At 43.5% G+C, this 288,358-nt stretch overlaps 11 protein-coding genes and 1 long non-coding RNA gene across 35 annotated transcripts in view; 4 read left to right on the top strand and 8 right to left on the bottom strand.

The window, feature by feature from the left end:
- The window catches only part of LOC118505300 (afadin), a 59,076-nt gene extending 55,777 nt beyond the window's left edge, over window positions 1-3,299 (bottom strand). For 6 of the 10 annotated variants that reach the window (XM_036040914.1, XM_036040915.1, XM_036040916.1 and 3 more), the window contains exons 1-2: window positions 3,171-3,299; window positions 2,032-2,669 (exon numbers count right to left, since the gene is read on the bottom strand). The gene's annotated coding sequence lies outside the window, so the exon portion shown is untranslated. Of the gene's footprint in view, window positions 114-2,031; window positions 2,670-3,170 lie in introns of those variants that run through there. The other 4 variants (XM_036040909.1, XM_036040911.1, XM_036040913.1 and 1 more) reach the window with 4 other exon arrangements.
- A 286-nt stretch (window positions 3,300-3,585) lies between these two features.
- Window positions 3,586-6,263, bottom strand: LOC118505303 (chorion peroxidase-like). The gene is made up of 3 exons (XM_036040923.1): window positions 5,302-6,263; window positions 4,505-5,231; window positions 3,586-4,432 (listed from the first exon to the last, which is right to left on the bottom strand). Exons 1-3 carry the CDS (start codon window positions 6,188-6,190, stop codon window positions 3,739-3,741), a joined length of 2,310 nt encoding a protein of 769 aa, XP_035896816.1. The 5' UTR covers window positions 6,191-6,263; the 3' UTR covers window positions 3,586-3,738.
- A 320-nt stretch (window positions 6,264-6,583) lies between these two features.
- LOC118505302 (chorion peroxidase-like) lies at window positions 6,584-11,056 on the top strand. The gene is made up of 4 exons (XM_036040921.1): window positions 6,584-6,910; window positions 8,543-9,014; window positions 9,100-10,191; window positions 10,252-11,056. Exons 1-4 carry the CDS (start codon window positions 6,772-6,774, stop codon window positions 10,934-10,936), a joined length of 2,388 nt encoding a protein of 795 aa, XP_035896814.1. The 5' UTR covers window positions 6,584-6,771; the 3' UTR covers window positions 10,937-11,056.
- Window positions 11,057-19,776: 8,720 nt separating this feature from the next.
- Window positions 19,777-45,466, top strand: LOC118507431 (thyrotropin receptor). 3 transcript variants are annotated; one of them, XM_036045905.1, is made up of 10 exons: window positions 19,777-20,957; window positions 35,685-36,828; window positions 40,032-40,106; window positions 40,631-40,696; window positions 40,772-40,840; window positions 40,903-40,977; window positions 41,048-41,165; window positions 41,568-42,103; window positions 43,313-44,233; window positions 44,411-45,466. In XM_036045905.1, the coding sequence occupies exons 2-10, from the start codon at window positions 36,179-36,181 to the stop codon at window positions 44,433-44,435; spliced, it is 2,535 nt and encodes an 844-aa protein (XP_035901798.1). In that variant the 5' UTR covers window positions 19,777-20,957; window positions 35,685-36,178; the 3' UTR covers window positions 44,436-45,466. The 3 variants fall into 3 exon arrangements, with proteins under 3 accessions (XP_035901798.1, XP_035901796.1, XP_035901797.1); XM_036045903.1 differs by having other exon boundaries at window positions 19,778-20,957; window positions 44,341-45,466; XM_036045904.1 differs by lacking the exon at window positions 19,777-20,957 and adding an exon at window positions 35,502-35,556 and having other exon boundaries at window positions 44,341-45,466.
- Window positions 21,725-23,651, bottom strand: LOC118507432. Its single transcript, XM_036045906.1, has one exon. It carries the CDS (start codon window positions 23,438-23,440, stop codon window positions 22,421-22,423), a length of 1,020 nt encoding a protein of 339 aa, XP_035901799.1. The 5' UTR covers window positions 23,441-23,651; the 3' UTR covers window positions 21,725-22,420.
- A 3,552-nt stretch (window positions 45,467-49,018) lies between the features above and the next one.
- On the bottom strand, window positions 49,019-85,926 carry LOC118506869 (tyramine receptor 1-like). The gene is made up of 6 exons (XM_036044605.1): window positions 84,800-85,926; window positions 64,394-65,347; window positions 61,197-61,299; window positions 54,002-54,127; window positions 53,722-53,902; window positions 49,019-52,426 (listed from the first exon to the last, which is right to left on the bottom strand). Exons 2-6 carry the CDS (start codon window positions 65,196-65,198, stop codon window positions 51,227-51,229), a joined length of 2,415 nt encoding a protein of 804 aa, XP_035900498.1. The 5' UTR covers window positions 65,199-65,347; window positions 84,800-85,926; the 3' UTR covers window positions 49,019-51,226.
- An 18,133-nt stretch (window positions 85,927-104,059) lies between these two features.
- LOC118508389 (probable G-protein coupled receptor No18) lies at window positions 104,060-134,385 on the bottom strand. Its single transcript, XM_036048132.1, has 6 exons — window positions 133,623-134,385; window positions 112,611-113,710; window positions 110,844-110,946; window positions 110,619-110,744; window positions 106,636-106,813; window positions 104,060-104,849 (listed from the first exon to the last, which is right to left on the bottom strand). Exons 2-6 carry the CDS (start codon window positions 112,996-112,998, stop codon window positions 104,151-104,153), a joined length of 1,494 nt encoding a protein of 497 aa, XP_035904025.1. The 5' UTR covers window positions 112,999-113,710; window positions 133,623-134,385; the 3' UTR covers window positions 104,060-104,150.
- A 6,014-nt stretch (window positions 134,386-140,399) lies between these two features.
- Window positions 140,400-173,312, bottom strand: LOC118506179 (proteoglycan 4). Of its 10 annotated transcripts, none has more exons than XM_036042952.1 (17): window positions 173,167-173,312; window positions 171,390-172,205; window positions 171,194-171,301; window positions 165,805-165,895; window positions 163,491-163,553; window positions 157,989-158,137; window positions 155,537-155,680; window positions 154,251-154,533; window positions 151,254-151,329; window positions 150,915-151,092; window positions 150,719-150,834; window positions 150,261-150,646; window positions 148,971-149,189; window positions 146,728-147,183; window positions 145,310-145,543; window positions 145,127-145,240; window positions 140,400-144,930 (listed from the first exon to the last, which is right to left on the bottom strand). In XM_036042952.1, exons 3-17 carry the CDS (start codon window positions 171,248-171,250, stop codon window positions 144,503-144,505), a joined length of 2,994 nt encoding a protein of 997 aa, XP_035898845.1. In that variant the 5' UTR covers window positions 171,251-171,301; window positions 171,390-172,205; window positions 173,167-173,312; the 3' UTR covers window positions 140,400-144,502. The 10 variants fall into 10 exon arrangements, with proteins under 10 accessions (XP_035898845.1, XP_035898848.1, XP_035898851.1 ...); XM_036042955.1 differs by having other exon boundaries at window positions 150,267-150,646; XM_036042958.1 differs by having other exon boundaries at window positions 154,530-154,533.
- Window positions 173,313-176,089: 2,777 nt separating this feature from the next.
- LOC118505873 (alpha-mannosidase 2) lies at window positions 176,090-278,561 on the top strand. Of its 4 annotated transcripts, none has more exons than XM_036042296.1 (9): window positions 176,090-176,471; window positions 176,736-176,868; window positions 210,144-210,187; window positions 245,774-246,494; window positions 262,213-262,537; window positions 269,822-269,914; window positions 270,073-270,267; window positions 271,797-271,908; window positions 271,986-278,561. In XM_036042296.1, exons 4-9 carry the CDS (start codon window positions 246,298-246,300, stop codon window positions 274,865-274,867), a joined length of 3,804 nt encoding a protein of 1,267 aa, XP_035898189.1. In that variant the 5' UTR covers window positions 176,090-176,471; window positions 176,736-176,868; window positions 210,144-210,187; window positions 245,774-246,297; the 3' UTR covers window positions 274,868-278,561. The 4 variants fall into 4 exon arrangements, with proteins under 4 accessions (XP_035898189.1, XP_035898190.1, XP_035898193.1 ...); XM_036042297.1 differs by adding an exon at window positions 203,129-203,216 and having other exon boundaries at window positions 176,090-176,868; XM_036042299.1 differs by having other exon boundaries at window positions 176,092-176,214.
- On the bottom strand, window positions 266,815-267,473 carry LOC118505874. Its single transcript, XR_004905463.1, has 2 exons — window positions 267,384-267,473; window positions 266,815-267,308 (listed from the first exon to the last, which is right to left on the bottom strand). It is a non-coding gene; the product is annotated as an uncharacterized LOC118505874 (long non-coding RNA).
- Window positions 278,562-279,902: 1,341 nt separating the features above from the next.
- On the top strand, window positions 279,903-281,628 carry LOC118507188 (electron transfer flavoprotein subunit alpha, mitochondrial). Its single transcript, XM_036045260.1, has 2 exons — window positions 279,903-280,083; window positions 280,316-281,628. Exons 1-2 carry the CDS (start codon window positions 280,039-280,041, stop codon window positions 281,267-281,269), a joined length of 999 nt encoding a protein of 332 aa, XP_035901153.1. The 5' UTR covers window positions 279,903-280,038; the 3' UTR covers window positions 281,270-281,628.
- LOC118507189 (putative inner dynein arm light chain, axonemal) lies at window positions 281,344-282,893 on the bottom strand. Its single transcript, XM_036045262.1, has 2 exons — window positions 281,674-282,893; window positions 281,344-281,547 (listed from the first exon to the last, which is right to left on the bottom strand). The coding sequence occupies exons 1-2, from the start codon at window positions 282,391-282,393 to the stop codon at window positions 281,512-281,514; spliced, it is 756 nt and encodes a 251-aa protein (XP_035901155.1). The 5' UTR covers window positions 282,394-282,893; the 3' UTR covers window positions 281,344-281,511.
- Window positions 282,894-288,358: the final 5,465 nt, after the last annotated feature.

Genomic DNA, 288,358 nt, shown 5'->3' with positions numbered 1-288,358 from the left:
CGCTGAACGAAAACTGAAAGACAGACAGACACTCGCACCTTCTTCCAGAGCCTGCTGCTATGCGTACACACCGCGCGCTCGTCTCGTTTGGGTTCTCAAACAACTCTGCGCTACGTTGACGACCACCATCGCCATCGCAGCACGCATACCTGCGCACACCTCAGTGAGAGCGCGTGCACGAAACAAGTGAGCGAGTGTGTATGTGTAGGGCGCGACTTCCATAGCAACCAAACAAGTGGCACACAACAGCAGTGTGCATATATACAATCCGGGTCACTCACGATGACTGGGTGATGATGCTGATGATGATCGCGTCATTTGAGTGCACAACCACATTCCTACCAACGGACACATGACACACACACACACCGACACACGCTCCCCGTTAATGTCAACCCCACAGAACCGAGCCGTTATTTAGCTATCCCTTTCGCACACACGCTCGCGCTTTGCACGTTTTGCTTTGAATGCGTTTTTAAAAAGCCTGACCAGCAAACCCCCCCTTTCCCACTCTCTTCCTCACCTACTCCTCTACCCTACCTTCCGTGGCTAGTGAATTGCGCAGCGGTATTTTCTTTCTCTTCCTTTTTATTCCACTTTCGGCTGATCTCGCGCGACTCTGATGATCGCGGGGCGCTTTGGCTGGTCTCCAATGAAACGTGCTTTTCCGTGCGCTCTCTCTCTTTCTCTATCTTTCCAGTCAGAACATCAAAGGGAATTTGAATGGGGGATGGGGAGGCAGCAAGGAAGGATAGTAGTAAGTTGCCACAAAACCGCAACATTATCCACAGTTTTCCATTTCCCTCCACGTACGTTTTGGTGTCTGCGCCTGCTTCGGTTCCGGTCCAGTGCTGCAAGTGGGCGATGCCAGGCTACACGTCAGACAGTCAGTCAGTCAGTCAGTTAGCAAGCGTTGCACAGAACAGCGAGCGAATCGGCCAAAAGGTTGTTGTACCCCGGTTTGCCAATATACGTCCCACCAGCACTTGTTCCTGCAGTTCTCTCCCTCGGGTTCGCTGTGCATTCGTTCGTGTACGTGAACGAGGAAAAATTTCGCAGGTTGTTTCCTCCCAATTCTTCAACAGGGAGCAACCAAATGGGCGTTAGATGTTAGATGGTGCGTCAATTTACCTCTCCGACCTCCTACGGGTGGGGCCCGGGCGCTAATCAGACAGCTAACAAGTTTAATGCGTCGAGACATTAGACGCGGGTGTTACTATTATAGCCAATTAGATTACTCAGGGCTGCACTTTATGCATCAGTCTGTCTAACACTTCCGTGTTGGAGGGTGTGTGTTAGCGGCGCGAGAGTGCGTATCTCGGTAGTTGTAAAGTGGATAAGAGTCTATCTTTCAGCAATATTGATAAATCATACTTGCCATACGAAGCAAATGAAGAAAGCTAGAAATCTCCGGTCAAGGTCTTTCGAAGTTTTAGTGAAAAAAGAAGGAGAATAATATCTCTACATAGTGCTGAATAAGAGTTGGTTTTGTTAATATTAATTCCATCAATTGATGTCCGCCCAAGGTGCTAAGCATCACACGAATTCGATTTTTCTAAATATTTCCAACAGTCAATGGTTTAAATGTACAACACACGTTGCCCTTGAAATTGAAGCCACCAAAACGTAAATCGGTGACCTAAAACTCCGCCACTCCGCATCACAACAAACCTTCCCCCCTTCCGAGCGGTGGCAGCAGGTGCCTACACCGCCAGCAGTTCCAAAACATGTATGACCGATTGCACCTCGGCCCGAAACAAAACCTAAAAACCTGTTTGCGACGTGTTTTGTTTGTCTTGTTCTTCCTATCACATCACATTCATAATACAAAGCAGTCATTTTCGAAATAGAATTAGGAATTCCCCGTGCAAGGTCAACCGTTGAGCGATCCATGCGAGGATCGTTTTAAGCGGTGCATCCCAATACAAAGAAACAGGTCCAGCAACAACTCATGTTCTACGGTCACAGCATATTGATATTTCTATTAAGATCTCTCAATCTCAAGAGGCAGATATTTTAATGTTTCATTACCTGGTTAGACAATTCTCCGCAGCAACGGTGACATTGACAGCTGGAATGTGTATTGGAATGTAAATTAACTGCTTCGCAGGAATCTCGAATCGCGGCTATGCAGCAAACAGCACCAACACACCAACAATACAACGGTGCGGGAGATGATGATTGATCACACTTTGCCGTAGCTACCAGAACCTATCTTCAGAGCCCTGTTGAGCTGCTGTTGTTGTTCACCTTCGGGTCTACGAGATACGAAGTTGTGGAATTTCTTTCGATATTTGATTTGTTTCACTTGCGATGCTGCACTACTGGCAACATAGGATTTTCATGCACACATAATCACACACACGAACACACATGCACTCACGATATGATGCTGCAGGTCGTGGCGAATGCACCACTTCCTAACACTTCATGCTCTACTCACGATCGCGACAACAGCAAAACATTGCCTCACTAAATTGATTGGTCGTTTCTTTTCTCTCTTTTTCACACAAACACACACTCACGAACACGAGAAAGAAGAATGCAGCATGCACATTAATGCACTTTTCGGCACATTTCCTGGAATCAGCAGCACTTCATTGTACACTCTCCATAAACAAACGGCGCCTTCCGTCGTGGCACACCTTGCTGTACTGCTGCTGGTGCTGCTATGTTGAAACAAAAATACGGGAATGTAAACGGAATCCGTCGACCATCGCGCTACCAACACCAACACCACTACCAAATGCGACTCGAGCGCGCTTGTGTTTCCTTCGCAGAAGGATGCGATTACACGCACACACCGGTACCGTCATCGACACATCATACACTGAAGCCCTCCATGCCAATGGAACCAGTTGCCACGGGCGACATCGATTTTGCGAAAGCTGATTTCACAGAATTTGCTTCAAATGGAAGCCTTTTTTATCCCAAAATTAAACACAATGCGATGCAGCTCGATTGCACTTTCGAGTGGGTTACACTGGACGGTGTTTGAGCGTAGGAATGAAATTCTTCCACAATCCGCACCGAAGAGAGGTACCCTGGAAAGTTCAACGCAGATTTCGGAAAACACACACAGCGGAAATCTTTTCCAATAGCGAGACAATTATTCTTCATTCACTTTGTACACAGATAATAATACCACCGGCTGTTACTTGCGAACTAACCTTCACGAATTATTCAAACCAATAACGTTATTTTTAAGATCAACAATCACAAACTCCTCCTGCGCTTTGAATCTGCTCGCGAAGTTAAGCGGACAGCGCAGTTTACGACGTTTCCCATCTCACACCAAGTATTGAACACGGGTGGGAATAAACGAAGCAGAATCTTCGTGCCGTTTACAACGCATGATGCGATTCTCCCCATTTCGAATCATTTAAAATAACCGTCACAAATTCGGAGCATTTTCTTGTCGGTTGGTAAAACATCGCCATTTTTTCCAATTTTTAATTTAAAGTTTTATAACTGGTGTGAGAATATGATTTATCTCATCTTAGATGGAATACATGAATGAAAAAGAAAACAAATTACAAAAAAAAAATATTTTCTCTACAGGTTAAAATCAATAAAACGAAATCGTGCTTGGGACAACATTCTGTGCATTGTGGCACATTTTTATTCAAACAAACACGACAAATTAGAACAGTGTTACACAAAACACATTTTTAAAAACACAAAATAACAACAAAAATACCATAGACCGCTCATACTGCTAAAGAGTACATAAAACATCTAGTGACTGCTCCAGGCAGTCAAATCCATCGAATTCATCGCATGGCACGGAACGGGCGGATTGTGTTCGCTCGGCTGTTCGAAAGCATTCGCCGGTACAGAAAACCCTTCCGGATGATCGATGTTGGCACAAATGACTGAGGCGAGCGACACTTTGGCAAGCTCGTTCAGCTGCTCACCAGTAAAGTAGCCAGGATTGTGCCGCGGTCCATTAGTGTAGTAGTAGCGATCGCCAAACTTGAGCCGGGCAAACTGTTCACTGATGATGGCGGCAAACGTTTCGCCAAAAAGTGCACCATCCTGTGCCGGAGGCTCGAGTAATCCACCCACCCAAAGATCTACGTCATCCGGTGAGTCGTACACGCTAGCCAACCGTGCACCAACGGGACCAAACTGCTCGAAACTTGTGACGCGTCCGAGTCCAGCCCATTTGCGATAATCGTTGTACGGACGTAGGGCATGATCACGGCCACGCTGTATGTTCAGTGAGGCTAGATCCGACCCGAATGGGTTGCGGCCCGCGAACAGCAACCTCGTAAGCCCAAATGTGATGGAATCGTCGAGCTGCTGCTGAGGTTGATCCATGAGCGAAAAGAGGAAATCATCGAAAAACGAGCGCTCCAGCAGACGGGACGGGTTAAGGAAAACTTCCTGAATCGGTACCAGTTCCGAACGGCGATGACGGTGTTGAATCCTGTTGAAGCATTAATTAAATTTATGTCAATCAGCTACAAGAAATAGTGGAGTGGCATGGAATGAAACTTACAAAAACGCTCCATCGACGGTAGAATGTCCGAACCGGAAGGCTGCTCCTGATACTTCGTTAAAAACGGCCGGTTTCACATCAGGGCTGTAGAAATCCGTATGCCCATTATGGCCGTCAAGCAGCCCGTACTGACGCGCTTTGTTGTGGCCAACGATTATGGGCAAATATTCGTTGAAAAAAATCTTCTGCAGTTCCGCGCCAACGATTCGGCGAGCTTCTTGGTACAGCTTTTCATCGTCCCAGTTTCGATTAAGGGCGGCAAGCCTTGTTGCAACTCGGTTGTGCTCTCGCAGGAATAGTGTATGCATTTCCGTTAGCGAAACAATCTGGTTCGATCGATCATCACCGGCACGGAAGCATGCTTCGGCCCACGGTTCGCAAGCGGCACGATTTCTGGCAAATGGAAGTAACTCTACGCCCGATGGGAAGCTACTCATCAATCGTCCTCCGGAGAAAGTACGCAATGAAGCGGCCATTGCCTCACTCGACCCGTACACAGCTGAACCGTCGATGAAGTGAGTGACTCTGTTTAGCTGCTTGCCATAACCGAGCTTACATTTACCATCCCGGGCTAGGGAAAGCCGCACAAAGTTGAGGCATCGGATGCCGAAACGCGAGTAGAAGGGATCGGACGGACTGACGGCGATAGGCAAACAGGCGAAGTGAGACTGATCACCGCGCAAAGGTCCCGAGTGATCATCGGTGCAACATTGCACTTCTTCCTGTCCTGGAAACGAAGAAATGATAAAATATCATGTTTGAATTCCGATTATGCATAGTAAGCCATGGTCACCTACTCAGTCTAACGCTGGCACTACGCGTAAAATCGTGCGACATAAACTGCCCGAACTGCATCAGCAGCAGATTGTACCTACGATCGCGACGATCGTTATCCGGGAAAACTGCCACCGAGATATCTCTTGCACTAGCCAGCGGTCGTCCAGAAACGGCCGAATGCAGTCTTGGGGCCCACACACCGTCTTCGTACGCCGGTGGAAGCAGGCGTTCGAAAGGATAGCCGGCCGCACCCCAGCTACTGCGCGATGGGACAGGATTGTTACAAGATCCATCGAACGATCGATATCTTGCGTGTGGATCACAGTGTCTTGGAGGAAGGCATCGCTTACGTCGTTGCGTCCTCTCCAGACTTACGCCGTCCAGGTCGAGCCGCTCGTCGACGGTTAGATTGAGCGCATCGGCAAAGGATCGTGCTACGAATACGTCTTCGTATGCTGCCTGATCTTCCTTGCTCAGTTTCCCGGGGAAGGGTGTGCCGTGAAATTGCCGTACCAGCGAATCCACGGAGGCACTCGTCATAACCTCTCGGTACCGGTCGATGTTTGCCAGCTTGCGAGTGTACACACGATGTCCATCTCCAACGGCATTATTGAACAGCTCCTCGGTGAGTTCGTAGGGCAGTGATCGTTTCTTACGCCTTGCGGAATCCTCTTGGAAGTTGCAGCATAGTCCCTCAAACCCGTCAGCCGTAAGGCATGATACGAGCTGGTCGCGAACACGTGGTGCGACGTTACACATCACGCGTAACATGCATCTTTCGTTTGGAGAAGCGCACTGGTTGGCGGACCCTGATGACGATCGTTCCACAACATCGATGGTTTGTACTGTTACAAAGAAATGTATTAAAATAATCACTAAAAACGAAAGCACACTTTCGGTAAACGGCATCGTAACGATGAGGTTCGGTAGCGATGCGTTCCTGGCTAGAGCGGTCGATGCACTGACTTCAACTAACAACAGGAAGCCGATCCTGGCTTTGCTACTGCCGGAAACGTCTTAACGCATGATTCCACTGTGACAGAGCAGACGATTGATAAGAACAATTTATAAATAAGACATTAAAAATCATTAATTAATTTAATTTCAAGAATCAGGTATTCTGGACTCATTCCAATGTTTAATCTGTAAAGACACTAAAAAATGTTCCTAGTCCCCAAAACAAGAGGACGCTATTTTGTTCGATGTTTTTCAATCTTTCTGAGACCTGATAGTGGAATAGTCCGACGGTAGACAGACAAAGGACGCAATCCTGACAGAAAAGGATGGCTAGCTTCCACTAGGCTCCGAGGCTTCAGTCCCATTCCAGCAGTTCAATCAACCGGTTTGGTGTCCCACACTGTTAGCCCTCCAGCCGGTTCGTCATTCGTCTTTTAGCGTACCTAAATTAATGGTTTTACTAGTGTCACTGTCTATTTTACGGAACTAATTTAATAACCTACGTTCGTTCCCCACTCTTTAACGGAGGAGGAATGGCTGTCTCAAAAATTAAACATTTGCTAGTGCCGCTCTGCATACTACTTTGCATTTCCGAAACACTGGCAACAACATCCCCGGCGATCGGCGATGGTATACGCACGAATGATTTACACAACCCGCAAAGTGGTAACGGTGAGTAAGCAGTGGCTGGAACGAAGCCGATTATTTACTAGCAAATTCTGCTGATTATTGTGGCTGCTGGCGCTTTTGCATCTGGGCGAGGGTCAAATAGAGCGTTTGCTTTAGCTGGCAGCTGAGATAAATTTAGATAACCTAAATCCGGAGCAAACGGCTTATTCGGGAGAAAAATCGTGATGCACAGCGCCGAGCACGTGCCTTCTATAGAGGAAATGTTTGTACAAAGCTACCGTGTACGTGTGTGAGAGTGCGTGGATATGTGCGTTGGTTGGTTCCAGCGGTTGATGCAATGACCGTGTGTTTCGGAATTGATTTTTTTATATCGATTTCAGCAAGTAAACAGATTACAACAACGTAATTCCCAACGAAAGTTTAGAGCACACGGTAGATAGTTTATTGGATGATTCTGTGTCCTGGTGTTTCAACCAAATATTTAAACTTGTTTGTACAATTGTAATGCAGAAACAAAATTAGGCTTCATTATCAGTTTATTAAGAATTTGCTTACTTAGTTATCAGTAAATGCCAGAACTGTAATGAAAAACATCTGTCAGCAGATTCGACGTGTTAGGGACCACCAACTTTCATTCTGCTTAGGGCCTCCAAGGGGCTTGATCCGCCGCTTCAAAGGCTTTAAGTCCGTAATGCTTAGAACTATGTTACAACAAGATCATAAATTGGTTTGGAAGCATTTCCGTCTTCTAAACCGTGAAAGGACACTTTAACCGAGGTGTGAACCCAACAGATTTCTAAGACCGTCATCTGATAATCATCTGATATTGATAAGAAAACCCGAGTGACCCTTCTTGTTCCGTACCTTCTGTGGCGATGGCAGTGGCGGAGACTTAGGCGGAATTAAAGTTAAGGGTACCTACCAAAGATTCTGCTGACCACGGAGTGATAGACTTTGAGAAGCGATGTGCTTTTTAACGAGCAATTTTCAGCACCTGGCCCTTCATACAGAGCCCTTTATATTAGGTCCTTAATATGAGACCGTTTACACGGGTCCCTTTTAAAAGGTCCCTTTTACAAAGCCACTTTTAGAAGGTGATCGAATGGGTCCTAGCCTGCCATCTACTCCACCTAACGTTTGATTCATCACTGCTTAAGAATCCGGTCGGCCGAGTCTCTGCGCGCGCGTCCATTTCTAAGCAAATCACTCAAATGGCACAGTTGTTGGGGATCGTTAATAATATGTTGCTGGCAGAGGGTTTCTGAACATTGAAAGAAAATTAAGACAGAGGCAATTCATCACCAATGCATTCGAAGAGCTTAGAGAAGGATCTCATGTGAGAAGCACATGGATATCGTCAAAGAACCACATAAGGCTTGTAAACTCTTGTTGGTTTAGAATATTTTTTGTGGTTCGCTTCCAACAAAATTAAGTCTGCCAAAACGGTTCAATATCAAGTAATAGTTGTCATACCGTCATACACAATCAGTTAACCTATCGCTCCCTCAAATAAATTATTGCAAATTAGTAGAACAAAGTTAAGAATAGAATCACCCTCATCAGTTTCATGCGCGTACGTTGCTCATCAAGTACAATTCAATTTCCGTCCATCGAACGCTGCACACTGCAATATCATTCTACTAATTTCATTCTTCCGTCACCCCTTTCAAACAGCCACAAACTCGCGGTTACCATGCCCACCGGACACTGTCTGTGTGCGTTTGCTCCAGTGCCCGGAAGTCGATCGTATGTCCATCGTTCGTTCCCTATCCCGTCCGCCGCACCTTCGCCCGCCAAACGAACGTCGCTGGGAAAGTTCGGTTTGGCGTCGCTGTACGCTGCTGAATGGCGAATTTACTGGCATTTGTTGTCCATCACATCCGGTCATCGATGTCAGCGGGGAAGAATCGTCGTCCAAACTGTCGCTCCACGAACAGGAGAAATTTTTAGAACAAGCTGAAAAAATTGCACTTCAAGAGATGCAAAAGTTCCTCGCCGATGTTGGGAACGTGCCTGAAGATATGTCCACACAAAACACGCACTTTCACGCCGGTCATCATCCATCGCTTCCGGACGATGTTCTTTCGCCGGAACTGGTGCGGCAAGGCTTGCTGGAGGTGCTAACATGGCAGGCCCTCGAGATGATGTAAATGAGATCGAAGCGCGTCAAGCACGACAGGACGATAGAGTTTTGATTGAATGTTTTTGCTCTGTTTCGATCCACTTTGCAGCTCGAACGGAACGGTGGTGGTACAGCGATTCCAACGCCCCAAGCGATGTCTGGTGGGGCCACCGTGTGAGAAGAGCCACTCACGCTACCGACGTTTTGATGGGCGTTGCAATAACGTCGAGCCGGGCGGAAGTCTCTGGGGTTCGGCAGGATATCCGATGGAACGGTTGCTTCCGCCAGCGTACGGTGATGGCATTTGGGCGCCACGGATTGTTTCCTACACCGGTCGTTACTTGCCGTCGGCTCGTAAATTATCTTCCACGCTGTTTGCCGATCTGCACCATCCACACACGACCTGTAACGTGCTGCTCATGCAGTTTGGTCAGTTTCTGGCGCACGATTTCTCGCGCAACAAAGCAATCAACACAAAGAGCAAGTGCTGCACTGAGGATGGGTCTGGACGGGTGAAGGATGCTTCACCCGGCTGCATGCCAATACCGGTGTCCAGTGGAGATGATTTCTACTCCCAGTATGGGGTTCGATGTATACACTTCATGCGTTCGGCGGTGGCGCCAATGAGGGACTGCGATTCCGTAGGTCATGGAAGACAGTTGTCCGGCGTCAGTCACTTCATCGATGGGTCGGCAATATATGGAGCTAGCAGCAAGCAGGCTCACGAGCTACGGGCACACGAAGGTGGACGGTTGAAGTCACTGTTTCACAGACGATTTCACAACGAGTTGCCACCGCTCGATCGCACCAAGGACGCTTGTGATCCGGGTGCCGAAATGTGCTTCCTTACCGGAGATGCCCGATCGAATCAGCTGATCTCCCTTGTAGCCGTACACACACTGTTCTTGAGGGAACACAACCGGTTGGCACGTCGTCTGCAACAACTCAATCCACACTGGAGCGATAAGACGTTGTACCAGGAGGCTCGTCGTATCGTCATTGCGCAGCTACAGCATATCGCTTTCGGAGAGTATCTACCCAAAGTGGTTGGTCCACGGTATATAGCACTGTACCGGTTGCACTTGCCAACTGCTGGAACGTACAGTGACTTCTACAACCATCACACGAATCCTTCCGTATCGAGCGAGTTTACTGTAGCGGCCTTCCGGTTCGGTCACTCTACTGTACCTTCGAAGCTGGAGTAAGTGAACGAGCGCCATTACCTTATGTCCAGATGCTGATCTTCAATTTACTTTCTCAGGCTGCACGATGGCTCAGTGGATACTTGGCGCACATTCCTCAATCCGACACGTTTCCGCGAGCGGCACTTCTACGACGATCTTTTCGGAGCGCTGCAGCACCAACCGATGCAGAGCGTAGATGAGATGTTTTCCACCAGCTTAACCCGCTTCCTCAACGTCAAACCCGGCAAACAGTACGGTGTCGATCTGGCGGCCATCAACATCCAGCGCGGTCGGGATCATGCCGTTCGACCGTACAACGATTATCGACGGCTAGGAGGCAAACCCGGTGCTTACTCGTTCGATGATTTTGGAATCGAGGTGGGCCATAAGCTGCGCTCGCTCTACTCCCACCCGGACGATGTGGATCTGTACGTGGGCGGAATTCTGGAACCACCGGTCGAGGGTGGTGTGGTGGGCGAAACGTTTGCCGAACTAATAGCGGATCAGATTTCGAAGTTTCTGCATGGCGATCGATACTTTTACAGCAACGGGCCCGATACAAACCCGGGCCATTTTACCGTCCAGCAGTTGAAGGAAATTCAGCGCGTGACCATGGCGTCGTTGATATGTGCCAATGCGGGCGATCCGCATCGGATGCACGTGTTACCGGATGCGTTTGCTCTTCCGCACGATGGCAATCGGCTGGTGGATTGTACGGCTCACGAGATTCCGAGGTTGGATCTGAGCTGGTGGAGGGATTAGTTTATGTTAGGTTTGTTGAATACGTTTCCGCATGATGTATGATTTGTTTTTATTGCGACGTGTTTGTACGCACGTTTGCTATATTGTTTGAAATATAGTGCATTCCGTTTTCAGTTGTTTTGCAATGCGTTTATATTTCTATGGCGTTTAGCTAGTATGTTTTATTATTACAAAGTGTTTTAATCGTCTGTTAATCCTTACTCACAGTTTTCATAAGTTTTGCACACTACACACGGACACACAAATGAAAATAACGCTATCGTGCATGGTTGGACTTACGCTGGACGTTATCAAGATTAGCAATCTCGGCAGTGGACATCCCGTGCCCGAAGGCATCACAAACAGCGGTTATTTTTGACACATACTTAGACAAAGGTCGCATTAGCCATTAGTCAAAAGCGGTCTATGGTTTGGTGATTGCCAGCATTGCTCGGGTGGGAAGTGATCAGGCTGCCACATTTATATAATAGTTGTGAGTAGCTCTGGACAGTCGATGCTATCGTCGAAGGATCCTAGTGATGAAAGATCGGTCATCTAGTCCTATATTCGATACGGTGACCCTAGGAACGGAGTGCAAAACGCGAGATCTTGCATAGTATGAAATCCAGCCACGCGAGAGCCCGAGATACGACAGGTGGTCATCACACTATGTAAGCGTACTCTGTTACCGACCGAATAAGGAAACAGTTCAGTATTTTACAGACATCAGATGTTTATGATCAATCCAAGAACAGTCGATTACATCTTGAGACTGTTCTTCATATTTTTGGCATAACGCTCTCTTATAGGTCACATGTGTCTGTCATTTCTGGCTTACTAGGCTCTTTAAACCACGTAATTGATAAGTCGCTCCACACTACGTGGGGACGGTTCGGATGGGATTTGACTCTGATGTGTAAAGATCAGCGCCGCTGTTGCCTCTGCCACCAGGTTGCCCCTTCCAGCAGCTGTTGAACTTCTACAAACCGGCCTATAGTTGTGCTTATCTACAGGTTCAGGTATTTGTCTTATTATGTTAGCATCGTCTTTTTACAACAGTTAATTGGCATCTGGAAGCATCGTGCATTAGTTTCAAGGAGTTATCTTTCTGGTCGAGATGACAAGCAAGGGACTATTAAATGGATCCTGTCAAGAAGCGGTAGTTCATTAGCAGTATCTCATCTCGTTTAGAACTATAAGAATTTAGAACTAGCCTATTTGAAAAAAAAATACCGTGTAATGCATTTAATCTGCTTTTTCAGGTCACGGCGTGAGGACTAAGGACCGAATGAAATTCCATTATTCCATGGGCCTTGCTAAGGTTCACTATATGGAGCTTGTATTCAAAGGAATCGTCATAGTATTTGGCCATATTAAATATTAGACATAACGCGCTGTGCACGACGATATACGTGCGTGAACCATATATAGGTGAATCATAAAGAAAATTTGACTTTTAGTAATATAGGTCAGTTCTCATTAAAACTTTTCTATTGGTAAAATAAACGTATTTACACTGGTATACATCTTTTCGATCTGCGTCGTATATCATTCCGCAGTTGTTATCATAAAAAAAAACTTTACGTGTAACATTATAATACATGAGGAAATGCACTGGACCAACGTTACATCACTGAGAGATCCCTTAGCTGCTTGCGAACCGACTGGATAAAAATAGCCCACTCTTAACCAGATATATTCGACCAATAAGCTGTGAATCGAGCTACTTACTAAAGGATTGAGTTTTCAAGGACTCACCTTTCAAGCGAGTATATCATGTGAAATACAGTAAACGATATCATGCACCATGTTTACACTTGCTTTGAAATAAATTTAATATCATTAGTTTTATTAAGATGGCCGATGGTATTCCATTTGGGTTGCAAATAAACGAGAAAATTGCAAACATTCTATGCTTATGGCTTGTTTTCGACAGGGAGATAACTTTCACATAAACTCAAGCAATAACGTCTTAGTATGCAATTACAGTTTACCTCGCAGAGTTACAATTAATTTGACTCCTGCAACTATCCAATTCTGTGATTCAGTTGAAATGGGTAAGTTCAATTACAACTCGACCCTCTTTACTGCTGGCAGTGAGAGCTCCAACTTCAATGACACTACGAACCTGCTGCACCTGTTGTTGGTCCAGAGCCACATAAAAATTGCATGAAGCTTTCTGCAGCTTCCACTTCCTATGAAGATTTCCCATTTCATTTGATCCGACTCCCCAACCTTCCCAAACGGTAAGTAGTGTACGCTGCTGCTTGCCGCCCACTGGTCAACGGATCAGCTTTTCCATCAGTTCGCAAACAGTGAATCGGCGAAAAATCATACCTCTCCCTCGCTGAATGCTAATTTCAGCAGCATATTTCCAAGCACTTAATTTGATGGATGTTCATCTTCAGCTTCATCATCGCTCTTATCGGTTGGTTTTGGCTTTTTTCACCGCCCCCTCCCTCCACCCACCACCGGTGGGGTCATTAGTTTTACTGCTGAGTGTCACGAATGCTGTGAAGTCAAATGTTGTTTATCTTACGCCCTATACGACATCGTAAATGGCGTCGAGTTTTCCATCCGCCGTGTTTGAGCATGATTTGCGAGGGCGATGTTTGCATTCGGCGCGAGAACTCGACTGGACCGTTTCTGCATCTCATGTCCAGGAAGTCCCACGTCGGCGGTTCCTGGGACAGCCGCAGTGTGCGGGTAGGCACGTTCTGTTTACTCTGGGAAAATGATTTGCTCTGCCCGGGCTCAAATGGTATTTGCAAAAACGGGCGGAGGGGAACGAAGTTGCAGCATAGGTTCCAAGCATTTTCCCCTTTTCCAAGGGGGCAGCATAGGTTCCAAGCAACTTTTTCGTAGGGATTTATCTGGCGTTAGGCCAGCAAAATCTCTGTTCGACGTGCAGCCTTTGTTAAAGTGAACCATTTCTGGCACTGCGTAACATTAACTCTGACAGGTGTTTGTTGGCTGCTTCAAAGACACTGGCAGCAACGCGTACACAATGCTCGGTGAAGGCCTGTCCGGTCCGGGAGACTTTGTATATAGTGGTCTGCTGGCCAGGGCCGCCATCGGTGCCGCATCCATAGTAAAGGTGCACATTGCTAATGGAAATGCAATGCTTTGTGGAAGCGAACGCTGCACACGTTGAGCTAATGAATGTAATGAAAATACCTGTCCGATGCTGGCGAGCAACAAGTGGCCATGTAGGCAGATAAAACATTCCTTCCCACTATGTACACACACGCTATGTTCAAAGCACGACCAGCAAACGTTCATCCGAGCTTTCGGACTTCCCGAACCGACGGCGACGGTGACGTATGCTTCGGGATGAACACCACCTCGCGCTGTTTATCTACGGTCCGTTGTCACCTTATCACAGAGCTCGGAACCTCACAACGCATTGTGGCACGGTTGGAGTACCGGAACATACCACTGCTTTCATCTTTAATGACGCACATATTTTATTTTTTTACAAACTCAGTCACTTAATCCACCTGCGGACCGTTGTTCTCAATAAAGAAAATCCTCTGGCTTCAAGGGTGGCTCCGTGAAGCTGTAATGGGCAGGTTCGTGGTGCTTATGGTCCCACCCGTAATATAATGGAGATCCAATCCGGCGGTTGATGAGCTGAGATGAGGGAAAAATCACGCATCACCAAGCACAAACAAACGGTTGCGGGTTCGCGCCTTTAATTGAGGTGAATATTGGAGAGCATTTCGGGGAAGCATTCCAACGGCTGGATTCGCTTCGAACCGTGATGCTGTTAATTATTTTTTAACAGCAGGTAGCCAGGTTTTAGAGAACCATTTTATCTGGCTGCTGCTGCTGCTATTGCTGCTGAGTGTGTGTGTGTGGGTAAATGTTGTTCAGGGCATTAGTAAGAATGCTAGTGTTGGGTGGTTTCTCCGTTGCATTTAGCATGTGGCCGTTTGTTTGTCCGATGACGATCTACTTCACATGCTATCAGAGACAGCTGGAAAGGGTAATCTGCTGAATTTCGCTAATTGATGCACCTACCTGACCGGATCGAACTAGTTTGAGTTGCCTATTCCTCGAGTGCGGATACATCATTCGAGTAAATATCATATTTTTAGACACGAGGATATCGGGTTTTGCCCGATATGTGCAATATCGTGTGGTGAACACGATTCTACAGTTCGAAGAACCAAAATGCAAATCCCCATTTGGGAAAAAAGAGTTAGTTTCCATTTCAAAATTTCGTATCGAAGTTTCGGTAGCAGATATTGAAAAATGTTGAAGGACGAGTTCTGGAAAGTGCAGCATACTGATACAGGTTTTAGCATACTGTTCCACGTAATAATGCAGCAAAGCGGTATTATTTTGGTTCCTGTCGTGAAAGTGTTATTTTAGTTGTGTTTTTGGCAGATTGTTGTGTTATTATTCCTGAAATAACAAGGGTCAAAATTCCTGAAATATCAGTTTCAAAGTGAGGAATCCTTAGCGTAGATTAATTTTACAAATTTGAATCGTTTAACTAGAAATGATCTATGGTTGGTTATTGGAAGTTCTAATTACGATAATATTACAAAAAAATAGAGCTTTCATTAGTGTAAATTTTGAGGACTCCTTTAACGCTGGTGATATTTCGACCGAGCGATGAACCAGTGTGAATCTTAGGAATCGTGAGCTTTAATCGTAGAATGGCTTTCCCGCGTACATCCGCAGACTCTGGAATGCTTTATTGTTGACCAGCGTCTGCGATGGTCCATCGTGTAATTAATTCCGGTTGGAACAATTCCTGTGATTGCGGAAGCCATTGTCTGGACAAAATCAAGGCCAGTACATGGTTTGCCTTCCGGATTTGGATTTTGCGTGCTTTATGAGGATGATGCAGAGTCGCGTTGCAACGTCACGCGGGTGTATTGTTTTGCTAGATTGTGCTTTTTTGTGTGGACTTTGTAAAGTTTACACCTGTGTCTGGGTTTTTTTCCAGAATAGACTACAGTATCAAAGGGCAATATAAGCAGTACATATGTCGTGGATTTCGTACAATGCGAGCCTTGATATTGAGAGTCATTTCTGGTGATGTGCAAGCATTCTCCTAGTACCTTGGATACGATTTGCAATGTACCTTGGAAAACATTGGTCATTGGAAAAATATGTAGGTCCGGTATTCACATGTCTGCTCCCAGTCAATCTAGCCTTACAAACAGGCAATGTTACGTGCGTTTTAGCTTAAAGAACTGCTTCAATTCAATCCAATTGAGGTCCTTTTTTGTAGCTAAAGTTTCACTGCTTTGCTCAGAAGAAGTGGGTTGGAGATTAATATTCCATAAACCAAAATGATTAATGCATAACCAAGTCGTTCGTTAACAAAGTGTCAGCCCAAAACTTTATCTGTTTCGGTTCAGAAATCAGCACCAAAAACAGCACTGATATTGAGATACACGCAAGTTGACATACACCCTTTCTGTTGACATGTACTCTGTCCAAAATAGAAAAATTATCTGGAATGAAATACTTGATGCAAAAGCCGCTAGAATGAAGCTTTACAGACTTGCCTGGCCCTGGTGCACTATTCATGTCATGGGTATGGTCCCGGACGAACCCGCTAGTACTTTATTTCTAAGGGGCTTGGTAGGCCCATACTGTGGTCGAGTGATGCTTCCTTCTGAAAGGCTGGATCGTGTGTAGTATGAAGGACTTGTTGAGTTTTTTTTCCTAGAATAAACTGAGACGAAATGGTGAATATTTGTAGATAATACCTAAAAGTCCAGCAGTTATTATTCCTTATATTTTTACAAACAGGAGTAAAAGTTACCTTTCATTCAAACAACTTCAGTAGTTAATAGCGAAGCTGACCGACAAGATTGATTTATTTTTGTTTTAATAAGACATAGTTTCTCTTCATTTTTGCTTGATTGGCTCAACGGCGTCATGAGATAGTTTCATAATGTTATTCAATAACAAATCAGGTGGCAACTTAGATCCACAAACACTGTTAGACTATAAGTTGACTTATCGAGAATAATACGAGTTACAAAATTCCGAATTTGTCAGCTTTTATTGCACGTGTGGACAATAACTTTAAAGACCCTTCTGCCTACCGTGCTAGGTGTCTGTTATTCGGATTGGCATTCTTCATACAAAGGCAAACGTCGGCCCTGTATAATTTTCCAATATTAGGAATTAAAGATCCAAACCACTACTCAGTCAAAACTGAATTCTAATGATGGATTTTTTAAAATTACCACTTTTCACCTGGTTCGCAATAACTCAGAGGATCCTACTCCCAGCATAGACAATTTTAAATTAATCGTGCATAGCGACGGTTTGTTACTATTTTTACCTTCTTGTGCTGCTAGTATTATATTGTCTACATACCATATTAGGCTAGCTGACATTTATATCAATAAATAAAGATCTTGGCCTATCATTACCGGTTTCCTTGGATAAGTTGTACCCGAAGCTGGAGAGTAAGTGAAGACGGTCACTTCCATATCTTATCTACGCCTAGCAACCTAGGGTCTACTATTTCCCTTACTTTAAGCAGTCCCACTAGAGGCCCTCATTGTTGAGGTATTGGCAACACGGCCACGACATTATTTTGCTATTTGGGAAATGTCAAGTCCGACAGTTGACAGAAGATAGAATAAAGTTGCTTCTTCTTCTGGCTGATCACTTGTATAAGAAGGACGTGTTTCTTGCTCTGTGCCAAGGTGTATGTATTTAGAAGGTGGATTTTTATCGATTTGACAGGGCGACATTTTAGTCGAGTTATGTCAGAGTTTGTTTACAAAAACATATGGTATGGGGCTACCAACATGAACAAACAGCCTCGATTCTCAGTCCTTTGAGCAATTTCGCTAATTTATGGGTCATCTTCGCATATTAAGTGTTGTCCCACAGACGATTGACGATATTTGGTTGCATTTTTCGTCAAAAAATCGCAAGCGATACCACCACCGGCGCCTCCTCCGACGCTGCCATCACTCTTCTCAATACCCTTCCCCTCGATCACCTCGGAACTGTTATGTCAGGTCGAGAAATGTCAATTTGCTCTAAACAACTCTACCTTCTTTATCTACATACCTTGCTCTGTGCACAGATTATTCAACACTCATGAGCTTGTAGTGCATAAGAAGAATAAGTAAAATATGAACAAGACTGCCAAAAACGTGCGACCGTAAGAAAAAAAATACCGAAGATAAATTATTTTTTAACAGTTGCGATGAGCTGTGTAGATTTTTTTTATCTGGCTCTTATGGGGTTATTACACGAGGAATTTTTTGGTTGGTGATTTTCTGTCAAATAGGGCGTTTGACAGAAAAAAACCCGCTGTCCGTGTAATAACACAATATGCTGCACAGATTTTTATTGCCACCATCCGAATTATTTTACATTTGAATTGTCCGTTATTCTAAAATGGAATGAAATATTTATCATTAACACGTATCGTACCATGCCGGGCACCGACTGACGATGCCATTATGATAGGGATACTTTTTCGTGAACGACAGCACTTCGGTCAGACGAACATTCGGTTAGAGATTTTTCGTTTCAAACTGGTCAATCTCTATGCATTAACAAAACATCGTCTTCAATATTCATCTTAAATCACACGAAATAAACTGGACAATAATATTCAATAAAAATTGCGAGGCAAAAAAACGCTTCCAAAATGTAAACAATCCACACTTTGACAGAAAAAAAACAGTGCGATCGAAATCTGAATTGAGCATGTCGAATTCATTTTTTCAGACCGGCATTTATCTGTCAAACGTGTTTTGAAAGAAAATCACCGATAAAAAATCCCTCGTCTAATAACCCCATTAATGTCATGAAAATGTCACAGAACGGCCAAGCTTAAAATGTTACCTCTTATTGTTCGGAATCGTACTAATTCTGTTAATGAATGTTACAGGTGTCACTTTAATAAGCTGTTTACGCTGTTTAAATATTCATTCTCTTAATCAGTAGTTGTTGCTTATACATTATCCCATTTTCGCTACTTCACTGGATTTTTTTTCATAAAACCACCAGTTGACGTACCGATTTCTTTGATGAAGTGATTTACAGACCACAATTGCACAACTTCTTACCTAGCACGACTTGTGCCGTTTTACGAATCTCTGCACCTTGAGCATCCTCCGCTTTGATGGTCGATTCTTCTGTGAATCTAGTCCTAATGATTTGATTCCCCCGATTGGGGAAGGTAAACATGCGTCAATTGGATGTTTACGTGCGATCCATTTCGTTCCAAACACGCTGATAAATACAACAAAAAAAAGGCGATGTACATTTGAATTGCAAACAAGCAGAGCGATGTGGGTGTGTTTGAGGTGTTTTACCTGTTCTTTTTTTCTGTGTGCGTGTGTGCACTCATCAAATACTTGCACAAAAGTCACCATAGTTTGGTCAGTTACCGGGTTTCCAAATAATCAGGAACAATAGTAGGACGAAAAGAAAGAAACAAGCATTCTGGAAACTTCCATCAGAGCTGGACGTCACAGAAAGCCGGAGGTCTAAGCGGATTGCGTTTTTTTTTGTGTGCAATTCGTGTGATGTTTTCTGTTACTTTTTTCGAAAATCAAAATCAAATAAATGATTATCAGAAGCGCTGAGATAGAAAAAAAAGTTCAAATTACAATGTTTGTAATATTTGGGTGAAAAACAAACTAGCTGAGCTGAAAATAAAAAAAAGAAGTAAGGCAGCCATATTAAGCAAGGTGAGTATGGAAAACGGCAGTGGAAAAATACGCGCCCCCCCCCGTTGCACATGAACGAGGGCGAGTTCATTCCGATCGCGATGAACTCGCAACCCCCGAATTCGGGCCTTGCATCGTATTCTCGATGTTGCGTTCACTGGGGGCTGTCGGTTTGGCTGCTGGATGATGCGCTGGTTGGCGGTTAGTTCGCTCGTGACTTCGCACCCGGACGGATTTTCCTGGCTTGGATCTCCCGCGCTCGATAGTAGCCGTGAGTGTAGTGTGTTTGGCGCTTTTCTTCGTTTGCTGCGTGCATTCCCATTGCGATAGTGGTGCCGGCCTTAGTAACGTCATCTTTGGCCATGTTTGCTCTTGTGTCCGGGTGCGGGTATAGAGTTACACTGTGGTGCGATAATTGTTCGAAACTGGCAGCCCTCCACTAGCAGGGCCGGGTCGGGCCGGGCCAGGCGCCCCAATATCAATTGGCGGGCTTAATTAATGAAGTCGTGTCTATCCGGTGGAAAATGGTGTAACGAGCCCATCGGCAAGGGCTACACGTATGGTGCTTTGGGAGTTCACTTAACCCTCATTGAGTGTAGTGCGAGCATTGGATGGAAGATCAGTTACCAGCGTGTATTGTTTATGGGAATATCCGTGTATGTGCGAGTGTGTGTGCTGTTTGTAGTGAAGTAAAAAGGTTTCTTCTGCCTGTACAAGTCCCAAACAACGACGATTGGGCTCTAGTGTGACTACGTCTCCGGTTGGATACGGGCCGTGTCTCCGGCAAAGAGTGTGTGCGATGGTTGGTCCGAGACTGAACCAAATTATCACCCCAATGCTAATTTACAGTGCCAGCGGAGTGGTGAATTGTGTGCGTGTGTGTGAGTGTATTTTTGTAGCTGAAATTGAATAAAAAATCACAAATATTTCCTCCCGGACAGCTTTCCGAGCATCCACGTCTATTGTTCCTCATTTGTACGTCGCTCAGTGGCTTCCAGCGCGCGTGTGTGTTCCATGGGTGGACGCGCATGTATGCACGCTGAGTGTTTGAATGTGTGCTGGTAAAGTCGTGATTGTGCCCATGGTATGTTGGCTTGTGTTGGCGGAACATTTGTCCTTCGCAAGAGCAAAAGCAAACACAGTCTCAGACTGTCCGCACTGGTTTTGTTTGCACGTATCGTGCGATCATGATCTAATTTAAGGTTTTTGCGGTTGCGAATCGTCTGCTCGATGTGGAGCCGCGAGCCACTTGACAAAAATCCGTCTCCCTCCGATGGTGCGGTGTAATTTGAAGAGTTTTTATTACTTAACGCGCTACTACAGCTGTCGCGATCTGATGGAAATCGAGTTAACACCGTCCGGCACAGGTAAGCAAGGCCACCATTCTATTGGCAAATAAATGTTCGATAGGCATAGGGGGTTTGCGCTACTGTCGCAAACCTTTCTTGTAGCCCATCTCCAAGATATCCGTGGCGACCGTATGTGTCTGCGAACATGATTGGAGAAAATCCGTCCCGTAATGTACACCACGAATAAAATTATAACATTTGCAATGCAAAACACTGGTCCTGGGAAATCTGGCAGGCAGGATGAAACGGATCCACAAACGAGACTGTGCTACAAATTTGATGATCACCACGAAGAAAATGCAATCAGCATCAAATGAAAGACTGTGGCACAGTTTGCGGCACCAACGCTGGATGAACAATGAAGGCTGCATCCAAAATGGGCTAGTCAATGTCATGCATTTGGCGTTGGTGTAGGATTCCCCAGAAATGTAAAAGTGTGAAGAGCCGATATATTCTGCTCGAAAAAACGGACCAGAGGCTCCAGTCCGGATAAGTGGATGAAAATGTATGCAAAATGGGTGGGAAACGCGTTTTGAAGGTACAGATGGGACACAGTGAGGTGCATCCGGGTTGTGCCGGTGCAACCCACAATTGGGTGTCATCCGAAATTAAGCGGGCAATGAAAATACAATTAGCAAATTGATAAATAACATTAATTACAACAATTTGCAGTTGATTACTGAAATGCAACAAAGAAGACTATCTGTCTCGATGTTCAAATCGGTAGTTTAGCGTTAAAGCCTGCGCATGATGTATTAATGGGATTACAAACATTTATTTTTCCATTTTTTTTTTTTTTTTTTTTTTTATTCATAAAGAACGGCCTGGCCGTATTGCTTAAAGCTAAGTTACAAAAATAGGTACAATTCACGCTGGTTTGGAAACATTTCCTTCTCCAAACCGTGAAAGGGCACCTTATCCCGGGTGAGCTCGGTTGATATGTATCCGTCATCCAGTAGTCGTGGTAGTGTTGGTTGCGAGGGTCGGTATCGTTGGTGATCATCTCATCCCGTTTATTTTTGGGATATGCCATCGTCAGTTTTCTGCGTGTCGAGATCCAGCGTTCTTCCATCCCTCTGGCTTGTCTGCTTTCTTTGACCGTTGCAACACGCCATTACAACGGTGTAGTTTTGGTCCTGGATCATCCTGGATATTCCGTCTATGCCATACCAAGCCCCTCTATTATCGCACTCATTCATACATTCATTCATTCAATCAGTCATTCATCATCATACACACAAGCGAGATACAACACGTATAACAGACAAACAGTAGGAGTGGAAGGAAAGAAGGTAAGGTACTAAACTACAATACCATTCGCTCGGCAGAACTCAAAAATAGCCCTCAGGTAGGCATCATCCCCGCCCCCCAGCAGATCTCGAATTGGAACATTGGGCGTTCTGCCGATGTCCCGAACTGCGTCCAATAAGGAGGGTCGTGCTGCCTCGTACTCCAGACAAGACCATAGAATATGATCTACGTCATGGTATCCGAAGCCGACAGCCACATGTTTTGGAGTCGGCCCGTCCGAAATGGTTAGACCTAAGCCTAGACATCATTCGAATGAACGCACGATCTCCTGAGATGCCTTGGAACCAGGGCTTCAAGCTAACTTGGGGAGTGATCGAATATAAAAACCTCCCAAGCTCATCTGTGTCCCACATACTCTGCCACCGAGCCATGCAGAGAGATTGTGGGGCACGCATGTGCTCGTGAGGTAGGATAGGCCTATCAAAAAGAGACCCTTCCGAAGCGCCCTTTTTGGCCAATTGATCTGCCTTTTCATTGCCTAGAATACCGCAATGAGCGGGCAACCAAACAAGAGATATTCGGAAAGATTTTTCAAACAAGGAGCTTAAGACCTTTAAAATTTCTTTCACAAAGTAGTCAGGGCTCTTAATTGCCTTCACAGACTTTAGTGCTTCGACAGCGCTTAAGCTGTCGGAGAAGATGAAATATTCGTCTGGAGGACAAGCACTTATGATCAATAAGGCGTAAAAGATTGCGGCGAGCTCCGCTATATATATTGAGCATGGTCGGCGTAGTTGAAAAAATGCTTCGGAATCGATGTTATATACGCCAAAACCGATGCCCTGCTCTGAGGAGGATCCGTCTGTGTAAAATTGGTTTCGGTTCAAATGGCCATACTTTTCCACAAAAATGCTGGGAATTGTCGTCCTGCGAAGACTATCGGAGATAGACTTTGTATCCTCTTTAAAAGAGGTATCTACTATAAAACGAGAACTGCAGGACCCTGGCAAGCTGGCACGATTTACATTTTCTGGACTGCTAGGGTGTACCTGTAAAGAGGCAAAATCATGATATGTGTTCATGATTTTGCATTTAGATCCTATCTCATGCAGTGTGTTGAAGTTCTCGATTATCAATGGGTTTGAGACAGTAGAGCGTACGAGAAGGCGAAGCGAGAGTAGCTCAAAACGGAGCGCTAGCGGCATCACTCCACACATCACTTCGAGCGACATCGTGTGGGTTGATTTCATACAGCCCAATGCGATTCTCAGACAACGATACTGGATGCGTTCTAGACGGATCAGATGCGTCTTGGCTGCCCAATGGAAGCATATGCATCCATACTCCAAGACGGACAGTATCGTTGTCTTGTACAGCTTAAGGATGTCTGATGGGTGCGCACCCCACCAGAATCCGGTAATCGTTCTGAGAAAATTGATTCTTCTGGAGCATTTTTTGACAAGATAGTCAATATGTGACCTCCATACATTCTTGCTATCGAACCAAACGCCTAGGTATCGGAAAGTTCTGGCAATGGATATCTTTTTGTTATACAAGAGTATATCAAATTTAGGGTACACCAAATTTTTGCGTCTATTGCTCTCGGTGTCATAGAAAAACGAGAAAATGAGCATTTCCGTTTTCTCGGGTGAAAACTCGATTCCTAGGTTTCTGGCCCACACTTCTAGGTTGTTCAGCGTGGTTTGCAAAGGTCTTTGAAGATCGGCGATGTTGTTGCTGGCGACTGATACAACACCGTCGTCCGCCAATTGACGTAAGCTGCATCCTGGTGCCAGGCAGGTATCAATATCGTTTACATAAAAATTGTACAACAAGGGGCTCAAGCACGACCCTTGTGGTAGTCCGTAGAAACTGACCCTCCGAATTTTCAGATGGCCGTTGTCGAAATTCATCGCCTTTTCAGAAAGGAGGTTAAAAACGATGTTATTTAATCTTGGGCTTAAGCCCGCGGTTTCTAACTTTTGACACAGCACATGTACTGATACTGAGTCAAAAGCCCCCTTGATGTCAAGAAATAGAGAGGCCATCATTTCCTTTCGAGAATGAGCCAGCTCTATTTCGGATACAAGCAGCGCCAAGCAATCGTTGGTACCCTTACCTTTGCGAAATCCAAATTGGGTACTAGACAAAAGGCCGTTGGATTCGAGCCAGTTGTCCAATCTAAAAAGAATCATTTTCTCAAATAGTTTTCGCAGACACGATAACATCGAGATCGGTCGATACGAGTCGTACTCTGATGCTGGTTTGCCAGGTTTCAACAGGGCGATAACCTTCACCTCCCTCCATTCCAACGGGACGGCGTTAAGCTCCAACATGATGTTGAAAAGCCTCAACAGCCGCTTCTTCGCCAGGTCCGGAAGGTTATGGAGCAACTTGTTCCTGATACGATCCATTCCTGGCGAGGAATTATTGCTGGAGTACAGTGCAAGCGAAAGCTCGACCATTGTGAAGGGTGAATCCATTGAGGAATCACAACCAGGTGCACTTTGTTTAAAAGGAGGTGCTTGAGCGAAATCTGGGCAGACTTTCTGAGCAAATGGCTCTAGCCATGCCCCGGAAACTCTTTCGCTCTCGTTGGACGCTCTGCTATTTCGCATCCTTCTCGCCATGCTCTGAAGCGAACTGAGCGAAGTGGAAGGACAGAGGTTGGTTACATACCTCCTCCAGTAGCTTCTTTTCTTTGCTTTAAGCAAGTTTTTGCACTTGCGCTCCAGTCCTCTATATTGTTCATATAGATCTGTGGAGGCAGTGGCTCTATACTGGGCAAAGGCCTTCCTCTTCGCTGAGAATGCCGCTTGACAGTCCGCGTCCCACCAAGGAGTGGGGGGTCTCAAAAATTTCCTTGCTTGGGGGGGCGGTCTTGTTTGGGCACCAAGAGCGCACTCGTTTATTGCTTGAACGAGATTTTTATATTCCTCGTCAGGGAAGAAACAGGGTTCTACACGGCGCAGCCAAGCAAACATAAGGTCGCCGTATTTCGTCCAGTCGATGTTCTTCGTCAACTCACATTCGACGAAGACTGGATCGGCTGTACGATTCCCATTGATAATAGAGATCTCTATTGGCAAGTGGTCACTGCCAAGGGGGTCTTGGATCACCTTCCACTTTGAATCCAGCCCTAAGGATGACGTACATAGAGATAGGTCTATTGCGCTATTACGTGCCATAGGAGATGACACCCTAGTTGCTTCACCAGAGTTTAAGATGGTCAATCTAAAGGTGTCGCAGAAATCCCTAATGATTGGTGCTCGACTATCATCGTGCAAGCAACCCCAATCTTGTCCATGAGCGTTAAAATCGCCTAGGATAAAAAACGGCTTTGGAAGAACCGTAGCTAACGTTTCAAGATCCTTTTTGATCTTCTCAGAGTCAAGATTGGCTCCCGGTGGGATATAAATAGACGCAATCGAAAGGTCAAGATTTCCTAGCTTTGCCTGGATGGCGACGTATTCAATGCCCTCAGGTGTAGGGAGGGGTATTCTGTTGAAGCTGTGACTACTTCGAATACCAATCAAAACTCCCCCACCACGCCTATCACTAGCTTGGTCAAATCGATCTTGACGAATAATATTATATCCCGGGAAGGTTATTTGCTTTTCGGGTGAGAGCCAAGTTTCGCTTAGGGCAAACACATTGCAATTGTGTTCCCTTAATAAAACTTTGAGGGAGTCTATTTTTCCTATAAAACTTCTGCAGTTCCATTGTAGTATGGTGGCCATTGGACTGATTATTCGTCCAAACGGACCATCATGCTAAGGCAAGGCCATTGTTACAGCCATTGTTTGACCATTCCTCTTAGGAAAGGAAACACCAAAGGGATCATTCCCGCAAGTGGTTGCGGGAGGTTAAGAGACTCGATCAGAGATTGAAGGATCTCTGACAGAGTGGGGATCTGGGAGAAGGATCTGGGTTCACTTGGGAACGCCAGGTTTTTGGGACTCGGATTTTTACGGGGTTTGGTGGGGGAGCGAGCATCACGTGTGGGATTGTCCCGAGGAGGGACTGGTGTTGTTTCCACATGACACCGTGTTGCCTTTTTGGGAAGAGATGGTCTCTTTCTAGGTGTCTTTTTGATTGGCAGCCTAGGGAATGACGATCGTTTTACTCCCTTGAGCGGAGCCAGATTGGGCAACGGTTCGTTTTCCGCAAAAATCGAAAGCGAGTCGAACGGATTCACGCTTGGAGTCGTCTTCAAAACATCGGCGTACGAACCCCTGGCATTCTGGATGATGGTCCGCTTGTGCTCCGCCTGTCTCCTACGGTAGACAGGACAGGAGGTTACCTCATGCCATTCCTTCTTGCAATGAATGCATGTTTTGGGAGCGGTCTTGCACTCTGCGGTAGAGTGCGCTCCTTTACATTTACTGCACTTTGTAGCGTTTGTGCAGTATGGAGCAGAATGCCCAATCTGGCTACAATTATTACAATTCGCGACTTTTGTCACGAATGGTCGACGGATTGGCACACGAAGTCCCTCAAAAAGGAGAGAATTCGGCAGAACAGTGCCTTCGAAGGTGATCCGGAGCGAGGATGTCTCGCGAAACACCTTCTTTCCGTCATATTTTTCCATTTATATGGAATTGATCGAAACAGATTCCACGTTCTAAATGCTGTGGAATGAATGTATTTAACTAATAACCAACATCGTGGGGCAATAAATAAATAGCAAACGCTCTCCGCAATGTGTTATTGTTGGACAATAACATGCAAAACATATTGTAAGACAAATTCTTGTTTCCTTTTTTAAACTACAACTCCGAAAAGTCAAGGTTTACCGATTTTGACTTTCTTGGCATGATTTAGAAATGAGCTAGATAATCAGTCCCACCAACGGAGTGCATGGGCCGGATAAAATTCGTGTGCAAAGTTGAGACAATGCCATATGCAAGATACCTTGTGATTAGTAAAAATTCAGACTCTGTCATACTTTTTCTTCTTGGCTGGATAGTCTTGGCAAAGTATGTCATGCTAATCCTTTAATTGTTTACTAGAATCATTGCTATCATATAGTAGGATAGTTAGTCTTCACTACGGGGGGAGGCTCGGATGAGATTTGAACACAGCTACTTCCGTTTGAAGACCGGCCTCGCTTTGCCTCTACAACTTTTTATCAGTCACAAACTTTGAACGAATGATTTTATGAATAAAAAAAATACTATGTATGCACTATGAAACTCTTTTTGGAATACGTTAAGGGATGAACTCTCTATAATTATCTGAGCTGACTTAAATTAGAATAGTTCAAGGCCATCTATACTGCTTAGACTAGTAAGCAAATAATAGACTTCAAATCTCAACCGGCAGTCAATCGTTTGAGGCGATTGAGCTAGTCAACTTCAACCTCTTGATGGTTCTATTAATAAGCTTTACAAGGAGCGTAAGAGGGTGAATTTCCCAAGGAGAGAAAGATGGTCGAAATGGATTTTAAACGTAGACTTTGATAAATTAGCCCCAACAGAAAAACGCAATTTATCTGGCAGTTTTTGCCAAGTTTGATAAGAGTGTAGAGGAATCGTGTGGCTTGTGTGATAAATAAAATTCATTTGTGTTTTATACTGATACAATTCAATCAGGTACCACTGGCATTCCACTGGGGAAGAGTAATTTTGCACACTAAAATACAAAACTTTTGTACCAGATAGAGTGTTTTACAGGGAATTTTGACTCTGAAGCGTGTTCAGAACTTGCTCTTTCAAAATTTTCAAATTTTATTTAAAGTTTAAAATAGTCCTCCTGTGGCCGAACAAGCCTGTCAGAAGTGGTTTGCACGGTTTGATGGTGGCAATTTTGTTTTCTAAGACGCCGAACGTACCAGAGCGTCATTAGACAGAGGCACCTGGAGGCATTTCTCGATGAAAACACAAGATGGCAAGTCAAACTATCTAAAAATGTTTCGCAAAGCTCATCCATCGATTTACCATCGTTTGATGGCAACGGGAATGATCCGTAAGATAAGAAATTGCTGGTCATATGAACTAGTGAAAAACTACTGTAAACCGATAAAACTGAAGAAAGTTTTTCTCAGAGTTCTTAATGGCGATGAAAAGTGACACCCGGGTCGAATATACATGGTGCGAAGATCATGTTGTGCAGTTGGTGTTATCAGTTTAATGTCGTGTAGTATGAGTTGCTACAACCAAACGAAACAATAACAGTGGAAGTCTACTGCCGGCTGTAATAAATTTGTAATAATAAAGATATTTTTCGGCCATGTGTACAGACATAGCGCCAATATAGCATAGCATAGTAGCAATATAGTCTGATTAGTTGTTTTTCTTCTAAATTTCGGTTCTAATCTATTTTTAATGAGAAGAAATTTGATGTGGAAGTTTCTTATCTATGCTAAGCCGATAGCTCAGATGCAACATATCAAAGCTTAGACAGGAGAAAGCCGTTCAGTACAGTTATCTTTTGCATGAGTTTGAGGTATTTCACACGCCTACACTAACTCTTAAGTTCATTAAAAACGGTACCTCAGCTGTGGATAAAGAAGATCTAGCCTTTCCAATGTTCTTATCCAACTAATGATGAGGAAATCTCCGGTCTAATGTGTCCTATTGAATTTAGCAGTGAACTACCGTTACTTAGAATTAGAATTTCGCTAATTAATTTGACTCTATTTCGACAATAATGGTACAAAATATTCCTAGAGCGATACAAAGTCCGCCATAATCTATACAGCCATTACACACTAATGAGTTCCGAAGCTATGTGACATATTGTGTAGGAACCTGAGTCTGAGAATTAGAAATTAATTTGCATGACATAAAAACATTTTCCATGGAAACCTCGGTGTCATTTCGTGTCAAGCCACGCAGTAATTAAATCGTATATTAATTTACGTTATTTTTAACAAACACACACACACATTGTTTTGAAACTGATTGATTTTATGGCTCGTGTGTGTTTGATCTTAAGTGGTTTCCGTAAATTGATATGTTAATTGAAATGAAGCTTTACAATCTGCTTCACGGTGTGTGTTAGAACAAGGGCAGGGTAAAAAAAACAAGAAACACTTGAAACATCATACAGAGTGTTTGGTACCATTTTAACTTTTATCGTGTCAAGCGTGGCATTTGATGCTTTTACGCCACGAGCCACATATTTAAAACAGTAAACCCCATCGGTATCCACATTTATGATTACCACTGAAGTGGCTCGCACACATAAGCTCGCTGAAGTAGCACAAAAGCTCTGTAAAACCCGACACATACACGCACGCTTCTGACAGCCACAGGCAGAACTGCACTGTTTGCTCTCTCCGTTGGATATTGTCTGTACATAATAAACGCATAATTCACATCTTTTTGATGTTGCCATGTAACTAGTTTTTTGTTGGAGTTACTAAAAAAACTCTCATACCGGAATGTGGCTGCCCGGCAGCAATACGGCCAGGCCGTTCTTTATGAATAAAAAAAAAAATGTGGCTGCCCGGTGGAAGGCACAGAGCAATATTGCTAAAAGCAAGGAAAGGATCGACACCATAACATTTTCCGCACCGGACCCCATGAGATTTGACCTGGTCTGAGGCGCAATTTCCGGACGAGCGTTTGCAGATGAATGAAATTTTCAATTATCAATCCCAGACAAAGGGCGCCCACGGGTGAAAATAGTCCATAACAGTGTTTCATGAAGCATGGCAACGATTTGCATAAAGGTGAGTGGCGATGCGAACCGGTTGGATGCCAAAGATGAGAATGTCTTCAGGTGGGTCTCCTATTTTGACTTCAACTTGATTTGACACAAACCTGGTGAAGCTTTTATGAATAAGAAAATCTTTAGCAGTTGAACGTTGGCTGAGTCTATTTTAATCCAAAATTAGGCCATAAAAAAACGTCTAAAAGACCGCTGCACACGAAGTCCATCAATGGACAGTGACTCCAAGATAAGCTGCGGGAACGTAATCTGAAGCGCAATAAACGGTACCGACGAAAACACGGCACCGTGCTGATCGGTGTGACGATGTTTGGTGTATTGGTCGTAAATAATTGCACCGACCAGATGCACCGAAAGCTATCACATTCCATTTAAACCGCTTGGTGGCTGGTGCTCATCGATAAGAGCCAGCAGTACTTTATTGAAAGATGCTGCCCGGTCATCGTAGTGTCGTTTTAGGCCTTGCCCGGGCGGGGCGTAAAAGAGAATTGCAAGCGTGTTACAGCGACAGACGGACAGTAAAATTTACGAGCCATCAAGCACACACCAGCGCGGAACCCTTCACGGGTGGCACGTGCTAAGCAGGTTGATAAAATAGAGGGCACGGAACAGCGTACGGCGCTTGGGAAAAAAGATGCCATGCGTTCGTTTCTACGAATTTTTACCATTTCTTACCGTTCCTCGGTACGAAATGCCTTAAAAATGTGTCGATAAAGGGAAACATAATAACGAACACATTTTTAAGCTCCCGTCCGGTTTTTTTTTGTTTTCTATTGGTGGACGGGTTCAGTTTAAGGACCTCCGTGTCGGAGTCAAGTGGTAAAGTAAAATATTTGTGCAGAGTGCTCTCGTTCGCTTGCTTCTCTTTAAGTTCACGCTAACAGCACCGAATGTTTGCTCGTTTCGTGGTTAAGAAGCGTTAATGAGATTTATCTTCATCGAGCGAGCACACTCGATTCGGTTCAAGTTTCAGCGGCCATTAGGTAGAATTTATGTTTATTCATGGTAAAAAATAAATTGTGTTTTGAAAATCTTTTTTCACTATCTGTTACAAAGTCAATCTCAGAATTGGCGCCTTCTCGGGTAATGTTTTGGTTGAGCTGGGTTATTTTTTGTTCTATTTGAAAAAAAACCACCGCAGATGGGCTCGAATTGCGGGCGTCAGGTAACATAGAACAAGTTCGTGTTAATTTGGGACTTCTCGTGCTCGATGATGTTGTAAGCCAAATTCCTAGAACAACTCGGTGACCGTGACCACGGAGACGAAACATTGCGTGCCCATTTCTCCTAGGAAAGGTGCGTAATTAATGGTTTTATCGCATAGAATAATTATATCAGTGTGGCTCTGGGGTATTTGAGGCTCAATCTCAATTGAAACGAGTGGCCTTATAGGCGTGCGTGAGACGATGGGATGCAAACAGGCAAAGTTTTGTGAGCTTTGTATGGACTTCGGAGCATAGTCACCTACCTGCATATGGTGACTATATGTTTGTACATAGAAGGTTATCTTAATTATTAAAAATCACTGAATTCTATTTTCGGAAATGGAAGCTCAAACACCCCCAACAACAAAAATCCAACATGGCCATAACATTATTCTATTGTTCGCTGCGATAAAAAGGTCAATGAGTAGTAAGAAAGGAATTCTAAGTACTCCCTAATCCCCTTATCCCTAATTCTAATAATAGTAATGCATTTACACACCCTGCGGCCATGCATGAATAGTTAATAGCATTTTTTTTCTCTTCCCCAGACAATAAATTTAATTTAACGCCATATTGTTCCATGAATTTCAGAGTGTAGCCCAGTGTAGGATATAGTGAGGTTAGCGAAACCCTCATCAAGATTTTGGACCGTGTCCTTAAGCAAAGGAATACGAGAGTAACACAACAAAAATGCCCCGAACCCGTATACGAAAGATGGAGCCCCCAGTTTCCAAGAAAGTCGGATTGAACTTGATGGAAATACTTTTTTCATTAGTTTGCTGCAAAAGCGTCGGTATCTGGTTAGAAAGCGTTAGGCATGAACGGTTCGACCTTTGCATGCTTTGCAGGGTGCAAAACCCGTTCCTTGATTGATTAAGGAAACAGCGTCGACTAATTCATGTTCGCCAAGCAGTCGGTACGATTTAGATAGCTTTGTAGACAGTATTGACGTTTTTGTTTTTTGGCGTTGTATCCTCGGTACAAACGCTTATCAATTATTGATTTATGCTCATTCCGATTTTATGGACCCTTTTCGCGATTCTGAAAACTTTGTCTTATTTGTTGGTGCATCTCATTATTGGATTCGCTTGTGTAGTTTGATCGCCATTACAGCAGCATAGAGTAGATAAATTGTAGACTATGCCAGTACAAAGCTTACCAAAATACAGTTCTTGCCGGACTACATGGTTCACGTGATGACCCTTATGTGAGGTCTCTTATGGAATTTGGAGCCCTATTCATGCTGAAGGCTTCCCAGTCCGTAAATCATGCTTATAGGAAGATCTCTCTCTTCTGATATTTATAGGGCCCCTTGGAAGTTTACTTCCTAAGCTTCTGCTTATTTTGCTTATACTGTGATCCATCCTTGTCCATACCACTCAAGGTCGAGCGCTACGGGTGTCTTCCCGTAAGTCTCATGTCTCATGATATTACGAGCCCAGCGGATCCTAATTTGCTGTAGAGCTCGTAGAACTCGTTATTGAAGCGTCACCTTCAATGTCCTTTCACACATATGGGACGGACCCGTATGGACATACCTAAAATCCTTCGGAACAATTTTCTCTTAGACGCAACTGAGAGGAAATCGTTCATTATGGACAGAATCTATGAGTCAGAGGCTTATGCGAGTTTCTATACAGTCGTGACAGGTATCTTATGTGGAAAAGATTCCATAGGCTGTAGTATGGATGGCTAGTAACCAGCACCCTTGCGCGATGCTCAATATCTGAGCTCACTTTTGATAGCTCTGAGGTATGCTAAGGGACGGATCTTTGTACAAGCAAACTAAGCAGATCCTTGGGGGCCAGAGCTGCCAAAAGGGCTCGTGAGTATCGACAGAGGTTGACGCCGGCCCTATGATCCTCGATGTCTCAAAAGTTTAAAATCTTAGAAGCGTGCATTCCATAACGTGGAGGGACCCCACGGTCACATATTTCATACGAAAATTAAATTTTCATATGTCATGTGAATGGATTTGTTTCGTTAACGAACTTCCATTCTGTGTTGGTTCCATTCTGTTCTGAAGGTTTAGAATCACTTGCTCATTCCCTTGGTAAGTTTCAAATACATAGGCAAGCAACAAATCAATTATGTCTTTAGCATCAGTGCATGCCAGGATCTGGATTGTTTTACAGAAAAGCCTATCCCTGAAGTTTTTCTTCGAGACCTTCGAGTCTCAGACAGTCCTATCCGGCACAGTAATCGAGGAGAAGATAGTAATGCTCATTTTCCTGGTGTACGTTTAATGGCAGCAAAGGGCCCTGAGAGTTTTCCAAGTACATTCATCTGACATTTGATGTTGGTCATTGTCCTTCTCGAAAGCCTGGCAAGCTTTCTTGAGAACTCGTAAAAGCTCATTCTGTTGTTTTGCACTAGTTATGCTACGGGACTATGACACAAATCGATCTTGAATTATGAAGAATAAGCATCAAAATATCAAGGATATCAAGGAATCTTATAGGTGGTTTTTTGATGATGTGTCCCTTCGCAGGATTGAGATAAACGAATTATGTAGAAATAACCTCTTTTGCAAACATTATAACTAAACAAACAAAATGGTTGTGGCTATCAGCAAATTCGTTGTATGCTGATGTGATAAGGGGGAACCAGCCAAACCCTCTAAAGTGTCATGCCAGAAGATCTCTAAGGTGTCATGCCAGAAGAGAACCACGTATAATTGAGTCAGATCCCATAACCTGATCCATGTGGATGAGATTAATTGCTCATCCTGTTTAGCTCTTTATATGCAATTCAGAGCCTAATATGATGAGCGCGAGTCACATTCCTATATTATTTTTTTCCACTAAGTTACAATTTTACAATTTCAATGTTAGAAAGTCCAATCAGCAGCAAATAATATAATCAAATAAATTTTCCCAGATATCCAATATTCAATATTTATTTTTAAATGATTATTGTTCCATTTTGAAATTGGTCTAGACAGTTCTTTTTATGACCATTCCATGTTTCTAGTTTCTGTTAGTTTTACTACTTACTTATCAGGTGCTACAACCGCTTTGCGGTCTTGGCCTGCTGCAACAATCCTCGATACCGCTCACGGTTCAGCGCCGTCGTCTGCCAATCCGTTATCCCGGCCGTTCTGGCAGACGCATCAACGCCATCACTCCATCTCAATTTGGGCCTACCACGCCTCCTCTGTCCTTGTGGACGGCCTAAAAGGACTTTACGGGCTGGGTCGTCCGGTGTCATTCTCATGACGTGACCAGCCCACCGGAGCCTGGCGAGTCTAATGCGCTGTACGATAGTGAGATTATCATACAGCTCGTAGAGCTCGTCGTTGTAGCGGCTCCTCCATTGTCCTTCCACACATACGGGGCCAAAGATCCTTCTGAGCATCTTCCTCTCGAACGCGGCTAAGAGGGCTTCGTCAGTTTTGGACAGAGTCCATGTCTCAGAGGCGTATGTGAGTACTGGGACTATAAAAGTTCTGTACAGTCCCAGCTTCGTCCGTCGCGACAGGTATTTAGAGTGGAGAAGTTTCCTCAGGCTGTAGTATGACCGGTTGGCAGCCAGCACCCGTGCGCGTAACTCAACATCAATGTTGTTGTCGGTGCTGACTTTTGACCCCAGATAGGTCAAGTTTTGGACGACTTCAAAGGTGCGGTCACCTATCTGTACATCACCCCTGCGTAAATCAGTGTTTGTTAGCAGGGCCGCTGGTGGTGCCACCATCATTTTGGTTTTCGCCTCGTTAACCTCCAACCCGAGGTTCTGTGCCGCACGCTCGATCCTTTGATAAGCTTCTGCTACATAGGAGAGCCTCAAACTAATGATGTCTATGTCATCAGCGTATGCCAGGATCTGGATTGACTTATAGAAGATGGTCCCCGAAGTTTCCACCTCTGAGTCACGGATGGCTCTCTCTAGCGCCAGATTGAAGAGGAGACAGGCGAGCCCATCTCCCTGGCGCAGGCCCTTGGTGGTAGCAAAGGGCCCTGAGAGTTTTCCATCCACCTTCACCTGGCATGAGATGTTGGCCATTGTCATTCGTACAAGCCTGGTAAGCTTGGCCGGGATTCCAAAAGAGCTCATTGCGTCGTACAGTTTTACCCTGGCTATGCTGTCATAGGCGGCTTTGAAATCAATGAAGAGATGGTAGGAGTGGAGCTGTTGCTCCGCCATCTTCTCCAAGATTTGCCGCATCGTGAAGATCTGGTCAGCGGTTGATTTTCCGTTTCGGAATCCTCTCTGATAGTTTCCGACTATCTCTTCAACGAATGGGACAAGTCGATCTTGTAAGATTAGGGAGAAGATCTTGTAGGCGGTATTCAACACCGTAATACCCCTGTAGTTGTTGCACTCTAGCCTATCTCCCTTCTTGTATATGGGATAGATGATGCCAAGATCTGTTCTGTTAGTTTATCTTTTATAAAATACCATCTATATTTTCTTGTTAGTCTGTCGCGGCTGTTGAACTTCAGGATAAGTTTTGAATTTTCCGGATGACTTCAACTGTTTAAAAAGTACGTTAAAAAAACTTGGAAAAGCACAAAATATCTCCAATAATGTGATGGGTATTGATCTGGAAAGTTCTGCAGGAATGTTAATTTAAAAATGTCTCTCTTCTTTTCTTTCCTTTCCCGAAAACCAGGTATCACAACGGGTAGAACGCACGAAAGCCTCGGATCCGGCCACTTCCGGCGTATGCCGGTGTAACGCAACAACAACAACAAAATCCGAAATATGACAATCAAATTCGACTGTTACTGGTCCGACAGTGTAGACGCACAGCAAAGTTATCGACCGACGGTGGCCTGCTTACAGGTCGGTGTGTTTGAGAACGAAATCACGTGAACGTTGTGGCCCGTCGATCAACAGTTTTGTCCCTTTTTGGACCGAGCGCGCTCTTCGATTTGGTCGCACACGTTCGGCAATGGGTGTTGGGGTTGCCGCGATTTCCGCCTTCAGCAAATCCCATGTGCTCGGGTGCGTGACCGCTACATTTTGTTGACGACCGTCCGCCAGCCCGCCAGCCAAAGAAAAAAAGTGAAAGTGTAAACAGTGTAAACAGAGGGAAAACAAACTTCGGGCGGCCAACTTCCGGTACCGTACGCGCCAGGGAAAACGCAAGGAAAACAGAAAATAATGACAGTTAGCTTTAACCGTGTGGGCAGACAGTTCGGTGTGTGGTTGTGGTCCGTGCTTGGTGTCCTGCTGGCAGGAAGTCAACTCGTGGTGTTGCTGGTGGAAAGTGGTCCCAGTGTAACGGTTACAACGCTGGCCAATGTGATTGTGCCGGTGCCCGGTGGAAAGCTGGTCGCGGTAACGCCGGACGGTAACAATGCGTCTACGCTGGAAGGGACCGGCTTCAATGGAACCGACCGGCAACGGGAGGATCTGCTGCTGGACGGGCAGCTGGAAACGGGCACGGTACCGGTGATAGAGCTGAAACGGGGCCAATGTCGGTGCTGGAATTCGACCGAGGAAGCCTTGGGCGAGGTGCAGTGCCGCTGCCTGGGACAATCGATCGTCCGCGTGCCCCAAAAGCTGACCGGTATGCAACGGCTAACGCTGGAAAAGGTCGGCATCAAGCGATTGCGTACGAACGCGCTGACGGTGTATGCGGATACGCTGCAGGATCTGTTCTTCATCTACCTGCGGGAATTTCATCGCATCGAACCGGCAGCCTTTTCTCGGTTGCGCCATTTGCGAACGCTCTACATCGCACACGCACCGAAACTCGAATTTCTTCCAGCGGATGTGTTTGAAGGAATTTCGATGAAGCTGAAAACGCTGTAAGTATGATTAAATTGTACGGAGTTGGGAGGTTTATGTTTTTATTTTTTCGGATCAATTGTCACAGTAGAGAGGGAAACAAACAACCAGCAGGTGGTTAGGCATGGAGAAGTACATTTTTTCAGGTTTTTTTTTTTGGTAAAATATGTAGGACGAGAAAACCTGGTTGAGTTGAAACATTAAATCGTCGACAAACATTTTAATCACTGATGAAACGTAAAGTGAATAGTCTTTGTTTCATTTTTTATGAATTTTCTTGTTAAACGTTGCACCGATTCCAAAATAATTTCTCCAGAATACAAATATGGTTCATCCATCTTCGCTTGGCTTGCTTTCATCGCCCCGGAGATTGTTTTAGCAAGCGACAGAAACGCGCACACATAGTGACGTTGAGCAAAAATAAAGATGAAAAACGATAAAATTCAATTTAGCTTTTACGTTTTCATTTTCCGTGAAAATTTAATTCTTTAAAGCTCACTCCCGGCGTGTGGCTCGCAAACATCCTTGACGCTGTTTTAGTACGAATTCCGCGAGAAAGATTTTGGGAACATGCAGGTGCTTCACCGTTCAAACGTCTGGGGGTCCAAGTCCAGTGATGAATTTAACTTTTGCGATTTGTAAAACTTTGTCCACGCGGTGAAACTTTTAGCGCAAAAAGCGAAAATTGATGAGTGCCTACTGGGGGTAGAAGAGAAGAATGTGGAAGTTGACGAGTGAATGCGGGCAAGATTGTCTGTGGGATAGAATATATTGTCGAGGGCTTAAAACTGATGACCTATGACGTTGTGTTTGTTCTGATTGATCGAAATGTCAGGTAAAACATAGTGAAATGTTATTTTTAACCACACATTTATTCTATCTTTAGAGAGCACCTGGTTATAATAGCCTGACCATAGAGTAACTGTGAAGGGTGGACTCAATGTTGTGCAGCTCCTGAACTTATTTTTAGTTGAGTTTTTTATAGAAAAAAATTGAACCAAAATTGTAGGTTCACAGCTATTTGCATTTTGTTTTTCACAGCAGGATTTTGTTTTAGGAAAAATGCTACTCGACAAATTTTTCGATGTTGATTTGAAGTTTATTAATTTCAGGCTGAGAATGTTGCAAACAATAGCCCAAAAACTCAAAAAAGGAAAAAAGAAAGCAAAGAAGATCGAGGAAAAGGAGAAGAAGAAAGACTGATCATTTATAGGTTATTTTTGCGAGAAATAGTTTTGGGCAAGGCCTGCAAGGCCGGCAAGGACGCCATGAGCAAAGGTCCGCAAAGGACTCACAATTGACAGTAAAGTAATCCTGTACAATCAGGTCATACTCCCTGCTATCTTAGCTAGATCCAAGAACTGGAGGTCTTGTTATAGTAGGAGTATCCTTGTTGCACAGTGGATTCAGAATACATTTCTTAAAATGGTCTTCAATCACACGTCAAGGTATAGCACAACTCAGCTTCATACGCAAGCTGGTACCCTCATCAGGGACCGGATTTGGAATAATCTGGAGAATCTTGTCTGGAGAATCTAATATCTGAATTAAGGATAATCAGAACTCTGTTCATCTGTTCATTATTTTTTATGTTTAAAGTAAGATAAGATCGGTTAGATAGATTATAATAGATAAAACTGACTTATAGCAGTTTATCTGGCCTTCCATGAAGGCAGCTAAGCTGATCATCCACTACCAGCGGAAATATCTGGTCCAAGAAAAATATTGTCCTTCAGACATATTTTCTAACATTTCCAAACATTCAAAAGAAAACCACAGGGCAAACACTTATCAGGAAGGAAACCTGTGAATGTGTTCAAAGCGAAACAATACATTTAAAATTATTATCGCACTATTTTTGTTTCTAAATAAATTCCTAAGAAGTAGTTTTGACAAAGTACTGGAAGGCATGTTTTATCCATTAAGAAGGGCCCGACCGTATTGCACTGGAAGGCATTTTTTGAAACCAAAAAAATTAGTTGAAACTAATAAATTAATTTTTTTTTATAAAATAATCAACTTTTTTCCTTTTTTTCATCTTTAGCCCAACATTTTTTTTTAATCGAGTAGAGCGGCCTGACCGTATTATTTGTTATTTTTTCACTTATCAATATCAAAGTAATATTTCACAAAAATTCACCTCATCAATAACTGAAACAAATTTAAACTTCATTTTGTACATTCATCAAAATGTTGGCAAATAATTGGAAACAACTAAAATATTTTAACTTCTAAGAACGTTTTTCATCAGAACGGAACACTTTCCCTGTAGCACAAAGTGATTATTGGGCAGTAATAGCGCAGGCCACGACCTCCCTAAGTTGTAGTGTCAAAGATGAAGGAGAAGTTGGCTACAAGCGCAAAGATAACAAAATCAGGGATAGGAATCGTCTTCCCGTGGACAAATAACCATGGTCTAATAATTACGGGGATTATTTATTTTCCGTTGGCGCTAATCAAGCTGTCAAAACAATGTTCCAGTAATCTGTTACCAACCCAAAATCAGTCTAATTAAGAACGATCAACACACGACTGTTTCGCGGATGAGCGTTATGCCTTTAATCCAACCGAGCGAAGGCAGCAGTGGTGTAATGTAACTGAAAGCATTTTACGGAAGAGTTTGAATTGAAATAAATTAGGTTTATCAAACAACAGAACGTGGTATAGAGAAGCAGAAAGGTAGTGAGATGAACAAACGGAAGGTTTGGCACTGTTTACGTTACTCTTGTAAGGCAGTAAAGAAGAGCCCTTGAAAGGTGGATTAAAGTTACCACAGACTAGCTACCAGCATAAGTAATAATTGAACGAATATTTCTTCATTACCCATTGAAAGTTTCAGTCTAACACCTTTCACAATAAAACTAATGAGCCGTGTAATCAGTTTTAATATCGAACAGAATAGAATTATGGGGCTCGAAGCACATGAAAGTGTGGTTACAAACTGTTCATTGGGGTCTCATATAATTAAACTCTTAATCGAATAACCTTTACGCAATTGAAAATGTGCATTCATGCCTATAACCATCAGCTATCGATTCAGTGTTTGCTTTTTTCGATTCGTTGTTGTAAGGTTCATTAGAAACATTCAATCCAGCACACGCACAACCCGAAAGTTGACTGATTTATTAACTTTTTTTCTCTCGTATTCCCTTGTCCTATATTGAATTTTCCAACAATTCCATTCCATGGCAACGGTGGGGTAATCTCGGACCGGGAAAACTAGGCGGATTATACACAGCGGGCTGCTCGCCGTGCCTGACCTGCGCGTTCTCTCCGACCACATAATAATGCATATGGTGTGAGTAGTGGGCATGGTTGTAACCATGAACATCGATTACAATTTGCTATGCTTCCGTGAGAACTGTGTTGCATGCGTGTTATGTGTGCCCGGCTACGGGATGTCTCTAAGGGGACGGCCATTAACAGCCCAGACATTCAAAACCACCACCATCATACGCGCACCATTCATCCCGCTTTCATCTTTTCCAATCGTGGTAGCCCCAAGGTTAAGAGCTGACTGTCCAGGGAAACTATTTTAAGAACGTTACTACCACTGCTTTCGATCGCCTTTCACCAACTCTTACATCATCGACATCACCATCATCATCATCATCATCATCATCATCGCTTGTGCTACCACAGGCAACATAAACATTTCTAAATGTTCCGCCATAAACTTTTCCGCTGGTACAACATGTGGTGGTTTCACACACCGACCCATTTGAAGTCAGTAACATATTGATGTACAAGCGCTCCTATCGCACGCGCATACAAAATCACATGTATTTATGTATTAATGCTTCCCGTTCCGACCTTCTGCAGTGATTTGGATGGGAATCAGATTCGTGAAATTTACGAACGTTCGATACAACTGAAGACTGACGAGCTGTAAGTATAAGGGGATTATGCGTCTAAGAGTAGCAGAAACGAATGACTGTTGAACCGGGTTTGATGCATTTTCAGAATTCTCGATAATAACGCTCTCACGGAGATTCACGGATCGGCTTTCCATGGGTCGGAGATAGCTAAACTGTAAGTCCTGTTGCGCCCTTGGCCGTAAGTTTGCTTATAACGCTTGTTCTTCCGTGTTGCAGGAGTATTAAAATGAACTACAAGTTGAAAGAAATCCACGAAAAGGCATTCGTTGGAATAAGCAACATAAGAGAGCTGTAAGTAGAAACCGACGGAACGAACCATCAATCAATGTTCAACAACATCTTCGTTGCCTTTTATTTGTAGTGATCTGTCCGGGACCGCGATTGAAGAGCTGCCCACGGAAGGTTTAGCGGAGCTGGAAACTTTGCGTATTCAGCACACACACTCACTTAAAACTATTCCATCGGTGTACAATTTCAAGGTAGGAACAGTGTATAAATAGCCTCAAGGAAATGCAACATTTTCATCAACGTAGCTTAAACAAAAGGCGTTGTTGAAAGTATGCTGCAGGAGTACATTGAAAGTAGATAATTAAAATAACGCGTTGTAAACAAAAGGTGCCAATTAATTTCAAACATTATCTCCGCAGCAAATTAAATATTTTTTGCACCTCTGACAGCATAACAACATCCTTGTCCGAGGCACGAACGTGCCAGTACACTGTAGCAACAGCCATGTAACCCATTTGCTGGCACAATCACAAGGGCTTTCACTGCCCGCGCTGGGCTTTCATGCCATTCGTCAAAAGTTTAACGCTACTTTGCCGAGGTGATTCATTAGAACATTAAATTATAACTTCTCGTGCACTTTGCCCTCTCCGCAGAACTTACGGACCGCGTACCTCACCCACTCGTTTCACTGTTGCGCGTTCAAGTTCCCAGCCCGCCACGATCCAGACGCACACGAGCGCAATCTTAAGAAGTTCTACGAAGTGCAGCACCGGTGCATTGCGAACGGCTACTCGACGCCACACTTTAAGATGGAGCTGGCCTCCAGTGCCGAAACGCCGCTCGTGCACGATGCGGACGTCAGTGTCGACAGTGTGCCGGAGCGTAACAACCGCAACCGCCGTTCGCCGGACTTTCGCAGCTGGTTTAGGCTTACGGCGAGCGATGAGACTGATGAGCGATCGACCAGGCATGAACCACTGCAGAAGGGCATCGATCTGTCGGACAAGCGGATGGGCGAGATAGTGGAGGACAGTTATCTGCTGCCCATCACCGGCCATCCGGTGGATGATGCGGGTGACCAAACGATGGGCGGTGGGCTGTACACGGAGAATCCGCTGTTGGGCGAGTTTCACGAGACGGTAGCACAAATTTCGTCCATGGAGGCACTGTGCGGTAATCTGACGCCGATGTAAGTAGTGTTGGTGGATGAATTTGGTGGCGCAAGTATTAGATCGCATTACATCATGCGAACGTTGGATAGTTTAGAGAAACTTATACTGATGGAAATTCTACAAAATATCTTAAACGGCTTAAATTTATTAAATAAAAGACTAGAGAGAGAGAGAGAGAGACAGCTCAGTAAAGAAAACATAAACGAGGATTTAAGGAAACATAATCTTCCATGAATAGGAATTAACGACAGCAGGGATGAGGCATCGGTGCTAGAGTATTGCAATTTTACAATAGTTTTTGAAGGATGCCTTATCTTTAGGAGAGAATTATGCAAATAAAATTGTACAATAATAAATTAGATTATTAGAACAAGATCATGACTTATACGAATATTTTATCTTTCCATGCGAATTGAAGCCTAATCATATTCTAGATGCGGATGTAGAAAAAGTATATAAGATTCTTCCTAATAGTCAGAATGTTGTTCAATCAACTTTTCCGAAAGGGTGTGACTCCAAAAGGTACTCCGATCTTCACAGCATTGTATTGTTCGTTGCCGTTTGGATTTTTTTTTCACTAAGCTGGTCATCATATCTTCTTTAGATAATCCTCATAGTTCAGTACTTTTTTTTTCAAAATTATGAGACTCTCTGTATCTAATATAATCTGATCTAGCTCGATTGAATAGCCTATAGCCAAGATCTCTATAACAATGACTACCTTGCTGCGGGTAAAATCTCTCAGAAAGCCAGAAATAGCAGTCCGAGACCTTTCGAAGTTGTAGTGCCAAAGAAGAAAAAGAAGACTGTGGAAGGAAAGAAGAAGATAACTTCGTCGTAGTAATTTAAATTCTAGCGCTTAACAGAGATAAATGTAAGAGATATTTCAAGAGAATAGAGAGAACGTATGTAAAGTTGAACTTCTTGAAGAATTGTGAAAGGAGGATGACTAGCCTTGAGTAGAGTCTTATTTTCAAGTCTTGTTTTAGTTTCTACGAAGCTTACTCTCTACAATCATTTAATTATCTGTGATCAATTAACGCGCCAGATGTCTGCGCACGATTGACTCTATCGCTGTTTGAGCTACACTTGATTATTTACTGAAGCGTAGAAACAAAATAGCCAGGATCAACTGTCAGGAGAAAATTTCCCCAAAAGCATTAAAGTTACCTAAAATAATGTTAATGAATATCAAAAGAAACTAATTTAATTTTATTTTTCAACAGGATCTTCGATGTAAAGTGCTATCCGATGCCGGACGCACTGAACCCGTGCGAGGACGTCATGGGATCTCACTGGCTGCGCGGATCCGTATGGGTGGTAGTACTGCTGGCCGTTTTCGGTAACGTGGCAGTGGTTGTGGTCCTGTTCTCAAACCGTAGCGACCTAACGGTGCCAAAGTTTTTGATATGCAATTTGGCATTCGCTGATCTTTGCATGGGCCTATACCTACTGCTAATAGCTTCGATTGATGCTCACTCTATGGGCGAATACTTCAACTACGCATTCGACTGGCAGTACGGTGTTGGATGTAAGGTGGCTGGTTTCTTGACCGTGTTTGCCAGCCACTTGTCCATCTTTACCCTCACGATCGTCACGCTCGAGCGATGGTTTGCGATCACACACGCGATCTATCTGAATCGGCGCATCAAACTGTCGGCGGCCATGTACATCATGATTGTCGGTTGGGTGTATGCGATCACGATGGCCTCGATGCCACTGTTTGGCATAAGCAACTACTCGTCCACCTCGATCTGCTTGCCGATGGAAGCGCGAGATAGTCTGGACATTGCCTATCTGCTTACCGTGCTGGTCGTGAATGGGTGTGGGTTTGTCGTGATCGTCGTCTGTTACGCCCAGATCTATCTTTCGCTTGGCAAGGAAACGCGCCAGGCTGCTCGCACGGCGCACAGTGGTGAGATGACGGTTGCCAAAAAGATGGCACTGCTGGTGTTTACGAACTTTGCGTGCTGGGCGCCGATAGCATTCTTCGGACTTACCGCGATCGCCGGCTATCCATTGATAGGTGTTAGCAAGTCAAAAATCCTGCTGGTGTTTTTCTACCCACTCAACTCCTGTGCCAACCCATACCTGTACGCCATTTTGACTGTGCAGTACCGGAAAGATCTCTTCTCCCTGCTCGCCAAGTGAGTATGCGCCATAGCAACAGCAACAACAAGAAGCTTGATTTCCCCCGCTCCTCATTAATTTCTTTCTTTTTGCCCATGGTCCCTCTCCAACTCCTCCAACACAGCTATGGTCTCTGCACGCAACGGGCCCAACAGTACAAAATGACCTATTCGATGCCCACCAACACATTCCAGGTTGCACCAGCACGAGGTTCCGTAAACTACAACAGCAGCAACAACGGTACGCTGACTTCGGCAGCCGGCATGGCGGCTTTGGCCAGCACCAACACGGACACGGTCACCACCACGATTACGTGCGGCAGCGTAGTACTGAGCTCGAATGGTAATCACGTCAACGGAACTTCGACCGGTGGAGCTAGTGCCAACAGCGCCGTCAACGGGACGAACGTAGGAACCAATGTCGTGGAGGACGAAACCTTTCTTTGAGCCGTTGCTGTAACTGACAATACCGTACAAACCGGGTTTCGCGTTCCCGACCACCGTGGGTATGCTCGTGCTCTCTCTCTCTTTCTTTCTCTTTCAATTGTTAGAGACCGTGTTAAAATAAGCGGAAACGATGTATGCTTCTTATGCGGAGCGAAACAGATTGTGTTCTGGTGTGAAGAAGCGCTGAGTAAACTAGTAAACCACTGAAAGAATATCATTGCATGTGCGGCTAAGTATGTGTATATGTGTTTTGTATGTGTGAATGAGTAAACAGTGTGCGAAGAAAATAGCTGACAAAAACAACAAAATAAAGTCGATAAGAATTTGAATAATCAACTCAAAAAAGAAACAAGAGAACGGATATTGCACACTGATCGGAGGAAGTAATTATTTTTATACGAAAGGCTGCTATCAAAAGACATGCTCAGCAAAAGAAGAGTAGTATACTATCTAGACGCAAGATGTGAAATACTATAGATGTGATTTAGTCTAAAACCATCCATTGCAGTGAGGCGATGAGATGTTGGACCCCATGTATCCTGTTTGTAAGGGCTAGAACGAAGGACAGAAGCACAGACGCGATTAATGTATTATTGCTGGATGGATTTAATGTCGCTACAATACAACACAACACATGTGTAAAGAAAAGATTTCAGAACATGGTATTTTTATAATAAGTGTATAATTTAAACTTCAACCATGCTATTCCATCGCTTTAAGTTAAAGTGTAAAAAGGAGAAAACTATTGAAATGAAATAAACTACCATCGCATCACTCTAAGACTGAATTGAGTGAAAAAGGCAATTTTCCAAGTAATGTTTTTAATTTCAGTTTTTAAAACGATTTCTGCTGTATTTCTATTCAAAAGTGCCAAAAGCCTCCATATTGATGGAGACGCCTGGTGCTGCACGAAACGCTTGTGCAAGACGAAATTTGCTTTGCCATAAGCTGTTAGTATTTGTACTAAATTTAAAAGGAGCTTTTTCAAACGAAAGCTGCAAGTTAAAGCTCCGGCATGGGAAAGTTTAACCATGCTGGAGAATCAATCTGAGATCGGAGAATTTGGGGAATTTGTTTGCAAAATGTGGTGAGATTGGAAGTTTTCCGCAATTGTGTGTGGGGAAAAGGGAAAACAATCTATTTTTTACGCTAGCGCCATCTGTGAGCATTTTTAAAAGGCAGTCAATGAGTCATGTGAACATGGTGTGATTTAACGGAATGAGATGAAGGTATGCAAAAACTAACTTAGCTTAATAACTAACATCTGGGAACAACTCACGGTCATACTAAATTTATTTTTTTAATAGGATGATGGTTTGACGCTGTGTTAGGACAAGATTGCATTGTATATGAAAAGTAACGTATACATGGCACTAAAATACATGTATGCATAGCAAATGGTTCTAAAAACTTATGTGGAGCGTTTACCATCATAGCAAAAGAGGAACTAGAGTGAAGATTTGTTCGTACAAGAGATATTCGCATTGAATAAGAACGTGTGTATGAGTGAGTTAGATCATGCAAATCATTGTATGAATTCGACTCAGTACGTTAATTTTATTGATGTGTTGCGCTTCTCTTTTGTGATACATTTAATTGAAATGACGATCGATATAGTTTTTGGGATTGGAACATTTAAAAAAAATTAATGTTCAATTCCAAAACTTCCATAACTGATCAGTTTCAAAGCGACTGGTTTAACTGTACCGGACTTAGCAGTCGCGGGCTCCTCAAGCTTAATAGTGAGCCCGAACTCAAAATATCCTCGCTGCTGACCAGTCAAAGATAACGTGAAAGTAAGGTCTTCAAGGCGGAACATCCTCCTGTGACCATTACTCACCACAAGAGATTGTATAACAAAAATAAATCCCTGTATAGCCACGCTTCAAATTTGATTTATCTTTATTTTATCAGATTGTTAGTTCAATGTCAGTTCAAAGAAGAAGAATTATAATTTTAAGGAAATTCCCGATTACCGGTATTAGTTACTATCAGTTCTTAAAAATTGTTTCTCTCTTTTGGAGGTAGGAGCATTCGTCTTAAAGTCAAAAAATTCTGGTCACCAAAAAGTATTGAGAATTTTTCAGCAGATTTTGAGTTTTAAGATCAAATTTGAGGATTAATTGTTGCGTAAATATGTGTCACGGAACCGAGTATCCGTCCTAATGGCATCAAGTGACCTAAATAAAACATTAAAATTTTTTACAATGCTCATCGGTGACGCCTTAGATCAGATAATTAGATTAGATCAGATAGTAATAAGCTTTTGCACACATCTTTCCGCTGAAGGGCTCGCCGCCAATTGCCTAATTTCATCTGGCGCCAGCAGCAACGGATTAAGATATACTGACAGTATTTTTTAATTAAGATTCCTGTGTGAGAGATAAGAGTTAAATTTGATCTATTTTACTGTAGACCATACATCTCAATCACGTTCATCTTGGAAACCCTCGTTCTTCAGGAGTTATCTATTTTTATTGCCATCTTAAGCTGACCTTTTTTCATGTTACGGCATATAGTTATAGAAACGACACGGTGGGAGTACTTTTTACAAAAAGCTTACTTTATTCCCTGATCTCTAAATCGTAACTAACTAACATCGGCTGGAATATGTTTCAAATGACCCGCTTTGGCGTTAAGCTGACCTTGCTGGTTCACTGGTAGCGGCTGTCGTGGAGCGGAAGCGCGTGTCCACGTGTCGGGTCCGGTTGCCAGCTCGCTGTTGACATGCGCGTCGGAAAGTGCGCGCGTGGCGACTTGACGGTGTCTTATTATGCGTAACTATATGTTATTTTTATTATCCTTCTTCAAACAAATATAGCCCAATACCAGCAATGCTATTTACAAACCGTGTATCGACTTCCTCCCTTTAGACCAATTTTTTCTTGCGCTTAAAAGGACGAGAGAGATAGAGTGGGAAAGAAGGGAGAAAATCATTCCTTTTCACTGAACATCCTCTTTATTGGTACCCACTAAGCTAAGAGCGTGCCACGTTCGATTGTGCCGAAGTGCTAGCAGTTGTCAAATTAGCGGTTCCACTTCCATTCCAATCATGCCCACCGGTTGCGAGGACCAACCACACACTTCAACGTACTTGAAGTGCCGCCTTGACTGTTGATGTAGGTTTTACGGCAGCAGATCGCTGTCGAATGCTCTGTACTTCTCCATTCTAGAGTGCGTGGCAAACCAGGATAAACAGAACGGTAGCGCCAGCGAAACGCGAATCGCTGGAGGAGGAATGCTGAGAGACGGCGGCCGAGTCTGTCTTGATTGTCACATTCTTGTTCACGTTACTACACTGCTGTGAAAATATCAATTTTATCGATGTTAATATGACGGGCGAGCTGGTGAGCGAAGGGCAGACAAGCGACAGCTAGTGACGGCGACGGCAGTAGTGAAATTTGTTGCTCGGTACGCTATTTGAAGAATGTTCGGATTTGTCTGAGCTTCATCCGGGAAGCGAACGAAACAGCGGGGAGAAGGATAAAACGCTTCCACATACATACATATAACGCGCCATTCTCTCGTTTGCCCGTCTGCTCCATAGTCTAGCATAGTAATCCTCTTTATTCAATTCAAGCCGGAGTGATGTAGATGGCTGCTACTATAACTCGAACAAAAACAAAAGCTGTTTACGTTTGGAAAATGATTTCCTCACGCTGTGTGGCGGGCTTTCCGGGCTCTGTTTTTATGTGCCAGTCTGTGTGTGTGATGATCGAGACGCTCGGAGGTTTTGCTTCGGGAGTTACGTTTCACTCATTCGCATCAATTCATCACACTGGACAACATGGCAGCATGGTGGAGACTTTCGAATCTCTCATGTGTGAGCTTCCTTCTTCACTTAGCTTACCTAGCCTTCTGGTCACCAATGTATGTGTGTGCCTGTGAGTGTTCGCTTTTTATTTTATTTAATTTTCCACTTCATTGCATACATTTCATCATGTCGCTAACTTCTGCCTTTCCACTTTCCCTTGTATGGTACCTCACCATATTCTAAAAATACATCATTTCGCTTAGCACTAGTTATGCGGGAGCTTGTTTTTTTAAATTGCTGTTTGCCGATTTTTTTCTTTCCTTCACCCTTCCTATCTCACACACAATCACTTTCGATGCGTTTGGACATTCGCTACCAGGATCATTCGTAAAGCCCGGGAGTTGGTTTTCTCTTGTTCTCTCTTCTTCGCTCAACCCGTCCCGATGTCCGATGATTCGACCGACAAATGAGCTGTGACACGTGATTTTCGATAACCGAGCGGGGGAGGGACAGTTTCGGCATGCTTGCTCCCGTGTGCGTTTTGAGGCCAGATATTCCTGGAACTTTTTTTAAATAAAACTACGAACGATGTATGCTTCACACCATTTAGCTTTCCAAGCGAAAGGGAAAAAACTCAAACCCAAACAAATAAATCATAACGGGGAAAATGAAATTTATTGACCTGCCGGATGATTTTAATAGCGCAGTGGGATGAGTGTTTCGATTCGTTGTTGTTTTCTTATTTTGGTGTTGGATAAATTTTAATAGAGAATGATTTTCAATCTGCTTTCACCGTGCCCTTTTTTGCCTGCTTTGCCGAACACAATATGGAAGGACGCCTGATGAAAAGCTTGAACTCACTTGTAAGCCTCTTTTCAGGCTAGTAGTCCCCTTTTGCATGTTGCATTTTGCATGGGTCAGAGGAGTTGCAAACGAGCGAAATATTAATATAATATCATGGGATGATGGATGACAAACCGGGGGGAAGAGTTGATCAGAAATTGGACGCTGCATTATTGAATCCGGTTTGAAATCCTTCTGTAGACGATGGTATTGTGCCTAATCGACACTCGGTAGAAACCAGGAAGCCAGGGAATAAATCAAACCACCATATTGTTAGTGTACAAAACCGCTCCGTGACTCTTTCTGACTCCTTTTTTCCCCGCCATATCTTTTATTTAATTGTCCACTGTGTGTGTAAGTGTCTGCCTGTCCCATCGTGCTTTCTGTCTCTATTTACCACCCAATGCCAACACCACCGTGAGCAGATTCACGGAACGGATAGGTACACATTTCTTTACTCGGTCGTCCCGGGTTCACTTTTATTCTATTATGCGCCCCAAACAAAGGGAATGCTCCCGACCAGAATAATAAAAGGGACAGGCACACCGACAAACGCACAAAAGGGCTTTGTAGCGAAATGGCGGCAAATGTGAACGATGACACTTCATTTTCATTCCTGCCATGTTGTTTTTTTCTTTTAAGTATACGTGTGCTGTTGCTGCTGCTGCTGCTTCTGCTGGTGCCTTTGAACACACCTCGACGCTACGAGCTTTTTGTAGAGCTGTTTAAGTAAGGTGAGAAGTGCCCTCAGCTCGGCCGAGTGGCGCAATATGGGCCACCGCTCGATGCGGTGGTTTGTGTGCTCGTAACGAGAGCCTAGAACAAGCGGCAGCAGCAGTAGTAGCTGCAGCATCGTACTGAAGACGTTTCAAGATGTGTGTGACCGGTGTATAATGATGAATGTGGCCAGTCATGAAGGCAAGCTCCGTAAAAGCTTATGAACGCATTGTCAGGACGTCCAGCAACCAACGCATCATTTTAAAGTTTGTTTTTAAAGTCCATTTCCTGGCCCCATTCCAATGACTCAGCCTCAGCGGAAAGATGGAGCGCTGTCATCAGCTACAATGTTGTAATCAGAAATTGACCCTGCTTTATCGTTCGCTGTGGAAATGCGTAACTATCGTTCGTGGTGCCAATATTCTTGCTTGAACATCTGTTTCAATTTCTCGTTAATTCGCAAAGCGTTACTCAGTGAAACAGGATGCTAACGAGTGGTGGAAATGGTTCATTTTGCGATGAAATCACGTACTTAATGAAGGAGCATACGTGTCGAAAGCTACACCTCATTGACACTTCGTGTCTGGCAGCCAAATAATTGATATGGGTGCGTAATAAAATATGCGCGCGCGTGACCTCACTGGCTTAATGTGTTCGCAGATTTTTTTATTATTTTTAACACTCCATGGCGCAATCGAGAATAAATTTTTAAAAACATAATGATAAAAATCGGGAGGAAAATTGAATTTTCTTCCACATATCATTAATATTCAGCAAATAACAGCTGAGCTATTAAGAGCTTCTTGCTTGGTTAACTACATTATACTCCTTACAATACTAGCGCCAACCATTTAATGATAAGCGTAAAACGTGACTAATTTCGTAAAGCCATAGAATAAAACCCACCAACGTAAGAGGAAGCGTTGTGCCCTTTGCCAGGACCCGTACCCGCTTATCGTGCTCATCGTGCTGCCCGCGTTTGGTCATTGCCCATTTGACCAAATCGGATAGACGATCGCATCGGTCATTTTGCGTCCAGCTCGGGCTGGAATTCATCATCGTCGTTCGAATTCCTGGCAAGCTAGAGCTGGACGCCCCGGTGGAACTCGATTGCTCAATCAATCATCAACATCGTCCGCGGTTGCGTTGTTCCGAACCATTCTACTGCCCGACATGATCCGGTAGCAAATGGGTGTGGAGGTGACGAGGGGAAGGGGAGGGGAGGAAGTGTACCCAACCCGTCCAGTACCTCATCGTGCACGCATCGAAAGGTTGTGAATGTTGGCGAACGGGGCCTTCTCGCTGTTGCGGAAGAACCGGCGCAGCGTTAAGCGCCAGAAGGCAGCCCGAAAGTCAACGCTGTAGAAGGCGTAGATGAACGGATTGATGGCACTGTTGATCCAGCCGAGCCAGGTAAAGAACTCGCCCAGCTTCGGCACGGTCCAGTCCTTCGGCAGAAAGGGCGTAATGATGTAGTGTATGAAGAATGGCAACCAGCAGGCAATGAAGCCACCGACGACGATGCTGAGCGTTTGGGTCGTCTTGTTTTCGCGCTTCATCGAGGAGATCCGGGACGAGAGGGATTTCTGGTGGATGCGGATGTTGTTGCCACCGGACGATCGTCCACCCACCAGCTGGACCGAGCTGCACGTCGAGGTCGTGATGGAAGTGTTGACCGTGTTGTTCCGTCGAAGACCACCGCCGCCTCCCGCCGCTGCCAGTGCCGCCGTCGGCCGTCCACCGTCGTGATGATGGTGATGGTGATGGTGGTGATGATGGTGGTGATGGTGGAAGTGCTGCTGGGATAGGTTGGGTGGCGGGGAGGAGGTAGCGCGCGGCACAAAGCTCGCCGTCGAATGGGATTGTGGTTTGTGGCTTTGTTGATTGAAAACGTTATTGCCCGACGACCAGCGTTCGGCCGTCGAGGCAAGTTGGTTGTAATTGGCCGAGACAGCAGGCCCACCGGCTGGGCCGGTGACAGAAGCAGCAGCAGAAGCAGTAGTAGTAGTTGCAGCACCGGTGCTTATATTACTCTCAGGACTGCCACCACCAGGACCGTCGGCTGGATCGACGGCAGGATCATCGACAATGGCGTCAAGGCTCGTTCCATCATCGCCGCACGTGCGCCGCTGCTCCTGATGTCCTTCTGGAGCGGCATTAGCGCAACCTGTTCCATTGCCGGTCGTAGACAGGATTGCGGTTTTGTTCAGCGTACCACCACTGACCGTGCTCATGTCCATCAGTTCGTAGGGCCCATGTTTGTGGTTGTTTCGCTTGGTAGCCGGCTTCAGTGGGCCACTGTCGTCCAGCATCGGTCCGAGCTGTGCCACGTACGTCGTGGTGGCGGTGGAGAGCTGGGACGAGGACCGCTTTCGCTTCGGACTCAATGGGATCGGATCCAGCTCGGACTGATAGCCATCTTCCTCCGGTTCACGAATGCGATGACTTTTCTGTAAGTGCAGCGAGTGACCAAAGAGAGAGAGAGAGAGAGAGAGAGAGAGAGAGAGAGAGAGTGAGAAAAAGGGAAAACTACAACAAATGATAAACTGAACCTGGAATGCTTGATAAGCGAAGCTCACGACTCGGGACCACTGTTTGGGCGATAATTAGCATGAATCGGTGAAAAAACGTGCCGAATTTATGTGCTCTGCAGTCTGCCGCATAATTAAGCAGAATGAGATTGCACAATTTTGTGCGCGGGTCGCAGGACAGCATTAGCCAGGCGGCAGACCAAAGGACATTGTCATCCAGATTCGTATTTGTCGTTTGGCTGTGTATCACTGAACTCGATTTAACGGGTGGTAAGTTTCATTAGCAATTAATTAGTTATTTGACCGAAAAAAGACGCTTTACCACACTGTGTGCGAGATAATGGCGGTGCCGTTGGAAAGGAGCTACCTAATGCGCTGCGTCATACTTTGTGTCTAATAAATTATATTAGCCATGGCGGGGCAACAATATCGTTTGCTTTACGGATTGCGCCAACCATTGTGGCCAACCAGAACAAGTCTGATACTTTACACCCGAAAACACGATAATTTAACGGGTCATTAGTTCATGTGCGAAGCATGTCCGACTGATGCAGCAGAAGCTTTCGGGCATGCTGATGGGCAAAGGATTACTCAGAAGCGAACAAAATGAAACAGAAAAAGAACTCCACCTCCCACTCGCTCTCGCTCTTTTTACAATGAACTTCGGACTAGATAAACAAATCTTCCGGCAAAAAGACTCCACGGTTAAAATGGTTAGGATAGAAAGTAAACAAAGGCACGATCCCTGGTACGGTTGGGATAAGCGCTTTTTTTGTTGAAGATAGACTCGTGTACTTTTGCAAATTCTCCGCAACAAATGGCATGTAAACATGAAATTTGTTTGCCTCTCAAACGTGGCGCCCGGCTCGTTTCATAAATCATGATTTCGTTTTCAACACAAACAATTGTGCAGAATAAATTTGAATGTTTGTTTGAGGACGTTCGGTGCGTCCTTCCGTTTCGTGAACATCTTGTCTGTCGGTTCGGTTTTTTGCTCGGGCACGGGATCAACCCAACCGTGATGCCGTGGCACGTGCCCTCGAGACACGGATGGGATGTACGAATGGGCCGATGTTTGTTGTGCACAAACGGTGATTCTATTAGTATTCAACAGCTGTCCGCGTGGCCGGAGGTTTTTGCCGACCGACTAAGCCATAATCCGTAGCGACGACAACCCCGTCCCGGGTTTGTTAGCCGTGTTAGCCGAAACGTACCTTGTGGACTTCGATTTCCGTCATCTTATCGTGCCGGGAGGCGACAACGCATGATATCCGTAGGTACACGTACACCATCACCGTCATCGGGATGAAGAATGAGCCCATGGCCGAGAAGACAACGTAGCCTTCGTTCTGGTTGTAACGGCACTGGTCCAGCTCTCGACGGCCCGGCTCGTACCTGGCGGAAATAGAACGCATCAGCATTGTACCAAACGTAGGCGAACCGAGCGGTTCGGACATTGGACAAGTGTTCGTGCAGCCGTCTTTCGATGCTTACCATCCAAGAATCGGGGGACATGTGATGGCCAGTGCCAGCACCCATACGACAAGGATCATCAGCAGCGCCAACCGTTTCGAGCGCCGACGACGGGAATAATTTAATGGTTGCGTTACGGCTAGATATCTGTGGGGATATACAAAGAGACGGGATTACAAACGAACGATCAGTGTTTGGTGCGGAGTTTGGGGTGTTTGTGTTTTGTTGTACGTGTAACAAAAGGTAGACAATTAGGGTAATTGACAGGGTCACACAGGGTAGCAAGCGAGCCATACATTTATTTGTAACCGATGATATCTAGTGTACGTCATTAGGGATAAATTATTGAAAAACGTATTGATTTGATGAATTTCACATCGAATGTAAGCAAAGTAAACTTCGAAGGAAATTAATGATGATGAAACATTTGCAGCTAACAGCATAGTAATTGGATAATAAATCAAATAATATAAAACTTTTAACATGACTATGCACGGAAGGCAAGTTGTTGAATCTATTAACATCACACCTATTTTTTTATTTATAAAGGAATCATCAGCTTTTTGTAAAGATATGATTCAGTCATCCTTCTCACGAGATCGACTTGAACATGTTTTTTTTTTCAGATCGGATGCATTATTTCAGTAGAACCGCTCGTTTTACAAATATACCTGTTGAAGTCAATGATTCAGAAACCCTAGTTGGTCTACATGATCCAATCTGCGGTAATATGATCGAACGGAAACTCTTTAAATTGACGCTGTAAGATGTATGAGGATGTCTTGTCCATCAGTTTAGGCAGGACGAGGCAACATTTAAAGTGTTTCTGAGTAAATTTCTAAAGCTGTTAAATTGGATTTGGCCAATACTTTTGCTGGCAAAAATACAAAAAAAAATTAAATACCAGTAACTCATATTCAACTTCAGACTAGAATGTGCAAAGAAATCGGTTCTGCGTGAAAGAATAATGTCGAATGTGTCTTTTGAAATATGACATCCGAACTTCTTTTTGGCTCTACAATTTCAAGAGGACTTGGCCTTTCCGTGAGTCGATTTATCAGTTATCTGAATAACAAGCCCTGCGTAGAAGGACACTGTCCAGATGAGATACGATAGCTGGTTTTGCCGTGCGAATATCGGTGTCCCTTCCGCACTGTCCCACCGTATCGATGCCATTGTAAAATTAAAAAGCTGAATGTAGTTTAGAGTAGAAAAGTAGAGATATCAAATAGAATACATATTCGGAACTAATCAATCTAAAGGAATAATCTAAAGGGAATCGCTGGATGATCTTGATCAGGAAATTTATCTTTTCTGCATAACGCATCTGCTTCAGTAGCATATTTTGACAACTCGGTGAAAGCTATAACTGAGTTATTGGTAAAATGTACAACGGCACTTAAGGGCAAGTGATATTTTATTCCCAACAGATTGTGCTATTGAGCCTCAAAGTTCTTCCTTGAGAGCTTGGCAAAAATTCTTCTCGGTCGTTTAAGCTAAAATCCTCGGCTGAGCTCACCGCTGTGGGTGGGATTAAATTCAAATGCCCCAGTAAATCTTGCCTCTCGCTACCGACCTAAGGAAATATCAGCAAAGCACAAGGAACAGCTTGCTAAAACGCCAGACATTTTTTATTAACGGTAGCTTTAATGCGACCAGTCTGCTGGACAACTTGGTTATATTGAATTCTTGAGCATCTAATTTATGTGTCCGAAACTGCGTTGATAAATGTATGGGCGATTTTTCAAGCGCGTTCAATGTTTAATATTAAACCCTTCGCAATTCATTTTTTTAGCAACGCTTTAAATCACAATACAAACAATCTCTAACGCTCAATAGCCAATTGAATGGAGGAAAATACTACACCAGTGCACAGATTTCCTTCTGCTAATTTGTATCACTCAGTCCACGGTAGCGGCGATACAGCTTTGAAGTTTTCGGGACCAAACCACGCTCTACCAAACCGGGTCATTCTTATTGACTTACTGTGGCGTGAATCTGAAACGCGTGCTGAATAATTCAGTTGGTTGATTTCGATCGGTTTGGGATTTATACTCCATTCATCCGCAAAAATCCCATGCTTTCCCCTCGTTCGTCCAAAGTATTCAACACACAGCAAGTGGTAAAGCTGCTAAATCGTCCATTGCAACATTCATCCACGAAGTGTTACGCGAAGTGCTTACTGCCCACCAAACCGTTTTCGGTTCCCATCGACTCGAACCTTTTAAAAGTTACGCGTTACACGGGAGGATCACACGGCCGGAATACCCGTGCCCGGGCCAGCACAGTGGAGCGTCTGGTCTGGAGATGTCTTGTTTCGCAAAACCAAGCTCCAAGAACAGCTTAAGGCGCTACACCGATAGGATTGTTTCGCTCCCGGACGTCGTCTAATGAGGGTGGCAAAAATTGCTTCCAGGCGCCGGTGTAAATTTTGCGGGTTGTTCCTCGTTAACGGCGTGGAACGCATACGTGTAATCTGTGCCGTTCGCCTTCGGTGTTTGCGAGCCGTTTTAGAACAGCACCATCAGGGATAAGCTGATTAATTAGTCTGCTGCTTGCGGTGGTTTGATGCTGCACGCCACGTGTGGCGGTATGTGGATTTCGCGATTCTTCCGGGTGCGTTCCCAACCGAAGGAAGGAAGGTGAGCTGTGTGCTCGAGGAGGCTTGAGGTATTTATTTGGTACACAGCGCACCGGTACAGAGGATGTACGGGAACGATGCATTCCTTGCACAGCTTAGCTTAGTAGACACACCGCCGGTTGAACAAAAGTTGTACTGCAGTACGGGTGCACAAAATTGTCGTCACCGAATGTTTGCTAGGTTTGAGGCTAAACAACTTTCGACTAAATGAATTCACAGTTCCATCATCATTATCGTGGAGCGTGCTACTGTCAACGGCGATGGTCCTGGCCTTCTTTCTGGAGCGCACTTTTAATTAAGTTTCGCCGTTCGATTGGCGCTCTCGTGCAGGAGTTGTAACGAAGTTTGCACACTATTCCACTCCCTGGTTTGCCTTCAACCGAACGCAATGCCTTACGCTTTGGCGCGAAAATAAAATGACCCACGTGTCTTGGGTCACGGCCCGCAAGAAGTACCCGGGCAGCTTATTTCATTGCTTAATTTATCTCACCATTTCTTGAACGATGGCGCCTGAGAAAGGATGGTCCTTAATTTTCGCTCGGGTACATTGTACATTGTAGGGCACAACCCTTCGCATAGTGGATCATGGAATTAGGTTCCTTTTTTCCCCCTTGGATGACTTGGATGGTACGCAGGGCAGCCTTTTTGCGACCTTTGGCAAAGATACGAAGAGTAACTGTGATGAGAACGTAAACGATATAACGGCGCACGATGTAAATCAATTTGTGGTATCTTGCTTCCCATATTTCCAGCACGCACATTATCGCGCTCGTTATCGTCGTTAGCATCGGTGACGTTGACGCTGGCTCATCCCAACTCATCCGTGCTCATGCTGCCGGTACACTCCTGCGGCATCCGGCTAATCTTGAGACGGAACCCTACCAACCGGGATAGTACTACTGGCATCTGCATTGAAGTTGATGGTTTCTTGTGCCCGGGAGCTATGGATGCCTATGGGCGCTTGGATCGTTTTAACCGTTCAAAATGAGCCGAGATCCCATTTGCACCTCAATTCTGGGCTCATTTCCGTGCAGCCTCATCGCATTTGCTATCAGATTGGAGATTCATTCATGTCGAATGTATGGACGGGAATGCTGGATGGAAATTATTCATAGCCTTCATTCCAACAGTGTGTATGGTACGGTAGTTTATGCGCCCGTAATGTGGATGTAATTTATTCTCTGTTTAACGTTCGCACTCTCCCGCTCTCTTGCTCTGTTGGATGTTTACTAGTGGCACGTGTGAGCTTGATCGGCGCAAAAAGCGTTTGCGCGTTGTCGTTAATGTACACCGAGCCAACATCATCAGCAGCGCATGTATGCATGGCACTGACTTCCAATTTTAGGGGGTCCGCCAGGAAAGAAATATTCATTAACAAGTTATAGAACGCAGATAAATGAATATAAAACAGAAGCAATTAAGGGATAATATCGTGCCAAACCGACATGGCATTAAATATTCCATTGAACGTTTGGCAATGATTATGGTAATTTTGGGTATTTTGGTAGTGTGGATTTGGAAGTCTCGTCCTATACGCTGTTTTATTCCCCAGTTTTGCGCCTTCAGACTGTCGGTAGTGGGGCATAAATAGCTAGCTTGCGATTGGTAGTAAAGATTGTACATTAATATTATTTCGTTTTGATGGCTATTTTGATTTGCTGCTAACTAAAATTTAATTTAATTCAAAATTTAATTTTGTTAAACTCATTTATGGTACATTTTTATCTTTATATATTATTTGCAAATGTGTGCTCTTCTTATAAAAATGGTCCAGATAGGATTTAACATATTAAGGTATCGCGTTAGCGGCCCAATTCTCCAAACGAGACCATTTGCTGATGAAGCTACTCTTCCAACATACCAACAAAAGTACAATACAGAAGAATTGCCAGTTTCAGACGCTTTTTCAAAGGGTACCTCATATTTTTGCAAACCCAAGCTGGCTTGGTCCTGGGAGTCTCGATCATTAAGAACATGCCCAAACTCTCTTACTTAAACTCGAATATTTAAAGATTCCCCATAAAGGGCCTCGCCAGGCTCCTGTGGGCTGGTCACGTCATGAGAATGACACCGGACGACCCAGCCCGTAAAGTCCTTTTAGGCCGTCCACACGGACAGAGAAGGCGTGGTAGGCCCAAATTGAGATGGAGTGATGGCGTTGATGCGTCCGCCAGAACGGCCGGGATAACGGATTGGCTAAACCGTGAGCGGTATCGAGGATATTTGCAGCTGGCCAAGACCGCAGAGCGGTTGTAGCGCCTGAAAAGTAAGTAAGCAAGCATAAGGGGCCTTGTATGATGTTTTCGGTTGGCCTTTGAATGTTTTACCAGTTAGCAGAGTAGAGGTATAAGCAGCTCAAAATAAATTCGGCTTATGGCCACCAACTTCATCTTGATCATTTCTTGATTTAAAAGGTTTCGTAGGATATTATTATTAAACCAGAAAATCCTTATTACTTTTGGTTTGTACGTTTCCAATTCGAAAGCAAAACTACTAGCCAATTTCTGTCAAACTTTCGAGTATTATACAGTAGTGTGATCAATCCCGAAGTAACTACCATACAATTAGAAAGAATGGTCCAAATGAAAGAAGACTCATCACTAAAATTATAACGAATATTTTAAAGAAACATGACGAATTAGGCAGTGATAAGCGCTCCTGCATCAAGCGTTGCGTTCTCTGAAAATGTATGGATTTTGATAGACGCCGTCTTTGAGTGACGAAGAATTTGGTCAAATACGACTTCTTGTTACTAGTGTTACTTGCCAGATTGCAAGCATAAATATTCGAAAATCTGCTTTTGAATTCTATAACTTTTACAAAATTATTTTACTGAAGACATCATAGACTTTACCAGGGAAAAAATCCGGATGAAGTTCCAAGTGCTAGTTTCTCCATTACAAGTCTGACGAGTTCCGTAATGAATATTTTCAACACAAGTTACACAACGAATAACAAGTTTCCTTAGTCCTATTCAAAACACTAAGGGAGACTATATAAATCATGAACCTTTCCATCAAACACGACATTGCTTACCGTTATCGAACTAATGTAGCAAACCTAATTTGACTAATCACTAGGAAAAGCTTTTCGACATGCTCGTCAAACGAAAGTGCGTTTGATTGCCGGTAAAGCAATGCATATCGATCGGATACATTCCGTGATACGCTCATTTATTTATACGCTCGCAATCCCAGCATATGGTAGGTGTTAATAATGTGTTAATAAAGCACTACCACCAAACGATTCCATGATTGGACTTCCTATCGCTTCCCTCCACCCTTCCATCATCACCCTTTCGGCAACCGTACACGGGAATCTATCGCCATCGTTCAGTAACTATGCCGAGAAGAAAGTCACAGACGGACCACCAGCATACATACCTACACGCATCCGACCACATACCACCATATCGGACAGCAAATCGTTTGAGCGGCTTAGTCGCTCAATTCTCGAACCGGGACCGGGCCTTTGCTGATGAAGCTATTTGTCCAACGCACTAAGAACAGCACAATTCGGAAGAATTCTCCCAGTCGGATCACAAGGTCGCGTGTATGCCGTCGTCCCATTGGTTCGCGCCAGTCCGCCAGGGGCAAAATCATAACTGCGTTCAGCAATTTTCCAATCGAGCTTTATCACTAACTGCAGGCCGGCTGTTGTTTATTTATACAACTACTACCGCCGGCATGTTTCCTTTGCCGATCGGCAGAGATATGATGGGCATGGGCATGTATAGATATTGTTGCGCTTTGCTTTGCGACTCTTGCCGCAATCGCACACAATCCCGTCTGGCTGGTGATTGAGAGATATGTGTTATGTTTATGCGTGTGGTTTGTAGCGATGCGTGGGATGCAAGTTTTTGCTGCCATTAGCACTGATAACATTTGGGCGACATTAGCGCACCAACAAAAAAGAGCGCAGAAGGCAAAGAACAGTTGGCCGATTTTAGTATCCAATTCGCGATAGAAGTTGCTTTGCTTGTAACGTGCTTCTTTATCGGTGCTATTCAGATTAACAGCCGTGTGCCAAGATATGATACTGTTCTGAGGCGAAATTGAACGCACGCTAGCCGCATCGCGCTACATTGTTTTACCCTCGTCAAGGAAATGGAACACTCCCCGGGATCCGCGTGTGTGTGTGTGCTCGCAATAATTTATAGTCCTCCCTAGTACACTGAATAGCACCAAGTACGGTGCGTTTCTTTTCGGCGTATAAAACGTTATGTCGGGTGTGATGGCCGCACCCATGGCGTTTTCTTCCACACACCGTTACGCCTTGTGACTGTGCGAAATCCGCGGAATAGCCGCGTTTGTGGAAAGCGTCCCGACAAGGAGTCACTAACAAGGTGCACACCTGCCGTACGGTAGCGACTACGCATTCCGTACGTGTGTTGATGCCTTTTTCTGCTAAAAAAGCGATCCGCTAGCGTACCATTGTGCGACACGATGTGTTGGAATGTATGGGGATGAAAAGGTTAGATTAAGCGTGGAGTAGAAACAGAGGCAGAACCCGATACAGATAGAAAGAAAAGGAAAAAAAGACCCATTGAAACACGTGCTAACCTCAAGTACATACCTATCTATACTAATGGCACAAAGGCTGAGAATTGATGCTGTACATAGAAGTACGTCTAATGAGATCCATATATCACACAGAATCCATCCGAGCTGCCAGGAGCCTGTAAAGAAAGCGCAATAGAACACAGGAAAATGAATAAAAATTGTGGAGCGAAAGCAAAATGGCACGAAACAGTGAAAAATGTCCGGGATGCTGTGGGTATGGGTGAAATAGGTGGGTGGAAGGAGACCATGACGACAAAAGCAATTCGTCGTCATCCGGAAGTCGCGCTAATACCAGCTCTAAATGACTAGCATGACATATGGGGTATGATCGAAGAACTAGAGACAGCAAGGGAACGATAGGGATAAAGAGGTGGGTCTTGCTTAGCGAATGCCAACCCATCTCCCGAGCGCAACAGCCACGGTAAAGTTCTTCTGTTTGTCTTTAAAAGTAATATCACCTATCATGTCTTAATGCTACACTGGGAAGATCGCGAGGCACTGGGAAGTTGCTGTGGAATCTGCAATAGTAATGAAATGTGGCTGCCGAGCGACGGAGATACGTCAACCAGAAAGGATCGGCAACCGGGAACCGATTTCCAAGGAAGGACCGAGGAAATGACGGAATGTCAAAGTCTCTAAACGATTGCCCCCGGTACTCCGGGAAATGGGTTAAATTAAAAGGAGCAACAATGAAAGCGAGCAAAACCCCAGTACGGTCCCGGTGGCAGTACGTGACTGCATCGCCAGCCCGGCAGATTAAAAGTGAAGCGCATCAATGAAATGGTTGACCTTTTTGTCATTTCCCATCGTCCACTTCCACGGTACCGATCCCGATCCTCCATTTCTCACCCCTCCCCCATATATGTTTGGTTAATCCCATCAGGAGTATTACTTTTGCTTGCTGTTGTTGCGCTGAAGGCAGTCAACAAAACGAAGCCAGCAAGTTTAATAGCACCTGTGGTGCTACGGTGAGATCGACGGCCGGCGCACCAAGTCCAGTGCACCACGATGTAATTTGCAGCACCGGAATGCATTTATGTATGTGCACCCGACCGAAGCCACTTTGTCCGGGTCAGAATTAGCGGTTGCATAATTAGAAGAAATTGGAATGCCGAGAGTAAATTAAACGAACGGCATCATCGTCATTGCATCGGTGGTCCGCAATGGTACGGTTTCAGCGGTAACACCAAATCGAATTGCCATGTAAAAAAACATTGGAACGGAGATGCAGGCAAACCCTTTTAAAATAGCCTTTGTTTGGCTGTAAAAGGATTGGGGCGCATTAGGACGTTAGTTAAGTGTTTTGCTTTTGATAGCCGTAGAGGGACACTTTGTCTCGAGAGTGAAAGTCTCGAGCTGAATTGATGCTGACTTTCAGGAAGACGGCTACTTTTATGGAAGTTCTTAACCCCAAAAGCTGCCGACTAACGGCACTCCGACACAACCGATGCCATATGTCGTGATGCCTTTTTTTCATCTCTAAACGCACCATTTATCGTCGCGCGGACCCCCAAAAGCAGAACTCCGTAACGTATCCAAATGTTCCTTCCGCATGTTTATGTCAGTGCAAAATGGTTGCTTAAATTAATGATCCAGTAAAACATCACCAGTGCTGGAGCGCTGGCTGAGAAGTCCGATGTAGCTGACGAGCCTGCCCCCCAAGGATGGCAGAGGTTAACAGGGAAAAGAAATAAAATCGATAGCACTAGCTGGCAGTATAATGTTTACGACAGTGCTCAGACATGTCTGGTGGTGATGGTAGTCACCACTTCTCTGCCTAGCGTGGACGTGGAGAAAACTCTAGCGAAGTCACAAGTTCGATTTTCACTTGGAACCTACCAACACGGAACATCCATCAGAAAGGGACACATGGATTTGAAAGTGATTTCACAATGGGGATAAATCACGTGTGATGAGCCAGCAAAAATTAAAGACCGAGATTTTTAGGAGGATGGGCAATCAACCATAGTGTTGCGATATAAATTTAAGTCATTGATGAGATTTGATGGCATAATGGGATGAGTTTTGCGAGCAATTGTTGTACACTACTTCCATCACACAGCTTCACATGAACTGTACCGAAGCCGGAAAGTTGTGTGGGGCAGCACTTTTCGCAGTAAATCTAACCGCGACTGTTGACCGAATTCCAAATTTGACAACATCGCACAATTTAAAACCGAACCTTCGTAAATCAATTTATCAACTTCACATTCCTCCAATGAGAGAGAGAGAGAGAGAGAGAGAGTGAGGGAGGGAAAGATAGAAAAGGTAACCGAGATGTCTCTGCCATATCTTCTGTGAGCGAAGGGATAAAGGGAAAGCTACCGCCGGTGGTTACGGTCGCTCAAACCAAGAACAAAACAACTCATCCCGCGACTGTGTGACTCGTCTAATCTTCAAGGACGAGTGTTTCGAATCATGACGAAGATTGTAAATAGCAAGTAGTCGTGGTTTCTTCCAGAACCGGCCGAGCTAGACGGAAGAGTGCAAGTTTTTTGTACGTTGTTTGTTATTACTTTTCCCACACTTTCTTACCATGGTCAAAGGTCTGCACGGTACGGTGAATCGGGGAAGTTTACGCTCCCGGGGACTGTCACTGTGGGATACAAAATGGTTCCACTTGCCAAAACGATATCGTTGCGCAACGGCGAACGTCAACGACATTCGGCAAGCAATCAAGGCCATCGGTGGACCAATTCGCAAAACTATCGACACCGACAGAACTGACCGGAGGTTGAAACTTCCAAACGAACCTTGAAAACTTTTGCCGCTGGGGCTGGCACCGGTTGGCCACCGATCGGTGAGATGATTCCGATATCCAATTCAAGTGATTTGTTCCGGCTGCTGGGCATGTGGGATTGTGTGTGTGGCTGTGTGCGTTTTTAGTATTTGTGTATCATAAGAGTTTTGCTGTTTATTTACACTGGTATCATATTGAATGTTTGCCGAACATTCCATTCGTCGTCAGGCGGCAATCGAACGAACCATAATTGTATCGTATGTGTTGTGGGAACCGAGAATCGTAGCACAGTAAGACACGAGACGGGGGAGGGAGGAAGGGTGGAGGAGATGACACTTGAACAAGAATTGCGAATGGTTGCCAGTGCAAATAAATAGCTTACAGGCGCTGGGCAACGATAATGTAGAGAACGCTGTAAAACAGCTGGAATCCACTTGAACCGGCGTCCTTTCTTCACGGCCAACACTTACCCATCAGATGGACTGCTACGGCCGGCGGCATGACGAAGATACCGACCAGCCAATCGGCCACAGCCAGGCTCATCACGAAGCAGTTGGTAACGGTGCGTAGACGGCGTGTCGTGATGACCGACAGTATGACGAGCGTGTTACCGATCACAGTTACGACGATCAGCAGGCAGAAGAGTATCACAACGACGCAGTCCTGCCAGTTGGCAATGAGAAAGTGCTCGTCCATCGCTTTCGGCATCTCGATCTGGCGCGCGGTCGGATCGATCGATCCTACCGTCGCGATTGCACTGGTCGTCGTGGAGACAAGGTCCTCCACCAGCGTGCTGCCTTCGAGCAGGACACCGCTCTCACTGAGCCCGGCACCGGTACCGAAAAACGCGCTCGAAGGGACGGTACTGAAAAACGCCTGCTCCGCTGCACGATTGACCGCCGAAGTCGTAGCCTCCAGGGGATCGTACAACGGTCGCCCATCGTACGGTCGTCCACTGCCGGTTTCGAACAGCTCACTGCCGTTGACCGAAGATGCCGCTAACCTACGGCTTCTGCCGGCGACCACGCGGGATGCGGCATTGCCAATGCTGGCAGCACTGGCAGCTAGACCTGGGACGCTTCGGGTGTGCGTCGTGTGATCGAGCCGCTCGGACAGGTTGATGGCTGACGATGTGACAAAGCGGCCGGTTGCTCCCGTGACGGTGGCTGGTAGTGTTGTAACCGTTACGAGACGCAGCGGTATTGGTGGCGATGCGTTTGTGCGCTGCTGTTGTCGTCTCGTTCCTCGATCGTCTAACGATTGCGTGTGGTTCATTTTTCGGTGGTGCGAAGATGACGGTGGTTGTAGTAGTAGTGGTAGAAGTAGTAGTTGTGGGAACGCATCATCATGATCGACAGCTCTCGAACGGGGGCTAATAAATCTGAATGCCACTAGGTCGTTTTACAGATGCGTATATGGTAACACTGGAAAAAAATAGATACGAGCAGGTGGTGAGTGATGGTGTTAGAAATAGCAATAAATGGTGAGCATGTTGGACTAGCTAAACCCTTGACGCAGTCTAGTCAGGGATCGACAATTGGTTAAATTGTATTAGCTTTATTGTAATATAAAATATTGTCTTCTTGTGGATTTTGGTATAGAAGTATATAGTAACGATAATTAAAATAAATTATTTTTCTTCTTCGGTGGCCTGAAAGATCTCGTCCTTCCATTTCTGGCTTTCTGTGACTTAATTTCATCTGTGGCAAAGCAGACTCTCAGTTCTGCGTATGGAGAGTCGGTCTGGATGGAACACCGGTCCTGTCGTGTGAAGACCGGCGTCGTTATCACCTCGGCCACCGGACCGTCCCAATTAAAATAAATACTTTTCAATTTTTTTTCGCTCGATAACAATTTGTTCATTTTGTTCACAATTACAAATAAAGTTCAATTCCCATAGATTTGGAGACATTTCCTTCTTCAAACCGCAAGAAATTGCTCGAACTAGCAAATATACAAAAAAAAGTCCATCTAGATAATGTCTCGTTGGCTCAACAACCTCGGGAAACCTATTCATATCGTTTCTGGCTCCTTTGATTGAATTTTATCCGTAGTTGCAAACTCAGATCAGCGTTAGAGGAAGTGGTCCGGATGAGATACTCGATACTCAGACCTGCCGCGTGAATATCAGTGCCGCTATGGATTTATCTACCGGATCGCTCCAATTCGTAGCATTTAATTGTTCCTTTTTGGTTCAACAACTTGGAAAAACCTCGGCCTGTCTGTTTTAGCTTTCCGTGACTTCATATTACCCATAGCTGGAAAGTCCTGCGAACGAGTGTTCTGACATAAAATTGTTACCCTGAATAAATATAATGATTTTCGAGGATCACTAGTGGACCAATTGTAGCACAAATTTTTGCGGCTCACATACATAACACATAACATAACATCATTTCGAAATTCCACGGCAAGATCAACGTACGGTTAAATTGTCATCCTAACAACACGTGCTGGTGGACAGTGGCGCATCGAAGGAAATAATCAGTATTCTCCGTATAGTCAAAGCATTGAAAAGGGTTCAGAGGAATTATAAGATGTCCGAGTATTTCACCAGTTTACTGGAAGTTGGCCCACACCTAGCAATAATAGGCTCATAAGCGGGGCTCTCGCAGGGAAATACGACATTGGTAAATCATCTCTCAAGAATTTGAGGTGACAGGGGTTTTGAGTGGTTCTATTTCTCTCGAAGTTATTATCGAACATCAATAAAGGCCTATGAGTGCACGATATCTAGCATGACACGTGTACGTTTTATGAGATGTATAGCATTGAGGCCTTTTTCCCTTTAAGGCTGTTTAAAAAAAGTGTTCTGACTCGCGAATAGCTTACTACATATTATACCTTGGGTTGTATAATGGTAGTGGTGTTGGTGTCTATCACGCTTTCATCGTTCACTTGTATGCTGTATTGAATATTCAACGTTCAGTAAATTAAAAAGTTGGTACGAAATTATATGACAAAACTAGCATTCTGTTTGGTAGCACTAGTAGTGTAGAGGATAGAGTATGAATATCATGCTGTATAAATTTTCTATTTAAGTGTTTTTTATATCGATTCATCGTGTTTCAATTTACCATGGAATCACTTGATTCCTTAGTAAGTTGAATATTTGCCATTCGCCAACATCCTTAGATCGCCATTCTCGGAATAGTACCGAACGTATTACGAAGAGGCCGTGTGTTTACTAGGCTTAACATGCCACTCACTTGTGACAGCAGATATCCTTGTACGTTTGTGTGGGATGCTGCGGATACACTCACTTTTTCGCTGCTTGTTTTCTGTCTTACCCTCACGCACTCTACCTCCTGCCCTGGTCACTCTTTCCCATATTCAATAAATTTTGTTGGGGAAAACACTGGATAGTTCTTTGTAGGATTCTTGAAAATTAATCAATTACTTTATTTTTATATAAAAAGAAGTCAAATTATATGCCATGTTGAACGTTACAAATGATCCATTCTGCCAGTAGCCTTACAAAGCTATACTCATGAATGGCCTGAAATTTATAACAAAAATGCTGCCTTCCATCCTTCATCGCTGCATCCCTCGTTTGGGTAATAGCGTGACTTAAATAAATGGACTTACAGGCGTATTTACCTGTTATCCCCATTGCAAGCAAAACACCAAAGCCACCAGCAGCAAAGTTGGTGGCCACGCACTGATGGCGATGATGGAGTAACTTTGAATGCAGATTAATGAAACCGTGCCCAAGATTAGCTGGGGCACCGTGCAGCGGTAGTTGCAGCCGATAAGAAGACAAACTTTTTTCATCAATTCTTCCGCCAAATCTCGTTCTCCGCAGCGTAGAACTGACAGCCGCCCTGCTGACAGCGGTGCACCGAACATTTCAGGGGAAAGGTTAATAAATGGCACAAAACTTCCGGCATGCTGTAAGTTGGCAGTGTGCTAGGATTAAATGTTACCTTTTTGGGCAGAATCCTGAATCCCGCGGAGAGGGATTGCTGTGCTTTGGTGGAAGTTTCGATCAGTTGTAATCAAAGGCAACATGAGAGCGAAGAAAGCACGGTGAAAACGGACAGTCACGCAAATCTTGAAACCGTTGTCTGGTAGAGGTTTTTACGAAGTGTGAACATTTTGGGGTACAAAGTTTAAAAAGAAACCAGAACACCCGATGCCCACCACAATTGTGTGAACCGTTAACCATTGTGATAAGTTTCGTTCAATGTCAGCAGAAGGTTTGGTCGAATCGTAACGGTGGAAAATGGTTTGTCCCAATATTGAAATATCTGCATGTTTGCAGCCTTTTTTCCCGGTCTCCTTTTTTTTCGTCTTTATTCAACCAAAGTTTGCAGCGATACCCATTCTGTGCATTATCCTCCAACGTGAAGTCCCATGTGTTGTAGCTCGTAACCGTAAAATGAGATCGCTCCGGGAACGATCCAGTCCTCAGTGGTACAAAATTCCAATCTCAGTTACCAGGGCTTACGAAGTGCTCGGGCAGTGTAATCCGCTTGAATAAATATCGTTTTCCGCACAGCTACTCACCGGCCGGCCAGCAGAAGGGCACCGACAACAACAAAAAAAAGGTACGATTTTGGCGGCTTTATAGGGATGCCGGGACTCGGTCGGAAGCGGAACGCATGTGAAGAGAAAACGGGAGGGTGATACATCCCAAGAGGTCACATAAAAGCCGACCAAGATGGGGTTCACCGCAGCATCGGACGCGGCACGAGGAAGTATCTGCCGAAGGGTATGCCACGCGCACTCTATCAGGTGCACAAAGTGTACTTGGGTCAAAGACGGGATTCGGAGCCATTGTATTGGCTATCAATTGTCTCCCTTAACTGTAAGCTGTGAGCATGTAGTAGCAAAGGTTTTGCATAATTTTACGCCCCACACAAAGCAGGCGATTTATTCGATCCGTACCGTTTGGTGGGAAAGTTTTTGCAAATAAAATCAAGCAAAATTTAAAAGAAGTACTTTACAAGCTGAACACGATACGCCAACTTTTTGAGGTGGTTGAAAAAAAAAAGAAAAGCTACAATTTGTACAAGAAACATAAAATATCGTGTTCGTGGTAAAGCTGCTTCGATTACGCTGAAATATTACAGTACACACGATGGATTACTTGCAGCGTACCGTGCGATATTCATTTTTCGTTCTTTACGGCCGCGCATTCCTCTTCACATTAATGTCACGCAAAAAGACCTGATATAATCCCTGCTTATCGTCGGTCAAGTTGGTGTCCGTTAGTGGTTGCAATTGGTGCCACATGGTGCTTTGCCAGTTATCTCCACCATATATAGTCATATCTAGATAGTATGGAATTGGTAGCTTTTCACAGCAGTATCCTGGCGCTGCATGTTATCCATTTCCAGTACGCTGGATGGTAAGGATCACCGTGGCACATGATTGTGAGTGTAAATTGAACCGAGCTCCTTATCGAATGTAAACTAGACAAACATGCATACTTCTTCTCGATGGGGCCCATCTGGACATGGTTCGGGCGCCTAAGCAAGCACAGGAACGGACCAGATCGTAGCCTATTGGAAACTCAATCACGAAACTAATGCCGCGCGAAATGGCTGACTCGAGAACTGCCGAAGTTTGCATATGCTCTTTTATGTTTCTCCTTTTTCTCCGCGCTTGTTTGCAACTCCTGTTCGTTACAACTTCGAACTATGACTTCCCCCTCTTTCGAACGAGTGGCTCATTGGAAGTTTGTTTTCGTTTTCGCTTCCTTTTTTCCTAACCACGCCTGGGTAATGTTCGCCCGAACCACTCCCGGCTTCGTAGGCTTTCGTGTCAGTGTATCAAAATGGTGCGGGGCTGACGTTAAACTTTTGCAACCCGTGGTAAAACGTGGCTACAGAGAAAATATTATTCCATTTGCACGGCACGCCAACGAGTACCCTCTTTGTCTGGTTCTGGCTCGGAGTGCATCTGAACTCTGAACCTGCTGTCACGTAGCGTGCTTCAAGAAGGCGGTGTAGAATATGAATTTCATTTTCCATTGTTGTTTCGTTTTGAAAGTAGTAAAAAAGTTTGCACAAAGAAATGCATTCATTTTAAGAAATCGAAACACGTGGTAGTTGTTTTCGTTAATACTAAAAGAGTTTACATGAAGTTGTTAGTTCAAAGGTTAGTGGAACATGATTAACTTATTCTACTTTATTTCTATCTAGTTTTATGTACATTATTTTCTGTATAAATTTAATTTCACAAATTTTTAACTCAGAAGTATTAAATTGATTTCACAAAAAATAATGGTAATTCATGATAAGATAACAGTATTGGTTGATTAATATGATCCATCACAATTTTTGGATGATGTCACACTATAATCTCTTACTTTCAAACAGTTAGTACCGAAGCTTTTGCGAAAAGGGAAACTATCGTGTATAAATGTACCTTTAATTTATAAGAACATGGCATTTTTATAAAACAGAATCATGCTCAAATAATGCACAACAACTTTCTTTAAACCCTTATCATGGATAGAAGTCAACATTTGTTTGGAAATAAATTCATTTGCACGTGATAGCCAGATATTTCAATGGAAATTTAATACGTTTGGGGCGATCCGATGGTGAATGTGGTATTCGTGCGGGTCTTGACAAGGCTTGACTATCTTGGTGCGTATAAAATTAAGTCAAGTTCGAGTAGATCGCCGTTGTTGTGACATAGGCTTATACGGAACCTTTGAGCTGCCCTTTCTGAAAGTTATTACTTAAGTTATAACAAGCGTAAAATCATTAAAAACTGATAAGACCACGGTATTTCCAACGGATTATTTCAAAACAAATCTAAGGTCTTCCATAAATCGATTTCAGTCGAAGGTCACTGTATATTACAGATGGCATTCATTAAGTGTTAGATGCTTCTCACACATTCAACTGTTAGGTGTGCAGAAGTATGATAATTGTATTTAGTTTTACTTTCTATTCTCTCTGAAAATTCACAACTCGTGTGGTTGTTTGTTGAGTATAACGTTTTATTTATATTTATAGTTAGACGGCTTGGCGCCGTATTGACAACACCGCGTGTGTTGACGAATACAAGTACAAATAAATTAACAAGGCATTTCCTCCTTGTTATTCTGCCTTATCCCGGGCATGCTCGGTTGTCGGTGTGTGGTGATTGCAGTGTGGTATCATGTCTATTGTGGAGGTTGTGTTGATGGTTTGGTCCGGGTCTATTGCTTTCTGTTGCTATGTTGGTGGTAGTGTGGTGTGTGGAACGGAACATCCTTCCGTGTAGCGGATCTGGACTGTAACAATACAAAAAGAAAACAGTAATATGTACAGTACAAACATTTGCCTGCGCACAGTGTTCCTCAAACTGCCCAGCAGTGATAGCCCAAGCTCGATCAAGCCAGCACCGAACTCAGAAGCTATCGGCGAGTTCCATCCCGTAACAGCAGGGTCTCTGCTAATTACGGGGTTGAACCCGCCGACCACCTCCGAACCCAACGCCAGCAAGGCCGAGCTCGCCCCATCAAGGCTAGACAGAGATGAAGAACACTGTTCCAGAAAATTCTGCCTCCCTTCTTACGACAGTGCCGACTTTGACCCCGGATGCTGTTGCTTTGTCAACGGATCACCCGTGGCACTACAAAAAAAACTTAACACTTAAGACAAAGACAACACAACGAATAACAAAAAAGGAATGGCGGATATGGTTTGGTAGGATAATGGGGATGTGGAATCAAAGGATAAGACCGTTGTCTCTGGCGAATGGAAAGATGAGCCTCATGTATGCGAGGTCTCTGGTCGCCAACACTTCTCTAATTTCTGTGCCCGGTCGTCTGCCGATGCCCTCGACTGCGCTTAACAAGGAGGGTCTTGCGGTTTCAAACTCCACGCAGGACCACAGAAGGTGATCCACATCGTGAAATCCGTCACCGCAGCCACACACCTTCGTCTGAGCCAGAGTTATACGCTGCAGATGAGCGTTCAACGCGAAATGATTCGACATAAGTCGAGACATCATGCGTTTGAACGCCCGGTCTACAGAGAGCCCACCGAACCAAGGCCGCAGGGACACTTGCGGAGAGATCGAGAAAAGGAATCGCCCGAGATCGTCCGCCTCCCACATGCTCTGCCAGCGAGACAGGAAAAGTTGCTGTGGTAGGCGAAGAAACTCTCGGGCCGAGGAGTATAACGTTTTGTTGTTGTGTTTTTAATTGTTAAGATCATTATATTCAGGCATCTGTTTCGCCTCTTATGGTGACCGCATTAATTCAAAAGCGTGTAAAATCCAATAATTTAATGTGCCACCGAGATCTTAATCGGGTTCACTGTCCATTACTACGTGAGGTTTACTGTACCAATCATTTCAACTTCTTTTTTATCCTAGCCTTAAAACTCAAATCAATCTGAAAATAAAATCATCTCATAAAGTGATTCAGTCATAGTAGTAGTGCAGTAAAACAGATCCTTTTTAAGTGATATCGGCTAAGCACCGTATTCAAATTTAAAGTATTAAGTTTTGTTTTATTTGCTAAAAACGGCCTGGTCGTGTTGTAAAATGTCAAATTTGAATAGCCATTTCCATCATGGCATGTCCCTTGGCTTTGAAGCCAAGAATAGAATCACCTGATGAGCACACACACACCATGTGTCGGTAACGCTAGACATGAGTGACCATTGTGTTACATGGCCGTCGGCTACATTACAGCCTCGAAGAAAAGAAATCAAATTTTTCATTACCTTGTTGAATGTGGCTCGATTGTCAACCCTCCCGGGTAGCGGACGTGGTTTCCTAAAAATAGACTTCAACAATCAAGCTTCGCACAAAGATCTACACCTTTTTTGTTTGCTCAAACGTTCGGCCATTGCACGTGCTAGTAGTGCCGTTAGCTGCTATCCAAATCATCTCGTGTTTCTCCACAAGAGGTCCACCGAATAGGAACCAAAAAAAGCTTAGAACTGTACTCGATCTTCATCTTCCAAGGCTTCTGCTAGTGGTAGCTATTGTACCAGACTTTGTTTGAGCCGAAATTGGTTTCGAATCTGATACCGTCCTTGGAACGAATGGGCGGACGATTGAACAAAAAAAAATCTGCACCATGTTCATTTTTCTCGGAAGACGAACAGGGCAACGACGATTAAAGCATGTTCAAATCTCGTTGTCCTCATGTCACGCCGTACCCGCCCAATACCATATTCATCCAAAACCCACCAAAGGCTGCGTCAAAACTCCGCGTTTTTGTTGAATTGGAAAAACAAGCAAACCTAAGCGAAAGATTAAACGAAAGCCACCGCTGCCGTCCACCGACAGTCTGCACCCCAGTGGTAATCGTTTGAAAATGTGTTTGCAGACCCATTTCCAGTGTGGGAGTCTTTCATTTGCAACTTGCGTTACCGGGGGTTAAATGTGAAAGAAAACCAGAAAAAAAGAGCAGAACGAAATGTTTCGCAAGAATACCGGCTGCGCGTGTACTGGATGAACCAGTACGAAGTATCTGTCTACCAAACCGTTGGCATATTTGCGATTTCTCTCTGCGCCAATGCAGCTTCGTAATGCAAATATTTCACACGCATCCATTTCCAGAGGCCAGTTACGCGAATCATACGCTTTTGTATGAAATGGATTGAGTGAGGCAATGATTGAATTAAATTTTCATTGTTTCCCTTTCAGCATGATTCCATTCAAGCTGAACCAAACGGATTTAGGAATGGATGGCTGGCCGGGAAATAGGGAGCAAAAAAACATACACCGGTTTTTGTGTTGTGTTCCTCGACATGGTAAATATGCATCCGTAAATTAGAGTAAAACGAATTAATTACCCGCTTTCGATACAAACAAGCTGAAACGATCATCCCGGGCGGCTGGGTTTCTCCCAACTGCCGGTCGCGCCCCAGCTCAGGGACAGGTTTAGTTGATTGTTTTCAAATTTTCTGCATCCCTGGGGCGTTCGGCTAGGCGGCTTTTGTAGAAACCGTTCCCGGTTTATTGTTCGAATATTGATGCCATTAGCATCGTTACGATCGGCAGAGCGCTAGAAATTGTGCATGATGGCGTGCGGCCCAAAGTGGCCCGGGTACTGATGGAGATAAAATCTGTCAGCAGTCAAAAGTTTACCGTGCACGAGTGCTGCACTCGTATGAATGGTGCTTTTTTGGTCATAAACTACCACGGAACACATGCAGACCTGATGGAACGACAAAGTGCAAACTATGGGACAAATAGGGGCGTTCTTTACTAAAAGGTTTTTATTTTCGTAAAGGAATTCAGAGATATGAAAAATTTTGTAAGTTAAATAAATGAAGTTTTATGTTACACGCGTAAATTCAAAATATTCATAAAATTTCTATGTGAAAAAGTTAGGCTTTGTTTCATAAAATTATTCGACAAAACTTAGTTTTTTTTCTATTGTGCAATAAATAAGATGATTCAACCAGGTATTTATAAAATGTTAAGCTTAACTGTAAGAAATTCATTGTTAAGCTTTTAGAATAATTAAAATAATATAGAATGATGGTTCATAGTCATTAATAATGCTCTTTAAAATGTATACAGCCTACCATAATTTTTCCTTTTGTTGTGAATTCACAATAAATTTAATATTGTTTTATCATATTAATAACTTTTGATGGCCATAAATCCACACACAATTAATTAAAAAGGGGAACATTGAAGTAACATTGGAAACTAATTTCATTCACATGTAATCTACTGTATTCTCATTATTCGATCTCGTTTTCGTGAATTCCCTTTGACTACTAACTCACTTCGAACGTTGACGAGGCCACTCATTGCTGATATTTAGAAACCTCGAATGTAAATCGACATACAATCGGGAAAAGAAACACCTATGGTGTAAAAGTCATATAATGTCTCAATCAATAAAATAAAACATATCTAGAGTAATTAAAGTTAAGCCGTCAAGGTGGTTGATCTAAGACAAAGTATGAGAAAATAAAGCAAAAGTTTGATTCTCAAATCGGAAGTCATCAGCGAAAGCCCAGAAGAAACCCCGAATACTATAAAACGATTAAATTCTTAGAGTTAAATGCGACAAAGTGTGAGGAGAACGAGTTTCAAGAGAATATTAAACGTACTCGAAAAGAATGGTAGATTTATGACGTCCCTATTGAGTTGTTTAACCTAGTGATTATCTTAACAAGACAATATTGTTTCTTTATAGCGTTTCACCTTAATCTGTGCTTTTGTACCTGCGTAATGTGTAAATGAGCACAACTTTTTAAAACACCCCATGCAACTGTATCATAGTGCACGGTCGCGCACATGTGCCTGGAGTGCAGTCGCTCGTTAATTAGACAATGTAAACACCCTGCTCGAGATAATGAAACTCATGGCCCTCCTGTGTTTGGGCAGCTCATCACGAAGAACGTGTCCGCTTTGTTTCCTTCATGCCACGCACACACACATACACGCGCACACTTGTCCATCCTTTGCCTTTTCGGGTTACACGCTCTGTTTATGTTATGCACTCTAGGCGAGTGTGTGTGTGAGTGTGGGTCTGTGTGGTTTGGGGTGAAAGTTTAGCACGTACTCTGCTCGTGGGGTTTGTCGTGGTGGTGGTGAGCAAGGCTCAATCTCATCCTGCCGGTGCTGGCCGCTGAAAGCTTTGCGTAACAAAGCCATCGCCAAACATCCGGTGTGCTTGCTGTAGAACCGATGGTAAGCGAACGAAATTGCAGACATCATTAAAATTTAGCATCCCGCCCGAGGGCCCAGGACCGCGGACGTTATGTGTGTCTTGTGCCCGAGGAGGGGCGAGTGTAAAGGATGCAGAGCCCGCAACAAATCTGCCCAGCGAGCCGAATAAGATGTTTCTCCGGGGGGAGTATTTGCACGCCAACAGTTACATCGGTGCGGATGGTTTTGGTGGATGTGGAGGGCTCGAAGAAAAACACACAACCAAGTAATCCCGACCAGAAGAAGCGCAAGAGATATCCTTTCCTACCTTGAAGATCAAGCCACACACGTGTTGGTCTGCAGGACCTTCAAACAAAGATTGTCCTCGTGAGTGTGAAGTAGCGTGCATAGCTTGCAGCTAGCCAAGGGTCTTAAGATTTACTCGCTTTTCATCGTCGCTCGGTCGGTTTTTGTCGGTTACACGATGTCGTTTGTCCACGGAAGCAACAGCACTACAGTACGTCCAGGATGGCTATTTGTGTTTCGGTTGGCACACAGCAAGCATGCAAGAGCACTGTTGTCCACAGCGCGCGAGTGCAAGGATTCCGATCCGAGAGTAACGCTCGGTACTGACTTTTGATCATCGGAACCAAATAGGGCGCATTAATCTTGTCCTATCAAACGGTCATAACACGGTTCGTTGGTGTTGGAAAAGCGCATGATGTGAACCATGTGCAGAGGATGCATCTTAGTTTGCTGTACCACGATAGGTTGCCCCTTAGTTTGCATTACTTCGCAACCGAGCCATTGTTGGGGATGCAAAGAAATGGACGATCGTTTGTCATCATAGTAATGGATTTGTTATTTTCATTCTTTCTTATGGTGCTTCGGACGGTTGCTAGCAGGCGCAGGTCCTGTAACCTGGCCGTAAGTTTGTACTGGACGTGCAAAACGACTCCCGGCGGTGCTTTTCCTAAGTTACCCTGCCAAAACAAGACCTGTCTACCCCATAAGTTCAGAGTTCAGCTGGCCCGTGCTTCTATTTGTGCTGGGCAAACATAAATTAACGTGATGAATAGTTTTGGTCCAGGGCTTGCGTTCTATGTTGGGGGGGAAGGGGGATCCAATGCCTGTAGGGGGTAAACAGTTAATTACTATTTAGTGTCGTGCCGAGCCTCAGTGCCGCGGGGCAAATTAATGTCCTAATCGAATGATGGGCTTTTCCCGAAACGCCGTAATCCAGCCGAAGACTACCAACCTATACCTTACGGTGTAATTTGAGTTTGTTTATCCGGTCGCTTCTTGCGATCCACTTTACCGAAAACTGCACCGAACAGCGAGCGCCGAAATAGCGTCAAAAGGATTCAGATTAAAAGGAAAAGTTTCACACCAACGCACGATTTTCTTCCAACTGTCTCAATTGCTGGTGATGATGATAACGATGGTGGATGTTTGTATACACAGGCGAGAACATTCCTTTTAATGCACCCGTCAAATCATTCTCCGGAGACAGTAATAAATTAGAATTATCAAATTACCACCCTAACTATTGGAACGTGCGGAAAAGCTCCGTCCTTCCGAACAATGAATGAAGAAACTTCGATGTGTGTTTTTTTCCTCTACACGTTCATGCTAGTGGAAGTCATTAGTTAACATTCGCTCGGCTCTTTGTTTACTGGTGGAGGAATAATGGATTGAAGCTCGTTCATGGCTAATGGAAAAGCGAACAGGCACTGCACTGTGGAACTCGGTTTAAGCAAAACTGGGCGTCACATTCTTCGAGTGGCTTTGCCGTGCGGGTATCTTGTCAGCTTTAAACTAGGCTTTAATGAGTTCCACTTAGGTTAGGTTGAATCACTTTCTTTGTCATTTGTACATAATTAAGAATAACGATAGTTGAATAAGATACTTTCTTGGAGCAAAATTCTTGTGAAGAAATTCATCATGCTATCGATAGAAGGGGACGTTGATAGAATTACATTTTTGTTCGTGATTATATTATTTTCAATTACACGGAAAGGACTGATGCTGCTTCACCGAAGGACCAGGTTCGATTCGTTTATTTTTGTATCATACAGGTCAGCTGTAGTTCGCTTTAAGTTCATTCCTTTTTCTGATAATTTCCTTTAGATGGGTTGAAGAGAGTTCACTCGATTTTCTCAATAGCAAATTTAGTTTTCTGAAATTATGCATTCTAAGAGAACTCGACTTACTGTGCACTACCTTAAAAGATGTCATAAACCTTTGCATTTTGTATAATTAGAAAGGTAATAATATCAAGTTGCTCGGAATAAAAATGTTTTCGGTTCCTTTGCATACATGAATTCATCTTGACTAATACTGAGCACCTTTGTGACCTTACCTTTTTTGTGCCCTTTTAATCCATTGAAAAAATAGAATTCAATGTGTCATTTGAGCCCGAAAGAGTCGCTTCAAATTAAATTTATTATGGTAATTTAATTTCGCTTAGTTGATCTGTGGTCTATGCTCTGTATTTCTTACGAACAGACGAGTGAATGTCTTTTGTATTACTTCGAACCTGGTTTATGTTTGCTCAAGTGTATTTTCTGTACAGGGTTTTCTGTCAAATAGAAGGGATATAAAAGCTTATCAACACACAACATAATTTTAAATCTAAGCAAAGAGTTGTAGAAAGAGAGTAAGCAAAGCGTGGTTGTAAAAAAAAGGTTAACGTTCTCGATCGGAAAGATAGAGATGAAAATCGAGCAAAAGAGACAAGGAATCAAACAAGCAAAGTGCATGTCCCCGTACGCAGGATTGACAATCCAGCTATGGGTAAAATCAAGTCACAGAAAGGCAGAAATGGCAAGCCAAGACCTTTTAAACTTGCAGTGCCAAAGCAGAAGAACAAGTGCATGTAAACAAGTGCAGTGTATAGGAGAAAGAAGGACAAAAACGGTACAGAATACAGCATGGAACCGTGCAGTGCGAAGAAGTTGTACCTATGCAACAGAAAGGGAGAAATGTGAAAATAGAGCATGGAATTTGTGTGAAAGACCTTTGCCCTATGCTCGATACATTCCAGTTATATTCCACATGAAATGAGACTAGATAATTGAATAGTTCTAATTCAAACACAGCGATTTTAAACACAGTTAGAGAAATCACGAGCATAACGCTCCAAGATACCAAGTGCTATTTGCTGTGCTAACGATGAATCCTATAGAATCGATGTTCATAGATGTGGGACTAGAGGACTGTTACTATCGCGCCATACTCATAATTCTTTAAGCAGCTAAATTCGGTTGACCACTATTTGGTGGAAAACATAGGAATAGAACAATCAAGTACAATCCAAACACTAGAGTCTGCGCATCGTACATCAGCCCGGCTATAGACCGTAAACACGCCAAACAGTTGAGTTTGTGGAAGTCTCGGTCTTGTAGCGTATTATATCCTTCCAGTTTGTACTGGTTTGCTGATAATGGATATATGTGTTTTTGTAGAATAAATCAACCAAAAGTTCAAACACAAGATTTGTTAATCAGTTCCTGAAGCTCACTACGGTTATTTCAAGCATGTTTGAAACGAAGATGTCGTATGTCGTCAGCGTTCACTGTAAGGTTTCCATAAAAGTAAAATCAATGATCCTAATTATTGTCTTGAGCTAAGACGAGGGGGCTAATAAACGATTGAGAGGCAATGCCATTGACGTAATACTGTCCTTTCATGGCAATATCAATCAACTCATAACGATTTCAGAGAAACATAAGCACCCAAGTTAAACAATCAGCATACGATGGTTCACACGGTCAAACTTAGGCTGAATTGTATTGTATTGTAATGTTTTGTAATTGTACTGTGTACTCAAGATAAACTTGAACAGGATTATTTTCCTTTATTTTTTTGCATCACTTCGAGCAACTGGAAACAAATTGTTAAGATTATCTGCTACCAATATTCCGTTTCTTTGTAATTCTGCTTTACTTAGAGGAAGTTCAAGAACCCAGCCAGTTTTATAACGCAAATGAAGGGGGGTCTACAAGGCCTTAAAGGATCCTTGTACCTTTCGTAAAATCAGATATATCAGTACAAATTACGCTCTAGATAAAAGCTAATGGCATTATGCGTGATATTAAGAACCCAAGAACTAAATTATTGAAAACAAAACATTTTATGCAAAGTTTAAAGGAAAGGAAAAGTATAGTAGTCCTAAAGATACGTTAAACAATCAAAACAACTCTGAATTGAATAATTAAACAAGTTTGAAATTTTAACATAAAATACTTGCCGTCAAACCTAATGCCTGATGAGTTTTTAAGGCTTGTGGTTTTTGTGGTAGATTTTGATGCCTAATGCCCAAAACTGGATGATGATGATGATTGAAAAACAAAGATCAAAGTAATGAGTTTCCTTTCCTTTCTTTATTATGAATTATATTGACAAGTCCATTTGGGCCCGTGTCGACCCTTGCTATTGACAAACTATTACTTTGATGGGACACAATTGCATCCACGCCGCATAGAAGGTGAGATTTACATAACTGAAACAAACAAAAACTCAAAAAAAACCCAAAGATCCTCATTGGATGTACCGTTTAGCAGGGGTGTAATCGGTTTCTCGCGTGAATTACACCATTTTGATGCTTCACCACCGATAACGCGCAAGTTGATTGCGCGACCAAAGTGCGTGACGTCTGCAAATTGCTGCCGTTGCTCACTAATGTCACTTGTTTCCTTTTGCGGTGTGCCCATGCTAGGGGACAGATAACGGTGGTCGTGAAACTGTCGCAGATCCCTTTTAAGGAACATAGCCGCTGTGTTCGCTGTGGGGAAAGGGAAGTGGAGCAAAGGGAGAGAGAAGCTTTTACACACTCTCGCACATCACCACATCCACACGGCACACGGCGACACAAAGCAACACTGACGCACTTTGTCATTCCGGGAGTTCGCTTGTACTATTGGGCAACATGATATTGGAGCGTATATTGGGTATCGTTTGATTGACGCGGTCGTGGTAAGGAAGGAAGTGACGTCCTATTTGAGGCCGCTGGGCCATCGTGTTCCTCCCGGTGATGTCACACCACAGTACTCACCCACAGCACGGTCGTCGCGATGCCTCATTTTTAATGATTAATTTAAGCACCCATCTATTCAGCTAATTCCACACGCGCGTTTTGCTCTCGAAACACACAAAGAAGTTGGCCTGGCTTGTCAGAGTATCGGATCCGACCCCTCTTTTTTTCTCCCTCGTTCAGTGTCGCGGAATTCCACATCCACAACAGTGCAACGGGACACCGCGGCGCCAGCAACGGATTGGGTTGCATAAAATTGAAAAGCTGATTTGATTAACCGAAGCAATTAGTGCGTCGGTTGGTGGGCGAGTTCACGAAACGGTACGCACGCTGCCGACGACGACGCGTTTAAACAACGCGCACAATTTATTACGCACTGTCAAAGCAACGAAACTCACTGGAACTCGATACCGAAACGTGACAGTTCGGCCACAGCAGCAGCATAGCAGCACGGGATAATAGCAAAACAACGATCTGTCGCCAGCAACCCGAAGCGACAGGTGCGACTGGAACGTGGACATGAACGACGCATCACTGAACTGATGGGGCATAACGCACTCCGTGACCGTGTCCTTGCGTAAAGTGTCCAGCAAATCCAGTTTCCTTCTTTTTTCTCGTGGCCACTGTCCTACATTCACTTCATCACGGAGCCATCAGCGAGTGAGCGATGAAAACATGACAGGCCATGATTGCTATTTGCTCATCCGTTACAGAGTCCTGACCGTCGGTGGCGCGGGTTCGGTGTGGCGTACCGAGGAACAGAAAGGCTTTTAAAGGGCCTTTCCGATAGGGTCGCAACCGAAGCAGTGAAAAGCATGTGGTTTTGTTGTGCTGGTACAAAGCTTGCGGTTGACTTTCGGGCGAACCAGCCAGGGTTAGAATTTTATGGGCCTGGGCATCCTGTTGGTGAGCAGATTCCTTTACAAACACACACACACCCCACATGGGTTCCCTGGCGTTGGTTAAATCTGTGTTTCTCCTAGGCAGTTCAAGGTTTAAAAGCTTCCTTGCCACAGACACCCGGAGCTCAGAATCAACTTCCGGTGTCGGAGAATTCCCTCAGATTCATCGAGGGACAATTCTTTCGACGAATATGGGAAGGGTTGGGTCGCCGAGAAGGCAACGCCATGTCGCAAACAATGGTAAGAAAGTTTGTCAAGAAGGCAAGAGTGAAGTGAGAGAATGGGCCTAGTTCTGCCTCGTGGTTTGGGCTGTGGTTGCGTGTGGTTGCTACTGTTGACGTTCTTATTTCCAGCATGGTGCGCCTCCCCGTTGCTACGAGTGTCTTTGTTTGGATACAAGTTGTTGTTTTTTCGTTGCCTTCACAAGTGTACTAACAAATTTCCCTGATGTGTTGATGGCCCCGCTGCACACTTCATGATGAACCCAGGCTAGGGCCGGGTGGGGAGCTGGCTCACCTTAACCGACCGCCCGCCTGATTGCTACGACGACAGATGAGCCTGAATTGCTGATGTACATCTTGCAGCGGTTACACGCTTTTGTTTTTCAATATCTTTTTACCATCCAGCCCTTGATGCTGAAGCGGATGAAGGCGTCCGGGAACAAGATGTGCCTCGGTTGATTAGATTATAGAAAAGTGAGGTTATTCGATTGTGCGCACTTCGCCTTTCTCGACCGCACATTCAACCGCACCCGGGCAACAATGCAAAATTTACATCCGTGCCACGTGTATTTACTTCCGACCAGACCGACATCGCCCGCGATCGCAGTAAAACTTAATTAAACCATTGTTCGCGTTGTTGGCAATTTTTCCGCTTTTTAAGGCCCTGCCCATTATCTGCCTACAATCGACTGGTCGTCTGCACTTGGCGTCCAGTCCTTCACGGACGATCTTGGTTCTTGGAAACTATAATGCAAATGAACTGGGACGGGAACGAAGGTTAGCTAATGTCACCTTTTTATCAAATCGAGCCGAGCCGTTTGGGAATTATGTTCTCTAACAATAGAACAAGTTCAACCTTACGGATGTAGAACCACAGCATGAGACCGCTTCTATTTCGTTCAAAAACTCGTCCAAACTTGGGTTGTGGAGCGCTGGGCTCCACAAGCTTACTAAGACAACGATGGTAAGCTTCACAAAATCGCTGTCGCACCCATTATGAAGCGTGGTGCGTGATGAGCTTTCCGAAGAAAAACAAATCCTTTCTCCCAAAGGAAATAAAAATGGAGCACAATAATGGAAAACCGGACACTGGGCGAGAGGGCTCTTGAAGCTGTATGGCAAAGGTCTTTAAAGCGAGGAAAATGTTCTTTTTGGTCAGTGGACGCTCAAATGGGCCCGATAGGAAATCCTGGCCAGATGTTGTCGGAATGGTGGGCCTGGGTTTGTGCAACCCAAAAATTACCATTTTATTTTCCGCTGCTTGCCTGTTTTTCTAACTACAATTTAAACGGTTTTGTTATCCTGCTTCCTTTGTTATCTCACACTCGCTCAACACGTAGCATCATCAAAATATAGGCCATCATTGGGATGTGAGGTCCAATATTGTATAAATATTATTCCCCCCGCTATATAATGACAAAAACAAGTAAATTTTCAAAATGAGCCTTTGCTGCTTCGGAAACTTTTTCATTACCATGGTTTTTAATTAGAGTATCACTTTCAATCAGCCCCCAACCTTTCCCCCATCAGCCAAAACTTCCGTCCTTTTCCCTCACCTTCCTCATGGGGTACATAAATTTCACCAAAGCCAACGACTTTTAATTTATGTTGATGATCAAATTTTGGGCCATGTCTTTGATCCAGAGCAATCCAGCAATTAGCAAGCAAGTATTTCGTGGGCGAGGAACCTGCTCCACTCGGCAAGAGAGATTAAGAAAGCTTCATCATTCTATCGGGTCAATGTATTCTTCGTCTCCTGTTTTTTTTTGGTGCAAAATACCTCCCCCGAAATTCCGGTGACAATACATACCGTTTGAATCGTTGCTGTGCTATTGGGAGCCGCTTATCTTTTGGATAGAGACGACGACTAGGCAAAGGTGTTCGGGCGCCACAAGAGTTTTCGGAACGAGAGCTTTTCGGTGGAATACAAATTATTTTGGCCCGCGACTCTTCAAATCTCTCGAAGCTAATTAAAGAAAAGCTTTTGTGCGAACTGTAGCAAAACAGGGCTTTCCGCACATGAAACGTAGCATTGAACGTAAGCTGCATTATTGATAACGGCCAGGAGCTCGAGATAATCTGTTCAGCATGAAAGGTGACAAGGGTTTCAGGGATTGGATTTACTTTGGAGATGGAAGGAAAAGTGTTAAGAATATTGGTCGCTAATCTAAGTGTGTTAAAGACTCCTGGTGGGAAGTTCAACAGAGTAATTTTAATTATTCAATGATGGTGATTAAATTAGATTGAAACCCCGCAAGCATTGTGATAACGACGTTATTTGAAGGGGCTTTGTGTTTAACCCCTGTGTATTGGGTTGAGCTTCCTAAACTGGAGTTTAAATATTTAAGAGAATGGTTTGGAGATTGGAGAGTTGAAATTCCGACGCGTCTATTTTCCTTTTTTTAATGTTCAGTGTTTTCAATCGTGACAGGGTCTCCCCAAGGCATGGTCATAGTGGCATTAGATATTAACGTGAAGGAACCAGTAGAAAATCCCATCCGAACTTGTCACTCGGTACGTATTACTGACTATCTAGCTTCGAGTACATTAAAAAGCAGAGGCCAGAAGCAGAGGCCACCGTATGGTAGGGGTGACAGCGGCACCGGTCTTCATAGGCAGGACTGGGTCTCAAATCACTTCTGGACCGTCACTCCGTAGTGAGAACTGACTTTCCAACTACGTTGTATCAGATGGTTAGTAAGCCAGAAAAGGCCGACATGGCCTAAGAGGACCAGAATTACAGACCAAGAGACATCTCCGTGGATATTGAGAGCCAAAAAGAAAGCTTTCTATCATTTCCATTTCTATTATCCAAAACTTCTCTAAATAGAAATTCTTTATCTCTTTTTGTACCTGATGCCCTGAATTGCTAATTCATTCGTTGGTTATACAATTATTTATCATAGAAATAATTTTAGTCTACTATCGCTTCTTAAATTAAAGACACTTTCCACAATAACATAACTAATAAACAACTGTTTGCATAAAGCTTCATTATGCAGAAAAATTTTTCATTCCAGCCAGAAAAATCAACGACAAACAATGGCGAGTTCAGTTAAAGAAAGCAAATAACATTACGCGTCCATTAAAACTGCCCCCGGTTCCCGGAGCTTATAATTGATGCACTTTCGCTTGCCAACAACTTACCGGAATTCGTTCACTTCCCGCTGGCAGATGCAAAATCTGGCTGCAAAAAACTTCTTTCACTCGCCCATATTTTATCAAACTTTCCGCACTGCACTGGGAACAGTAGCGGGGATCGGGGTGACAGCTTCTTTCCGAACTGCAAACTGAGCTCACCGAGCTGAACGCGGTATGGGATGGATGATTGGTAGCTTTTCTATCGGAAGTTTGGCAAAACTTTTATCACATTCACCCAGTAACCGGTACCCACTGACATTGAGCGTTCTGCAATGCAATTTTGAGGGGGGGGGGGAGGTTCTGGATTCTTTTTTTTTGTGGAGCACTTGATGTTAAATGCAATTTCTTGCTAGAACACTCGAGATCGTGTACGTGCGCTTGAATGCGTTCGTGGCACGATCACCGTGTAGGTTTGTGAGGGAACTATAGTGGAGCGACAGGCCGTTCGAAAGGCAACGATAGAAACTTAATCACAATAGCACACGCGGTAAGGAAAACCAACCTCCAAGCTGCTAAATTAGCCGTGCACAACGATGTGTGGTCATTTGTGCGATTCAAAACGCGTCGTTCCGACGATGATCCGAAACGGCTGGTTTGTGTATGGCGTCTGTTTGTTTATTGACCCATCATCCTCACCTTTACCAGCGTTCACCCTTCACTCTCCACTACACCTCACACCCGTCTGCCCTTCGTCACACTTTAATCACTACAAGTATCACCACCGCATCACTTCACCGACGTTCTCGCATACCCCCTTTGGGAACCCACCGGAGAACTGGGAACGGTCTGTAAGATTCGCACCTTTTTTGTGTTTTGTTCGGGTTTGTTTGACTTATGAGCGAATCGTTGTCACACGCAGCTTCACGTTCACGTTGGGCGCGAGACCCGGTCCGTTCCGGACGGTCGGTTCACGTTCACCGAGTGTGATCTCGTCATGGCCTCGAGGCCCAACTTATCACTCGAATTCACCTAAGGGGGGCTGGGGTTTGGTCGTTGGTCTTACCGATGACCAGCAATTAAATGATGCGAAACCGACCGACCGATGCCCACCACCGGGACCGGAATGCGAGCGAACAGGCAAGCGCGTGCGATATCGGTTGCGCGGCCACACGAACGGATGGACCGTACCAAATGGACGAGTGAATCGTGCGAGCGTTCGGTTAGAACTGACGCGCTGGCTGGCTGCTGGAACGGATGTATGCTTCCGGATATCGGAGCGGGGACCCTTAGCTAGCGTTCGCTCGTATACACGCTTTCGGCCAGAGATCGGTGCGCGAGAGCCGATCGCCGTCGTCGTTGCCGTCGTCGTTGTCGTAAGCACTGTACGGAGCACGGAGAGAACGTCACATCTTCTCAACAGAGTGGTAGAAAGTTCCATGGTGCGAGCAACAGCGTGTCGTCGTGTACATCATTTGGGGACGAGTCTCGCTAGCACTGCGAATGTTGAATATGGTTGGTTCAAGTGGAAAGGATACCCTTCAAATTTTTATATTTTTATTTTTTCCACATGTTTAGTGTATCGACGGTGTGTGGAGACTTGCATCCTGTGCAGAGTTGCATTGATGCCTGTTTTTTTTTGGTTGGTTCTGCAGGTTGAATAATGCATCGGGAAAGTTGAACAGATACGATCACAAAGGGGTCAGAGCTTGCTGTCGTGTGGGAAAACTAATATTCAAACACATTTGAAGGTAGCATAAAAAATACACCTTGACAGCAGCAACTCCTAATCGCGCGCCATAAATGAACGATTAGGAGCAAAATGCTGTGGTGGAAAAGGCATTTTATTCTGACGTGTCAAGTTTTGGATCAGATTCTATGAAGAATTAGAGAGAGTGTTTGAACAACACTCTCCTGGAGGACCACTAACAAATATTTGAAAACCCAATAATCACTTTTTTAAGATACTTCTCTTGAAATTTCGATTGAATTTCATTTGCCTATTCTTATCATTCTTCATCGTTCATCTAAGGGTATAACTATTTTATCAAAATGTCGTCACCAAATAACTGTGAGCTGGATCCAGTGCAAGCAAGGAGGTAAACAAGGGCTATAAAATGAGATTCTAGGCATTCGGCACCTTCAATTTTAATATGACCTAAATAAATTTATTCAAACCGGATCTAATAAGAAACTAAAATGACATATTGATGCTTGGGATATTGCATCGGCTAATTTTGCTTGCTTCCACTCAGCAGATGTTGCTCCTAGTAATCGTCATTAGCAAAAGGATATCTGAAATCGTACAAAATGGCAAATGGTGCCTTTCGACATGAAAAGCGTACGGAGATGCTGCTTTAAGAGCTACAAACGCGCCGCTCTTCACACGACAAGACAGGACGGGAGATCAAATCCCATCTAGAACACCTCCTCGTACGCAGGACCGGTTATCCACTACGGGTCAAAAGAAAGGCAGAGAAAGCAGAACACGGTAGGCCGAGCCTCTCGAGGTTTTGTACTGCTAAGGAGGAAAAAAAATGGTTTGGTCGTCCAAGAGTGTGATCCTTATATCAGAACATCAGAAAATTAAATGGTTTGAGGAATTCTGCAATAGATAAGCTTAATGGCAATTATCAAAAAGACCAGTGAAAGCGTTTTACTTATAAAAATATCAAAAATAAAGTAATTGGCTAAAAATTGTGTGTAGCCTTATAATGCGCCTAAGAAACTCTAAGTACTTATTGCATGACATAAAACTTGAACCAAGCAACAGTTTCGAAAGACTTTCCAACTTACTATCTATTGTAAGTAATAACAATGTAAGTTGCCTTCAGCTAGGCTGTAGTGAATGCTATAGGCTCTACTAACTTTGACTTAATTAAAAGAAAAAGAGGACAATTCAAATTCAATTCAAATCAAATATTTTTTACCAGATTCAAGAACATATTGTGATGTCAGTTTGGTGAGGATTTGATGTGAGTAAACGATTTTTATCATGCTGTAACGTACTTTTGTTCTCTAAAAAGCACTTCGTTCTGCTTTCCTGATAAACGCATCTGAGTGTGTGATTTTAAATTTGACACAATCACGTGCTAAGCAGTCACCAATGTCCTTGTACAACTCCACTCCACTGTGCTGACGATTCAGTGTACAGTGGTTAATTTGAATTTAAATACAGCCCTGTTTGAAAGCTTTTTATTTAATTTAGCAGAAATGAGATGAAAACGATGCGACAGTATTATCATGCATTCAACCTCGCACCCATTCAAAACCTTGATTCTATTTTTGCGTATAAACTGCTCACCGAAAAAAAGTAACACAATATACATATTCAACGTCGCACAGGAACAGTATCACCTGTTTGTCATTCCGTGTGCTTGCGAAAAGGTATAACGCCTCACCACGTTCACGCTGCGATAGTTTGGCGGGACGGCATTGTGAAGTTAAAATGGCAGCCACGAACTTTCGACGACACGTTGACACAAACACTCAAAAAAAAAACATAAACCTCAGTGAAAAAAAACTATCACATTCTTACCGAAACCCAGCCAGATGTGCAAAATGGACGACGTCAGGTTCGCGCCGTAGCTTCGTAGGACTGTCCCGGTAATGCTGCCATTTTGAACGCGCCTACCATTCTCGGGTGCGGCTCTTTTACCAAATGGTTCGAGAATTCTAGGAATTTTAAACACTCCGCTTAAACGTTACAGCTCTTCAAACCCATCCCTGTCACGGCCTACACGTATAGCCGTGCTAGTGCTGCGATCTGTACAGACCGATGAGCGCAGAATGCAAAGCAGCGCCATGTGGATCATGGACGCTAGTGGTGATGGTGGTGCAGGTGGTGCAGGTGGTTGCGACTCAATTTAGCAAACCAGCTGAGGTTTTCCGCGGATGATTTCAGTCCGTCACGAGCTCGCATGTGGCAGTCTCCATTTCGGGGCTTCTCGGTAGCAGCACCGACGGATAGCAGCTCGCCGTTCAACATTGATGCGAACATTAACGAGTTAAAGGATAAAGGGGGAAAACGTGAGGAGATGTGGGAGGAGTAGGGTCTATGGAGGTCTAGGAGGCTAGCGAATAATCTCACTTCCTCTAACGCACCAGTTGCCGTAGATGACACGGGACAGGACAGTAATCGGTCTGAGCGGGACTGGGCGTCTCCATCGGTTTGACAAATGAGAAGGAATCCGGTTGCTATGAATGATCGGCACAACGGGGGGAGTTCAGAGCTGTTTCCTGATAGAGCTTTGGTTTGTGTTTATTTTGCTGAATGGTTTCATTTCCAGTGTGAAATCCCGACGACGTGCGAGTCGCCGACTGATGCCTAATCAAACATAGTTGCCAAACCGAGCCCTTCGCTTAATTGTTACTATATACACAGACACACATTAGCTCTCGCAAAAGGTTTGCCAAACAGGCAGAGGATAAACTTCAAAGAAATCCGACCAATTCTTCAGTTGGTAAGGTAAACATGATCGTGAGCAAACTGGGAATGAATGGTTGAAGCGAGCACAAAAACATTTGATCCAAGCTACGTTAAATTTTCGCCTTATCATTTCGTAGATACTGTCGCCGATACCAAATCTATGCTACGCATTGCGCGCACGAATCCAGTACCAACGAATCCAGCAAATGAATGGCAGGCAGTAAGAAGTAACGCAGCTCCGCTAACGAGATTTCCAACGCCATCTTCATCTTAATTGAAAATCAATAATTTCTAGCACCGTTGATTGCGGGCCCATTGATGAACTATTGCACCAACCGTCATTGTTATTCTGGCCGTGGACCCGACAAAAACTGGACACCCATCATAAAGCAATTGACGCGTTCGACTATTATGCCCTTGTTGGGTCGGTTGGATCACTGCTACTGCCACCTTTTCCCGGGCGGTGGAAAGGTCGATCGTTAGGTAAATGTGCAATGTCGATCGAGGTGAGATGCGTGAAGAACATGGCGTCGTGGTGAGCCGGAAAAACCAATGACAGATGCCCGGGTTACCGGTACAACAACAGATCAAATGAACTCGAAACGGCACGGCAGGTTACCGTCTTTGAAAGCGGTGGCGACAGCTGTGCCAAATAGACACATGCGAGCCACCAACCAATGTGTCAGGGGTTCGGGTCGGTCGGTCGGATGATGATTCGCCGGAAATGATTCGAGCCGATTGCGTGTGAGTGTGCTGTGTGAAATGGTCATGCTTTGTTTTCATTCTTCCACCAGCGTGCGCTTGTTACGGTAGAATCACTTCTCAGGGGAAATTTTCGTGCTCCCTGCATGGATTAGCCTGTTGGGGTGGTGGTTGAAGCACACGGTACGCTAGTCGGAGTACCCGTACTCCGATGATTCGATTAGCAGACAGAGCGTTAACGGGCGAAAAGGCAAAAGCGGGGAAAAAAAAGTTTAGCGAAACACTTCTTTATTGGATTGGTGAAGCAAGCAGCCTTGCCGATCCACGGCCCGGGAGAGAACAACACCATTAACTTGCTTTAATCAGATGGAGCGCTTTCAACGAATGATTTTATTCGCTGTTCGGAGGAAGGAAATAAAAAAGTTCGATTAATTGAAGGAAATCATTGCAGTGTTTTTCTTTTTTGCTACCTTCATTGATCAAAGTAAGATTACCCGAACTTTTTACGATAGCCTTGAATTTATTGTTCTATTATGATAATTGATGTTGTTACGTAGCATTTTAAGCATTACTGATGATTACTACGCCACCCGGCGGTTCACACCAATAGTTCATTCGAAGAATGTTCGGCGTGAAAAATTGTCAAGATATTACATTCGATGCAATGGTAAGATAGTAAGACAACCTCTCTCTAAAATTTGTGAGGGGGGGGGGGGGGGAAGGGAGGCCAGAGGGGGTCAGTTAGGATGAGGACTATGAGAGGAGGTCTAGGAATGCAAACAACCTTAATCAGTTGCACATCATGAGAAAATGTTGGTGTAGTCAATTTCTTCGATATTGATGGAATATGGTAATGTTATATGACCGTCGAGACGTTTATGCCAATATGTATGACAGTAAATTAGATAACAATTTGTACTTGCTGACTGCTTAAATGATGTAAAATATAATAGACCATATGGTTATCATTGACAATGTTAACGACAACGTTCCTCAAAAGGCAGGACCGGCCAAAAAAGTAATCGAGCTGTCTTAAGTCCTTTCAGCAGACTCCCTTTTGGTGAGGCTCTTTAAACGAGACTCTCTTCTTACTAAGCATGCTGCCTACTCCTCTCATTGTACGATCTGTTTTGACTTTATGGAGCCAAAGAATAGGAAGAATAACAAAGTTTTATTTATTTTTTATTTCTGACTTAGAATTTGCCAGCACAAAAATCATGTTCTGATCAGGCGATAGTAGCACCAGTCTCCACACGCATTGATTAAGAATCAAAACCCATCCAGATCACCTTCCCGTATGCAGGACTAACCATTTAAGGAAGACCAATCCAGGTTGTAGTGCCAGCGATGAGGAAGAAACCCTTGTTAGCATTACAGCATTACAAAGAAAATCGCAAAGAAACATTAAAGCTGCTGGTCAAAACCTTCGTTTAATTTGGATTTAAAGGGCAACGTCTGGTCGATTTTCGAAGAATCAGACTGTTGATGTCAAATTATCAATATCTGTATAAAGTAATTCCCTGTAGGACTCTGCTATACTATAACGTCTTGGGAGCTAAATGAAAAGCTAGGGAGCTATGCACGAAGTGCCTTTCCATTTTGAAGATCGATGTTGCCTGGAGAATTCTAAAGAATGTCTACTTATTGTTTGTCTTTATGGCCTTCCTATGACAAGCCAACCATATTCTAAATTACCAAACTGATTGCAACCACCTAGCCAAATTAGCTTTCCTTCGGAAGGAAAAGATTTTTTTTTCGATGGATTGATAAATTGCAAAACTGATTATTCCGCTAATTTTTAAATGGAACTGATTTTTCACATTTTTTTAATTCAGAAAGAGAATCCTTTTGTTCAGAGCTATTGTTGCTTGAGCTAAACAGTTTTCGATGTATCCTCTGCCACTTTCATAACCATGTTCTTCGGGAAAAAAATTGAAGTACATTAAAGTATATCAAAGCGAAACTGTTGCAACCCAAATGATGGAGCAACTTATTGTTGAGACTATTGAAGAGATGCGTACGATTAAAATTTGGCGAATATTTACCTTCAGGTTTGTCCTGGCTTACATTTAAATACAGCATTGTCAAAAAAGCGAATAAAGTAATTTGTTTAGCTTCGCAAAATTTTCAAATTTATAAAGCGAGCTTAATTAACCAATCTCAACCAGTAGTAAACTTCACTCGCAAGTGCGTATCATGCAAAAGCAATGCAACGTTTACATGGAACAACATTTTCTCCCAATTTAAAGGAACATCCGCAGCATCGTGATTTTAATGAACGTCGTCAAAAAAAAAGTATAAAGTTCGCTGACTAGCAGCAATGTGTCAGGAAGTTGTAGTGCATTGTAAATTGCGAAACTTATTTTGCTCAATGCGCTCGTACTTCGCTTCCATGACGTTTATTTCCCTTTTTGGTATGGTGGCGAAACATGAAAATCCACCCCTGGCCTCGCACGGTACAGCATTTAAGGAAACAGAATAGTATACCATCCCAATATTCCACGACTCCGGACTCGGTACGTACGGCTACATTTCCACATCTTTACGGGGTTTTTTGTTACGGAAATGGTTTCACATTAGTGCACCATTGAGTGGCAGGGATGCGTGGCCTTTCCATACTTGAATTTGTCATGCTTTTAATTTTCTTTACAGTTCACCGCTGAGCTGTTGAATCCTTGTTTCTTGCACGGCCCCGTAGAACATTGCCTCAGGTCCTGGCCCTGGTACCGGCATGCTTTTGCTGCTTGGCTTGTACAAAAGGGCCAAAGTTTGTTTTATTGCGGATTCAAAGTTTTTCTTGACCATCGTCTTTATTATTTAAGCATCGGCTGTTGCTTCGTTTCATTTGGCTGCATTTAGAGATGGAAGAGATACCGGTGAGAGAAAGAAATGTAAAGAAGTAAAGCACATTATCCGCTCCTTGTTCGGACGAAAAGCTTCATTCTTATTGAGGCATTAAAACATAGCGGCACACAAATTTATGTTTTTCTCCTCAGGAAAAACTGGTGAAGGTATTTGAGCAATGCTGAAAACTTCATTACGTGTAGATTAAAAAGGGTCAAGACGGGGTTTCACTTTTTATTCGGCTTGGTCTATTCCGTAGAGTACTCTTCATTTAATCAGCACACCTGATAAAAAAGGGATCCTTCCTTCGCAAAAGTAAGTAAACGAATCGCCGGATGTTGAGCTCGTTCAGCAAGCCCACTGCTGTGAGTAAGTCGTAAAATAACGGCTAAGAAAACAGGCGGCAACCATCGTTCGGAAATTGCATTCTGGCCTTTAACTGGGTATCAAATGCAAAAGATACTCCATTTACGCTTTAGAGTCCGCAGCCAGATCCCGTTTCACTAGCAAAATTGTTTCAAATTGCTTTGCACTGCCATCACGCGCGCCCTGCGAGTCTCAAGGATTTTCCATGAGGGTTTCGCCTCTAAAGAGCAAAACAATATTTCAGCATCTTTTGCAGCGTTCTTCCAGCGGAGACGTTGCGTTGCGATTCGATCGACGCTTCCTCAATGGGGTTGAAGTGAAATCGAATGATATCACACTCAGCCAAGAAGTATCGGGCCGCACCGGGAAAAGGGATGCATCCCACATTCAACCACCAGTAGCAGCACGCTCCAAACACAAAGCTTTCTCCGCACAAGCTCCAAGTGCAGGTGTAGTGGAACTTGCAAGTAGCCTACGTGAAGCGAGAAGACGCCATCGCATGCTGCAACGTAATTGAATCTCAGTTAATTCGATTGCGCTTGGCATAAAAGCTACCTTGTTTTGCTCCTTGTGCCCGAGTTCCGCTCCGTCGCGCTCTCTCATCATAAGTACTGTGACACCGCTCCACCCATCACCCCTTTCACTGCAGTCAAGGCTCCACGGAGCAGCATGGAGCGTCTTTTGCCCGAAGCCCGAACGATTCATGCCCGTCCACCGTCACCGATGGAGACGCTTAGTGGCTTGTAAGCTTTTCTCCCAAGACAAAACGTTAAATGTTTTCCTTTTGCGGTGACGACGGTTCCTTGAAGCTGCCTGCCTGCTTCATCGTGTCCCGGCCTCACATTTTTGCTGTACGGTTGATTACGATTCCCTTTGTCTGGTACGGAATATTCTGGGAGTCGCGGGAAAGCAAGGACAGCAAGATCTTAAACACGGTCGTTTAATGCACATCGTTTCGTGCCGTGGTTTCACCTGAAGCTGAAATATGAATTAAGAGCCGTGTGCGATCGTTTACGGGAGTGTCTGCGTGTGTGTGTGTGTGAGGGGAGGTGTTTGTGTGGTTAAGTTGTGCCTTTTCCAGTAAGCCGATGCTCTTGTTGACACAATGGGAAGTACCCTACGGGGGCGTTGGAAGCTTAACCGTCACAGGCCGTCGCCCTATAAAAGTCACCTTTAAACAGGAGAAGAAAGCCACCATTTACGACGAGCTTATCCATCCATCGCAACCAACCAATGGTCGGACCCAGAGTGCCAGGGAAGTAAAACATAATGTCATCATTAACGAATGCAGCACATGCTTTGATTGCTGCTATAAAAAAACGCTTCCACTTTCGAAAGCCGGCCCATTCCACAGTGGTATAGGTAAGGGCTAATGGGTGGATGTTCCGTTTTTTGATAAAGTCGGAAATGAGGTCTATGATGACTTCAGTTTGAAAATATTCGAGCGATCAGAAAGCTTTATCACATCAGAAACTTCAGTGAAAAACTATGAAATTGCTTAAATAGCGAGATTTAATATTTAAATGCTTTATCAAAAAATATTTATTTTTAAGTTTTTAAGCATCAAAATCAGGTGATTGTTGTGCAAATTAGTCTGAGCTTCTTCTAATGTTGTCTAACACATCACCTTTCTGAGTTCAAAACTCTTTTTGATCCCTTTTTTGTAGAAGGAGTCGTTACAATAACATGCTCTACGACATAAACGACGAACTGATGATTCGAATAAATCTCGCCAGGGTTCAGCGAGAATCATATCATGAAAATGTCGCCGGACAACCCAACCCTTGGAGATTTTTAAGGCCAGCCGCATGGACATTGAAGACTTCGAAGCGTCGCTGCGTTCGCTAGAACGACCGTTGTATTGGATAAGTAAAGGAGTGATGTCGAAGACTCTTGTTTATTGCTTTTTACTGTTATTTAAAATTATGCACAAAGAACACACCAAGAAAACGCGGAACAGCTGGTATGATGACAACCCCTAAACAAAGTGATATCAACCTCTGCGAGACGTAACCCACAGAGTAGCATTGGGGAGTTTTCTAATTGTCCAAAAATATCGAAAGAAATAGTCTCTGGGCGCTGGTTTAGCGATTCGAGGCCTTGCAGCGCACTCCTAGCTCCATGGTCCGCTAGCACTCTCCAGAGGCGCAAAGCGAACGGGGTACTTTTGCTTTCGATGGGTTCCAAGAGGGCCATAAGATGAGCAGCTATAACATCACATAGGGTAGAATACTACTCTGGCAGTTGCTTATTGAGATGTCTAATGGGTTTTTTTGAGTTCAAGTTCGCCTAGGTAGAACCTGTAAAAGGATCTGGTTTATACGCAGGGCTCCAGATGTCAGCTAAAATACCCATTTCGATATTACAATACCAATTCCATTTAGGATTTTGAGAATATTTGCATGAGCTTTTTGAATATTTTTTCGAGATTGTCTCCGAAAATGTTTCACTCAATGTCCTCCTTTGTTCCCACTGTGCACTCTGTCCAGCCTCAGCCAGACCTGCAAGCTCGGACGCTTCGGATTACCTGGCACGATAAACGACCATTCACCGTCAAACAGACGAACCGTGGATGGCCGTGAATAGAAATGGCCTTCACGGCAACGGGCTTTTTTAACGGCTCCGAAAGGCGTCCGAATGGCGTCCGGTGCGCCGTTTTACAAGCAGTCTGAGTTGCGCCTATTAAAAAGGAGGAGAAGTGAGTTGCTCCGTAGTAAAGTTGGTAAAATGTTAATTGCTCTCATTGAACGGTGAGCGATGAACGAGAAGAAGAGTTATGTCTCTGAGGGCAATACTAACAAAAACACAAACACACACAACTTCAAGCTTTTTGCTTAAAGAAAAAACCATATCTGCAGAACAACTGCGTGCTGAGGGCTTTGCGGATGCCTTTTCGCAGCAACTAATGATAGCGGTTGTGCTGGTCGCGATTCTTATTATGGCACAAACACACACATTTAAAAAAGAACAAAATTTACCGTAATCGGTGCATCAGCTGGATGGTTGTGAAAGGACTGGCTTCCTTGCCACCATTACAGCATGTCTTCCAGGCTTCCTTTCATTTGTTCGCCTTTTACCTACACTAGGCAAGCTCCGTTTTATCCGGCAAGATGGAGCTGGAATGTGGTGGATTTTGTTTTCTTCTTTCCTGTAGGTTTTTTTTTGGTGGTTGTTCCTCTATCGCTGGCAAGCAGAGCATCGTATCATATCTGCCCACCCGTGTAGCATCTTAGCGGGTAGGACATAAAACGTAAATCATTTTTGCAAAAACCGGCATCAGACTGCGTACGCTGAGTAGCTGTAGGAGATTAAACGATATGATAAGGGTAGTGCACGTGGAGTGGGTTGGGACGTGGCGTGGCGTAAAGCATATTTTATGAGGGTCCCCATGCACTTCAGCGAAATGTTTAAAGGAGACGTAATGAAAAACAAAACACAAAACGGCAACACCCCGGAACCACTGTGGTGAACGTGCCCAGTGGTTGATGAGGCTGCCTTTTTTCGCGTTTTAGCTTTTGCAGATATGAACACATTACCCGCAGCCTGGTGGTTTACCGAAACATTTGGTTCGCATTCACTGGCACCAACAGGAAGGAACATGTAAAACAATCAGAACAATCAAATGTTTATAATCAAGAGATTGAAGAGAGAACGGGGGTGATGGAGATAATTGATGTCGAACTCTGCTTCTGATTAAAGTTCATTTACCTGTTATGCTGATTATATTATGTGTTATCTGCTATAAACTACCCGTTACATAGTTCATTTGTGCGGGTTTAAATCTTTTTTCACTTATTAAACCATAGGAGAAAGCTGTCGCCAATTCCGACCGGTGGAACACAACCGATCAAATCATCGTGCCGCGAGGGATCTTTGGTTTGAGTGCTTTTTGTTACCTTTACAACCATTCTTTTCTCTCCTCTCAGTGAGGAACATCTGTTTTGTGATAGCAAAAAAAGCGTACCAAAACCCTCAGCACAAGTCATACATGTACGCCATGATTGCTTATATCATCCGTTTTTGTCAAACAAGTACCCAACATGCCGCCATTTGTTCGCCGGATCGTAGAAAGTTTTTGGTGCAGTGGTAATAAGCACACAGGTATGGGCCGTGCCGTGATGGTACGAGTATGTGCCTCGCGCTGTACCCGAATGGTTGTGTTTGCGTTTTGCAGCGCATGTGTTTTGTTCTTTGTATGTGAATGTATTTTTTTTTTGTTTTTGGGAAGAGTTTTACAAAGCTGTCGGCACAGCCAGCAGAAACTTTAGCCATCATGTGAATGGTTTAATCAGCAGCTATCATGTGCTGATATGCTGAGTCAAAGGAAGGTTGCATTGCTGTTGCGTGGAATCTGCAAAACAAACGTGTGATTATGGAAAGTTTTAGAACAATGCGTACAATTTCAATTATCACACGTGTGAGTGCATAAACTGTAAAAGAACATGGACCTCGCTAAAATGGTGATGAAATTAATCATACAATAATGGAATTTAATGCCTTTTTACATTTGGAAACGATTGCAAATATTTCCAAGGGTGATTTTTTTTTGATATTGGTTCGAAAAATGTTATCTCCATTTTTTGTTTGTTGTTTGTCAAAAAATATGTATTTTTTATAAAGAGGCGCAAACAAACCTCAAAAGCCTATATTTTCATTCTCTTCAATGCAATTTATAATAATGTTTTGCATGTTTTATTTAACCAAATTGTTTTTTCAGTAAGTTTCATATAATTAATGTTTTAAAACTATTTCTCATAATTATTTAAAGCATCATGGTAGCACTAAATATAAAAACATGCTTTATTCAGACTTGACATGTTTAACGTACTTAAACTTAGTACCGAGAGAAGAGCTGCAAACTACAATTCACCGCTTGATTATAATAATAAAAATATAGTAAAAGTAGCATAGAAAGAACAATTGAATTTTTTGTGAAAATAACTCATGAGTTGATTCCTGATCATATAAACGTGTGATAATATGTCTGAGAAGTCTTCTCCATGCTTCTTTGATATAACCCGGAAAGACGTTCCGTGAAGATAATCCCTCTATTACCCCGTACACAGGGTTGCCACGTTACCACATCTACATGACGATTTGTTAATTTGTTCATGTTAAAAAAAAAACCATTGAAGTTTGAGGTCCATTTAAGCGTTTTATCTTGGTTATAGTTTATAGTTTCATAAAGATAGCTGGTCCAATGCTGATTAAAATTTGGACGCCAACGAGTACAAGAACGCAGAAATGCAAATAAAGTACGTAACGACCATACATGACAATACATTCACAGCACACTACATTGCTTCTCAAGGTTATGTTTAATGTACTGTGCTCTTGGAGAAATAACAATAGGACGTAGATTGCTTAGACTTTATGAGTCTATACCAAACTCGCTTATTGTTTTAAACATGTAGACTCTTGTTGTATAAGTTGAAACTCACTCTACAAGGAACAGATCAGAAGACCCGAAACGGAAACGGCAGTGCACTACGCCAAGAAACCTCCTAGCACGGAGCATTTTTGCCTAGACGCACTCGTTAATCTCGGAAACCAGAGTGAGGATCGGCGAGTCGATCCGATTGTCCATAAGCTGCTCTACGAGGAATCTCAGTGTGTTTCAAGACTAAGGAATACTCAACGTTCGCTGTAATCCACGGGAGGCTTCTAGGAATAGAAAGCGAATCACCTAAATTTTCAATGAACTCCGTACTCCAGGCACATCAGGAAAGGAACAGCCGTAGGCCACCACTCTCTTGATGTATACTCATCTACAGATCGAACAAGTGAGCAATAGAGCATTTCAGCCGATGTTGGATGCCGTATTTAAATTCAGTGTTTCGGAAAATACTATTTCTCTCCTTTTTACGGAAGCACTGATTGAATTTTAGATAAGATGGACGCAGAAGTAGGTTGATTAAATTGAAATCCAAAAGGGTAATTAAGTAATCTAAATAGTTATTATTATTAGTTATCTAAAATATACTATTTTAATTTACCAAGTCGAGTTATCATACTATACTTCTTTCGTCAAGAATATCTCTAATGAAGTGACTCGTTGAAGTTCTTATACAGCTCTTTTTTGTTTTTACTACTCCTGAAGGTCTTGGTTTGCTATACAAGCTTTCTTGACTTGGTTTCACTCGTAACTGGATAGTTGGTCCTGTGCACAGAAAGACCTGACCGCATTTCAACTTCCGATACTGACCCTGGACAACAGTACTTTTTGACGTGCTGAACTGCCAAGCTTTCTGATGTTATCAGTTGTAAAATATGGAAAATACAAAACAGAACGAATGTCGATGGGACTCATGCTTGCAGACATTACATTTACTCTTTGTCATATCATGAATTGATGTCATATAAGAAACAATGTTTTCTACTGATTTCCCACGACCAGCATAAGTGTCATCAGAATAAGATTTATAATTTTGGTTCAAAATTCAAATCCAACGATGGACGGTATCTTTCATTCTGGTAGATCGTTACCATAAAGCATAATATGAATGAAAGCAATTAATTAATCAAAAACTGTAACAAAAACTAACAAAATTACATATAGAGCAGACTTAATCGTTTCAAAAAGAAAACTTGAAGCTGCTAAATTTTTTGTTAAAGAAAAATCGATACACTGAATATTTAAAGAATCTGTTTTCTTCGACCACTCCTTCGATAAACCTTTTTTTCCTTTTGCAGTTATTTAAATTTGTATATTCATTATTAAAATTACTTATAATTTATAGCCTTAACTTAAAATCTTTCCTCAGAAACCATTTCGCACAATCCAATGGAATTAAAACTGTTTCAGAGAAGCATTTAGTTTTCCCACGTAGTACGATGAACCACCAACGACGACAAATACACATGGAGCAAATTAAAATTAACACTGCGAACATTACCTTTTCACTGGTACCATTGAGACCATTGAGGGTGCAGAACACACCGTACCGGCAGAAAAGGTTACCAACATTGTAACGCGCGCCAACGCCATTCGTTGTTCTTGTGGTCGCATATCTTTATGAATACTTTGCCATCTGCACGGGGAACGTACAGAACGCTGTTCTGTTTTCATATCCACTCCCATTGCCACTCAGTAATTGGTTGCCGGTGAAAGCAATTTTTCTGTATACTCATGCTCCCAGGTTCAACCTTCTTGATCGTCTAATTGCTGAGCTACCGCCGCACTAGCCAGGATGGTCAGGTACATTTCCTATCGTGTTTTTTTTCTTTTCTTTTTCATTATCAACCTACCGTGACGGTGAAGAAATGCCGACCGATAACAGCAACAGCACGCCGTATTGCACCGTCCACCCCGGAGGGTAGAGAAGAAGTTTATGATGATTGATTATCGTGCGCTGAGTTTTCCTTCGAGCGTGTGCCGCTGCCCGGTACCGTAACGTTCACCACCCGGTTGCACGCTGGTTGCCACAATCTTTCGTGCAACTGGCCCCGACCTGGAGGCTAAGATCCGGGGCATCCGTTTCGTTTTTAACCCTCAGGAGAACCCACTTCCTGCCCAGGTCGATTCGACCTTTTAACGACGGCAAACAAACTAATGCAATAAAACTGTAATGAGATTATAGCGCTGTCCTGCTTTTCATTCAAATCAAACGAACGAACCTGGTGAATCTGAACCCTTGGGCACGGGGCGTCAGGAGCGTCGGAAGTTTTACTGCATTTGATGGTACCCGTACTCGCGTCCATTTGCACTGCCCGGCACTCGCACCTGTACTGGTTTGTTGGCAAACTAAACACAGCGGTAAAGATGGAGCCGCACACGATGAGTTGTATCGTTGCCGTGAACTTTAAGAAAAATTTCCTTCAGTCAGCATCGGTAGGGATTGGTAGGGCATCAAGCGTGGTGGGGTGTTCAATGGCATTTAAAAGTCTGTCCGAATCAAAAGAGATCTCCGCACCTTCGCCTACAATTAAGTTGAACTTTCATTAGGAAAAACTGTTTTCAAAACACATTTGACACGGCGCTAGTTTCATAAGAACGCTTTTAAGAACTTTGTTCTCGCTTCAGCCGATTATCCCTTTGAGATGATTTCTTTAAAACTTCGAAGCGCGTCTCTCGAGGTAAAGTTTAATTGACTTAAGCTTTAACTAAGGAGAAAGAACAGGTAATTATTCGTTCATTAGTTTGAAAAAGAGGGGGTAGATCGTTTGACACATTTGAGCCGTTTGACTTACTGCACTGGTGAGTTGAAGAGCACGATTACATGGAAAAAATTAGTAAACTTGGAAACGTTCGGCAGAGAATCTCAATTCCTACTATCGATTTCCCACCGTCGTTTGTAGATCAACTTCAGTATGTTCTGAAGTACGTGGATTACATTGCTTGTAAACTTCAGCTATCGATACTTTAAGCGATTCTTCGAAAACTGGTGCTCAGAGAACGTTTCGCCGACTTTTTTTTAAATTTTAAGGTCACTTAAGAAAACAATTAATAAAATGTAGTCTTTTCAACAACAACAACAAAACAACATTGAAAGCACGACTGTTTTTTTTTTTGAAGACACGACAACAATAAGGCACGACTATAAAGTGAAAAATGGGGTTTTTCGAATATCTTTACGAACGAACGAATTTTATTCATCATCTATTTTTAATTAATTACTTTCTTCTTAAGTCTCAACAAAATGCTCGTTTCTCTTCTCGACTGATAAACACAATATCCAAAGTCAATACGAATAAGTAGTAAACTTACGAGCAAATTGTGACCTTACATGACTAATCTCAACTCACAGTTATTAACATTTCGAACAATTCTGACCTATTTAAAAACAAAAATAACATCATCAAAGGCATTGATCTGTCGAAGCATAACACACTTCGATGATCCAGAACTGAAGCTCTGCATCGGTCATCAACCTTCATCTGTTGGAAGGTTTGAACTTCTTGAACAACTATTCTTGAATCGTTCTGATTGCCTCATAGTTGTTGTCAGGTTATTAATAAGTGTCTATAGTATGCAATCCATCTTTGCATCTTTAAATCTTTGGTTTAAATTGTATTTTTTTATGTGATAACTGGCTGAAAATTTGATAAATTTATATCAAATTCCCGGCCCAATGTTTGACCTCGCATGCCATGCGCTACAGATGAATAAGCTTAAATCGTTAAAATTGTGTCCGTACTTTTGGTTAGAAAATAGGCTCTTTATACTCTAATGTTCTGAAACGTAGCCTTTATTGGTTTGTTCTGCTTTAATTGAATTTATTTCAAATAAGACACTACAAATTTTTTCCCTTAACAATTTAAATAGGTTATAAGAAGCAAATGCTTCTCATTACGGTTCATGAATGACTAGGCGCCTCCATTGGATGAATGGTAAAGGATAAGTTTTCCATGAAAGCTCATTGGGTGTTCAACATATCCTTTCTTGTATGCAAAGTTGCATGAAAACTCGAAGCAAAAAGCATTGCATTTACAAGCAGCAGAGCTTTTCTTCAACAGTGATGAACATCGAGTTAATTTCCAGATCAGTGTTGTCAAACTCCATTTTCGTTTGTGGTGTGCAATGTATGGCAACACATTTGAGTTCTATGGTTTTTTGGTGATAATAACGTTTGACGATTAATAAAATAAACCATTTATTGAATGAACGTTATTAAGTCAAATTTTAAAATTCTATTCAAACGATTAGTGAATAACTTTTAAAAATTTTCTCTTATCCTTAGCTTGAAATTTAAAGACTACCAAATAGTTATAATAAGTATTGCTTTTAAGTGAACTATAATTTGAAGGGAAATTTTCCTATTTGGAACGGAACGGTGGCCAAGGTGATAGCGACACCGGTCTTCACATGACAGGACCTGGAATCAAATCCCATCTAGACCGTCTCACCGTAAGGTAGACTGACTATCCCGTGACGAGTAAAATAAACTCACAGAAAACCAGAAATGGCAGCGCAATACCTCACAAGTTTGTAGTGCTCAAGATCTACTTAACTACCTCAACGACCTACTCAGTCACGTCGGCTATCTATTGGCTTACAAAACTTATTCATACCACAAAGTTGAATAGTCAGTAATCACTACGGGAGAACGGCCCAGATGGGACATGAACTCCGGTCCTGCCGTTTGATGACTGGCGCCGCAATTGTTCCAACCACTGAGCTATTGTCCCACCCACGCTAACGGTTATACATTTTTTAATAATGTAATTTAAACAAAAGAGTCATACCTTTCAAGTGGAAAACCGTAAGATACCTTAGAAATTTATGGTTTCTAAGAATCCTGAAAAGATTATAGCGAAATTAATCTTTTTCTGTTTGTATGGAGTCAATGTCAGACACATTCCCAATCTACTGTCCCATAGCTCCGGAGGACATTTTGGTTTCACCGGTTTCAACCCAACAGGCGAAAGACCATTACCAATCAATGGTACTCAGGAGACCACTTAAACATACACCATGGGACTTGGTTGAGTGGGTAGTTCAACGGGTGACTATAAAAAGAACTCTTTGACACTACCAGCTACTGGATTTGTTTAACGAATGTGAAACATGTGTTAAAAGGAGAAGAAAAAGGTAAAAAGAAAGAAATCTTCTCAAAGATGGGTTGAAGGAGGAAGGAGGACGGAGGAACTCGCGATCGTAGTCATCGAGATAAGCTTTAAATGTCTTGATTTGTTGTCAAACAAGACTAAAGAGAAATTAATTTAAGATGCATTACACCATACAAATCAACCGATACTGTCAACATCACATAAAACAAGTACTATTGAATCAGTACACTGGTAGTCTGAAAGACCAGCGGCCGGTAGAGATAAAAATCCTCTTTCTAGTGATTGGAAAGTGATCGAAGGTGAAAGCAAAATCAATTACGTACAACTCGAAAAGTCCGCTTCTTGGAACCTGTCGTTTGATCCTTGTAAAGAAGCGAGGACAATCTTAATTGATTTACCATTTATCGTGAATACCCGAAGACCAGTACCATTTCCGCTGGGCATACTAAATCGAGACTCTAACACAGACGACCACGCGATTTCTGTTTTATTTATATTTATTTCATTCTATGTATAAAGTAACGAAACACGGACACATACTGTCTTTTCATGCTATCGGGGCGAGGCCGCTTACGATTTGTAAAAGGTGAGGTTGTGCTTATTTTTAAAGAACTTCCGCAGCGTGAGGCGCCAGAACGCCACCCGGAAGTCAACGTTGTAGAATGCGTAAATGAACGGATTGATGGCGCTGTTAATCCAGCCGAGCCAGGTCAAGAACTCCATCAGGTCGTCACTCTTTGAGTCATCGGGCAGGAATGGCATCAGCAGGTAGTACACGAAGAATGGTAGCCAGCAGGCGATGAACCCGCCCACCACCATGCTGAGCGTTTGGGCCGTCTTCGTTTCGCGCTTGAGCGACGAGATGCGGATCGGGATGCGTTTCCCGTGCAGGCGTATCTTGGTCGCGTTAGTCGTCACATTCGAAGCGCACGATTCCGAGAGCGAGATTTGGCTTGCACTGAACTGGACCGTGTTGATGGGTCGCAGTTCAAATGTGGCACCGGAGAATTTGGACATGCCACTGGCGTTGCTACCATTCCGGGTGGTGTTCTGTGTGCCACGCGACGCCGCATTGGGTGTAGTACGGTTCGAGCTAAGAAATTCGTACAACGTCTGGTGTGATGTGTTGTTGCTGCTACTACCATTCGGGTAGTGACCGGTGGAAAGTGCATGTCGCCCACCGAACGCTCCGCTCGCCATTTGCCGTGGGCTGGTGTCAGCATCCGATGTACAGTTGTCCACTTCGATATCGCAATTCTTTTCGGTCGCCTACCCGTTATCAGCCGGTCCCAGGGAGAGAAGCGTGGAGCGAGAAGAAAAGGTTAAAAAGTAAACAGAAAATAAGTATCAGAATTTGTCTCGACGGTACATCTGTGGACACGTCACACAGTGGTCGCTCCACCACCACCGTCAAGGGAGATTCTGTTTGCGTCTGGTTGTGCCTACAACATAAACGAAAGAAAACCCCTAGACTAATATTTAACCGGACTCAACGGAACGGACTGAGTTAGGCTAGCGAAGGTTCATTGAAGCTGACCGCAAATAAGAAAAGTATGACAAAAGTATCTGACGCCGAACGCTTAGACTAAGTAAACCCCTTTCGGCATGATGTGGGTAAAGCATAAATGATTTATGCAAGAGTGTTCATCGGTCAGTAATTATAGCAACTGATGTTTAAGCAATGTGCTGTTATAATTGGAAGTTTTTCAAAACTTAAGTACAAAAGGCAGTTCTAGACTTGCGATGGGGTATGGTAGGATAAACTCGCGGCAAGGCTCCAGGATTTTTTTAAGCCCCGTACGCTATAAGGGTCTTTACATCATAATAATAATTATTATTATTATAACGAGGTCTCTCAGTATATGAGTCTTCAACAACAAAACTATCTTGACCTTCGAGGTTCTAGGTAGATAAAGTTTGGACTGTTTGGTTTCTTTCCAGAGGAAGCCCTTTAGAGAAGGATTTAGACGAGAACGAAATGTCTTGGTAGTTGAAACAATTTCTGGAAGAACAAGGTTGTGTGGAAAATAGACTCTTTGAACAATTATTTTTTTCTAGACCAGGAAGGTTGCTGGATAAAGAAGCAACTGGAACGACAAGGCTCGCTTAGATGAGAAAGTCCCTTAAACGAGAAGGCAACAAGATTTTTTAAGAGATCGATGAATCGTGGCTAACCAACACTCTTCAACTAGGAGGCTACGAATACGACTACGAAAGATGAAGTATGGAAATGATGAATTCTGTCTAGACAAAGCCATTTAAGCGAGGGCTCGAGCAAGATTTCTTGCCCTGTAGTTAAACACTACAGGTTTGCAAACATATTCACCCGTTTTGTCAGAATGTTATTTGCATCATTTCTACCTAATCCTAACCCTGCGAAAGATCAAATTGTTACAGCTCATGCGTGAATTCAAATGATAATAATGCAAAATTATTATCATTTTCCAAAAATTACGATCTTCTTTTATTCTAACCCTGCGCTTCCCGCCTGCTATCCTTCCCCAAAAGGGCAGTGTGCATTTGGGCGCAAGAAAGTCAAAATGGAAACAAAGCATTCGGGCAATTAAAATGCTTACCGCTGACGATGTAATTTCCATTACGGAAAAATCTATGATTGCGGAATTTTAAGTACCCCGTACCGTTGAAAAACAGTCCCTAAATAAGCGTCCCAACCCACATCCGTAAGCCGTGGGCGACTCTCATTAGCATAACAACGGACAACTTCAAATTAAATCCCACAACACACTTTTCTCCGGCACGAAATCAAAGCCGAGTGCCCCGGTTGACGGGAGTAACAAATAAAATAACAAACACAAACACACATAAACAGGAGAGAGAGAGAGAGCAAAGTGTCAATTGAAAGAAAGGGAAAGCATATCGTATGGGAAGCATCCTCGTTAGTATGACAGAGGTTTTGAGCATCGGGACAGTTGCGAGGAGTTGTCAAAAAGACCGTTTTTCACCACAAACCCGAAACCGTTTGAACCGTTCGAATTCCCACCACTTTGTCTCCTATTCCATCCCACCCACCCCTTCTCCTCCCTTTCCAACTTACCTCCGTTTTGGTCATCCTGTTTTGGCGAGACGTCAGCACACAGCATATCTTCGAGTAGACGTACAGCATCACGGTCATCGGGATGAAGAAGGACCCCATGGCGGAGAACACGACGTAGCCCTTGTTCTGGTTGTAGTGGCACTCATAGGTCTGTAGTGTCCTTCGGTCCTGATCGTACCTGTGTGCGGCCGACGCGAGATTGCGTGTTTGGGTGATGATGAGCGCAATGGGTCGGCCAATAAAGAAAGGAAAGGAAGGATACAGCAAAAAAAAAGAACAGAAACACGTGAGAAGTTTTCGAGAAGGACCGATCATGACCATGCCTTCGGTACATGGCGCTTCCTCGTACGGGGTAATTGATTTTGTGGAGATTAAAATTTTTGCAAGTGAATCCACTTACGGATTCCCGCTGCCCGCCCGATGTCTCGTGCAGTGTGTATCTGTCAGACAGCTTAACGAATACGCGAGATTAAACAGCACACCAAATGGAAGTGACTTGTGAACTTTTGAATAAACATTCGGAATTGAATTCACCTCGTGTGGAAAATATTGTCGGTAGGGCAAGATAAAGATTCGAGCTGAGGTAGGACCAGAGTCACTAAACGAATAAAAAAGCCACCTTGCCCTGCAACTGCGAAAGAGAGTACGGTGAGGCACAATTTAAGAGGTATACCTGATAGAGATGGAAGACTCATGTTTGTGCATCCCCAGGCAAATAAGATCCAGGCCAAACTTGCAAGTGAAGTCGAGAAAATTTTGAGTGTAAAAAAAGTTTTTCACAACTGCTTTCGATGGGGTCGGTTGGGAATATTCCACACCATTCGGCTAGTCAAGTTGAACACAAATTCGAATATTTACGCTTCACAAGCTGTCATTCAGATGTGTATTCGCGCTTGTGTGTGTACACAGAACAGTCCGAGCAATTCCGAGAAAGTTGCGATCGCCGTGGCAAAACGGCCATAAGAATACGCTCAAAAATGTGAAACCCTAACCGTGCTGGGCACCTTTTGTTTGCTGCCCGTGGTTTTCATCTTTGTCCACCGTATCCTTGACATCCTTGACAGGGTACCTTTGCACACTGTTTGCATTACCAACGCAACATGCTAGTGCTTGTGTGTGTGTATTTGCACGGTTATTTGCTTCTTGGCGAGTAACGATGAAAACAGCAAGCGTCCTTGCCTGAACGGATTTCTCCGAAGGGCGCTTAAGATTTTCCATTAGACTTTCGCATACGAGCGTGCCGAAGCAATTTGGGCTAATTTTGCTAAAAGGTCATTCATTGTCGTGCCGTGCAGGGTTTCGGTTAGTGGCCGGGACAGGCCAGTTAACGGCACGCATCTGCACCGGTGCGGAATCTCTCATTCCGAAGTGACTTGATTTATTTTTATTTTTCCACAGCTGCACCAACAAAGAATAATGTTAGAGTCAAAAAGATGCCTTTTTTGGTTGCTTGAACGATCATATTAATCTCTCGGTTGAATGTCAAACCATAGAAAGTGATGGCGTGTTTGTGCGTAGAGAAATGATGAGCGACTAAGCTGGGATGGAATGCGATCTCGGGTTGGGTGGGATGAAAATTAATGTCAGTTTTAATGCTTCGTTGCACAATCGACTAATCTAATGGCTTGCTGGACCACGAAATAAAGATGTACGATGAGAAGGGACAAAAGAGACGGGTCAGATCGAGTCTTTAATCATTCAGAAATTTAAGTAAGAAAATTAAATCACAATTGAAATTGAAAAACAATTTAGACCCAAGGCATGCATAATTTGGTTAGTAGTATAAGAAGTGCACAAAAATTATGCAAAACTTTACAGATCGAGTTACAGAAATAATAGTTGTAGACGTATATAGAAGACGATGTGTTTTATGGAAAGAAAATTATTTTTTTCCCCTACAGATGATACGACAATTGCATTGTCAGATCAATTTCCTTGAAGAATCATTAACTCGCTGAATTATTTTTGCAGTTCAAACTATTAAGAACTCCTTTCATTAGGTTTTTAGTGACAAACATTTTACATAAAATAATATATGGAACATAAATGAGAGGTATGGCAAAAAAAATATTGTCTCAGGATCATAAGGACATAGTTATGCACAGAATGGTTACACGCTGGACTGTGGACACCACAGTACCCTGCTGACCAACGTGAATCCTGAACATCAGCGTGCAACCATATTCTAGGAATGTGACTTTCAGCATGCTACCGAATCGCGAAGCAAACGATGAAAGGTTTCCTTGGACGAAGAACCAGCAGAATTATTTGTATAGTGGTAATAAACATTATTATTGAAATCAAAATCTTATTAGCAAGAAGTGTTTGTTTCATTGGCATTTTTATATCTTTATATCTAGGTTTTGTATTATCAAAATGATTAATAGAAAGCGATAATATTGAAAACAACGAAGTCATTCCTCTTTTCTTTATCACCATAACCTCGAAATATCTCGGCCTATCATTTTGGCTTCCTGTGACTTGATAGTACCCGTAGCTGCAGGATAGTCAGTCCTGCATACGGGGAGGCGATCTGGGAGGGATTTGAACCATCGGGCAAACCCTATGTTTAATTCAACATTTAAAAATTGCCGTTTGATTTATATATTAAGTATGACGATTTGACACCGTATTTGAAATATTTAAATTTAAAACTAATATTTAAAATAATCATGCAACACACTAGGAAAATTTTTCACATGGTTGGGAAATATTTCTAATCCAATCCAATCATGTAATGGAGTCTTACTTACAGTTATGGGAAATTTGTATGGTGGCTGTAGAATTCTAAATTCTACGAATACTAATTAAAGTAAACAAAATAGTCTTGCAGAAAATTTACCGAACCGTAAACACAACCAGCAATAAATCACATTCTTCTTCATCGTGTTCCTCCCTACATACCTCAGGATATCGCGGTCTGACTTACAGAATTCCTTGACTTGATTTACCGGTAGCTGTCAGTTCTGGCAGCAAGGACTTCTACTTTATCAGTCTGGTCCAAAAGTTGTTATTTTCATAACTAGTCCGACTAAAAATTTTACTTTCATTTTTTATATAAGAAAAGTGAGCTGCAACCCGCAAGATAAACTGTTGGCCAACATTTCCCGCACTTCTGAGCTGACAGAAGAATACTGTACCAAAAAAAGTGGATCTGTTTGACTACGAAAATACAAACCTTTCATCTTATAAGCTCCCTGTGCTGTCTAACAGCTATGTCCCAATGGAAGGCCTAGGATACAGGTTTGTCGTTTGAGATAACTTTTCTTGCTTTCGTTTTGGTAAGGTTTTGGGACATTTTGCATTTATTCTCAAATAAAACGCACATAAAAAACGCGTTACACATGCGTTATGCCTTTAACTACGGGCAAATGTAATGTATGAAGTTACGAGACGAAGAAGAACGTCAGAGAGTGACATAAGCACGGGGAACTATTTGCCATGATAAAAGCCCCCATAGTTAAGCTTCTATCACCAGCGTACGCGACATAGAGACATCCTTGGACAGGGTCTCATCGTACACACTCACTCTACTGGTGGGGAAGTCACGAGCATGTTATGTTTTCGGAATCAATATTTGAAAACCACCATTCGTCTCATTGTTATGGCGATTGAGAGCGGTACGAAACGGGACGGTGACATATTTTATGACTACACAAGAACATCACACGGGTCCGTCAGGCTGACAGCGGATCGCTACACATCCGTTCACGCAGCTGGTCGAAATCTCACAGTATCCTCGCTAATGGTACGTGGGTAGAATGGAATAAAAATAGCACTGCCGAGTGGCAGGAGCGCTCTAGCCACTCGAAAGATCTGGTTCTATTTGGGCGCACAAAGTGTCCCGTGCTGTGGCGATTCACGGTGCCGTGAATTGAGCAACTAATCCGTACCGTACGATGAAAACAACCGTACCAGAGGCTAGGACGCCGGAGCCCGTGTTGGGTAGGGCCAACTGCGCCGCTGCTGTTGCCCGTACTTACCAGCCAAGAATTGGGGGACAGGTGATTGCTAGCGCTACCAGCCACACGACGAAAATCATCAACAGTGCTAACCGCTTGGAGCGTCTCCGTTTCGAGTAGGTGAGCGGTCTCGTAACGGCCAGATATCTGTTCGGAAGATAGGAAGTAAAAAAGACCAAACCAAGCAAAAATGCCGTATTAAAAAACAATCTTTGTGCCCCACTTGCTCCACAGCACCCATCTTACCTATCAACGCTGATTGCACAGAGGCTAAGGATGGAGGCCGTACAGAGCAGCACGTCGAGCGATATCCAAATGTCGCATAGTATCCAGCCCAGTTGCCATGATTCTGTGGAAGAGGAAAAGTGTAGAAGAATTCGGTAAAATAAGAAAAAAAAAATCCTTTGACGACATAAAAAAAAACGACTGCCTACTCCTCTCACACACACATTTACGGCACAACCGGAACGAATCCCAAGTTCACCGACGCAATGCTCCGAACCACCGTTGGGGAATTGGAGGCACCGAGCGAACAAGCGGAGCGGTCGGGACCGAACGATCAGGAGGAAAACAGCAATATCGTAGGGTTTTGTTGATTCAAAGGATTACTTTCACTTTCATCCGCAAAAGCTCGAGGATTCGGTTACGCGTACGCAAACACGCGCACGCGGCGAGCCAATTTACCGGCACAGTAGCAGAAATTTGTGTTAATTTTATTTACTCGTCGCTCCGGAGTCTCACGATAATGAACTTTCGCATTTCTTCTGCCACCCGCTCGTTCCCCGAACGCTTGTCATACGGCATTCTTTTTTTTCTGCTGGAGAGATGTGTGCTAGAGGCACAATAAAAGCAAAACAAAAACAGAAACTGTGCCCACGCCGTTGCCCAATCAGTTGTCGGCTTTCCGAGTGCATTCTGCTTTGATTTCTTCCAAAACGGGCGATCGTCGGTTCCTCGGAGCTTACTTGCCTTTTCCGGCATATTTGCAACAATTGACTCTGAGTGTTTTATCGCTGTTTTTCGAGCACATTTCATTTGCTGTGGATTTGCGTTGCTTCTCGTGTGTCCCCAAGACTTGCGAATATGTTTCAATATCTGAAGCGTAAGCTTCAACTTCAGCACATGATGGAGCTTTAATGAAGTTTCGATGACAAACAATTTTACAGCAAGCGTCTGTAACGCTATGTCTATGTCATCTGGCTGCCAGCCCGGGATCGTGCTCGTCGCTCGTCCGGGAAAGCTCAATCAGCATTAACATGATGCTTACACACCCACCGTACGTGAACGATCGGGGGCATACGCACAAGCTGGATATGCTACGCTCTCGTATCATCTTTCATTGGCAACGAGGCAGAAAACCTTTCCAAGCTACCCATCCCACCATCCGGACGTGTAAGTTTCGAGACACGCGATGTGCACTTGTCTTCCCGAGCGAACCCAGGAGGTCCTGACATTCCGGAAAAAAGGTAGATGAAAAAGAAATCATACGTAGGGAAAACCATTTTCCCGGCCCATCAAGATTTGCTAAGCGTACTACTGAGAGGAAAATATGATAAAAGGCTGCCGAGGCAGAAGAACAAAAACAAAAAACGCTCCCCAAAACATGAGGGAATACCGACACACAATCGAGATTACACTGACAGGCACGGTGTACGCTGTAAGCCGACGCCTATCAATATCGTGCCAGACATGGGCCCAAAACCCCGGAGAAGCGAATGCGTCTCAGGAGGTGGTCGTAGCAATGTAGAATTAATCCTTGGCTCACATGGAGCGTATCAAAACCCGAGATGTGGAACATCAGGGCAACAAGTTGTAACGACACACACACACACACACTCGGTACGATACAGTTTCGTGTCCAACCCAGGGAAAAAGGTTGCGAGATTAGTACTTTGCAGACAGGTCGGTTCTCGCTCTCTCACCCAACCGGAACTGGACCGAAATATTAACAACAACCAAAAAACAAAATCCCCTGCCAACAGGCAAACCAACCATAATTGTGTGAAACCTTACCAACGACGAACACGATGACGGCGGGAGGCATCACGAAGATACCGACTAGCCAGTCGGCCACAGCCAAACTCATTACGAAGCAGTTCGTGACGGTGCGTAATCGTCGCGTGGTCAGCACGGACAGGATCACCAGCGTATTCCCGACGACCGTGATCACTATCAGCAGGCAGAACAGTGCCACAAGCACGAGCTTCTTCCAGGACAGGCAAGCCCTACTGCATCCGATCGTCACATTGGCCCGATGCCGATCGTCAAACACCGACCCAAGGCCGGCCTCGTTCAGCTGCAGATTGACAAACAGCTCCTGATAGGTGGTGGACAGTGCGGCCGTATAGTTGATGATGACCGACGCACTGGTGGTGAGTTGGAGGGAATCGTTGATGGCCATATTTCGGATGCGGGTAAGTCTCGCTCACTTGTACGCTATTCGTTGCTGATGGAATGTGATAGAATCATCTCACGCTGGCGCTTAATAAACACTTGTTCACCACACATTGCGCTTCATCCCGGGTTATTATTTATCGTTTGTTTGATATCACCCGTTCTGGAATGTGATACGATACGGCGTCCCGGCAGTTTCCATTTCCAATTCCTTACTGAGCCAAGACCGATGCTCTGAAGCTTCTCGCACACTTTCGGAGGTTCCGTTTTCACAATTTCATTAAACAAATTCTGCACCATAAACTATGATCCTGGTCCAGTTGCCATATAACACACACGCACAGTTATGCACACAAGAACCACAAACCATGTCCATCCACACCTCAATGTCCAATCGCAGTAGGGAAATGCCAGGGAATGTTATAATTCAATAGCTTGGCAGCAGCTCCCTTAAAGAGCGACGATGGTGTGGTCGGGACCGGTTCGGGTCCGGTGCGGCGCGACGGGAAGGTTATTTGCACACCCTTCGTACACGGCGAACCCGGCGAATGGCTGGTGGAATTGATGCGCCGGAAATTATTTGCTGCCATCGACGACTGGCCAGTTAGCTGGAGCTGGTTGCCGTACGAGTGGGCAGGCTTTCAGAGGTTCACCGAAAGGACATCCGCTTTTTCGCTGGTTGATTGCATCCGGACCGCGGTCAGCGTCCAGTGGGCAGTCTGTAAATTAGCAAACGAGAAGGGTAAGGAGTTAGTTTTCTGCTTCTTCTTTTTTGTGCTATTGAGATGGGATGTTTGGCCGAGGTGGTTTGGTATGCAAATTCAACTTTAAAACAAACTGCTCGGTTTTAATCAAATCATCGAGAAACGGTGGTGGGTTCCTGCATGCAGGCAGGTGGATTATTTTCGTGGAAACTTTCCATAAAAGCGAGAAAACAAATGTTTCACACACAGACACATGCTTACGAGGAAAGAGATTGAGCATTCCGGCTAACTGTATTGGTTCTCGGAAGTGAAACTTTCCGAGCTGTTGTTGAAGCGCAACCAATCTCGTGGCCAAAGAAAAATACAAGCTTACTGTGGCAGATGTTTTGAGTTGTTTCGAAAGATGTGTTTGATTTGTGAATCGAGCGGAGCCAAAGAACAAAAACAATGCGCAACGATCGGGGGTTGGGCTGAGTATACTAATTCATTTGGGATATTTGGTAAATAAATTCGATCCCATTGTTCTATTTCAGTTGTAGGATAAAATTGCATGCTACAGCATCCATGTTCCACTTTTAAAGTTCAGTTTTTGTGTACTTTATTTTGGTGCCGGTATTGACTCGGCAGGACCGGGGCTCAAATCTCATCCAGACCGCCTCCCCGCTCGTAGGGCTGACTACGTTACTACGGGTAAAATTATGTCACAGAAAGCCAGAAATGGCAGGCCAAGACCTCTCGAGGTTGTAGTGCCAAGGAAGAAGAAGAAGAATTTTTTGTAGAAATTTAAACAAAAACACTGCTTTCTTCTTTCTCTATTCGTAGGTTACACTCTTTTCATAACGCCATAGGCACATAAGGTGCTTACTGTTCGCGTTCTGAGAAGATCGTCTACAAAGGTTACATATATTTTCGAATAGCTAATGTGTTTTCTTGATTTTTTTCGTTTCTTCGCCTTTTGCTTTACATTTTCGTCCCTTTTCCTAGAAGTGACGACTCCAAACACACAAACTCGGGCCAACGTAAATTTGTTATGGTAAGGTGGATAAAAGTTATTGAAAAATGGTTTTATTATGTCTATTTGCAATGTGAGAATCTTTTATTCATCGACTTGAAAACTTTGAAACGAGTTTATTTTTATTAAAATGCGAGAGGTCATCCGTCTTTATATGTCATTCAAAAATGACCAATGTGGGAAGGGTCGTCATAAATCGACTAACTTGAGATTTTTTTAGGCGAGCCCTAATAGTTTAAACATTCTCTGTCCTGCAACAACTTACACGACATTACGCGACATAACAAGAGCGATAGAAAAAAAGACGGAAGAAAGGGATGTTGAAGAATCCTTCGAACCGTAGTCATGAATCCTGACTACGCGGCTAGGATTTTTAAAGCAACACAGAGTGTAAACATAGATTCAGGTTTACTTTACGAAAGTGATTAAAACGACTCAGGTGGCAGGCCACAGTTCCCAAACTCATTATGCTATTATCAAACTTCGACGAATGGAAAACTCTTTACTAGCTGCTAACATCTCTTTAACAGGCAACTCGGTTATGAACGGAAAAGTACATTACAGAGAATGGCTGGTGCAGATGAAATGGAACTAATCTTTAAACTTGTGTGACCCGCAATGTTCCAGACTGTTTCTTTCGGCGCAAGTTTTTCTGGTGAAAAGAGTAGAGTAACTTTACGCAAACTTTTGAAGCGTGCAGTTGCGGGAAATTCAACGCCGGGCATTTCTCACGAACATAAGACGCTGTGAATTTGTGATAGGTTATAAATTATTTGCAAAATTTTGTTTGATCATAAGTCATTAAGCATGATTTTTTATATTTATTTATTATCATGCTATGTTATCAATTTGCATTTTTTCCTGCTTGTTAAGTATACTATCCTGAAGAAGATTTTCTAGCTGCAATAGTGAAATTGTAAACAAAAACAAAAAATAAGTAATTATAATTTTTGCAACTAAAAAAATATTTATTTACATTTATAAGTGTATATTTTAATCATGATCTAACTTAACATAATATATACAATACGGCATCAGTCCGTTATAATTAATTAATAAATAAAATAAATAAAATAAACATAATTTAAGAATCTAAACTTCTAATTAAATTTAAACTAACAAAATCTGGAGAGGACTTGGAGGACATTGACGTGAACAAGGACTTTTCGGTCCAGATAGGATTTGAATCCCGGTCCTGTCGTGTGTATTTTTAAAGCAATCATAGTTAAAAATAGAATTGATTATATTTTCATTTGCAAACACTATCAAAAATGTTCTCCAATTTTGTTTTTATTTAAGAACCAGAAGAAAATATACAAACAATATATCTTAATTTTGTGTAAGGCCCAAAGTTTCCCAATTCTGGTTTTATTTAAGCTTACTTTACACAATCGTATTTGCATTTTCAAGTTACTTCGTAATTGCATCATAAATATCCTTTCAAATCTTTTCCTTTCATGTTAATCTTCATATTCAACCATCTCTACCCTTTCTTATGATAGTAAACATCTTTTAAAACGCTCATTTTAAAATGTTCAATAATGCTTCATAATTAGTTCATCAACCTGGCCAAAAATACATTCATAATTAATCAGTAATAATCAGCATCCTTTCCCCGGGGCGATGGTAATATAATTTCCTATTAATTTCTATCTACTCTATCGCGTTCATCAAACATTTGCCACCACCGACTCCACCTCTGCAAATAGACCAACGCCACTAAAAGTGGTAGGATTTATCGCTCGGAAATGATTGGCCGATGAGATGAGACCGAGTGCCGATTTGGTCTCGAAACTTTCTTAAACCATTTCCGGAACGGAGCTGGTTGCCTAAGCAACAACAAATAGCAGCAGCAAGGCACAGTTCAGCGAACATCACACGATGCTTATTAATAGCCAACCGTCCGTAGGGTAGATTAATCATGCCGGCAAAACACCCATTGTAGCGCCGAACCGCTACTCTTAAAACGCTAAGCGCTACATCCACGCTCCGCTGAAGGTGAAGAAGACGAACACGAATGCCACCGTTAATTCCGATATGAAACGGACCGTTTTTATCGCACCTTCGTGTCAGGCAATTCCTCCCACGGTATGCCATTAACGGCTCAAATTGTGGACAGTTTCATTTGTTCCACGTGCTGCACCTAAGTTGGATGTTCTTGGAGCTATGGGCGGCCCGGTGCCTGCCAGCAAGTACTTTCGCCGTCTGTTTCGCCGGTTGGCATCCGGTACGTGGAATGCGGCTCAACTCCCTCCCACAACAACATCAAGCGACCGTCGTCTCACGAGTGTGTTATCCCGGCAAAGCACGCTTTTCAAGAAAGGGAGACATGCTAAATTTACATACCGACGCGAGCGGGACCGGCGCCAACCGGCAGTGGTTTGGCAGCAGTTTGGCACATTAGGGCACAAACTCCTGACGGATGTGTCTCCGCTGGGGCGCTGTGGAGAGTGCTCGCTCGCAGCAATCAGAGCAATTGTCAGATGACTGTTAATGATGATAAGAGTCACACCGTGCATCGTGCCGAAAACTGTTCTGCCGGTAGAAGTTGTAACCGTTGCTGGCATGTGACACCAGGAAGCAAATTACAGAGGGTTCATTTTTCGCGAACATGTTGCGAAAATGAACATGGCTGTTGAGTCCTCCTGAATGTTAAAGTTTTGTACGCCGAAGGGATCGTGGTTTAGCGCGTGCATGATGTGATTTTAGCATAATTGAAGGATCAAGTTTTGTTTTTTGGCTCTGGTATGCTTTGTGCGTTCTTTTACGGTTAAATAATGTGCTGAAAAGTTTAAATTAAAAAACGCTGCATACTTTTCAATAAAGTGTAATTTTTTGAACGAATTTATATTTCTAATAGAAAAAACTTCAATTAACGTATTGCTTTTCAAAACAGTTCTTGTTTTACTTTAAAAAGAGCTTATTTCTTTAAAATAATAGATTCAGCAGACGGTTCATTACCAACTTTTTTGTTTGAAACCTGAGCTTCTCCCACCTACTTTGCGCCAGGACCCTCATTACAGACATCTTTCAACCGAATAGCTGGCTGATGTTTTCGGACAATAAATTATGTTTGAAGTTATCAGTTAAAATCGAAAGCACAAAAAATGAATATCGACAAGTTATAACTTTCATCAAAGCTGTTGGCCAACATAAAGTTGCCTCGCCTAAACTGTCCAGTTGTTACAGCCGACAAATTACTCATCTTCGGTCTTTACAGTTTGCTACCAGATGGTAATCCGGCAACATAAATTTGTCCCCGCGTTCCAGCATTCTAGCTACTGATTTCTGCTACAAAAACTGCTGCAGGCATTTTTAAGTCTTATTCCTGGATGCCAGATTGCTTCTCGTTTTCTTCGAATGTCTATACTTAAACAACCGTAAGATGTAAAATATTTTACCGAATTATTAGAAAAGTGATGAATGAATGATAAATTTTACACAATTATTTTAATATTTCATAGAATGCAGCTAAACGAATTCCATGCAAAATATGGTACCAATTTCACCAGAGCTTCATGTTAGAAAGCGGAATGGTTGCGTTTGCTTCATCAGAATTTCAGTAAGATCACCTTCAAGTAGTGGTTTCGTGAAATTGTGAACACGAAGTAGCAATTAGAGGAAAAGCTCCCCGTTTATGTGTGGGAAAAGCAAGCGATTAGAGAAATTTGTATTATAACATCGGAAAATCCTCAAAAACGTTACACGGTTGATTGGTGGGTAAATTTTCTCTATGTAGGAGACATTATGTTGAAATGTTTACTACTGTTATTCCGAGCAGACGTTGTCAATTTTACAACCAGATACATCATTTTTCAAATAAATTGTTAAGAGTAGAGTTTCACTGAAAAAGGTTGCACGTCAGCCAAAAGCGTCATGAAAAAGTGGAACCTTTCTGAAGTATAAATCCTTTCGAGTTTACAGAACTTCTTTTTTTCTTCTTCTTCTTCTTCTTCTTCTTGGGTTAATGGCCTGTTACGTCATGCCTGACTTTTCTGATTTTTCTTTACTTCACTGGTTTCAAGACGACTTCACAGGGTTTTAGCTTTGCGTTTTATAAAACTTTGGCTCTTGAACGTCGGCAATCTTTTTTCTCATAATAAAACAAACGTTAGTAAGGACAGTCTGGTCCTTGATCGCTGGACTTTCAACCATCGCATTGACTCGCCGGCGTTGCTTTCGAGGCTCAGCCTTTACGTCCCGGCGAGACCGATCCCTGCTAGACCTTTACCTGGTGGAGGAACGCCGTAGTCGTTTTGGTTCCATTGATCCGTTCGAAAATTTGTGTCGCAAATATAGCGAGGTGGGCAATCACCACGCTTCAAAGTGATCAGGCAACGCCAATTAAATTTCTGTAAACAAATATTAATTATAAAATAATTGAAAATAAACAAACTTTGGTAAGTAAGGTAAATTGGAAGACTTTTTTATCCTTAACAACCTTCTATAGCCAGCAATACGGCCAGGCCGTTCCTTATGTATAAAAAAAAAATCCTTCTATAGCCGCACTCATCAAAACACCTTCTGTTTGCAATTAATATAAAACAAAAAAAAAGTTTGAGTAAAACTAAGAACCATTTTAATACAGAAAAGGGACAAGATCAAATGAAAAAACTAAGAAAAGGTGCATCCATATCATTGATCGTCTGTAAACTTCAATAAATGCCCAAATTTAAACTGATATTATTCTAAAATACTTTTTATACTGTTTTCTTTTATGTTTTTGCAGTTTAAATTTAGCTTGAAATGAACAAAAATTAACAAATATGAGGCCATTCAACTTAGGAATAGCATTCACGACGTAATACAGGCAAAGCTAGCAATTTTTAAACAGAATTATTCAAACCGTTTTGATGGAAACTCCTATTCTAGCGAGGATAAAATTTAATTAAAAATAAATTTAAACCATTTGTTCGAATAAATGTGTTTTCAGGTATTCAGACACTGATTAAGACAAGAAACTGCCTCAACAAAATAATAATAACAATTCGTAAACGGTAAAAATTTAGTTTCTACTGATTTTGGAGGGATTCGGTGTTAAAATGGCGAAAAATGAGGAAAATGGACCACAGCAAATGGTTAGCCTGGGAAAAATCATGAATTCAAACAAAATCTGTTTTTTTTTCACTTAAATATTTTTAAGTTTTATTTCTTGGTAAATATGTTTAAAAACTTATTTTCTTAGTATCATTTATATTTTATTCATCATGGACGGCCGTATTGATTTTTTTAGCTTACAAGTTACACCAAAAACTAAGATGCGGCTATGAAAAGTGGTCTTCAACAGTCTTCAGTGACGGTTGGAGCCAGTGGTAGTTTCACCGAATTCTATCACGCCTGGATCTCAGTCTCATATTAATGTCCAAGAATTCTCACAGTTTCAAATTAAGCCTGAAAATCCTGTACTGTGTTGTCCAGGAATTAATGAGTTCCCTTTTAAATATTTGAAATGTATGCTTTAAAACTATGTATTAATAGTCTGTGGTGCTCAAACGTAGGTAATAATATAAGTTATTAAACGTTGTAAGAGGATAATTATGGCATGATAATAGAGGATATGACTTGGTTAGTTTTTTTATGGCTGGACCTTTGGTTAAGTTAAGGTTTAGAACTAGCGCTAGTTTTATTTGTTGTGAGTATATGCAGTCAATTATGCAAATTGAGAGGACCTGCAGGACGAACAAAAATGTTACAAATTTAATAAAAAATCATTATTAAAAATTGTAAGTATTTAATATTGATGTAAATCATACCACAGCTGTCATAGTTTCAAAGCAATTGGTCACAGTGTGCAAACCACACTACACAGTGCTAGAGAACTGTCAATGCCAAATGTGACATTTATCTAATTAACACCTTCCAACACTGTGTCATAGATTTCTCGGGAGTGCCTTCAATGCATCGGCAGCAGAAAAGTTTGTGTTTACCACCTAGTGTAAACGTACTGCGCCACATTCCAATGACGAAAGGATAAGCTGTGAAGTAAAACCAACAGCAACAAAGAGTTGACACAAAATTCTACAATAAAGGAGTGTTGGTACGGAAGCATTCGCTTGTAGCAGCTGCTCGTCACAAAAACAAGGCGTGACATCAGCCAGCACTGTTTGAAAAACCTAGAAAGAGTGGCACCTGGTGCGACCGTGCAACGCTGGATGGATGTTAAAATATGGACTATCTCTATGTTCACCTACACATAACTCACCTCCACCTCTCTATATCACTCTCTCTTTCTGCTCCATTTTCCCGCTGCCCTTGGCCAATAAGTAACAAATGTTAGCGGGGACTCCCCCATTATTGTAGTCGTCGCTCGCAGCAGTTCCGTAGAAACCTAGTTGCCCATCCAACTGGTTGGCTCATCAATTAACGACAGCTTCGTATCGGGGTGCCTTCGCCTAACTTATCATGACCACTGCTGGAACCGAACTATCGGGCACAGGCAGTTTCCCGGGAAAGAGGGAAAAATTAGCTCAAGCCTAGGCGTTCCAGCGACCGTGTGCCTAGGAGGCGTCCGAATCGATTAGCGATATTTCGTGTGTCACAGTCACTTCATCGCATCGCTTCAGCAGTCTCGATGCCCTCGCTCAGTTCGGAGTTTGTTTGTGCGTGTGTTTTGGCAATGCGTTACCCACTCGAGGTGGACATCATCTAATTGAGACTCATTGAAAGAAATTGAGCGTGATAATTAGGCGACGCAACCTGCCTGTTCGAATTACGAAAATGTTTATAGGGTAGAAATGAATCATGATGAATTTGTAATGAACTCTAATTAATGCATAAGAATAAAGGACAATTGAATTCACACTCGCAAAGAAACCAGACGTGTTACATCTATCGCAAGACAATCACGATATCACATCCAGTAAATTCTCTACATTTTGGTCCTTCGAGCCGGATCGTGTGTCGTGACTTGTATCCTTGTACAATAGTGAATTAGGGCACTACGTGTTACCAATTCTCATCCAGTTTTGTGCAAGCCAGTTCCGGTTGTACTAGGCTTACGGTGTAGTACAATCATCGCCCCGCTATCAAGGGCACGAACATTGAGTATCCTACTCTACTGTGAAATTCACGATACCCATCCATCGTGAATTCCTTTCGAATCATCGCGTCTGTTCGTTTCAACATCCGTGTGTGGTCACTCTGCATCAAGAGATCGAAACATTCCCACGGAGTGTGCATGTATGTATATGCGTGTGAGTGTAACTTTCGTACATCGTTAGTGCTGTGCTCAGTGATAGAACAATATTGTGAACAATCATTATCACGGACCTTCCTGCCAGCCGATTACTAGTGTGTTTTTGTGTCATCCGTGCTCGCGTGTGAAAGTGAACCGCGTTCCGTCAACGCAGACTTCCGTGAACAATCGTCCTTCTCATCCGCTTTATATTTCGATAATTGTGTTAGTGGAAGCGTCGCTTCATCCAAGCTTCGGTCGACAACCTCATCACCATCGCGCGCCAATTTCATAGCGTCATCTCACCACCATCTTGTAAAGTAAAGGTGTTGTTACTACTGCAACCGTGCTAAGTGAATCGCGTACTTGGACTTGCGTACAATTTTGCATACAACAAAGCTTTCAGTGCGTATCGAGTGCGAAATATTTCATATTTCACTATGGATAAAAAAATTAAAAATGTTCTGTTGAAGAAAAGGCAATCCGAAGCATATATTGCGCGATTAGAGGATTTTATGTTGAGGTACGATGAAAATCAAGTCGATGAGTTGTCCACATGCCTAGAACAGTTGAACTCACATCATAATAGTTTCATAAACGCGATCGGGAAACTAGAGGAACTAGATGACAAAGAAGATACTATTGAAGCGTGCATCAACGATAGGTGTGATATGGACGAACGTTATAGAAAGTTGCGTGGTTTCTTCCTCAAACATAAACCAATGGAGAACCATACAGTGAACAATTCATTGCTGCTTTCGAGCACCGCAGCTCTAAACAGCTCAAGCACAGTGAACATTCGTCTTCCCAAAGTCGAGCTACCGACTTTCGACGGTGATGATACAAAGTGGTTGACTTTCAGAGATCGATTTGTTGCTATGATCGATTCTTCGCCCGAAATCCCACCGATCATGAAGCTGCAGTACTTGCTCGGTACCTTGAAAGGTGATGCTGCTCGGCCGTTCGAGCACACATCGTTGACGGCTGACAACTATGCCGTAACGTGGAAGATGCTACTGAAACGATACGACAACAAACGCATGTTGTGTCGCGAGTACTACCGGAGACTACATTTCCTTCCATCGGTGGACGGAACCAACGTGGATGACCTAGCCTCACTCGTGGACGAATTCACGAGAAACGTGAATGGACTTCGGAAACTGGATCAACCCGTGGATTCTTGGGACGTGCCGCTGATAAACATCCTGTTCTTAAAACTGGACTCCGAATCACTATTGGCTTGGGAACGACACTCGTCAACGTCGCCTCAAGATAAGTATTCGGAACTAATCAGTTTTTTACAGGACAGAGTTCGCATTCTACGATCAACACTCAACCTGGAAAGGAGCAAGGAGCTGGTTGCGATCACGGTGGCCGGGGTGAAACACAAGTCGAGTGCCGTGGTCAAAGGAACTACATCATCCCCATCACATCGTCGTTCGCAATCCTATGCTGTGACCACAGGGCGTGAGAAGACAGTCACAGTGAAACCAACATCGTGTTCATTGGGTTGCTCGGACCGACACCCACTGCGCACGTGCCCAGCATTCGATAGAAAGTCGGTGAAGGATCGTCGGGACATCGTGGCAAAGCTGCGGTTGTGTTTCAACTGCCTGTCAATGGATCATCAGGTTCCTGAGTGCAATTCAAAATATTCGTGTCGGTTTTGCAACGCGCGTCACCATACACTGCTGCATATTACATCACCAGCACCAACAACCACACCTTTCGGTCAACCGAATTTTCCGGCAAAAATCAGCATGTCAGCACAATCAGATGAGGTCCAGGAAGGCGACATGGTATTACTAGAAACCGCCATAATCACCATTGTAGACGACCATGGCCAGCAAATCAAAGCACGAGCGCTGCTAGACTCCGGATCTACTTCAAACTTCATCACGGAGTCATTGGCTAAACGTCTGCAAACGCCGCAGAAAAGGGTCAACATCGTCATCACTGGCATTGGGCAAGCAGTACAGCAAGTTAAAAACTCTATCGTGGCTACTATTGAATCTCAAAATCAAGAATTCAGCACTAAAATGGAATTCTTTATTTTAAGGGCACCCACATCAGACATTCCTTCGGCTCCAATTGATGTTTCTTCATGGCAGGTTCCTGACGTTACACTGGCTGATCCAAATTACCACACTCCAAGCCAGATCGATGTGGTAATTGGTGGGGAGGCCTTCTGGGAACTGCATACAGGCCGCAAACGAGCACTTGGTCCAGGCAAACCATGGCTTATGGAAACACCGTTTGGATGGGTGGTTGCCGGAAATGCAACGCACAAGAAAACACCATCCAATAAGACTGCGTTATTGAGTGCCGCCATCGTATCAGAACCACTCGAAGCCATGATACAACGTTTTTGGGAGCTAGAAACTGTTGATGACGGACCAGCATTCTCAGTACAGGAAAATTACTGTGAGGAATACTACACATCAACAGTAAATCGAGAACCTTCGGGCAGGTACGTGGTCAGACTCCCCCGAAATTTTACTAACGGTGCAACCCTGGGTGCTTCACGAGAAATTGCGGATCGGCGCTTGCTGAGCGTAGAACGTCGATTGAGATCCAATCCTGAAATGGCGAAAGCTTACAGTGCATTCATGGAAGCATACGAAAACCTCGGTCACATGAAGAAGCTTGCCGAGCCTGTAGATGATACAATCGAACATTGTTACATACCGCACCACGCGGTCGTCAAAGATTCCAGTACCACTACCAAGGTTAGGGTAGTGTTTGATGCATCATGCAAGACCTCGTCCGGCTACTCCCTCAATGACACATTACTAGTAGGCCCGATTGTCCAAGAAGATCTGTTTTCCATCATCCTGAGATTCCGTACACATGCCATAGCTATAGCCGCTGATATCGAAAAAATGTATCGCCAAATAATACATCACCCCGAAGATCGAAGTTTGCTACGCATACGATACAGAAAATCCACCACAGACCCAATCTCTACTTATGAACTGGCTACAGTAACGTATGGTACAGCATCAGCACCCTTTTTAGCCACCAGAACACTTCAACAAATTGCACGTGATCATCAGCAGAGCTTTCCTGATGCGGTCGATCCTGTTCTGCACGATTTCTATGTCGATGATCTTCTATCTGGAGCAAGCAATATCGCAGATGTGGTAAAAAAAGTAACTCAAATAACTGCAATGCTGAATTCAGCAGGAATGGTGCTTAGAAAATGGGTATCAAACTGTCCAGAGGCATTAGAAGACATTCCTGCAGAAAATGTAGCAATACAATCCGTTCACGAGCTAGAAGATCACTCCGTCTCAACATTAGGCTTGGTTTGGGAGCCAAGAAACGACGCATTTCGGTTTCAAGTAGATTTACCACCTCCACCAATGTCGTTAACCAAGCGCCAAGCATTATCATTCATCGCGAAGATCTTCGATCCACTCGGGCTACTGGGGCCCACCATAATCATTTCAAAAATGTTTATGCAACGTCTAAGGACTCTGAAGAGGAACGGAACGGCGTTAGATTGGGATAGCACGCTGCCACCACAGCTTCAGGAGGAGTGGAATCAATACCATCAAGGAATATTCCGATTGCGAGAGGTCCGAGTACCTCGATTCGTCTCACTGGTGCAAGCACGTAGCGTTCAACTACACATGTTTGCAGACGCATCACAGTCAGCTTATGGAACGTGCGGGTACATTCGTGCAGAAACGAAGGAGTATGTTTCAGTACAACTAATAACGGCAAAATCTAAAGTCGTATCGTTGACAAATACGCATTCAATAGCAAGATTGGAACTTTGTGCCGCAAGGTTAGCCACACAACTCTACAAGAAGATCATCAACGCAACGAGATTCAACATCAAGGTGTATTTCTGGACTGATTCCACCACGGTACTATACTGGTTGCAATCACTGCCGAGTCGCTGGAAACCGTTTGTGGCTAATCGTGTGGCACAGATTCAACGGGACACCGACGGTATGAGCTGGAAGCACGTCCCTGGAAGGGACAATCCTGCAGACGATATATCACGTGGTATAAAAGCTGAGGATCTGATCAATCGACACCGGTGGTGGAACGGGCCACATTGGTTGGCACAAAATGAAAGCAATTGGCCAACGTTTATTCCGTCTAACGATGAAGGTGAATTGGCAGATGAAGAGCGGAAGGCTGCTCAACCCATCACTTGCACCACTATCGCACGAGCCTTCTCCAACACACTCTTCGCTAGGTATTCAAGTTACCACAAACTTCGCCGTGTGGTAGCATACATATTCAAATACGTGCGGTGCCTGAGAACCAAGGCATATTCTTCACAACATCCAAAGGGGTGTCGTGCCGAAAACAAACGAGATGTAGCTGATACAGATATCGTCCAAGCAACCATCACAACTGAAGATCTTCATCAAGCCGAAATCGCCCTATGTAAACTCGCCCAACAAGATACGTTCGACGACGAAATCCACGCCTTAACAACAGGAAGACAAGTATCCCGAGCATCAAGACTGAAGTGGCTGAGACCATATTTGGACGAAACAGGAGTGCTTCGGGTTGGTGGCCGGCTGGGCAACATGACAGCATCGCATTCGGTTAAACATCCCATCGTGTTAACTGCCACCCATCCTATGGCAGTTCTCTTAGCAACAGCATATCACCTCCGGTTATTACATGCCGGACCGCAACTTTTGCTAGCAACGCTCCGACAACGATTTTGGGTGATAGGAGGAAGAAGTCTAGTGAAATCAATCTACCATCGCTGTCTTCAATGCTTCAAGGCCAAACCAACATTAGTCCAACAAAGCGTTGCAGATCTACCGGAGTCAAGAGTGACCCCAACCAGAGCATTCTCCATTTGCGGCGTTGACTACTGTGGGCCATTATTAATCAAATCAAATGTTCGGAATCGCGGTCCAAGCAAGGCGTATATTGCAATTTTCGTCTGTTTCTCAACCAGAGCTGTACATATTGAATTGGTGAGCGATTTGACAACAACCGCATTTCTATCAGCACTTCGTCGCTTCGTAGCACGCAGAGGAATGGTGAAGGAGCTGCACTCAGATAACGCTACAACGTTTAAAGGAGCAGCAAATGAACTACATCGTATCTACAAAATGCTGAAGCAGAATGAGGAAGATCGTAAATCCATCTTCAATTGGTGTGCGGAGAACGGCATGATATGGCGTTTCATACCACCGCGAGCTCCCCACTTCGGCGGGCTCTGGGAAGCAGCGGTCAAGTCAGCAAAACATCATTTACTGCGAACCATAGGGACAACAAGTATAACCTACGAAAATATGCTTACATTGTTAACACAGATCGAATCCTGTTTAAACTCGCGACCCTTAGTTCCAATGTCAGAAGATCCGTGTGATCTTGAAGTGCTCACACCAGGCCATTTCCTCATCGGAGGTAACATGCAATCTGTTCCCGATATTGATTACACTAACATTGCGTCTAATCGTTTAAACGAGTATCAGTTAGTGCAACGCTATGTACGATCTATTTGGCAACGATGGCAAAGGGAATATACACAACAATTACAAGCACGATCGTCGTTCGGTAGCAGGTCAGTAGTTGAGCTTAAAGAAAATCAGTTAGTCCTTATACGAGAAGATAATGCTCATCCCACCGAGTGGCCAAAGGGGCGCATTGTTAAACTCCATCCCGGCAAGGACGACGTCATCCGTGTCGTCACTTTACGAACGGCACCTGACAAGTACATCGTGCGACCGACAGCACGACTAGCATTGTTACCTACTACCTCACCTGAATAATAATTCGAACACGTTTGTTTATTAATTACTCTAAAGAATTTCATTCTTGGTGGCCGGAATGTTCGAATTACGAAAATGTTTATAGGGTAGAAATGAATCATGATGAATTTGTAATGAACTCTAATTAATGCATAAGAATAAAGGACAATTGAATTCACACTCGCAAAGAAACCAGACGTGTTACATCTATCGCAAGACAATCACGATATCACATCCAGTAAATTCTCTACACTGCCTGTTGGAAACAGTTAAACTCAATGTGACTATAAATCTCCCAATTAAAAGGCAGATTGATTTTTACATCCATTAAATGGGTTTCTATCCTGCTTAACAAACTGGACATCCAGTGAACAAACACACACACACGTACACAAAAGAAAGATTACACTCACTACATTCATCAATCAACGGGCAAGACAGCGTCCCACCAGTTGTGCTGGCAATGGCACCAAAGTTCGTGAAAATTTCCCCAGACGTTAACGCCGCCTCCGCTTCGGTATCGTTTTGACACCTTGCCGTCCTTGGAAAATCAGGCTAATGATCTTATCATCTGAAATAAAATCAGGATAATTAATTTCGTCCTTCCGTGAAAAGATGTTTTATGGCCGTGTCGTGGAAGCCACGGAGTTTGCTTATCGGGTTCCTGTTCCTTTTTTTTCTTACCGTCCATTTTCGTCTGATTTGATGTTGACTGATGAAGCGAACAGCGAACCAAGAAAGACGTATTCAACAAAGATAAAGTGAAGAGTGTGTGTATGTGTGTGTCCCTTCCTACGTTCAAGACAGTTGACAACTAATCGAATCAAAACCGAGGACAAAAAATCACTTAACCCATTATGGGTTTGTCCCCTTATGGACGACTTCTGCATTGTTAGTGAAAGGACAAAACCAATCCTCCTGCGTCCTGTGGTGGCACTGCTGATCAACGGGTCGCTTTTCTCTGACATCCTTCGGGCAACCTTTTCTTCTGAAAATAATTCCGAAACGGTTTTATGCTTCTAGTGTCCCTGTACCCACACGTAAGGCATGGAGTCCTGTTAAGGTTTTATCGAAACTTGCACTGGCCGTAGAAGAATGTGATAATATATTGGAAGCTCAAGTCCCTTTTGCTATCCTAATGTTCATCTTCCTTTTTCTTTTCTCTTGCATTTCCAATCCCTTCAGGATCGATCCCGTACCGTGAACCCCTTTTTCTTGCCAATAACTCATGCCTGATTGATTTTGCAGAAAAAAGGAACACCACTTAACCAGCGCATACTCACTCGACCGGAGCGCAGAAATAATTTGGTTTGCTGTTGATTTTTTTTTCGGGAGTTTAAATACATTAGTTGACTAGTCTTTTGTCAATTGGCTACAGATGATCGTGCAAAACTAAGAAGCAGCCCCTCGAGCACTGCAAGATGCGTGCAGTAAAAATATAATTACAGTTTTATTTCGTCGCTCTTTGGCGACGAAACTTTGCGTTCGCACTTCAAAGACATTGATGGAGACGCCTGGTCCGTTGTAAGACTCTCAGATTAAAATGCTAATTACGGTGATGGTACATAATTTCACATTCATCACACGTTAACGAAAGCGCGTCGGACGATCGGACACAATATCTTGGGTATGAGCTGGCTTTAATTAAAACTAGACCTTGAACGAACAGCGTCACCCTAACGCCAACATCATCGCACCGCCCTGCCGGTGCTTTCCCAATTCCCCCCATCGAGCGCTTCGGTAATCCGTATTTTCCGTGCCATACGGTGGTCGGCGGCGGCAGTGTATCCACTGCCAGTCGCCCGCGTGCGACTTAATTTCCTGTCAAAAGTCAGTAAAATAATTAACAACAAGCAAGATACACCGGGAAGACCACCGTTCGATGGTTGTTCTCAACCCCCCCCCCCCCCCCCCTCCTCTCCCTGCCATCCTAACAGACCAAAGGTTTTACGTAGCAAAACAGCGCTAGGCATGTGCTGATACTTGAGCAAAAACAACTTTATCTTATCGACCGTCCCGACGAACAAACTTTGTACAACGGGAAGTGTGCTTGGTACTCTAGCAGCTTTCTACTTAAAAAGTTTTTCTAGAAAGCGATCGTTCACGTGTAGCCGGCAAGGACCGTGACATTCTCCCCGCCCCGATGCTGATGCTTTCTGCGTCCTTGACCATTGTCATTTGGAATGGTACTTTATTTGCATTTCTATTTCTACTTGTGAAGTGGGAAACAATCGTTATACGCCAATAGCGACCCAATCGTTTGCCATAAGGGACATAAGGGGCCGATAGCAGCGTTCCGTTTTCCGCTGATTTCAAATTCAATCGAGAACGGGGATCACTTTGAAACGATGGTAACCGAAGTTTTACTATCTTTCTGTGCAGTGTAGTGAGTGGGAAAATATTGGACAAACCGATGGGGAAGCTAGAGGGAAAAAAGGGGGCCGGTTCGCTTCCACGTGGCCGGGCCGCTCAGTAATGTTACCCACGTAATGAGGGAAACCGGATGGCCCTCGATAGCCATTTTCAATTCAATAGATGGCAATCAAATGTGAGTACGAACGATGCTGCTGGAAAGACCCCGATGAAGAGAAACATGAGAACCCTCGTAGATAGTTCTGGACAGCGAGTGTGCCAAAACGTAAACGTGGACCAAGCGGAAGCCAATGTACTTGAAAACTGGAGGCACTGTAATGGAAATTGCCCAAGCCAAAACCAACTCAAACCTTTAGAAAGCTGAGCGAAAAAATGTACAAATCCTTACAAAATCAGCTTAATGGTCGAGGTCCAGGAATAATAGGACTTTAAAGGGATTCGGCCCTTTAGCAGCTGCGAACGTTAGGGGCAAAGATACTTTTCGTTCTACTATTTTCTTTGAAACCTTTTTTAAGCTAATGGAAAATCCCATTCGATTGGTTTTAGAGCTCTCGAACACCCAAAGGTAATGCGATGAATTGCTCTCGTACGTAATGACAGGGTACTATTTCCAGGCGGCCAACTTATAAACAAAAGCAATAGTTTTACTCCTCTAATAAAAGCTACAAACTATAATCAAATCACCTCAATAGAGAAGGGATTAATGGAAACAAATGCCCACTATAAACGATACTCAGCGTTACCATTCATCAAACCACCTTCACCAACAGCGCCGCAGACCAGCAGGGATATTTTCGGCCAGGTCGTATATGCAACGACTGTTTTTCCTACCGGGAGAAGGTCAATTACCGGGGAATGGGGCGAGTTGCAGAACGTTTTAGTTTGGTTTAGTTTTGGGGTACGACCTGGTCGGATGATCCAGGTGAAGGTCGATTTATTGAATCTAAGGTCACGTAAGATGGCCTAGCAGTGTATACAGCAGCTCTTAAATCACGTCCCACTTCCGGCAGGTCATTTTTATGTTGGTCCAATGACGTAAATTCTTTCTTAAAGCTGTCTTAGACCTTTTTCTACCTGGCCGTGACATTTGCCTGTGAGCGTATGGAAGGTATTATAATAAGAAGTACAGCAAGGAATAGTAAGAATAGTTTCGCATAGGAGAAATAAACAATTTTGATAAATGTTAGCACAGTTTGCTCACGGTTTGTTTGAGCAAACCCTTCCAAGAAGATCCCAACACTAACCAGTTGCCGAGAATTGTGTCTGAATGTAATCACTTCGTTTGAAGAATTAGGGTCAGACGTCTCTCTCTCTCTCTCTCTCTCTCTCTCTGTGTCTCTCTTTCTCGGTAAGAGTGATAGTTCGTGATAAGTTCATTTATCTCGCACCACAAGAATCTGATTCAATAAACCAATGCATCCATTGATCGTCAATCGAGGAACTAATAGAAACTTTTTGTGGTGTATGTTTTTCCCAAAAACTACGGCAATAAATGCCTACAAATTTAATCATCCCTTAAGGAGTCTTTCTTTTCTAGGAAATTGGAGCTGATACTCGGATGGTTGATTTCGGATCCCATTGCGGGTAGTAGTTCCAATGTGAATTTGGAGGTTATTCGAGCAAATATTTTCATCATTGTCTTTCACTTCTCGAAGTTTCATTTTACTCGGTTGGCTGTGCATTGGGTATGAATAGTGATCCTAACCTATCGTGAGCCAGCTATTAATACTCTCGCATCAATCATAAGGAAACACGAAAGGAACGTTCGATCAGCACCATAAGCCTTATTCTTGCTTGCTAATTTGCTCTGCGCATACAAATTTGAGTCTGTTCGGTAAAATGTCTCTTGATATTTTTAATAATATTTAATGATAAATAATTTTTCGCAGAACCTTTATATGAGGAAATTAAAGTTAATGAAGCTTCATCAATGTCAAGCAGTCCAAAAATACAAGCTTCATAGTTCGTAGAATAAAATCGAGCGAGAGAGAGAGAGTTCATCTAACAAACATAGAACGACAATTCCTTCCGCGAAAATGATCATTTGTAAATTAAATACCGCGAACATTAAGTAGCATCGTTCACTTCATTTGTTCTTAGACTTTCTGGCAAAATTCGTCTTCGTTTGGAATTGATCTTCCCTACTCAACGGTTATTAGCCAATGCTTTAGAATTCCGAATAATTCTCCTCAACCTGACCAAGTAAAAGGAAGCAGCAAATTAAAATTTCGCAGCTGTTTCCGAAACAGAATAAATATTTGAAAAACATCTAATTTTGCCATGGTGCATCTATTTATAACCGGTAAAACTTTGTTATAAAGTTGAGCCAACATCTCTTCCGCCGGAGTTTTTTTTCTCTTTTTTGTTGTGCCGCATATAGATGCAAAACAGTAATTTAATAATCTTCAATTTTCTGACATTTTCGCCGGTATCAAACGTAACGCAATTTGTTGAAAAATTTACCATCCGTGTCGCGCGCATTCGTGTTAGTTTCGATGCAATTTTTTTTGTTCCTATACATTTGATTTAATTTTTCCTTTCGTTTGCTGGATGTTCACGGCAATGGAATCAAAATAGAAATTTTACTCAACGCTTTTGACGCAAGTTGACAAAATTGCTTCTCCAGTTTGCTCTACAGTTATTACAAAACAAGCGCACACCGGGACAGTGCTGGTAAGGGAGGTGAGCGTGTAAACAATCATAAACTTTCTTCAACAGACGCTAAACGCTGCGAACGGGATGGGAAACGGAGTTTAAAGTACCTTTGGTCATAGAAGCCGTACAAATGAAGTTAAACAATGTTTTAAACACATTAAACTATTTTTTACTCTCTCTTTCTCATTCTTTATTAACTAAAATGAGCAGCAAATGAGGCTTATTAAACTTTTAACAAGGAGCTTTTGGGAAAGTTTTTAACTATCCAGCCATGCCTTATGCAGCTTGTTGTGGTGAAGGCTTTTAGAGTCCATGTTCGAAACAAACAAAAAACCGAGGCGCATACCTGTGTTTCCAGCAGCACCGCAATAAATCTGCTGATTCTGGTATTATTTCATACGCATTGTACGGCACATAAAGCTGCTTAATGATGCACTTTCAGGTTAAGGCACGATTCGTTTTAATTGCATGGATTCTGCGAAACAGGCATATTAATTGATTAGGCATTTCCTGGGTTTTCCGGATGAATGAACAATGGGGGAAGCAGGTTTTGATGCTATCCAATAGGAAGTTGACCACGTTCAAAATGAACCAGGGTCGTTTCATCATTTAGTATTCGAAGATATTTGTTGAGGCATTGCCGAAGCCTTGAATTCTTTGAGGTTTCAAAGCTTACGTCCAGAAAATGAACGTAATCGCGATCGATCAACAGAATCCAGTTCTATTTAAAAATATTCTACTTGATCCTCATAAGAATTCAAAAATAACTTGAACGTCAATTTCATCTCAGAAAATCCCTGCATATTCGTCTTATTCAAATTCAGTTAGAGTTAAATACATTCAATGACGGAAATGAAGCTTAAGTTTAGGATCTGAATTGAAATTAATAAAAATATATTATTTAAACATCAAACTGCATCGAATGGCCAACAAACAATTATAAGCCGACAAATAATCAATTTCCATTACTTCACTTACCTTGCCAGTGCTGCATTAAGCCTGCTGCAAGCCGCGGTGCCGGTACAGCTACCTGCCATTCGTTCTGCTTAACCTTTACCCACCGTTCCGTTGAAAGTAATTAGTTTATGAAGCATTTGGTTTTCCAGTACGTCCCCATAACCGTATCGCACATAATCCTCGCCAGGGGTTTTCGGTCCGTTATCGTTTCCAGCTTCATCAAAACCGCTCGCTCGCTTTATAGCAGATAATCGAGTGTTTTTATATGCCTTTTTTTCTTGCTTTATTATATCGCTGAAACACTAACAGAACGGTCGCGAAAATGATGTCACGAATTGTTTGGCTGATCTGGTGGGTTGAAGGAGGTTTCAGCCACAAACCCGTGTGCGGTCACATTAACCTGGATAACAATGTCGTTCATTGCAGTATGTACACAACACCCTTCACAGTTTGCTGATGCTACACCAGCTTGTTGCATGCACACCCATTCCACTAGGACACCGACGGTTGGTCATTAAAACTCACGACCATCCCCATTTAAGCTGGATGGTAAGAGCTTCTTCATACGCGAGAAAAGCATGAGACACGATCATTGCGCTAGTTTCATCGAACATTTCCTCGAACAACACTACACTGTAAACTGATCACATAGTCTTCTTTTAGTAACACTTTAACCAACCAGTGCTAGTTGATCGCGAATATCCAGACCGGCACTCGGATGCCAATGAGTGTGCCATCAGCTGGACGACAACGAACCAAGTGTAACGTCGGGCAGCACGCACACAGTTCGACTGCGAACGACCGTTGATGGTTGGTCCGCGCGCCAAACAAAACGCATTCGAGCAGCTTGCGTATTCGTGCTCGAATCGCATCGGTTTCGGACCAAAGCGCGACACAGTCAAAGCTTGCGCAGTTGTGACAACCCTTACAAACATCCGCCGACGTCGACGACGGAGCCTGACAGTCGTCCGGAATGGTAGTATCCTGCAAGCGTCCGCTATCGACTTGACTGTAGGAAAATCATAACAACCGGGAGGGGTTCATTCATTATCACACGCCGCTTGAATGGTTGAACGGCGCGGTATCGTCGTCGCTAAGCTTTGGAAGTGCTCGTTGGTCGTAGGTATTCGGCAATTCCTATTTTCATTGCCCACCCACTTACGGAAACGCAGCGGCAAACCGGATGACTTATGGAGACGTTTTACCTGCCTGTTTTTTTGTTTGTGACTACCTTGCTAGTCACTTCACATCCCTTAGCCCAAGCCCCAAAGTGTGATCCTCCCCCGTGGGAGATCGTTGATTGACGAAATATTGAGCTGTGGGGCGATAAATAGTCATTAATTAAATTTCAATCAGCTTTCATACCCACCCGAGCGTGACGGGCGAACGGCCAGCACCATTTTACTTTGGCCGGGGTTGCGAAAGTAGGCGCAAAAAGGTTGGTAAATGTTTAAAAAGTTGCTAAAGATTTTCGAATATTCGTTGCCACGCTGCTTTGGGGAGTGAGAGACGAACCGGGGGTTGAGAATTGTTTTCTCCGTCCGCCCTGATTTTTGCTTGTCGAATGGAAGGAAATGCTAAACAGCCGGTAGCTTATTAATAATTGATCTTCAAAAATTGATGCAACATCGGCCCAGTTCGGAAAGAGTTACGGCCAGATACCTGTTCCGTTTTTTCGCCCATGGGGTAGCACTGGCAAAGCGGGTGAGAAGGAATCGACGTGCGTTGAAGCTTAGTGTCCTGAAGAAGGAGGACAGTTTATTTTTAGACGGCATGAATACACCAGCGAATTTGGCTGGCAGCACTTTACAAATTGTTCCCTCACTGGTGTTGAGTTTTTTTGTTGTTTTGATGTTCGTTTGCTCGTTGTTGGTTTGTGGATTGGTGGCTGACTTTCCCCCGCTTGGTATGTGTTCGTTCACCCCATTTAACCAACTCTCACCCCACGTTCAGTATGCAAAACAACATTCAAAGTGCCTGTCGAACGGTTTATTTGTGTGTTAGGAAAGGAAGTCACAGCTTTCTGTGTAGGATATCTTTAATATTTAAAAGAATTCAACCATCCAGCAAACGAGAAATCAATGATACGACTGTCACACTTTTCAGCACAACCTGTTTGCTTTTTTCCCTACCGGCAAATAGAAGAACTACTCCCCAGTCCGATGCCCTGCTTCCAGACAAACTTTCCGTGTCGCTATTGGTGAAGCTGTGGTACAGTGGGAATGCATTGAACACACAAGCGGACATTAGATATTTTTGTTAAGATATTGTTAAGATTAGATTGTTGTTGTTGTCTCTGAACTTTTTAAAAATACGAAATTTTGTTTTCGTTCTTGCTGATGTTTTGAATTCCAGGATACAAGGTATTTTGAGTTCCTAGATATGATTGACAAGTCAATCTAGGATATTTATTCAGTCGTTTATTAACCTTCTATAATTGTTAAGCTGTGCGGAAGTTCTCATTGTCGTGCGACAAGGGACCAAATTATTCAAACAAATATTTTTTTGAAGCTTGACGTGCTGAATTATATCCTAGAAAATCTGATATGGTTGAGATTCGTCTGGCAATCAAAACAAAATGCTAAGGTAAATTATCGCTTTTTCTGATTGCTGTTATGAACTGGAGATTTAAGTTTATTCCCGCTTGAATTCGCCAACAAACTCTAAAGATTTTTAAGATTTAGATAAGTTCTTGAAATAATCTATCTGATAGAGATGCAATGAATGTCGTATACGAGACTTACGATTATCTGATTCTCTTCCAAAATTGAAGCCTTCAAAACCAGCCGATCACTGGCAAAGACGTGTTTGAGGGCAAGACAGCATCATTATCCAAGATCTCGAAAGGGCGCCATCTATCAAGAAAATAACGTAGTTAAAGTTTGCTCATCTACAAGTGTCTTTCTCGCTAAAGCAGCAATAATGTGGGATGAGACGTTTTGTTTAAGGTTAATACTACCTCTTATGTCTTCATGTGTCCATTCAGTCTATTCTATACAGATCGTCATCGATCAGTTCCAATCTTGTCCTTCGTTATAACTATCATTCCAACTTATTTCCAGTTCATTTCAATTCACCCAATCGAATTTCATCCATATGTGACAAATTTCTGATCAAGAATAAAGCTCAGGGTTAGTAACTTTTAAGGACCTTCTTTAACCTATTGCTTGAAAAGCACACAGGATTATGGAAATGATTCGTGGGCTAAAGCAAAACTAAAGTGATCAGCTTTGTCTCAAAGCTTCGTACTGCAGCCTTTTTTGTTACTTATTTACGCTTCTATTATATGGTGTCTTACTAGTAGGAGGGCCAAAGGTAAAATTAAACAAATGTATAATAACTTTACTAGAATGGCTTTCAAGTGGTTTAAATTTCACTAAAATCTACATCGGATGTTGTGTATATGTATTATCACTAGAATAAAAAAGGCGGTGTTTGTTCAAACTTGTGCAGCTAGATAACTTCTGCGGGTAATGAACAATTTCTTCTATTTCGCATACTCAAGTAAAGTTTTTCCCAGAATTCTTCTCATCTCGATTTATTTATTATTTAAAATGTTTCAGTGTATATATATATTGACCATCTTCTCCTACAACTTATTTAACATAACTAGCACTTTTATTTTATATTCTCTCTCCAAAATGTCCACCGTTTATCCGAACATGCGATGGTGAAGTTGAAGCTTTAACACGCTTTTTTACGGGTTACACAAAATGTCGCGGTCCACGTCACGGGGACCGCACCATCAAACGGACAGCTCACGGCGCGCCCGACAAGGTGAGATTAAATTTCAAACACAGCCCTCCGTTTATAATTACGCGCAAATTGAAACTCCGTCTGTGTGTTTGATGAACAAAGCTTAAAATTCTTTCACAGAAACTTCCGCGTCTACTACTTCCCAGGCGCGTGCCGTCATCTTGCTTCCTTGGAGGGATTTGTATCCGCTCGCCTATCTCCCTGTGCCCACCGCACCGTGCAGGACGTTCTTAATCAAAACCGCGTACCGATACCTTTTGTACTGACGACCGCATTCAATTATGGACAAAGTTTTCCCATTGCCTCTGTCATCGCACCTCCCCCCCCCCCCCTCCCCCCACGATTTGCTCCCAGCCCAGCCCATTTTCATCACCCAGCGCTCCCATCGGCGACCAAGGTTTTGCGTCATTTCTACCAGTATCACGCGCCCCGGTAGGCACGTTCCGTCGTGGAGGTTGAATTTTTGCTTACAAAAACAAAAGTAAAAGCATACGGAGAAAATCATTTCCACCGCGGCGCTGATGTGGCAAGATATGCTGCCGCATCCACAGTCAATCATCGTCCAACCACGTAATGGACGGGGTGGGCAAAAAAGTTAGCCCCATTAAACGGTCGGGCGAAAATCTTGCTACCGGCTTCGGACGGCTATCGGAAGATGATTTCCCGTTCTCGATACCCGAAAAAAACCCTCTCCCCGATAAATCGAGCTGGATCATCGTCCATTTTGCATGCAATCGATCGAGGGTGCGTGCGTGTATTTTGTAAGAGGCGTGATACGTTATATCACCTGAAGATGGAACTGAAACGTTACGTTATTACGTATGATGATTAAGTAGAAAGAGAGATTTTTGTTGTTGTTGTTGTATGCCAAACCTTTCGAGAGCTTTTCCATCTTACTCATTTTTTCCAAGTTCTGCTATTAATTTGCTTGTGTTTGTTATGCTTTGATGTTGCGCATTTTAAAATCAGTTCATTGCTGCGGTGGTAACTGGTTCCTAATCTACCCTCAGTTCGGAATTTATGGAAAGATTTTGCTCTACTCTCAATTCATAATTTCCACGAAACACCGCAATTCTCCATCCTACAGTAGAAAGGTGGATAAGGTAATTTCTTACAAACACACAAAAACTCGTACCTCCCAAAAATACGTACACCCAGATGTGCTGTGTTTGATGTGCCGGTCGCCGTACGCCGTATAAAGCCGTAAAGCATAAAGAAACTTCGCACACAATTCGCCACTGCGTTCGTCAAACGTACGCTCGCCGATCTTAAGCGTCGCACCTCTCCCCAGCCATCCGCGTCTAGCTGGTTTTGATAGAGAATATGCTATTCAAGAATGTTTCGACACGTGCAAAACCCCAAACCGTGTAAGGCGAACCAGCCATCGAACCAGCCCATGATAAATGTGCAACCACAACCGGCAACCGGCAGCGTGTCGGGCTACCAGTGGCAGGCGATTACTTTTCATGCGTTATTCGAAGCACAAATCGAACCAAATAAAATAAAATCTAGGGCTAAGCGATACACGGGAGCATCAGTTCGATGAACGTGCGAATGCTCGTGTTTCCGAGTTGCCGGTGCCCGGTTAACTGCTTTCCAGGGAAACGTTAAATAAACGTAAGCGCAAACGCCCAGGTTTTACTTTGAAATTTGGGGCCGGGAGGGGGGGCTGGCAAAACGTGATGATTTTTTCCCCTTTTCTTTCTTGCTTACATGTGGCTTTTTAGTAACAGTTGGCTAGCGGTTACGTTTACGAGAATTGGTTTTCGATTACTTGATTCGCTGGAAGCTTTTTTGAGTCATGTGATGAAAACGGTCTCATCGTTGTGCTTACTTTTTTCGAGCCTCGTAATGGATTCAGTAAAAGGAAGCGCACTTAGTAAATGTGCCAACTTTAAAGCTTTAAATTTAAATGAGAGAACGAATACGCACAGCCTTAATGCTGGTGCTTCCTTTCGTAAAAGCAAAACCGAGCGGAAGAACCTACGTTCTACGAGTCCGTCAAATAAAACCCAACAATACCCACGAGGGCTGTCAAAAACGCACACGCCCCAGAAACGGCGCGTTTGTTTCATCTCGCTAAAAGAAAAGGTTGTTCTGAGAGACCAAACCACCCTCGGATCTTTTCAACTGCCCGTTTCATCAGCTCTTCCCTTGAAACAGGACGTCGGGGGTTCGAAATTATCGAGAGAATTGCTTTATGACGTAAAACACGGTTCCGGTGGCTTGCAGGCGTGCAACAGCTTATCCTTCTTTTTCTTCTTGGTCTGCTCTGTTGCGCACGTCGTTGAGGGGTCAGGTTTCCTGCTTGTTTGCGGAAAATTTGGCCCGTGGCTACAATCCTCAACACATGGCATCATCTGATCCACTTGATCCGTCTAACAATTTCACTCCTCTAGGCCATGTGTTGGATGGGTCTCACGGACGAGCACTTTCATCACGTGCCCGATGAAGATCGACCCCCCTTCATCCGTCAGACAGAACGAACACCTAGTCAGTTCTGTCGACAGCTCAAATTGCTCATAGTTTATTTTACCTATTCACTCAACACTAAACACAACTCTTGCACAAAGGCAGATTAAACGTGCGTCTGGCTTTTCTTTCAAGGAATTTAGTAGTAGAGGCTCATCGAAAGAACCTCAATAAAGGGGTTAGAAAGATTCTTGTCGTGAAAGGACCTGAAATATCATAACAGCTGGAACGTGTTAAACTTCTTCACCAATCATTTCCTATTCAACTGACACACTTATGATAGAGTCGAGCCGGAAACATATAAAAAAGCTTTAATGTAGGGTTCAGTTCTCAGAGAGTGAATAACAGAGCAGAATCTTACGTACAGCAGCGGACACGACAAGTGTTCACTAATTTTCGATCAACTATACGAACTTCTCTCGCGCACTGCACTAGTCTGTGGACATAAAAATGAATTTCCAAGCTCAGGATTCTTAAAGGAAAAATCGGTTACTAAGTATCAGGAGCAGAAAATGTTCGGATACATAAAGCAATAAAACTCCTCCAACCAAAAACACACACACATCATGATTATTGTTTGTAACCATTGTTCATTATATGGTTCATTTTTTCCTTTAATATTTTGTATTGAATTTTAAAATCTAGACTTGACGTAATCGTAACTCCTGTTTTCGGCTGTGACAATCTGGCTTCTCTGTCGCTCTTTAATAATGGATGATTCTTCATGTGCTGCACCAGCCGGGCCCTTGTAATCGTGTCTTAAACTCCCTCTCACTCGTATGCCCCGACCCATACCCCTCTGCTTCAACTTTCCCATCCTGATCCTGCTTATCGTCGTTTAGTTTCGTTCGTTTGCATGCGTTTGGAGTGCAGTTGGCTGAATGCGATTTTTCGATTATTATCAGTTGTGATGTTGTGTTTTGCTGGACTGTAGAAGAGCTATGTTTTTTTGTTTGTTGCATTGTTTTTCTTCCTTTTCCGTCCGGTGATCAGCTGTGTTGCTGCTTTGCTTGTGTTGTGGTAATGTGGTAGTGTGTTTATTGCGCTTTATTTGCTATCTCTGCACGCTGTTGCAAAAAAGGCAGTGTGAATACTGCTTACGGGTAACACTATACGCACGTCCTAGCAAAACCGATCGACGTATCCTTTCACACGCTGCTCAGAAACTCTCGGTCCGGTTTTAGACTGCGCTCTACGACGTACAGCTCACTGCCTACAGCTCCCTGTCGTTCTGCACTAGAGCCACGCGTCACGGGTCACTAATCATTAAGCATCGTAAAGAGAGTATTGGTTGTAATCAATATTATGTTGATCATTATCATTCGTTCGTTACATTGCAGTACACCTCCCCTTTTACACATGGAAAATCCATGCCGAGACCTATGGAAGCAATGTCAAAAAGAAAGCAAAAAACTGATAACGAATATCGAAACAAAAAAAAACCAACGCCTCAATCAGTACTTTTTCGTCACCGAACTTGGCCTCATACCAGAGTCGTATAAATTTCATATAAAATGTTCGAAATTTATAAATCATATAAAATGTTCGTATAAATTTCTCACCACAAATCACATTCGTTCCTATGTCCTTTCCTTGCCTAACGACTTTCAATTTCGTTTGTTGGCGTGTTGGCCTTCTGTGTCGCTGTGTTAGTGTTAGTGCAAATTTTCATTTTATTATCTTCATTCCAATGTTTTCTTCCTTCACTCAATAACGATCGTGTATATGTGTTTATGTGTGTGTGTGTGTGTTTGTTCGTAGAATAACAAAGCTGTTTGGCGCATCTTCTAGCACGCTTTAACGCAGACATATTCCTTTGACGCTTTTACAACAACCAGTACAAAAGCTCGCGCAACTCAGGTGACTAGATAGGTAAAAGCTATCAAACCCATGGCCTGCTCGTCAGTGAGCGACCGCCAGGTAGATGAGTAGTAGTAGTAGTAGAAACAGATAACACAAAGTGTAGGCAACATAGCAACAACAGTGGGATAAATAGAGCTTACATTACATATATAGTGCAGCTTTTGCGATACAATTTCTGTAAGTTGTTTCGTATTGATTTTTTCCACCTCTCCTCCTCTTTCTTTTGTTTTCTTCTTAATTGTTCAAGTATTATAATTGCAAATTTCACTGTCGACTAAACCATACGTGTTTGCTGGCCGATGCGCGGGCATTATCGCGTCCCGAACGCGGTTCCGGTGTAAAAGTCAGCTTAAGCGCGGTACGCATCGATACAAACGCTCTTTTCTGCCCGCCCAAATATGTAGCCAAACTTTTATTTAATTTTAACCACCGTTTTTCCTGCTTACGTTTGTTGCTAGTCCTTTAAATAATGGATGAAATGTGTGTTTTGCCCCTTTTACATTACGCGATACGTGTTTCGGTATGAAATTTAACTAGTCTGAAAAGTTTGTTATGCAAATGGTGTACGGTTTGTTTTAAATGGAGCAGCAAAAATAGTGTAATCCATCCTGTATCCTGTAAAGATACTGCTAGATGCTTCTAACACCTTCGCTTCTAATCGTACTATCATGTTTGTATGGAGAGGTTTTTGCTTCCTTTTGTGTTAACCGGACGTGAAATTTTCCATGTTTTATCATCTGCTTCTTCTTCTCACTGCGGCTGACTGCTTCTTGCTTCGCTGTATTATCTTTTGCCTGTTTGCCAAACTAATGCTTACAAAGAGAATCATCTTGCATATCGGTTTTGGGTTCGGTGTGCCCGGTTTGCAAAAACGCCTTCGAAATCAAAACTCCGTAAACGTTTGGCGCGGTATGTTGGTTGCTTTAGTACTCATCGTTACAACGATTCTGGTGCGGATCGGTTCAAGGTGAGCAGATCACTGGCTGTAGCATGCTGTGTCCTGCGGGAAAAATGTGACCTCCAAAAATTTGTATGCATTTTCGCCTACCTCCTACCTACACCTGGTTTGATGTATTGAGCTGTATTTTTATCGACAAAACGCAAAAAAGCCAAACCATAAACTATGGACGGGCTATCCCGACGGGAACGTACGCCAATATACTATGCACTGTGGCACGTTATAGTATGACTGAGCAATTGTGGCTTGTTCTGCTATATTGCTTGCCAACCCGTCAAAGTGGTATGGCTACCAAACGGCCTACAAGGACAGTTGTCGTCTAGGCAAACTGCCACGATCTAGCAAAAAAAAATCAGCGGCACGACAAAGCACGGCCAAAAATATAACCAAACAACTACGAATGATTCTCTTTGACTTCGTAAACTGCAGACGGATGATGATTTGTTACGTTCGGACTCAAACGGTCGACTCTGAGGTGCAACAGCTCAGGTCACCTAGCTAATGGTGTTTTGCTGTGGTGTGGCGTTTTCGGTTTTCGGTTTGCTAGATTTTACCTTTGTACCTTCCTATCCTGTCCTGTTCTTGTGTATCATATATGGAACGTGTGTGTGTGTCTGTGGACGAAAGTAGCAGCAGCGTAGAAAACTCAAGCCAAATTACTGCATTATGTTTGTTTTATCGAACCCGTTACACCGACCTCGTTGTAAACACTTGTAAGCCAATGTTTACCGTGCTGGGTTTGCAATTAAATTGAAGAGGGATTTTCCGCTACCATTATTTGTTACCGGGCGGCTCAAGTAGATGTTGACTCATGCCGCGTTCGCAAGCTGCAATTTGTTTTAACCAAACTTCCAATCTCCCCTTTCGCTCTCGCACAGATCTGTCTGCCAAACTAGCTGCTGCGAAACTATATGGAGCTGCAGCATCTTACCTTCTGCCTTGCCGAAATATCGCGTCGCGGCTCAAGCTGTGTACTTCGTTCGAACGAGAAACCTCTTGAACACGCTGCTTAAACGTACTCTTACGGCTTCCCTGAGAGAGACTGAGTGAGTGAGTGCATGTGACTTACTGTGTGCCAGTGGTTATAAGATTCGAAAGCTAGCCTATATAAATGTGCCCGAATGGATGAGATGAAATTCCGCGACGAACGTGATGCGTTGCAGGTTCGTCAACCGAAAGGGTTTGGATGAAGCGAAAACGAAGCATTTGTTATTGTGGTTGAAAACTATGAAATGAACGTCCGTTTAAATCGGAATACCGACACGGGGATTGGTTCACCGCTCACTATACCCTAAACATTAAATAACAATACTACTATGCAGCCCTTCCTGTACGCGCGTACTAATACTAAACACCAGCCCCGGAACGGAGACACTTACTTCCCTCGTACCTGGTACACTGGTTCGAAAAAGCACATAAACACACAGAAACAGTCCACCGGGCTGCGCGTGAGAACGCCGAGAGTTTTGATAAGTGAGTTTGGTTGGTTTTTACGTTACTGGTTTTGCTTCTTTTTTTTACTAGTGTACCTGACTACCCTGTCACTGTTTGTGTCCTAAGCAACACCCCTGCTGCTGCCGACACCCGTTCGACGTGTGTTGCCACGCTAGCGCAACGGGTTGTGTTTTTATCTTGAGTGGTTTTCGATGCTCATTGCTTCGATTGATTTAACAGTCGTGTCATATCGATTTCCCTTTTTTCCAGCTGTTTGGAAGCTATTGCCACTCAAACGCCCCCAGCCCACCACAGTACGGCAGCAGCAAAAACAATATTAACCCTGATCTGCCTGGATGCTATGCCGGGAAGTGTTAGCAAGCAGAAGGAAAAACTAATACTCTCCCCGGTTCACTCCTTAAGACTCTTCCGGCTTTTCGTTCGGGTTGCCCCAGAAACGATCGAACCGATCGCGTGCCTTGTCGAGCACTTCCGTGGCAACGTTCCGATTGCCCAGCGGTGAATTGATGTCCGACTCGAACGTCGGATCGTCCAGACAGCGCAGGGTCGAACCGGCCACGGGTTTATCGTAGCGTACCGGTTCCGGTGCCGGAACTGGTGGGGCTACAGTTGAAACAGCTGCTTCGTCTTTCGGATCTCCGGTAGCGGACGAAGCGACAGTTGGTGCGGCAGATGGTTGTGATGGTGGTGGATGCGAAACGGTCATCGGTTCCGAGATCGCTATCGACGTTGGGTTGACCGATGAAGCAACGGATGATTTCGAGCGTGGCAAATCATCGTCTTCATCTTCCGATTCCTTAATCGAGCTCGGTTCTAGTTTGGTATCTACGGAGAATGAAGAAAAACTTAATTTAAAAACCTTGAAAATAAGAACATAACAGACGCGGTGATAAGTCTTTGCCCTGACACATAATTGGTGCCACTAGAATAAAATCCACATGCTGCGACTATCACGAATTTTAAACAAACAGACAAATACTAATCTTCCCATCGATCATTTACAACTAAGTTCAATATTTACTAGGCATTTTCGATTGTTCAGAAAGCTCTGGAGGTGCCGACTGTGGTGGTGGCGGCGGTTGTTCTACTGGAGTTGATGCCTTAATTTCGCTGTGCGGACGAATCATTGGATCACCTGCAAATGAGCAATGAACTCAATGAATGTGACCAAACAACGCCAACGGTGCCACCGGTCCCAACTTACCCTCCCGCACATTCTGCGTCACGGTGAACGTTTTGCCCGTGTCCAACGGTACAGTCCAGTTGACCGGATCGGGCGAGCGCATAATGATTTGCTCCGGTGACTTGACGCGTGTCGGCTCCGGTGGTGACTTGATTATCTGCTCGAGTATTTCCGGAGGCGGAGCCACGGTCGGCTGACCCACAGCTACTGCTGGACTCACAGTCGGAGCACTCTCTTTGTCCGCATCCTCAACGCCTGTACGGGATAATGCAACATGGTGTGCGGATGGTGCAACAATATGCAACAGGTACGGTACGGAAGAAGAAAACACGGAAGTGACAGAGAGACGTCCAGGGGACATTAGTAACGCTCACTCACATACACGGTACGTACTACAACTACACGCACAATCACAATCTTCAAACTTTCAAAAGAATAGAAAAACCGAACTTAAGCTCCATCGTGATTACCAACGAAAGACGGCACGGAACCGAAAGTTACAAAACAAAACAAAAATCAACGAACGAAGCACTTCACACAATCACACACAGAGGAAACAACGACACTAAGGGAAAGTACGGTAAGTAACACAAAACAACGCAGTCTAGCTCTTCAACTTGTCTAAGCATATGGTAGAAGAAAAAACCAAACTGAGGAAACGTAAGAGTAACGGTGATTACAAAACTAAACAAAACTGTCTACACAGAAGGAAAGATTAAGTACACACATATAATCACATCTAGGGAGGATCAGAAGAGAGAAAGAAAGAGCGTTAGATAAGGAGGTAGAGTAACACCTTCTAGAAGTAGCGACTACAGTTAGCTACAAATCAGTAGAGACAGACAGGTGTACAAATAATACGATCTAGTACGAGCTAGTGGCATACCGAGAAAGATATTTACAACAACGATAGATAATACACACACACACACGCGCGCACACTCTAATACAATAATGGCACACACAAACACGAGTATGCATTCACACACGTGAACAAACAGCTCACGCGATCAGGATATGGAGATAGACTGAGCGAGAGAGATCAAGCAAATCGCTGCAGATCGCGAAAACTCACACACATAGGAAATAGGGGGTTAGCTCGATCGAGAACTATTTAACTTTTGTTAATGTATGTGTGTGTAAGGACAAGGATAAGACAATCTTCTGAGGCCAAAGCGGCCATCAGGCACTCGTTTTATGAAGTTCTGTTTTCATAATGTGACGTTTGATTGAAAGAAAAAAACAAAGTAATCGCAAGTGAGATAGAGGAAGAGAGTATAACTTTAACATAGATAAGACAATTTTTAAATGGAAGGTAAGGGGAGAGCAAGAGGGCAAAAGGTAGAGATAGAGAGCACGCGAATAGAGAGGGTCGTGACAAAAAAATGGCAAAATAATGCGGTTGAATGGCACGACCTCCGTCCCCGAAGGCTACTTACTTCCGATGGGTAATTTTTTGTCCGAATCGACCGATCTGGCGCTGGCGCTGCCCCGACCGCCGGTACTACCGACACCGCCCTCGCCCACCCCCCTCTGCTTCTTCCTCAGCGTGCTTGACGCCGACGAAGGGGCAGAGGAGTCGCTCGCCAGACTGGTGGGCGGTTTGGCCGTTCGGCCGGCCGACTGCGGTGTCGCTCGCTTGGTGCCGCCGGTCGCGAGCGTGAGCTTGGCGCGGGCGGCAGCGGCGCCGGTACTAGCGACGGCGGGGGTGCTGTTGTTGGTGGGCGCGATTATGGACGCGGCCATTGTGGTGGCGGATGATGATGGTGATGCATTGGGAAGATGATTGTTGTTGGTGAGGTTCGTGAGATTACTGGTATGCGGAGGATGGAGGCGGCTCGCGGGCAGGGTGCTGCTCTTCGAGCGGGAGTGATTGGTGGTGGTGGAAAGGGATGCTGGCGATTATCAAAGAGAGAAAAACAGAGAGATAGTTTGATAGAAAGAGAGAGAGAGAGAGAGATAGAAACAGCGTGAGTGACAAAGTGACCGGCAGCGAAGGCGAAGGTGACAAAACCGAACACACGGCACGCACGAGTTTGTGCAGATAGGATCCGCAAATGTGGAACGAAAGAAGAGAAAAGTCATTGATGGTGGTGCGGTTGAGTATGTGTGTGGGTGTGTTTGGAGAGGAGAAGCGCACACACAATGCGCATAACACGGTGTGGAAGAGAAAGAAAAGAACGAATATCGAAAGATTAATGAGTATGGCTGTCGTACCGAACTCGGTCCACGCTTTGCATCATTAATAAATAGAGTAAGGCTTTGTGGCGATCGTTTTTGTGTTGTGTGTTTTTCGTTGTCGGGATGTCAATCGAAATGACAATCGTAATCATCTGGCCTGTATTTTGTGTGTGTGAGTGTGCTGGTGCTTGCACCGGCTAACAAAAGGTTATTCAACGTGTGGAACGAACGAAGTAAGGAAGACGAGGAGGCTGATGATTGAGGAGGAACAGTATGATCGGAGTGAAAGATTGGTAAGCTAAGACTGACCCGTCCTGTGCAGAGCGGAAGTTAATATAGTACAACCTCGATGTTATTACTATGCTTCACCAAGAATCCCTAACAATGGTAAAAGGTATTTTTATACAAATACAGTCCCTCGATCAACAACGATGGAGACGCCCAGTAGCTGGTAAGAGTTAGTGGCGGGAGATTAACGTTGAGTGAGAGCATGATGCTTCATAACAAACTGTTACAAATACATATAACCACTTTTAAAACAGAACTCTGTTTTGTTTTCACTATTCTATGTTTAACTATTGTCCATCGTTCCACTACTAAACACACAGAATAACACCAAAACCACAAAGAAAGGAAACGAGTATTTAGTACTATCTAAATGTTATGTCTTCAGTTCTAGTACTAATCTAGAACTAAGTAAAGCTCTAACCCAGTTCCTTTCTCATTTCAATTAGTTTAGAACGTCCATAGAGCAACCAGATTTCTGTTCTTTCTAGCTTGCAACTATCCAATTCTCACTATAAGCATTAGAGCAGGTGGAGAAAGAAAAGCCGCTTCTTAAGTGAGTTTAAATTTGATTCAAAGTCTTAGTGCACCATAAAGCACACTTCAGTCTTCAATTCGTTGTAAGCGGGTTTTCTTTACATGCCTCACACGTTAAAGCGACTCTTACGCCAGTTCTATTGCTTTGCTTAATTTTTGGATCTATTCTAGAAGAATCTGATAATTTCACTGGGTACTAAATACTTAAGGGTTACGTTTGTGTTACTATAGAATTTTAACAAAATTGTCGAAATTTGTTTTTTTTTTCATTAAGTCTAATTCACTTTTAATAAAAATACTGTACACGAACTAATAGATAAATCGTTTTTGGCACATAATTTCATCACACCAATCACCTTCACATTTGTCCGGCGACAAGTGATCGTTAATGTAGTTTCTAGCTTGAAACAATACGAATAGAATGATAGAGGGCACAGAAAGATAGGTCAAACAGGTACAAGAAATCCAACGGAGAACAGCAAAGAGGGGCAGGAGTTTCAAAACGGGACTTACAACCTAAATGGGGAGGGCTTCTAGTATCAAAATCTGACTGAACGATATAGCAAACGGAAGGAACGTAGCTCTAGCAGAAGTAAACGTAACTGAAGAACGTAAACGTAAACCTAGCCAAACACATTCGGTCGTCCGTCTGCGACGAACTTCCGCTACCGGTACTCACTCGGCCGTGGTCTTCGTTCCGGTTGCTGCGGCTGCTGGTTTTGCGCGATGGTCGGCGCCGTGGCCGAGGTCGGCGTTTTCTTGTGCGTTTTTGCTGCGGATGAAGCAGTCGAGGCGGCAACCGTACTGCCCGAACGGATCTGCCGTTTGGGCGATCCACCGGCGACCACCGGTGTGGTACCATCGGGTGCGACGGTCGGTCCAACCGATTGCGAACGTCCTACAAATATGTGGTAAAAATTCAAATTAGTTTGAGGTTAAATTGGTCAGTTTATGCAAACTATTCTATCGCTCCTAGAAGGCAAAGTTTAGTCAATTGTAACTATTTAAGTAAATATTTAGTAAATTCAAAGATTTATTTAGAGTTGTTTCTGGAAGCATTCAATCCGATAGATTCTTCCACTTTGCATCTACAAGTTACCTTCCTTAACTGTATTCTACTCGTGGACCCCCTAATTGCCCTATCGAAATGTAATCGATAGTTTGTTTTCATGAATGTTGATTTAATTTACATGAAGTGATATTTCAACAGAGTGAGGCACATTGTTGATAATCGATTGATCAGCTAGATCTCATTGATAGTCAGCTAATTCATGAAACTACTTGGCGTGAGTAGTGAGACACGTGTGTGCAAGTCTTATCGATGGTATTCCCAATCGCTAGCCCAGCTCAATACCAAAATATGTTGAATAAGCAAAATTGAAGCTTGAGACATCGCAGCAATTAGATTGATTAATAAAACACAATCGTTACTGAGCACTAAGCAAGTGTGATTCACAACTATATGGAAACGTACAAAATATATCACACGATCGATTTTTGCAGCCCTTGCGGACCGAGAATTTTATTCCAACGCACCAATGCTTCTCCAGCCAGCTGAAAATCATCTGCATGTAAACCACCAATCAAGTATATATTTCTGCATTTTAAAACAAAGGATTTGTAAATCGATTTAAAAATTTAGAAATGAATGTACCAGTTGGGCATCCCATTTTCTTCAGGACTTAAATTGATTTACGATATTCTGTAGATGACATATGCCTAGCGTATGGCAAACATATCAGAGGGCATTCCAATCACAACATATTTTAACACTACAACAACCATTGGCCTGGGTCAGCAACAGAGCTAAGAATACTGACATATCAGCTGATCATTTTGACGCAAGGATTTTGACTACAAATTGAACTGGTAACTTCCCACCAAGAAAGGGCAGCAAACATTCACATGTGTTATTAATTTCCAATAATCCTGAACATAAGCACCTGAAAGCTTGCCGACCACTACTTACCCTTACCGGACATTTTCTTCGGGCTTATCTTCTGCGGGCTTCCCTTCTGTGGACTGCCGTGGCGTGATAGGGCCGTCTTCTGCGGGCTACCACGCTGCGGGCTGTCGGCCTTTGAACGCGGGATCGCCGGCATCAGCTTTTCGCGTGTCGGTGAAGGCAACAGGGCACCCTCCTCGACGTCCGGACCAGTCGTGCGCTCCAGATGATGGCGAATCGCATCCTTGCGGCTGCGGGCTGCAGCAGAGAAGTTCAACCCATCTGGCAGTGCTGCCTTGCTGAGTTCGACCGGCCGTGCACTACCCGGAACCCGTGCTCCACGAGCGAACGGTTTGGTTGGAGAGCTCTTCTTGTTGTTTTCCTTCTCCTTTTCCTCTTTCGTAATTGGCCTGAGATAGAGATGGAAATAGGCAATCAGATGTACTTTGTCGCATTACCAGGTAACAAAACAGCTGACGTACCGTACGCTTGATGCCAACGAAAGCGCACTCAGCGAACTGCGACGGGACACTTGGTCCCACAGTTCAACCTGCTTGTTAAAGAGATCCGGATTCATTTCCACTCCCCAGCCTCGGTTCTGAAAGTCAATCAACATGGTACCAAGATGAGAGCAAGCTCTTATCCGCTTATAAGTTTCGACTATCTACCGGCACCTACCCGGTATTCGCCAGCTTTCTTCCGAAGCTCCAGTACCTCCTTGTACCAGGCATTATCGATGCCAGAGCTTGCCTGTGCCCGTGACCCATCACCTGCTTCCGGTTCGAAACCAAACTTTTCCTTCTCCACGCGTAGTGCCTTTAGTTTCTGCTCCACCACACGAGCCATCTCTCCCCGTCTGATGGGTTTAAAAGAGCAAAATATCGGCGGATTAGCCTTAGATCGCACTTCATTCTTTGCAAAAGGTTGCAGTTTGAGGCAAAAGTAGGAAAACCACTCCGCCCCCCCCCCCCCCCCCTTGAAATCATTTCACTCCCACCCCACCCCACAACATATTACTTTTCATTCGGTTGCTGCGACTTTTCCATCGACGTCTCGCAATCGTTGACCAGTGGTTCAAGCTCCGTGGCCGTGGCTGCATGATTGCCCACGTGGCATGAAATGGAAATTCATTCAGATGCATACGGTAAGAGACAGGGAAACAGGGTGAGGGAAATGTTAAATCAGGGGAAAAAGTACACACACACAAAAAGAAAGAGAGAAAAAGAGAACAAATAACAGAACATCATTACTCGGCGGGAACGTGTTTCCGTTGGTGTTGTTTGGTAGAGTAAATATCGGTTTCGGGTACGTTCTGCCACCTACGTCGGTGAAATGAACGTACTTCGTACTTCGGAACGAATCATCTTGGGGAGCTTAGCAAAGGGATCAACCGGGAACGACGATGTTGGAATGAGGTGCTAATGATGAGGGCGTAATTTCGTAAGAGTATCTCGGGGGAAATATCTGGAATAAGAGTATGGCATTGTACAAGGATTTATGCGAGAAAGGACAGAGATACATATCTTTGTGGTTCTATACTTCCTGTTATTTTATGTGTTATTTTATATACCTTATACATGCGATAACAGATAAGCGTGAAGCTTACATTCTGTCAGCCATTTTCTTGTTTGTAAGTCACTAATAGACTCCAATGATTCAAAATCTCTAATGTAACTAACCAACTCGAAATTTGATACTTCCACACGATGGAAGAATATCAGAAAATCGTGATAGTGAGATTATTTTAACAGCTAGAGACCATGTGATACAGTAAAGGGGAGTTGAATACAAATCGGATCAAGCGAAATTATCTCCAAACGACCGTCTGGTAATACCAAGTGAAGTCGTTGATAAAGGCCTGAGCATGATATGCAACGTTAGGCGACGATGCCCCAGACTTTTACTAGAACCCATAGTTATGGATTATGAAGGATCAAATTCAACACCGAGTTCGATGCGTCAAATGCTTTGTCGTAACTGGTGTCCGTAGTTTATCAATTAGCCGGATAGCCAGATCTGCGTACGAACAGAAGGTTTGAATGAAGAATCGATACCTTGTTCACTCATCGATAAGGCCCGTCTACCGAGAAAATTGTCAGAATCTATCACCTTAAGGCGGATGGATCATTTCAAAATAAGCCTATCTTGATATGCTTGAATACTAGGAACTCTGCTTCGTCTGTGATGGTTTGAGAGGTAGTAATATGTGTGAACGGGGCGGTCCGGTTGCCGAGGGGAAAGCTGCGCTGGTCTTCACATGGCAGTTGTAGTGCCAAAGAAGAAGAAGAAACCATGTCACAGAAAGCCAGAAATGGCAGGCCAAGGAAAAAAAATGAGTGAACTTACGCTGGACTCCGTAAAAAAAATTCAACATCAACGCAATCTACTAAAAAACCTGTCGGGGGATACCGACAATACTTGGGAATACGACCAAAGTGTCGGAGGATACCTTGATCGTTTTTCTGGTAAAAACTTTGAGACCATGTATCTTTCCAAATTTGAACAAATTTTCTCAGGACTGTTTTACTTGATCACATGAAATCTGAAAGCTAATCTTAAGAATAGATTAACCGACTTCCAGGACAAGCCTTTGTGACTTGTGACTGCGACATGTATAGCATCTTGCTAATATACCATTCTTCACCAATAACATATTTGAAAGGGGTACTAAACTTGTTAGCGATTTAACAAGTAGCTGAAATGCTCTAATTTGCAGAGTTATAATCAATTCAATACATGGAGTACATGGATAGGAATGACAAAGAGCTGCACCTATTGAGAAAGAGCACCATTCAATAAAGATATGTACCACTGTGATGGATTAAGTTGAATGATAGGGATAGGAAACAGGGAGTTGATTCCGATAATATTTGAAACATTTTTTTTCTTTTTCATTTTTCAAAATAAACAAACGATTGAGAAGATACGAGCGGCCAACGGGGTTTGATACGGATGGAATTGAAATAAAAAAAAACTTGACTAATCGTGGTACAAATTAATATAATGCTCCTGGGTTATTGTTTTGATCCGCGGAAGAAATTTAAGCCTAGTCGGAAAAAAAGTCTAGAACTAATATAATGAAAGTGGGAAATCTTCGTTCTAACAATTTCATAACGAAACGATTTAGTTCTTCACATAGGGATCGCATAGGTGTGTTCATTGCGGCTGGATTTCATATAGAATATTCAGATAAATAACTTTTCTTTTATCGCTTATTAACATTTTTGTCAGACGAAAAATATGTTTCTGTTGCCAATTTAATTGAAAAATACTTTCTTAATTTTATTTTTTATTAAATAGAACCATTTGAAGGAAAATTTAGACAGTGTAAAATTTTGATCAGAGTAATATTTCAAGTGAAATGCCAAGAAAGTAATCAGAATCAGTAATAACAGTGAGGAAATTTACATCAAAGCATAGCAAAACAAGACTGTATAAAGTAGGTAATTGAAGCGTAATACCATTAAGTAAGGGATACAGTATTACGGCAATACAAAAAAAACACACACACATACACAGAAGAACGGCAGCGTAATAGCGCGCAAAGGAGACAGTAGAAAACCGACCATGCCGTGAAATTGTTCCAGAAGAAGAAAGATTATACGTTTGAAGAACCACTATGAGAAAAGCTACGTAAAGGAGCCGAATGAAGTGGATCTCTACGCTCAAGGATGCAAAACGCGCGAACTATGGCGGAAAGTCGTCTGCGAGCGAAATTAAGATGCGATTATTAACAAGAACAGAACAAGAAGTTAAAGAGCTTCCGCACAGAGAGAGCGAGAGAGAGAGAGAGAGAGAAGGGGTTGGTTTGGGTTGGAGGTTGGAGGGCGTACAGGGAAAGCAAAGAGCTTTCTAGCGGCTAGTGAGTGAGCCATACGACTGTGTAAGCACGAAAGAAAAGAAAAAAAAAAACAGAGAGCGAAACGGAAGAACGATGGTTGTTTTTTTTTTGTTTTTTTTTTTTTGTTAAGAGGATCGGAATGGTTTAAAAAGCGCGCGCCCACGCGATCGCACCTTCTCGCTCGTTAGTCGTTCGTTTTTTGTGTACGGAAGCGATGGTGCCGCCTCCGGCGGCTCCGATCTGGGCCGCCTTCAGTGCGCCCATGGAGAGGGACTTGCGCGGGGGTGCATCGATAGTGTCCGCACCGTCACCGTCGCCTCCAGCGCCGTGCGCACCAGCCCCGGGGCCGCCCCTGATCGCGCGCCGCACGTGTGGCCACACGAACTGGAGCCGGTACTCCGTGCTCAGTTTGGTAATGGTTTTTTTGAATAGTCCACTAGAAGAAGACTCACCCGCCTGAAACGAAACACAGGACGTGAACAGCGATGGGGGGAGGGTTGAACACGGGAAATGGATTAGGAAAAAGGGAAAGAGAATGGGAAAGAAAAAACGAAGGAAGAGAAAAAAAAGGTACGTTAGCAAAAGTGATTATGCAAAACCGTCCCGGTCCGGTTGGACACACCGGTCCGGTTGGAGAGTAAGTAATATAGGTACACGCTTCGTTTAAGACTCAAGGTTTAAAACTTGAAACAGAAAATCAATGCTTGAAACACAAAAAAAATCTAAAAACCAAAAATAAACCACATTTCAAGGACAGCGAAAGACAGTACAGAAAGGAAAATAGAACCAGGAACATAAAATCCAGGACAAAATAAAAAATACAACGATGACGATGTTCTGTTTGTTGGCTTGTGTTTTGTTGTGAGACAGGCGGCTCTAAGTGCACTCTACGAATGCACAACTGAACGTGTATGTCCTTATGTCTTAGCCATCCTAAGATGATGATGTGGTGTGGTGTTTCTTGATGATTTTGTTCACATTCGGAGCAACGTATTGTACAATGTTGCATGCAGTATGGATGAAAAGGCTCTCAACACATTGAAAATACGCCCATGTGAAACGATGTGATTAATTAAATGATGAAAGAAAATGGGTTTTCCCTATTAAATGCGCCCACTAATGAGTGTGTCCTTGCCTAATGAACGGTGATGACAATAACTGGGACATCGTCTTATCTACACACACAGTAACGTTAGCGCAGTGTGATAAAAAGATGGAACATAAATGCAAGCACACATACACACGCCCGCACGCACAAGCACACACTCTCGCAATGGCACAAACAATCAGGTAAAAAACACACGCACACACTTTCTGTAGAAAAACAAAACAACTGGCAGCAGAAACCAAAACGGAAGAAAGAACCCAAAAACCGGAAATATGGATACCGTTAACCAAAGCACACACACACACGTATACACATACGCACACACACGGACGATAAAAGCGGCCACGTTACCTGTTCCAGTGCCCTGCCCGAGTGCGAAACCGGCTCGATCGTTCCGTTCGCATATCCGGTCCCGGTCGGAAGCCTTCCGTTAGCGACACCAGCCGGCGGTCCTTCCGATTTACTGCGGCGCGACGGCGTTCCACGCTCTTCAGACTGTAATTAAAATGAATACATTGTTTCGCTCGCTTGGGCGCATTTGTTACAAACAAAAACAGACACAAATACAGAGACAACGGGACACAGTGATCTGAGAGGGGGAGCAATACGTCTTCAAGGGAATGGCCGTTCGCCATTGGAACGCAACCGTAGGCTTTTTTCACTTTTCTTTTGAACTACGGGACGCATTTGATTTGGGGAAGGTCATTAATGCATTTTAGAAAGTTGGAACAACATTTTTAAGAGGTAACGATTATGGCAGATAATACAGTATAGCAGATAGTTCCGGAATGTAACATAACGTTACTGTGTAATTTGGTCGCATTTTGCGTACCATGACAAAACTGGTTAGTTCTGTAGCAATTAGAAGCGGTTTAGCTTTTGGCAGTAAGCTATTTGATTCAATCTCGTACTAGAGAGACGATACGTGGTTAGGGAACGGATTCTACCTGCGGCAAGCTCAAACTCAAACTGTTCTGATCGAAAAAGCAAACAACTTCTAGCAAGAAATCAGGATCAAAGTTGGGACCGAACGGTTTTCTAGTTTCGAGACGAACAGGACGGTGGCTAAGGCTAAGCTAGGGTATGCACGTTAAGGACAGAAAGATATACCAATGATGAATGACATGCATTTGTTGGAAAAGAAGATTCGAATTACTTTATTCAAATGGACTGAACTCTTGCATTGATCATCAAAGATCAATACAGTCCAGTAATAAGGAATATTTTCCTCCTTTTCTAAAGTCACGTGCAAGTTCATGTGGAGCGAATATTGTAACTCTTCTACAAGAATCAGACCGTCAAACGTTTTCCGGTGCTTACAGCTCCCAAGCATTCAACTCCAATTCGCAATCAATTAACGTAACGTATTCATTTTAATTAAAATCTTTCAAACAGTTTGACTATGTGCTCTACTCCTCTAGTACGTCACACAGCGCGTCTATTCGATCGACGCTACGATCCTATATAGCACAACAGCACTTGTCAACGCTAGAAAGCACTAATCCACTATGAGGCGTCACTGCACTGTCACTAATACTAATCAAAAGGCACACCAGTTAACTAGATACTTCAGTCACACACACAAAAAAAAACCATACGCAATAAAAATAACACATTTGTCCTAAATAATCGATAGCAAAGCCAGCATACCGGACGTACGGGAAATGATAAACAATCGATACTAACGCTACTTGGGAGCATTTGTTACAAGTCGTTTTTTTTTTTGAGTTTGTTAGCAGGAAGTAGCAGATAGATAAAAACAAAGTGCCAGTGCATCGTCATATGCATTCTTCCCTGTGTGAGGTCAATGTGCTATGTAAGCAATGTGCTAGCAGCATACATGTAGCATACGATCTGTTTGTATCAGCTGTTACCAATCAAGGAAGCTTGTGTAGTGTAAAAGGTGATTGGAAAATATGTGCATTAATTTGCAGTTTTGTTTCGATTTTGCACTTCTTATTCAATGTAGATAATGTTTATTCCTAACAAAGAATAAAAAATAACGCATCACATGGAGGCGCCTGGTCGTTTATAGATGCCATGGAGAGGCCTGGTCGTTGATGGCGTTGGATATGAGATTTCACATTCTCAATAGAAATTTATTTTTTTAGTTTCAAACTGAGGAGGTTCTGGAGTTAATTTGGAAAATAATTCAAATTTTGTTCGCAAATAATTGACCTAATTTGTTACACCATTTCGATGACCTGCCCGAGTTTTTTTTTCAGATCTACCCCGATCAAGCTGTTGCAACACACACACAAATTTACAAACAGTTTCTGATTTAAATAGACATTCCTCCAATTGGTAGTGGACTATAAAACAAACTTCCACTAACAAGCAAACTGAATGTTTTTGTCGCCATGGCTCTTCAGGGCTGGTAGCTTCGGGTTGGCACTGTTTCTATGCATTCAACTGAACAGGGGAGCTGGCCAATTGAAACCCCACCTTCCCCAGTCTCGATGGAGTACAGAGTTTTCGTTTGTAAAAGCCTTTTAAAAGTATCTGAACGTTCAATAGAAAACACCGAAAAAGCAACATCGATTTGGTGGTTGCATGTAAAGGAAACACAAAAGGATTGGAAACACCAACATAACATTCTCGTCTCTATCTGGACCAGTCTGGTGCAGTCGTTGTCGCATCGTTTTCGTAAAGAATCAAATTAAACACAAGGAATCGAAAGCCAAAAATTAAATTTAAAAAGAGAAAGGAAAGAAAGCGAATGCACGATAAAACAAAAATGTTCCCTTACAATCCCGGACGGGTTTCGGCACGACAAAGTCGGACAACATGGAGCTAAACTTACCCTTGCTCTAGTGTGAGTCGTTGCTCCAGCATCGGTACGATCGTGCCCGATGGTTTCATTTTTACCCCGTGCGGCCAAGAACTCGTTCGTCCGGTACGCTAGCTCGGGGCACTTTTTCCTTCTCGGCAAGGGCGGCTCGTTGATCGAGGCTAAAGTGTTTGGACGGTTTTTTGTTGGTATTTTTTTCGAAGATAATGCAGAAAAAGTACATGGGAAAAGAAGAAAACTCATTCCGGTTAGTATACAGGTGTAAACAATTGAGTGTAAAGTTTCAAAACATATTAAACGGCACAACATAAGGTTGCAATTTGATCGAACTAGCTATTTTAGTAAATATTTTCTTAATTCAGGGTTGTCATATTGCTTTCAGCATTTGACAATAAGGTTTGTAAATATATTAGAACTTATAATTTTTAAAATGAATGATAAAAATACACGTAACATTTATAACATATATAATATATAACATATAAATACACGTAATATATATCTCCATGAAAAAAAAACAGTTAAAAAATACAATAAAAACATTATATTACAGTTGATATTCTTCTTCTTCCTTTGCACTACAACCTCGAGAGGTCTCGGCCTGCCATTTCTGGCTTTCTGTGACTTAATTTTACCCGTAGTAAAGTAGTCAGCCTTACGTACGGGGAGGCGGTCTTGATGGGATTTGATCCTTGGTCCTGCCGTGTGAAGACCGGCGCCGTTATCGCCTCGGCCACTGGACCGCCCCTGTTACAGTTGATATAGTTCGATCAATTTCTCTTCAGTAGAATAGCTCAATTGGGCTGAATCGACCATATTGATCTGCATCCTGCTCTGGACTTTTGACTGTTTTTAAATTCGTTGTCAATTCTGTTTTTTTTTTTCAGATTGGTCAGGAATTTTCCCTGGATGTCCACAGACATCTTCTTAGCCACAGATTTTTATGAAGGACTACCTGACCGTATTACTGCCCTGATATAGCATTTACATCAAAAACATAGGTTTAAAAATAAACTAAACGAACAATACTCATATCAGATACAAACATAAATATAACAGACAGCTGACATAGTAATAAAGCATATGACAACCCTGCCTCTATTGGCAAACAAACTGTGATAAGGATTAAGCTACAGGAACAAGTCTCGTCCTAGTACGACATCAACTGAACATGCAACTAAAAACTTAACTAATGTATATGTACAGATTTATCGCTAGCAGCACGAATAACTAATCTCCTCACGATCCAGGATATCAACTTCCCCTACCAAAACCCCATCCGTACAATGGAAAGCCTCGTACATATCAACTTCTTCTCCAATAACACTCAAACTTGCTCACTCTTCACCTCACCCACGTTTGTCGCTCGCAATAGTAGATGCTGTAAAGCTCTGCCAGAGCTCCAATCGTCTTCAGCGCTTTACAGCACATAGCACATCTTCTACTAAGTGCGGTACTTCTTCCGGTAGTCTAATTCAATTTTGATCCATCACCAACCAGTCAACCGGAACGATGCAAACACGGCCTTACAAGGGTACGACTACCCATCCCGTGTAGTCAATGTCAAATGTGGAATAATTTATGATGACACTAACATCGCACAACTTGGCAACCGGGCGCAAGTATAGAAAACCACGGTGAGTGTGACCGAGTGAGACAAGTTCTTTTTTTTTTTGTTTGACATGCTACCCCTACACTATGAGAATGTGTTTTTGATGGGACATTTTTCAAGGCCACCAGTCAAGGCTGAGATGATAGGCTCGGCGAGAGCACGGTCCTCTAATCACTACCAGCCGAAGCATTACAAAGCAAACCAACAAAACGTGCCAGCAGCCGACAAAAGCATTACGAAGCGCCTAGCCTAGCCAACCCAATCTCGAGCTCAGTGCGCTAAATCGAACGAATATTTGCCAGAATTTCGAACTTATCTTTCCACACGAAATGACACAAATGTCCCCGAGTGGAAAGCTCTCGGCTTTCGTAATGCTCTCTGTGACCGTTTTGTTTTCCGCCACCATCATGCTGAATTATGATTTATGTGTATTTGTATGTATGTATGTCTATAAGTGTGTGTGTGTGAATGTGGATGATGAAACAATGAGGATACGAGGTTGAAGGCCAACGATTGTTATGCACTGTTTGCCATGCATTAAAGCATGCTTTTATCCGAATGTAGTATAATATACAATAGCTGGAGAATACGTTTTCGATCAATGTTTGTACAATCAATCCACCCGACCAAGCACGAACACACGCTGTCCAAAGTCTGCGAAACACTGCTCCATCATCCCACCAACCGCTTCACATGTACTGTATGTTTCGAAGAAAATGGTTTCACGTTTCGTCAGATCTCTTACGCTCGCCAGACTACAAAAGCCTAAAGGGCAAATATCGTCTTTCGTTGTTTTGTTGTGCTGGCATGCCAAAAATACTGCCGCCGGTTCCATCCGATTCTAGTGCTCAGACGCGCGAGTTGCTGGGTAAACATAAATCAATGGTGACGAGTTCATCATCACTCTCGGAGGAAAAATAAATTTTATCGAGCGCTAGAGCGAACATCAGCGCGACGAATATTAAATACCTAACAAATATAGTCAAACAAGCATGTGTCTCGTTAATACCATAAAAGGTTACCATAAAAACCCTTTCAATAGAAACATCATCTCCACGATCGATTCAATCGATCAATCGCTTTCAGTCTGGTTGCTGGCTCATCTTCTGTGCCAGGGCAATAGGCAATTTGACGTTTCGTCTTTCGTACCGGCTCAAAAGGACCTTTGAAAAGGCCTGAAGGTCACGCCGTTCCGTATCAGTCGGGGCAAAGCCCAACAGGCTGTAAGCACTTCACCGTTAAACCTGTAACTGCACCGAATCTAATCGGTTTCGGTGAAGTGGCGGAAAAAATTGCTTTTCTCGTACGTACGCTCTTGGTATGGTACTCCAATATGGTGCAATCGAATGTGTTCGGAAGCGATGGAAATGAAAAATCAAGCGAGCAAAACGTACCACAGGTAAGCATTCAATTATCTCTCAATATGATTGTACTTATGTTGTATGCAGCTAATATGAGCTTGTATTAGTTTTATCCTTTTCTAAAGCCGTTACGTCAGAATTTGCCACTCTAAACTAAAAACGAATACGTTGCGGGAAAAAAAAACTGTATGCCTGGCACAAGTTTATAAGCTGGACGCAACCAGCAACCAGACCGAACAACAAGCTCCAGCCCAACACAGAACACAAAAACGGGATGGTAAAATCGAAACAATTACGCATGCATGTTTTATGATCAATTGACGGGGCTCGATTTGTTCACCAACGTTGCCCAACTTTGCCAGCACGGAACTGCATGAAGCTAAACCTTCCACTGATTGGCTTCCGTGTGTACCCCATATGGCACCGGAAGTACCGGAGAAATACACGCACACACATACGAAAGCGAAAGTATGTTCCGACACCGTACACAACCGAAGAATCCAGAGTCGGAACTTCCATCGATCGGGCCATTAATTTTAATCGCAAACAACCACCGCATAATTGATGAAACTCCGCCGCGTCAGTGATAAAACTCTGTTTTGCAAGCTGAGGCAGGGTTTCGTTTTATCGCAAACGAAAACCCGGAAACCATTTGCTTAGAATCGAGGTCAGCAAACAGTTAAAAAATCAAACGGACCCGATCAAATTGCTCGAGAAGCGGTTTTTGTTATTATAACGCTCCGCGTACTTAGCTGCTCCAGATCTTTGTCCCGTTGATCCAGTTATATTTCTTCGCTTATTGTTGGTGCAGCTGAAGATAATTATAAAATGCTTGCATTCGCACCTCGTTGCAAAGCTTTCCGATTGGCCAGAGGCCAATTAAACCCACTGAAGAACTGTACCATCTATTGCCCTCCTCTGATTTTGCCGGTTTTGCAGCAAAACCATTCATTTTCGGTCAAATCTTCCCCATAAAGCACATGTGAAGCGGATTAGTATGTGAGCGTAGTTTTTGGCCGTGTTCTGTCGGGGTGAGATAATTTAGTGGGCAAGATTTTTTTTCTGATTCTAAAGCTCGCAAACAGCACAAGCTACGAAGGATAAGCTACGCTAGACGATATGCAAAAAGAAATCTAAGATAACGAGCAACTTCATCAGCAGCAAACATTGGCACGCTGGGTACGCAACATCGGGCAGCGTCAAACCACCGGTCGAACTCGTTGACCAGTGTATGTGTGTACAGTGACGGACAACAAAATAAGGCCAATTTTATATTCGATTTCGAATCTACTACTTTCGATACCTTCATTAGGTATCAAGGTTCAAGTATCAGTAAAATCTTAATTTGCGTTCAGAAATTATTGAATCATCACCCTAAAATCAGAATCCTGAACACCTTTAAATAATCACGTTACAGGGAGCACGAAGTTTTGTTTGGTGTATACTTCCATGCTTACGGGGTCTTACATGGTTTTGAATTCGTTCAGAAATGTGTTACTTCTTCCTATATACCTTTGATTTCGTTTCGTTTCGAAGACTTTTCGACTGTTTCCATGTATTACATACTTTTTTAGAATGTTAATTCATAAATCGCCTGATTTCTATTCAGATAGATATTTAAAAATTCTTTTCCGTTGAGATGCTAGTCATCCTAAGTACACTTCCAACATTAGAACACCAGCAATACATTTCTCTCTAGTGAAAAGAATATCTATCGTCGGTTTGAATATATTCTGAAATTATAAAAACTATAGCAATTTTATTCCCACCGGCTTCAAAGAATGTAATTTTAATGCATTTCTTCGATTTTTTACTCATATGCGAAATAACAAAAAAGCGCCCCAATCTGCATTGAATTTGAGCTAGTGATCTCGATTCAGTCACTGATTATCCTGGTCGAACGGCTGGAACAGGACGTTGAAAAAATCGTTAAGCTTTCGGTTGACTTCACAATCCTTTTGTAATCAACTCGACAAAGATATGCTCAACTCGGGATCAAAAGTAATGATTAGGTTCTAAAATACTTTTATATGTACCACATTATATAAACTAAACATAAGCTAGAAATAGCGAACGATCGCCGAAAATCTAATAAATTTCTAGTTTAGACTACGCTTTTAATGATCTGTGAAAAATTCTTTTGGAAGAAACTTAATTGTCTGAGAAACCATGAAAACCCCTATGGGACGAAGGCAAACAAATTTGGTACACCGTTTTGAGTTTTTAAACTAGATTTAGTTTTTGTTTTTAGATAACTAGAGAAATGTTTGACAAATTTGGACTCTGGTTGCATCAGAATGGCAAACAACCACTTGGAATTCTTGATTGATCCAATCATATGCAAATTTTACCAATATATTGAAAGTTGAGTATTTGCACCATAACCTCGTATTTGAATTTTCTTTAAAGTAACTGGTCCTAATGTGTTGTCCATCACTGTATATGACTGAGGAGATTTGTATGGCTGTGTGTATGTGTCCCCAGGATTACGGCAGATACCGATATCCCCAGGTAACCCGTGGCAAGCGGAAGCGAAATCACCTTCGATAAACTTTTCATCCTCCGTTGATTTCGAGAAAAAGTGATCCGCCTTCGAGCTGGCTGCTTGAAAGAAACGATACACAGGTGTAAGCGAGATGGGCGCTGCGGGATGGAGCTGTTCTGTTCTGCTTCAGGGTTTGTTTTCGGATGTAATAAAAAAAAACATAGCTCATTTTGTCTGTGTACACTGTGGCGAACTAACGAATGGGCGTAAACACGCACCAATCCACCCGTGGGACGATTCGCAACGCGCGACACGGATTATGACACCTAATCAGGATAATGAGCCGTGTGACGCCCGAAAACCCCCGCCATGCTTCATTTCACCTCAGAGACTCAGTTTCAATTAATTGTTCGGTTCTACTTTTGGACGCGGGTTACAGTTTTATGGCGAGTTTCGATTTTTGAGGTACCTCGTCAGCGATTTATTATTACTCAATTACTTAAACCCCTTTCACAAACACACCTACACATTATCACTGCGATTCACAAGCAGACACCGCACACACACACACACTTACGCCATAAAAGCTCCAAAAAGCTCATTGCGGTTTCTTACGAAGTTTGTGGAATTGTGAAGGTGACCTTGTGAGGGTTATTATCCTTCAAACAAATTGAAAACTGTCGTGTTTACACTTGCTGTTATTTCTTCTTCAAACAAAGTGTGTTTTGTTGTTTTTTTTTCACTGATGAAGATGGTGGGTAATTAACCTGGTTTTTTTTCTTGCGTTGTTCATCCATAAAACATTATGTCATGCTTACTTTTTTTCAAAAAATTCATTTCAAAAAAGAGTTGAATAAATCAACACACAAACGTTAAACCAAGCCGCATGTGTTGCAATTGGAAAACAATTTTGACTACTTTTTCCACACACACATTCCCGTGCACGCAATATAGCTCGTGATGGCGCAATATGGCGTCCAAGGACAGTGTGGACCAAGAAACAATCTGGGAGAAGCATTCGAAATTTGAATCACAACAAACACACATCACTACTACTACTACTACATCTATTGTGGTCCAACCCACTAGGGTGTGGAAAACAATCCGGCTCGAAACATGCAACGCGCATGTTGAAATGACCGCTTCCGGACATTCCGTCCACAAACCGAAACAACAACAACAAAAAACCACCGATACGCGACGATTCCCTCAGTTAAGCATGGTGATGGAAATGTCAACCTAGCGGTCCTGGATCGATTTTGTCCGGCACTACCTAGTTGCAAAAAAAGGAAAATCTTTGTTTGAAGGGTTCGGACTGATTTACTTGTTCGCAGTGTCTAGGATCTAGGCTGTGTTCCTAGACAGTCGGGGAACGTGGAAAAATCGCGAGATCGGTTCAAATTTGATAATTAAAACAGCTCCATGCAAGCCATATTTTCATATTGCGGTCCCAAAGAAAAGGAAACCCGCAATAAAAGCGCGGTCGGCGAAACAATTTTTTGATACCACTTTTTCGCAAAATCAGTCCCAAACAACATTTGGCAATACATTGTTAAGCACTCAAGCGCACGATTTTGGTCGCAAAAAAACACGACGTCTATTCTCAGGAGCATCCATTATCAAACAACCGATGACGAACAGGCGCTTTGCGGTTACGCATAAAATTATCTTTTGCAGAAACTTTCCCATTAAACTTTTGGCCGACAAACCCCCGTCTACCCGGTGGAGCTTGTACGTGCGCAACCGACATTAGAGACGCGTATGTGTGTGTGTGTGTGTGTGTGAATATCTGTCCGTGAGCAAGTAGACCCGTGTGTTGGCTTTTGATACACGATCCAATAGTGTCGTATTCGCAGAAATCATTTGTTTCAACCGCTTTTGTATGTGTTGGTGTGTTTGTTATAGGAAACAAACCCCGAACTAGGCAAAGGCACGTTAGATAGAGTGGCAGAGATAAAGAGAAAAGTTTGTTGGGAAAATTCTTTTTGTACGCTTATATCCCTCACGTTTTGCCGTTGCCAAATTGTGTACTTGTGTTTGGATGTGTGTGTGTATGTGAGTGTGTGTGTGTGTGTGTGTGTAGTCCGTATGAACGAAAACGTGGTTATGTTCAATTCCGGTCTATTATGCTTTCTAATCAGCTACTTCAATTGTTCTTCAAATGAAAAGCTGCAAGAAAACGAAATCTTCTATGTTCGTGACGGTTGTATTGTTTTTTTTTTTTTTCAATTTTGAGAAGGTAGTTAAAAATTGAGACAAAACATCAACGAAGAAAGGTGAAAAAACAGGTGTAGTTTGTATGGATGTGTACGCTAATGATCGTGTGTGTGAGTGAGTGCTAATATATGTGAAATAGCGATTCATAGTTACCGAATTGATTTGGCACAGGTGGTTTTCTTACGACATCAGGACCTCCGGTATATTCGTGCCATCGATACGTACTTCTATATTCCGAATGGAGCTGTGGGTAGAATGAGAGAGGGTGCTATATTAGATAATTATTTTAAAATAGTTACTGACTGACTTGACTTAGTTACCGTTAGAGGTAAAGAACCTTATAAACACTCTACGACATCAACTTATTGGATAATAACAATCAACATAAATTAGGATTTCTAAAACAATCGGTTTCAGCCTTCTGGGACCGCTTGAAAGGTGCACGGCAATTGGAAAAGTTTTTTTCCGGCTGCAGCCACAACCACTCAAGCTCGACACAAATTCCTAAGATATTAATAAAAGTTAAAGTCTTTCTTGGAACAATTCCCTAATCCAGCCATAACCTGTTTAACTACACGTGTTCTTTCCAGGACTCTAGCACTAACTTCCTACATTCGAATAAAATAAGATAATTGCCTTTCTTTTTATTCATGAAGAACGGTCTAACCGTATTGCCAGTTATTTCCTTTTGAAGATAATAGACTGATTTTTCACGCTGTTTATCTATTCAGAAGAATACAAAATCACTGATAATGATAATCTTCTTATACACTATCTGTAGTTCAGTTTGCTATTGTAACACGATCTGTGTTCCCACGAAAACCAAAATATTCCGTGGGAACTTGTCCGAACATCTTCCTATCCGATCACATTATGAGTCCAATGGTCAGAGCGATCTATTATTTGGCGAAGAAGATGCTGGATAAGCCTGATTTTTTTTACACAATCAGCTGTCGAACCCGGTTCAGGCAATTCTCTGAACTAGAAGTGAACGACGTTTGCGAAAGATATCTCCCAGAATGTGACCACATTACTTATAAAACAGACTAGTGATTCCTCCCATGAGGATAAATTAAGGCAAATCTTAATTGGAGCACGATTCCCAAATTATGTTGGCCCAATAAATCACCAAAAAAATTGCAATACTACTTTTTATCGAAGGGTATTTAAGCGTAGAATTTAAGAATTAATCAAGACGAGTATCCTTAACAGTTTTATTTTTTCCTCATTAAAAGTATGTTTCCAGTAATACGGCTAGGCCGTCCTTTATGAATAAAAAAGTATGTTTCCAAATTGCGGCCTGGCGCTTCTTCAGGAATCCAAGGTATCTTCAGGAATAACCTGGTATATTTGTTGCAAATATTAAAATTTTATTAAAAAATGTATTCCTTCTAAAGGCTTTTATTTATTATGCAAACATTAGTTCGAAACATTCAGAGTTCGGTGGACCTTTATCGATGTAGACCTTCCACACGTCACGATTGGGTATCGAATTCATTCCAAGTTGATCCTCCTTATGGCAAGTTTATTAGCATGGCTATGACCAAAGTCACAAATGCTTTATAGGAAGATCAGAATGAACAGTTAATCTAGGAAATGGAATTAATTTTATCCTCCACTACTTTTACCTTGACAGAGATGTTCACAAATACTTGTATGTTATGATTGTATATGAGATTGATGAACAAAGTGTAATCGACTAGGATTCATAGAGTAATGAGTTCATTTATCGAACTTCAACATGCTTTTATGATCTTGTTCTGCCTATCAAACCTTTACAAGTTTTAGTTAAAACTCGATGGAGGCATGCCACATGCTAACAGGCCTTCATATGCATTTTCGTATGTTTTCCTCGTAACGCGTTGAAGAGACGGCTGACTCAGTTGGTACAATTCGTGTGCTTGTATTAACTCAGTTCGTACGATTCGTAGGACACCATCAAAAAATTGTATTGGTTGTTAGTTAGAAAAAAATATTCCAAGTCACGTAAAAAACCAGCAAATATTTTTCATTAAATCACACCGAGTTCTAAAGAACACATTTTGAACACTGCATTAAAATTCCAACAAACCCCCCGGTTTTTCTTTATTACAAAATCCGTTCATCCAGCGAAAGGACAACCATTTTATGTGTAGCCGTAGCTATAAATATAATTGAAATTGCAAACATAATTAACCAAACACGTAATACACTGCCTATCACTCCACTTCAACTGCTATCCTTTCGCACTCGAAAATTGACTCCCGCAAGAGCACTTGCTCACACCGGCAGACAAAAAGCACGGCCCTGGCGTCAGCAGAAGAATGTGCCGACCGAGGTTCGAACGCGTTTCGTAACCCAATATTTTCCACGCCAACATACCGTCATGCTAACAGACCGTTAGCCTCATTTTGGAGCTCGCCTTGCGTATGCACCTGTAAGAAAGCCGGCGACCGTACCATATGAGCCTTCGTGACTCAGCCCCACGACTGAGGCTCCCGCCCCATAGGCAAACATCACCATCATAAAACACGCGGGCCCACGACACGATAGTCGGCATGCACTTTCCGTGCTCAATGCGGATATTTCGTCGTCGGCAAACGAATGCCGCCGCCGGTTTCAGCGCAAAAACCACGCGTCTGCCGCTCAATGCGATCGGCGAACACTGCTGCAGCTAAAAGAGCCTCCGGGTGGTTGGATGACTTTTGAAAGCATGCAACTATTTCATGAAATGGGCCGGTGAGAGAGTGTGTGTGTCTTCGTTCCAATCTTTTTTTTCCGTTTTTCATGGTTTGTATGATCCTGCTTTCGCCGACAATCACTGGCACTCTATTGGTGAGGTTCTATTCACTTTCCTCAAACGTCCTCAACCCCTTCGACGACTGCCATTACGACGGTGAATCTCGCCGTCGTTACCATCACCCCCTTTTGCCCACTTCCGTCAGGAAGGATATCGTTGGAATTTATGTTTCCTCCTTAACAGATGTTTGTGTGAGCGTAATTGCTTTATTGAGCGGTCGGGTGAAACAGAAACCGAGCGCTGCTTAGTGCCCGTTGTAACAAACACACATTGCCTGGTCACCGAATCGATCGAAAAGCTCGAAAAAGGATACCGTCGAATAAAAAACAGCGTGGAGGCACTCTTCCACGACAACTTTCACGCCCACATTCTCCATCTAGGGCTTACGTCATCTGGGAAAATGGGGGGAAAACACACACACACACATACACATGAGAATGAGGTTCGTTTTTCGTACAGTAGACGAAATTCAACATGTGTCGAGAAGTATGTGTTCGGAAAAGCACCCTTCGCCCAAACATCCAATTCGCACAGTCTCTTCGCCGTGCAAAGCCTAGTAAAATATGGTCGTAAATGTCACCGCAAGGGCACGCCCGTACTGATGGACCGTAGCATCCTTGTCTAGCTGGAATCTACCGTGTGTATGAATAATCATCATTCCCATCATCTTCAATCAACATCGTATCGCTACTGATATGCCGGTAGCGTTTGCGCGACGGTACCATGCACACCGATTTATTTCCAGTTAACCTTTTTTCCTGCGATCCTTTGCCCCATCTCACCATCTTGTTCACCTCTCCAAATAATAAGTTTGAGTGCAGCAATACAAGATCAATACTTGTGTGTGTGTGTAAAAAACCAGCCAGGAATAGGACGACTGGAAAACTTTCTAGACCGACCGAAACGGCCGAGCCTAGACTGCCTAGACGTACTCCCGTGCGTTGGAAAGATCCCCTGTATCGTCAGACTCAGGGATGACTCAGGAGCTAAACCGAACCCTGGAAGAGACGGTAGACAGTTTTCTACCACTACCACGACACCGAACGGGAAACGGAGAAACTGATCGATGACATAAGGAAACCATCCTAGACATTGATTGATGGACGGTTCACTGCGTCTATCCGCCAATGGATAACTACCGGATAGCTTACAGTTATTTATAGTCTCTAGAGCTTATCGAAAAACTTTAAAAGTTTTTCGGCACGGTGGGAGTAATGAAGTCTTGGAAGTCAAATGGGAGACTTCCGAGATTATCGCAAGTGCACAGGTTCAAGCGTATGAACGGAAGAGTGTTTCGCAAGTGAGGAAGTTTTTGCAATTAAAGCAATCTGCTTTTGGCTTTGGTAAAAAGTACAATTTAAATTTACAGAACTGTTGGTTGTAAGGGTATCCAGATTCTAGACTAGATAGGTCGTTATTACTGCTGATTTCTGCATCAATTTATGAAGTACAATTCACAACATTCTTAATAATGCTATACCTCAAACATCAAATTGTTAAAATATACTGGCAATAGTATATGTGAACTATTACATTTTTTATAAATAAAAGGAACTCTTCTTTTTGGGATCCTGACTCTATAACCTTCAGATTCTTCTTTTGCGAATCTATGCCCTACAACATGGAAAATTATTTACCTGCCTTTACAGGTGTAATACCTGGATATTCAATATTGCAAACGGAGAGTCGATCCGAACGGGATTCGATGTCCGATCAGCAGGGGTGATTACCAGCGTCGCTACCTTATCGGTCTTGCGACTATCCCAAGAAAAAGTGAACTTTTTAACGCAGTTTTTTGTGTCGTCCATAAATCACCAAAAATTGCGTTAGAATAAAGTCTGTATTAAAAAAAATCTACTTTTATCATAAAAAAGTAGTCCGTACTTCAGAATTTTCTTCTTCTTCTTCTTCTTCTTTGACACTACAACCTCAAGAGATCTTGGCCTGCCATTCCTGGATTTTCGTGACTAGATTATACCAGTAGTTAGATAGTAAATCCTGCGTAAGGGATATTGTTCCAAATGAGATTTCAACTCCAATCCTGTCTATGAAGACCGGCGCCGTTTTCGCTTCGGCCGCCGGACCGCCCTGTTTAAGAATAGAATCAGGCAAAGAGTGATTCAGAGTCAATTTCCTGATTGATGTTAGGATATCCTCATTTTTACAAGATCATTAACTAAGTCTTTTGGGAAAGAAGTTAGCCTTAGTATAGTGTAATATCTTTTCACCATAAATCCTATTCTGAAGTGTTTTGAAGCTTATTGTTCGTCACTATACCCTACCGCTTATAGTATTTGTAAAAGCTATCAGCTATCATCGATCCATAATAAAATACAAACGTTACATCATACTGCCTAAAAGTGTACTTTGAACTCCTTTGGTGCTTTGGTGGTTTAATTTAGGATAATGTACGATTTAGTATCTTGTGTACCCTACATTGTTTGTGTCTTTTTCAAGTTTTCTCCTTTCACGGCCTAATTTACTTTATGGCACTGCTATGCTTCATATGCTTGAGCACTTCCTATATCGTACGTAAATCAACAACCTAACCAACTGAGATAGGGCTGTATGAATAACACCACTCAAATATGGGAAATCTAGAAAGAACGATTCCTGAGTTCTACAGCAGAACCTTATACCCTTATAATCTTGACCAGTATACATTAAGTGTCTTGAAATGACACCACTTCCTTCCACTACTCCCCTTATAGATAACACTGAATACCCTCGTTCAGCGCCAGCAAAAAAACGCATTGCACCTACCTTATCTACAGGCATTGATGGGCACGCTCTACAAAGGTTCCAAAATGAGCCGATCATGAAGCCGGGTGTTTGCTGGATGACCGTAGACACACTGAAGGAGTATTAAAACTGGAAGAAAGAAAACCGGGGCAAAGCGTCAAGACTGGTAACTTCATCCAGCGCACGTTCGTCGTTGGTTCGGAAAAGCCATACTTACTGTACGTTGGTCCCTGCCGGGCAACCCAACGGTGCTAGCACGTAGCGGATAGCGGTAAACAAACGGAACGTGGAAAAGCCGGGAAATGAGACTTCTTTCCACCGGGCGAACGTTAGTGAGAGGACAAGAATGTAGGACGAGAGAAAGGGAGAGAGAGCACACACGTGCGCGCAATACCCTTCACTTCCGTTTCACCTCACTTTGGGCCTGTCGACCTGTCCCAACCGTCGTCGTCGTCTAATTTACTTTGCTAGCATGTACTTCCCAACACGGCTAATCGGCGTGGACTGCTGCTGGTACTGCTGGACGATCGAATTCACCTTTGTACGAGACCGCGTTTCCTGGCCGGTCGGCGATTGGACACGGTTCACACTTCGGATCCGTATCGATTTTTCTGCGGTACTCTCGGGTGACTGTCGGTTCGGTCGATTGGTCGGTCGGTCGGTCGGTGGGCCGCTTGCTCCAAAATCGTCAATCAGACACCGAAATGGGTGTACACCAGGGTACGATTCAGTGGGCCACACATTTTCCCTTTTGCGCGACGACGACTCCTTCGATAGCTCGTTCCAGAACAGCTGGCCTAAGGATCGCCCGTTGTGGGATTACTGTGAGAGAGCCTCGAAGGGAACTGACGGGAAGGCCCGCAACACACTAAAACACACACACCAATATGCTTACACCTACACGCAAACACATACACACACTCGCACTCACACACACACGAAAACACTCGATAGCACTGGGGGGGCACAGATTACAACAACAACAACAAAAAACAGCCCGGTAGAATCACGCACTCACGCAAAGGCGCAGAAACTGTGGAAAGTGAAGCAAAGCGGTACATTAAATTAATTACACCAACAACAGCACCAACCACCCCTTGGGAGACCCCTTGGGGCCCTTTTAGGGACGTGTCGTCGTTCTTTACTTTGACTATGTATGTGTGAACGCGTGTTGCAGTAACGCCAAAGGCCACAAATCAGTCACCAGTTCACTGCCGCAGATTGCTGCTGGAAAAGTCACCCAAAGTCGGGAGGAAAAAAAGGACCTCTGTCACTGTACGAAAGTGAAATCTTGCCAACAGATGATGACCAGCAGATGAGCAGTGTGAGAGCAGTAGGCGAGTAGATAGAGAGAGAGAGAGATTGTAGGCTGTCTGCAATTTTCTTTTTCATCCTTACTCTCTCACGCTTGCTCCCAATTTTTCTTGCTCTAATTTTTTTCCCGCAAGAAGACCAAATGACGCGAAAACGGAGTGGGGCAGTATTACGAAGCAAAAACGAAGACATCACCAAGAAAGTGTGAAAATTTTTGAAAATCAGTCCCGAATTGCTTGATTGCACTAGAAAATTGGACATTAGGCGGTGGTCAGCAACAAGAGAGAGCTGGTGGACTGAGTCAAGGCCCTTGGTCTTTGGAAGGCTTTCCCACTTTCAAATCGATAATCTTCAGTGCGATTGATTTTTTCACCGTTTTTCACATCACACAAAGTACGATTTTCACTTCATTTCCGCTTCTCACGCACACACACAAGCACACATTCGCACATATGCAGTTTCCGGATTGCAGGTATTGAAGTTAGCAGACAGGTCCGAGAAAAAAAATAATTAGGTAAGAGTTCTCCTGATGCGTGCTGACGCAGTGTCAGCCCAACATCTGCACTGAAGCTGACTGTCTAACCCTTTCGATTGCACCACGACACACCATTAGCAGAAGAAGTTGGGAATGGGAACTGGATTATCTTGCAACCGTCCAGTGCTGTAAGTAGGAAACTCACTTTTTCCACCGTTCGGAAACACCTTCCTTTTTGCTGAACCTGTTACAAGGAGGGGAGAACCTAAACTGTACGGACGAACGACTCGACTGCGCTGCGGACTGTAGCTGCACACCGAGAGTAATGGCTGATGGAGAATTTTCTAACCATTGTCCTGTCTGCGGTGTATCCTCGGAAAAATGACGTTTCATTATTCCGAAGATACGTGTACAGAGAGCGCTCTCAGTTACGCTCGCGAGCTCTCGCGCCTTCTCCTGACGTTCACTTGTACACCGGGCTCACTAGTATTGCGCAAACATGAAGGTGCTGTCAATGTGTGCGAGAGCAGTAAGAGAAAGGCTAAGGCACGAGAGAGTCCTTCCTTATACTAATACGCATTTACCGTTCTCGGTGTTAGTGTTGGTACGTTTGCGAGGATATGGGTGTGTAAACTGTCATTCGTTCGACGGTGCCGGATGACAACTACGGCGCTACGGGGTTTTTCTCGACGAACTGCAAAAGGACTTTTCGCGAGCGATGGCTGAGTTTTCCTATCTTCCTCGAGGGGTGCGAAATGCCAAAGGAACTCAACCCTCGCTGGTAATGGAACGAAAAGATTAATATTTTTCAAACCGAGGGTTGACGCACCACCATGAGGGTCGTCTTGTTTCAATTACACATGCTCGTGCCATTTGAAGAGACACGCAGGGATTCAATATTGAACCACCTGCAGTGTTGTTTTGGGGGAGTTGATTTTCATGTTTCGGCGGTTATGTTGACGATGTTGGTACCACTAAACGGGTGGTAATGGTGGAACGTAAAATATTGTACGGCTCATTGGTTTTTGCATTTATCAGCCACGGTAACAACTCGCAATTCGGAACAAAGTAGGAAAATATTATTATTGTTAATAATCGAGTTTGCAAGCAACAGCTTCTATTATTTAAGTTAAGTTGGTCTACATGCTCTAACCCTTTGTACGAGAAGATTATAGGATAAACGTATTGTTTGTTAAACTCAAGAGACAACGTTTTGGTTTGGAAAAAGTTATAATTTTCTTGTTTGTCTTTGTACGCAGCTACGGGTAAAATCAATGCACAGAAAGCCAGAAATGGCAGGCTGACACCTTTCGAGGATGTAGTGCCAAGAAAAAAGAAGATGTAGGTTCTCCATATGACTTACTGTGCATCTCTACGCCTCAAGCCGAACGGGTCGAACGATGGGAAATGAGTCTGGCATCCTCATCACGTGCGCCAACTATCGAAACCGCCAAAGATAGTCCTTAGCAGATGCCGCTCGAAAATGACGAGTGCATTGGTATTTTCTATCAGCAAATTATAAGGCTTAGGCCCGCCAAGGACTACCGAATCAGACTGCCCTTTGTATCAGTGTGCGATATATCGGAAATGTCGTGTGTTGCTGGAGTTTTCTGGATCGTAGGAGTTTTTGGAACGCTTGCTTGGCACGATTCCCCAGAACAAGGCGCCTTCGGAGGAATAGTGATATTTGAAGTAAATCACAATTTGTTAGCTCCCTATTTTCACTAACGAAACTAAAATCTATTTTTTAAATAGTCGGTTCTTTCGATAAGATGGTCATTAAATTAAAACCAACGACCGTACCTCTTTACGGATCTGCAATGAGGTTGTTAGTTCGATGAGTAGCATAGTGTGCATCTATCGATTGGTGACCCACGGTAGAACAATCCGTGGCGATTCTGGAATATATCCATCGAAAATTTACGAGCTTTATCTATATTTCTACTGAATTTCCACTCCTGGATACGATGGAACATAACGGGGATTTGATTCCGATTGCGTTGAGCTTGAAAACGGATTTTCTACGACTAAATAGAAAGCCAAATCCCTTGAGCTATATCTTCAGCTCTCCAAGTTTTATTCTATGATCAAAAGGTTATTAACTATTTCCATTTCCAGAGTAATTAAATCCCTAACTAGATAGTCAGTCATGCGATCATCAGATTTCAATGCTTTTTTACGCATATCCTATTTAAATTGAATATATATTAAACGGTTGAATATATTTTAGAACATTGATTTAAAATTCAAATTGAAGAGAAAAACGGTTCCCTCTTTTAGTACATTTCATGAACCTGCTCCCAGTGTGCCAGAACTCGAGCAGTTCTGCTCGAATTAACCGTTCAACAATGTCATGCATCTCTTTCCTTCTCATTGATCAGCATTGCCTCTTCACGGTTCAAACTTGAACAGCTGATTAAATTTCAGTAATGTTCAGTGTTATAGTAAATTTGGAACAAATTTTGAAAATATGTATGAATTTTTGTTTTAAAAATAAAAACGAAATACAATATCGTTCAAAGCTTTTCATTACCAAGCGCAAAAGAGACAAACACCTGACTTTATGAAATGGAATGAAAACAATGAGAGAGCAATATATATTCTCTCAGAGAATGAACATAGCGCTCAAGTGATGTCTACACGGTACCGAAATAAACATTAATGTGCAACTTCCTAGTTCGTGATATTCTGAATTATTTGTATACTGGTGATTGAAAAAGATATAATTTTCACCAACATTAGATCGCTCTAAAACACTTAATTCTCTCATATTTGCATATTCAAAAGAACGCGTACAATCGATTCTCTTTTCATTCTAATCTAATCTAATCTAATAGACCATTAACAAAATCAAAATGCAAAATATGGATTCTCCTCACATGTTTTTCGCAATGTTTTGTATAACTTTCCATAAAATGTTTGAAATCGAAATGATATTATTTAATAATCGTGTTGGTTTCAGTAAACCTGTTTCCATAATCGAAAAATTTTTCCATTGCGTTCGCAATAATCACACTGCTGTCACACAAACACTACGGAATCATTCATCTCTCTCTCAAACGATTCCTCTCTCACTCTCTCGCGGCATGTTTCGATGCGTCGAGCAGCGGTTCGATGTCTCCGTCTCTCAAAATTGTTTCTTTCTTCGTTGCGTGCGGTTGTGCTTGCCGTCGATCGAACCCGTGAACAACGCGCTCGTCCCGTGTTGGGTCATGGAAATTTAAAGCAAAATCGATTGTTTACGCGTTGTGAAGTGAGTGTGTCCTGTGTGTGTCATTATGTGATCCCTGTAGCTTGCACCGATTACTGTACCACGAGAATACACACTACAAAGTTAGCTAATACGATGCCTGCCAGTCGAGTGTAGAATCAAAGTGTTCCCCGTTCCGTATCGCGCACCGCTGGAATCGCCCGATTGTGTCCTGACCCGTGATAATTGCGATCATTATCAACCTCAAATCATCGTCCGCAGCTTCCTTCGTCTCCCGTGGCAGCAGCTCGGCAGGAAGTGTGAGTTTTTGTGCCGTCTTCGCCATTTCAACTATCATTAGTGGGGAGCATTAGCGTGTATGCGCGAAAGGCAAGGCAGAATAATCAAGGTAGCCAAAGCGAAAAAGCAAGAATTTGTTTTGATGCGTTCACCTCCGTGGGTTTGTTGCGGCTGCGAATAATATGGGTGGCGGATGCTGACACGGATGTGTTTCGTAGTGTGCGTGTGTAAACGCGGCCGCACGATACAGTGTTGTTGATTAAAAGAGATCAATTTCATCACAGGTCAGTGCTGGACGTGTGGTACGGTGTTCAACCATAAAGTAAACGAACGTGTAATTTATGCAACGAACGCCCCCAGTAAAGTTGAAAGCGGCCAGATTCTTAAGAAGTGCTGCTGTTTCCACTGGAGAAAAAGGTAGGTTGCTTGTGTTTATGGATGGTGTTTCGCTTGTTGTCATGCTGCTGTCCAAATATACGCGTGCCAGTGTAGTGGTGTCATTCTGCGCTCCTGTCAAAATTTTTCCTCGCACGAGAAAAGGATACGAAAGGATGTCCTGCCTGCCGGATGAGTGAGCGAGATGGAAAGTGATGCATGTGGAATACATTTGTTGGCATTTCTTTCTTCTGCACTAGTTTCGCGACCTTGTTCCCATCCTTGTCTGGTGAACAGAGTGTAGTGCTCTATGGTGCTGTTGCAGCAAGTGTCGCATTTCTTTTTCCATTCTTGTGTTGCCGAAATTCATGCCTTTTCCTTCCCGAAGACACTGTGCAAGCGGTGAGAGTGGCATGTAATGTTTTCGTTTCATCACAGAATCCAAATAGCGAAGGGAAGTAATGCAGCAAAAAAGTGATTCTGCATTAGGGTTTCGGGTTGGTTGTGTGTACTTTTTCCCTTGCGAAGCTATCATCCAGCTGGAGATGGAAAAATAACGCACTCAAGTGCAAGAATGCATCATCGGGTTAAGGGTTCGTCATGACAAGAAGCAAGAAACTGTAAAGTTTGGCCTCCAACCAACTGCTGAAAGTGCATAGAAATCTTGAATATTGTTTTTTAAATCTTTTCACTCCTCTTGGGTCCGGTGGCTAAATCCTGTCCTTCCCGTACGCAAGAAATAACCAGCTACGGGTAACCTAAGTCAAGAAAGAAGGCCAGTAATGGCAGCTCAAGGCACAAAATAATGGGAGTAAATACCCAAACTGAATAGCAACCAATCGGTCCCATTGTGTTGCAATAAATCAGCTGTGTATGTATGGCAAAACGTCTTCCGGAGGAATCGACGATGACGAGAATTCTATAGCGCAGTCTCAAAGAGGATAATCGTTTTTTTAAATATTTTTTATGCGAATTCACATAATTACAGCATTTTGGATTACACGGAATTGACGACCAAAGAATATTAACTCTTTGCATTTGGAACAATTTAGACAATTTTTGGAACAATGTTTTGCGAATCCGAGCAAATCTAGTAGAGTTCCAATCAATTCTTGACTCTATTAAAGCTGAAATGAACAATTTACTGGTAGAATTGGATTATTGGAAGCCTCTTAACCTCTCTGCCAAACCTCTTTAATATTGCAACTTTAAGAACTCTTAAGATACGCTGGATCGTGTACATTTAGAACTAGACAGTTTTCAATATTGATGTTCAGTTCTACTTGAGCAGTGTTCGAAATAGCTGGAACTACTTACTAGTCCATCTCGTAAACACCGTAATGATTTGCGTAAGGATCATACGGTCATCATCATGTTGTATGATGTAATCATTATTTGTTTAATAGCCGGAGAGTCAGATCTCAGAAATAGATTCATATAAATTCATCATCTTTGTCTAAAACCTTCCTGGAACTCCTTGAAGGGTTTCTGGAATTAGTTTTCTCAAAATCCTCAACACCCAACTATGTCAATAAACGGTCCAGCCTGAGGTTGTGTAGAAGATCTTGAAGCCTACTTTAATTTTAATGACTGGTTATTTAACTTCGATTCCAATAGCAGCTTCTTCTTTATTGGCCTAACGACCTCTTAGGTCATGTCTGCTATTGCTGGCTTACTAGACTTTTTGTTACCGCATAGTTGGATAGTCCGTCCTCACTACGGGGGAACGGCCCGGGTGGGATTTGATCCTCGGCCCTGCCGTGTGAAGACCGACGCCGCTGTCGCATCTACTCTCGAGCCGGCCTTCAGCTTCAAAAATAAGACTGAATAATTGCTTTTGTAATTGATTTTAGAGATAACCAATTAAAAAAAGATCATCGCTGATATAACGGACGACCACCTAGAATACTCTTTATATCCTTGGGGACGACGGTGGGTTTAACGGTACGCTGTCGAAGCCGCCGAAGCAAAATCGATGTGATAGGGTTCCCCAAATTCTATTCCGCCTATGAGCGAAAACCGGCAAAGGTCTAGAGAGTATTCTCTGCCATCAAGACAGTCATATATCTTCTGACATGCGAAAACAAATATTAGACAAAACGTAGTTATGAGGTAGATAGTACAGCCCTTGAAAACAGCTAATTTATCAGATAATTGTTGCTTCAGATTTTTTCTAAATTGACGCATTGAAAAAATGAATAATGTTAATGTAAATGTGATTTAAGTCTACGCCCAGTTATATTATTTCAAATCTTCAAGTTGCACTAACGTAAAATAACTCTTATATTATGTCAATTACAAATTAGGCACTTTCCAATACGGCGTTTGTCCGTAATAATTAATACAAATTAGGAAAAAGGGATACAAGATCTTATTTCTTTTATATTTTTTCACGACCAAAAAAAATATAAAAAAGATCCTCTCCATCCAAAAATCCTCAAATGCACGAGTTCTCCACCCGGGTTCCTACCTGCTCCTCATTCTTTCATTATTTAATTGAGATGTTCTTCAAAGTCCTCTGATAATGTTTCATATTGTTTCATGTTATTACTTTCTCTAGTTCTTAACAGCCCAGCGACTCCCATCTATACTTCCACCTGCTGTTGAGAAGCATAATGGAAGCAGAAACACACACACGCTCACCTTCCCTGTGTCAAACACGTTGTGCAATCGCATCATATTCACGAGTACGTGGGCCCACAAGAACAAATTGCTTCCAGTTCGTTTCAATTGCAAATACGATTGTATCGCAAAGCAAAAGCGTGTGCATTTATTTGCCACTCCGGTCTGCCGGTGTTTCCACGTCGGTGCCGGTGTCAGTGTCCGTATCCTATTGCGCACCATTCCCATCCCCTCCCCTCCTCGGAACACCCCACTCTACGGTCGGAAGTGTTCTGAACAGGCGTTATGCAATGTTTCCGAACGGCGCAAAATGCTGACGATATGGCAGGGAAGTGGAGATCGACTTCCAGGACCATCACGTAATAACAATGCCTTCTTACCGACCGAACAATATTTAAATAACTAAACCATGTAGCTCTCTCGCTCTCTCTCTCCCTCTGGGTTTCTCTTCTTCCCTTGACTACCTCCCCTTTTTCGAGGCTCTTGCTGTGGCTTACGCGAACATTCATATGCACACTTGAGAAAGGTTTCCTTAGCCCTACGACCTCGCACAGGCAACACGGTGCATGGCGTCTGTAACTAAGACGCTTAAGGAAAGGAAGCCATTGTGTGAGCCCATTCTGGATTATAACAAAATAAAAATAAAATTGTGGAAAAACAAGTTCCATCGACACTGGCAGAATATCAAAAACGGCGCAGTCCAGCCGGGCCCTTGCATGGTGCCCACCTGTGCTCTTGGATTACTTGGCTGTAAACTTACTGCTGCTGTGACGTGCCTTCCCGGTTCTACCCAGTCCGACATGGCCCAGTTTTTGCCTGGCGGAACGGTGTTGACAAAAAGGCGGATTGGGAAGGGCACAGAACGAAAAAAAAAAACCCATAATAATCTACCAAAGTGCAGGGCCGATTTGGATGTTTTCGCCCGCCATTATTTGTTCACATTCAACACGCCACAACTTGGCGCGACGTATTTCGCGGACATAAATTGACAGATTTCCGGTGGCTTGTTCCGGTTCTGCGTGGTGCTTTTCGGTTCGCTGCCATTGGGGGTGGGCCGAAGGTTTTCCGAATTGAATGCGCCTGCCAATGAGAGTGGAGTGAAAATTTAAATTACCTTCCTCGAACACTCGAACACCTCGACAGGGCCGCCGCAAGGGCTTTCCGGGCATGGGAGATAAATTCATTTGGCATTCAATTCTCGCAGTCCAAGAAATTGTCACCCGCGATGCCCATTTTGCCGTGGCACCAAACAACAAAAAGTTCATACACACACACATACCCTTAAGCATCGGCGCAAGAACGGGCGCTCATTACCATTCGTATTTTTATTATCTTGCTCCGGGTGGCAAGCCTTCGCCACAAACTCGGAATTCGGATCGCCGAGCAGGCTAATGCGTGCGTGAAAATCAAGAACCTCGGGCGAGATGATGGGGTGTTCCACCCCAAAAAAAGGGGAGGGGGGGGGGGTGAAAAAATTGAGCCACCCGACCGGGGGATAGTACGCGCGTTCGCACGTTCTTCGCTTGGGTGCCTTTCACGTCTTCGGTACGAAATTAACGGTTAATCCCTTGGCGGCAAATTGACACTAGCGGCACCGTACCATCCGTACTTGTTTCTGGTTTGTGAGCCCTCCACTCCAACCCACCGTCCGCTCCACCCCATCCCCCCTTTTAGCCGTTTTGTCGTTTTACGGCGAACGACGAACGATGCATTGGCTTCCGCTTTTCAAGTTCATCGAGTTCGTTGCCCCACGCTTAAGTGTTACGCGATCGACGGACAGCCAAACGGACAGCATCATCGTACGTCTCGCGTGCCACTTTCGCGAACCGATTGTTGGAGTACGCTGGATATGGAGCTGGTTTTCGTGTGGCTGTTTCTGTCATTTGCGAGAAAGTTTCGCTGGGAAGTGGTCGGCTGAGTGGAAATTCTTCGAATTAGTGATATATTTTATCTGATTCAATCAAACGAATAGTATTCCAACTACGATTAACACATAAAGTTAAAATAAGTAATTTGTAAGAGAGTTTTTGATTTGTTTTTGCTTAAACAAGCATTTATTATTATTATTCAATATTTTTAAATACTTTTTAGCTTCTAGCAAAAGTTTTGACTTACTTACGGTCATGTACAAAATAATTAATCTACAAAATTTATGTTAAATCGTACAATTGTAGTTTCGGTGTAGAAATTTAAGGTTATTTTTTGATTTTTTTTTTTTGAAAATCTTTGGGAAACGATGAAACTGTTGAAACAATCAAGAAATCAATTCTGATTTACGATTCTTCAAATATCAAACTTTACACAACTTTCTTATTGTGGTGAGTCGTGGATATATCATTTTAACAGAAGGATTTCAAAATGTGTCTCAAACTAACAAGAATTTTGAGAGAAAAAAGAGCAATAAAATCATTAATTTACAGGCACATAACTCTGTAAAATGCACATCAAGCTGAAAAAAGCTAAAAAAATAATTAAAAACCGTAAGAAGCATCGAAAACAGTTGGGGCAATAATAGGTTTCAGGGCGGTCTTATTGTTTTTTACCCTTATTGTTTCTATATGAAACATTGCGAATACGTTTTTTTCAAATTATATAAAATACTTATAAAAATTTACAAAACCCTCAAATTTTATCAATAAAAAAAAACTTAAAACTTTTTATAATGGACTGTGCTTCAAGTAAATTTATTTTAAAATATTAGTCTTAAACGGTGTTGGCCCTGCAGTTCCAATTAATTTCGAAATGTTGGGGTGGAAAACTAACTGAGAGATTAATTATAACTTTTATCCTATTATGAATTATTTATTGAACTCTTAAAAAATACAATGATGCATAATGTACGCTATTCAATAACAACAGTGTTTGTTTATTTTAATGTTTTAATTATATGCACAAAATATACTCTCTACAAACATCCACCCGAACGTTCAGCGCGCGTTGCGTTAGGTTCCCACGGTATCCCGCTTTGCCCTGAAGGTTAAGATCAGGTGAGGATCAAGCGAAGCAAAACAACCCCCTTTCAACGTGTGACCGTGAATAAACAGTTCTCCAGCACATCGGCAAATCGAGGCATAAACTGGAGCATTTCACATTTCAGATTACTTAATCTTTTTTTCTGTTCAAATAGCGCTATTCCGATTTTCATTGCTATTCCCCTGGTTAACCGAACCAAACTCATCTGTGGAAATGTGGAATGGAAGTCAAACAAATGTGAAAACACAGCAAACAGTAAGATTGTTTACGACTACAGCACCACAGTGGAATGGTTTTACGGTTTAACTGGTTCGGTTTTACCGCGACCACGTCACGGCAGTGACATCTCTCTGCTCTCTGTGACCTTCTGGAAGCACACAGTGCTTGACCCAACATGCTGACCGAGTGCATACACTTTCGGTGAAACATCTACAAACAGCACTTCATCTCAAACGCTGAAGCCGACAATTGGATAGGGGAGGGTGGTTAAAAAAGTGAAGCTAAATGCTTACAGTAATAGCGTTACAGTGTTGCAAATTGTTTTGCACGACTCGTCGAAGCACCCACTGCATCATTTACCCTTATGTATTCGAATGAAATTCAGTCTGACTCTGCGCTGCAAATGGTGCAACTAAAAATAGTGAAAAGCTTGCTGAAAAGTCAATGGAAATGTTGATCTCTCTCTTTCTCTTTGTGCTTCTTCTTTGTCTGAATAAAATGTGCACAGGAAGCACTTAAATTGATTTGTTCTGTACAATTGTTTTCTAATTTGTGTGTGTGTGTGTGTGTGTGTGTGTGTGTTGCTGTATATCGCTATCCCTAACACGAGCATCCGCGAGGCTTTCGCAAACCCAAAAGAAAAAATGGTTGTGATCATCGGTAAGCGGTCGCCATCTCCTGACCTTTCAACATGCCGTTCGTAATTTGGAACAATTTTCCCACCTGAACGGCCTGAGTCGTGTCCTGTGTGCCGTTCCAATGTATGTACCAGCGTGGAAAAGTGGACCACAATATACCCCACCCGATGTGTCGGGGGCAGGAGTTGCCCGGTAGGATCAAAATTTGCTCATCATCGATGCGCGTCACGTACTGTGAAAAGTCACGACTTTACTAACACCGAACAGAACGTCCCATGTCCAGAGCTGGCGATGGTGTACAAAAAGGGATTAGTTCCGTATGCCTTGAGCGAACAGATTCGGGGTGTGAGGCGTTTTGGTAGCAAAGTTTTTCCAACAAGTTCTGGTTTTTTTTATTTCGCTATCTTCTTTTTCCCGGAAGTTTGAATCTCTCGCACCCAATGAATGCGTATTGGTGGCACGTAACGAAAGGTGAGTCAAAAGCCCCGGTCGACCTGAATTGAGGGTTAATTGCTTGGAAAAGGGAAGTGATACCAGATTTCTACTACAGCTAACAATGCAATAAATTTACAACGAAAAGAATAAATATCATCAAACAATGGTGAAGTGCTCCTGATGACCTACCAACCTGTGCGCGAATTCAAGCCAACGAGCGGGAAAGGGTGTTGAAGATGGGGGGGAAGCATAACAAAATGCAATCGCTGCGAGCTTGGAGCACTCTGTGGAAAGTTTTAACTAATAGCGTTGCCTATATGATACACAGAAGTTGAAAGGGGCTTATAGTTGTTGGTAAGAGAGATCTAGCCTTAGTATGAGAAATGCTTTACCTAGGAAATTACCTTGGAGGGATGTGTATCAAGCACAGATAAAGAAAAAGCAGTACTTACTATATGGAGTAATGCTTTTGGAGTAATAGTTGGACATTATCTCTTCTCTACTATTTTAGACGTGTAAAATTGTTGGTCACTCTGTAGTGGGGACTAACTATCTAACTATGTACGTTGTATCAATAAGCCAGAAATGGCAGGTTAAGAAGTTAAGTTGTCGGCACATTTTAGACATTTATGGATCTCTTGTCCGTTGGATCTACATCAATCTGGAGATTAGGTCCCGATATCAAACTTCCTTAAAGAAACGTAGGGTAAGGTCCAGAACACAAATAGGGTTTTCTACTTGTTATGTCTACTCCACCATTAATTACTTCAATTAAAGACTTCAACCCAAACACTGAAATACAACGGAATATTGGAATTAATGCACGGTTTTCCTCTAGTAGCAACCAGGAGCCTACTCCGTTATTTTGTCAACACCTTGCTAATTGGATAAACAACGATATCCAGCGCTGATTATAACGATTTTTTGTTTCGGATGTATTTGGGTCGACATGGAAAAGGGAGGCAATAGCATAAATAAAGCACACGATATGGAGAAACATGGACTTTTATGCAAATGAAACTTACTTCCAATTATGTTGTCCCTTCTCCAATTTTGTTTCACCTACTTTTTGTGTCATTTCGAAACCACAAAACACCCCATCTACGCGAAAGTATAATGTTCTACTCACAACGTGGACAGTTTTTGTCGAGTTGTCGCAGTTCGCTGTTCAAATGTCAAAATTAACATCAAGCACTTAGCTCCATGTCACCGTCATAATATGCCGAACGGTCGATCTCCATCAATTGCGCGAGATGTATTTTGCTGAATGAGTAGTGAATGCTGGCGACACAAACACACACCCACAAACACACTCACATTCCGGTCGGATGATAATTGGATGACTGACGAAATTGGCATTTCAATTAGATGCCGGTCGCATAAACGTTCCTTCCGGATTTCAATCCACCCTCACCACACAATCTTTCGCCGACTTTGCAAATTTGTTGCCTGGTTGGTGTGCCACCGCGAAGGTTCCAAGTGTCCGGACGCAAAAGGACGTTTGTGGTTACGGCCTTTTGTTTTCTGTTTAGTGCAAATAGTATCCTTTGGTGTTTTGTGTGCTAACGCTGAGGCAAGAACAGGACGCACGGGGCTCATTTTATATGCATTAATCAAACGAATCGTAAACAAACGATCAATTACAAAGGTGTGGTAGGTTTCGGCAGAAAATGTTACTACCAGCGGAAAACCACACACACACACACACGAGTTACGGCAGAAAATTAATCTACTTCAATACGCCGTACGGTTTCATTTGTTCGAAAGGCACCTGTGGTGTGGGAAGGAAAAGCCCTAAAGAGCTACAGTCAAAGATGGCAAACGATCCAGGCAAATTGATGCCAATTGTGCTTCAGTTTTAAGTACTCGGTACCCGGCTCATCGAATTATTATTAAGCTGTCAAACAATATTTGCTTATCCTTCAGGTAAATGAATTTCTTTAATTCTATTATTCGATTCACCGCACCGCAATACCAAACAAAAATTTTGGTGGACGTTCTGTGATCCCCAGCTAGATGAATGGGAAGCATACGGCAGAGCCCGGCTGCTTCAGCATCTTCCTTTGAAATAAGTCTGCCTTTGTCAAGTAGAAGTGTACGGTTTCCCAACTGGCGTCCTCTGAACGCTGAGCGCTAACAACAGAAAGGAGTTTCCAGCTCGAATACTAATGAAGTTTAGTTGAAAGTTTGGTGCGACTTTCCCGACTAACTTAGCCCTGGGACAACTGATTGCGACTTTCAGCGTTCAGACTTGGTGGGCATTCGGAGGATGCACAATAGAACAAAAGAGCAGAAACTGGAGGGTTTGAAGGTTGATCTAAAATGTTGATGTATCATTTGGTTTCCTGCTCGTTGCATTATGCTGTCTTATAACGAAATTAACTTAAATCATTGATGTCATTAGTGAAAGCAGTTTGAAAGTGATGAAAATATTATATTTAAGTTCAATTTTTTGACCTACTTGAGTCCTTCCGTAAGGACAGTGTCCAGAAAAAGAATTTCTTTAATTTGTTTAACTGAAATTTTATAAAACAACCAAGCAATGCCCTCACTTTTACCCAAATTTCCCGATAACCAGTGCCAGTTATGCTTACTGAGACCACAAAACGTCTGCCGAAACGTCGGCGTGCTTCTGCCTGCTTATTAAAAGACCCCCGGAGTAAATTACATTTTGTGCTTGCGATAAAATTGCAACAAATTTTCTTCTAATGGAGTGGCTGCCGTTGTTGGCGGCCGGTACCTTAACATCACCACCAACGTCGTCTGGTTGGCGCAAAAATGCTACTTCTTGGAGAAACGCTCACCGCGTTCGCCGTGAACGTGCTTTCCCGAGTATGCGGCAGCCAGATTAATATTTCTGTCTTGCAGACGGTGTTCCGGTTGGCTCGAAAATCAACAAAACCCTTCGGCAAGCGTAACGCCCTGTCGACGAAGACTTCAATTTCAATTACATTTCCATCGCGCACATTAGGCATCAGCGTAAAGTTTACGCATCGCTGTTGGATGGTTTTGGGTACGCGCCCGCGTACTTTCTCCAACGATATTGTGCGGGTTGCTGTTGGGTATATGGTTCGGGCAAAGTATCGATATCGCGCGAAGAACTTTTCGGTCTCGTGGAAATTTTAAACAGTTTGATCTGGCGTTGCCCTCATCACTCCGGTCCCAACATTGGCACTGGCAACGACGAGCAGCAGCAGCAGCAGCAATACAATCGCGGTATCATTCTGTACAGGCTCTTCACGGTTAACGAAGCGACGTAGGGCACCTGAAAGCGCACAGTAGTGAGGGAATAAATTAATTAACACTGTTCGGGAATCAATTTGCATTTGCGAATGGCATCTTCGCAACGAATAGGTCGATAGTTGAATGCTGGAGCTTTTTCACATCGTCCCATTTGGCTTGCGCTTGGGGGGTTTCTCCGCCAACTTCCTGTTCTCGAGTTTCGACAGTTTTTCGCCGCTTGCGTTATGCTGTGCCACGTGTCACTCGCGCACAAACATCTCTACATCCGTATGCAGCAAACGGTACGCTGCAGGGTCGAATGCATTTATCAAAGTTTCGTTCTACAAGTTTGAACAATCTGCCAGGCGGTGGAGAAATTCTGCAGGCCAATAAACCGCCGACACGATTAATGGGAAATGGTGCACAAATAATGCGGAACGCGAAGACGGAACTGAACGAAATAAAACAGGGCAACAATAAAAAAAATTGCACATTTTGTATTGTTGAAGTGAAATTTTTGCACCGATTGAAACCATTTCACATACACCGTAAAAAACCCCTTTTCCACGCCCTTTCCGTGCGGCAACAGTGATTATGTTTTAAAGTGTTGAAAAGTTTTCCATTTTTGCCAATTCGCCCTCCGTTAACTGTTGGTTCGCAACACTGAGCTCAAAAGTGGAATTTGAATGGATTTTTATGTTTATATTGTTGTTTGAAAAGCGAGCACTCGACTGCGAGCATTTATAGCGACCATTACGCTTCGAAAGTTTGAACTTTCGTCCAATGATAAATACAAAATAGTTAACTTTCGGACTGCTCTACATTCTATCGGTCATCGATAACAACACATTTTAGTATTATAAGTTAATAGATATGTTTTATTAAGTTATGACCGTTCTGAGTTTTACATCGTCTTTTAATTTCTGCAATGCATCAGGGTTCAAATCCCAACCGGACCGCCTCCCCGTGATCATGATTATATCATCTAAATGTTGAAGAGACGCTAGAGAATAGTTACTTATCAGGTGCTAGAACTTGGCAGGAAGCTTAAGGCCAGCAATATGTCGGTCTTTCGGCTGGTCATAACCCCATCTCAATTCAACATCGTAAACAGTCGTGACGGGATGGGTTGTCTGGTGCTTTTCTCATAACATGAACAACCTACAGGAGCCACAGGAGTCTAATTCGCTGTACGATCACCGTGCTCCTCGTCCTTGCAATTTAGCGTCTTCTCCATTGTCCTTCCTCACATACGGTGTCAAAATATTACTCAACATGTTTCTCTCGAATGTTTTGTTGCTATTTCTCAGAATTTAAATAACAATAACTGAACTTTTAGTTGTTCTTCATTTGAAATTGAAATTTGAAAATTGAACTATTGCACATCAGTAAACAACAAGTGTAGCTGGTGTAACAAACGATCGATAAATCGACGGCATGAGTGGGTTTGTTTTCACATACAGCCGATGCAACCACGGATTGCACGCTTGGTACCGTACAAATAAACAAATCTGCAAAATTCTCCCTTTCTCCACTATTGCTATTGCCTCGACGATTCTTATCGTGAGCCTGCCGGAAATAATCATTAGCCGATTTCCGCTGGAGGTTTTGCTTTTTCCTCCAAAAGCTCCGTGAGTAAGGCTTAGATTACGTTGAGCTATGGTTTACGCTTTCCCTGTTGTTTGCGGTTTAACGCCATCTGCACTATTTTACGGACGCGTTTCAAAATTCGCTCCATGACCGTCCTGCCGTGCTACATCCGGTCGGTCGAAAGGGGGCAAAAAAAATAGTCCACACAAGCTTACATCCGGAGAAGCGGTAAAAATGAAAACACTCACCGGTATAAAAAATAATCCTTCATCATGCGATCTATTGTAATCGATTTTGCCGACGATAGAAGCGCCACAAAACCCGACCGTAGCTCGTCGGCGCGCTGTGCGGACTGTGCTCTGTGCCCTTACATCCCCATTACACCCAGCCTTGTGGCCTGGCGAGGGGTGGACTGGTGCTGTGAAGTGATGCATATTTTCATTTCATGTTTTTCCTTCGGCGCACGAATGGCGAAATGTCAACAATTTTATTGATTTGCTCTCCATTCCCCGTCGCCGTTCGTTTCGAATTTCGCTGATCGGTCGCTTTGGGGTAGAATTTTTCCCATCCAGTTCATTCCGAAGCCACTGATGTGATGGATCGGTTGAACCGAAATGAACAAAGACTGCTTCTATCATCGGCGCCGGCTGCATGTTTTCCTAGTGCCCGTTTAATAGTGGACCAAAAGAAAACCACCTACTGGAGTGAACGGAGCGGAAAGGATTTAGAGGGGGCAAACGGAAACCGGGACCCATCTCTCGGAGGTAATATGAAGCTTAAACGTGCCTGTTCCATCGTTTCATATTCCACCCTTACTGCTACTGCGCTCACCGGGGATGATGAAGTGCATTTGAGCGCCCCAGGAAAACTGATGCCGCGTACCGTCGCCGTAGTAGGGTGCACTGAAACTGTCGCAAAGACTTGCTGGGGCTAGTCTTTCGAAAATAACGAGATTGACGAGACAAGAAGGACAGAAACGCACACCGGAGGAACCAAACCGAAATAGTGCACCAGCTAAAAACTGTGCTCTGTTTGAATCCTGTCTCGAAAAAACGCGCTTGCGTTCTTCGTTCGACGAGGAAACCGGAATGAGTCGATCAATTTACCAAACAAACACTCCATAATCCACCTTTCCTCGGTCGGTTAGGGATGGGTTCATGTTTTTCGGGGAATTTAAGTATCGCTTAGTAAACGCAGACAAAAAACCCGTTCGAAGGTCGTGCATTCGTCGACCGGTTCCGGTTCATTGATGAAAAAAGGAAACAAACACAGCAAATCCCGCCGGGCCGGTCAACTGGTCCGCTCGGTAACTAAACCAATCTCTACAATTGCTTACTATCGTGAAACGATTGTGGTTCACAAATACATGTGTTAGGCTAGTGTAGGACAAAACGTATCACGTCGCCGGCATGTCTTTTGTCGAAAGTAGTGTGCAACGATCAGCTTTTTTAGGAACCGATTTCCATCGATTGCTATCGATTTGGATTAGTGATGTTTGCACTTAAACTGTGGTTCAATATTTTGTTAGTTCTTCCTGGGCTTAATGTTAAACCTTTATCGGTCAATGCAGAACTTCTCGTTTTGCTGAACATCTTCAAGAGGTCTTGGAGGTCAAACGGCTTCTTGAAGGCCGAGAGGTCTTGGTCTGCCATTTCTGGCTTCCTTTACTTGATTTTAACCATTGCTCGTCAGTCCAGGGGCGGTCCGGTGGCAGAGGCGATACCAGCGCCGGTCTTCAAACGGCAGGACCGGGGTTCAAATCCCATCCAGACAGCCTCCCCGTACGCAGGGCTGACTGCTTTGCTACGGGTAAAATCAAGTCACAGAAAGCCAGAAATGGCAGGCCGAGACCTCTCGAGGTTGTAGTGCCAAGGAAGAAGAAGAAGAAGAAGTCATTTCAGTGGGAGACGATCCGGACGGGATTCGATACCCCTGCCTGCTTGCTGAGACCTGCCACTGGGCCTGCCGTGTTAAGTCCGGTGCCGTTACCGATGCTACCAACTGGCCTGGCCGTCTTGCTCTTCATGCTTACTTATTTCTGAATCATATAATGGATCTTTTGAATCACTCGGTGAAATGTTTCCATTCAGTAAGGGGAAATTTGCAACTAAATTGTGGAATTTTGCAAACAGCTGTGGAATAAGGAATTAGCTACTAGAACAATAATTTCGACTAATTGTTGCCTTAAACCCATGCGCCTGTGACTGTGAGACGCACCTCAATCAACATTAGAGTTTTCAATGACTTCAATTAGAAAAAAACATATTGTCGGATTCTGTCAAACATTCGAGCAATCATACAAAATCTGGAAAACTTATTCCGACTACAGACAAACACTTTTGGCAGATTGACCGCTAAACTCTTCACAAACTGGCAACATTTTTGGAAGAAAAATTGTGTTAAAATGCAATGCGTTCTTTCATAAAGCAAGATGATAATTGTCTAATGCTAACGACAGTGACTAGTTTTATCTGTTGGGTTTTATCGAAAACTTGCAGCATTTCACCCCCAAAACGTCAAAAACTGGCTTAAATCTTCATAGACCCTTGTTTTAAGTGTTAAAGACTACTTTATTCTGTCGCTACTATAACTATTACTATACGCGTTTAACTACGCGTTTTACACCATGTATCTCTGTTTCATTCAAACTTTATTGATTACTTCAATGTTTTATGCGCATCTCGTCAGGCTCGGACCAATTTTCATTTCCCCCTTCCAATACAATGTGTAGCACGAACGGTCTACCAGCATACACTGTGCGCCATATACATATATCCTCCCGATGTGCGGGAGATGTACGTTATTCATTTATTTACCTTTCTGTCACCCGATTTTATCGCGCTCATAATTAATCATCGACGTATCGTTCTCAAATGGACCGGATTGCGTAGGTTTTCGGTGGTGCAAAACGCATGTAAGGCATACGGGATCGGATGCGGATGAGCATGGGTCCGATTGCTGAACGCACTTGCCTTTGCAACTGACAGTTTGAACAATGAACAACCATCTCCGTGCTTGCAATTCCACTGTACAATACAATTGTCTTTCGGCAGATAGCGAGGGGTTGCGACCACGAGGAAGGATATGATTTTGTACGTGGTCGTGTTAATTGGACGCATCAGTAAATTGGTTATAAATGAGTTTTCCTTTTTTATGGTTTTTGTTCCGTGTTTGGAGGCCTGTCCCTTTCAGTGAATCCATTTTAATTAAGATGCCGCGAACGGAAACATAAAATACGGGTCCGAGGTAAAAAAAAAAGGCGGGCGAGTGAAATAGAGTTACTGAAAATCGGTAGTGATTATGAGGTAGTTCCGTTATGGCAGGACCTTTTCCCGCTGGCTGCTGCAGTGTCTGCTGTTGGGTACTTGTTTGAATTCCAGTAATCCATACTTGAGGGCAGTACTTGAAGTTGAAGCACTAGCGCAATGTTTAGCAAGCACTTCAATCATTCGTGTTTTATCCGCGTTAAAAGCTTCTTAGCTTACCGATTCCCTTTACCCAGTTCGATTAGCTCTAGCCAACCAGTGATTATGGATGATAAAAATTGACCTTCTTATTGGTGACTCAGGTCTCCAGAACATTTGGTCGGTTTTTTTTCTATTCGGCGGACAAACTCCTGGCGCTCCAATTTCTCACAAAATCGGAAAACAAACACATAGGGTTGCTCCGACAAAAAAAAAACGGGCCAGCCAAAAGAAAATAGCCAGAAGGTGTTATCGATAATAGGCTTTTGATAAAATTCTAATTTATAACTCCGCTGATCGGTACGATTCGAGGGCTCTTTCGGTTGCGCGATAAACGCAGCCTTTTGCAATAAATATGTCAACTCTTCCGGCAGCGCGCTCCTATCTCACCAACAGCCAACAGGCCTACTTTACGATGACAATTTCCAGGCCGAATGAGATGGCGGTGCTAATGCCACCCGAAAACCCAACCGAAAGCAGCCACCACCAAACTTAATGCATTCATTCTTCGAAACGATAGTTTAATTAAGCAACTGTCACTGGTTGGGATATGATCGGGGTTGGGTGCGGTGGCGCATCGGTGGGTGAGAATTGCTGCAGTAAGAATATTTATGTACATACAGAAACGCGCCAGCCAGCAGTAGCAGCAGAAGAGGACGCTAGTCACGCAATGGTACGGCTTTTCCCATCCGCTGGCCTTAAATCGTTTCGGAACGGAAAGTTTCTGGGAGGAAGCTCATGATTCTTCATTTATCATCGTTTCCGAGCAATCGCGACCGTGTAGCGTATTGGAAGGAAGATCCGGTCTCGTGAAGAAAGTCGAATACGGCATTCTCCAACTCCTTCAGACGAATACGGTTGGGAGTGCGAACTCAAATTTCTTTACGGCTCAATCGATGCCAGTATAGATGCAGCACAAGTACACCAGCGTGTCGGGTCGTAGCACAGCTGGAAAGATAGTGTACGAAAGTGCTCGAGACGTGTCAGCCGTCTAATCCTCGGCCCATCACCGCCAACATCACGCCGCATAGCAAGCGGACACTTTCGCGCGTTCGTACACCCTACTACCAGGGAAAAATATGCACGAAAGATTGTCTTCTATGCTTCACGTGTATGCGATACAAAACTCGCCTGCTCCAGCTGACAGCCGGCGTACTCATCGTCACGCTGAGACGCCGCCAAGCACCAAGTCAAGTAACACTAGCGGCCTCCTTAAAGCCAGAGCACTGGGTGCACCGTGCCGCTGCTCCTCGTCCGTAGTAGATGAGTGTGTTCTAGTGCTTTTATGTGAATAAAAAAGCAACTGAAGGAAAAAATAAACGCCTGCTGACGTGCGCGGTCAGGATGAGAAAATTCCTCACAAAAAAAAACCTCAGAGAAGAGCATTGCCCGATCGTGGTCTCCTGGTGGGGTAAAGCGGGTGGGCCGAGATAATCCCCGCAGGGTTGTTGAAATTCTTCTCCCGCCTCAAACAAAGCCCTGGTCAGAAGTTGAGCAAGAAAAGACTTTACGAAAAGCACCATTAACTTCGGTTGCACTCGCGCGCGGCTGAGCGAAAGGAACGATTCTGTGCGGACAGCCACAGAACACTTTAGTTCGTTTGATCCAAGGCAACGGAGAAGGACACGCCTGGAACCATCACTTCCTCTGAGTCATGATCCCCATGGCGATGGAAGATCGAAGTAAATTGGAGTTGTGTTGTATATCGCTTGTTTCGTCTGTTCCACTCACACTTCTCGCAAGTGATTTTCTCTTTTTTGTTTGCCAAGGACAGTTGAAAAATGAGTCGCCAAGGATTGCCATTGAGATATGGGTTTGTGTTTGTATCGTTTTGTACCGTTTGTACAGCGTGTTGCAAAAGTTTCCGTCCCGCTTTGATTCGCTGCTCGATTGCATACGATTCATCATTGTGAGAAATGTCCCAAATCTTTGGACGCAGCACCGCACTTAAGCTACTACTAAATGGCGTCTGGCGTAAAAGTTGCGCCTCAAAACTTACTGCACTCCATTAGGAGACGCAAGACAATCAAGAAAGTTTTGATTATTTTACACTCATAGTTAATTATTCTCTCGTAATACTTACTCTGCTTGACCAGGGCGAGTACGTGCGCAGGACGTGCCATAGTGCAATGTAGTTCCACAGCAGAAGGAAGTTAAACTTCAGTTACTTGCAAACTTTGGAAGAGCGTAAAGTTATGACGGTCTAGAAAGGTTAATGGAGTGCGTTAAAATGTCTGGGCTTTCCAAGAAATTTTGGAAGCAACTTCAAACTATATGGTTTGATGGTTTTGATGTTCGAACGATCATCAGCTAAACCGTATGCAGTCTGGCCAACTTCTGATGATTCTTTTCTCTCAAGGGTGATTCTCTTTTATCCTTCGTCAGTCCTAAGTTTATCTTTTACTTGTTATACAGATGATCATTAATTCTTTAGACGCAATACCAAATGTGCCAAATTATCGTGACCAACAGTCTTTAGGATGAAAATTATTTCGCGAATGGCACCACCCAAGTCCAACATACGAAGAACACCAAATAGAAATCGAGTTTCCAGTACACACTGGTAGCCCATGTCACACGGCCTTCGCTTTCGATGCACAGCTGGCTACAGAGAGGAAATCTAATTAAAGCCTTCAAACGTGGGCTTGCCAAACCATTCGCCATGGCCAGAAGGGAGCACTGCTGCTGGACGTGGTTCGTAAGGATTTATTTCGCCATCTTCGGTGTTCTGCGGTGCGGGATGGGTAGAAAAAAACGATGGGAAGTTTGCCGAGACTCAGGAAGGTTGATTGCATTGCAAGAAGCAACCCTAAAAACAAAAACAAAAAATAAAGGCAGAAACTAGCAGCATCCACTCTGTCATCATCGTGGTTTGCTTGTTGTTTTCCCTTGGTCGGATAAGAAATTTCGCTATGCTGCTTATGCGCCTGTAAGAGTCGAGGTTTGTGGGGATTTGTGTTGACGGCCCGCAACAAATTGACATCCAATGATCAGCCAGTTTTGCCATTTTGTTCACACTGTGGATCGAATCGGTTGAAGAAGAGGACATAGCGGGGAAAAGAAAGAACCGGAAGGTGATAAAGTTGTTGCTCAGCACAGTAGCTGGCTGAACTACGGGGGCGATACGATGCGGAAGACAGCGAAAGCGCATAGCGAGGACGATTGATGACTTGAAAGAATTTGTTAGTGCTTGATTCGTTTTCAGCTGGCAGACTGGTAGCTACTCGCTGACATGTTTGGTAATATATCAATCTTTTAGTGCACTGCAAGAGGACACCGGTACTTTGTTGATTTCGCTCAAGAATAGTGCATAGAAGCTGTGTATAAAGTAAAACTATTTAAAAGTAGAGTCTTGACTTGTGTGATGCGCAGTATTTTCTGAGGTACAAACTTTCCCTGGCATCAATATTTTCTTCCTGAATGCAGTGTGCGCACGTGTGCAGGGAGACATCTGATATCAGAAAAACATGTTTTGCATTAGCAGTAGATGAATCCCGGTTCGATTTGTTTGTTTCTGTTAGCGTAGAATTATATCAATATCAATAATGCATCGAAAACAAATAACATCCAGCACAGCACAGCAATTACTCGCTCACGAAGATATGATCCTTCTGTGCGCTTCATAGCCGAACACAATCAAGAACAATCCCCTGTCGTACAAATATGTCTGCCGAAAACATCGATCCGATGACAATTTGTTGCAGCTGGTGGTCTCGTTCGTTTCGTTTGTTCCATGTTTAGAGCCTTCCATGGTGTGCCCTTGCTTCGCGATATTCCATCACTGTGGCGAGTTGTGTTTGTGCTCCCGGGCGGACAGGCGATGCTTCTCCGGCAGTGGAAGTCTACCGATGTCAAATTTTGGAGCAAGTGTACCACAAAGCTCACATTACCAATATGGTGTCGATTATCGATAACGATCGGTACCGAGCCACTAACAGGGTGGGTAGCCATCTTTCAGGTCGATTCTGCAAAACCTCCCCAAAACGCATCTCGGTTTCGTGATAGTGTTTTGAAGCGATTTGTTGAAGCCGGCAGCATGTGGTGATGCCTGAGCCTGTTGCACTACGTGCGATTACGTCGAGAAAAGCATCAAATTCCAATCTTTGTGCCGCATTGCCCTTGCCACCGTTACCTTTGACCGGGAAATGGTGTTCGGCAACCGGTAAAATATGGGTGTAATATCGAACATCAGCAGGTTTAAGTTTTAGGGGAGCAGCTGGAAACAACGTGCACGATGGGTAGGGGGGAGTTCAATGCCACCTCCATTCCCCCTTTTGTTGCCGTCCGCTGGGTAGCTCCGAATCCTTCACAGCGCCACCGAGTACAAATGGAAGGAGCCGTCATCGTTCAATGACCGTCTGCTGTTTCGACGCCCTATACACGTCGGATGATATGTCACGTTTAATAACGATTATCTGTCCATAACGAGTGTTGCGCCCGAACACAGCAACGCAAAGACGGGCAAAGACCATCGAGGTCAGTGGCGCGCCGTTACCGAAGGTTGTCCTGGCAAGATGAACTTGTACGTATCATTCGCTCTGCCACATCTTTTTGCACACTTACCGATGGTGAAAGACCCGAAATTATGTAGCATTTTATTATACGCGAAACGAGCCAACATGAACGTTCCATTTTGGCACATCTGCCGGGTGGTGGCTGGTGGGAGTTTGCGTATATAATGCTCATATCGATCGATACTGTGACACTAGTAATCCAGTGAATCGTTCGCTTTATTTTCGTCGTAGTTTTTGTTTGACACTGAACAACCACAAGAACATCAAAAAAAGGAAAGAAAACGCGACGCTTTCTTCGTTTCTGGGATTGTCCTGCATAGACGAGTATAAAAAGCTTCTCACACCGATGGTTCAGTGCTGCTTAAGCCTCCGATACCCATATCATCTTGCACATAGTTTCAGCTTTACCTAGCAGGAGATGAGAAGCATCTTAGCGCTTCCAATATCTCCATGTATTAAGACTGTCGCCTTTCATTGGTATTGGGTGGCGAAATCAGAAGCTCTATGTCAATTCCAGTCAAGCATTTGCACATTCTAATTATTCATGCGGTTCTGCGTAATGCTGGCGAGGATGTGTTCGAAGCAAACGGGTATGGAGCTGCTGGCATATTATTAACGCATCTGTCAATAGTGGCTGTGAACGTGTCCTGGATGGTAATCGAACACAGCTCAGATATTAGTTTTGGGATTAGACACCTCCCAATCTTGAGAACTAAAGATGTCCTTTATTATCCTTTTTGTACCGATATTAGACTATAGGTGTTTTAAGTCTGGAGGATTCTAGAAGAACAAGACAAAGCATACATGCATGTTATAATCATTTGTGCTTCATTCAACTTTTATAAATCATGAAGTATAATAACTTTATATAACATCAAACCACAGCACAACCACCTATCCCATTTTACCGCACAAATCAAAATAAGCGTCGACACGGAACAAATAGCTACTCATTATGACGAATGCGATAAGGTATATTTTAACGTACAGAACTAATAGATTCATTAAAATCATCAAAGCCATTACACTGTATGCTTGTGACGCAGGTCTGATAATTGTCCGAGAGTTTGGTACAACGACAACGGCCTGATCTATCATTCCGGCCCGGATAATTAGCGCCGCTGCAGGCAGCTCGAGTCTCCGGTAGTGCTCGCTCCCCATGTCACCAGAGCCGGCCGGACACAATGTGCTCACAATGAGCCATGAATGGGAAAGCTAATTTGTTAATTATTTGCCAAATCAGCGAAACTATAACATGGCTTTATGGTGTGTTTGTGTGTGCCGGTGTCGTCGGATGCAGCTCGACGGTACCGATTATTTAAACCCGCGAAAGGGGATGCAAATAAAATGAGCTAATAGATTACTCGCTGCTGGCGGCGTGGGCTAGGGTAGCGTTCCACGCGTGTGAGAGCGTTTGTTGTTTCCTGTTGTATTTTGTTTGCTTAAATTAATATGCAGCGTACGATGGGCAAAATTGTGAATGCAATTTTAATCATTGCGTCCCTTTTTGCTAATTAGTTGCACTGTATGTGTGTGTGTGTGAGACATTTTAGGTATGATTTTAAAATGGGCGAAATGAAGGGTGTTCGGAGACATACACACCGTCCACTGCGTCCTTATCAAACGAGACAGGCCTCATGTTTCGCGTATCACGGTCGTTTCCCACCGTGACTAACAATAACCCGGTAAGGGAAGCAATTTTGTACCGAAGTTCATATATGTTTATAAATAAGCTACTAATGACGTACACCGAACCAGCAAGATGCCCAGGTGTCCAGAAGCTTCGCATTGAAAGTAGGTTCGGGCTGGCGTGAGAGGCCGGTGCAATAAGCCAGCATCGCGTTCGGTGTAACCGGAGCGCATGCACGTTAGCGATAGTGTGAACGTGGCTGCCAGAATAGACGGAGATCGGTGGATGGTTTCGTTAAGTCCTCACTTGCTCATGCCGGGTGCATAAAATATGTGTCTGTGCATTCAAAGCCAAACGATAGCATTCCTTTATGATGGAAGGCGGCAAAGTTCGAAGGATATAGAAATGATCGTCTTTCTCGGGAGTGGACCAGCGTGTTTGCCTTTGCAAATTTGCCAACGTCTCGTCTCGGCTCGTTGTGCTTTGCATAAAAGCCATCCTTGTGAAGCATCCAGTTCACCGGAGATTCGCATTTCACCCTAGAAGGACACATACACACACACACACCCAAGCGTGTGCGGCAAGCGAAAAGACATCAAGCCTGGACCGGATCTTTTTCCTTTGAACTTGAACGAATCCGGCAAGTAAGAGCTGTTATTTTGCCTATAGACTTATACACCCACACAAACACCTGCCAAGCCACGTGCGACGGCATCCGGTTGCGCACACGAAGGGACGTAATGTAACCAATTCTCCTCCCGCTTGTAATACGTGTACATAATTTTTTTTTTTTTGCATTTGCATGATGGCGTCAGGGGGCATAATCAGGTCCCGGCGTCAGGACACACCATGGACCGGCTCGGTGCAACACCGGAGCTCCCACAACAACAAATAGCACACAAACGACCAACGAGCCCCGAAGAATTCAATACTCCACATCCGGTCCTTCCCAAAACATCTTGAAACATCCCCGGCAGTGGCTTGTGTGCGGCGAAGAATTGAGCGGAAGGGACAAGATATGCTAACGACGTAATTATCTGCTCATAGCTCGATGCATGCTCCACCGAGTGGCAAGGACCTTTTCATCGAGTGAACCAGCCGGTTGCGTTGCGAGGGATGAGATTTTTTTTTTTGCTTGCTGTTAGTCTGCCTCATGCTCTTGTGTGAACTTTCCTGTGTTGCTCCCACCAAAGCCCGCATTTATGACCTGCGTCTTCTTTGGTTGCCTTTTCTTAACAATCATTTGCATCTCCTGCCGTTGGACGGTCGGAGTGGAGAAGTCAGAGTCCCGGCCAGATGCGCGGGAGTTGTCTTCGTGAGCGTGATTTGGGGCTGCTGAGGGTTTACGCTCGATTAACTCAGGCGAAATATACCATCATGAATGTTTCACTTTGCGCCGGGACCTGATACTGAGGAGGGAGATTGAAGCTGCAAAGTGTACGAGACGGTCGGTGAGTCTGTGTAGTCCGTGTGTCTCTATGTGCATCTTCTTCTTGGCTTAGATTATTTGTAAGAAAAATGCTCAAACAAGACGTCCCGCGCTTCCATGCTGGTTAGATGATGTTTGGTAGTAGCGCCAGCAAATATTACAATCGTAAAGGTCTGGGTGGTCGAAACACATGACCCGACCTTACCTGATTTGCAACTTCGGGCGAGCCTTTTGGCATACAATCGAAATCGAACCCCCAGCTTGAGCCCAAAGGTTTTGCAAAACCTCCACACAGGTATATCTATTATTAGCGCGCTTCGTTCTCCGTGCCGCATTCTCCGGAGATGGAACGGAACCCGCCAATCTTACCTGGGCAGTGCCCACTCTCGAACCCTCAGCTTCTTCCCGTGGGACTGCTGCTTTTCCGATCTCTCGCCACAACAACAAAAAAGGCAAGCTTCTTCCGCGGGGAATATTGAATATTGCATTCCATATTGGCAGCTGAGCAGGCATTCGGCCGAAACGGCCTAACAGTTCACCGACCCAAACCCCTTGTTGTGTTTCTATATTCCGCATACACACACACACACACGCACACACACATATGTGAGGCACATGAATGATTGCGGACCTCATCTGCTTCTCATCGCTTTTAAATCATATATTTGCCACTTGGGAGACGCCTTGGCTCTGTGTTGTGATCGAATCGGTACCGATCAGAATATTTTCACCTTCATTCGCTCTTAATATTCTTCCACCTCTATCTCTCCCTTCTTAACCTCCCTTCCGAACTCTGCTACTGGTCTGGTCCATTCTCGGATACCTTCACACCCCTCGCTGAAGTACGGACATACACACACACACACACACAAACGCACCTCGCCGATTAAGCTTCCCGCGGATTCTACCCGCCGTGTCCTCCAACCCGGCCACCGGAACCGGTTTGCCCAAAGCAGGTTCCATCGAGTGGCTGGTTCTTGGCTCCAACTCGCGACCCTTCGCAGAAAAAAAAACACAGCGGTTCGCTTTATCGCACTCATCCGCGACGGTTTAGTTGGGTTGGGTTTCTGTGATTCCTTTCTCCACAGCGTGCACTTGCTCTTGGGCACCAAAACATATGTAAAACGGCGATAAATGCAATCCGCGCACACCCCAATCTCATCAGTTGTCCGTTGTGTGTCATTGGGGATATTGGGTAGCGAATTGGGGTGCGTATCCCGGCAAACCTTTCACCTATAAAGAGGGCGTTCAGCTTCGGAAGCTTTTAAACAGCACCAATGCAGAACAAAAGTTATCTCAAATTGACATTTATCTTCTTGGTGCTGTAAAACCGAGGCACAAAAAGGGGGACTGTCAATAATGGGAGGCACAGCATCTGCAAGGAAGAAGAGAATCTTAATCTTGACTTCCCACTTCCCAAAAGTAAGGTGTAGGAATTTGGGCAAGAGTCGTTGACTTTTGGTGGAGCATACTTTCCAAAAAAAAAACAGACTTTATATGGAAAAGATTGCGTTACACTCGGTTCTGGGACTTTCGGGGTTGCTTGAATGTATTATAGCGAACATGTGGACACACGTTTGCGAATTCAAAATTTGCACGCGCTGTTCTCGGCCCCCTTTTGCTGCTGCTAATCTGCTCTAATCTGCCCCGATCGTTGGTTGTTGCCGCAGCCGGTGTGCTTGGTGCGGTGACTGTTGATGCCGCGTTCGTTTGAGTGTTAGAAAATGAGCTATCTATTATGAGCTTCCGTTTGTGACGCTGTGAGTTTATTATGTTTGGCAATGTTTTCTGATCTGCCCCGGTTCGGCGAGAGTGGAAGAACGACGGGGGATTTGAGCTTAAGCCAGGGTCGGGGCCCAGGTGCAGTGGGCTACGGAGGTAATTAATAACAGTTTAAGCTGGGCGAGAACGCGATTTTAACTGCCAATCAAATAATCTAAAATGATTGTGTCGGTATCGCTAATAGGCGCCGGGTGTCTCGGGTTTTGCGGTTCGGGCGTTTCTATTTTTTTGTGTGGTTGTTGTCTTCCATCGAGCCTACGCTCTAAATTCTCGCCGATACAGATTATGGCGGCAGCAACAGCAGCAGCATATTCGGTTTCGCTACGTCGCTACCAGTCGTCGAAGAACAACGTGCTTGACAGCCGTGGGGTCATCGGAATGGACGGAGTGCGAACAAACATTTGAACAGAGATTATTTGCATTCTTGTTGTGCGTGCTGTCCAGCATATAACACTAATCGTAATCCCTAAAGCTGACATGTTGATATGCAGCCGGGTGAGTAGCCAACGGTTGTCTTTAAGCAAGGCCACTAATTTTCGTGCAAGTACACTTGGGCACGCGTATCTCACTATCTCCAACTGGGCATTGAATTATAGAGGTTTTCATTTTAATTTTTAATAGCTACATAAATAAAACTTGCCAGAGGAACTCATCCTTCGGCGATTCTCGGCTTCAAACTTCCAACTCTCTGATAACTAATTGTTTTACAAACGTAGAATTATTTTACCATCCCCGAAATGCTCTTTAAATTTCAACCAAAGCTAAGCTGCTTTCAATCCTCAACCCTGTTTTAAGATAATACCGCTCTGAAGGTGCAAAAAGGGACAGTTTTTCCTTGCCTTCTCCACATTCCGCTTCCCCCCGGTGCTGCCGGATTACACGGTCCGGTGAACGGAAACCAAACAAACAAAAGATACTGCGACGGTCTACCAGCATCTTTACCTGGTACTCCGGCACAGACAGCGCGGGACGATACTGCGCCTGGAAAATGCAGTCGCTGGAGCCGTTGGAGCTTCGTTCACTTGAAAATTTCCCAAAGACACTTGCCCGGGGAGACAAAATTATGAAAAACCACCAGAGCAAAGAGCCGTCATTGTCCTCATCATCATCTTCACCATCATCGTCCTCGTTCGTCGTGTACAATAGCATCGCCCAACCGTGGCGAAGAAATCCCAAGAAGTAACCCTTACGGGATCTCCGATTTTGGTTACGGGGGTTTAAGCTGTGATGCGGTTCGGAACCGTCGGCAGGTTTTTGCAGGCTTTGGTTTGGTAGATGTTGGTTCTAAGAGTAGACCCGTGCCCGATCCAGCTTCTTCCCAACTTCTACCCGATTGCTTTGCCACGAGCTATTTCTCGTCTGTTTCGAATTATGAACTAAGCTCAAGTGAGCGCTCGGTTAATGTAGCGCGTGCTGCCTTACCCATAGAACGGTGGTGTGGACAAACGTGTGCTGCAAGGGTTATCATAGCCGGGGTCGAACTTTACCATTTTGCTGGATGGGCACCTTTTTCATGAAAACATTCAAACGAAGAAGCTTATTGTGTGGCGTTGAGTTGGAGAAATTACCATTTGTCTTTCGGTGGAGACGAAACTTATGCAGGTGGCCTCGGTTGATGCTTTCGTGGCCGGTAGTAAGATTTGCAGCAGTGCGGTTTAGTGCAGAGTTCTTCTGTACTGTAGTCTTAGTGGAAGACCAGAGCAATCAGCAACAAAAAGGGGACGAGGGTATGGGTCCTTAAATTACCTTCAAAGCGCTTTCATCTACTGTTTGTTCTTCAACAGGTTGTGGTCTTCCTGTTCCTTACAAAACATTAATGAAGTACAACGATACTCAAAACTGCCCGATAACTGCAGAGCAACTTATGTTTCGGTAGGCAATCCTTTAAAGATAAAACTGAATTTCACTTAATTGGCACGTAGCTTGTGTGTACGTGTCACAAAGTTCTTAGGTAAAGGTTTTTAAGATCATTAAGTTGTGAATATATTCCTCAAAATCGATTCCATTTGCCGATAAACGGTTGAACCCGCACAGCAGCCAACGTTTTGAGACGTGCACACTTAGAGCGATCTGGATTCCGCCGGGAATTGATAACTTGTTCCTTGTTCCTGTCCTACCGTGTAGATGTGCTTTATCTTGCCTTGTGAAATCATGCTGCACTGTTCTTCAGCGATGATTACTATAATTTAGCGTCGGTCCGCCCTCAGTTTTGATGTTGTTGGCGGCCCGTCCCGTGTGCCGTGGGAACCCGTTTACCCTTGGTGCGCGGTGCAAGTCCTCGGGAGCATTGACTTCTGCTGATGTGCGATACGATCGCAGAAATCGCTCGACCAATTTCTGCCCGCAAGCAAATCCAACTACCATTCGTCTGATTTTGTATGATGCACCTGGGGACGGAATATAAAGAAGGTGCATAAGAACTTTGCCAGCCCCTCAGCAGCTACGAAAGCAGCAGAAGCAGCCAAACGGCAACAAACAAAAAAACCGATCCCTTGATCCCTATCGAGCAGGTTTCTGATGAGTACGCTGGTTGAGCGCGCTGCCAAAGATTGATGTCGCCGTTCGCTGCTCTAGGCTACTATCAACTTATGCATTTATCCCGCATTTCATTTTGTATTTTATCCCATTCATTTACTCCCGGACCGGAAAGCCATTTTCTGTGGCATTGGGGAAAAACGAAGAGGGAACAGAATTTTGATCTTTATCCGCGCAAGCAAAATTTTTACACACCGGGCTAAATTATTTGCAATTTCAAGGCAAAATGCACTCCCTGCGTGTATTTTTGCAACGGGTGCGCTGCACTCCAATCTCCAATCTTCAAACTACAGAGGGTCATTGCTTGCGTCAGTGTGAAAGGCAAAGAAGCGATACATTATTCTGAATCGCCGGTGCTGTGGGTTCGGTTTCGGATGCCACGCATTTTCTCCGACGCCCGAACATCTCATCAATCAACTAACGCAAGCTTTGATGGCGGCCTTAATCCTTCCCGCCAGTATGTTTAGCTCATTCTGGTGCATGGGGAGTGATGACTGGAGGGTGGGGACGATGATGATGATGAAGTGAATGATGAGTGGAATTGGTGTAGTGTCCGGTGATTCGCAATGTGCAAAAGTTGCAGCGGCGTACGGTACGGTAGCAGTGCGGGAGTACTTGAGAAATGTAACCCATTGACGTCAGTGCGATATTCGGGCATCTATTTTAGTGTGCACTAGTTTCCGTAATGACTAGCCCGTCTAATACATTGTGAAGATTCCGGAGCTAATGTAATTATTTTTTTTTTTTATTGTAGAGTTATTCTTCTTCTGCTTAGCTTAGCAACCTGTATGGCCATGCCTCTGATGTCATCTAATGACTTACTAGATCTAATGAAACCACGTAGTTGGATAGTCAGTCCTCACTGCAGTGAAACGATCCGGATGGGATTCGATATCCGGTCCTGCCATGTGAAGATCAGCGACGCTATCGCCTACCCATTACATATTACTACACAAAAACTAATTCTCTGACAGCTGTCAAATATGTCACGTAATCTATAGATTTTAGAAGCGCCATCTATGTCTAAATAAGACATAGACTTATTTAGCCTTAACTGTTAGCATTACCGAAGAATTATAAGAATTTTCTTGAGGCTTATTGAGCAACGACACGATTTTTACCGATTAAATAGTTGAGTAGCTTGGCAAGGCACTTATTGATTCTATTATAGTCAAACTTTATGGTATTAAAGAGATTTCGGTTCGTGTTTTCTGATTAGACTCACATATTTTGAAAATTTGAAAAGAAAGAATTCAATTTCAGAATTCAGAATTTCATCACTCTCGTGAGAAAGTGAGAGATGAAAACAAAAATTTTGCCATCGGACACTGCTCACGATCAAGCCCCATTTTTTAAACATCCAAAACATTGGTTTCAGACGGTCCTGATGGCCGCCTTGAAATATTTCTATCCCGTTCTTCCTGCAAATTATCCAGTTCATCTTGAGCTACGTGGAGAAAGTGTGACAGAGTCTAGGTCTAGTCTCTAAGTTGGCCATTTCAAGTTTGGCCATGAGCAGTATCCAGACATGGATCGAACATTACTAGTGCAGCTCCGAAACCTTGTATATTGCAGCGAAATGGAAAAACATCCACGTAAAGCTGAAAGCAATTTTAAATCTTTTTATTCCATAAAGCAATTTCTATAGCTGAAAGAACCGGGCAGACCACAGTACGTTTGTCCACAAGTGTGCACTGCTGACATCTTCAGCCCCAGTTAGAGTGCTTAGCTCCGTTACTTTTTACCTTGCCAGGCTTAGTTTTTTTTTGTCTGTTACGCTCTACCGAAGCAAAGCAACATTACCTCTACGGCTCTCAATCAAAACATCATCAGTATGCTCTCATAAATCCCCACCCAAACCCGGAGCCGGCTTCACTACCAACTGTATACGACACCGTCGTCCGTCCGTCGTCAGCATACACACTGCACCGGCGAGTGCAATGAACGTTCGATTGGTGTGATGTTTCACCGTAAATATGATCGCATCGGTGCTCTGTGTGCCGCGCTACAACAACACCGCCTCAGTAGCAACTACAACAACGACGAAAAAACTTACAAATAAGCAGAATGAAAATCGAATCCATCGGTTCCGTTGCCATCACCCACTGGTGGCCATACTGTCGTCGTCGTCGTCGTTGTTGGAGAAAACGCACAGAAAGATGAGCAGATGAAATAAAATCGCTTAGCATAAATGGCTGATATTGCTGCCATCGGGCGCAGAGGGAAAATTGAACGTAAAAAGATGTCTAAACAAAAAAGAAGACACATGGAAATGAGTTTGCCGAAGGAAAATAGCAGCATTCATTCATCAGGAAAACGAAGAAATATGACGCCACGGAACGGAAAGGAACTTTGCACACCACACATAGACATCGGGACGTTTGGCATTCTCCGTTTACTACGTTATTAAGCTGCCGTTTCAGCAAATCGGAAGTCATCGGCCGCCGTGGTGTTTAGCACGTGAACGGAAGTATGCCGGCAGCAATGTGGCCAATGCTTCAGGTCGTCCCCAAGTGCTTTATTGGTGTATATTCAAACAATTATCTCGCGCTCTCTCCTTTAAGTCGGCTAGTTCTGGAGCTACCATTAGAAAATAGAACGATAAAGTATCCTCCTTTCAAGGAATCATTCAGGGTAACCTGCTGAAATGATAACACGTTGAAGGAAAATAAATCATTAAAATCCCAACTCATTTTCTATTCTGCGTCTAGGTGAGCATGCTTTTCTCGCTTCGTCATCACTTTGCAGCTGCGAGACAGTCTAGACTGCTCGAGACACAAAACAAATCTCTCCGGCGGCCCATTGTGTTGCGTTGCTGTTTGTTTTTGGCTCGCTCTGGAAAACAATGCGTCGCCCAGTTTTCCGAATGTCGTAAAAATTACACAATCCTAGGTCACGGCGATCGTAAACAATGGTCGTAACCCTTATGGAAATGAGAAGACTTTACAAACAAAGCGCCAGTCTTCGGTTGCTGACACAGAAGTAGGTGAATGAGAACATAAATCGACAACACTTTGCAACATATCCCTAGTTTACAATTCTAAAATGGAGCAGAGTTTACTTAAACGCAACCCAAGCTTACAAACTATACTTAGATGACAAACATGGGGCCGGTAAAAGTTTTGCCCGTTCGTCTCCACAGGGTTTCGTCACAGTTTGCTTATGTTTTTATATAAATAAACATGACGCTCTAGAATCTCCGGACCCCTTGCGACAACATAGGACGCATCTAAATCAATGATGGAGCGCTGCATATCTTCTGGAGATGGGTTTCCTTTTTTTTATCTTTGTCCTCCCCACGCTACACTCACCTCCACAATGATAGTTGAAGAAGCGCGTCACTGATCCAAACGATGATCGCGGCCCGATTGCAACGTACCATTCAAGCGTGTCGGTGGCGTACATAGCTCAGCATGCGTAGCGCACTACGCTCGCGGAGAATCGTTGCATTCTTCCACCACGCGTTCGGCAGCGAGATTGTGTGTTTTGATCGTTACAGCCGCTAAAGTGCTCCGGTTCAGTGCACCAGCCCGTGTGTGTGCGCCCGTGTCCCGCAGGAAAAAGGTTGTTCATTCAGCAGCAGTGCAGCAGATTGTATGTTTATGATGTTGAATCAGGCTGAATCACGCGCCACTTGCTGCTGTTGCTTTAAATTATGCTAAACGAAGCGATTACATCTGGGCGCGGCGTGGAGCAGTGTGTTGCGATGTTCTGGCGATGCGATGGCGCATGCTGACGAGGGCGGAACCAGTTGAAGGGGGATGGTGGGTTTTTCGCTTCCCCCCACGGAACTGATTTAGTTTGCTTTTTCGGATGCTGTATCTCTTGGCGAGGGAAACTTTACAGCAGAGGTGCTGGTAGTGGTAGTTTCCAGACAACTTGGCGTGTGACTTACCGGCGAGAATGTAGTTAATTTGGGCAAAGTTTGTTCACCCACCTGTCACGCTAACGGTTGGTTATGAAATGAAAAGTCTGCCTTATATTTATGTCGCTTTACAAAGTTAAATTAATAGCGAGAATTTTATTCTACCAACAATGGTGCCTATGATAACCTCCTCCTCCGTCATTTTGTTATGCGTATGGCGGCTAACTGGTGCAATTAGACTTATAAACATTCGTTTATTCATATAATTAAAAAAAATTAAATTTGATCGATTTGCTAAAGCAGTTAAAAAACTTGCTGTTTACAAGCCGCACGTGGAAATTTTGGTTCGAGTAATTCCGGTTTTTTTTGTCAATGTCGATCGCCAAAATTATCATGGAGATAAAAAGGAATGTTTGTGTCACAGAAGCAGAATAATGACATCTAGCTGCAAGTTTATAATGTGCCTTTGAACTTTTTTCTAAACGTGATGTGGAAGTTGTCAATTGTGTTGGAGTATGTATACCTGTGCTGATTTTACCACTGTATGTGTCTTCTCCAAAGTTTGACAGAACCCCTGACAAAAATGATCTATTTCCTCATCGAAGTCATCATAAACCTCGATGCATAATTTACATGCTCCATCAGGTATCGAAGCTGTACCGCCAACATACATAATACGTGACCCGTTTCTAGCATGTCCCATACGTGGTAAATGAACAGTACCTTGCTGATTAACCGCCCAGACATACACGGCGAGATCAAGTGCCGTGCAATGATACTAGAAGTGCCGAGTGTCATGCAGAGTTCATTCCGAGCGATCTCTATGGCACTCCGGTCTGTTTTTGTCTATGTTTAATTTCCACGGTTCAATTTCCACGCGTGCCCTCGGCGCACGCAATTCAATTGCAAAACATACAACCCCAAGCAGCACCCGCAGGGTGTACCTCCCGCGTTGGAAGTGGAAAGCTATTTATGATAATTGTTCACTCAGCGAAAGTTCTATTGACCAGCCCGGCAATTCCCGGGCCCCGGTCTCTCGCCCGACCGTGCCAAGGTTCGCACCGATTCGACATCACCACCATTGCTATACATTTTTCAAACACACAACACCTTTGCTCTCGAATCTCCAGCGCCCGCACTAAAATGCCACAAACTATTGCCGATTGCAGTACACGAACGTGAGTGCGGCGCGTAAAGGGCCCGACAGAGACGGCAATGGTTGGGCAGTGGTGGAGTTAGTTCATTTGGCAGCAAAGTACACAACATTCTGGCCACATTTCGTGTTCGTAAACATTTTGCCGGATTAATTATTAGTGTGGTGTCTTTCTTTCTTTTGTTCACTCGTTCTTCGGAAAAATCCCCCCATTTCTCCTCCCCCAGCAGACATTTTCCGATTCTGATCCAATCTCCCATGGCAAAAGTTGGGGCGCCACTTGCTCATCTTTTATTTATGAAGCTTACAATCGAACGATATAAACACACTCTCGCCCGCGCATGGTGTAGTGTTTCACTTCCGCCTACACTTTACACCCTTTATCACCTGCTCCCACCTTACACTTCCCACTGTTGGTTCTCCCGTCTCCTGGGTCACGTATATGCTCATTTTAGGGGTTGAAAAATTAAATGTAGAATTGATTTGCTCGCTACCGGCGGTATTCCATGGAACATTGGAACGCACGCACCTGTACCTTGATGCTTTTACTTTTTTTCGCACCTTCACAGCCCCATTCCATGGCACGATCGGCCAGATTCCATTGGTCATGTTTGAAATTGTTCGTTCGGATGTGTTTGGTGCTGGGCTGATTTTCCGTTCCTCGCACATTTATGCACGCACCGACCCAAAATCCATGACTTCTCTGCCGGTTCGGCCGACTGATTTCGGTGCCATTAATTGACGAATTCAACCCCCGACTGCTGGTCGGAGTCATGCTGCTAAGCGTATGTATGTGCGTGGTGCCAATTCCATGCACAAAATTTTTGCGGCAGCCCGTGATCATGGCAGCTATGCTGCAGATGGGAATTTCCGAAGCTATTCAACGGTATGGGATCGCAAATTATTTTTAATCAACAAGCAATGGCTTGAAACGGGGTTTCTGTTTTTCGATCATTAAAAGAGGATTTAATTTACGTCTCATTTAAACTGTTCCGAGTTTGCTTGCTTTGCTGCATTGCTTACGGTCGGATTACTTTTTCCTCGATTCCGGTACAGGGTTTTGCAAAATCACCTAGCGACATGGATTACACGGTGTGTGTGTGTGATTTTCGTTAATAAGCAGAATTACAAGGTAGCACGTAATGAAAGATTCGCAGGAACACTTTTCTAAATTTATCATAACACAGCCAGCTACAACAATTCGGTTAACTAAGTCACTAAAAAATGTTTTCTCTTTCGTTTGCAGATTAATTTATCACACCTAATCAACGAGATGGATGAATGAGAAAGGTAAGCAAGATCCTTCATTAAATATCAAAATAGCATAAATATCCGGAGGTCAACCCAAAAAACTTAACCCTGTTTGTTAGTCCTATTCCTAACCGAAAAACGAAGTGTCTGTACCTTATCAGAATTTATTTCACATTGCGTCCTTGATTCGGTCGCTTGCGTTCGTTAATACGGAAAGTCAACGTCTCAAGAGATAAAGGAAAAGCAAAAAAGAGGATCGCTTGAAAGTTTTCAATACAACCGATTAGCAAAACCTCCATTTGTCACCGAGGGCGCTGCCGGCTAATGGACAAACGACGAGCTGCGCTCTCAGATGATTAATGGAAACGTCTAATGGAACTGGACCGCCGGGTTAGCCAAAGAAAAGTTGAATATTAATTGGCTGCCAAGCGATGATGACAAATGTCTTAGTACTAATGACGCAATGGTACGTTTGGCACACTCTTCATACACAAACGCGCGCGCACAGTAGCTGTGTTGCGTGGAAAATCGCTCACTTTCTCTTTCTGGTGAGAAAAGTGTTACACGAAATTGTGCTGATTGGAAATTGACAGCACAAGATGGTGGTAGATAATACGTTAAGCAACTAAACTCTGATGCAAATCTAGAACAATCGGATTATGTGCTTTAATGATGTATTAGGGTCCGTGGGATCCCTGAGATGTCTATAAATTTGTAAAAAAATGCGATCTTGCAAGAAAACGTCCAGCAGGGTGATAATCTTGTTGTTCAGTTGGCTTCGCCTTGGCGTGAGATAACCTCGGAAAATCGCTCATACATCGGTTTGCCAACACATTTCATCCAAATCTCAATCTTCTATGCTAGCCACGATTTTTGGGGGTGGCCCTCTGGTAGATGCGACAGCGCCGCTGATCTTCACACGGCAGGGTCGGGGTTCAAGTCTCATCTGGGCCGTTTCCCCATAGCGAGGACTGACTATCCAACTATGCGGTAACAATAAGTCTAGTAAATCAAAAATAGCAAACTTGACCTAAAAGGTCATGAGGCCAAGAAGGTATGAGAAAAAGAAGAAATTGATAATCATCAACCAATACTTTACAGGGACATTTCAATAAAAGGTTTTGATTCCCCTGACATCTGAAGTTGCTTCCGTATCAACTGGCTTTGCTTGCCATTTCATCTAAGAAGCCTGCCATAAAAATGGATTGCCTTATCAACTGAAAACCCCTGTATAACGGCCTGTATCAATTGTCGCGAATCAATTGCCGTTTGTTATGTACTCCACATTATTTTACTACTATCCCTCATACTAATTCCTCCTTATAATTTCCTATGAGAATCATTTACACACATCTGTGTGATTATTGTTGATGTTGTGATCTGTTGGACCAAGCCAAGTACCAATTGTTGTCCTATTGGATCAAACAGAGATTCGATTCTTCCAAAGATTTTGAAAGGAAATGCGAAACATGTTCTGCAACAAATATCCTTTTAGCAATGACTCAGCATGCTGATGTACCAGAAGAAATCTGTCAAACCAATGAACTGTTGACGATAATTTCTTTCTCTGATAGTACTCATTATTCCTGCCCGGATGGCAACGCATTGCGGCTTCATCAATTCTCAAGTTCTGCCGGCTATACTACACACCACCGCACGCACTTGCTCGTGCCATTAAGAATCTAAGCTCTCTACCATCGAAATGTCTCAAGGAGCATCGAGCGTGTGTGGAACGCAAATACGCTCGCCTACCTTTGAAAGTAACAAATGGAATGAATTAATTTACCCAATACACCTTACACTGTCGTGTACAGTGTCGTGAAATACCGTGCTTAAAAGACGACACCCTATCGACACCTTTCAATCACGCCCAGGCCCGGTACACAAACAGATCCTTCAGCCAGACTTGGGGTCGTCCACCACGTGTGTAGTGCACGAAACCATGCGCTCGTTCTATACGTGTGTGTGTGTGCATATTGAATGCTTGCCAGGTGCCAGTAGATGTAATTGAGCAGAACTCTACTGAAAACGATTGGTTATTTATCACTCGACGGTGAAATATTTGATTTGATTTGCTTGAATAGAGTACAATCGATGCCAGAGACGGAGTAGAACAATGTCGTTTTGCATGTGGTATTGTCTTTGTTGAGAAATTTTTGAGGTACGTGTGCGTTGGTGGCCTAGGTTTCCTAGGTGTATTTCCTAGGTGATTTAGTCAGAATAAATTTGATTAAAATCTTGTTTTAAACACAATGCTTTGCGATATTTAAAATATGTTTCTTACAGGTTTTGAGGGTGCTGATGGACTTAGCTAAAGCTTCATTATTCCTAGAGTTTTAAACTCATAAACTCTGTCCAAACTATGTCCGTAACTACCAAACCTGGTTAGATGTTGTATATTCTGTTTTGCAATCATCTTAATTTAGTAAAATGTTTCCATCTATCAATATTCTTAATCGGTTTTGCTGCATCGATCCAATTTATATCCCATGGGTAGTTTCTGTGGCACGTTTGAATCAGACACGCCATCACTCCTCGCCGACGCCTTCTTGCCACTCACAATAACTGATGAGTTTGTTTGAATGCACGGTCTTGTCTAGACCGTCCAGGAACACATTTTCGCTTCCATATTCGCACACGCCAAAAGCAAGGATCAATCCATCAAAATAGTCAGCACTTCCACCCTGTGTCCCACGCTGATGTTGCCCTGTTACCGATTCACTGGGGATACCCTACCGAGAAGGCGTCCCCATTGTACGTCCGCAAAGAATTTGGCAACCTTCGTTCTGCCGCCGAAGAAAAGCGGTATAAATTAACTGGAAAATAAATCTGTTTACCTGTCGGAATGGAGGATGAGGACCGGTCGTAGACGTTTCCGTTTTTGGCGTCGCGCACGTCACCGGCTATTGACCGGTCTGCGGGAAATTCACTTCGACGTAATATCCCCAAAACCCCGGAAGGGGTTCTTACTGCTTCTCTTTCTCTCTTGGGCTCCCTCAGCCTCTAATCTCTTCCTGTCGGTCCCAAAAAACGGCTTCGGTAGACTGATGTTGATACACTGAAACTTTTGTTTCGTCACGCCCCGCAACGCAGCGCGAACGCGAAAGCGCGAAACAACGGTGTAGAAATTTGTGTTTACCTTCCTTTTTTTACTGCTGGTTGGTTGGTGGTTGTTGTTGTTGCTGCCGCCTACCCACCCACTTTTCATTTTCAATATTATTTCGCCCGGCTCGCCATCGGTTGTCGTTTCGGTGGAAGCGGTTTTTCCATTTTCCATCCCGTGCACATCATCATCAATTTTCGTTATATTTCAATCTAGCCCCGAACGTGCTACCGCAAAGGAATTGGAGTTTATGCAAAACTGGTTCGTTCGACCCTGGGCCCTGGAAAAAGTTTGTGCCGAATAAAAACACGACCCACACTCCGCCGCCATTTGCCACCGTGAAGCGGAATGCTATATGAATGAGCAACTGGGCCAAAATCTCCTCCAGGGATATTATGGGAAATTTAAATCTTGCCTGTGTGCAATGATCTTGCTCTCTCCCTCTCACACACACACACTCGCGCTAACTGGATGTTTGTAATTTTTCAAACATTTCGCCCACGACGATGTAAGGAAGCTAATGATCGTCATATCTTGCTTAATCCTGATTACATATCAGAGACAGTTTATCTTTGCTGGAGTTGGAGCCATAAACAGAGCCACCGATTGCTGGAATTCAGCATTCGTTGTATCCGAAGAAGGGCGAATACGTTGGGGATGTTTTTATTTCTTTTTAAGTTAACGCACTAATGTTATCATTACATTTCAATTGAACGACACAGGATGTTGTTTGCGTTTCATCCACCTACAATTAACTACCTTTCCGTGCTTAAGGTATCCTGGTGAGCTAGGAGGACGATAACAGAAAAATAAGGTTTTTTTGCGAAAAACACGTCATTCAATGTCAAAACCACCCCATTCGTGTTTTTTACCTAGTTCTTGGGAAAATATATCTTTAAAAAGGGGTTTACCTTTTCATAATTCACACGATAAGGGTATGGCACCGAACAGACGAACGAAGCAATGGCCAAATTCAGCTTTCTTGCAGCCCACGGTTACAGAAATTGTGTTTGTGTATTACTCTACCGTAAATATATTTAGATATGTTTTGATAGACTCCTTGGCAGGCAGATTCTTTTTTTTTTCGTCCCGTTCCTTTCAAGCATCGACAGCTTCTGTCAACAACGCGCTTCCATTCGGCGGGGCACCAGCAAGGACGAGCAAATCTTATCCGTTTTTGACGAACTCGTTCTCGCGCTGATGTTTTCCTTTTCGCCGGAGGGTTTGCTTTTCGAATGAGACTCGGCTTAAATCGGAAAAGCCAACACTTGCCATAAAACCATTTGACAATGGGACGAGAGTTTTCTTTCTGACGGGAAATTCTAGCCGTGTACGGTATGATCGTATCTCGTTCGAAAGCACGGAGCATGGCGGTGATGTTATGCAACGATCTTGTTGTAACACCGTTTGGCGTCCGATGGGAAAATTCTCACAAACCATTTGCACAGCATTCCCGGCATCGATGGAAGAATATTGCTAGTTACTCGGGAAGGGCAAAGACTATTCACGCTGTGCTTAATTCTTCCACATTCCACCAACGAATTTTCCAACCATCTCTAGCATCTGGCTTCGCTCGCTTGGCCAGCTTATGATTCTCCAGCTGCAGCACAGACTCGAGACAAAAGTCCATTGAAGAACATAAAAAACCTGCCCCAAAAATCCACTCCACTTCGGGCAGGGTCCGGTACCGAGGCTAGAATTGAAATTCAAATCGGATAAAATTTTAATTAATCGATGTAAATTTAATCCTCTGAATTTAAAATATTGTTACCAACGCCAAACTCTGACCATCAGGCAACCGCATCCTGCCGAAAGAATTGTACCGTACCAACTCCACAGCGGATGGAATCACAGATAGGTGCCAATGGTTTCCCGATGAGGGACGGGCTTCGGTTCGGACATTTATCTCATGCATACTTTCAGCATGGCGGTGAATGTGTTTATTTATGGCAGGAATTAGAACCATCTGGCCAATGGAGAAAGTATGTTGGGCAGTTGGACCCCAGCTGCTGCTACTGGAACGAGACCTTCCACCATGTCCGCTGGGTGTGTGAATATGCAGCTGCGCATATATGGAGCACCGAAAGGGATGTAAGGATTAGAGTGCGGACAATGGAACACAATGGCGCATATGGGGAGCGGGAGTACGCTTGCCAACATTTTACTCTTGACGAACGATTGTCCATCGATGGCAATATTTCGTTTGCGGTGGTACGGTGTGGATTAAATTTATGTCCATGAAAGCACGCCGCTCTTCTCCTTTTGCCGGTAGCATGACGTGGGTATTCGGACATTCGAAACAAATGCCAACTACAGTGGCAAAGGTGCAAATACGGTAGTGCATCTATTTGTGATGCTCCTGTAGAAGTCTCGCCGCTGCATACCCTACAGCAGGGCTAAATCGTTTGACCTTTCGCTTCAGATCAACACGAGCTAGCAAACCGAGCTAGCGCCGATATATAGAACTCGTCGCTGGACTACATTTACACATCACCGCAGTCACATGCAATCCCGAAGGAAACACTTACCCACGGGAAGATGTATGTGGTTTACTGAGAATAATGCAATGTGCCACCAAAATCCTGAATTATGAAGTTACCGGACAATGTTGTAACTCCCTTAATCTTAAAGCCCACAGAAACCACGTTTGAAGCTGGCTTCAAATTCAAAGACCCACAGCTGGTGTGGTGATTGAACATGGACACTACCGTGGCTTAGAAGGGTTTAAATTTGTAATTCATGGTTGTGAGGGTTTTTTGAGAAGAAATCCTCGAACGCTTCTAAGAAGGGCGAGATGCTTCGCAACCGTTAGAATTCGGAATGGAGATAAATCTTTCTTGTCTGTGGGGTGCCGCAAATTCGGCGGAAACGCCGAATCTCTCCAGGTTCAGCTACTTCACGTGTTTTGTTCATAAAAAATGTACCTCCATATGAGTTAGGCCAAATACAATCAGCAAACATGCCTTTTGCGCCGAGAGATAGACTGTAAGTATCTCTTCATCTTTGTGTAAGTGTCTACTTAAGATATGAGTCAATAAGCAAAACAACCAGAAACGTTCCTCTGTGTTTGTGCGTGTGAGCCTGTCGCTGGGAGTAAGGACTTGCCAAGTTGCCATCACAAATTTCCCAACATGTTTTTCTCTTTGTGGTAAAGAGATCTGCCTTATTAGATAAAGCAATTCAAACCTCCCGAAGTATGCTTCCCGAGCTCTCATAAATCTACGGCATGCCAGCCAAGTGGGATTGGAGGACCAACCAGCACCAGCATCTCCAGCGCTTTTGCTGGTGCGTTTTGCCTGTCCCATATTTCTCTCTCTGTGTGTGTATCTTCGAGCGCACCAAAAATTGAAGCACGGTTGGAAGCTTTTGAAGAATGTCGGAATTTATCAATCATATGCGTGCGTCCCCACTTGGTTGGTCCTTCGTAGGGACGACGGGACGTTTTATTTTTCCTCTTACTACTGCAAGGCCGTACAAAAAAAGGTTGGTTGATCCTGGCAAACCACTCGTTGATGTGCGCGTTGATGGTGGCGAGAGCCTTAGCCTGCCGGTAAAATCCCTTAGCCCCAAATCAATTCTCATATCAGCAAATATTCGAAATGATAAAATTTGCTTTGCATCAATCATCGGGGGAGTTATTTCCACCTCTTTTTCTGTCCCCGATTTCGTTTTTTTTTTTGCGGTACAGGTGATCTTCTGGAGTTCTCCACGATACCCAAGCTTACCAAGAAGTAGTTAAAAGTCAGTTTCAAGCAAGTGCCACACAGGAGGAACCGACTTTTACCGTAATCTTTTTCGGGGTTTCGTTCGTCTCCGAACGGTTGAATTGTTCTCTCGATTCATGTTCCACGTGTGCGGATCCGGAGTCGGTCGGTGAAGTTTGACTGCAGTCAAATCCTTGCATTTCCGACCCTCGAAAGTACGGCACGTGACATCGCTTTTCACGTTTTTTTTTTTGTTCAATCCAATTGGAAGGATATCGCTATGAAAAGCAATCTTGACTCTTCTTGATGGTTTTCTCTGTCTCGCCCGTTTCGCTTCGCAAGTAGTCCTATTGAGATAGTTTGGTAGTTGGTAGAGCAGGTAGATATTCAGGTTCTTTTCAACAATTCGACAACCTTCTCGGCTCGGCTGCAAAACGGTAGTGTGTGATATTTTTCCTTCGCTTTTTCCGAAGTAAGTAAACATTAGATCTACATTTGAAAGGGTAAAAGTTCAGGACGATGACGTGCGGAATGAAAATTTCATGCGATTCCCTTTCTCATTTCAGTTTGTATAAGAGAACTGATTCGATCCATGACGATATCAGTGCTCACACACAGGTACATTGTTTTGCGTGGTTAAAGTTTTTCTACTCGTTTTGTTCGGTGCAATGATTTTGTTAATAATATTTTCCTTTCCGTCACTCTACACTTGACTCGTATACATAAATAATTCAGTCCACTTTTTCGGAGACGTCACTGTAGCAAACCAGGACGAACAATCTAACGGCACAAGAAATTTTTCGTGAAGTATTTAACGCAACAACAGAAAAGAAAACCCTCGATTCCGATTCAGAGAGATCAGTAGCACGCAGAACCACTTGAAAACTACAAACTCTCCACAATGAGACGGCAAAAGGAAAAGCTTAAACTCCCATCTCCTGAAGCTCCCCGTGAGGGGTTCAAAATCATCATTTTGAGAAGAAATTTAAACTTGCTTTCGTCGGCAACAAACGGTTGCGACTTTTTGGCCGACTGAAAATGATATGCAAATTAAAATCCTTACCCTGTGGGTACTTTCTTACCTCCTACTCTGTCCGACGCCGAGTGTGGCACTACACATTGACCGAAGTTCATCGAGGTGGGATGATGGGTTAAAGCGAACGGTAGAAGTGAGGACAATTTTCCGAAGAAAATCCAACCTCAACGAGCTCTCTGGTCCGTCCACTTGCTGCTTATGCCAAAGGGTCGTCTCGAAGGATTTACTCGAATGGCAGAAGAGGTCCAAGATGACTGGAAGCAAAATAGCATCACGTCCTCCCGGCATCCGAAACCATCCATCCAATTCGTGGCCAGTGTGGCCATACCCTGTGAACACGCACCGCACCTTCCAGCAATAGCCCGAAAGGACAATGACGATATAAGCGCATAACTTTGGCTTACACACCGGCTCCCTGCACGAGCACTTCGGCGAAACAAATTAAAAATGCTTACCCTTAGCTGGGGAGGAAAAAAAATCCTACTCCTGTAAAGTTTGCACTGAGCCGCAGCAGGGCAGCAAAAACGGTTCCGGTTTTTGGGGTTCGCTTTTGTTTGAAAATATTTATATTGTGAACATAGTTTTACATTCTTTCTTGCCATTGAAGGAATGGTAATTGCAGCCTCCAGGAAGCCAACATTTCAGATTATTTGATTAACTGTCAAAGTTTTCGTTTGTGCTTGAAGTGCTGATTTAAGCCTCTATAATTTACTTATATTTACTCGAGTTTGGAAAGCATTTGGGACTAGCCAACTTTAAGGATTAACAAAGCATTAAGCCACCTATGTGTATGAGTCGCTGCAGCTATTCATCCTAACATCCTGCCTGCTTCAATATACAAACATGTCGTTGCTGTTGGGGCCGTTTTTTCCATCTGCCAGAGAATCTCATTTATTGGTGACATGAGAACAAGAAGTTGAGGCTCGTTCGTACATTCCGCATGCAGTTTGCTTGCATTCTTTTGACGAATCATGCCAACTGTGGCCCTTGTTTGCCCTCGCAGCACCATCGGTCCGTTTGACGATAATTTGTCTTCTTTGTTTGGGAAGTTGCGCTGTGCTCTCAAATTGGGCTGCACAGCAATGTGTAGCTCCCGATGCCTTTTCTGTCTCCCCAAAGAGCGGCCACCACCGCAACGGCATGCCCACAACTCCTGGTCCCCGCCAGAAAAGCAATCGCATTATTCGTCTTGTTCACGCGGGTCGGTTTTTCCGAGAAAGCCTATGACGATGGGTATGCAACAACGTAAAAAAAAGATGTCGATAGAGTATACAAAACACACAAAAACGCAATGCGCGCACAGTAAAACAACGAAAGGAACACACACACATAAGACACAAAAAACCTGACACAATAAAACAAGACAGCAAGTTCCAACGACACAAACAGTCGCAAATTCTCGAAATTGCTACCGAAATTTTTCAGAGTAATCAACATGCTCAGCCTTTTTGGCCCCTCCGTTCCACACAATCAAACGTGGTTGACAACGCACTCATCAAAGCATCGGGTGGCACCTCTGCGGGTCAACGTAGGCTCAACGGGATGCGCAGAAGGAGACGCGGTGTCTCTTGCCCCCAGGGACACAATCGAGCCCCGATATATAGCTGTCAATGGTGATCACATCATTGCCACGAGGCGCACATCAATGGTTCAGCGAATGCATTGCGTACTGCTGCAATTTGGGGACATTTGGGACTGTGATCAAAGTTTGCCATCCGGGCAATTTCTGCCAATCCTCCGATCTCTTGCTCCGCATCTCTTGCTCCGTACAAGGGCGCATCACACATTCATCGCGGTTTCCTGCGCCGAGAGCCGAGTTTCACATTTGTCAGTTTTCATTTCAATTGCGATCGCGTAATACCATACCACTCGATGTGGCCACGTTCTGTCCTTCTGGTTTCCGGTTCACAGTGAACAATACTGGACCTCTCTCTCGCTCTCTCTCTCTCTGTCCGTGCTGGATCTTCACGCACGCAAGAATTGCCGGTATTGCCCGGTGTTCGATTTTCAAGAAGGGTGACAAAACAAGTTCACCCTTAGGTGTCCACCTCGAGCGCTACCGTTCGGCTGCAGCTCTAACCAAACGACATCGTTTCGCTTTTCCAAAAGTACCTTTCAACGCAATGGCCTGATGATCACGCAGCCACCGTGTTTTGGTTGGAGCCTGCTAGAATTCGGCTGGACCGGACGTGTGGTGTAGATCTTTATAAATTTGTGAACGCCGTATAAAGTACGGATGGCCCCAAAACTTGTCCAACTTCTTTTTGGCTTCTTTTGACCATCGAATGCTGTCACTAACTTTTTCACCCGTCCACAACCTCCTGTGTAGAAACATTCCACCTGATTCATTTTCTGACCCGGGCACCACAAAAAGAAAGATTCTCGCTGCCGTGTTCGTTGCTGACCAAGTGTGAATGAAGTAGAATAATTTATAGTCGAGCGGTGGATACCGCTCTTGTCCAAGTGGCCGAGAGCTCCATTATTTGTGCTACTGAAACGATGTCGGTGGGGACACACACATTTAGCTGGGTAGCCACGGGTAGCCGAACCGCTCCAGCAGTAGTAGTAGTGGTGGTCCTCGGGTCAACCAAAAGTCAACCCGCCACATATTCTGGCTCTTTATGCTTTTCGCCATCTCTCGGTGTGGTCTGGAGGTTTCACAGTGGTTTCACTACGTAAAACAATCGCCAAACAACAGCCACCGGGGGGACTGCGTTTTCTCCTAGCTAGTCCCCGGGATGCACGATGGTGGCAACAGTTTTCATCGACTGTGCTTGTCACAGTGTCGCTTACCTGCAGCGGGAAGAAACGTTGGCTGAAACGTGGCATGTGTTCCGTGGTAGCGTCGCCGATGGGTGAAGAATTTATGGTGTGTTGTTTAGCTTCGTGTGCAATATCCGCCTTGGCTGGCTGGCAGGCAGGCTGACCGGTCAGCATGACAGGGTCCATTTGACGAGCGCTCCGAAATCGCGTACAGAAACAGAACCGTGGACCGTCGGCGGACGTCTTGCTTTCATGAGTTAATTGTAGCACCGATTTAATCTGATTGCTCGGTAATGATCGTAGGGCTAGCATTGAAGTTGCACTGAAGCAGGGTTCTGCCGTTAAATCGTACGAGTTAAGAATATCTTTCTATTTGAAATCGAAAAGCTAATATTATTTATTCGAAGTCTATAGTTATAGTGAAAACCTTCAAGTTTGTTTTATAACTCATGAGTTAGTATTGCTTGATCCTGTCAAATGTCAGTTAAAACCTTTCCACGGAGCATCAAAAGTGGATTTACGTGGAATAAAAAGGTAGCACAGCAGTAACCAACATATCCCACACACTGACCTGACCTTGTACGCGGTTGGGGAAAGCGTATCATGCTCACCACAATTACCCGTATACCTCAAGCAAATGCCCGCCCAAAGTCTGCGCTACTACACTCACATCTTGGCGTACAGATGGAACTACCGTGTTACATTGAGATGAAGTGCAGCATCAACAATGGCATTCGTGTTTGCCCTACTGTTTGGAACACAAACACTGGTCGGATGTGTGTATGCAGTGGAGAAAAACTGTTGGTAATAAAAGAAACAAACAAAAGCAGCAACTGCCAGTGGTATCATTTTCTCGCTATGTTTGTACCCATGTTTTCCACGCGGTGCACGTTTGCGTTGCGTTGTCTTCACTCTTGACGACCCCATATGTTTCGCTCCAAACCGTGTAACTACCGGTAATGATACTCTCCCCGGGGAAAGGTTAACATTGCAGAAAATGTAGCATAATGTTTCCGGCAGCAGTAAGGTATAAAAAAAAACTTTTCCGGCTCGTTATCCTCAGAAAACTAGTGGTAAAAATGATTGAAATTGGAGAATTTTGTGAATGACAACAAAGACTGGTCCACCTGGAAGATACAGACAAAAAATGGTCCCTCCAAGGTTCGACTCAAATTTGAATACTCGGAAGCGTTGTGACATGAAAAAGTATGTACTTAACAATTTAGCTGTTTGAGTGACTGTTCTGTTTGAATGTTTCTCCAAAACACAAATCCATCAGCACCAACGACCAAAAGTATCCCAAGTGGTTTAAACTTCTTGCCAAATCTTGTCCTAATTTGAACCAGCCAAGAGCGACCTACCTCGCTACGGCCGTGTGTTGGAAAAATATGTTAGGTGTGTAAAAGTCCCCCCCCCCCCCCTTTCCTCTTCGCCTAACATTTCTTCGGCTTCCTCGTTCGTCATGTTTTTTCCACGCCGAAACCGCTTTACGATGGAAATAGCGCCATCCGTGTACGAAAACTAAACAACAACATTAAGCCAAAAATAGCAAAACAGCTAATATTAGATGGTCGGCGTCGGCATTAGGCCTACTCTACTCGACTTCCCCGACCGGAGAGGGAACGTGGAAGGCCGGCGGAGGTGAGTGAGGCGACACCCTCAGAACTGACAGCATCGTGAAGCGTCGTGCAACGCGTCGACGGTCGTCGTCAACGGACGAATTAGTTCTTATGCTAACTTCTTCTGTTTCTCATCATCATCTACAACATCGGCGATGGATAAACCCCCAGGTGGGGGTGGGGGTGGAGACCAGCAGGGGAGCAGGGGTGCAAATCATGCGTCATGGGTAAATGAGGGATAGAGAGAGAGAGAGAGAAAAAGAGAGAGAGAGTCAAGAAATATGTACGCACCAACGAAACATGTGTCATCTTTTTGGTGTGCGTTGTGATGCTCTCTGCTTTCTGGATTTATCTTTCGCCGATGACTTTTATGAGCGTTGAACGTATCGAATGGACCACTTCGTTGCGTCTTGCGGCATTCGGCTAGAATTGGGCCGGCCGGCTTCTACACCGGCCTTGTCACTGTCGCACGCCTCCTGGCCCAGGTGAGTGAAGCTGTTACGGTAGCAACGTACGGTAGGATTTCTCAATCTACTTATATACGCTTACGCCATTAGTTTGCCCGCTTCCAACAGTTTGCTAATCCAGTCGCTACGTTTTTTTTCCTTCCTCGCCACTACACCGACACACGAGCTCTCATGCCGACATGGTTCTCAACATCCGGACAACCGAAAATGTTTACTCCCTTCCTTGGATGTTCTATAGCCATGCTTGAGATAGAAGCACAATATCATGATTATGTATTATCGTTTCAATTCGGCTTAAGACACTCAGTTTTTGTATCTTGGATTTTAGGTTCCGTTTCCAGCGACCAGCATACAAAGTAATCAAAGATGACTTTCACTTTCGAGGATTAGCATTAAGAAGACTGAAGAAGATCCCCATTTGGGGACTTTGCTGAAAGATTTTGAATGTGTTTTCGCCACGCGTTGATGCTCACAGCCTCAATCTTTAGGTTGTTTGTATTGGCAAAGGTTTCAACGATGGCAATGTTTTAGCAGCTAATAACTAGTTTCAATAAACATCCAAAGCAGGGGGCCGGATATCGTATCCCTACCGAACTGTTTCTCTCGCACCATAAACTGACTATCTGGCTGCGTAGTAAATGTAATTCTAGTAAACCAAGCATGGTCTACGAATTTAAGATCAAAAAATTTCTTTACTTGAGCATAAGACGGGTTTGACGCATATGAAAACAAATTCTGCGCCTCCAATAACGCATCAATGCACCTGTTTCGGATACGGATGACCTTTCTCGCTCCCAGACACACCCAGACGCAATCGTTCCTCAGAGATTGACAGACATCTTTGCGGTTGGGCTTGTGCAAAACTTGTGATGCAAACACGCGTCTGACGGGTACATCTTTTGGCACACTTCTTGTCGCGTGTTTGTGATGCTGCTGCGGCAGAAGGCCAAACCACGGGTGCATCAGGCAGATGTGCAGCGGGCCAGAATTATGCCCCTGTGGGTACTACGCACACGCGGCACAAGGCGAACAAATTTCAATTTGGCACACGACCAAAGTAAATCGCATTCTGGCCGTCAACGTAGTCGTCCCTGTCACCGCTCGAAACCAAAACTGGACGAACTGGGAAGGAATTTGGGACCAGACAGATATCTCCCCCCACCGAACCATAAACACAACAGTACCAACGGACCGTAGAACCCAACCCGATGACGATATTTATCATCGCAATCTTTCCCGCCGACTTGTTTGTCGTGCCAAGTGTAAGTGAGTCCTGCGGTGTTGCTGCTGCTGCTACTGCCGGGCTTACAAAATTCAATATGCTGGTACTGACCAACCTGTCACTTACCAGGGCGCGGGACCACATCGCACGATGACGTCAAACGTAGCTGTAGAAATTACATGCCGATTGTCTCAGGAATCAGCAGGTGTTTCGGTCGACATGTCCTTCGTGTGGGGCGCTCGCTGCCCGCCGAGAGACTCGTGGCCGATCCATTGCAGCGAAAATTAAAATCGAACGTCGAGTCTGAAGGTAAAGCTTCCCCCGGCGGTGCACCCACCAACCAACCTACCTTCCTACCTAGGCGGTGAGCTAGATGGAAGAAACAGCGTGGGTACGAAGTTTTGCAGAAAAGTTTTGCTCACTCGGCACATCCACTTTCGCCGAGATCTCCAGCTGTGATAACGGAAAAATCGTCCGACTAGGACGTTGCTGGGGCTGGGGCTAAAGGACAATCTCGGAAGACCAAATCTAATTATAGTTCATCCAACCGGGAGTAATTATGCCCGCCGTTCCGACCGACTGTGCCAACGCAAAAGACACACGAGCTCTAAAGATGGCGGCCGAAAGAAAGAATAAACCAACTTCCTGAAGATTGTTCGGCTCGAATTGGGGAATACGGGAGAGGCTAAAGTAAAGCGGCAGTGGAGCAACCACTTCGGTAGGTTAACTGTCCTAGGGCAAAACCTCTCGGATGGAAACATAATTTGTTTTTAAATGAAAATTTATTTTCATTATCTCACACTGGCACACAATCGATCGAAGTAGGCAAGTGAGTGGCCCACGCGTCTCGTTCGAACGTTCGATAAGAGGCATACTCTCTATGAGCGGCAGACATCGTTTTCCAGGAAAAATGCTTGCAGTTCAACATCGAATCGAACGTGACAAGTGCAATCGAATTAGCGAGCTCCTCTCGGTGGAGCAAAGTAAATTGCTTATGTTGAACAGGATGCATGTTTGCATGTTGTTTGTTCATATGCTCAGGAGGCGTCATAGTCTCTAGTTCCAAATATGACGTGGGGTGAGGGTTTAAAAAGTGTTAACATTTTAGTTACTTATTTTTCCTTCATAAGACGATGATGCCACTAACAAAAGCAAAGCGATAATAATAATAATACCGTAAATGTTGTATCCAACCACATCTACACTGCGCTCCACACTGCCGAGACCATCATTGATACGCGTCGGATTCGCAGTTACGATAGCCATTTTGTCGCCCGGCAGATCGAGCGGATAAGCGGTAGTGAATTTATATTCCATCCCTGAACACATTGCACAACCCGGTCACGTCTCGTTCTCGGATCTTGGGAACCGCGAATGTAATCCGCTCGGCACTGTGCTTTTTTCTTCTTCTGCCAGTTTGTCAGTGACTAGCAGAAAAGCAATAAAATCTAAAATTAAAGGATGACATTTTCATTTCATTTGCATTTTCTTTCAATAAACGGCACACCGACATGGCCGTGGTGTGAAAGCTCTTGGAAAAAGACGTGAACAATGAATGCCACCATCCGAGGACCTCCGATTGAAGGTGGTTGCATTGCAAATGAAGGTTGCCATTACAATGTTATTCAGCTGCACTGCAGACACCGAACGCAGGGTGTGAAGTTCGGTTCAGCTCCAGCCAGAGCGGATTGGGACCGAAATTGGCATATCAAGGATGTACTTTACGGGTTTTGTCGAATTATCAGTATTACTACGAAGAAATATATGTATTCCGCTCATTGTTGAATTCGATCTATTAATGTCACCGGAGTGCCGGAGTTGGTATGTGTGCAAGTTTTTTTCCACACAGCAAACATTCTCCGGTGTACGGTGTGCTAATGCAACTTCACAAAAGGTAGTTTTTGCGAAGAAATTTTAAAATTACCTTTACCTGACAATGCTTCGCTCGTTCTGCCTTCACTTCCTGTGTCCTTTCGCTTCCATTCCCATTGTGCGACAGGGTTTCGCAGCAGGAGCCGGTACGTAAGCGGACAGGGACCCAACGGTTACACCCCCGAGATATTGAAAAATTGAATTAGCGAGGCGAAACTGGGCAGCAAAGTGCCGGCGTCGTCACGTTCAATCGTCACGTTGGACAGGAAGGTTCCGGAGGACCAACTCTCCAGGCAGTGTGAGTGAACTACCTCCGCACGGTGGGCAGTCTCTGGTATTGAAGACTAATTCGTTCGAAAGAAACGCGATACTGAACCCCGGGTAGTGTGGTTTTTCCCGGTGTGGGGTTCGGTTGACTGGCAATGATTCGAAGTTGCTGTTAAATTTCCGATGAAAGATTATAATAAAACCAGATTGCACGTTACCGAGGGAACTACGGTTCAGTGTAATAGGCAGCAGCAAAAGTAAAAAAAAAAACTTTCTCCAAAGATTGACGACAATGCTGGGGATGAATAATTAAATCAACCAATTGCCGTAAAATAGGATTTTCGCTTACGAACTCGGCGGCAGTTTCCATCCTCCGTCGGACGAACTTTTGGAAAATAAAACTTCAAGTCCCTCCTTACAGCCAAGATTGTATTATTTGTTTTCCAAAAGTGCGTCTGAAGATTTTTCTATTTTTTTTTATTATTTGCGACGACCTAAGCTATCCGTATAAAAAAAGGAACCTCCCCAAAAAAAACACTTGGCAAAACTTTGGAATTGGTACTCCGATGAAATATGATGTCTGCCGCTAAACAGGGCGAAGGTTAAAAGTCAATAATGTACTACCGAATCCGAATGTTCGGATTTATGTCCCGATTAGTACGAACACAGAAGGGGACCTAAGTTCGATTTGCATTCCACTCGATTCGGCTGAATTTAACGAACAGGGAATGCAGGTTAGCGTGGAACGTTTCTGCCTCCAATTACGTTTGCCACGACACGACGACACGGCAATATCATCTTTCGGTCGGTCGCCAAAGCAAACTGGAACCAATATTAAATCCGTCCGTTTTGCGTTTCCTCCTACAATATTCGCCCAGAACAGTGGTTCTGCAGCGTACAGTAGCTGGTCGAGCTAATGGCGATGGGCGTATAATTAGATTTCGTTCTCAAATAACTCACCCAAGAAACCTGTAGAAACCTGCGTTCGGCATTATTTGCGAGCATTTTGACACCATTCCACGAACGAAGGAAAACACTTCTTGAGGAGAGTTCTGTTCCGGTACGGTTTGTCGTCGGGCTTTTTACTCGCGCGTAGTAGCACTGCACACCTTCAAGGAGCGGTTCGGAGCCATCATCAGAAAATCTCCTGCAACTGTAGGGCTGAAGCTCATCACCCCGGCTTTCGATGCTTCATAAATATGCACACCCTGCTATCTCAACCATCCGAGATCCGAGAACTATTCGGGCAAAGAGCCCCCTAGCATACACACATGTCAGAACTACTATCCTGCCAAGCCCCACGGTAACGAACACTGATGCTCGTTCATTACACTTACTCCATACGACCTGCTTGAGCGCCTGCTAGCGTCTAGTGCCAGAGAAGTGCATCCAGTTCCAGTGCAACAGTCTGCTGTAAAAAAACTGCACCCATCTAAGAACTGGTGAATTTTGATAGAAATTATTCTGCACCTGACGTAAGCAGGAATGAAAGAACTGTTGAAAGTATCTTCATTACTGGTGCTAAGCAGGGAATCGATATCCGAAAGCAATCTGCACTAAACGGATGGTGGTGTGCGTTAATTAAATTGGAATATTACTCGCTTACAGAACATTAGAAAAGATTCTAAACAAAACAGACTTTTTGAAAGGAGGCTGAGCGCGATGAAATGGATGAATATTGTAAATTAAATAATGAAAAAACTTTTACTGCTTTGAAGTACGCATGCAACATACACATCATTCAGAACAACCAAGATCAGCTTAATTTTATCCTTGTGCTTTGTTTTGTGCTTTGTTTTTGTTTCTTGCTACACGCACACACACACTTTTCACTGCAGGTAAAATTGTTTTTATTAAAAAATACAATTTTATTAACGTTCGCGTCGTCCACCCCGTACAAGGATAAAATAGAATCTTTGATGCCGTTGGAAGCCTTTCACGTACAATTACTTCAACGTGCAAACATTGAGACGCGTCGACGCCGTCCGTAGCAGAAGAGCAGCAGTTTGCAACGTGGTGTAGCTTCATCCATAATCGCTTGCTTGCTCGGTACAAGCGCGTCAATCGTACGCCATGCTCTACCATGTGTCGGAAGTCGTCCAAAAGGCCGGCTGAGTGGACAGAGGCAGAACGAAAAAAAAACACACGCGCCACGAATGGAGGCGAAGTGTCGCCTGAGCACATGACAGCCTTTCGGCTTGTTGTAGATGCTTCATTTTCACGTGCGAGCATACTTCAAACTGCGCCCACGCTCAGGAAGCATGTGTGACAGAGCGAGATAGAAGTCTCAACATATCGTTTTTTCTCTTCCTTCTAGTTCGGTTACTGGTGCCCGTTGATCCTACACACTGAGCGTGTAGTATAGTAGAACGATCGTCGAAAATTGTTTTATTTTCGCAACAACATATCCATGGGAGCATTTTGAGTGATTCCTTCTTTTTGCGTCACCGGCGCTCGCGCATTTGGACACCGCGCGCGGCCACACGTCCGATGTCTTTCGACGGCCTCTTACTCACATCGACGTTCGACCGTGAAAAATAACGATGCACGTCGACAAAAAAGCAATCTGTCGTCCAACGGGTTTTTACTGTCGTCCACCAGGTCTCTTGCACCGGTGTGACAGGGGTTGGACCGTATGTGGAACAGTGGAGAACGTAGTAGTAGCAGTAGTGGTAGTGTTAGTAGCATTAATATTACACCAAAGAGATATCTCAAACGTGCTTTGAACAAGAGGATACCCCTATAAAACGGGACTGGCAGTGTCGCGTATCATATGATGCGGAGAATATTTCAAGTGAGAAATAAAATTTTTATTCAACATTTAATTGAATTAAAAAAAATACTACATACATTGGAAGAAGGCTGAACTACACGCAATTCAACCTCGTTAACCCTTCTCATCATATTATAGTTGATAGTTTAGAATCTGCTCAGCTGATCTGTCATGCAATTGTGATCTTGCGTTTTATTTTTATTTTTTGATCAAATCTACCATTTAGATTATCAGAAAATTAAACAACTTTTTATGTTAAAAAACTCGTAAAACAACGCTTAAAAAACTAATACAAGTTATGACATGATTATGAGCTATTTTACTAGCGACCCAGACACTCATAAAGCGCACTTTTATAAGAAGTGAGTTTTCATAAGACCGTTAGTAAACTGAGAAATTAGTTAAGGCAGCTCTTTTGATGATCCTTTCATGTCATTTTTACTACCTTTTGCAAAGACAAATGTTATAAGGATAAACGTATCTTTAAGAATTCTACCTTAGCTTTAGTTCAAAGCTATTCCAGGTGCATACAATAATTCTCAGATCATAAAAAAGTAGTTCCACATTTAAAGCAAGGTGCCTTTTCAGATAAAACAATAGTAAGATCTAGCGTAAGACAAATTATCTAACGATAATGGTTTGAAGAATAGAAACATTGGTTGTATAAACTATTATATCAGTTATCAGTCCATCAGTGTTGTCATCTAAATTTACCAAATTCATATAAGTTTCAGTAAAGGTAATGCTACCATACTAACAAACAATTGTATTTCTAGCTTCTTACTCTATTAGTTTTTTTAATTAAAATTCAGAATTTGTTGTACTGTGTTTAACTTTACCCATAGTTTCTTTGATTTATTTTGTTAAGCATGTAAGTTTGAATGATTTTTTTGACTTTCTGAAATAATATTGCATGTTTCGTTTTATTTTTATAAGGAGATTTTTTCTCCGGTGACGATTCATTAGTTGATGAAAAAATCTAGTTTTATTATCTTGTTCAAACACTTCTTGCAAAAAGATTAAAAAACACATTGAAATACATGGGACTATTTGTTAGCACTTACACATATGATAACACATAACAAACAATTCTTTTCTCTACAAACTCTACCTTTCAAAACTTCCCCTTTGGGACACCATTACGAAAAGGTTTTTTGTTCTTTCTGTCCCCATTTTCCGATAAATCTTATCTCATTTCCTCATCCAGATATCCCGATATGCTATTGATTTACTGTCGCGGTGGCCATCCGGTTGACAACGCCAAAGAGAGAGAGAGAGACAGAGCATGGAGCACTAATAGTATCCACACAGCAAAACCAAACATTGGTAATGCATTGCATTAAAGTTAATAAAATTTCTCCGATTACCCCGTCCCGGGGCCGACGGCGGCGGTTACGCTGCTACGTGACGAAACCCGAACCAAAAACTTTAGATTGAAGAAATCTTCCAAGCACTGTCCGTGTCTGCGTCCCGGTTGTGAGTGGGAACCTCATGCCACGAAGTTTGAGACGAACACATCAAATCACAGGAGCAAGGAACAGAACGGGAAGAGGTGGTGGAAAATCCCATCGAATATTGTTGAACGTAGCAAACTTACGTAACAGAATGGTTTTCCACTTTTCACTGGTGGGGCCGCAGACTAGCCTGGCCAGCCAGCCAGCCAGCCAACCAGCCAGCCTAGCCCGCCTCGTCCAATCCCGGCAGCATTCGGTTTTCGCTCCATTTCTTTCAATTCGATTTCAATTAGGAAAATGTCAACGACAAGATGGGCAAGAGATTAAGGGAACAAAGCGCAGCGCGAAACCGGATGATGATAAAAAAGGGACGCAACATCGGGGACTACCAGAACGGGCGGAATACTGGTGCAAGGCTGAAAGAAAACTAAAGGGTGTAGCGTCAGACACGTCGCACAAACTTGTTACGAACAAATGGACGCTGTCGACTGTTGTCGGTACGCCGTGTACAGTCAGATATTTGGTGAGGACCAATGCGCTTCCCTTCGCGCTACACAATGACAGCGTTTGCTGGTCCACAGCCTGTCACAGTTTGCACGGGACACGCAGGGCGGGATATTACTGAGAAAGGGGAAGAATTCAGTTTTTTATCTCACGCCCATTTCCACACCGCCCGAGCGGGAAAGTTCCCGCTCCGGTTCGGGGATAGGAAATTGGGGATGGAAAAACCAATGTCGTCAGGACGCGCTCGTTCGATAGTATTATGCAAATGTTTGCCACCTACCTAAAAGGGATGATGATGAATGGATGGGGATGAGGACTCGATCGTCGTCGTCGTCGTCGTCGTCGACACGGTTACGGCCAAGGAAAATCGCCTCGAGAAAACCACCTCCGCGCTAGATTTCACCGACAATCCAAAAGACGAACCACCGGCGGTTATACGATATCGCACCGATGACAACGATAATGATAAAAGGATCACGATGATGATGATGATGCGACTGTCGCCATAATATCACCGCAACTGACATCCTTTGCCGCACAACTGTCGCCAGCGGCGTTTGGTGATAAGAACGGCGCAAAGAAATGGATTCGGTGCATATGTGTGTGTGTGTGTGTGTGTAGATCGGCTATGTTTACACAATCTGCCAACCACCACCAACAATGGTTCCAGTGGCTTCGTCCAATATTGGAACCATGCGCCGGACGCTGTCAAGAGGTAGCTTAAATTTTATTCTCCTATCAATTCTGCACCTCGGCGACAAACCCTGTGCTGCCTGCCGTGAAAAGGAAAACACACTTTGCCTGCGGGTAATCGATTTTATTCGCTTCTTATCGGGTGCTTTTAGTTTGCTTTTTTCCTCTCCCTTCCGGGAATCGCTTTGGGGTGAGCTTGCTGCTGCAGCAAGCTTCAAAGACGGGAATAAACACCACGAAACAAGAACCTTCCATATACGTATCCGTCCGATTGCTCTAGGATTCGCCGAGACACAGGCCCAGCGCACGAACGCGCGGTTCGCTACAGCAGCAGAAGGAAAATATTGTCTGCCTTGCGGGAAAGTTTTTTTCTCCCTAATCCTGTCCTCCTTCGATGGGGAAGAAAATGGGGCGTATTTTTGTGTGTGTGTGTGTGTGCGCGCGTGTCTGTTTCCAAGTGCTTCTTCGCGCGCTACCGAAGTCAAACCGAGCATTTTACGACACATGGGTATATTGTTACATTGTGTCCTGCACCCGAGTGGGAGAAACAACGGAGCCCCGAAAGGGAAAACGATGCGCACCCGCTTGATGACACCATACATTGTTGATGGAGACGCCCGGTACAACACGTCGCTGTTCCACCCGGCTGTCCTGAGGATCATCCGCTCGGAGTGGGAGGAATTTAAAAAGTAATAAAAATTTATTTCTTACTCAACTCAACTCAGGGTTACTCTCGAGTGGTAGTGTTGCTGGTGGATGCTCGGTGGAACGGTAACTTCCGTTCCGAAGTAACGTTTCCGTCCTGCTTCTCGTCTTCCGCGTCTTCCTCACCTTCCCTTCACAAAACAACAAACCTCATCGCGCTACTTGTGGCACCAAGTGGCGAGCGAGATTTTGATTCGTTTTCATGACTTCACCGGTACGTGATTCCCATTCAATATTAATCTGATTTTTATTTGTGTGTTCCGGTTCGGTGAAGGTAAGCCAAAACCCGAGCGTCCCCCGAAAGGTGGGTGGTGCTGACCCGGTGGCGGCAAGGTGAGGTTTGGTGTTTGATTTTCCCTTTTTTCCCTTACGCATTTTCTCCGTTTGCGTAGATTTCAATTGAAGGTTCAGACAGAAACGCAACACCAGCCACCGGGTCATCACATTTCGGGAAAGTAATATCGGCCAAGAGTCGTAACCTTTTGTCGCTCAATCTACGAGAACTATCCCCCCAGCAAATCTATTTTCCATGGTTGCGCTGCTTTTTCTCGTTTTGGTGCTAGACCTTTTTTTACGTAATTGAGTAAAACAAACGGAAAAAGAATCAAAAGCTCCAATGGAAATGAATGGAGTGGAGTGTGTTGGGAGAGCGAATAGAAATGAGAACACAGATCAACAAAGCTCACTGAAACGGTTCAGTTGGGGTTTTCCATTGGGTTTGGAAGTAAATTTGAAGGGTTTATCATCAAAATTTTAGGTAATAAGTTTGAGGCATTTTCATTCCAAGCATTCTTGGTCTTTTGAGTCCAAGTACAAATGGTCCCTTATTCTCCAAATAGTGTTTGCCTGTAGCAATAACATATGGCCCATCATTCTCGTTATGAAAATTTACTGACTCATGTCTAGTCTTATATTTTGGTCGTTTCTCGTTCAATCCTCACTTCAAAGATTTAACTGGACTCGATAACGCTTCTAACTGAGTTCGTAGTATATGGTTCTGATTCTGCTCTTCTGAGTTGAATTTATGGTTTTATCATGATAGATCCACTTTTCACCACCAGTGACTGTTCAATCAATCAAGCCCTGCTTTTTGTGTCGGCCCGATGACATTTCGGACATGTAGCATCACCATTCAATGTCTCTTCGCTTCAACTTGTGCAGTAATCATTTTGCAACTTTTTGGTTGAATCTCAATGTACACAACGTTGAAAGGTACAACAACCTTTTTGTCTCCTTATACAGCAAAGCCTCCGATTCGTAGGTTTAAAGTATTTTTTTTTTATTTGCTTCACGTCTTCAGCGTCAAAATCGCTTCTGAACAATTTGAACAAATTATGATGCGTCCAGATTCTTTTCCCTGGAGTTAGTGTCCTGGAGCAAACAGCAGGCCTCAACCGTATTTTTCTTCATAATAATAAATTGAAATAACGCTGAAACTATCCGACATTCATACCTGTAACGTTACTAGAGACGTCATTTTTATAAACCCTGGAAACTTACTGTTACACCCAATAATAGTTTGGCGATCACAATCGAACATCCGAGCTCGTGGTGTTTTTTTCTTTTTTGTACCATTTCAATGCATTGAAGCAAAAGAGAAAAGTGTGCAATGCTATCCGCAGTTTCGGGTCATTTGGCGGCTAGCACTGTTTGACCAACAATGGCCACCACTATCGTGGCTTTTAAACTGCGCAGCTGCATATGTATACCGTTGCGAGTTTAATGCATTCGTATGGAACGTATGGGGTGAGATGGAAAGGAGGAGGACGGTGCAATGTTTGACCGCGACCCACCTCCACCTCCTCCACTACCGCTACCCGATCAAGCACCTCGGTGGCGGCATTAGTCTCGCCATTGGCTTTTGGGGTCGCAAATTGGTTTAAATCTAAATTTGAGCTCACTTTTATTGCCCACTATGGCCACCGGGTTTGCCCTCGCGCATTCACCCACCCACCCACATCCGGGTTTGAGAGGGGGGAGAGGTCGAGATCACCCATTAAAATCAATTTAGCAAAGAGCTTTCCCGCTTCTCAGCTAGCCGTCAGCCCACGCGGATACACCTTCCACGTCCAATGTTCAATGCACACACACACATACAAAGCGTAAGAATCGAAACAAAAGCACTAAAACGGTGGCACTCTGGTTCTGGCATCCCGGATCTAGCTAGCATCCTGGCCTGATTTGATACGCCCCTATTCGGAAGTGGAAGCGAGATCTTTTTTTGTGTCCTTTCTTGTTTCCACGTCACCCACAAGACAAACAGCATCGATAGCGCATCTTTCAGGATAGCACATCCCACTCAAAGCCACACCGAACGATTTCTCCGGTTTCCATGTGTGTCTTTTTTGTGCCTTGCTTTCGTCCGTGTCGAGCAGTAATGTTGCACAATGATGATTTCTGTGTTCCGGTAAACGAAAGCAAAGGGCTCGCGACTCATCTACCGAACACAGCCAGCAGCCAGCCGTAGCGAGCAACGAAACGGTAATCAAAGGATAAGTGTGGGAAAGACCGATACCGATTTCTACCGCCGCCCCGTTAGAAATGGTAAGTAACAAATGAAGGAGAAACGGTTCAGATTAGCTACCGGGCAAAATGCCGTGCCGTCGCACCACGCGCGCACTCTGCTGCTTCGTATTATTCGGGTGGTGGGCTTGTAATTCAATTACACCTTACCCTGGGCAGGATACACGGTGTGGAACGTGTGGATGTACCACCGGATGTAACGTGATAATGGGACGGCTTTATAGCCGTACGCTGTGGCGGATGTACGAGGGAGCAAGTACAAAAAAAGGGTCCTATGGCGTGAAGTGGCGTGATAATGAACATGTAATGATGGGTTAACGTGTCCCGATGGAACCAGTATGACGTGGCTGCGTTCATTTCGACTACATATATTCTAGCTAATGTGTAATTAATTTTTTACATCTGGCTACATTGAGCTCGGGGATTTTGTTTTTTAATGTAAAATAAAATATGAGTGCGCCCGATATGGTGCCAATCTCAGGTGGGAATGCATTACATTTGTTTGCATATTTTGATACGTGATGAATCCACACCGGAGGCACACCACTCCAACCATGAGATAATGTTCTGTACATCCCCCACACTGCATTACTCAATAGACATTGTGAACGGGAGGAATTTGTAACATTCGTTGCATACCAAACACATGTTGTTATTCGTTCCAGAGAGTGTACTGGGTCTATGTATGATTTTATTTACAATTGATATAAGATTTGGATTTAATCAAGGGAGTATTTTGTTACTGTTTAATCCATCGCATTGTTGTCAAGACGAAGATATGATGAGTTGCAAGGTATATAAAATATTTGGTCCTCAGCAAAATAATGACCGATATGAACTTTTGTGCCAGCAGACAATTGTGTTCTATTTTGAGAACATGTCGTACAAACTACATTGACACATATGTCATCGGTTAATTATATTATACACTGTCTTCAAGGTCCATACGGAACACATAGCAACTAGTAGGTTACTAGGGCTGAGGCGATAGTGGCGCCGATATTTACACGGCAGGATCCGGTTTAAAATCCCATCCAGACCGCCTCCATTTACGCAAGCCAGACTAATTTGCTACGATTAAAATGCAGTCACAGATACCTGAAATGGCCGGCGGAGGTTGTAGTTTGAAAGAAAATGAATATTTCGTCAAAAGCGAGAAATTCTACGACTTTTATTTATAGCAAACAAAGAGGAAACTGAAGGTCATTTGGATATTATAAGATCATACAGGGATGGTGCTGTGAGCAAATGAAGGTGATTTGAGAGGCTTCGTCGCTTTTGAAGACTGCCTTCCTGAGGGCCACCTAAAATGTTCAAGAATACTAAGCTGGACACTTTGCTTTCAGGAAATGCATTATAAACTCATGAAAAAACTTTATGTAGTGATTAAAAGTTCGGTTCAAGTGGAACTAGCTCTGCGTGATTTATTACTAGTTCTAGTATCAGATTAAGCTTAGAGCTGCGGGAAACCATATCGACTGACAACTGACAAAGTCATATAACAACATGACAACGCCCATGCCGGGGCTGGAGGAGTGCAGCCATGGACTGAGATTCCTGGAAACAGATTGGACACCAGGCCATGTCTTTTAGACGTGCTCCATAGGAGCAGGCCAAGAAAGAAGAAGTATTGCTAAGGTGTTATGACTTATCATCATTTGAATCACGCCTGGACGTCGTTTAGATTCATTTAATTCCTTCTCAATAATGACAAAGATCAGCGTACAGCCATTTGTCAACTAAAATATTTCAAATTATTGCAGTTTACTACCATGGCGAAATGAGCATGTAATTGAAAACACAATTGACGAACAAATATGTTTACTTACGTGCTCTAGACATTAATGCGTCCGCCGATTAAACTTCTTTGCGTAAAATTGAAAATCAATCTCCATTATTGTTCATTTAGATTAACTCACTCGAACATAAGCATTGAAGTCAGGTACGGTGCGTCAATCTGAACCGTCCGCAATCATCATCATCATCATCATCATCACACTAATCCAATCTCGCTTGTGTGGCAGTGGCAATCACGAAACCTTTTCCAGACGCAGCCAGACACTGTCACAATGGTCACAATGCAGATCGTTTGGCCCATATCTGTCATGCATATGTGCTCCCGATTTCGCAGCCGGGTGGCGTGTCAGCGCTGGTTCGATCCAACCATGCCGATAACGGAAAAGTCTAGAAATGCCAATAATCAGTTCAACTAGCATATCTAGATCTAGATCTAGCTCGGTTTATTTCGACTTTCCACGCCCATTTTCCGCGCCCGGTTCCGTGTGATGCCCCTTCGGATCAATAATAGCTTCATGCACGTACACCGGTACTTTTGCGCCCGGTTGTATGCAATGCGGCGCGTAGCAGTTCTGTCCGAAACTCAGGACAATATCATCGCTCGCTAGTGGGTAAATTTTAATGAGCGCGTCAATTTCGAGTCACCAGAACACAATCGACCACCAAATCGTGGGATCGAGATCGAGACCGCTTATGCTTGATTTAACAGCAATTATGCTCTGCCTGTTACAACCCCTAGCGTTGCTCTCGCCGAATGGTGCAAAGCGCATCCAGGTGCAGGACTACAAATTTTCCCTTCGAATAACTTCGTTGCAAAACGAAGCCGCCACCACCCTAACCAGCCGGTCGTGCACTGGAAAATCGATCTGACCGAGATCTGACAAACGAACGAAGGTTGAGACGACCGGTGGTCGTACACCACATTCCTGCCAGACGAGAGCGAATGCAATTTTCCGGCTTCGGATAAAGTTGTCGCCGGGTTTCTTGCTCGTCACCGAAGTGACTCGCTCTAGTAGCTGCTCAAATGAATAATAACTTGCCTCTGCTGCATTGCAAACGGTGTTGAGCATTACCCGCATCGACAAAATTTGTGCATTTGCAAAACGAAATTAAATATCAATCGATCGCTAGATTCCGAACCCCTCGCCGGAAGACGACCAGCCGCGGATCTTCATCGCTTGGTTCAGGCTCTATCCGGCCGGCAGATGGATTGGCCCCCCGTACTTTGCACCGTTTCGTGACTGACGCGGGTCGTATTCGATGCGACGGAAGACAATTTCCTCTCGTCACGCACGACCTGTCAGTGGGGGCTGGTTCTCAAGATGGCGTTGAGCTTTGCGGTGCCAACGGATTTCATCGATTGCACTTTGAATGGGTTCTACGCATGGCATCAATCGTGTTGCGTCGTTTGCATGGACCATCGCATCGAGGTTCGGTACGTTTTATTTAACTTTGCAAAGGAACCGAACCCCCGTCTCCCCACCAGACACCCTTCCCCGTTTGACTCTTGCTCTTTTCCGCCGCACGAGCTGTCAAGCGATTTAGATCGTGAAAACACGAACACGGAATAGGGAAAACACAATTCTTTACGGTGCTGCCGGTTGATGAAATGGATTTGTGTTCCGAATTTTATGCCGCTGCAAACGTACCGCACTGGTCTAACGAGCCGAACACGCCAAGTATCTTCGAATTGTGCAGCCCCACTGTGAAACCTCAATCGATTCTAGGCAGTATGAATGCAATACTAGCCAATTCGATTCGATTTGTGGAACGGGACTGCAATTGATCAATTTGTGCTGCACGACAAGACGAGATCTTTTAATCGCTTGGTGCTAAGGTAAACGACACGTTTTTTAAAGCGTGGATTGAGACAATCGCCTGTGAAGGGAGCAATAGGGTGTTTTACAAAGTTTCACCCATCTAGTGTTTGCCGATGAAGCGTGAGAATCTGATAGAATAGGCTGACCAGATCTCAGATTAATTACCAGCTTGAAGATGGAAATGTGGCATCTTGAAGTTAGTTAAACAATTTCAGCAAATTTAACAAAGAAATTCGGTTAGTTTTATTATCCAAAAAAATCGAATCTTGCATCTGAAACCATCTCGAAGATGGAAACTTTGGAGACCACGTTCTTTAAGTTAATCAAGATTCTGGCTTACCGCCTATGTAACACCTGTAGGTTACCAATAGATCGATCATGAGTCCTGCAGCATCGGATTGGAGATTAAAAAGGCAAAAACCAAAATAACAGTGGCACCACTAGCGATCCCGCTACCAAAGAATAATTTGCTCATGTTTGTCCAAAATTTGAATTATCTTCTTGGGCAGCTCGGACAACAACATAAATATTGGGATACTTGCAAGGGTACTGGCTTTAAACCGATTACAGAATTTCTCGAACTGTAATCTCCATTAAACTCCACTTTGTTGAATATCTGAGACTTCTGAAACTCTGCCTGACAACTGAAGAATTCCAATTTTTCGAATTCACAAATTCCATCTACGGTAAATGCTGATTAGCAGAGTAGATATATGCCATCCACATAAGCATAGTCGCTAGTAAAACCTGATTGCCGGATCATCATAGAAAGATACAGATTCGGCATCAGAATGTGCTATAAGTGTATAAATAATGACCTTTTTAGCAATAATTACCCTTACACGATAAAAAAGCACACCAACTGCCTTGTAAAAGTCTGCTGTTTATCAGATCAGCTCTCAAATCAAAACCCGCAATCGTTTATGCACTACTCTTCATCCTTCGTCAGCATCATCACCAACAAACGTGCATCTTTCTATCATTCATCGCACTCGCAACTGCACTCGTACCGGCGTGAAAAAAAAACACGCTTGCTAAATTGAACCTGCCTCGTACAAACCCCGCACTGCAGTACGGCCCCCTTTCGTGACGATCGACCATAACCCATCCCATCGAACCTCAACTTCCGAACCTTCCGTCGCCTTCCTCCCCTTAGTTTGCTGTGGCATTTAATTAGTGCATCAGGCCGCGTCCGTGGCGTGGCATAAATCATGGTTAGATGGGCATTCGCGCGGCTAACGCGGTCCCTCGGGGTCCGTTCACAGGTGAACGCTTCATTCGTTAGCCAGTCGCGTCGGACAGTTGTGCGAAGGTATTGCGATAAGAATAGCTGCAACACTACTATGTCTTCTTCGTACGGGGTGTGTACGGTATTTGCAATAATTCACGTTGCCGGTGCGCATCCTTCGTATGCATCGGGAAGAAAATTAAAGTGAACTAGGGTGATTGTGTGTGTGTGAGGCACAATTGGCAAATGGTTGGTGAGTTCCTGTTGTGCTGAACCGTTTGTGAATTACTATAATAATAGAACGAGCCATTGGCAAGGAACCACAATAATGCGTTCGATTTTGTTGCAGACAACAACCAACGCATAAACAGCTTAAAAGCGGTCTTAAACCGAGGAGCGTGGTATTTTTTTCCTCGTCTTGAAACGCTAACGGGGTTTTGGGTAAGTAAATGGCCTCTTTAGTAACGCAACCACAAAACCACATCCAAGCGAAGACAGCAAAAAAGATCCTTAACCACAGTTTCCCTACGATTGAAGATAACTGAGGCTCAAATGGTTGAATGTCTACTTGTTTGTGGAGTAAGTTGTGCAATAATGACAGAAACTCGGTTTTATATCAGTTGTCCATCGCGCCATTAAAAGTATACTCAAGTGTTTGAAGAATACAGGGTATTCCAATGTTTTTTGACGTTTTCTTTTCTTTTGGCGATTTTTTTAAATTTTTGTTGTAGTTTCGCAGTTTTTTGACGATTTCAATTTTTGAACATTCTAAAAATGTTTGAAACTCGTATGAATATTTTTCGAACACCTGTTTTTGGCTAAGAAATCAAAACAATGGAAGTGATGGATAAAAATGATGTTCAACTTGACAATGGAAGTGGAAACTTCTCCACTCTAAATACCTGTCGCGACGGACGAAGCTGGGACTGTACAGAACATTTATAGACCCAGTACTCACATACGCCTCTGAGACATGGACTCTGTCCAAAACTGACAAAGCCCTCTTAGCCGCGTTCGATACCCTTGTAAAATTGTTAATTCTCCTTTTAGCACATAATCAGCAACATTTTATAGAATGTTGATAAACATTCTCCCACACAACATATTACCAACCAACCCATTTTAAACACGGCCATCACAAATCCAATTTAATGACAATTAAAATTTTTATACGATTTATCCAACCTTTGGGCACGTCGCTGTGTACTACCCACTCACCCCATTCGATGACCTTCTTTCGCCTTTTAGCACGTATTATGATCTTGTTCTTGCCGCATTCCGCTTCTCGCTGATGTTTGTGTCCTCGACGGTAAGTGCTTGCCTAGCTACCATACGGCAACTAGCACGTGAAAGGACACCGAAGGTGGTGGTTTTTATCGTATGATTCCGAATACGAAGGATCTGTTGTGTATGTCGGATGTGAGGAGCGGAAAACTGAGACAAAGAGAAAAAAAGCACACACAACCAAGGGACCTTAATTCCTTCGTAGAAAGCAGGCGAAAAACAACAAGCAGACTCGTTTTTATGTTGTTGGTTGACCAGAGGAGAAGCAGAACAAGAAGCGGACAGGGCCCGGCGGACTGTTTATGAATTTTAATTAACCGACGAACGCCGGACAAAGGTTCAAAAATTAGTATTAATTAGCGAAGCCGATTGTGGAAGGATCGTTGTACGTGTGCCTCCGTTCGGCATTGATATGCATGTATCTGTGTGTTGGTATGTGTGTACGTATACATATACATTTGTTCAACTTTATAGCTTGTACTACAAGCGGAAGCCTGGCAGCCCGTGAATCTGACCAGGCATCTCCTTCTAGCCCAAAAAGGGGGGGGGGGGGTATTTTCATTTTCCAGTTTTCCACCTTTTGCTTTGCTGTTCCATTCTGCTGCAAAACTTCAGCACCGGGTGTGCTCTACTGTGTACTGTGCGAAAACGTTCTGACCTCGCCGGAGTAGCAGCGAGAATGAATAATTGACAATCATCGCCACAAGCAACATGTTAAACACAGAGATTTAGGTTGAATTCTGCCGACCCTATCGCCCTGCCGTACGTCACTGCCCGCCCCCACTCAACCATTGCCGCGTCCGGAACTTCTATGCATTCATTTAATGAATTACATCTTGATCAGACGCATGAGACTTAAATCATGCCAACCACCATCACCACCACCATCACAGCTCCCTTGGGCTGCTTGCCCACGTTTACCAGAACGGACGTTTGGGTGGGGTCTCAAACTGGGATGGGAAGATCCGAGACCCTGGGCTGAAGCTGATTAGCACGCAATTGTTCATCGGAACCAGAAAACCGTGCAGAACCTCTCGGGTTTCGGGGAAGATTTATCAGTGCCTGTACTCGATGCTTACCGGCCGCTAGGAGTAGGTGAAGTGCTCGAACAGCTTCCCGAACGTCCTACCCGTTGGTCGCTCGTATGCTGTTGCGATGAGTGTTGCGTTTGGCAGACGGGAACAAAAGCCGATTGAAACGTGATGGATGAAAATTCGAGACTATGGAGAGAATCCCAACCCACACGCCCCGGTCCCGTCGTTACGTGCGATTATTCTAGCAGCTCAGCTACATGAAACAATCTAATAACGTAATCCCTTTCGAGTGGGATTGGTTTCAAAGGTTCGTGTAAGGATTGGCGCAGCTGAAGCAATTCATCGAGGAAGCGGGGGAAACTTTCTGCAGCCATGTGAGTCTGGGCGTGCGTTTATATGTGCGTTGCGTACATATTTATCTGGAAGCCCATGATAATGTGTGTTCGAGTCCTGTTTTCTTGCACTAAACCGTACCGTGTTACATGTGCACGATCACTCGTATGCAAACAATACGCAGAACAAATACGCAATTTCAGAATCGCCTGTTTCGTGCACGTAACACACCACGTTCTTGTTTCGATTTAGGTATGATGATGATGAACAACGCCCGTACCTGTGCGGAACGTGAGTATGTGTGCTATGTATGTACAAACAAATATCAATACAACACATCTCGACACACGTATTTCCGGAAGCTGGAAGAATCGCTCCGTTTGATAAAGGTTTGCATTTTCCATCACATGAACTCGAATAAATGATGAAGGATGGTGATCGAACAAGGTGTACAGCACGCAAACAACCAGCTTCAATTATTTTTCCAGCGAACACATGCAGTTGAATTGTATCATTTATCAACGATTAACGTATTAAATGCAACGATTACATGTTTTTTTTTGAATTATGTTATGTTCGCTTTACAATTTCGATAACATCGTTTGTCATGAAAGCTTGCAGGGAGTTTATCTTCACGATCAAACTGCTGTTTCAAATGTGTTTCGCTGACATTAAAGACATCCAAGGTCAGGGCACACATTGTGTACACATGGAAAAGGATACACGGTTGTTCGAAGCGGATATATCACGTTCGCGGGAATCGAATGGTACGGAAGGTTAGTTATTTTCGCATTCGTGGTCAACTTTCATATCTGCACGGTGCTGTTGTGTCGTTGCGAGATGCACACCCCATTGTGTGGCTTGGACTTAAAAATTATAATATTTGCAACAAATTCGCAACTGCAGCAAGAATAAAATGTCCTTTAGTCAGGGACTGAGTTTTTTTCTTTATACTATTGGAGCTTTTTTGTGTTCACACAGTATTATTTCAATTAATCTATAAATCCAAGACCCTGCGATACTGCTGTAAACCGTAAACTTAAAATATTTCATGAAACGGGTGATCAAATCAATAAGGATATTCTTGCACGAATGAAGATTTAGATCATCCCATCACATGCAACCCTATCAATTCAGCTTTGGACACGATCAATTGCTGCAGAAGTCCTTAACGGACACTGTCAAAGCCGGCAGTAGAAATCCTTAATCTACAATCTAGAGATATTGTCTGCAAATCTAATATTCAGGACTTTCTATTGGACTCACAAACATCATCAAACACACCATCGTAATTTGGACTTACAAAGCGGCATAGTCTGTCCCTGTGGACAGCCTTCAAAGCATTAACGATACCATGCTCATAACTTAAGTAGCGGAAAAGATTCTGGCAAATTTGATTAGCTGTATAATACTGAGATTATCGTACAGATCATAGAATATATCGTCCAAAGTTTCTCTCGCATACGGGGCCAATATTTTTTTTTAGCAGCGTATCTCGGAAACGTCTGAAATGATTTCGTCAGTTTACAGAATCCATATCTCAGGGAATCCGTGTCTGTGTATTGGGACTAAAAAATTTCGATACCATCTTATGAAACAGCTTGGTCTTATATACAGTTTTGTCAATTGTAACAAGTAATTTCAGTAGAGTAAAATCGATACTACATGTATAACCTGACATTGAAGTCAAAACTGTATACAAAACCGGCCGCCTGTCAGTGTACCTTTTGGCCAGATGCACAGCCCATCGCTGCGAAATGTTCTACTGGTTTTCATCTATTGAGAAGGCTTAAAAAAGCTTCTTAAATTTGATATTCCTTTAATTTTACTTGCCTTGTGTTTATTTTATTCCCTAAGAGTTGTTAAACCAATTTTACAGCATTCGTATTAGTCAGAGTGATCATTTAATGAACACCTTTTAACAGGCAGTAAATGTTTCTCCCCTCAAGAGGCTTTAAAAGGGTTTTTTAGTATCTCAATTTGTGTTCTATTGGAAACCACTAACTGAGTTAAATCTTCCACTATTGCTACTAAGCTCAACACACTTCTCCTCACACCATTATCTATTTGCACACCTCTCGTAATAGTTTTTGATACGAACTGCTGAATAGACCCGTTTAAAAAATCATAAAATAATACCCTTTTTACAGCCCAGCAAATGATTTCTATAATTTTCAAAATGCATAAGCCTTGTGTAGGCATGTTGCGCGGAAATTTTGAAACCATATCTGTGTGTCGCATAAAAATGTATTGCAGCATTAACAATAACATTCAATTCTGAGAATAGAAATTGAACTCAGTTGAAGCTATTGGAATTATGCCGATTTGTTTGTGTCTACACTGTCACATAGCATAAATCATGCGTGAAACTATCATGTTGCTGGTTGATGTTTAGTGCATCAGAAAATGTGATGCTGCATGACAAAAACCTCAGTTCAAAGAATAACTTTAAACATGTTTGTCCTTTTTTCTAATAGAACAGACACGATGGCAACACTGATGTGTGCAAAATAGAATAGAGTATAAGTATATTCCAAAATGAGATTGAATATCGCTTAAAGCTTACACTCGTTCCTCGCTTTCAATCACGTACGTACGGAGGGCATCGAAAAAGGCATCGACGAATCATCGGAATGATGTATAATTTAAAATCATCCTTTACCTCTGCTTACTCATGTCGAAAGCCCATTTTATCTTTGCCCCCCGCCCCGGTTGTTACCGAAATGTTGGCCCGGTTTGTGCAGCACGCGATGCACAAATATATTCATGATTATGCATTTTTATGGAACCTGCTGCTACTTCTTCAACGCTGCCTGCCTGCCTGCACGCTGTAGTGATCTCTGCTGATCTACCACTCCCAGGAGCACGCTCCTGCTGGTAAGAATGGGAAACCTTTTTGTGCTGTAACATGACGTATGTGGTTCTTTGCTGCTGCTGCAGTTGTTGTGCGGGATTTAATCCACGGGGGCCACTTAAACCGATCCACAACGGAGCACCCGCACGAAGCCCTGTAGCTCCCACGCGATACAGTTCGTTATGGGGCTCAGCAGCATCCCCAACAGCAGGATATTGCTGTAGCGTGCCCCTTGCGAGAAGAATAGAATCGAGGCGGCATCACCACTGAATCAAAGTCATTAGGGGGCCATCCCTTTAAGCTGACAATCTCAATCCTCCGACCGACGGTTTTGTGGTGGTAAAAAGAATGCCCAACCAAATGCACAAATTACTCTACTCCGCGGGTTCCTGCTGGAACGCGGGTGACAAGGCTACTCACACCAACAGCATTCACCCTAACCTTGACAGAGGTTACAACAACTGCAGGCAGGCAAGCAGAAAACATAAACAAGCTTGGCAAGAGCAGCGACGATCAGTGAACGAACGTTGCATTAATCTTAAATTATTCGCATGTTTTCTTTCGTTGCAGGTTCCAGAGACAGTCAGTGCGGTAACCGCGTGTCGCTGTGCATCATCGGTTGAAAAGAGGCGCAAAATCCGCAACAGCATCAACGCTTGCTATGGAGGTTGTCTTAGCGCTGCACCTTGAAGCACTTCTGACAGAAGTACGGCCAAGCACCGTCGGGACGTGAGGCATCCGCACATCATGGTCGCAATGCAGGACGAAACGGCACCGAACTACATCACCACCGTCACCGCCGTTGCAACTCAAGGATCTCAACTCGTTTAGTTTATTTTAATTTGTCATTACGTTAAGTGTCACGTTTTTCTTCACGTGCAGCGCGTTTTTAATCTGTTGTGTGTGTGCGTGCTCTAATGTGTTGCCTTGGAATACTACGAACTTTGGGGTGAATTGTGAATTGTTTGCTGAAAGCGTGAAAAAGGCCTGCCGCCTGTATGTGCGGTTTTGGTGATAAGTGGCGAAACTAAGTCGGATTAGAGGAAAGCCAAGAAACAAACGAAACGAAGACAAAGCGAAGCGCGTAAAGCAATATGACGATGAAGCTGTTCCGACGCGGATCGCCACGATGTATCGGCCTGCTGTCTGCGTTCGTGACGATCCTGCTCTGTCTGTACTACATCTCCATGGGGCAACCGTCGCCGGCTGGATCCGGCCCGTCCGCTCCGACTGGGATGGACGGCAAGGACGCATCCGGTGCCGTAGCCGTCGGTGCTGCCCACCAGAAACGGTAAGTCATGCGGCGACGAGCGAGCGATTTATGTTGCGCACCGAAACAACAAACAACACTGTCTTTACGATCTCGGCAAACGCGCGGATTCGCGCAATGGGAGTTTTTTTTTGCTTAGTTTGTGTCCTTCGTCTCAAATGCCATCGGATATCATATTTTTTATCATCGCCGTCTGGTGTATTTATATCGCTTAGCGGGGTTCAACCCCAGGCTGTGTAGGCTCATTTCCGAAAGATTACCCGCGAAACCCCTTTTTCTTCGTGGTGCTGGCTACTGTCCTGCCCATCTGGGTTGGCCCGTTTTTGGCCGCTCCGCCAAACTAGTGAAACGGATTATTATACGACGATGATCCCAATCCTCAAAACGACCGCCGACCACTTGCGTGCCAAAATCGATCCAACGGATTGCGTCGGTTGAATTTCATGCATCCACGGCGAGGACGACAGCGACGACGCCCGCACTCTCCGTTTTACGGAGCAAAGTTTTATGTTTTATTGGAGGAATACTCGGCCGCTACGGTTCTGGTGGAAGCTGGCGCTGGAGAATGTTTCCGATTTCCGTCTGAAACCAGCACGGGAGTTATGAGAGCCAATTTGGGATTATGGCTGCTCGTGCTTAAGTCGAAATTGTATGACTTTTTGGAATTGATTTTGCGAGTTGAAGAGTTTATTTGAGTTGTGTATCGGGGACGGAACGATCTGATACCGTGCCGTTACGATCTGCTTGCTTGGACTTGGGGCTGAAGGGCGCTTAATGCTGTGCTTCCCATTACGGTGGTATTTTGGGTGATACATATTGCAGCAGTAAAACTAATACTGACGGTCATTCTGAATGGTATACTACCATGTCGAGATATCGTGTCATTAAAACCGGAACGGGGCCTGCCATCGAGAATGTTGGATATAGTGATGGGGTCTGCATTAACCGTCGTTAACAATTTGACGACAAAATCTTTCGTGCTGAACTGCCTTGCTTCTCTTATAGCCTTGTGAAAATATGGAAGAAATTTATCGATTTGTCTTGGATCGGGCTTAAAACAAGCTGAAAATTTATAATCCTTCCTTCTTTGAAGCTTTTTAGAGCTGAAAAGAGTTATAGTTTTTGCTGTTGGAGATAAAGACTGGAGATTTAAAGTTATAATAACTATTTCGTTACCGTAACAATCACTACTCTTAATTCGTAGCAGTTAATTTAAAAAATCATATTTATGGCTAAAGTCTATCGATTCAAACACATTATTGAGTGGTTCGTTACTAAAATGTTTAAACAATACATAAATTAGCCTTGATTTGACCTCCGGACGGAATGGCGACTGTATTCTACCTGTTATTACAAACACTGCATATTCGACCATATCAGTTGACAAGTAGTCAATTGTCCGCGATAGAAACCATGGCATGGCGAACAAGACCATCAACGAAATAATTGAAAAGTGCCTGGAAAGCGCCACAGATTCCAGAGTTCATAGTCCAGTAAAAGTTCGAATATTGCTACTTAATCCAAAAAATCTTATAAGGATTTCTTAATTCTATAGAAACACTTTGATCACAATAATCTATCTAGCATGCTTGATATATGTAGTCCAACCGTGAAATTTCATAACAGTTACCCAAAGTCTTCTTCACCTTGACTTAATGACCACTTAGATCTCATGTCTCCCTGTTCTAGTTTATCAAACTTAATGGTATCACGTACTATGATAGTCAGTCCTCACAATGGGAGAACGGTCCGGATCGGATCTAAACCCCGATCCTTCCGTGTAGTCAGTCCTGCGTACAACAATACTGTCCAGACAAGATTCGACATCTAATCTTGCCAAGTAAAGACCGACTTTACTACCGCCAAGTCTTACGCACTGCTATCAAGCTATGTGTAAATCAAGTCTAAAAGGCCAAAAATGGCTGGCCAAGACGTACAGAGGACAAAGTGCTGAAAAAGGATAAGATGATCCATAAATTAGCGCAACAGCTCAAACTGCTGTATTCACAATTCCAAAAAGTCCATTCTTTTCGCCGAAGAATGCAGCAGAATGAATAGCTCTATTTCCTACCCACCCACCAGTAAGCTCCAGTATAAGCCAGAATTACGTGCCGTTACCAAAACACAATACACAGTCGCATGAAACAAAAACGTAAATAAATCACCCCAAAATTAACACGCGCTCGCTCACGGCAGTAAACAAAATGTGGCGGCCAAGGATCCCGGTTCGTGAAATTGTTTACCATCGCTCTCGCAGAACAATTATGAAATGTACGCCCATTAATGGACGCGCGACGTGTCGAGAAGGTAAAAATACAACTAAATTGTCACATTGGCACACTGAACTTTGCCCATAACTCTCGGCGTCTGCCCATGCTGCCGGTGACGGTGCCGAACAGTCTGTGTGCCATTAACTGGCGCGCCAAGCACAAGCAAAGCTAAGTAGGGAAAAGTGCTAACCTACATTAAGGTAGAACTTCCTTCCTGTCTTTCGAGTCAGTTTCGCTGACGGAGCGACGAATCGTGGCCCCACAGGGTTTTGCGCGATTGCTAATGTCATATTTTCGGGCACACAAAGTGTGCTACTTCCACTTCATCCTGACAGTTCGGGCAGCAGGCGGTAGCATTATACTCCTTCAGTCCGGAATCGATCGGTAGGATCGAAAGTCGGCTAGCTGGTTACCGGGTGGCCGGGGGGAGGAAAGGGCCGGCTGGTGATGAATCCATGAAGGGGTAAAAAAGCCAGCAAGTGTCGGTGCGATGGCAAACCATACATTATCCTCCGTTGTCCGTTGTTTCCACCCAGCACTGCTCCAGGCAATGTTTCACCATGCACGTCCGGTCCTCCTTTACGACACTCGGTCCTCTGCTTAGAAGCGTAATGTGTGGCAAACGGTGCGAAAGCATGCCTTTATCTGAAGGCAATAAAAAATCACATAAAGCGAGATATAAGTGAGCATAAATATTCCTGCATGCTTCAATACACACATACACACACACACGCGCTCCTACAACCCGTTCCGCATGATGCCGCCAGGCAATAGGACGTACATTTAAGTACAATGTGTCCATGTCAATGCGTGGGGGGGACCAACATACGTACATTCTTTACCGGTGGTGCTTAATGTGAGAAAATTCTGCCGGACCTGGAATTGGGGTCGGAAAATGCAACCGCTGTACTGAGTTGGACACGTGTAAGCCTAATGCACTAATCGATATGGCATGTAGGAACTTTCATTCCGAGCGGAAGCTTTTCGCAGGTGGATGTAAACTATTTTTAACGGTTGATTGCATCCATCTGGAATGAGTTGGGTTGTTTAGACAGGTTTTTATTCGTATTGCAAGTTTCTCAATTGTAAAATTCAATGTTTAATGGGTCCAGTATCCTGAACTCGTCCAAAGAGCAACTTTTAGCAGTGTATGTGTGCATGGCAAGACAGGACGAGTTGTGTATAGGACTCTCATTGTTTAATAATCTCTAGGCATCTAATGACGTACTAGACTTATTAATATACTACGTATAGTCAGTCCTCACTACGGGGAAAAACTCCGAATGGTATTCGAACTGCAGTCCCCCAAAGTCCTATCCATGAGTTTTAAAATCTTTGCTGCTTTGAGCAACGTTTGTTCGAGAACATGACAGAGTTTTTAATTAACTTGTACATTTTATTTGTCTGGCCTGGCACGAGCAGCTCCCTTTATTTTCAGCTCTCATCGATCTTCACGCATTCGAATCTCTCATTCACTTCAGGCAGCTAGGGTTGTCACACCTGTGGCAACAGTCCTTTGAAACATATACTCTATGCGTCTCCCATTTTTATCAACAACCTTCCCAAGGAGTCCTAAGAAATCATCAAACGGATTAAGGTTTGGATTGTAAGAGGGCCACAAATCGTAAGGCCAAAATATCCTGTTTTCCTTCAGCCATCGTTGGTTCCGAAATTGATAATAGAGCTCCATCCTATTGTAGCACAATGTCTCGAAGTTGAGAGTAGTTGATCTTCACCCAGCCAAGCATACTTATTCTTCTTCTTTGGCTCTCCTTACTCGAAAGATCGCGGTCTGCCTTTTCTGGCTTTAAATGACTTGTTTTACCCGTAGCTGGCTAGTCAGTTCTGCGTACGGGTAGTAGGTCTGATTATCCAGGGATCTCCACGGGGTCGAAGAGTTGGTAATATCCCATTTTACACTTCGCTATTCATTACATTGTTGGACGACACCAAGCCAACCATCATAACACCAGTCGGATGCTTGGTTTTAAACTAAAACTTCATCTTCTCGGGTTTATTCTCAAGTTTGCTGGGTGGAATAAAGTGGTCTCTGCAGCCTATTGGAGACAGCATCGATACTGAACAGCTATTCGTCGGAGAACAGGATTATCATTAATTACTTCTTCAACAATAAAAGTAACTTTATTGAACTAGTTACCCTCAGTTCCCTTGGCTGGTTAGTAATCAAGCCATGTTTTAATTCCACTGGAAATTGTATGAAAGTCTTCTTGGACAGTTTTCTGCAAAGATTTCTCACAGATAATGGCTCCAATCTTTGCTCGTACCGATTTCATCACGTTTTTAATCCTGTACTTCAACCTACATTTTCTGGCGTACGTATTAGCCCAGGATTATTCTGTAGAGACTGTTCGATTTGATAAACTATCTTCCCTGTTTGCAAATTACGAGCATTGATGTTTTCCATCGAAATACTCCAAAATACTTGCAGATTGCAAGTATTTCGTGATGCATTCAGATGGATGCCGTAACCAGTCGATGCTTCGAAGAGGCCAAGTGCAAGATATTCCCAGAAGCTCGGCAGTTCCCCAGTGCAACGGAGTTGCTGTTCGCACTCCAATAGTACAGCGACCATCAACTTCAACAATGTCTTTTTGCGTCGTGTTGCATTAGTGGTGGAGTAATGTCCTGCGGGTGTATATCCTGGATTGAGCTTTTGCCCCTATTTTTCCTACACACACTTATTCCCCAACGGGGGAGAAATACATTTTCCCGCTAGATTGCTAGAAAGTGAATCGCGTTTTCCGTGTTCCGTTCGCCTTTTTTTCAACACCACCCCTTTCAGCCTAACAAAGTTGGGTGAGCGCAGGCGAATAGGACACGAAGCCGGCGTTCGGCCGTTTTGGTTGGTTGGCTTTCGATTGCTTTCCACTCCTGGAAGAGTAGGCAAACTTTCTTCTGACTAGCACTTCGATTGGAGTTACCGAGTACCGGGAGCCGAAGAAAGATAGAGACCTCTTTCCGAAGAACTTCACATTGTGCTCCCTTCCTGCCTTTCTCTTTCTCCTTATCCCCCGGTTCCGGTTTGGCTCGTAAAGTAAAAATAAATAAATTGTTTGATAGGCAATTACGGGCAACAAATGACCGGAAGGAATGCCAAGATGTTCGTCCGCTCTGCTTGAAGAACGCTTCAAAGTTAAGCTTAATTTATTGATGTATAAACTGAAGCAAGAGCAGTTTTGCAGTTCAAAAACATTCAGATGTGTTAGTGGTTTTATGCTCTGTGTTGTCGGTTCACTAACCTAAACTGCTTCAAGTAGCTGCTAGGCGTGTTTCATTGAGTTTAATTTCAGTTACCAGCATCCCACCAGCACAGTTGTATACCGTAATAATAATCTATTCTTCCGGTTTGTAATTAGAAATTAGAATACCATCTCATCTGTACACGCTTCTTGTCACCTTAACCTTAACCTTAACCGATATATAGCCTTTTTCTGTTGGTTTTCCTATTTTTAATTACTTTCTCAGCCCCATTTCACCAGATCTCGCAAAGCTGTCTTTTGACTCTATCGGACATTGTTTACCCCTTTTTTGCTTGACCTTTAGCTTTTGATCATTTTCTTTTCGCCCGGTTTCCGGTTCAAAACGCTTTTCACTTCATGATAAACTTAGAAACCGTGTCTCTCGCTAAATGAAGTTTCTTTCGGCAAAAAGGGGTTTGCTACACAAGTTCACCAAAAACAAGAGTGCCAAACTTAAAGCAAACTGATCACCACCAACCATGACGCGGGGCTGTGCCCAGCAAGGAAGATGCGCGGTGTCGGGATTTGTTTGTTTGTGTGTTTGGGGTAAAAACTTTTTTGTTCGGGTTAGCTGATAAAGTGTGCTTCGGAAGCGAGTCAAGCGTGTACATCTTCTTGCTGTTGCAGTTCCGTGACTTTGCCTTTGACTTGCCCGCCCGACGCTTTGATGTTTTCTTTCTGCGGCGTGGCATCTCGATGGAGGTGTGTGTGTGTGTGTGTGGGTTTAATTTTTCCACAGTTCAATGTGTGGATCACCACACGAACACGATCGAATGCGAACGGTTCACGCTTTAGTTGTCGATTACCGAAATATTCTACCGAGTGTACCTTCCGCAACTGCAGCAGGCGAAAACATTGCCGTGCTTGCGGTGGACATGACATGTAGTAATGTAATTACTGATTGAAAATGAACTGCAGCAACCCAATCTGCTTCTGCTCCTGCTACTGCTGCACCCGATGTCCGAATGTCTCGCGAAGGAACACCGTCATCCGCTTGCTACACTGGATTATGCAGATTTCGATCCGATTCAATTCTCGGTACTGGGTCTTCTCCCTCCTGTACGGTGCTGTACGGTTGCGCCGTGTACACCATCATCGAACGAGATGTGCCAACAGAAACACAGAACCATAATCCCTTTGCCATGTACCGGAGGGTAAGTTTGTCATCCGTCGTACCATCCGTATCCGAATCGCTATTGGATTGGCTTTCTGGGAAATGTTATGCTAAGTCGGCCGAGGATACGGTGACTTCCGTTTTTCGGTGACTACGAACATCGTTTCTTCATTTGCGGTTTACCGAATGTGAATGCTCCGGTCAAACAAAGTTTCGATTAGCCGTCAACTAGTAGCGTGTATGTGTGTCTGTGTGTGGTATTGTCCTTGGTAGTGTATGTTTTAGCATCCAAAGGATGTTCAGGATACATTGGAAGCCATATTTATGGGACGTATGTGAATGTTGTGCCGGATGGTACAGCGGTATTAAATTAATTCGCGTAACTTTACTTGTATAAGGCGTATATTTACTTTTTATGCATTAAGTTTTCGGGTGTGACCGTCAGCTGAAAGTATTTCCAAAGTCATATTATGGGTTACACCCGAAAGAATAAGATTTTTCATAGAAAAATGTACATGTCTAGCAATTGGTAGGCACTGTATTTCCAGGAAAAAGAAGATACCCTAGTATCAGAAACATTCCGTAAATTTAGATGCTTTTGACGAGATACCAAAGATAAGCACTCCGAGCGTCTTAAGATAGCTAAAAAAAATGTTTGAAACATAATTATGCAGAATAATTGAACGCCGGAAAGTTTTCACAAATTATACAAAAAATTACATTGTGTAAGATAATGTAATTTGACCCTCATAAATGCCAAGTCTTCAATTAACTGAAGACTCAAGGACAAATATCTTCTTCAAATCGTCGGAGACTTTAAGTCATTAGACTTCACTCCTCTTAACGTATCCTTGGTTTAGAGCGAGGTTGAGGTTCATTTAAAGATCATTTATTATGAGCTGAACTTATGCTTGCCCTTTGGATGTATTAAGCGGTAGGTTGTTTGTTATAAACTGCTTCAATCTAACTTATTTGTTTAAAAAACGATTTATGGTCTCAACATAGTAAACATTCTGTTATTGTTTCCCATAACTCTGAACATGGGTACTAAACGATCCCATCAATTTGTTACGCCAACATACAAAAAAATTCCCCTTAATCCAGCCCCGCGCTAATGCATTCGTCAACGCAGACTCTTATCACCGTTACCAATCGCAACCTCCTCTCCCAACCTATTAGCACGCGCTGCACAACAGACTTGGCATCAAATTCGATTGAAATCTACGTTTTTATCATCACCTTCCAGCGCTCGAACGACGAACGCCCGTGCCAGGTATCTGTGTCTAGTCCATTTGCTCTGCTCGTATGGATGGGAAGCGAATATCTGCACTCTTGCGCCTGTATGCGCTAGAGCTGGAGGAACGTGGCGAAGTTTTCCCCCTTCCGAAAGTGAAAAGAAATCAGACCCGACTCGCTCGTTCTCCGGTTGCACACATCTCTCCACGTGTTGAGAGTTATCGCTGGATTGGACGGCCGTCTGTCATCAGCACACTTTGTGTCGTCGGCTGGAGATGGAAAAAGGGTATGGAAAGCTGTGGTAGCTTTCCTAAGTGACGCTACTCGGAAAACTGCAATGACACTGAGGGAATGGATCTGCATTGTCGCACAAATTGGGTTATGCTCTGCTCTCATCCACACACACACACACACTCGTGCACATTCTGCATGCATACTTTGGCAAGATTATATTTTCTTGTGATTTTTTTTTGGGAAGCATTATCTACAAACCTACCCCAATCGCCTACCCTATCGCGTTTCTCAGAAGGTCATTTTTTCAAACCCGATCGTGCTTAAAATGAGTGGTGCAAAGAGCTAGTCAATACACAGTACACCGCCACTAGTAGCATTTTTCTTCATCATCAAATCTTCGCTTCCGAACAACCCTAGCAAATGACCGACTATTGTGTCTTCTACGGCGTCCAAACGTTTAGTCGACGTGTGGGAAGGTGCTGGATCTGACTATATCCCAGCGGTGTTTTCATTTCTATTCCGTCCGCTCTAGTCCGTGCCATCAATCGGGAGGGCTGTCGGGATTTCGATTGAGCCCGGTAACCTTATCGTACCATCATCACCTTCACCATCCCCCATCATCATCTTCAACATCTCCAATGCGGATATGGCATGCAATCGCCGGCCAGCCAGCCAGACTTGTCTACTTCCATCACACAATATACGACCTGAAACTGCGTAATCCATCCTTCGGGAATACCATGCGAGCGGAAACAATTGTACCGGGAGATCGATTCCACGGGCAGCAAATTCCTGGAAGAAAATACGTCCACCTTTGCACCGTGCACTCGGGGAGCGCAATTGTTCCCTTGCTGCGGAACTGTGCAGTTCGGGATAAAAAGTTCGCCTCATTCGCTGAACGACACCGTCCAACCGGGGTTTCGATTCCTTCTCGGCCCATTATCGAATCCACCGTACTCCACCGAATCCGGGACTCGTACATCACCCGGGACACTAATGGACAGAAAGGCAAACACAAACACCACGGGCAGCACGAGTTAAGCGGAATTCGGAAGGATATATGGGACAAAAAAACACACTCCCTTTCAAACACACACACACACACATTGGGTTTATTCCCCTGTTGCTGGACACATTCACATCTCGGCGCACGGTTTATTAGGAAGCAATTGGATTAGACTAGCGGCGATCTCGCTTAGTTCCGTATTCTACCGTGCAATGCTGGGTCCAGTTCGACCAAGTTGGGACCAAACACCGTCCGCATGCCACTGTTTATATCGTGGTATATTTGATTAGTGCGCCTTTTCTCCACATTTGCTGGGATCGCTACTTTGGGTCCACAGGCAGATGGTGCTCACGTGCGAATCCATTCCTTCGCATGGGTATTCATCTAATGTATCTGGTTTAATGACATCAAGCCCGGACAACGCTCTGGTCCAGTCGTCTGTCCAGTTTGTGTTTGTGTGTGTGTGTGTGGTTAAATAAGTTAAGCGAGGTTGACATGGCCCAATCTGACACTGGAATCGAGGTCAATTAGGGCGCTATCTATAACACATTGTGGATCGCAAACGCAAAAGACTGAATTATTTTTTCACAAAAGTATCACACAAGATGCCATACGAACTTTTCATTGGTTTTGGAAAGTATTTTAGTACTTAAAATTATCTTCCATTCGCTCTCAATGTATACCATTTGTATACTTGAGCTTTCTCCTTCCTTAAATTAATTTATCTCTACTTCGCGCAGGACAGCGTCCAGAAAAGATTCAATATCCGGTCCTGTCGAGCGAAAGACGTACCAGCGCCTCAATACTTGTCTTTGATAGTTATCTAAAACTTAGGCTTCCGAGTGGTAGATCATCACTTCTTCTTGGTTTAACCCCGGCTTAGTTTAGACCTTATTTTCTTAGGTTAATGATCTCTTAGGTTAAGCTTACCGTTTCTAGCTTACCACACTTATCAATATCACGTAGTTTAAAGTCAATCTTCACTACTGAGAATTCGATGGGATTTGAACCTCGATCATGATATGTGAATACCGGCGCCGCAGTCGCCTCTAACACCGGACCGCCCCCGAACTTAGTATTATTTAAACCATTGCTGGCCTCCAGATGATCATAGTGGTAAGCCATTCCGGGGCTCCAAATAAAGCAGACAATTTGCTGCTAGAATTCAATCTCTCAAGATGTCAAACATTAATAGTTCTACTCTAAAACTCTGTAACTCTGTAACTCACTTTTAAAATAAATTATATAATAGTTATAGATTTCAATTTATAGTTTCGGTAAATCGTCAACATGAAAAATCCCTTTCAAACAAAAAAAAACACACACATATATAAAAAACCGAATCCCTTCTGAATGTCACTCGTAAGATGCAAATCCGTCATCAACTCAATCGCACATTCATTCGCGCGCTGTCACTGTCATGTAGACAGACACGCGTCACCAAAAAGCGGACCGCCGTTTTGTCTAAATCGCTCCTTCGAGATTTCCCTCCTTCTCGCTCTCGACCACCACCACCATAGCCATCGTTTCTAAATCGTTTCGACAATTTAGCCTTTTATTGCCATCGCTCACTGTCACATTCACGCAATGTTTCGACATGGCCACGAGACTAGACGACGACATCTCATACGTGTGTGCCACCGTCTGCCACACGATTGAGCTAAAATTTGCACCAATTGACAGCCAGGTGGCCACGGGATCCGCGTAAAGGTTCCGGAACGACATTTTATACAGCACACACACACACACTAGTGCTAACGCGCACCAATCGTCCCAACGATGGCAGCGAATCAAATGCGCTAACGTCCGAATGGAGACGCCTGGTTGCCGGTGGCTGATGCGGAATATACATACATGCGCGGCACTTACAATGCGCGGTTTTACGAAGCAAACCAGGCGAAAAATGCAATTGAGAAAATGGACACGGAATACAGTGGAATTTTCATTCATACCCACCACCGCTTCCTCCACGTCCCGTACCCGGTCTTCCTCACCATCAAGCGGATTGTTTGTGACTCTCAAAAGGACCGTTACAGCGTCGTAGTTCCCACAATTCGTCGCTTGTCGTCGTTCCACCGCTGCGGAACGATTCTGGGGGTACTTTATTTTCCCCACAAGATATTGAAAATTCACAATTTACCAATTCTCGTTCAATCGGAAAAATCATTCAACAATAAATATAAGCGAACGGAACGAACAAAAATTCAAGCACTGTGCGAAGAAAGGGACACAACACGAAACATGGTGAAGGAGAGAGAGAGAGAGAGGTCGAAACGTGTTATGAGCTCCAAAATTGCAAGTGAAGCCCCCCCCCCCCCCCCCTACCGAAGGGGTGGCATCGACCGTGCAAAGGGTCGTTCCCATTTTATGTTAGCCGCCTGTGACATCGACCGTACGTCATCTCACGCGCGAGTATCCATCTCCTTGCTGGCATCGAAACTTCCGGAAGGCTCGGGTTGCGTTTTTCGGAAGATCGTACACCATTTTTCGCAGCGTACCGAGGCTCTGCACACTCCTTGTTTATTTCCATTTCATCAGGACGAACAACACAAAGTAAGAGAGGAGTAAGAATGGGCCTGTTTTTATAACACAGTTTTGTTTTGCTCACTGCTATTAAAAGTGTTGTGTGAAAAATTCTACAGGAAAAAAAGGCACAATGTCCATTCATAACGGTCGCGTGCTCGGCTGACAACAGTTCAACGAAATTGCACTCAGAGGCAATGGTAATAAAATTCGCAACAACAGTCACGGTAGCACAAGTCGTGCTCCACATCGGAACTTGGACACTCACGGCGGAGAAAACAAAAAGGCGTACGAACTCAATCTCCCTGATGTACGGTGCCGAATATCGAATGTCCTTCGACACACTGAATCTTTGTATGTGTGTGTGTGTACTACCAATCCCTGAAGCCATACAGTAACAACGGCGATCGCGGCGATCCATTTTCCTGCGACGATGTGAGCGCCGATCCATATATTTTCGCATCATTAAGCGCTCATAATAAAATTTCGAATAAAGAAAGCAATCGATGGAACGGGTAGCAGAGTAGACCGTGCGGTTGTGAGGCTCGTGTGGGACAGTTTACAGCCACTGCTACACGGCTGAAGGCAAAATTTTATTTCGGATTTTGGTTCCTTTTTTTGTCTTCGGCTCGGCCAACAAATGACAGCTTGTGGCTGAATGGTAAATGGAGACCGAGGAGAGTCATTTTGCCCAGATAGACTGTTGTCACTGTTATTTCAGGTTGGCATAACAGTTTTATCACCCCGTTTTTTTTTATTGTGATCAATTTTTAGTCATCGCCTCAACCAACCCTTGGGATGTAGTACCTTACCTAACAACAAGTTTAAAATAACTTCCGTATCGATTATTGAACCCTGTTCTGGCGTGATAGGGTGTGAAACCACGTGCAATATATGGAGGACTTTTTTTTGGGTTTGAATCGCTATCACTCCTCAACAATCACTTAACTTGCTCACAGCTACTTTGAGTGACTTTGTTCGAAAAAGAAGTTGGAAAAAATATGGAGCTTCTGTCCCTCGGCATCAAAAAACTAATGCGTTCTAATTTATTTTTCATACTACATTCCCGTGTCTGGCTGTTAATAAATCCTCATAATCCTTAACTCGCCCACGGATCAGCATTTGTTCGGCAATCATAACAAGCAAAAGCTCCCATGAATGACACATTCAAGCACAAGGGCCGTCCAAAAATAAAGACACACGCATGAGGTCTTCTAAGCGAAAGGAAAGTTAGACGAGAAACTCATCACCGAGCAAAAACAAAAACAGCAACAAAAAAACACGAAAAAAGGATGAAAGTTTATGAAATTTTATGGAATGTCATCAAAAATTACTATCCAACGGGGAAAAAAGGATCATTCTTTGGTGCTTGTTTGCTCTTCTGCCTCTTCTCCAATTCTACCCTTTCCATCAATCTCTCACTCTCTCTTTCACTCACTCTTTTGTTACTTCCTGTTCGAGAAGAAAGTTTTCCGGCGCTTTTTGTGGTCCTGTCTTTCTTATTATATACACACACCGGGACAGCAAAGTTAAGGTCTCGACTCGTTATCCGTTCATCCCTCTTGCTATCCGTTCCGAGGATCCCTGCACGGTTGACAGGATTGATAGTGCCGAATAACGAGATGAAACAGACTGGCCGAGCATGAATTTTTGGGGCGAAAGTTATAACACCTATCCAAAACGAAACGGAAACGAACAGGTGGGGAAAGGGTGGCAGTAATGGGAATGTTAGGCAGTTAAACTAGCTCCAAACTAGAACTCGGAGGGTAGGAGGATGTAACTTTTTCCCCTTTCGAACCGGAACCAACGGAGGTACAGTGTGAGACAATATAATAAGATCACCTCAATGCCTTTTTTCGCACATCATTTCAAAATATGATGACGACAATACGACATTAGGCCGTAATACTAAAAATATAAATAATTTCAAAATACGAATCGGCCACATCTCTAACTTCATCTCAACCAAATTTCCATTTTGTTGCGTTACAATCAAAGCCTTGTTCAAACGAGAGCTTGTTGTATTATTGTTTGAATTTTTATCACCTAGACAAATAGGTGTATGTTTGGGACATGTTGTCAAGTTTGCTCAAACATGTACTCTCAAAGGCATCTCTTGCAAGACACGCTGTCCCTATGGACTATCGCTTCCATTGTTACCCATGCATCTTTGTCTAACGGTCCTATGGATGGCATTGGAATCGGCTTTCAGGCGTATTTATTTAATTTTTATTTTTATTTTTCATTAAGGACATTTTTATTCGAATTTGTAGTGTCATAGACGAAAAAAAATAAGTAAAAATCTTTACTATCTCAATTTTACAAATTTTACTTGTATAGCTGCAGCTAAAAATTATAAAAATCTCGTTAAATTTTATGTGATAAAAACAATTTTTATGATAACCATGGTTCATGCAAACGAAAAGGACACCTGCTCATTCTTCTACGACATGCTCAACCATGAGCAGGGCAAAACGTAATAATCGTGCTAGTTAAAATTGTATAGAAGAGATGCCTTATACGATTCCAAATACAAATTGTGTTAAAAATTCAAAATTAAATAAATGAGTGTTGGCTTTTCTGAAGTATTTTTTACGTTAAAATGTGCGAAAAGTGAATCTAAGTATCACCCATCTATAACTGCTATGGTAGCCTCGTTTTACGAAGGTATTAAACCAAGTTATAGAAAATTACCTGACACTAAAGCTTTTACAAAACTTGGTGGTTTTATTGTTTTATCCCTCACTGTATCATGTGCCTGAAGGCCACCTACATGCAGGATCAACTTTACCAGCATTCTTGTTAATTGTACGACCAGGTGCATGATTAATAAACCCCCCTCTGAAAAATATATCCGGTGCCCCTCGTCAAGGTCATGTGGTTGCCAGAATGGTTCGAAATTGTCAAAAGAGTATGACAATGTTCTGCGAAAAACAAGCGACAGCATGCTTGCGCTTGTGCTGTACATTCGAAACAAAAGTTAAATTACAACATGATTGTAAAGATGGAAAATTAATTCATTGCGTTTCGTTCCGTGTGCGTGTGGGTGCGGTGTGTTATACTTGCAACCGTACTTCCGGTGAGAAAATGTCTGCCTCATTTCACAAAACGATTGCACTTGAACGTGAAGTGCTTCACACTTGTTTCGTACGTAACGGGCGTGTGTGGCTTTTTGCTCCCTCCATTACAACGCTAGCTAGACCTCCGATGGGACGTGGCCTCCCAACCAACCGAACCGTGCTGGTACTGGTGGCTGCAGGTTCAAAACTCACAGACAGTCCCGAACAATCAACCATAGAACGTGGGAATGAATTTTAACCGGAAGCATGTAGCAGCAATGGGCTTTTGTGACATCGGACAACAATCAAAAGAGCATACACACCCGACCACGACGACCTCTGCCATGGTGGTGTGCACGCTACTGCGGCTCCAAGTCTCTGTTCATTGTCAAACGGGCGGGTGTGCGCGGACGACAAAAGATGGTACCCCGGGTTCCGTCGGGTTTGTGGTCTTCTTCAACCGGAACCGGGTCGGAAGAGAGTGCGTGTGCCGCCATCCCCCCGGATGCTACTGCGGCCCCGAAAGCCAACACCCAAGCAATGAATAGTTTTCGGAAGTGAGTTCGTTCGTTCGCTTTCGCCCCTTTTCGAGATACCAATAATATGCAAATCATTTGAAGTTACTCGGTCTCTCTATTGGGGCAGTCCGGGAAAGCCGAGAAGCACTTTTGTCTGCAGCATAGACGCCGGCCACACTCATATAATTACGCCGGAGAGAATGAATTTGAATATTGGCATCGGTGCCATCGAAGAGGTACACCTCTCCGATATCTCCCGACGACCCCGACACCCCAACATTCCCAACCTGGTTCTCGACAAATGACCATGACAAATAATGAAATAACATCATGCCCTTGTCTTCTGATGCAATTCCACCGTTTCCTGTACGAGATGAATGGGGCCATGGTAACAAATTGTCCTTTTTTTGTCCTTCTTTTTTGGAGGTACACTGTTACAGCAACCGATCCGTTATAATTCTCACTCTAGCGAAACAATTCTAACACAGGGTGTATCCTTTCTTTTGCTCCACGAAACAGATCGAACGGACAGCATACGGGCCCGCATGCAAATCACTCCTGGCACAGCTGGTTGCGGAGCAGCCTCAATTCGATTGGCGGTGGAGGAGCTGCCGGCAGTCGACAGCAGCGCATCGCCGATCGAGTAGGTGATAACTTGCGAGGAGATTCGGGCGATGCGGACGATAGTGGTGGAACCGGTGGGACGGATAACGACGGCGGTGCCGGTGCTAGTGATGGTGGACCTCTGCCCCGGTTTGGAAGCCGCTGGGACGAGTGCAACGTGCTCGAGGAAGCATCGACCGATATCACCACCGTGGACGAGTATGGAAAATTCGATTTTCAGGTAAGCCGGCCCCCCACACTCGCTGCTCTCTGTGTCCCTCCGTCTGCAGGCTGTGTTGATTCTCCGTGACCTTTTACAACGGAAGTACTAGGAAGTAAAACCTCTCGACCTCTGCCTCCAACCGTTGATTGCAGATGAGCGAGATGATTGGAAATTGTCCTTTAATCACTTCGATTTCTTATTAGTACGCTCATCATCCTTGTGAGCTTTCTACCCAGACGAAGACCACACAACACACACAACCACACACACATTCAGCGGTCCAATTCTATATGCTAATGTATTGCGGCAACAAAGACGATGAAAGTGGAGTAGGCGTGTGGAGGGAAAAATATTCATATATGCGCATAATATTCATAGCACACAACTCAAAACGAACGCGTGAGATAGCATGATGGAAGATGGCACGAGCGTCGTGTCTGTGTGAACGAATACGAGGGCGAGAAAGAAATCTATGGAATAACATCACACGACTCATCTCACCACGAACCGATGTTGGATGGTAGATTGTGTGCAGGCAGGATTGTACGTACCAGAGTGTCATTTGGATTATTTTTTTACCTAGCCGTCTTTGCTGCTGCTTCTCTTGCCTGCGAGGATGTGTGTTAAACACAGCTGACAACGACTTTGTCGTACTATGCGGCAAAGTAAGGAGCAAGATTCAGATTGCATGATAAGCCTACCGTGGCAGGATAAAACCTTCCTAACACTTGTAATCGTTCAGCTAGGAGCGAGATTTTATGGGAAATACCGTCGGTATCGAATAATGTGGTGCTCCATGGTATTCAGATTTGTAAACATTAATTATAAGAAATTGAATTTGAACAATAGAGTTATTAATATTTTCGCAAATGATTATTTTTTCATGTGGAAAAAATTAACCAACAAATTCGCAAATGAACAAATTCGTCTCTCCATGTGGACGTCCTGGAGGACTTTAAGCGGAGAGTCGTCCGGTGTCATTCTCATGACATGACCTGTTCGCCGGAGCATGCCGAGTTCAATTCACTGCATAATAAAGAGAACATCGTACAGCTCTTATAAGTCATCATTTTAAGACTTCGTTGTCCTTCATGTATCAGAAGCATATTTGAATACCGGGGCCAAAATACAGTACCGGTACAGCTTTCCGCACACTTCCGGTCTCCATCTATCGTGACGGGTATTTTGGGTGCAGAAGATTTGTTCAGGCTATCAGTATATACAGCCAAGCTTACCATGCTTGTTAAAATGACGATGGCCAACATCACATGACAGATGAAAGTGAATGGAATACTCCCTTGCCCTTAGCTACCACCTGCATCAGGGAGATAGGCTTGACTGTGTCTTCTTTTCAATCTGACGCCACAGATGGCCATCCATGACTCGAATTTGGAAACTCCGGAGACCATCTGCTATGAGTCAATCCAGATTCTAGCATACATACGCATATGAAGTCTCTGCAAGTCTCTGCAAGTAGCAGAATATTTCCAGAAGTTTGAGCACGCGACACTGAACCTCGGAGTTATCTCGATTTGAAATCGCCCAAAACGTCACCTACCTGAGGTTACGAGTTCTACGAACTGTACGGTGATCACACCACAATGCAGCGAGTTAAACTTGCTAGGCTCCAGAGAGCTGGTCATGTCATGAAAATGGCAGCGGACGACCCAAGCCGTTGAATTCTTTTTAGTCTGTAAACATGGACAGAGGAGGCCTGATAGATCATCAAATTGAGATCAATTGATGGCGTGGATACCTTCACCAGAACGGCGAGGATAATGGATTGGTAGGCAACGGGGCTAGACAGTAAGCGATATCAAGGATTATTGCAGCAGAAGAAGATCGCGAAGCGGTTGTAACGCCTGTTAAGTTACTAACTTACTTAACTAACTAAGTTACCTACTTAACTAACTTACTTATGTATCCGATTGGTAGGCAGCAGTCTCAAGATTTGATACATAAAATGTCTTACAAAAGCGAGCTCATCTGGGTGGAAATTCATTACTTTTTTTTCTTTCGTTGGAGTATTCTTATTAGATGCCAATATTTGGTTCTCTAACGTTTTTATGTCTCATATAAATATTTGGTTTTATGAAAATGCTACTAAGCCCTTCCACTACAGAGCTTTAATGACCAATCGATCACCGTACCGTCAAGGCTTTCACTCTTCTGATAAAATATCGCTTTGGCGTCTATACTGGTTTGTTGAAGAATGAATCAGTCATAGCCAGGTTGTAAAACGAATATTATTTCACTGTATAATGATGCAACATAATTGACCATAACGACACATCAATCTTCAGTGCAGTCATCCATCGTAGTATTATAGCGTTAGTAATAGTGGACTTAACATACATTACTTCATTAAGCATATAGGCAATAGACTCCGACATTCCTTTCCCTGCGCTCGGATGCAACTGACACACAGAAAGAATGCATTGAGGTGAATGTAATTGATGGAGCATCTCTTCAAGTGAACCTATCACCGAGCGTGCACTCTCGCCGAGCAAGCCCTGGCGACCACAACGTTGCGGCCATTGCAAAACGGACGTCCGTGCAAACCACTCCATCCATACACACAACCCTTGGAGGCCATCGACAGACTACTATTGTGTGCAATGTCGAGCTACTACCAGCGTGATGATTTTTATCCACCGGGCTGTATGTCGAAAGCTTCAGACATCTACTTGGACACATTGGCCTTCAACCACGAAGGATACACACGAGGTACACCGAACGCATCCCCGTAATAGCGAGCTCGCAGAGCCTTTACCCGGTTGCGAATGTGGCCGGGAAGTTTAAACTTTCACGACCACAATTGTTGTAGCCGTAGTTCGCTGTTAGCGCTTGCTGCTGCTACTACAAGTCCGTTGAGTTGGTTTTGTGGTTTGGATTCATGCGAAAAATGAGAGGCTCACTGTTGCCCGGACAGTGTGCGAGCGAATAGTTTTGCTTGTTCGCAGGTCCTGCCGAAGTCGGTTTGCGGTGTTTACAATTGTACATAATTTGTTGATGGAATTCAAGGATAGGTACACAGGGGCACTGCTACATCATTTGGATTGAAAGTATGTGTATAATTCAATATTGTTCACAAAATTTCGTTTTTCGAAACAATAAAAAAAATGGTTAAATTTAAAACATTCAATCAGAGTTGCAATTTATGAACTATGCAGGCTTAACGGTTTTACATGCACTTCATTTTCAATTACATGCTGCTGCGTGAGTTATGTTTATGACACGTCACTACTTCAACCGGAAGTACGCGTGCCCTGCGGATGATAATTGACTCTGCCCGAATGGTGGGCCCATAGTCAGCCCAAGCATAATGGGTTCAACATAAATCCGGAAAGGAAGCACACTGAATGACGACTGCCAACGTTATCATAATTGGCTGGAATCTAGTAATGGCCTTTTTTTAAGGGTTGCAACCCCCGCTGCATTCTCTCTCGCAAACGCGTCAGCAAGCATTGGCATTCAAACAATTAGCATGCCCGGGCGAGATGAACGTTCACAGGTGCGTTGCACGTGTCGCTCTCTTTCGCACCGACCTGTACTCTGCCCCATCTAAATAATGGTACGATCAGTCGCGATACTTAGCAAAGCACCCGATTTCCCGATTGCCTCGCTAATTGCCGGCACAGCTCAAGTGCTATTACATCAGTAAATCATGAGGCCTCAGCGGCGAGATGCTAGCGGGGCGTATCGATCGTAAAATAGGTTAAACGTTTTGCGACCGTTTAGCTGCCAATTTGCAATCGTATGGTCGTCAACGGTGTTACATTAGTGGCATGTTCTCGCACACCCGGACACGGACTTTTCTATGCACCGCTTGTCATGTTGACATGCATGGAAGTTAATGCATCGGTCGGTATTTCCAACTCGATAGCAGTGAGTGCACAACTTACGAAAACGATTCTTCAGTGGGAGCATAAACTGCTTGTCTTTAAACTGTGGCGTAGTTGATTAAGCGGGATGAATGGAATCGTTAAACTAAACCGTTTAAAAAGTACTTTACAGGGTTCACCGATAGATAGCATACGGCGAGCATACCTTAGCGGTTCGCGCAAACGTTTAAGATATCTGCGGCCATCGATAGCGATTCGCATGTACAATTAGCGACTGGCCCAAAATGGATAGCGATTTGCGTGCACACTTTAGTGAATGTCAGAATTCGGCGCGGTTTGAAAATATAGGTTTATATGACCCAGGTTGAGGAGTCGAGATTTGAAAAAAATCGTTTAAATTTCATTTTTGATGTAATTGGAAAGTTGTTGCGCACAAAAGTGGTGTGAAAATTAATGTTCATTATTATAAAGCATAAATTTATTGATTTTCAGTGTTGGTTAAAAAAATAATAACAAAACTATGTGAAAGATCAGAAGAACAGCCATGTGGAGGGAACCATAATTCCCTCGCTATGGTTGTGGACGAAACTCGAACACCGTGTTGTTCGAACACTTTCTCTGCGAGTGCTTTAGGCGTCACCGTGCAGTCCTCGTCGATCAAGTTACGAACATCATTTACGGCTTGCTGCGACAATAATTTAGATTTGTTGCCACCACGCTTCTTTGCCTCGATTTGCCATTGGGTTTGGTATTTTTTGATGATGCCATGGACAGTCGGTTTTTTTAAATTGAACATTTTGCTAATCGTAGCTGCAAAGGCTCCGTTTTCATACACCATACCACGCGCTCTCTATGTTCGTTGCTGGTAGTTTTTCGGCGGCGAGGTGCTTGCATAGCGCTACTTGCATTTTCCTCTTGTACAGAGCTTTGGCTGGAATTCATATCTGCAAGCAAAAAGTAAAAAAAACGATGTGTGTCTCAGTTGATTCGCTTCAGCACATACCTCTATTGAAACTCACTGTATTCTTTCACGGTGTGGTAATAAAACAAATTTACCGACAAGAACAATGTTGCACGAGCGCATTTCAACAAGCAAGAGCTCCTACCGTAGCCAAACACCTAGAAAACACCCAAATTCAAAGAGAATTCTAGTTGTAGCACTTTTCAATTGTAAGGCTGAAATACGTACCTTTAAAAGGATGATTGCCAAAACCAAAACCAACGAAGGAATGTACATTTAAACCGCTAATGATGCTTTGATTGTTAATCGCTTGGTAAAACTGTGAACTAGTTGCTGGACCAATATGCTAAATATTTTCATTACCTGAACGGATTTTTTTTTTCGTGATCGCATCAATTTTGAATTCGTGTATATACGTTCATGTTTGAATTCTCCACATGGCTGTTCTTCTGATCTTTCACATAGTTTTGTTATTATTTTTTTAACCAACACTGAAAATCAATAAATTTATGCTTTATAATAATGAACATTAATTTTCACACCACTTTTGTGCGCAACAACTTTCCAATTACATCAAAAATGAAATTTAAACGATTTTTTTCAAATCTCGACTCCTCAACCTGGGTCATATAAACCTATATTTTCAAACCGCGCCGAATTCTGACATTCACTAAAGTGTGCACGCGAATCGCTATCCATTTTGGGCCAGTCGCTAATTGTACATGCGAATCGCTATCGATGGCCGCAGATATCTTAAACGTTTGCGCGAACCGCTAAGGTATGCTCGCCGTATGCTATCTATCGGTGAACCCTGTATTACTTAAAAAGCTCAAAATGTTGCCTTTTTAGAGTCCTTAGATCTTAAGTTTCTACTAAGGGACTGTGAACGTATCGAATAATGGTTTGTCAGTGATTGTGAGTCAGTTGTCAGTGAGTAGGTTGCAAAATAAATGGATCTAATTAATTGATTATTATAGTGGAGTGCTTTTGGTTTATCGTGGCCAGTATAAAGCAGCCTACTCTCAATAACTACATTTTTTCGGGGTAACAAGGTGATCTCCCAACGTTCCAGTTCTAGAAAACGTAATAATTATTCATTTCTTAATATTTAAACCATAAAATTTGCATGACTCTAAGACTTTAATCGGGAGGAGAAGAAGCTGGTCTTCAGGTAGTCGGCCTATAGTAAATTATAGTAAATTATATAATGGTTGTATGATTGTCAAATTGACTTTAATGATTTTTAATGGATTAATAAATTTTTGTTAATTTTATTAGTGAAAAATTAGACTGCGCAGAGATCTTGAAGCTTAACGTAAGCTTGAACTCTAATGTTCGCATTACGGTTGCCAAACGGACACTCGATTTTGCTCAAGCTTGCATCGGCTCCATGCTTCAGGAGAGATTTTTCGCTGTTTGTTTTTGAATTTTTGAGGGTTTCCTACGACGATGACATATTTATGTATCTTTTTTTTAATTTTCAAATGAAAATATATGATCTATATACAATTGTTCTCTCAGACAAACGGACCTTCTCCATCTCTAATTTATTTGAGTTGACTACAAAAAAACGGCTATGCATACAACGTAACGTTTTTAAATCAGTCAATTTGAGCGTCTCTATCATGAAGGAAATCCAGTATTTGCTGTTAAATCCATATTTTTTTCATCCGGCATGGATTACATTACACCAAATAGCAAGATGCGGGATGGTTCGGTGGCCGAGGCGATAACGGCGCCGGTCTTCAGACGGCAGGACCGGGGTTCAAAACCCATTCAGATCGCCTCCCCGTACGCAGGACTGATTGCTTTGCTATGGGTAAAGCCACAGAAAACCAGAAATGGCAGGCCAAGACCTTTCACGGTTGTAGTAGTGCCATGGAAGAAGAAATAGCAAGATGCTGCTAGTAAATTGTCTTACCCGAAAAGGTATCTTTCTCTATCCAGACGAAGGATAGTATTTTACAGTAGCAGTACTTGATATGTGATTTGACAAGGGTTATTGGAGAGTTTGTATTTAAAAAACCCGTAATCAGCACATACGTCATTTATAGTATTAATAGTATAGAGATAGGATACCTAGGCCTTGTGCACCTCCAGTAGAATAAGTGAAAAGTACAGATAATGAAAAGGATTTATTTACGATATTGTGTCTTTGACTTAAATCAGTGGATAGTCATTGCATTAGCCCGCATCTAAAATTTTCAATATGTTCCATTTAAAGTAAACTACAATCTTTGACCTATATTTCGAATGCTAAAACATTTCAGTATCACACCGTTTCCTTTCTCATTAATGAAAATGTGCAACTTACAGTGTTGTCTAAAACTCTAAAATTCGAAAACTTTCAAAGCTATACTAAATATAGCCAAAACTAATTAAAACAGCGGATAGCTGACTTCCGAAGTACAAAAAAATCCACTATCTTAGCGAATAGAAGTGAAGCTTCCCAATAGTAAACATGTACCCTTTTCTCTGCTCTTTTCTCACCCACAGCCTGAATGGATGAAAACCAAGGAATACTGGGACAAGGATTTCGAGACGCGCTATGAAAAGCTGCAAAAGGACCCGAAAAGGCCACCGCTTAAGGTACAAAAATCAGCGCGACGCGGCTCACTGGGTGGTGATAATTTATGCATCACGCCACGCGATTCATCACGCGACGAGTGTTTCAGAATATATCGCGCCCTTCTCCACTCCACTGACCGCGAGTTCCTGTTTTTTTTCGCATTTTTATTTTCACACAGATTGTGGTGGTGCCCCATTCCCACAACGATCCGGGATGGTTGAAAACGTTCGTCAACTACTTCCAGTCGGATTCGCGCCAAATTCTCAACCTGGCCGTCACCAAAATGCCCGAGTACAGCAACATGTCGTTCATCTGGAGCGAAATTAGCTTCCTGCAGCTGTGGTGGGATCAGGCACATCCGACCAAACAGCGGGTAAGTGAAAAGAGCATGTCTTTCGTAGCTGGCTGAGGTTTGTGTGAGCTACGATTGGCCGTGGTTTTATTCATTCAATACATGTGCTTAGACTAATCTGTGATATGAACTGCTGACCTACTAACCAACAGCAGAGCACGTTCTTTTTAATAGGCACTAGGCTGAACAAGAACGACTGTAAATATCAGTCAAACATCAAATTCCCATTCATACTAGTTTATCTTGTCTGGCTTTATGTTTTTTGTAACAGTTTTGAGTAGTGAATAAAAAATAATCCACAATAATTATAACTTCAGATTGAATTCAAATTCAGAGAACGAAGGTATTTTGGAGGGTTTTTTTTTGACATGATCAACCACAGTTCTGTTTATTGGTGAGAATGTGCCATTTCCGCAGCCATCATTTCCTCAAAATTTAAAATGGAAAAACACAAAAGATCAATACAGAAAGTATAGTTTGTTAGGATCAAAGTAAATAGAAAGATAAACTCTAGCAGTAGCCGCCGCGGTTTCAGTGACACAAAATCTTTCCTTGAGCTATTGTTGCAGGGTGTATTCATCAGTTTTTTTGACGTTTTTCCATGTATTTTTGTATTCGTTCCGGATTATTTTTTTTTTATTTTCACCCCTTCCGAATATGGATATGGTTTGGTCCCATTGTTTTTCGATGGCTTCTCGAATATTTTTGCTTTCGTCCCGAGGGTTTTTGATCGCTTCTCAAATATTGTTGAACTCGTATTAATGTTTTTGGAAAAGCACATATTTTTTTAGTTTACAATATACACACAAAAAATTAAGGAAATGGACAAAAATGGTGTTGAAGTATGTTGACAAGAATACAATTTCGAATCATTATTTTATTTTTGCGTATTTTTAAACACACTATTGAAATTGTTTTCGCCAAGTAAAAGATTCCTACTTTCAAAAGATTGCTTTTGTTTTACTAAAAATACTGTTTTAAATTTTAAAATAAAAAATGTAAATGGTAAAATAGTAAAATACCTTGGGACCAACTCAAACATGTTGGTTAAACCGTAAAAATAAAACCATTGAAAAGCGCCAAATATTCTTGGGATAGCCTGTAAATTCCAACATAGAATTTCCACCGAAACAATCCAGCTGTGTCGTGTCCTTGCGCCAAAAGTAAACTAATTCCCAAAGTAAAAAAAAAAACGAATTATTGACATTTAATTATTACGATGCTCTCTCTCTCTCGATGAAGCTTCATTTGATCCTTTCGTTGGTTTCATTACCAGTTTTCTAAAAGCGATGCTTTTTCGCATATGTAAATATCACCCCAGAAACATTCTCCGTACGCACACTTATTATTCACTTGACATTGCTTGCCGCAATTCAAGTTGCCCCGTTCCCACGAAATGCGTATTTCATAAGGTCATATGTCAACCTGAGCAAGTCAACAGCATCTTCCGAAGACGGGTTTGTCAAATTTCCCGTTGAAAATCACTCACAGCAGCTCACATGTTTTATGAAAATCTTACACTGAACGCACCTCATCTTTCCGTTTTGCAGATATTAAAGAAATTGGTTCAATCGGGGCGGCTAGAGATTACAACCGGCGGTTGGGTTATGACGGACGAAGCGAACGCTCATCTGTACGCCATGGTTGACCAGCTTATCGAAGGTAAGCAGTAAATTTCATATATTTGCTATAAAAAAATATAGGAACCGATTCCTAACCACACTTTTCGCTTCTTGCAGGACACCAGTGGGTGAAGGCGAACTTGAACATCACACCCAAGACGGGTTGGAGTATCGATCCGTTTGGACATGGTAGCACCGTTCCGTATCTGCTGGCTGCGTCCGGTTTCAAGGGCACAATCATTCAGCGGATCCATTACGCCTGGAAACAGTGGTTCGCCCGACACCGGTACGGTGACTTCCTCTGGACACCGTACTGGAAGAGCCCCTCGAACAGTGCACCGGACCACACGATGCTAACGCACAACATGCCATTCGACATCTACTCGATCAAGCATTCGTGCGGACCGCATCCTTTCATCTGCCTGAACTTTGACTTCCGCAAGATCCCCGGCGAGTACACCGAGTATTCCATCAAAGCGCAGTTTATAACACCGGAAAACATCGAAGCGAAAGCCGATCTGCTGATGGAGCAGTATTCGCGTACGGCGTCTCTGTTTCCGCACAATGTTGCGCTCATCCCGGTGGGAGACGATTTCCGGTACAATAAGGAAAAGGAAATGGAACAACAGTACACCAACTACAAGAAGCTGATCGATTACATTAACGAACACCGGCAGAAGTACAATGCGGAAATAAGCTTCGGCACACCGGTCGACTACTTTACTGCCATCCGCGAACGGTACGACCAGTTCCCGACGCTCAAAGGTGACTTTTTCGTGTACGCGGACATCTTCAACGAGGGCCGTCCGGCGTACTGGAGCGGCTACTTTACGACCCGCCCGTACTACAAAATCCTTAGCCGCGAGCTGGAGCACAATCTGCGCAGTCTGGAGATTCTGTTCACGATCGCGTTCAACCGGGCCCGGCAAACCGGCAGCTCGAACGCGTTTAAAATCTACGAGAAGAACTACGAAAAGATGATACTGGCACGGCGGAATCTGGGGCTGTTCCAGCATCACGACGCCATCACCGGCACGTCGAAGGCGAACGTGATGCGCGACTACGCGCTGCGCTTGTTCGAAAGCATACAGGACACGGTGAAGCTGCAGGAGAAAACGATCGAGCTGCTGGTGCAGCGGAAACCGCTCGATCAGCAGCACGGTTTCCTGATCGGCGAGCTCGAACGGGACAACTTTGGCAAGCTGCCACGCAAAACGCCCATCATCGTGACGGAGGGGCGCAGCACCGATTTTATCGTGTACAATGCACTCGCCCAGGAACGGCTCGAGGTGGTCACGATACGTACGCTGACGCCGCGCGTCAAGGTGCTCGATGCAAGCGGCAAAACGATCGACATCCAGATCAACCCGGTGTGGAACATTACCGAGACGTCGTACACGTCGCGAAAAATTGTTCCCTCGGACAAGGAGTACGAGGTGATGTTTGTCGCACGGTTGGCTCCACTGTCGCTGACCACCTACACGGCCGCTTACGACGAGGATGGGTACCAGGGCAAGATGGCTACGCTGTACTGTACCGAGTGTCAGGACGAGAAGACCAAAGCGTTCGAGGTGCGCAGCAAACAGCCGGGAGACATTCAACTGGAGAACTACAAGATGCGCCTACTGTTTGACGAGCAGAGCGGGTTCCTTAAGTCGGTTACGAAGAAGCACATGGGGAAACAGATCCAGTGCGCCATCAAGTTCGCTGCGTACAAAAGCGCTCAGTTCCACTCTGGGGCGTACCTCTTCAAGACCGACCCGGAGCAACGGAACTCCGAGAAGGATGTGCTGGAACAGTACGGTGATCTTACCATTCTCATCACGTCCGGTCCACTAGCAAGCGACGTTACCGCCATCTATGGACCGTTCCTGGCGCACACGGTGCGAATCTACAACTCCAACAGTGTGCTCGACAGTGCGATCTACATCGAAAACGATATCGACTTCGAGGCACCGCCCAAGAACCGGGAAACGGAACTGTTTATGCGGTTCGTGACCGACATCGAGAATGGAGCGAGCGAAAACCCGGAGTTTTACTCCGACCTGAACGGATTCCAGTATCAAAAGCGCGTGAAGGTGTCGGCCATCGGCGTGGAAGGAAACTATTTCCCCATTACGTCGGGCGCTTTCATCCAGGACGAACGGATGCGGTTAACGTTGCTGACCACGCACGCCCAGGGTGCGGCAAGCTTAGAACCCGGCCAGCTAGAGGTAATGCTCGATCGGCGCACTCTGTACGACGATTATCGTGGTATGGGCGAAGGTGTAATCGACAGTCGTCTGACGAGGCATCGGTTTTGGCTAACGCTGGAAACAATCGATGCACCAGCGGCGGCAGCACAACCAAACCCGCCAGAACCAAACAGCAACAACAACAACAACGAGGACCCGCAGAAGCCAGGTGCCGATCCTTACCAACTGCCTAGCATCTTTGCCAATGCGCTAGCGAACGGGCTGAACTATCCGGCCAACTTGTTCATCGTCGAACGGTACGACGAAAGCAATCAGCTCGAGTTGAACCGCGCGGTACGGCTTCTCCGTGTACAGTTCCCGTGCGACCTGCACATGCTCAATCTGCGCACGCTCACCGAGAGCAACTTGCCGCTGTTTCCGTCGAGCTCGGCCCTGCTGGTGCTGCAACGGCAAGGGTATAGCTGTCGAATAGGTGGTGACGAGATGATCGGCTACTTCTGCGGCAATGGTAGCAGCAGCAGCAGTAGCAGTAATAACGTTGGTGGTAGTAGCAGCACCAGCAATCCCTCCAAGAATGCCGTCATTGATGGTGGAGGAGGGGGAGGTGGTGGGGGAGGAGGTAATGAAATTGACCACCGGCAGCCGGAGGTACGGGAGCTGCAGCTATTCCGAAGGTTACGGATCGACACGATCCAGGCAACATCGCTGACGGGGTTGCATCCGGGCGAACGGATCAATGCCTTCACCGACATCTACCTAGAACCGATGGAACTTAAAACCTACAATCTTACGTTCTCGAAGTAGGGAAAGTCAGGTGACCTAGTAAACTCATTTCAAGCATTCCACACCGATCGGGTACGCCTGATTGAAGGTGAAGGAGCTAAAAGTAGCTTCTGTTAAGTGATCAGGACTCATGAGGACACTGGAACGCACTCCAAGGAACAGACGGGAAGGCCCCTTCTAATACGTCCTGTATTTATTTGTTTTGTATGTGTGGCGTGTGTGAAGACAAGTAGGCAGTAATTAGCAGGAAGGTAGATAAGAAGAAAATAACATAACCATGACCTTATCTCACTACGGTGTCATCCACGTGGAAAAGATGAAGCTCTCTTTCGCAATCTCTAAAACACACACACACACACCGAAACTTTCTACGACTCCCGGTTCCAGATCCCGTCTATCTCGATGTCTCTCTTCCTATCGTAACACGTCTAGTTAATTTTAAATTTTAACGATCGTTTCGGTTGTATTAGCGCCGGCAGAGCACGACTTCCATTCGGAACTCACAGGGACCTGGTCTCACAGGAACTGGCAATATGCATAGACTTATGAGGCTCCAACAGCTCCAATATATCCGTATCAAAAGTCGTCAGTCGGCGTATCAACAGCAAATAACGGTACCCTTTTAAGGCTCAGCTGGCTTTTAAATGCTGTGTGGCCTGATCGGACTAATATCGGAACAAGAAGCATAAGCCGCCAGCCAGACAAAAGGTCTTCGAGTTTGTAGTCCATTTGGAAGAACTGTTCCCATAGCTCATCCATCTTGATTTCCCGGATTTAAAATTCCGGCTCAAATTTTGTGAAATTATATCGAATAGAAGCCGTACTCATTGCAACTACTCCTACTACACGAACAAGCCAGCCTGTCTTTAATCCGGTCTTTAATACTTTCTAAAGGACACACACAAAAAAAGACAATGACGACACTGTGTCCAATAGAGAAAACAAAAAAAACAAACGTGCGGGAGCTTAGTGTAATTTAATGTTTAAGGATAGTGACGGACGGGCGAAGGACGTTCAGGAAGGGTGTTCACTGTATGATGGTGTGGATTACGCAGAGCAACTCTTAAAGGCAACTACACACCGTAGGCAAGTTATTCAAATGAAGCAAAGCAAAACCGGCAACCCCCGGAACTAAATGCACGTTGTAGGATACGACTTACACACAGACACACCTAGTGAATCAAAAACAAACATTAGCGACTACGCAAACAAAATGGCGAGGGAGCGTGTACGTTCGAGTGGATGATGATGCGCTAAAGTAAAGGGGATGATTGGCAGTGCGAAACGATAGGATAAAACTGCCGATATGATTAGTTCACAAAATCGAAGGGTAAGCGGGAAGGGAGAGTCTATACAGCAGCAGGGAGCATAGGTGAATATGATAGAATAGTAATGGAAAAAGGCGGATGGTAGCGGTGAAGAAGGCGTGCCGCTACGACAGCAGCAGGTGTAAAGAAACGATCCGAGGGACGTATTGTATTATTAGTACGCGCTAACAACCTACAGCTGGTAAGTGGACTTTTGTTTAGTGGTTTTGTTTCATGTTTACAGTAGCTCACGCAGAAATTCGGACACTTTCGGGAACATGAACGTTTGCTCGAATTTGAAGACGATTTTATTAGCCCTCTCTAAGGCTGAATGAAAGTAATTATTCTATCCACTTACTTTTTGCAACCGAATATCGATTGCTTTTAATGACCAACATTATTCGAAAATACCTTCTTTAAAAATTTTGCCAATGTTTTGTCTCATTTTTCTTATAATTTCTACTAACATTTGGCTGCGTTTTTTTGGAAAATTTCTCTTATTTGATGCTTCCATTGCTAAAAAGCTCTCTCCATCTTTTGAGCAGTAAAACGGTGCTCATTATTGAATCAAAACGTGAAAGGATTATGTTGCTTGTGAACTATGCTTGGGAAGTCAGTAATGACCAGACTAACACCGCGTTGAGATTGAAGACCGGGGGTTGAACCAAAGGCCTGAATAACGTTTTTTTCCTATTTTTATATACCAAAACCTTTGCGTATTGATATATAAAATTTAATCTTGAAAGATAGAAGGGTAGAGTCGTTTCTCATACGGCGGCAGACCCGTGTTTCAAATCGCATCCGGATCGTTCGCCCGTAGTGAGAACTTGACTATCCAACTACGTGGTATCTTATTAAATCTAGTGAGTCAGAAATAGCAGGCATGCCCCTAAGAGGTCGCTAGGCCAAGAAGAGAGTATATTGGATTGGACAAACATTGGATTACTCTCCTTCTCTACAAACGTCAACGAGTCAAACAGTTTCTCGAAATGGAAATGAAATCAAAAATACGTAAAAAACTATGCTAGTAAAATTTGCAAAAATGTTGCAGAAGTTAATAGGATCATGAAAAAATTGACAGACAGTTTAAAGAATCAAATTTCAATTCATTTGATCTTCAAAACATAGTGTCCTTAAGATATTCCGTTTCGCCCAAAAGCAGTTGATCTGAGATCCGTTAAAAAGAATCCAAACTGATCCAACCCTAGGGAATCTATGAAAATAATCCTCAAAGTCGTCAAGCAAATGTTTCCGCTTCAACTTGTCCGAAGTTCTGCTTGAACCACTGTACTCTTCGTTGTCCTACTATCCCAAGGACCACTGCATCGTGGTGTGATGGACATGTTTTTTCCTTAGAAGAAAAACGCCTGAGAACGCAACGTTAAACCTCCCTGTTTTAAACTGTTTTCCTCATTCCAAAAAAAGATTCATACAGGAAGTGTGTACTACAGGGTGTGTGTGTGCGTTTGGCTAGTTCAAACCGTTAGCTTCTTATTTGCAGCTCCTTCCTTCCTGTGCCGCTTTTAACCGACCGATTGCATTGATTCAATTGTACAAAGCTGCTGTCCCTATCATTATCTATTACATTGGCAGCCACCAACTTCTCGTATTTAGACAATTTTTATGTTTTTTGTTTCTATAATCCTTCCTCTATTTTTCGTGCCTTTTGTCTGTGTTTTTAAGACGTTTGATTCCATCGCTACTTACTATTTTGTGCAATGGAATGCACGCTACTGTACTAGTTATTTTATGTTAGGAAAAATAAGTAGAACTACGAAAGTTAGGTTTCGTTTTGCTTTTAATATTTTTTGTTTGTTTTGCATGGTTGACCTCGTGCGCACCACCACCTCTTACTCCTCCGATCTTGCGTGTCCTCTGCATATTTGTTACACTCGATAGAAACAAATTAATTAAACACTCTAATAGCGCAATTGTTGTTATAACTCTAAAGCATTAATGGAACACACGAGAGGGCAGGAGCAATTGGTAACAAACACACCGTATGATGCTGGTGGATATTGTAAATTAGTAAGCAGAAGCAGGGGCGGAGGCATCAATTATCAGCAGCTGGCAAGGAGCATGTCCACAAAGTTAGGAAGGGAAGTAGTAATTTTTCAAAAAAGCAAAGTAAAAACCTCACTCCCATGTGAACAACAGTCACACACGATCACGCCAACACACCGGAACAAGGATGGATCGATCGCCTTGTACCTTTACGCTAGTGTCCCCACGATTTTTCTGTTTCTCTCTGGCTCTCCTTCCCTTCTTTGATATGCCGCCGCTACCGCCGTGGGTAAGCTAACAAACCAAATTAAGCGAGAAACGATTGTGAATACCAATAATAAAGTTAATGAAAGGACATGAACCGTGAATGGATGAACCGATGATTAAACGATATTTTAACCATGTGTCTGTGTCTGTGTCTGTGTTGGTGTGCGGCCTAACCCGAAATTATGGTGCGAGTTGTCATTGCGAGGTGATAGGTTAGTAGCCAACAGGCGATCCTTTTTCGAGGTTCGTTGCTATACAATCAGTTCCAGGTAAGTGATCGCAACATCTAAATCTATCAATGCTTCTTCGACAGATTCTACTGGTCTTTATCCAACCGACAACTGATCGCTGACGAGCACTACTCTCGTAAAGGTTTTGACCGACATCTTCATCATAAGGCTCTAAATTTTGTTTTCTTCCAACTTAAACTACTGCCAGGATCTGTGGTATGCCAAAGCGCTGAGGTAACGCTTTAGTATATGGCAGCAGTGACACACTGAGAATGGTTTTAAGAATCTTTTGGATTTCGTACACAACACGTCTCCTAACACAACTAGCCACTTTCGCGCCGGGAAGATCACATCATTAAAGCATCCTTTCATTAAAGAGATTTCTTAGTCTTGGTAAGGCTCTTTCGATCTCAGAGGCCTCTTTAAATACGTAGTTTCTTGGTAGCTTCTAGATTTCTTGGCGAGGTGACCGCTTCGACTACAAGGTCTCTTGATCGCCGATGTCTCTAGGTAGTCGAGGTCCCTTGGATGAAAAGGCCGACGTAGCGAGATCTTCAACTATGCGGTCTCTTTATAAATGATGTTTCTTGAACAATGGAGTCCTTAAGACAAGGAGATGTTTTAGAAGAACGCTTCCAATAGCCCGTAAAAAACAAAGGCTATGGGAGGCAAGTTCCTTCGAGTGTTAAGATTCCTGGGGGCAATCATGTTCAGAATTTGTCGTTAGCGTGCGAAAATGGTAAGATTATTGACAAATACTTTGCCAAAATAATCCAGATTACTTAACCTCCAGTTGCTCCAGTATCTCCTGTATCGCTTCTTCTTCAGGATAACTGCTTCCTCGTTACTTTACTTATGTAGACAGTTGCAAACTGTTAAAACTTAGAGATATCCAGAGGATTCCCGCTATTTTAGATTTTACTCGAATATCCATTCAACTCTGGAGTCTGCATCGAGCTAAAAATAATGCTTTGCATAAACGGCAATGCTATTATTTAGATTCGCTCTTTCCAGGATAGCAGTATTAAATTTGTTCATGTCTGTTTTTGCTCTAATTTTGCCAGCATCACTCCATATTCAATTATGCTGTTGTTTATTAAAATTGTATTTCTCAAATCACACGAATAACCTAAAACGGACAGATTGAATCATCCTACTCACTTTTCGCTCACTGGAGCGTCACCTTCACCAAGCCCGAAGTTTGACAGCTGTCAAGCACCATCGCTGCCAGCCAAAAATCGCTACTTGGGAGTTGACCAACGTCAATTGACAACAATTCCATTTAATCAATTGAACCACCCGAAACTGCTGTGATTATTTTTTTATTCTGGCTCCCCGCCGTTCATTAAGATTTCTATTGGGTACGAAGTAACAGTATCGCACAATGTTTGCCCGCTGCTCTTCATCGCTCGTACGCCCATCGGCTCAGGTAAGGGAATGAGAAAGTCGGAACAGAACGAGCGGGTCGAAGGTGAATTTTGCATAACATTGCGCGATCAGTGAGCATGCATCGGAGACCACCTGCGCCTTCTGCATGATGATAACGAGAGATAACGAAGCGGGCTGTTTGCGATTCCGGAAGAATAGTTGCGCACACTGGAAGCAACCACCTTTGTCCTCGGTTGAAATTAATTACATAATTCGCACTCTTTTCGGCGCAGGGTTTTCGCCGCTTCCAGAGCACGCTCGTCGTGGCCGAACACAACAATGAGACGCTGAATCCGATCACGGCCAACGCGGTTACGGCGGCGAAGAAGCTCGGCGGTGATGTGACCGTACTGGTGGCTGGTACAAAGGTTGGCCCCGTTGCGGATGCCGCTGCCAAGCTGGACGGTGTGAAGAAGGTGCTGGTTGCGGAAGGGGACGCGTACAAGGGCTCGCTGGCCGAAGCACTGACGCCACTTGTGCTGGCCACGCAGGAGCAGCTCAAATTCACGCACATCGTTGCTGGTGCGACGGCTTTCGGTAAGGCGGTTCTGCCGCGTATCGCCGCTAAGCTGGACGTTTCGCCCGTGTCCGACATTATTGGCGTCCAGTCGGCCGATACGTTCGTGCGCACGATCTACGCCGGCAATGCGATCCAGACGGTGAAATCGAAGGATCCGGTGAAGGTCATCACGGTGCGCGGAACGAACTTTGAACCGACCGGAGCGGCCGGTAGTGCGGCAGCTATCGAGCAAGCTCCGACGGGCGATTTTGCGAGCAAAACGACCGAGTTCGTCAGCCAGGAGCTCACCAAATCCGACCGTCCTTCGCTGACGGCGGCGAAGATTATCGTGTCCGGTGGACGTGGCATGAAGTCGGGCGACAACTTCAAGATGCTGTACGATCTGGCGGACAAGTGGGGTGCGGCTGTCGGTGCTTCCCGTGCGGCCGTTGACGCCGGATACGTACCGAACGATCTGCAGATCGGACAGACGGGCAAGATTGTAGCGCCGGAGCTGTACGTTGCGATTGGCATTTCTGGCGCCATCCAGCATCTGGCTGGCATGAAGGACTCGAAGACGATCGTTGCCATCAACAAGGATCCGGAGGCACCGATCTTCCAGGTAGCGGATTATGGCCTGGTGGCCGACCTGTTCAAGGTGGTGCCGGAAATCAACGAAAAGTGCTAACGAACGCACGCACACAATGCACCGGAGAGTTGAGTGCTCGAATTCGTACAATCAGCTGGGCAACTGGGCCGAAAGATTTGTTAAAGTGTGTGTTGTATTAGTTGTACAGGCGCAAAAATTTAGCTACAGTATATAACATATATCGGGGGTTCGAAAAACAAACGTAAAAAGGAAACGGTTATCGGTTGGTCGGTTGGTCCACACGATGCACCTGCTGCTACTGTTGCGGACACTCCCCGGGTTCACTTCTTCGGTGCAATAATTCCTTCCAGTTGGGCCTGCAAGCGATTGTGTTACCAACAATCATCAGAAGACGACACGGTTTTGTCAATAAATAATTCCGTTTTCATAAAACAAAACCAACCAGAGTTCGCCTGTGAGTAATCTCCCCGGCCAACACTTACCTTAAGTTGTGCGTTGGTCTTCTTCAGGAAGGCAATCTCCTCCGAATGTTTCTTCTCCTCGGACGCACGCAGCTCCGCATTCCTGCGTTCGGCCTGATCCGCCTTTATCTTCATGTCGCTGATCGAGTTCAGCAGCAGCTCCTTCTCGTGCTCCACCTGCTGTATCTGTTCCTGCAGCTTCTCCTTACCCTCCTGCGCCTGCAACGCCTTCCGGATGCCAAAGGACACCGAGCTGCAGTAGAGCGTTTCGTACGCTTCCAGCGACATGGCAATCTCGTCCCGAACACGCAACAGCAACAGGCCCCTCTCGGTACAATTGATCGTAACCTGGCGGATCAACTCGTCGAAGCACTGGGTGTACAGTTCCCGCCGTACCGGACATATGCCCGTTTCGCGTGCCTGTGTTTGCTGCAAGCGTGTGTCCAACATTTCCTGCAAATTGATCACATCCTGACGGGTGGCCGGTGTGCTCGAGACGGTTTGCGTCCAAAGCTGGCCATCCTCTTCCCATGTTTTCGGTGGTAGGATGCAGTTCAGGATTTCCTCCGTTTCGCGTGGACTATCGACTACGACGGCACCGCCCGACCCGGGACGACCGGTTTGCTCTTTCGCTGGTGCGACATCGCTCGATGGTTCTCGTTTTTCCACATGCTTCACCACCAGAACCGGGTTATTGTAGCGCACTAGGGTGGTTTGTAGTTCCAGATTTCGATCGCCCATCGTTGGCAACCCTTGCAAACTTTAAACCGCCACTGAAGGGTCCGCTCTTCGTCGTCCAGTCGATGACCGCTGGTTAACACCCGAGCTGCCGCTAGATTCACCTAAATTGAGGACAATCCTTTGCCAATCCCGTGAGTTGTCAGTGACGGATTGTGAAGCAACCAAACAGTCACGTTTTTCTACCATAGCAACCAACATGAACTACCCGCGGAGTGCTGGTAAGAACCAGCAGGTTGCTACGATCAACCGAAATCAACAACTTCAACAAGTTGTATCAGCACGTCGAGCACCGCAACGCACGCAGTATCGTTTGTTTATCTGTTAGCTATTTTCCAAAGTAATTTTAAAGGGAAAGTTGTACTTCTTCTTCTTCTGTGGCACTACAACCTCGAGAGGTCTCGGCCTGCCATTTCTGACTTTCTGTGACTTAATTTTACCCCTAGAAAAGTAGGTAAAAAGGTAAAATAGAGTCCCAAACAAAGATTTGACAGTTCGAAAATGGTCAGGGCTATTGCACACGCGAATCGTGTTTTGTCAATCGGAGGGGGATGTTTGTTTACATTTTGCATTTGGATTGTTATTGTGCAGGGAAGTGAACGTCTATTTTCCTCGACCTTTTTTAAGATTTGACACTAATTATGCGCCTATATTGGTTGCTGTTTTAAATTGTTTCAGGTTTATTCTACGATACATTAATGATACGTCGCATACATTTAATGAAAACGTGTTTGGGCTGCGCGTAGATAATTTGCTGCTTTGCTGCGGACCGGTTCAACTCCCGGTTGGATGTTTGTTACCAGAGGATGCAGAGGTGGCTGATTATAGCAACAGTGGCCGCACCGTAACCAGCGCTAGCATCTATGACGATGCGCCTTAACAGCCGGCAATTCTATCAGCATGCGTTTCAAACTGGTGTACTGGTGGTACAATGTGCAACCGAATTCTTTCCACCGCCGGAAACAGCAGCATCCCGTTGGATGTTTGCTGCCGGATTATGGAGCAGAGTAGGTAGCCTGTCCTAGATGTTGCTAACCTTTGGCTAAACCGAAGAGCCCCTGTTCTTTATTAAAAGGAATCGGTGTTCAGCCAGCATGTGCACCATATGACACCAATGTATGATTGTGCACTTGCATGCAGACAAAATATGTGTGTATAAAACCGGTGATAAATTATGTGTGATTAATCAGTAATAAAAGATGTGATCGTACACCTAAGGCGATCGTGTTTTAAAAATCTTTTAGTGTGACACATGCGAAACTGTTTATCGTATTTTACTGGTATTTAAAGTTGAGTAAGTATTTCACAGGATTCACATTTGCGATTAAATAATTTCTACTCCGTTTTTGTGTAAACTGTATTGCGATTGCTGTACGTACCTATACAGTATTGTGGTTGAATACAGCGCTCTAGTGGAGACGGGTGTGTTGTATTCTTTTAAATTTTAACGGATGTAGCGTTATGCAATCACCGGAAAGGATCGCCGAAAAGCTATCATACAGCGATTTACGTACGGTATTCATGTATCTGTCCTTCTTCACAGGCCGTCTACCAGGCTGATCGATTTCCTTGCAAGCTGGGCAGGTCATTCTATTTTAACATTACAGGATCGCAGTCTAACACATGGCGGTAGGTACCGGCTGCGTTAAGGTAAAAGGTTCGCGCCTTCGTCTCTGATTCTACTGGAATTTCGAACCGTTGAGCAGTTCGTACGTTAATTAAACGGACTGGCTAGCTTTCTGGCTCAACAACTAGCGCCTAACAGTGGACCTTGTGCTTGCTGAACTTGTGCTTCTAGCTCATAGTTGAATAAGACGGACAGCCTGTCTTTATCCATCAGACTCCTAATCATTTCTTTGCATCCATCTGAAGAAAAAGTAAAATTTTTATCAAAAATTGAATATAGAAGTCGTTTCTGAACATTCAAAAATATTTTTTCATGCTCACCTTCCTGATCTAGTAACCAACTTCCGTACCTAGGCACCACCTCTTGGAATAAAGACAAACGATGCCACTTCATACGTTTATCAGATTTTTTCAATATCCACCAATGCAGTGTAGTCATGAAAACTGATGAGACTCTATAATGAAATGAAATGATAAAATAAGGTTTTATTCGAACACATAAGTGTTAGCAAACTGAAATGAAACTTTGGATTGGTCTATTGAATTGAACTTTGGTTTTTCTAGTTTTCGATTTAAATTGAAAGTCTATCTATTTACCACGGTTTATTGTAATGGTTGCTTGTTTAGAAAAGAAGCAAACAATTGAACTTCTTATTCAACTATTGAATGTAGACGTGTAACATTAAGTAGAAGCGCATAAATGATCCCTGCTGTATTTCTTTTATTTTTCGAACCTCACTAGCATCTGCTCGTTAAAGGATCTTGCTACACGTGCCGGCTTCTATAAAATTCCGGCACTATGTTAAATCATTCAATGCTTTTTTTTGGTTTATTGCACAAAAAACTACTCGAGTGCTCAATACATTAACATTATTCCAATGCGTGGATGTAATACATATATATGCCAACTGTTGTTCATAGTGTCAAGAACAGCACCTGTTTTGTAAAATAAATTGTAAGATATTTAAATAACAAAACTTGTTATTTTAATTCATGTAGAACAGCCTGGCCGTATTGCTACAAAACGTTAATCATATCTAGTAAAAATAAAATTAGCAATACTTCACTGGCAACTCATGGTTTCATAATATAGCATAGGTTAATTATGTCAAATCCGATGTTTGTTTAATTTTTGTTTTACAGATACAATATCTTTATTAATTAATTTATCCTGATTTAGAACCAGAGTCACAATGGAAGGCTCATGCTGTTCCTAAGTTACACCAACGCTCTCACCATCATTCTACCAATGGGATGTACAGACGAAAGTGACGCCAGTTGTGTCCGACCAAAAACCAAGTTATAATTTTTAATTAAGCATGAAACTTCGTCCTGAAGTTTTATTCCATGAAAAATGTATAAAGCAAAAGAAAAACTATTCCAAGTAATTTTTGTTCCAATTTTTACGAAACCAAATCAACACATATTATTATTCATTAACAAATCCTAGTTTTTCTAACATTTACTGCTAAGTGTGTTGTAGCTCTGTTATTCTAAATCCGACTCTATGGTTGGCACCGATAAGTTGGTGGCATTTTGTAATGGGAATCGAGGTTGTTCATTAAAGACTATGTTTTCAGCAAGTATTAAGGAATTCAGTCAGTAATTTAAAATATATACTGTCGAAGTGTCTATTTCAAAATTGCACGATAATAGTTCTACCGATTTCAATTTAATTTTTAGTACACCTATGGTAAGAATGAGAATAATGTTTGCTGTAGTTATTATACCGCTAAATGTTCCGTATGTTTGCTGTGCTTCTCTATGTACCACATTACCAGACGAGATACTGGGGAACTTTTTTTTGTATTCTATACATGATTCTCAGGGCAAGAACGAGTGTCCTGAATACAGCAGAAACATTGATATTCTTCCTGTCTATGTATTTGAGACTTTTCTGTATTGTCTTTTATTTTTTGAGAAATGCATTCAACCCTCTCCATTAGTATATACAAATGCTAGTTATAATTACTTGTACGCAGAAAGGCAATGGAGTGGTTAATACTACCATGCAAATACCAAAAAACCCTCGAGTTCATTATTATTTCGGCATTCGGCCAGGTTGTAGTATCCATCTCTAAATATATAAATATTATTTACATGAACTGGTAAGCGGTTGAATACATGGTTTCAACCTCGAACATATGCCTTGAAAATGCAATATAACGTATATTTCGGAACAAAGAAGAATTTTGATGTAAGTTATGCCTCGTTCAAATGTCAACTGATTATTTACTGACTGGTTTTTCACAGAATCATTCACAAAATGTCGTACCATACACGCGAAGCTTGTCTTTAAGGGTTGTTGTATTTATAAATATTGAATTCTACCCTGATTTAGTTATTCTTAATATAAATTAATTTTTAAATAGAGCTCATGTCTACGATACGTTTCATCTGACTAATCAAACTAAACAAGCATCTGTTTTTGGGAATAAAACAAAAGCTTGATGTGATAGCTAAATGTGATAGTGACGTATCGTGGTTTTTTGGCATGCTATTATGCTATTGGTGCGGTCCGGGGGTGTGCAAGACTGACTACCATCCAGTTACCGGTAACAAAAATCATAGAAAGCTATAGAAGGCCAAATAGACGAGTTAGAAATTGTGATTTTTGGTTTAAGTTTTTACGATCGACGATTTTGTTTTCATTTTTTTAAATTTAAAATATTACATTCATTTTTATTCAACATTCATTCCAGTTTTTTATAAGGCCTTCCTTATATATTTTCAAATTTGGATTTGGCATGGAAGATGCTCAAAAAGTTGGAAAAATATTGTTAAATTATCTTATCAATATACTTCGGGGGAGAGCCGCGGAGAAATCTAAGAATAATGTCTTAAGAGGTGTTGTAAGAAACGTGTGCACTGCTTGATTGTTCTTTTTTGAGAGATCTTTATTCATATTCTAGACCCCTGGCATGCATTACAATAATTCATTCGATCGTGACCGCCTTCGGGAATGGCATGCCGGTTGCCTATAAGGTGCAAACAATCAGTTTACATGAATAGCTCAAATCAAGAATCTAGTGTAAAAATAACAAAATACACTTTTATAGTCTTCTTCTTTGGCACTACAACCTCGAGAGGTCTCGCCCTGCCATTTCTGGCTTTCTGTAACTTAATTTTACCCGTAGAAAAGTAGTCAGCCTTACGTACGGGACACTTTTATAGAAATACTTAAAAATAATTTACTGATTAAAATAGAGCAAAATAATCAGTCAATCAAAGCGAGCTAGGCACTTCACTCCTTCAATATTTGAGTCTTTTCTAGAAGCAAAACAAAAAACGCTTAAGTTCGTATAAAGTTAGTTGTGTTTTAAAAGCTGTTAATTTTGATGAAGTCCTGAAACTTTATTGCTGTATTATACTTTACTTTCTATAGGTTTAGCTTTCTGAAAATTGTTTTTGCTCTTATATGGTAGGTTTCCGATTCCGAAAGGTACTCGTGGAAATCTTTATCTTCAAAATGTCAAATGATCTCTACGCTTATGTATTCATCCAAAAAAAATCTTTGGTTTCCATCAATTTTAGTTTAGATAAATTTTAATAGTGCAAAAAAGGAATAATTAAACTGTGTGTAGAATTGTGACGTAAGTATAACAGGTGTATGTAAAAATAAAATGTTTTATGATTTTTCACAACTTTTTATTGATTTTTTTATAACAAACAGGTGTTTGTATAACTCTGGTAAGTATCTGAACCACTTATCTGTCCCTTGTAAATAATATTTGCATGTTTGGAGATGGATACTACAACCGAAATAATAATTAACCTAACACATAATTGTTTATTTGCATGGTAATTTAACCACCCCATTGTCTTTCTCATCTAAAGCGTGTATAACTTATATTTGTACACAGACAAATAAATAAAAGCTTCTCATGAATAAAAAAATAAATAATAGCTTATGAAGATGGTTGAAAGCGTTTCTCAAAAAAAAATGAGACAAATTCAAAACTGGTGAACATAGATGATGAATATCAACTTTTCTGCTGCATTCACGAAATTTTTGTGTCCTTGATGTCCTGAAGTACATGATTACCAAATGAAAAAAATGCATTTTAATTTTTCAAAATTGTATCGATTCAACTTAAATTGTTAGTAAAATAAATATTTCAAATAACCTTACGTGTGTGTTTTATTTATTTATTTTTTTGTAATATAGTCTTCAATAGCGGAGCATAAGGTAGCACAGTATGATCCGACTTATAGATCACCTATCGGCATAAAAACTACTATAAATCTTATTCTCATACCTACCATATATGCAGAAAAATTTGAATTCAAATCGGTACAATGGTTTTGGCAAAGTGTAGCAATAAACAATGCGAGAGTATTG

The sequence above is a fragment of the Anopheles stephensi genome, chromosome 2 (genome assembly GCF_013141755.1).
Source record: "Anopheles stephensi strain Indian chromosome 2, UCI_ANSTEP_V1.0, whole genome shotgun sequence".
Taxonomy (NCBI): domain Eukaryota; kingdom Metazoa; phylum Arthropoda; class Insecta; order Diptera; family Culicidae; genus Anopheles; species Anopheles stephensi.
Note: the sequence above shows the minus strand (reverse complement) of the source record. Positions and strands in the feature narration are given on the sequence as shown.

Bases quoted from the DNA above. Each gene is read 5' to 3' on its own strand.
- LOC118508389 (XM_036048132.1), bottom strand. From the start codon at position 112,998: ATGGCCATCAACGATTCCCTCCAACTCACCACCAGTGCGTCGGTCATC. The intron at 106,814-110,618 runs GTAAGTACGGGC...GGCCGCACACAG, and splicing joins TGTCCCCCAATTCTTGGCTG to GTACGATCAGGACCGAAGGA. The intron at 104,850-106,635 runs GTAAGTTGGAAA...GATAACGGGTAG, and splicing joins ACAGGATGACCAAAACGGAG to GCGACCGAAAAGAATTGCGA.
- LOC118506179 (XM_036042952.1), bottom strand. From the start codon at position 171,250: ATGATCGGCTCATTTTGGAACCTTTGTAGAGCGTGCCCATCAATGCCT. The intron at 147,184-148,970 runs GTGAGTACCGGT...GATAATCGCCAG, and splicing joins GGAACGAAGACCACGGCCGA to CATCCCTTTCCACCACCACC. The intron at 145,241-145,309 runs GTAAGTTGGGAC...GCTCATTTGCAG, and splicing joins GACGCAGAATGTGCGGGAGG to GTGATCCAATGATTCGTCCG.
- LOC118507431 (XM_036045903.1), top strand. From the start codon at position 36,179: ATGACAGTTAGCTTTAACCGTGTGGGCAGACAGTTCGGTGTGTGGTTG. The intron at 40,107-40,630 runs GTGAGTAGTGGG...GACCTTCTGCAG, and splicing joins CACATAATAATGCATATGGT to TGATTTGGATGGGAATCAGA. The intron at 42,104-43,312 runs GTAAGTAGTGTT...ATTTTTCAACAG, and splicing joins TGCGGTAATCTGACGCCGAT to GATCTTCGATGTAAAGTGCT.
- LOC118505873 (XM_036042300.1), top strand. From the start codon at position 246,298: ATGACGATGAAGCTGTTCCGACGCGGATCGCCACGATGTATCGGCCTG. The intron at 269,915-270,072 runs GTACAAAAATCA...ATTTTCACACAG, and splicing joins CGAAAAGGCCACCGCTTAAG to ATTGTGGTGGTGCCCCATTC. The intron at 270,268-271,796 runs GTAAGTGAAAAG...TCCGTTTTGCAG, and splicing joins CACATCCGACCAAACAGCGG to ATATTAAAGAAATTGGTTCA.
- LOC118507189 (XM_036045262.1), bottom strand. From the start codon at position 282,393: ATGGGCGATCGAAATCTGGAACTACAAACCACCCTAGTGCGCTACAAT. The intron at 281,548-281,673 runs GTAAGTGTTGGC...AATCGCTTGCAG, and splicing joins AGACCAACGCACAACTTAAG to GCCCAACTGGAAGGAATTAT.
- LOC118505303 (XM_036040923.1), bottom strand. From the start codon at position 6,190: ATGCCGTTTACCGAAAGTGTGCTTTCGTTTTTAGTGATTATTTTAATA. The intron at 5,232-5,301 runs GTAGGTGACCAT...CTTCGTTTCCAG, and splicing joins TAGTGCCAGCGTTAGACTGA to GACAGGAAGAAGTGCAATGT. The intron at 4,433-4,504 runs GTAAGTTTCATT...ATGCTTCAACAG, and splicing joins ACCGTCGATGGAGCGTTTTT to GATTCAACACCGTCATCGCC.
- LOC118507432 (XM_036045906.1), bottom strand. From the start codon at position 23,440: ATGAAATCAACCCACACGATGTCGCTCGAAGTGATGTGTGGAGTGATG.
- LOC118505302 (XM_036040921.1), top strand. From the start codon at position 6,772: ATGGCTGTCTCAAAAATTAAACATTTGCTAGTGCCGCTCTGCATACTA. The intron at 6,911-8,542 runs GTGAGTAAGCAG...CCTTTCAAACAG, and splicing joins CAACCCGCAAAGTGGTAACG to CCACAAACTCGCGGTTACCA. The intron at 10,192-10,251 runs GTAAGTGAACGA...TTACTTTCTCAG, and splicing joins ACTGTACCTTCGAAGCTGGA to GCTGCACGATGGCTCAGTGG.
- LOC118507188 (XM_036045260.1), top strand. From the start codon at position 280,039: ATGTTTGCCCGCTGCTCTTCATCGCTCGTACGCCCATCGGCTCAG. The intron at 280,084-280,315 runs GTAAGGGAATGA...TTTTCGGCGCAG, and splicing joins TCGTACGCCCATCGGCTCAG to GGTTTTCGCCGCTTCCAGAG.
- LOC118506869 (XM_036044605.1), bottom strand. From the start codon at position 65,198: ATGAACCACACGCAATCGTTAGACGATCGAGGAACGAGACGACAACAG. The intron at 61,300-64,393 runs GTAAGTGTTGGC...CTTTCTTTACAG, and splicing joins CGTAGCAGTCCATCTGATGG to GCTCCTGGCAGCTCGGATGG. The intron at 53,903-54,001 runs GTAAGCATCGAA...TATTTCCGCCAG, and splicing joins TGTCCCCCGATTCTTGGATG to GTACGAGCCGGGCCGTCGAG.